Here is a 288,358-nt window from a genome sequence, read left to right as displayed (position 1 = left end):
ATTGTACAACCCAGTGTAGAGCTTGCGCTTTCAACGGATCCGCAGGGATAACCGTTGTGCAAAACTGGCTAGGGGGACGTCTCTTGAAAGACATTGCGACCCGTGAGAGACATCTTCCCACACCCAGGCGTCCGAAGTGGGCTTTAACCAGGCCTCGGTGAACTGCAGAAGTCGGCCTCCCACCCTTGGGTCCCCCAGGGGGAGTCCCGCCCTGTCATGCAGCAGGCTTGTCTTGTTTGGAAGTAGGCTGACGGGCGGCCCAGGATTGTTTAGATTTAGGCTTAGTGGTTTTGGAAGCACGAGCCTGTCGCGGATAAGTCTAACTCTTTGCTTTCCCTGGAGGTCGAAAGGAAGGAAAGGTGGTACTCTTAGCCTTCGGAGCAGAAGGATTTGGGAGACACGCAGTCTTGGCAGTAGCCAAGTCAGTTACAATCCTGTTCAAATCCTCCCCAAAAAGGATGTCTCCCTTAAAAGGGAGCACCTCCAAGGTCTTTTTGGAGTCCAGGTCCACCTTCCAGGACCTCAACCACATAATTTGATGAGCCAGGGTAGACGTAGTAGATGCCTTGGCCGTCATTACACCTGCATCAGAGACCGCCTCCTGAATATAGTGGGAGGCTGTGGTAATAAAGTATAAGACAGATATTATCTGTCAGTGTCAGAAAAATCCTGAGGCAGCTCATCCTCAATTGCCTGAACCCATGCTTCAATTCCTTTCGCAGCCCAGGAGGCTACCATAGTGGGTCTATGTACCGCACCAGTAAGAGAGTAAATAGACTTTAGGCATCCCTCCACACGCTTATCCGTCGGTTCCTTCAGTGAGGTTTACAGTGGTGACAGGCAGAGTAGATGACACCACAAGACAGACGACATGAGAGTCCACCGGCAGTAGAGTTTCCCACTTTTTGCTCAACTCCGCAGAGATAGGATAACGAGCTAGCATCTTTTTAGACAGGGAAAATTTATTTCCTGGAGACGACCAGTATTACTGACGTATGTCAATTAAATGGTCAGAATGTGGTAAGACTATTTTAGCAACCTTCTGATGTTTGAACTTATCAGGTTTTTTAGACGCAGTAGTAGGCTCACTGTCATCATCTATCTGAAGAATTAGCTTAATAGCCTTCACTACGTCAGGAACATCAACCTGGGTTGTAGATTCCTCATCAGAAGCAACTGTATCAGTGTCTGATGGATCACTATATTCCCCATCCTCATCAGAAGAATTGTCCGAAATATTAGTGGATTCTGAGGAATAAATGGCCCGTTTAGATGACCCCTTGGCCCCAGAGGGGCATTGGGTAGACTTTTGTCTAACCAAAGATTAATCTAATTGTTGTAATTGGGTAGACCGAGTATCCGCCCAGGGCGGATTAACTACAGGGACAATATACGGCTGCAATGGCACAGGAAGTCCCACGGGGGGGGGGGGGGGGGGGGGGGGGCGTAAGACGTGTCACAGGTGTATTCAGCATACTTGAAAATGCTGTCCAAGGAGGGTCCTGATTGGCCACAGGTGTTGCAGGTTGACTGTGTGTATGGCACTCAGCGCCTGAACCAGCAGCTAAAACTTCCCCCTTAGGTAAATCCGTGGTGCCAGTACTGCAGAATGCAGAAGCGTCCGCGTATTTCCCACACTGTGTGGCAGACATTATAAGGAATGTAGCCGTAGCGCGTAACAGTACAATATAGCTAGACAAACACAATACCTGCAAATAACCCCCTATGTTATGTGACAGTAAACACAGGACACAAAACAGAGGATTCAAGCGGTATGAGGTGACTGAAACACACATTAAAAATACCAAATCGTATATTCTGTGTAACACTATATTATATATGGGACCCTGACGCACCTAGCCCCTCAGAGTACAGAATATAGTGATAGCAATATGTGATACAGGAGAATGGAATCCCACACAACAGCTACAGGCACACTCAGTCACATGTACAATGCAGAAGTTATTACATATAAACAATAAAACTGCACTGGACTAGTAATTTACATATAACTATGTATGATTATAGATATAACAATGCACAGTAGATACTGGATGTATATCACAGAATACTTGTACTAAATATTCAGATAGCAGTACACTTGTTCTTAACTAACACTGTCTAAAATTACATATAGAATACAGTACTTAATTTCCTGTAAATGCACAGCGCTGAGGAGACAAGCGGCTTTACAGAGGAGACAGAGCCCTGCAGTCCCGGAGATCAGCCCAGCTAGTAGTGAAGATGGCACCAAAATCTCTGTCAGGGAGTGAGGGAGAGTGAAATGCAGCTCCAGGGCGGGAACACCAGCAGTAGATAGCGCCTGGAGCTGGAGTAGGTGCTACAGGTCAGCGCTTTATCCCCAATGGTGGTCCTCACCCCCGTGTACTGTGGAGCCTATATCAAATACATTTTAGTAAATCCGACCTGTGCTCCCTTGCCCTGGTGGATATAGAGGGGTCCCTGTGCAGTACAGTGTCCACGCCAGCGGCCGCGACCGGACCACGATTAACCGGCGTATCCCGCCTGGGGGACCCTCTTACCTCCTCCCTGATGTGCAGCCACGCGATCCTGGAGAGCGTCAGCGGTGGTGTGCCTGAGGACCGGTGTTCCTCCGCTGCAAGTACCCGGGAACCCGGCCGCGAGAGTGTGCAGCGCTGCTGAGGAGGTGATGGAGCCACAGCACGGAATGTCAGACTGACATAAATAGTGCTTCAGCCCTTGAATTCTTCTTTAAAAGCTCTTTTCAGGGCTGCCTAGCACAGCCCCACCTGTTAGTGACCTGCACTGCAGGCACCAACTTACAAACTGGGCTCCAGTGTCTGGAGGCAGGGTTATAGAGGAGGCAGTGCAATGCATCCTGGGAACAGTCGAAGCTTTAGCCCGTTGGTGCCTCGGATCAAGATCCAACTCTACACCCCAATGTTTTCCCTGTGGATTCCCAGTGTACCTCGCTGCAGATATATAGATGCGCTGGAATTCTGCAGCATGCAGGCTATTGCATGAGCCTCGAGGTCAACACCAGAGAATTCAGTGTCTGCATGAATTAGTGTCTGCCTTAATGTAATGATAATGGAACTCATTCCTTAATGAGTATATTGAGATAGAATTGGGACTTTTTGTTTTTTGTTTCCTCTTCCTGTGGTTCTCCTTGGGATCATCCTAATAGATTTGTTTTCCTAGCTATATAGAATGTTGCTCCCGCAGGATAGGTGTGCAGTCTGTTCTCAGTGCTACTGTGTGCAGCATGGGAGATTACGCAGCTCCGAAGGCGCCCAAGCCTAGCTTTACTAGATAATCCTGGAAGGCTGCGCTGCCGGCCCTGATATAAACAAGATGTGGAATTTAAGCAGTGCTTTGCCAGTATGGGCTTTCTACAGTAAGTATTAATAAGAAAGCAGCATGACTTTGTCTCCAATTATCCATCTAATGAAAGTCTTTCTCACACAGGGAATAGTATGGTTGCACAGGAACTGCTTCGTACTTCTTTCCAGATCTCAGTTTTCCATTTTGTAAGTGTGAACTTTATTAAACTCTGCACCGCAGCAACACTGTACCTGGAAACTGATAATATGGCTCTTAATGCCTTTCAGGCAAACCTGACTGAATGTACGTATCAGCTGTGAATTACTCAGATGCAGGGGAGTAATACAGGAGAAGGTGAGGGCAGTTCACCTCCGGGCGCCAGCCCTGAAGGGGCTTATGCACCACAGAGCAGGAATGAGCAGAAAGCCCAGGGGGCGTGTGCTGCGGTCTTTCTTCTCCTAGGGCCCGAACCCTGAGTCTGGTCCCAGCCTAGAGACAGAACTCTAGCAAGGAAACTGCATAAATGTACATAAGAAGGGTGGGCAGAGGCTGGAGTGCATGGCACCTCCTACCTTTGTTGGCTCATGCCTCTCACATACACAGGACCTGCTGCCTCTGCTGTTGCTGTGGGAACAACAAATAGCAAGAATGAAGACCCTGATCTGCAACACATAGCTTTCTGAAGCACTTAAAAAAAATAAAAAATAAGGCACCCTGACACACACCACACACCCCCTGCATTCACTGCTAACACCCCAGCCTCACCTCACCGCAAGTCACTGATGTGGGGATGGGTGTGACTGGGTGCTGCTGGGGTGTTAGTAGTCAATGTGGGGGTGGGTGTGACTGGGTCATACTTGCCGATATTCTCAGCAGGGGGGCAGGGGCAGGCTGTGACGTGGGGAGGAGGCGGACCGGAGGCGGGATGGGGGCGGGGCAGGGGCAGATCGGGGGCGGAGTTACTATGTCACACCCTTTAAGCCACGCCCCCGCTCTGTAATGCCGCGATCCCCGGCATTACACTGCAGGGGGCGTGGCTATGATGACGCGATTCAGCAAGAATCACGTCATCAACTGCCCGGACCGCCCACTTTACACAGTAAGTGGGCGGACGGGCAGGGTGACTGCTAGTTCCGGGAGACTTGCCTGCTCTTCCGTGGGGCCGGGAGGGTCACCCGATTTTTGGGAGCCTCCCGGCCATTCCGGGAGAGTAGGCAAGTATGGACTGGGTGCTGCTGGGGTGTTAGTAGTGAATGTGGGGTGGGGTGACTCGGTGCTGCTGAGGTGTTAGTAGTGAGTGTGGGAGTGCGTGTGACTGGGTACTGCTGGGGTGTTAGTAGTGAATGTGGGGGTGGGGGTGACTGGGTGCTGCTGGGGTGTTAGTTGTGAATGTGGGGATGGGTGTAACTTGGTGTTGCTGGGGTGTTAGTAGTGAATTTGGGGGTGGTTGTGACTGGGAGCTGCTGGGGTGTTAGTGGTGTATGTGGGGATGGAAGTGACTGGGTGCTTCTCAGGTGTTTGTAGTGTGTGGGGGTGGGTGTGACTGGGTGCTGCTGGGGTGTTAGTAGTGAATGTAGGGGTGGGTGTGACTGGGTGCTGCTGGGGTGTTAGTAGTGAATGTGGGGTGGGGTGACTGGGTGCTGCTGAGGTGTTAGTAGTGAATGTGGGAGTGGGTGTGACTGGATGCTGCTGGGGTGTTAGTAGTAAATGTGGGAGTGGGTGTGACTGGATGCTGCTGGGGTGTTAGTAGTCAATGTGGGGGTGACTGGGTGCTGCTGGGGTGTTAGTAGTGAATGTGGGGATGGGTGTGACTGGATGCTGCTGGGGTGTTAGTAGTCAATGTGGGGTGACTGGGTGCTGCTGGGGTGTTAGTAGTGAATGCGGGAGTGGGTGTGACTGGATGCTGCTGGGGTGTTAGTAGTCAATGTGGGGGTGACTGGGTGCTGCTCGGGTGTTAGTAGTGAATGTGGGGATGGGTGTGACTTGGTGGTGCTGGGGTGTTAGTAGTGTAGGCACCACCAGGGGAATTAGGCTTAGGCTGCGGAGGGGAGACGGTTAGGTTTAGGGTGCAGGCAAGGGCAGTTAGGTTTAGGCGCTCCCCTCCCGTGGGGGTTCAGGGTAGGCTGCAAGGAGTGGTTGGGGTTAGGCACCTAAAAGGTAGGGTTAGAGATAGGGTAGGGTTAGTAGTGAATATGGGGGTGACTGGGTACTGCTGGGGTGCTAGTAGTAAATGTGAGGTGGGTGTGAATGGGTGCTGCTAGGGTGTTAGTAGTAAATGTGGTAGTGGGTGTGACTGGGTGCTGCTGGGGTGTTAGTAGTGGATGTGACTGGATACATCGTTCGTTGTAATAGTACGACGCGCGTGCACATTGCACTGCATATGCATGCGCAGAAGTGCCGTTTTTTGGCCTGATCGCTGTGCAGCGAAGGAAAGCAGCTAGCGAACAACTCGGAATGACCACCATAGACATAGTCTCAGACATGCTCCCAAATCGATCGCTGCACCAGTGCGACAGTGACACATGCACAGTGCAAGACAAAATGCTCAACTGCCCACACATTGCCATAGCATATCAGATCCCAACATAGGCGTGCGCAGCTAATTATATTATGGGGTGCACTGCCGGAGAGGCAAGTCTAACACTGCTTTTTTGGCATGTCTAGCACCACCCAGGGACATGTCTAGCACTATTTTACATTCTCTCAGTAAAATTACATAGCTTAATATCATTTCTGCCTAGTTCCTAATAATAAAGAAGATATAATACACCCCAGAGAAATAAAAGTAAACATAATGGTGTGATCACTGGCCTGTACTGAATTTCCGCTACAGCATATACCTGAGTCCTAGCTGCCGCTGCTCCCTATCGCTGCTTACACTTCCCCAACTGATCCCTGACCCAGTGGCAGATCTAGAGAGTGGTGGGCCTAGGTCAGTGATGGGTAACCTTTGGCACACTATACATCCCAGCATGCCCTGCTACAGTTTTAGCATGGCCAAATAGCAAAACTGTTGCAGGGCATGCTGGGATGTATAGTTCAACAGCTGGAGTGCCAAAGGTTCCCCATCAGTGGCCTAGATGCATATGCATTCCCCTCTCCCTTCCCACTAGTGATGAGCGGGTTCGTTTCCTCGGAATCTGAACCCCCCCGAACTTCACCCATTTTACACGGTTCCGAGGCAGACTCGGATCTTCCCGCCTTGCTCGGTTAACCCGAGCGCGCCCGAATGTCATCATCCCGCTGTTGGATTCTCACGAGATTCGTATTCTATATAAGGAGCCGCGCGTCGCCGCCATTTTCACTCGTGCATTTGAGATGATAGGGAGAGGACGTGCAGCGTTCTCTCAGTTTCTGTGTTCAGTGTGCTGCAAATATCTGTGCTCAGTGTGCTGCAAATATCTATGCTCAATGTACTGAAAATATCTACGATCTCTTCCTGAAAAACGCTCCATATCTGTGCTGCATTGTAGTATATAGTAGGAGGACAGTGCAGAATTTTGCTGACCAGTGACCACCAGTATTATATAGCAGTACGGTAGAGTAGTCCACTGCTCTATCTACCTCTGTGTCGTCAAGTATACTATCCATCCATACCTGTGGTGCATTTTAGTTGTGCACAGTATATATAGTAGGAGGACAGTGCAGAATTTTGCTGACCACCAGTATATAATATATAGCAGTACGGTACATTAGGCCACTGCTCTACCTACCTCTGTGTCGTCAAGTATACTATCCATCCATACCTGTGGTGCATTTAAGTTTTGCACAGTTTGCTGACCACCAGTATATAATATATAGTAGTACGGTACAGTAGTCCACTGCTCTACCTACCTCTGTGTCGTCAAGTATACTATCCATCCATACCTGTGGTGCATTTTAGTTGTGCGCAGTATATATAGTAGGAGGACAGTGCAGAATTTTGCTGACCACCAGTATATAATATATAGTAGTACGGTACAGTAGGCCACTGCTCTACCTACCTCTGTGTCGTCAAGTATACTATCCATCCATACCTGTGGTGCATTTTAGTTGTTGTGCGCAGTATATATAGTAGGAGGACAGTGCAGAATTTTGCTGACCACCAGTATATAATATATAGCAGTACAGTACAGTAGTCCACTGCTCTACCTACCACTGTGTCGTCAAGTATACTATCCATCCATACCTGTGGTGCATTTTAGTTGTGCGCAGTATATATAGTAGGAGGACAGTGCAGAATTTTGCTGACCACCAGTATATAATATATAGCAGTACGGTACAGTAGTCCACTGCTCTACCTACCTCTGTGTCGTCAAGTATACTATCCATCCATACCTGTGCTGCATTTTAGTTGTGCGCAGTATTATATAGTAGGAGGACAGTGCAGAATTTTGATGACCACCAGTATATATATAGCAGTACGGTACAGTAGTAGTATACTCGTCAAGTATACTACAAAAGTTCAGTAAAATGACCCAAAAATCTAAATTAAAAGCATCTGATGAGAAGCGTAAACTTGCCAATATGCCATTTACGACACGGAGTGGCATGGAACGGCAGAGGCCCTGGCCTATGTTCATGGCTAGTGGTTCAGATTCTCTCGCTAGAAAACTGCAGTGCCACTCCTAGGTGCGCCAGGTTTTGTGTTGGCCACTTGGGTCGCTTAGCTTATCCATCCAGCGACCTTGGTGCACCTCTTTTTTCTTTGCATCATGTGCTGTTTGGGGACTATTTTCTAAATCGGCCATCCTGTCTGACACTGCAGTGCCACTCCTAGATGGGCCAGGTGTTTGTGTCGGCCACTTGGGTCGCTTAGCTTAGCCATCCAGCGACCTTGGTGCACCTCTTTTTTTCTTTGCATTATGTGCTGTTTGGGGACTATTTTTTAAATCTGCCATCCTGTCTGACACTGCAGTGCCACTCCTAGATGGGCCAGGTGTTTGTGTCGGCCACTTAGGTCGCTTAGCTTAGCCACACAGCTACCTCATTGCACCTCTTTTTTTCTTTGCATCATGTGCTGTTTGGGGACTATTTTTTAAATCTGCCATCCTGTCTGACACTGCAGTGCCACTCCTAGATGGGCCAGGTGTTTGTGTCGGCCACTTGGGTCACTTAGCTTAGCCATCCAGCGACCTCGGTGCAAATTTTAGGACTAAAAATAATATTGTGAGGTGTGAGGTGTTCAGAATAGACTTGAAATGAATGGAAATTATGGTTATTGAGGTCAATAATACTATGGGATCAAAATGACCCCCAAATTCTATGATTTAAGCTGTTTTTGAGGGGTTTTTGTAAAAATACACCCGAATCCAAAACACACCCGAATCCGACAAAAAATTTTCAGGGAGGTTTTGCCAAAACGCGTCCGACTATACACACACACACACACACACACACACACACACACACACACACACACACACACACACACACACACACACACACACACACACACACACACACACACACACAACACCCCTTGCACCCCCAGCACCTACACCCTGATTTTGAGTGGGCCACTCTGAAACATACGGGAGATTTAAGGGGCCGAACATTTGAGTTTTAATAAAACACGGTTAAAGTTTAAAATGTACACATGTGCCAGCAGAGCCACATCTGCCTCTTTCTATGCCATCAGACCCCTCCTCCACTGGACACCCGCATTTGTCACACATGTCCCCATGCTCACCAGTTACTGACAGTAGTGCTACTTATTCACATTATGCCACATAGTATGAACCCACATTCACATTACGCCACACAGTGTAAGCCAAAATTTACATTATGCCACACAGTATGAGCCAAATTCACATTACACCACACAGTATGAGCCAAATTCAAATTGCGGGAGTGTATCTTAGCTTAGCAGAATTGCGAACTAATGATTAGCAAAACTGATACTAAATAATTCTTAGCAGTTTCTGAGTAGCTCCAGACCTACTCACAGATTGCGATCACCTCGGTCCGTTTAGTTCCTGGTTTGACGTCACAAACACGCCCTGCGTTCGGCCAGCCACTCCTCCGTTTCTCCAGACACTCCTGCGTTTTTCCCTGACATGCCTGCGTTTTTTAGCACACTCCCGGAAAACGCTCAGTTACCTCCCAGAAACGCCCCTTTCCTGTCAATCATTCACCGATCAGCAGTGCGACTGAAAAGCGCCGCACGAACACCAGCAAATCTACTAAGTTTTGTGTTAAATTACTTAGCGCATGCGCTCTGCGTACCATGCGCATGCGCAGTTAGCAACAAATCGCAGCATAGCGAAAATCGTCAACGAGCGAACAACTCGGAATGACCCCCAGTATGAGCTGAAATTTACATTACGTCACATGGTATGAGAGAAAATTTACATTAGGCCACATAGTATTAGCCAACATTCACATTATTCCACACAGTATGCAGGTGGCCCGCTGGCCTGGGACTGATACAATAGGCAGCCACCCAGCTCTGCTCCCCACTGTCCAGGCTCAGTCCCAGGGGCAAACACAGGATTTTTAGGAAGGGGTTTTCAGATGGGAGATATAGAGAGATAGATACTGTAGATAGATAGATAGATAGATAGATAGATAGATAGATAGATAGATAGATAGATAGATAGATAGATAGATAGACATGGAGAGAGAGAGAGGCATGGAGGGGGGGCACAAGGAGAGAGAGGCATGAAGAGTGAGAGGGGTATTGGGACAGAGGGGGGGCATGGAGAGGGGGGCATGAAGGGTGAGGGGGCATGGGGAGAAAGAGAGGCACATGGAGAAGATAGAGGGGCATGGGAGGGAGGGAGTGGGAGTGCAGTTTACCAGGAGGTTCGGCGGAGGCTCTGTGGTCCCTCTAGTCAGGCGCGCGGGGATGTGTAGTGGCTCCGGTGGGGTCACCGCAGCCCAGCAAGAGATGCAGGAAGAGGGGGGAAATCAGAGATGCAGGAGGAGGGGGACAAGCAGAGACTCGGCGGCGGCTGATGCAGTGGTGTGTGAGTTGAGAGGAGCCTGCTGCACAGACTGCCTGAGCTCCTCCACTGTCAGCTGTGCGCCGCATCCCAGGAGGTCTGCATACCGCTACTGGCAGCGGGGGGGCACAGGCTCGGCAGGTGATCACTGTGCTGCAGGCATGTGGGGGGTGCCGGACATTAGGGGCTGCCTGTGTGCACCAGGCACCCCCCGTGTGCACGCCTATGGGTCCCAAAGCTGTGAATGTCTGCATTCATGGTGCCGCACACACCTCATACATCTTCCCAGGGTATGATGTTGATATGAAGAGCAATGGCGCACAGCCAAGATGGCTGCCTCAACCGCTACTAAAAAGCTAAGTGTTTTGAGGCCTATGGGGTAAGGGCACTTTGTAAATAAATAATTAGTATCACTGAGGTCCTAATACAGCAATTACAGAAAGGTGAAAGCCCATGTGATTGGTGTCAGCTGTACTTGTACCAGCGCATTACAGCAGGAGAGGACAGCAATACATGTTCAGTACCTATTAAGGGCCCCATACACTAGAACAATAATGCCCGATTTCATCCGATTTCGGGCATTCGGCCCGATATATATCGGATGAAATTGGGCATTCTGGAGGTGTTTCCGAACCGATGCGCGTTCCTGTGAGCATTGGATCGGATCCTCCAGATTGACCGTGCTGCACTATCGATCATGTCCGACCCCGCAGGCATGGCTCGGATCGCCCAAGGTACATCGTATGCAAAAGGACAGCATATGATGTATCTTGCCCGATCCTGCTGCCCGGGATGATCGCCTGCGACATGACGGTCGGACATGTCGCATAAGTGTATGGGGCCCTTTGCATAAGGGAGCAGAACACCACTAAGCTCACTGCTCACAGAAGTGGGGACACAGAGACATCCCTGAAGATGTAATATCAGACGTATGTAGAGAGGGATGTAGTCATAAGGATGACACTTACAGTGGTGTTGAACATTGTAAACATTGTTGAAATGTCTACATCGAACATGTCAGCATGTGCAGAATGCCGACATGTTCACAATGTCAACATCTGAAATGTCGATGGGAAATGGTGACGTTCTGCACGGAGCAGCAGCAGAGGGTTAGGTTTAGGCTATGGGAGGGATAGACACTAGGGGGGGTTAGGTTTAGGCTATGGGAGGGGAGGGTAATGGTTAGGCACTAGGGGAGGGTTAGGTTTAGACTATGGGAGGGGAGGGATAGGCACTAGGGGGAGGGTTAGGTTTAGACTATGGGAGGGGAGGGATAGGCACTAGGGGGAGGGTTAGGTTTAGGCTATGGGAGGGGAGGGATAGGCACTAGGGGGAGGGTTAGGTTTAGGCTATGGGAGGGGAGGGTTAGGCACTAGGGGGTGGGTTAGGTTTAGGCTATGGGAGGGGAGGGTAACGGTTAGGCACTAGGGGAGGGTTAGGTTAGGCACTAGGGGGAGGGGAAGGTTAGGCACTAGGGGGAGGGTTAGGTTTAGGCTATGGGAGGGGAGGGTAAAAGTTAGGCACTAGGGGAGGGTTAGGCTATGGGAGGGGTGGGTAAAGGTTAGGCACTAGGGGAGCGTTAGGTTTAGGCTATGGGAGGGGAGGGATTGGCACTAGGGGGAAGGTTAGGTTTAGGCTATGGGAGGGGAGGGATAGGCAATAGGGGGAGGGTTAGGTCTCGGCTATGGGAGGGGATGGATAGACACTAGGGGAAGGATTAGGTTTAGGCTATGGGAGGAGAGGGATAGGCACTTGGGGGAGGGATAGTTTTAGGCTATGGGAGGAGAGGGTTAGGCACTTGGGGGAAGGTTAGGTTTAGGCTATGGGAGGGGAGGGTTAGGCACTAGGGGAGGGTTAGGTTTAGGCTATGGGAGGGGAGGGATAGGCACTAGGGGGAGGGTCATGTTTAGGCTGTGGGAGGGGAGGGATAGGCACTAGGAGGAGGGTTAGGTTTAGGCGATGGAAGGGGAGGGATAGTCACTAGAGGGAGGGTTAGGTTTAGGCGATGGGACGGGAGGGATAGGCACTATGGGGAGGGTTAGGTTTAGGCTATGGGTGGGGAGGGTTAGGCACTATGGAAAGTGTTAGGTTTAGGCTACAGGTGGGGAGGGTAAAGGTTAGTCACTAGGCATAGGGTTAGGTTTAGGCTAGGGTAGGGGAGATTAGGGTTAGACACTAGGAGGTAAATTTACTAAGGTGGGAGTTTTTAGAACTGGTGATGTTGCCCATAGCAACCAATAAGATTCTTTCTATTATATTCTAGAAGCAGCTAGATAAATGTTAAATAGAATCTGATTGGTTGCTATAAGCAACATCACCAGTTCTAAAAATCTCTCACCTTAGTAAATTTACCCCTAGGTTAGTTGTTAGGTTTAGTTATACTTAATGCTGGAAGCCATGGAAGCCATGGAGGATCTACCGTATGTCACCACGGGTGGTCTTCTGTATGCCGGCGGTCGGGCTCCCGGCGCTCAGTATACCGGCGCCGGGAGCCCGACAGCCGGCATACCGACACTTATTTTCCCTTGTGGGGGTCCACGACCCCCATAGAGGGAGAATAAAATAGTGTGGCGCGCGTAGCGCGCCACCGTGCCCGTAGCGTGGCGAGCGCAGCGAGCCCGCAAGGGGCTCATTTGCGCTCGCCACACTGTCGGTAAGCCGGCGGTCGGGCTCCCGGCGCCGGTATGCTGGTCGCCGGGAGCCCGACCGCCGGCCAGCCGTAGTGAACCCGTCACCACTGTATCAGGTAAGTTACCACTAGACCACCAGGGATGTTTTGTTGACATTCTAATCATGTTGACATTTCATTTGTGTTGATATGAATGTCAATGTGGTTAATGTTGACAAAATATACCATAGCCTTTAGAGATCACTTACAATCTACACTGATACTTTTTAATTTTTATTAATCTGTAGGGTGATACATTTGTAGGGAGATACATTTGCCGGGTCGTATATTTGTAGGGTGATACATTTGTAGGGTGATACATTTGCAGGGTCATAGTAATATTTAATTTAACCTTTAAATGTTTCATTGCCAAAAACCTCATTGTTTCTTTAGCGTGTTGGATGCATCTTTGTACAATAAAGAATAAACAAATAAACTGCTGCCCTATGCGCCTCTATCATGTGTCACGTCGGGGACCGTGACAGTCCTGGGGCGCTTGCACAGCAACCAGGAACACAGGAGGGATCATTTGCAGGATGTTTTGTTCTGTGGCAGCAGCAGTCTGAAGCGGGTTCACTACGGCTGGCCGGCGGTCGGGCTCCCGGCGACCAGCATCCCGGCGCCGGGAGCCCGACCGCCGGCTTACCGAAAGCTTGGCGAGCGCAAATGAGCCCCTTGCGGGCTCGCTGCGCTCGCCACGCTACGGGCACGGTGGCGCGCTACGCGCGCCACACTATTTTATTCTCCCTCTATGGGGGTCGTGGACCCCCACGAGGGAAAATAAGTGTCGGTATGCCGGCTGTCGGGCTCCCGGCGCCGGTATACTGAGCGCCGGGAGCCCGACCGCCGGCAAACAGAAGACCACCCGTCTGAAGCATGTGTAAGCAGAAGAACAGGACATCACGCAGCTGATCTCGGAATGCAGTCCAGTTACTATGCAGGAGCTCTTGAGCTGCAGTCCCACAGTTACTCGGTCGTAAGTGTAACTCAGTGGAAGTTGGAGGATTAATAAATCAAATGGTAAAAATGGGAGAAAACAAAATTCCTTTCAGAAATATATACGAATAAAATCAGGGGCGGAGCCAGAACGTTGTGGGCTCCATAGCAGCATTTTGAAGTGGCCCCTGTCCCAATGCTTCTAGAGAGACACCTCTCTGCAACAGTTGTTAAAGTTATTCCCCATAGTAGTAGTGCCCTAGTTCACATTATGTCACAGTGTAGGGCTGCCAGTACACATTATGTCACACAGTGCCCCCAATTTACATTATGACACACAGTGCCCCCAGTTCATATTATGCCACACTATAGTGTCTCCGCTTCATATTGTGCCACAGTACAGTGCCTCAGATCATGTTATGTAACATTACAATGCCCTTCAGTGCATTGTATTCCACATTATAATGAGCAGGTCCAGGTGTCTACAATATATCTGCATATATTGTAGACACCAGTGGCCTAATTCAGTCCTGACATGCGGGGGGACACCCAGCACAGAGCCAGTACACCCCACATGCCGGCTCCTTCCCCCACCGCAGACGTGAGAAAACATCACACGGCAGTGATGCTTTCGCACCTGCCGAGTAGCTCTCTGCCTATACAGCCTAGCTGCGAAGGCAGATGGCTACCCGCCATGTTTTTGGACGCAGCAGCTGCGTGTGATGTCCAGCAATGGTCCAGACTGCCTGTCAATCAGGCAGAGGCGATCACACAAGTGAGATGCCATCGTGTCTCACTGTGTGCGCATGCGCAGTGCAGCTTCTGCACATGTGCACACTGCACTGGCCTTCAGCCTGCTGCTGCAGCGACCAGGTCTGACTTAGGCTCCACGGCAGATGTTTGTAAGGGCCCCTATGTACCACCTATTGGGTAAAAATTTATCTAACAAACTGAACTGTGACAGGGAAGGTTGGCCCTGCTCAGCCCTGGGCCCTGTAACAGCTGCAATCCCTGCACCTAAGGTAGCTACGCGCTTGTATATAACACATGTAACTGTGACAGGGAAGGTGGCCCCTCTCAGCTCTGGGCCCCATAACCGACACACTCCCTGCACCCTTGAACAGGCCCGGTGCTACCCACTCAGCAAAGGGATGCAAAGCAGGTAGGCGCCAGGCAGGAGAGGCGCTCTCCCTGCTCTGCATCCCCGCTGCTGTGCCTAGGCCCCCTGCTGCTGTGCCTGTCACACCATTTGACAGACAGCGGCGTCGGCAGCTTGAAGCTTCCCCCTACCCCCCCTGCACTGTCGTCCGTGTCACGGGCTCTGGACAAAAAGGGGGAGGAGCTACACGGCGTTGAGGGGCGGATCTACACGGAACCAGGCTGAAGAGGACAGAAACTGCTACAAATCCAGCCAGCCAGATGGTATGTTAAAGGAGAGTGAGAAAGTGTGTGTATCTGTCTGTACATGTATCTATGTGTAAGTGTGTGTGTATATGTGTATCTATCTATGTGTATGTGTATCTACAGTAAGTGTGTTTGTGTGTATGTGGGAGGCAGTGTATATGACACTGTGGGGCAATGTATATCTGGCACTGTGGAGCATATCTGGCACTGGGGGCATATGTGTATCTGGCACAGTGGGGGTGTATCTGGCACTGTGGGGGCATATATGGCACTGCAGGGAGCATTTGTGTATCTGGCACTGTGGGGCATTTGTGTATCTGGCACTGTGTATTAATGTATATGTGTATTAATATTTATTTATTACCAGTTATTTATATAGCGCACACATATTCCGTAGCACTTTACAAAGAATATTTTGGCCATTCACATCAGTCCCTGCCCCAGTGGAGCTTACAATCTATATTCCCTACCACATGTACACGCACACACATTCACACTAGGGTTAATTTTGCTGGGAGCCAATTAACCTACCAGTATATTTTTGGATTGTGGGAGGAAACTGGAGCACCGGAGGCAACCCATGCAAGTACGGGGAGAATATACAAACTCCACACAGTTAGGGCCATGGTGGGAATTGAACCCATGACCTCAGTGATGTGAGGTAGTAATACTAACCATTACACCATCCATACTGACCATGTGTATCTCGCACAGTGGGGGGTTTTCTGGCACTGTGGGGATATATATGGATCTGCTGGGGGCATTTGTGTATCTGGCACTGTGGGGCATTTGTGTAGCTGGCACTGTGGGGCATTCATGTAGCTGGCAGTGTGTGGCATTTGTGTAACTGGCACTGTGGGGCATTCATGTTTCAGGCACTGTGGGGGCATATCAGGCACTGTAGTAGCATATCTGGCACGGTGGAGGCATATGTGTATCTGGCACTATTGGGGTCATATGAGTATCTCGCCCCCATATGTGTATCAAGCCACATTTTCATTGACCACACCCCATGTGGCATTTGGCCACACCCATTTTTTTAGCACGCGCACACACAGTACCGCTAAGACATTTTTTCTACTTGCACCACTGGTGGGAGGGGGGCATTATATATAATTGGTGCTACTGTGAAGGCCAAGGGTAGAGGTAAGTGGTGGTGAGCATCCCTACCTTTTTCCACAGGTCTCTTTCGTACTCCACAGACGGCAGGGGCCGATGTCTCCTCAAGAGGTCCCTTTTTGGACTCGATATATTTTCCTTGGATTGTCACCTAGGTACTATTAGAGTCAATAATTTCGAGAATGTTTACTAGTAAGGATACTTTATTAATCTGGATTCGTAGTTGACAATCGGGCTTCTTCTGAATCAGGATGAACGCATACAATACAACTTAACGTTATACTTACTTCTCTACTCTAGCGTTGTTAATAACCATAGAGGATCACATACCATAAATACAATAACACTATTTACTAGATATTGCTACTGGATTATTACAATAGTAACAAGGTACGATTTTATCTTAACTCTTTTTACTAGTACTTTATACGGATTGGTAGTAACCGTTCCGTTTTCTCGCCAGCGCAACTGACCCTATGTGTCCTTCTCTTTCTCTTAGTTCACTTGTCTGCAAGAATGTTGGTGCACGTTGGGTACCGTGGTTGGACGACGTCCAAATGGAGTTATGTCTTGCCGCGAGGGTTGAAAGGGGATCCAAGATGGAAGTCAGCTTTGCCGTTGTACATTGGAACTCCCAAATTGCGTAAAAGTTCCGGACAAAACTATGAACTATCTTCTTTAAGGAGTACTGGAGGGAGGCCGGGTAAGTCTAACACCTTAGTCACTGAGGGGTCAGGTACGAACCAACTTGAACTGTCTATTTACTTTATCCACAGTTAATGCGGACCGATACACCGCGGATAGTGTCAATCCCAATCTGACTCTTTTATCCTGCGCGTGCTGCCCGTGATACCTACCACATACGGGGGACTGATCTAATTATCTTTTTCTGTTTAGGCTTTGCTTGTTGATGGAGAATGGGCTAAACTGGTTATGTGATGGGATGCTACAAGAAGAAAAGACTGCCCGCAAAGGTAAGTCAATTATGAGCAGAGTTACTTAATGCCAAGGTCACCTCATTATATAGACTCGGCGTCCTGGGTTTACTTTCCCTCTCTCTCTCTCTCCAGAAAAAGTTGGGTGTCTCACTTACTAGCTGAGAGGGTTTAGGAGATTGTCTGAGTCAAGGGCTTTGCTTTGATCCCTGAGAGATATAAGTAGACTGTCTATCTCACAGTACTGTTTCTTACTGTCTGAGAGGGACTATGCGGCTGGCTGCCTCTGTGTGCTGTTTAGTGATGTCTGAGAGGGACTATGTGGCAGGCTGGCGCAGTGTGTTGTCTGTGACAAGGTAATCCTACCTTTCCTGCAGCTTATCGGTAGCTCCATGTGGTCCCTTGCTCTGCGGCTGTGGGTGTCACTCAACCGCCAATGCTCCTCCCTCCAACCTGCCTCAGTTCTGGGGGCGTTAATCCGGAGTGATGCCGCCTCCCAGTCTCCTATCCTGGCCGCCTCCTGATCTCCGCTTCCCGGTCCACGCCTCCTTCGCGTCACCGGACATCCGCTCCTTCTCCCGCAAGCCGTCGCCACCGCTTCCCCGCTGGTTCCTGGCTACAGCGGCAGGGGCACAGCTTGTTACACAGGGTCGGAAAGGAGACCCAGAGATCGCTAGTCGTCAGTCACTCGATCCAAGTACGCAGCGTCCTTTTCTCCTGCGCACTTCTGCTCTCGCTCTCCTCTCCACAGCGACGACTCCAACCGCCGCTGCCCTTCCTCCTTTTAAACCCTCTCCTCGGATCCCCGGATCTTTCCCGCGGGGGCCACGAGCTTGTCTCAGAGCGGGCACGCGGGGTTGCTGAATTAGCCCCATGCGCTAGCCCATTCCCTCTTGTTCTCCTGCCAGCATAAGGCATTATTCCCTGGTTATAGTATTGTGGTAGATGTGCTGGGGAATACACATTTACTATGTAAAACAAAATCATGGGGTGATTCCTTGTGAGGCATCACATACCACTCCGCTGAAACAATACATGTCCTCATGTTTCTTACCCACCCAGTCACCAGGATACCAACTTCTATCCATTTAATAACAATTTGCATTGCATTAGACATTGCAAACAGCAACTTACACAGTGTCACTCAAAATATTGGTACAACAAATCATCAAACAATTATAAACAATATTTTACAACTAGCATGGCATTTACCTCAATTTTTTTTTTTTTTAAGACTGGTACCTAATAGGCAGTTTTCCTCTTGTGCTCATCTCAGAGCGTCTCAGGGTAAGTGGTTCGGATTCAGCAATGACCGAGGGGTCTCTATCTGCCACCTCTACAGCTCCTTGCCCTTCCATGTGTTGGACAAAAGACAGAGTTTGGCAATATAAACTCATAAGGAGGTCCATCGGTGTATTTGACACAGGAGTTTCTTCGATGCCGTCAATCGGGGAGCTGGAGGTTTCCGTGAGTTCACCGGTTTCTTTCCGGTAATTTTGACCATTCGGACACAGTCTCAATTGATTCTGATGCACTAGGCTAGGTTGATATCCATCTTCTCGTACTAGGCGGTACACTGGCACATCCGGGTTAGGTTGTCCGATTACCGTATACAGAAGAGGTTCCCATTGATACTCCAGCTTACTATGCCGCTGGTTATTTTGTTTAAACACTTTACTTCCTACCTTCAGGAAGTCAGCCTGTGCTGAGGAATTATAGTTTTCTTCTTGTCGACACCGCACCATTTCCATGGTTCTATCTACTGAATGTTGGGCCAGCTTCAAGCGGCGCTGGTGTTCTTTCACCCACGTTGTTTCGAGGAAGGGGTCTGGGTCTGCCTCCAGATTGAATTCAACACCTGCAGGCAGTCTCCCCTGTCTTCCGAATAATAGGTAGTAGGGTGTGTACCCAGTGGAGCGATGCGGAGTATTATTATATATGAACACAAGCTTGGCTAACAATAGAGGCCACTCCACCTGCTGCTGGGCCGAAACCGCTCTTAACATGTGAATAAGAGTCTGGTTAGTCCTTTCGCATAAGCCGTTTCCTGAGGTTGATAAGCGGTGGTTTGCAGTTTTTTGCACCCATAAAGTGTACAAAGTTTACGAAATAGTTTAGACGTAAAGGCAGGTCCTTGATCCGTTAACACTTTGGTAGGGTAGCCATACGGCCGTACAAAGGCCCGCCAGAAGATTTCTGCAGTAGTTATAAGCAGTTATATCCTTAACTGGTAATGCAACAGCAAATTTCGTTTAGTGGTCCATGATAGTTATGGCATATTCATAGCCAGTCTTACTTTTTCCCAACTTCACATGGTCTATCGTGACTAGCTCTAGTGGTTGGCTACTAACAATGGGGTGGAGTAAGGCCTTGTCTGTGGATCGTGGTGGTCTCCTCAAATTACAGGCAGTGCAATTTTTGCACCAAGTTTCTACATCCTTGTGCATACCAACCCAATACACCCGTTGTCGCAGAATTGCTTCAGTCTTTTGCCTACCAAAATGACCAGACCGGTCATGGTAGGCTTGTAATAATACTTGTACTTGCGAGAGGGGGATAAGTACTTGTGTCACGATCTGATGCGTCTTTGGATCGATACTTCTTCTGACTAGCAAATCCCGTTTGAGTCCCAAACGTTCCCGCTGTCTCCACAGCTTCACTAATTCCCACGCATAGGTTTGCCTTTCTTGCTTAGTCAACTCCCGATCCTGTCGTAGCATACTTTTTAGTTGCTGGAGGACGGGACTGTCTTCCTGCCAGCGTTGCCACTCGTGGGCGGGGGAGACTTCTATGGACTGCCTACACTTTTCAGCTCCTAACACTGTCGAATTTTGAGTGATCTGCCGGTTTAAAGGTTAAAACGGGGGCAGTTCAACGGTTTCCCACTGATCCGATATTTCCGGTTCGGTCTGAGTTGGAAGACGCGACAAGGCGTCAGCGTTATGGTTATTCCGTCCTGGTCGGTAGCGAATACTGAACTGATAGTTGGCTAACCGTGAATGCCACCGTTGTTCTAATGCTCCTAGATGGGCTGTGGCCAGGTGGGCTAATGGATTGCAGTCTGTATAGGCTACGAATGGGGTGACGGCCAGATAATCCCTGAACTTTTCTGTGACGGCCCACGCCAACGCTAAAAACTCCAACTTGAAAGCGCTGTAGTTGGCGTCATTTCGTTCTGTTTTTCGAAGTCCACGACTAGCATAAGCGATCACTTTTTCTTTGCTGTCTTGTACCTGTGCCAGAACTGCGCCCAACCCCTGCTTGCTTGCGTCGGTGTAGAGGACGAAAGGTTGTTGGTAATCGGGGTAGGCCAATAGAGGAGCTTCCATCAGAAACTGCTTTAGACGGTCAAATGCTGTCTAGTGACGAGTTGTCCATGTGATCATTCCACGATCATTCTTGGATATATCTCGGAGAAGTTCGTGTAAAGGGGACGCCACTTTGGCAAGGTCTTTCATAAATCGCCGATAGTATCCCACAAATCCAAGAAATCTTCGGACATCCTTGATGGTCTGGGGAACAGGCCATTCCTGAACTGCTTTGACTTTGTCTGGATCGGGGGCCACCCCATCCGCACTTACGAGATGACCCAAATAATGGACTTTAGGTTTCAGTAGATGGCATTTGGCAGGATTTAATTTGAGTCCATATTTAGCAAGTTGTTGGAATACTTCTTGCAGATGTCGCAGATGGTCTGAGTACGACTAGGAGAAAATAATTATATCATCAAGATACAGTAAGACCATCTCATAGTTCTGGTGACCCAAACAGTGTTCCATAACCCGTTGAAAGGTCGCCGGAGCATTGCATAATCCGAAAGGCATTCAATTAAACTCATGCAAACCCATGGGTGTTGTGAATGCCGTTTTCTCTCTAACCTCAGGAGCCATCATAATCTGCCAGTAACCGCTGGTTAGATCTAACCTCGAAAAATATTTTGCAGACTTTAAAGCGGTGAGTGACTCTTCAATTCTGGGTAACGGGTATGCGTCCTTATGAGTGATCTTGTTTAGTTTCCAATAGTCGACACAAAAGCGCAACTGTCCATTTTTATTTTTTACTAACACCATTGGTGCTGCCCACGGACTATGACTCTCCTGGATCACGCCTGTAGCCTTCATGTCTTCCAGCATTTTCCGGACGGGTTGGTATAAAGCGAGCGCCAATGGTCTATGCCTTTCCTTAATGGGTAAAGCGGGTCCGGTCATAATGCGATGTTTCACGGTGGTCACGGTACCAAAATCAGTAGGGCTTAGACTGAATGCTTCAGAGTTCTCTCTCACCACTTGAAGCGCTCCTTGTTTCTGTTTGGTTGGGGTATCACTATCCCCAATGTGGATATCCTCCCACCACTCTTTTTCACTTCCGTTGCAGGCAAGGGTATTGTTTTGGCTCACCCCTGATTTTGGATCAAGAATGTCTTGAAACGTAGTCCATGTTAGTCGGGCGATGGCTTGCGGTCTATACAACTTAATTGGGTGGTTGTGGGGGTTCAGAATTCGCACGGGGACCCTCCCGTTCTCGACCTTGGCCAACGCGTGAGCTACAATGATGTCGTCTCCATTATTTGAACCATAAGGTTCTACCAAGGCTTCATAGCTTTCTCCTCGGGGTCCACATCTACTTTTACCCCACACAATAATTTTGGAATTCTGTGGTATCTTCACTGGTTTGCCATCGGTGATGCACACTTTTCCAAGGTATCCTGTACAATTTAAAAATTTCTGTTGGCTTTGCAGGGTTTTGATGGTTTTCTGAAGTACACTTTGCTCCATCGCCTCCATCCTTGATAACTCCCTTTGAAGTAAAGAGATCGATTCGTTGGGACAACGTTGTAAGTTGTTCATTCCAAGAATGATAGGCATGGCATTCGGGTCGTTGGTATGTGTAATGAGGCACCCCTGCTGGGGAAGAAAAGTCTCCCCGATCTGCACATCTGCCTCCCAGTAGCCAACACAAATGATGCTCAATCCATTGCTAGCCATCAATTGCAACCAAGTGGGGGGAGGCATCATCAATTGGTCCTTGCCCCAATGCTGTCTAAATGTGGAGAGTTGAATGGTGGTTATTTGCGACCCGGTATCCAACATAGCAGTCGTCTCTACACCATTGATGGAAATCGGAATGTTAGGACACCGACCGACATACCGGGGCCACCATTCCTCTGGACTTGGATGTATTCTGTAGATTCCCCCCGAGGCTCGGACTCCAACCTCGGGGCATTGGAGTTTAAAGACTCCCTAAGGTCGCACTGCCACTCGACATGTCTGGGTCTTTGGCATTGATGGCAGATGGGCCGTCCCTGGCTATCCAACCGATCCGTGGATCGCCTCCCACTTCTCGGTAGTGGTGCCCTCCAATCACTAGAGGTTCTTCGCCTTTCTCTTGACCATCGTGCCTCCGCCGGGGTAGCCATCGGTCAACTGGCTAAATTCCGCACTTCTTTGCATACTTCCGTCATCCCTACCATTAACTCTTCCATTTGGCCTCGGAGGGTCTGAATTGGATCAGGGACAGGAGTCTGAAGGTTTTGAGTGGCGGGGTCTGAATTCTTAAAGAACTTCTGTAAAGGGGCTGCTATATTTCCACCCGCTGGGTGTGCCTCCTGATAACCAGGCATCTCTGGAAAACTGTCATCCGTTTCCACTGTAGTTCCAACCACTTTAATGGCAGCTACTTTAAAATCCAGAAAAGATTGGGCAGGTTGTTGCAGTTGCAGCAATTGCAGCTGGGCTTGTATACTTTCGACACCAGCCCCTTTGATAAGTTGCGTAACTAGAGCTTCATCCACATTTCGGATTTCCTGATCATCGACGACCTGAATAGCCTATAAAGCTTCTTGTAAGGTCAAAGCGTAATCTCGTAAAGTTTCAGTAGGGAACTGTTCCCGGGCATAAAATCTCATTTTTAGTTCAGAAATTGTTTGTACCCCAAAGGTGGTGGCTAATCTTTGCAGGATCTGATCGGTTCTTTTCCTTTCCTCTTCTGGCCAGGATCTGACTTCCCTAAGGGCAGACCCCTTCAGTTGTCCCATCAAGATTTCCACCTGCTGCTGTTCACTAAGTGGGTAGAGACGAAACATAGACTTCATGCGATGTTTAAATTCGGCCAGGGTGTTCCCATCCAACCCCTGCGCATCTCCCGAATACGTGGGAAGCCACAGGACTCCGAAGTAATAAGGCAGAGTAATCGGATTCATCTGTGTAATTCTTGGGGAACTACTGGTATCGCGGTTAGAGGTGTCTGCCACCGATTCTTGTTCCGTAGACATTTCTCCTGCTCCAGTCTATGGATCCTGTTCGTGACGCCAAAGAAATGTGAAGGCCAAGGGTAGAGCTAAGTGGTGGTGAGCAACCCTACCTTTTTCCAAAGGTCTCTTTCGTACTCCACAGACAGGAGGGGCCGATGTCTCCACAAGAGGTCCCTTTTTGGACTTGATATATTTTCCTTGTATTGTCACCTAGGTACTATTAGAGTCAATCATTTCGAGAATGTTTACTAGTAAGGATACTTTATTAATCTGGATTCGTAGTTGACAATCGGGCTTCTTCTGAATCAGGATGAACGCATACAATACAACTTTACATTATACTTACTTCTCTACTCTAGCGTTGTTAATAACCATAGAGGATCACATACCATAAATACAATAACACTATTTACTAGATATTGCTACTGGATTATTACAATAGTAACAAGGTACGATTTTATCTAAACTCTTTTAATAAGTACTTTATACGGATTGGTAGTAACCGTTCCGTTTTCTCGCCAGCGCAACTGACCCTATGTGTCTCTCCCTTTCTCTTAGTTCACTTGTCTGCAAGAATGTTGGTGCACGTTAGGTACCGTGGTTGGACAACGTCCAAATGGAGTTATGTCTTGCCGCGAGGGTTGAAAGGGGATCCAAGATGGAAGTCAGCTTTGCCGTTGTACGTTGGAACTCCCAAATTGTGTAAAAGTTCCGGACAAAACTATGAACTATCTTCTTTAAGGAGTACTGGAGGGAGGCCGGGTAAGTCTAACACCTTAGTCACTGAGGGGTCAGGTACGAACCAACTTGAACTGTCTATTTACTTTATCAACAGTTAATGCGGACCGATACACCGTGGATAGTGTCAATCCCAATCTGACTCTTTTATCCTGCGCGTGCTGCCCGTGATAACTACCACATACGGGGGACTGATCTAATCACATTTTTCTGTTTAGGCTTTGCTTGTTGATGGAGAATGGGCTAAACTAGTTATGTGATGGGATGCTACAAGAAGAAAGGAGTGCCCGCAAAGGTAAGTCAATTATGAGCAGTTACTTAATGCCAAGGTCACCTCATTATATAGACTCGGCGTCCTGGGTTTACGTTCCCTCTCTCTCTCTCTCTCCAGAAAAAGTTGGGTGTCTCACTTACTAGCTGAGAGGGTTTAGGAGATTGTCTGAGTCAAGGGCTTTGCTTTGACCCCTGAGAGATATAAGTAGGCTGGCTATCTCACAGTACTGTTTCTTACTGTCTGAGAGGGACTATGCGGCTGGCTGCCTCAGTGTGCTGTTTAGTGATGTCTGAGAGGGACTATGCGGCTGGCTGCCTCAGTGTGCTGTTTAGTGATGTCTGAGAGGGACTATGTGGCAGGCTGGCGCAGTGTGTTGTCTGTGACAAGGTAATCCTACCTCTCCTGCAGCTTATCGGTAGCTCCCTGTGGTCCCTTGCTCTGCGGCTGCGGGTGTCACTCAACCGCCAATGCTCCTCCAGTGCTACTACAGGGGCTATTATGTGTATAACTGATGCTACCACAGGAGCTATTATGTGTATAACCGGCACTACCACAGGAGCTATTATATGTATAACCTGCGCTACCACATGGGATATTATGTGTATAACTGGTGCTACTACAGTGGCTATTATGTGTATAATCGACACCACTACTGGGGACATTATGTGTATAAACAGCACTACTATGCGCATGGTAATGTGAATAAGATTGTGTTACTGTGTGGCGTCATTTGAAATGGGGGTACTATTGTGTGGTCACGCCCCTTCCTTATGAGATCCCACCCTTTTTTGTCACACACTTTCCCTTTGCAAATTATGGGAGGGAGCAAATTTATCATTTGCAGGGGGACGCCAAACACCCTAGCACCGGACCTGCCCTTGAATATAGCACATGTAACTGTGACAGGGAAGGTGGGCCCCTCTCAGCTCTGGGCATAGTAGCAGCTGCACTCACTGCACCCAAGGTAGCTATGCGCTTGCATATAACACATGTAACTGTGACAGGGATGGTGGCCCCTCTCAGCTCTGGGCACCTGTAGCACAGACAGGTGTGTGGGCAGAGACTCTGCAGTCTTTGCTGTTTGAGTTCAGAATAAGGAGTGTGTTTGGTGAGCTCCAGAAACTGCAGTTACATCCATTGCTTGCAGGAGTATTCCTTGCAGGTATCCCCCAGGGGGATAAATCCTCCAGGGGGCCAGGGCTCCCGGCAGTTGCCCCCTGGTACTGGTTCTAAAGTGCACAAAACCAAAGCTCCTGGTTCCCAGACAACTTGTGCAACTGGCCAGTCTGGTGCATCAGGAGGCAGCATGAGCAGCTTAAAAGACAATGTCAGCAGCGACCCCAGCATGGCTTCAGTACAGAAAGAGTTGCAGCTAGCCCTCCCTATGCCACAGGGAGCTCTTCTGTGTGATGCAACACAGGATGGAGCGGTTGTGAAAGCTACCTGCCCCACAGGCATAGCTCCAGCAGGGCATCTGGAGCCGCATTTGGATACCCCCAAACTTTCCCTGAGTACTCCCCTGCATGAAGTAATGCAGGGTGGAGTGGCAGTGGCTGCTGTCTGCCCAGGGGGAAGTGAAGCAGTGGGGAGATGAAGCTTTTATATGCCTTGGAGAATGTACCTGGGTCCCCAGATGATACCGGGGATGAAGAAGAGTGTGAGAAGGAGGAGGAAGAGTCCTTTGACAGCTTCTCTATAGTAGACCTGCAGAAAGAAGCTAGGCGTATACAGTCTAGAATTGCTGATAAAAAGAAAAAAAGAAATAACTGCTACAAGTGGGAAAAAGCTGTGTTAAAGGATGCGATTGAAGCTCTCTCTATCACCCTGGAAAGGGTTAAAACCAAATTAAAGGAGAAGCGGCTGGAGAGAAAGGAGAAGCAGATGCAGGCAGCAGTGAAGGGGTTACCTGATTGTGATGGAGGTCAGCTGTTACCTGTTTCCAGCATTTCCAGCAAGTGTACAGAGACTGTCTGTGCACCTGAAAGTTATACCAGCTCATCATCCCATGTGCAGTTGTCTGCTGAGCTGCAGGGAGAAGCAGGAACTGAAAGTGTGTCAGTCCTGGCAACAGCAGAGAATGCAGAGGTCACTAATAAGGTAATACTGTCTTACATAGAAACATAGAAACACAGAATTTGACGGCAGTTAAGAACCACTTGGCCCATCTAGTCTGCCCCTTTTTTTTAATCCTTTAGGTAATCTCAACCCTTTTTGAACCTTAATTCTTTGTAAGGAGATTCATATGCCTATCCCAAGCATGTTTAAATTGCTCTACAGTCTTAGCCTCTACCACCTCTGATGGGAGACTATTCCACTTATCCACTACCCTTTCTGTGAAGTAATTTTTCCTTAAATTTCCCCTGAACCTTCCCCCCTCCAGTCTCAGTGTATGTCCTCGAGTTCTAATACTTCTCTTCCTTTGAAGAATGTTTCCCTCCTGAACTTTGTTAAGACCCTTGATATATTTGAAAGTTTCTATCATGTCTCCCCTTTCCCTTCTCTCCTCCAAACTATACATGTTAAGATCTTTTAGCCTTTCCGGGTACGTTTTGTGATGTAGGCCATGCACCATTTTAGTTGCCCTTCTTTGTACACTCTCTAATGTATTTATATCCTTCTGGAGATATGGTCTCCAGAACTGGACACAGTATTCCAGATGGGGACACACCAATGACCTATACAGTGGCATTATCACTTCTTTTTTCCTGCTACTGATTCCTCTCCCTATGCAACCAAGCATCTGACTTGCCTTTCTCATTGCTTTCTTGCATTGCTTTCCTGCCTTCAAGTCACTTGAAATAGTGACTCCTAAATCCCTTTCCTCCTCAGTAGTTTCCATTATAGTACCCTTGATACTATATTTAGCCTTTGGGTTTTTGAGACCCAAGTGCATGATTTTGCATTTTTTAGCATTAAACTGTAGTTGCCACGTTCTTGACCATTTCTCAAGCCTAGCTAGGTCATCAATCATTTGTTTTACCCCTCCCGGAGTGTCTACCCTGTTGCATATCTTTGTATCATCTGCAAAAAGGCATACCTTCCCTTCAATACCATCTGCAATGTCACCAACAAAGATATTAAAGAGAACTGGACCAAGTACAGATCCCTGGGGTACTCCACTGGTAACATTTCCCTCCATAATTTGCACTCCATTAACTACAACTGTCTGTTTCCTATCCTGCAACCAGGTTCTTATCCATTTAACTGTTTTATAATCCTCCCCCACGCTTTCAAGTTTATTTAGCAGTCTGCGATGTGGGACAGTGTCAAATGCCTTACTAAAGTCTAGATATGCTACATTTACAGCTCCCCCTTGATCTATTATTTTCGTCACAGAGTCAAAAAAGTCAATAAGATTTGTTTGGCATGATCTCCCACCAGTAAATCCATGCTGTTTTGGATCCTGTAAGTGGTTTGATTTAAGATATTCCACAACTCTTTCTTTTAATAGTTTTTCCATTACTTTCCCCACTACTGATGTAAGGCTTACTGGTCTGTAGTTACTTGCTTCTTCCTTGCTTCCATTTTTGTGCAGTGGAACTACATTTGCTCTTTTCCAGTCCTCTGGAATGGCCCCTGTATTTAGTGACTGGTTAAATAATTCTGTTAACGGTGTAACCAGCACATCTTTTAGCTCTTTGAGTATCCTTGGGTGTATCCCATCTGGTCCCATTGATTTATCCACTTTTAGTTGTGAAAGTTCTGTTAGGACCTTCTCCTCTGTAAATGTACTTTCATCTACCTTATTTTTATGAATGTCCTTGCAACTTAACTGTGGCCCCATCCCTTCTTCTGTAGTAAATACTGAGCAAAAATAATTATTTAGGTGATCTGCTATTGCCTTGTCTCCCTCCACCAAATTCTCACTCTCTGTCTTAAGTCTTATTATTCCTCCATTTGATTTTCTCCTTTCACTTATATACTTAAAAAAAGTTTTGCCTCCTTTATCTACTGACTGGGCCATTTTTTCCTCAGCATCTGCCTTTGCATGTCTGATCACTTTCTTAGCATCCTTCCGTCTGTCAAGATACACCTCTTTGTCATTATTATTTTGAGTCTGTTTGTATTTCCTAAAAGCCATCTTTTTTGCTTTCACACTAGTTGATACTTCTTTTGTGAACCACACTGGCTTCCTTTTCCTGGTGCTTTTCCTAACCCTTTTGATACAAAGGCCAGTTGCACTTAGTATTGCACTTTTCAGTTTTTCCCACCTCTCCTGTACTCCTTCCAAGTTCCACCAGTCCGCCAATGAATCACTTAAACATCTCCCCATTTTTGCAAAGTCAGCATTTCTAAAATCCAACACCTTTGTTTTTGTGTGACAGGAGTTGGATCCTGTCTTTATACTAAACCATACTGCTTGATGATCACTGGATCCCAGGTGCTCACCCACATATATGTCGGATATCCTATCACCATTTGTAAGAATTAAATCTAATATTGAATCTTTGCGAGTGGGCTCCGTCACCAATTGCTTGAGAGATGCTCCCTGTAAGGAATGTAGAAATTTGCCACTTGTAGCTGAATTTGCAAAAGACCCCCCCCCCCAATTTACATCAGGTAAATTAAAGTCTCCCATGATTATGACTTCTCCCTTTAAAGCCATTTTAGTGATGTCCAACAATAGGTTTCTGTCCAAATCCTGCCCCTGGTCTGGTGGTCTATAGATCACCCCAATGCGAATAACATCCTTCTCCCTGGTTTCTATGGTGACCCAAAGGGCCTCAGTTTTGTCTTCAATATTTTGTATTAAAGTAGCATTTATGCTTTTTTCCACATACATTGCTACCCCTCCTATTCTTCCTATTCTATCCTTCCTAAATAACTTGTATCCTGGTATAGCTATGTCCCAGTCATGATTTTCATTGCACCATGACTCTGTAATTGCCACAAAATCCAGGTTATCCCTTGTCATTATCACAATTAGCTCTGGAATCTTGTCTCCTAAGCTCCTAGCATTTGCACACATAGCTTTAAGAATTTTGTCTGTGCATTTGTTATTAGTAGTCATGTCCAGACTGTACAAAATAAATGACAAGTTTAAAGTTGAAATTACCTGTTTGGGGATGTTGCTCAGTGTTTGATTGATATATATATATATATATATATATATATATATCAATCAATCAATTTTTTTTTACTAATCAGGAATCACACTGTTTCCTTTACACCATGAATACACCTCCCTAAATGTAAAGATATAGTACACCTGACCACAATGACCAAATGATCAAAGGAGGTAAACACCAGAGAGCATGCAATAATAAACTATGTTTCACTGTGCAACTTCCCCACACATGCAATGCCAATTACAAGCCAATTATTACATCAAAAAACATACATGAGTTTGCATAAGAGAGAGCTGTAGTGAGCAGTTTGGGGATGTCTTTTCATAGTGTAAAAAGACAGATAACATTGGTACAGATGAGAATTCAGATGGTTTTGGTAAGCTATAGACATAGATTTGAGTAGTTGCGGATGAAGTGGAAAGGTCTAGCAGCGTTCCTAACACAGATTTAAGTTCTAAGTATGGGTTACTCAGGCTGGAGTAGTTTGATGTGTAGAGGAACTGGACTCACATTTGTTTGAAAGCTGTCCTTTAGTGGTCCAGATTGTGGATAGGTTGTTGTCCTTCTGTTTTCATTCGGTTTAACGTCGGTGTAACATCGAAATTATTTTTACATTTGTAGTTATCCTTTGAATAATGTCCTTTGAAGTAATGGCCCACAAGCCTACGGCCTAAGCCTTCCTGATGTTCTTTAAGTAATGGACCAAGTATGTGAATACACTGATTGCACCCAAACTCCAATGAACCCTCCCCCAGCAATGACTAGTAATAAAACACTCTTAAAAAAACAAGCAAACAAACCAAACAAATGAGATTTAACACAGTCATGCCCTCATGCCTATACTCAGGAGAAAACATTCCAATTTATCAATAGCAACCCATCATGTGCATAAGCAATCTAATATAAAAGCAGATGCCTTATGCCTATAGCAATGCTATAATTCTTAATAACCAATTTGCTAATTACTATTTCAGTGCAATCAGTCTTGTCCAGCTCAGGGTGTCCCTGCTCCTCGTGACACCATTACTGTGGCTTTCGTAGTTTCTGAGCGAGCTCATTTTATGGCCTGTGATTTTTTCAATACAGTTGAGACTGATCTTTTGTTTTTGCAAGAGACCAGAATTAATAGGTTGGACATCCTCCACAAGGCGAAAAAGGAGTGGAGGCGTGGGCCTTCCTACTAGTCTCTTGAGGCCGAGCCATATAGTGGGGGGGGGGGGGGGGGCAATGCCTTTTACTGGCATGGTAACCATGCACAGGGTTATAAAACTACAGGCAGGTAGATGTATGATTTTAGATGTCAACCTGAGGAGACATGACCTGAGGCTCATTAATATCTATGGGCCACAGTCAAAGTGGGACAGGAAATGTGTCTTCAGGGAGATAAAACTGTTCCTTTTTACGGCTCAGCAGATTTTCTTTGGTGGGGATTTCAACACCTTTATTAGGCCAAAAGACAGGGGAGGTTCAAAGACAGCCCATGTTTTTTAGTTAATATGATTAAACAGGCAGGATTGGTGGATGTGCACGCTCGCCATTCCCCAGACCTCACAGGTTACACTTTCTTTAGTGGTAGTGGAAGTCATAGATCTAGGATAGATAGGTTTTTTGTTAAAGAGACCTCAAAAACTGTGCCTCCAGAGGTAAAGCCAGTAGAGTTCCCTGATCACGTTTTTCTCTCTGTCATTTTGAATGCCTCAGAACCTGCATAGAAGGGGCGGGCCTATGGCGACTGAATTCTGAGCTCCTAAAGGAGGACAAGATTAGACAATCCCTTAGAGACTTCTTTCAATCTCAGTAAACACTTTTGGAGGCTGGATGGAGTAGATCATCTGAGTGGTGGGAAGAAATTAAAAAGAGATTTCGGAGATTATTCAAGGAGGTTGGTAGCAAAAAAAACTTGATAAAGCGAAATATCTACCAGAGTTTGAGAAGGAAATTAGATTTCTTGATTTCTGAGTGTGGAGATAGTGGGGAAATCTCCAGAGTGAAGGCTCAGATAAGAGAATATCAGTATAACCAGCTGGATTCTTTGATTTTGGAGAGGGATTTTGGCAAATACCACTTACCTGATCCTTACCAGAATTGCAGATCAGTTGAGATGAAGGAGCTGAGGGGTCTTTTTGACAGACTGGGTGTTCTTTGTGAGGATAAGGAAGGCATCTTGGGAGTCATTATATCCTATTAGTCCGATCTTTTGTCTGAGCAGACACTTATCAGAGAAAGGATGGAAACATTTCTGAGGGAGACGCCTGGACTTTGTAATCCAGATGCCTCGATTGAAATCTTGGGCAGGGCTGTGACGGCAGAGGAAGTTAAGATGGCAATTGATAAGTTAAATTGTAGGAAATCCCCAGGCCCAGATGGTTTAACATCTGAGATTTAGAAAGTATTTGCAGACCTCTTGATTCCCCGCCTAGTAGAAGTATATAATGAGTGCCTGGGTAAGGGTACCCTCCCTCCTTCTATGAGGATATCTGCCCTCATATTACTGTCCAAGGGGAAAAATCCATCTTGTATTGAGAACTGGCACCCCATTGCCCTCCTCAATACAGATAGAAAGATTTTGGCAAAAGTTCTTTTCAACAGGTTGTCAGAATTTTCAGAAAAACTGCTTTCCCCATCTCAGCACTGTATGGAGAAGGGCCGTAGCATATTTAGTGCTGTCCTTGGTGTCCGGGAGGCCATAGAGCGGTGCCTTGCTGAGAAATGGGAAAAATACTTGCTGGCATTGGACCAGTCTAAGGCTTTTGACCAAGTAAATCATGAGTACCTATGGGCCCTACTTGAAAGGTATGGTTTTCCAGTCAGGGTGGTGAATTGGCTCAGAACAATATACAGTCAGGCCGAGAGCTTCCCACTTGTTAATGGTTGGGTGGGTCCTACTTTTGAGGTGAGCTCTGGAGTCGGTCAGGATTGTCCCCTGAGCCCCCTCCTGTATGTATTCGCGATTGACCCCTTCATAAGAAGGGTATGGTGGGAGGGGTGCAGATGAGCCCAGAGTTCCCTTTTAAGGTGGTGGCCACTGTGATGATGTCACAGTGGTTCTGTCATCAGTGGCAGAGGCACGTGATGTGAAAGAGCACATCTGTGAATACTCTGTAGCCTCGTACTCTAGGGTGAACCAAAAGAAGTGTGAAGCTTTCTGGATGGGGGAAGAAGGGAAAGAATTTTCCCTTCTGGACAGCCTCCCCCGGGCCAGTCCTCAGATAAGGATTCTAGGTATTTATTTTGACCATGGCGATTATGCCACTCTAAATTGGATGAGGTGTCTGGAGAATGCTGCCAAGAAAGTGGAGTGCTAGAAGAGATGTAAATTCTCTTTCAGGGAAAGGGTGGACTTGTGCAAAACATACCTGATCCCGTTATTTTTATATGCCAGCGATGTGTGTTTTTTACCTCAATCTTTATGGGTCAGATTGAACTCCTTGTTTTTCCTTTTATTTTGGGGAAACAGGATGAATCTAAGAGAGGTATTACTTACAACTCGAGAAAAGATGGAGGGGCTGGCATGATCAACCCTGTAGTCTATTTTGTTACAACCTTTTTAAAACTTAACCTTGGAAGTTTATTGTTAGAAACTCCTCCTTGGTGGGTAAGTGGATTTGTGGTCTGGGTGTCCCCCTTCCTCAAACTTTGGTTAGGTGGTGGCCAAGTGAAGAATCCTCAAATTCGGAAAGGGTATCTTCCGATCTATGTTGTCTAGAGCTTGAAAGTGACAAAGCGTTGGGGTCTGGATGTGAGGGAAGTCAAAAGCCTTTCCAGGAAGGAGTTGGGGGAGGGGACTTTACGAACCCACTTTCATGTTCCGCTGTCATTAAGGGATTGCCCAAATGATGTCGCTTCTGCTGGTTTAGCTCTCATAAATTCAGAGAGGATACCATTGAAGTTTAGAGACATTGCTTGACTTTCTTTCCATGGGAAGCTTTACGTGAATGGAAACAGGATGTGGAGAAATGCCAATGATCATGTTTGTCCACGGGAGGAATGTCTAGGGGAGGTGGAGACAATGGACCATTTCTTGATCAAGTGCCCCTTTACTGTAACAGTTTATAAGAGAGTTTCAGTAGCCTTCGGTATCCCGTGCCTTTTGGGGCTTAGATACCTAGAGTGGGCTTATGGAGCATTCAAAAGATATGGTGTATTTCATTTGACCACAATTTATTTAGTCAGTTTAGTAGTTAGATATCACACATGGATGGCACGGTGTCAGGTTTCCCTAAGAAATAAAATCCTTCCTTGTGAAGTGGTGGTGGATTTAATTCTGCACGAGGTGGAGAGGATGACGGTTCTAGACAGGAAAAGGATGGATGCGGTCAGTTAGTCCAATTGGTGGGGCCACCTGAAACCCCCTTGAGTGGGTGGCAGAAATCCTTTTTTAAAGTCAAGCTGGAACTTTTTCTATCCTTCCACATCCCGTAGATTTTTGTGATATGATTAGTTGATGGAACAGGTTTTGCATAGGTCTAAAAAGCTTTGAAAGGTTTCCTTTACAAAATGTGTAAATAGTGGGTAATAATATGAAGGTTTTTTTTTTTGGGGGGGGGGGGGGGGGGGTGTACATATTTCTTTACTTTGATGATTTTTCTTGGTATATTGTGGATTGCATTTCTATTATGTTATATTATGTATCATGATGTGATATATTATTTATTTATTGTATTATATTGTAGATATTGTAATATAAGTTGCAAGATCAATAAATGGGAGCATTCCCTCTGAGCTCTGGGCCCTATAGCAGCTACACTCCCTGCACCTATGGTACCTATGCCCTTGTATGTGACACATGTAACTGTGACAGGGAAGGTGGCCCCTCTCTGCTCTGGGCCTTGTAGCAGCTGCACTCCCTGCACCTAAGGTAGCACTGTGCTTGAATAAAATAAAATATACTAAGGCTCTAGAATAGCAAAAAAAATCTCAGTGCAAATAAAAAAAAAAACACTAAAAAAGTGTCCAAAAATGTTTCACAATACGTAAACAAAGTAATAGCAACCATGTCACACTGTCTATATCAGGCGAGGGGACGAGGGGATGATAAGTCACTCTGGGTTGGGGGGGCATGTAGCACTGTAATAAGTATGGGGGGTAGGTGACATGTTGCACTGTAACCACTGTGTCACGGTGTATGCATGTTCTCTGAAATGTATCAGGGTGACACGTCCAAAATCGAAATAAAGTTCTTTCAGAAGAAACCATTTCCCTGAATATGTGCAATTAGTGCCCTCTGCACGCCTCTCCCATTGGTCTGTCCTGCAGCAGACTTCCCTTAAAGGTGATGGAGTTGGCCACTGTGAGTTGACCCGCTCCGGGGACAGTGGCAGGTGGGGAGTTTGACTGGGGCGGTACACCTGTCAAACCGTAAAGCAGGTGTCCTAAGGTGAGCTCAGGGAGGACAGAAACCTCCAGCGGAGCAGAAGGGCAACTTTTCTGACACCTCCTGCTTAAAACCCAAAAAGTCAGAAGGATCATGAGGCCCCGCTTTCACGGTCTGTATTCATACTGAAAATCAAGATCATGCGAGCTTTTGCCCTTCTGCTCCATCTTTTTGCTCTGCCTCCTGTGAACAATGCCATGATTGGTTTCAGCTGGGGGGGGGGGGTATGATGCTGGGGTGTGGCTCATTAAAGGGGACGGGATGGAGGCGTTAGGGGGGCATGGTGACAGCACCGCGTCCTTTTAGCCACGGCCCCAGCATTACAGTGCAGAGATTACTGGCATTATACAGCAGTGCATATGGCTACGATGACGTGATTCACCCAGAATCGTGTCATCTGCGCCCAGACCACCCAGTTTCCTCGCTAAGTGGGCGGCCAGTCAGGGGGGTTCTTCTCAAGTTAGGAGACTTGCCTTTTCTTCCGGTTGGGCCACCCAATTTTCAGGAGCCTCCCAAGCATTCCGGGAGAGTAGGCAAGTGTGAATTACCCCACCTGTTTCCACAGCCTGAACTCCTAAAAACATGAGCTGGTGTGGGTACTTGAGGAGTGGGATTGAGAACCACTGCTGTAGATGTTACTATGGGGGTAATTCAGATCTGATCACTGGGCTGCTTGTCAATTTTGCTGTCCTGCGTTCAGATAGTTGCCACCTCCAGGGGGAGTGTAAATTCGCTGTGCAAATGTGCGATCCTATGTGTACGCCAAGCTGCTAAAATCCACTTTGTAGTGTGTGCGCAGCCCAGGACATACTCCTACAGTGCACATCAGACTGATTGGTGCTGGAACTGATGTCACCCTCCCTGAAAACGCTTGGGAATGCCTGCGTTTTCCCTGACACTCCCAATAAGCGCTCAGTTACCACCCACACACGGCTTCCTCCTGTCAGTCACCTTGCGACCGCCCGTGCAATCGGATTTTTCGCACCATCCCGTTGCTGATCAGCGATGCCCTTTGTTGCTGTCCAACGCGCGTGCACATTGCGGTGCATATGCATGCGCAGTTAGTACCTGATCACCCCCTGTGTGAAAACACACAGCAGTGATCATATCTATATGACCCCCTATATCAGAACACAAGAAAGGCTTTGTACATATCTCACGTGTGGCTAGTGTAAAAGCCGTTGTATCTCATATGATGTGGCTAGTGTAAGTGTCTGCCTGTACTAGGCTTCCCATTTCTGTCCACAGATATTTTCATTCTTGCTTAATAGCAGGAAACTCATGTGGGGGAGATATTGTTTTTATTTGGAGAATCTTGGGAATTTTGTTGTGAGTGTATGTATAATGGCATGTGAAGCAGCTGGCTTATTGGGGCTGGGGGCTGTTGGCCAGTAACTGTTTATTTTGGCTTCGGGCAGATTCTGGGGGCTTGGAGCAGACCCTCAGTCTAATGCTCAGCGGCTGGAAGCAGTCTGCTGGCAGCTGTGTGATCGTTGCTGTTGTGTTCACGTGGTATCCAAGCAGCCACTGTGTATTACTTCGCATTGTGACCATCTCCGGAGTTTGGCTACAGTCCCATGGACTTAAAATTAGAGATGAGCGCCTGAAATTTTTCGGGTTTTGTGTTTTGGTTTTGGGTTCGGTTCCGCGGCCGTGTTTTGGGTTCGAACGCGTTTTGGCAAAACCTCACCGAATTTTTTTTGTCGGATTCGGGTGTGTTTTGGATTCGGGTGTTTTTTTCAAAAAACCCTAAAAAACAGCTTAAATCATAGAATTTGGGGTCACTTTGATCCCAAAGTATTATTAACCTCAAAAACCATAATTTACACTCATTTTCAGTCTATTCTGAATACCTCACACCTCACAATATTATTTTTAGTCCTAAAATTTGCACCGAGGTCGCTGTGTGAGTAAGATAAGCGACCCTAGTGGCCGACACAAACACCGGGCCCATCTAGGAGTGGCACTGCAGTGTCACGCAGGATGGCCCTTCCAAAAAACCCTCCCCAAACAGCACATGACGCAAAGAAAAAAAGAGGCGCAATGAGGTAGCTGTGTGAGTAAGATTAGCGACCCTAGTGGCCGACACAAACACCGGGCCCATCTAGGAGTGGCACTGCAGTGTCACGCAGGATGTCCCTTCCAAAAAACCCTCCCCAAACAGCACATGACGCAAAGAAAAAAAGAGGCGCAATGAGGTAGCTGTGTGAGTAAGATTAGCGACCCTAGTGGCCGACACAAACACCGGGCCCATCTAGGAGTGGCACTGCAGTGTCACGCAGGATGTCCCTTCCAAAAAACCCTCCCCAAACAGCACATGACGCAAAGAAAAAAAGAGGCGCAATGAGGTAGCTGTGTGAGTAAGATTAGCGACCCTAGTGGCCGACACAAACACCGGGCCCATCTAGGAGTGGCACTGCAGTGTCACGCAGGATGGCCCTTCCAAAAAACCCTCCCCAAACAGCACATGACGCAAAGAAAAAAAGAGGCGCAATGAGGTAGCTGTGTGAGTAAGATTAGCGACCCTAGTGGCCGACACAAACACCGGGCCCATCTAGGAGTGGCACTGCAGTGTCACGCAGGATGTCCCTTCCAAAAAACCCTCCCCAAACAGCACATGACGCAAAGAAAAAAAGGCGCAATGAGGTAGCTGACTGTGTGAGTAAGATTAGCGACCCTAGTGGCCGACACAAACACCGGGCCCATCTAGGAGTGGCACTGCAGTGTCACGCAGGATGTCCCTTCCAAAAAAACCCTCCCCAATCAGCACATGATGCAAAGAAAAAGAAAAGAAAAAAGAGGTGCAAGATGGAATTGTCCTTGGGCCCTCCCACCCACCCTTATGTTGTATAAACAAAACAGGACATGCACACTTTAACCAACCCATCATTTCAGTGACAGGGTCTGCCACACGACTGTGACTGATATGACGGGTTGGTTTGGACCCCCCCCAAAAAAGAAGCAATTAATCTCTCCTTGCACAAACTGGCTCTACAGAGGCAAGATGTCCACCTCATCTTCACCCTCCGATATATCACCGTGTACATCCCCCTCCTCACAGATTATCAATTCGTCCCCACTGGAATCCACCATCTCAGCTCCCTGTGTACTTTGTGGAGGCAATTGCTGCTGGTCAATGTCTCCGCGGAGGAATTGATTATAATTCATTTTAATGAACATCATCTTCTCCACATTTTCTGGATGTAACCTCGTACGCCGATTGCTGACAAGGTGAGCGGCGGCACTAAACACTCTTTCGGAGTACACACTTGTGGGAGGGCAACTTAGGTAGAATAAAGCCAGTTTGTGCAAGGGCCTCCAAATTGCCTCTTTTTCCTGCCAGTATAAGTACGGACTGTGTGACGTGCCTACTTGGATGCGGTCACTCATATAATCCTCCACCATTCTATCAATGTTGAGAGAATCATATGCAGTGACAGTAGACGACATGTCCGTAATCGTTGTCAGGTCCTTCAGTCCGGACCAGATGTCAGCATCAGCAGTCGCTCCAGACTGCCCTGCATCACCGCCAGCGGGTGGGCTCGGAATTCTGAGCCTTTTCCTCGCACCCCCAGTTGCGGGAGAATGTGAAGGAGGAGATGTTGACAGGTCGCGTTCCGCTTGACTTGACAATTTTGTCACCAGCAGGTCTTTCAACCCCAGCAGACCTGTGTCTGCCGGAAAGAGAGATCCAAGGTAGGCTTTAAATCTAGGATCGAGCACGGTGGCCAAAATGTAGTGCTCTGATTTCAACAGATTGACCACCCGTGAATCCTTGTTAAGCGAATTAAGGGCTGCATCCACAAGTCCCACATGCCTAGCGGAATCGCTCCCTTTTAGCTCCTTCTTCAATGCCTCCAGCTTCTTCTGCAAAAGCCTGATGAGGGGAATGACCTGACTCAGGCTGGCAGTGTCTGAACTGACTTCACGTGTGGCAAGTTCAAAGGGCATCAGAACCTTGCACAACGTTGAAATCATTCTCCACTGCACTTGAGACAGGTGCATTCCATCTCCTATATCGTGCTCAATTGTATAGGCTTGAATGGCCTTTTGCTGCTCCTCCAACCTCTGAAGCATATAGAGGGTTGAATTCCACCTCGTTACCACTTCTTGCTTCAGATGATGGCAGGGCAGGTTCAGTAGTTTTTGGTGGTGCTCCAGTCTTCTGTACGTGGTGCCTGTACGCCGAAAGTGTCCCGCAATTTTTCTGGCCACCGACAGCATCTCTTGCACGCCCCTGTCGTTTTTTAAAAAATTCTGCACCACCAAATTCAAGGTATGTGCAAAACATGGGACGTGCTGGAATTTGCCCATATTTAATGCACACACAATATTGCTGGCGTTGTCCGATGCCACAAATCCACAGGAGAGTCCAATTGGGGTAAGCCATTCCGCGATGATCTTCCTCAGTTGCCGTAAGAGGTTTTCAGCTGTGTGCGTATTCTGGAAAGCGGTGATACAAAGCGTAGCCTGCCTAGGAAAGAGTTGGCGTTTGCGAGATGCTGCTACTGGTGCCGCCGCTGCTGTTCTTGCGGCGGGAGTCCATACATCTACCCAGTGGGCTGTCACAGTCATATAGTCCTGACCCTGCCCTGCTCCACTTGTCCACATGTCCGTGGTTAAGTGGACATTGGGTACAACTGCATTTTTTAGGAGACTGGTGAGTCTTTTTCTGACGTCCGTGTACATTCTCGGTATCGCCTGCCTAGAGAAGTGGAACCTAGATGGTATTTGGTAACGGGGGCACACTGCCTCAATAAATTGTCTAGTTCCCTGTGAACTAACGGTGGATACCGGACGCACGTCTAACACCAACATAGTTGTCAAGGACTCAGTTATCCGCTTTGCAGTAGGATGACTGCTGTGATATTTCATCTTCCTCGCAAAGGACTGTTGAACAGTCAATTGCTTACTGGAAGTAGTACAAGTGGGCTTACGACTTCCCCTCTGGGATGACCATCGACTCCCAGCGGCAACAACAGCAGCGCCAGCAGCAGTAGGCGTTACACGCAAGGATGCATCGGAGGAATCCCAGGCAGGAGAGGACTCGTCAGACTTGCCAGTGACATGGCCTGCAGGACTATTGGCATTCCTGGGGAAGGAGGAAATTGACACTGAGGGAGTTGGTGGGGTGGTTTGCGTGAGCTTGGTTACAAGAGGAAGGGATTTACTGGTCAGTGGACTGCTTCCGCTGTCACCCAAAGTTTTTGAACTTGTCACTGACTTATTATGAATGCGCTGCAGGTGACGTATAAGGGAGGATGTTCCGAGGTGGTTAACGTCCTTACCCCTACTTATTACAGCTTGACAAAGGGAACACACGGCTTGACACCTGTTGTCCGCATTTCTGGTGAAATACCTCCACACCGAAGAGCTGATTTTTTTGGTATTTTCACCTGGCATGTCAACGGCCATATTCCTCCCACGGACAACAGGTGTCTCCCCGGGTGCCTGACTTAAACAAACCACCTCACCATCAGAATCCTCCTGGTCAATTTCCTCCCCAGCGCCAGCAACACCCATATCCTCCTCATCCTGGTGTACTTCAACACTGACATCTTCAATCTGACTATCAGGAACTGGACTGCGGGTGCTCCTTCCAGCACTTGCAGGGGGCGTGCAAATGGTGGAAGGCGCATGCTCTTCACGTCCAGTGTTGGGAAGGTCAGGCATCGCAACCGACACAATTGGACTCTCCTTGTGGATTTGGGATTTCAAAGAACGCACAGTTCTTTGCGGTGCTTTTGCCAGCTTGAGTCTTTTCAGTTTTCTAGCGAGAGGCTGAGTGCTTCCATCCTCATGTGAAGCTGAACCACTAGCCATGAACATAGGCCAGGGCCTCAGCCGTTCCTTGCCACTCCGTGTGGTAAATGGCATATTGGCAAGTTTACGCTTCTCCTCCGACAATTTTATTTTAGGTTTTGGAGTCCTTTTTTTACTGATATTTGGTGTTTTGGTTTTGACATGCTCTGTACTATGCCATTGGGCATCGGCCTTGGCAGACGACGTTGCTGGCATTTCATCGTCTCGGCCATGACTAGTGGCAGCAGCTTCAGCACGAGGTGGAAGTGGATCTTGATCTTTCCCTAATTTTGGAACCTCAACATTTTTGTTCTCCATATTTTAATAGGCACAACTAAAAGGCACCTCAGGTAAACAATGGAGATGGATGGATTGGATACTAGTATACAATTATGGACGGGCTGCCGAGTGCCGACACAGAGGTAGCCACAGCCGTGAACTACCGCACTGTACTGTGTCTGCTGCTAATATATAGACTGGTTGATAAAGAGATAGTATACTCGTAACTAGTATGTATGTATAAAGAAAGAAAAAAAAAACCACGGTTAGGTGGTATATACAATTATGGACGGGCTGCCGAGTGCCGACACAGAGGTAGCCACAGCCGTGAACTACCGCACTGTACTGTGTCTGCTGCTAATATATAGACTGGTTGATAAAGAGATAGTATACTCGTAACTAGTATGTATGTATAAAGAAAGAAAAAAAAACCACGGTTAGGTGGTATATACAATTACGTGCATTGAGATTGATAGGGAGAGGACGTGGCTGGCGTCCTCTCCGTTTAGAATTAGAATAGATTAGAGAGACACTTGATTTACTAATTTTGGGGAGCATTAGGAGTACTCAGTAGTGTACAGTGCAGAGTTTTGCTGATAGTGACCAGTGACCACCACTTTTATTTATAATCCGTTCTCTGCCTGAAAAAAGCGATACACAGCACACAGTGACTCAGTCACATACCATATCTGTGTGCACTGCTCAGGCTCAGGCCAGTGTGCTGCATCATCTATTATCTATATATAATATTATATATATCTGTCTGACTGCTCAGCTCACACAGCTTATAATTGTGGGGGAGACTGGGGAGCACTACTGCAGTGCCAGTTATAGGTTATAGCAGGAGCCAGGAGTACATAATATAATCCGTTCTCTGCCTGAAAAAAGCGATACACAGCACACAGTGACTCAGTCACATACCATATCTGTGTGCACTGCTCAGGCTCAGGCCAGTGTGCTGCATCATCTATTATCTATATATAATATTATATATATCTGTCTGACTGCTCAGCTCACACAGCTTATAATTGTGGGGGAGACTGGGGAGCACTACTGCAGTGCCAGTTATAGGTTATAGCAGGAGCCAGGAGTACATAATATATTATATAGTGAGTGACCACCAGACACACAGTGCAGTTTATTTAATATATCCGTTCTCTGCCTGAAAAAAGCGATACACACAGTGACTCAGTCAGTCACATACCATATCTGTGTGCACTGCTCAGGCTCAGGCCAGTGTGCTGCATCATCTATATATATTATATATCTGTCTGACTGCTCAGCTCACACAGCTTATAATTGTGGGGGAGACTGGGGAGCACTACTGCAGTGCCAGTTATAGGTTATAGCAGGAGCCAGGAGTACATAATATTATATTAAAATTAAACAGTGCACACTTTTGCTGCAGGAGTGCCACTGCCAGTGTGACTAGTGACCAGTGACCTGACCACCAGTATATAATATTAGTAGTATACTATCTCTTTATCAACCAGTCTATATTAGCAGCAGACACAGTACAGTGCGGTAGTTCACGGCTGTGGCTACCTCTGTGTCGGCACTCGGCAGCCCGTCCATAATTGTATATACCAGTGACCTAACCGTGGTTTTTTTTTCTTTCTTTATACATACATACTAGTTACGAGTATACTATCTCTTTATCAACCAGTCTATATATTAGCAGCAGACACAGTACAGTGCGGTAGTTCACGGCTGTGGCTACCTCTGTGTCGGCACTCGGCAGCCCGTCCATAATTGTATATACCACCTAACCGTGGTTTTTTTTTCTTTCTTTATACATACATACTAGTTACGAGTATACTATCTCTTTATCAACCAGTCTATATATTAGCAGCAGACACAGTACAGTGCGGTAGTTCACGGCTGTGGCTACCTCTGTGTCGGCACTCGGCAGCCCGTCCATAATTGTATATACCACCTAACCGTGGTTTTTTTTTCTTTCTTTATACATACATACTAGTTACGAGTATACTATCTCTTTATCAACCAGTCTATATATTAGCAGCAGACACAGTACAGTGCGGTAGTTCACGGCTGTGGCTACCTCTGTGTCGGCACTCGGCAGCCCGTCCATAATTGTATACTAGTATCCAATCCATCCATCTCCATTGTTTACCTGAGGTGCCTTTTAGTTGTGCCTATTAAAATATGGAGAACAAAAATGTTGAGGTTCCAAAATTAGGGAAAGATCAAGATCCACTTCCACCTCGTGCTGAAGCTGCTGCCACTAGTCATGGCCGAGACGATGAAATGCCAGCAACGTCGTCTGCCAAGGCCGATGCCCAATGGCATAGTACAGAGCATGTCAAAACCAAAACACCAAATATCAGTAAAAAAAGGACTCCAAAACCTAAAATAAAATTGTCGGAGGAGAAGCGTAAACTTGCCAATATGCCATTTACCACACGGAGTGGCAAGGAACGGCTGAGGCCCTGGCCTATGTTCATGGCTAGTGGTTCAGCTTCACATGAGGATGGAAGCACTCAGCCTCTCGCTAGAAAACTGAAAAGACTCAAGCTGGCAAAAGCACCGCAAAGAACTGTGCGTTCTTTGAAATCCCAAATCCACAAGGAGAGTCCAATTGTGTCGGTTGCGATGCCTGACCTTCCCAACACTGGACGTGAAGAGCATGCGCCTTCCACCATTTGCACGCCCCCTGCAAGTGCTGGAAGGAGCACCCGCAGTCCAGTTCCTGATAGTCAGATTGAAGATGTCAGTGTTGAAGTACACCAGGATGAGGAGGATATGGGTGTTGCTGGCGCTGGGGAGGAAATTGACCAGGAGGATTCTGATGGTGAGGTGGTTTGTTTAAGTCAGGCACCCGGGGAGACACCTGTTGTCCGTGGGAGGAATATGGCCGTTGACATGCCAGGTGAAAATACAAAAAAAATCAGCTCTTCGGTGTGGAGGTATTTCACCAGAAATGCGGACAACAGGTGTCAAGCCGTGTGTTCCCTTTGTCAAGCTGTAATAAGTAGGGGTAAGGACGTTAACCACCTCGGAACATCCTCCCTTATACGTCACCTGCAGCGCATTCATAATAAGTCAGTGACAAGTTCAAAAACTTTGGGTGACAGCGGAAGCAGTCCACTGACCAGTAAATCCCTTCCTCTTGTAACCAAGCTCACGCAAACCACCCCACCAACTCCCTCAGTGTCAATTTCCTCCTTCCCCAGGAATGCCAATAGTCCTGCAGGCCATGTCACTGGCAATTCTGACGAGTCCTCTCCTGCCTGGGATTCCTCCGATGCATCCTTGCGTGTAACGCCTACTGCTGCTGGCGCTGCTGTTGTTGCCGCTGGGAGTCGATGGTCATCCCAGAGGGGAAGTCGTAAGCCCACTTGTACTACTTCCAGTAAGCAATTGACTGTTCAACAGTCCTTTGCGAGGAAGATGAAATATCACAGCAGTCATCCTACTGCAAAGCGGATAACTGAGTCCTTGACAACTATGTTGGTGTTAGACGTGCGTCCGGTATCCGCCGTTAGTTCACAGGGAACTAGACAATTTATTGAGGCAGTGTGCCCCCGTTACCAAATACCATCTAGGTTCCACTTCTCTAGGCAGGCGATACCGAGAATGTACACGGACGTCAGAAAAAGACTCACCAGTGTCCTAAAAAATGCAGTTGTACCCAATGTCCACTTAACCACGGACATGTGGACAAGTGGAGCAGGGCAGGGTCAGGACTATATGACTGTGACAGCCCACTGGGTAGATGTATGGACTCCCGCCGCAAGAACAGCAGCGGCGGCACCAGTAGCAGCATCTCGCAAACGCCAACTCTTTCCTAGGCAGGCTACGCTTTGTATCACCGCTTTCCAGAATACGCACACAGCTGAAAACCTCTTACGGCAACTGAGGAAGATCATCGCGGAATGGCTTACCCCAATTGGACTCTCCTGTGGATTTGTGGCATCGGACAACGCCAGCAATATTGTGTGTGCATTAAATATGGGCAAATTCCAGCACGTCCCATGTTTTGCACATACCTTGAATTTGGTGGTGCAGAATTTTTTAAAAAACGACAGGGGCGTGCAAGAGATGCTGTCGGTGGCCAGAAAAATTGCGGGACACTTTCGGCGTACAGGCACCACGTACAGAAGACTGGAGCACCACCAAAAACTACTGAACCTGCCCTGCCATCATCTGAAGCAAGAAGTGGTAACGAGGTGGAATTCAACCCTCTATATGCTTCAGAGGTTGGAGGAGCAGCAAAAGGCCATTCAAGCCTATACAATTGAGCACGATATAGTAGGTGGAATGCACCTGTCTCAAGTGCAGTGGAGAATGATTTCAACGTTGTGCAAGGTTCTGATGCCCTTTGAACTTGCCACACGTGAAGTCAGTTCAGACACTGCCAGCCTGAGTCAGGTCATTCCCCTCATCAGGCTTTTGCAGAAGAAGCTGGAGGCATTGAAGAAGGAGCTAAAAGGGAGCGATTCCGCTAGGCATGTGGGACTTGTGGATGCAGCCCTTAATTCGCTTAACAAGGATTCACGGGTGGTCAATCTGTTGAAATCAGAGCACTACATTTTGGCCACCGTGCTCGATCCTAGATTTAAAGCCTACCTTGGATCTCTCTTTCCGGCAGACACAGGTCTGCTGGGGTTGAAAGACCTGCTGGTGACAAAATTGTCAAGTCAAGCGGAACGCGACCTGTCAACATCTCCTCCTTCACATTCTCCCGCAACTGGGGGTGCGAGGAAAAGGCTCAGAATTCCGAGCCCACCCGCTGGCGGTGATGCAGGGCAGTCTGGAGCGACTGCTGATGCTGACATCTGGTCCGGACTGAAGGACCTGACAACGATTACGGACATGTCGTCTACTGTCACTGCATATGATTCTCTCAACATTGATAGAATGGTGGAGGATTATATGAGTGACCGCATCCAAGTAGGCACGTCACACAGTCCGTACTTATACTGGCAGGAAAAAGAGGCAATTTGGAGGCCCTTGCACAAACTGGCTTTATTCTACCTAAGTTGCCCTCCCACAAGTGTGTACTCCGAAAGAGTGTTTAGTGCCGCCGCTCACCTTGTCAGCAATCGGCGTACGAGGTTACATCCAGAAAATGTGGAGAAGATGATGTTCATTAAAATGAATTATAATCAATTCCTCCGCGGAGACATTGACCAGCAGCAATTGCCTCCACAAAGTACACAGGGAGCTGAGATGGTGGATTCCAGTGGGGACGAATTGATAATCTGTGAGGAGGGGGATGTACACGGTGATATATCGGAGGGTGAAGATGAGGTGGACATCTTGCCTCTGTAGAGCCAGTTTGTGCAAGGAGAGATTAATTGCTTCTTTTTTGGGGGGGGTCCAAACCAACCCGTCATATCAGTCACAGTCGTGTGGCAGACCCTGTCACTGAAATGATGGGTTGGTTAAAGTGTGCATGTCCTGTTTTGTTTATACAACATAAGGGTGGGTGGGAGGGCCCAAGGACAATTCCATCTTGCACCTCTTTTTTCTTTTCTTTTTCTTTGCATCATGTGCTGATTGGGGAGGGTTTTTTGGAAGGGACATCCTGCGTGACACTGCAGTGCCACTCCTAGATGGGCCCGGTGTTTGTGTCGGCCACTAGGGTCGCTAATCTTACTCACACAGTCAGCTACCTCATTGCGCCTCTTTTTTTCTTTGCGTCATGTGCTGTTTGGGGAGGGTTTTTTGGAAGGGACATCCTGCGTGACACTGCAGTGCCACTCCTAGATGGGCCCGGTGTTTGTGTCGGCCACTAGGGTCGCTAATCTTACTCACACAGTCAGCTACCTCATTGCGCCTCTTTTTTTCTTTGCGTCATGTGCTGTTTGGGGAGGGTTTTTTGGAAGGGACATCCTGCGTGACACTGCAGTGCCACTCCTAGATGGGCCCGGTGTTTGTGTCGGCCACTAGGGTCGCTAATCTTACTCACACAGTCAGCTACCTCATTGCGCCTCTTTTTTTCTTTGCGTCATGTGCTGTTTGGGGAGGGTTTTTTGGAAGGGACATCCTGCGTGACACTGCAGTGCCACTCCTAGATGTGCCCGGTGTTTGTGTCGGCCACTAGGGTCGCTAATCTTACTCACACAGCTACCTCATTGCGCCTCTTTTTTTCTTTGCGTCATGTGCTGTTTGGGGAGGGTTTTTTGGAAGGGCCATCCTGCGTGACACTGCAGTGCCACTCCTAGATGGGCCCGGTGTTTGTGTCGGCCACTAGGGTCGCTAATCTTACTCACACAGCTACCTCATTGCGCCTCTTTTTTTCTTTGCGTCATGTGCTGTTTGGGGAGGGTTTTTTGGAAGGGACATCCTGCGTGACACTGCAGTGCCACTCCTAGATGGGCCCGGTGTTTGTGTCGGCCACTAGGGTCGCTAATCTTACTCACACAGTCAGCTACCTCATTGCGCCTCTTTTTTTCTTTGCGTCATGTGCTGTTTGGGGAGGGTTTTTTGGAAGGGCCATCCTGCGTGACACTGCAGTGCCACTCCTAGATGGGCCCGGTGTTTGTGTCGGCCACTAGGGTCGCTAATCTTACTCACACAGCTACCTCATTGCGCCTCTTTTTTTCTTTGCGTCATGTGCTGTTTGGGGAGGGTTTTTTGGAAGGGCCATCCTGCGTGACACTGCAGTGCCACTCCTAGATGGGCCCGGTGTTTGTGTCGGCCACTAGGGTCGCTAATCTTACTCACACAGCTACCTCATTGCGCCTCTTTTTTTCTTTGCGTCATGTGCTGTTTGGGGAGGGTTTTTTGGAAGGGACATCCTGCGTGACACTGCAGTGCCACTCCTAGATGGGCCCGGTGTTTGTGTCGGCCACTAGGGTCGCTTATCTTACTCACACAGCGACCTCGGTGCAAATTTTAGGACTAAAAATAATATTGTGAGGTGTGAGGTATTCAGAATAGACTGAAAATGAGTGTAAATTATGGTTTTTGAGGTTAATAATACTTTGGGATCAAAATGACCCCCAAATTCTATGATTTAAGCTGTTTTTTAGTGTTTTTGGAAAAAAACACCCGAATCCAAAACACACCCGAATCCGACAAAAAAAATTCGGTGAGGTTTTGCCAAAACGCGTTCGAACCCAAAACACGGCCGCGGAACCGAACCCAAAACCAAAACACAAAACCCGAAAAATTTCAGGCGCTCATCTCTAAAAAGCAGTCCATTGCAGAAAGTGATATACCCTACCTCTCCCCCTCAGACTCTCCCTACCTCATACATCCCAACATTGAAGTAGAGAAAGGAGGGACATCTTGGCGTGCGTAGCGCGCCCGTGACCGAAAAGGGGGCATGGCTTGTGTAGAAGGGGCGTGGCTTCATGGGAGGGCCCGCAATCGCGAGCCACGCCCCGTTTTCGTCACTGAGGGGGCATAGCCAGCTCTCTGTGAGCTGCTGGCATGCCCCCTCTCCCTCTAACTCACTGGAATAGACGCTGTGCGCGTGCGCACAGTGTCTATTCACCGCTGCTCTGCTCTCAACTGAGCAGAGCAGTGAGTGATCAGGAGCCTCCCAACTGCCCCCCCCCCCCCCCCACCGCGGGACACTGCGGCCCGCGGGAGGGACAGTGGGACAGACCCAAAAAAATGAGACTGTCCTGCGAAAATCGGGACAGTTGGGAGGTATGCTACCTCAGACATTCCCTACCTCTCCCCCTCAGACTCTCCAGCTCTCTACAAAACTTCAAACGGGCTCTCAAGACCCACTTCTTCACCAAACCCAGTCATCTCCTCCTAACCCTCTGTTCCACATTCTCTATGTATCTGTTTCACCCCTGTCTGTCTACCCCTCCCCTTTAGATTGTAAGCTCTCACGAGCAGGGCCCTCTTCCCTCATGTGCTTATCCTTTGTCTTACTTTAATAATCTTCAACTGCACCATATCCAGCAGTCTTCTTCCACCTGATACTTATTCCAGTGTCATCTGCTGATGTAGCTATGTTTATTTACCCTGTACTTGTCCTATACTGTCATCAACTGTAAGTTGCTGTTTTCCTGTTTATTTATGTACTCTGTAATTGGGAACCCTTGTGGCGCCATATAAATAAAGGATAATAATAATAATAATATAAGGGCAGTTGTGATACAATATGGCAGTGCAACAGGATTTCCTCCCGTGCATGCCTACTGTCTGTCTATTTATCATCTCCTATCGTTCCCACACACATGCACACAGTGCAACTTCTTCACTCTCTCTTTCAACTTTTCCTCATTTCCTTATCTGTAAAAATAGAATCCAGTCAATCATTTCAGCCTCTCCCAGGCTCTGATATATGAGCCTTCCACACTGTCTCCTACTGGCAAATCTGCCTGTAATCAGTACAGTACAGCACAGCAACAGGACAGCCCCTGTGCAGGCTCTCCACCTGCCTGCCCCTTCTGTCTCAGCACACTTCTGAAACATTCTCATTGGAAGTATTTATCAGAGATGCATTACTTTCAGCTCACTGCACAGCCTAAATAGTGTCTCGGGGCTTCAGAAAGTCACTTGCGTAAGAGAGGGAGAGAGTGAGTGAGAGAGAGAGAGAGAGAGAGCGAGAGAGAGAGAGAGAGAGAGAGAGTTAGTTACTGGGGTCTACTGGAAAATGCAGAAGTCTCTCAGAAGCGACAAACTTTGTGTTTATCAGTTCAGCCTCCTGAATAGCAACCTCAACCAACCTATTCTGAGACCTCCTCTGCATGAGTGACCTCTGCGGACACAGCAGCACAAGCAGCCTCTTAGGGTAAGAACTGTCATTGGATTCCCATACTGTTTATACCGCCTTTCTTATAAGTCTCTAACTCTGCAATCTGAAATGTACTAACTTGCTTGAAGTTCTCTTATTAAATCTGTGAATCAGCATGCAATAGAATTATGATGCATCGGTGCCTTCATTTCCCCTAATTATTCTCCCTTTTTGTACTCTACACTTTAATCTCCCTCCCATCTAATCTAAAGAAGCTACTGTACATATGTTCCAATTTTTCTCCTTTATTATAGACAATTAAAAAGATAAAGAAATGATCCCGAACCTGGATTTGTGTTTCTGGATTTGGGGGGTCCTGCTTGTGCAAAGGTCCCTGGCCAGACCCCCTGATGAGCAAGACTATTATCACCAGGAGATTGCGACAAGGGATCATTTCTACTCCTATTCGGACCACGAGGATCTACAGACACCCCTGGGAGAGGTGGAGGTACCCCCAGAGGAAGCCATGGTGGATATTATACATGAGAGTCAGGACACTAGAGAAGAAATCTATCCAGTGCCCAAGAAAGAGATAATTAAATCTAAGAAAACCAGCAAGAAGGAAGAAAAGTCCCATTTGCAGAAACAAGGTAATTGCCTTTAATAATAACCGTCTATACAGTAAGTTGCTAAACGTCTTGCACCCTGAAGCTATTCACCTAATGCGGCTGTTCTAACTCAGAGGTCAGACAGAAGTTATTCCTTCTTAATGCAAAGAATTCCAAATATTGGGTTGCTGAGCCTATGCACTGTGTTGATTGGCGAAATTATTATTGTCATTTTGTTTACCTTTTATTAATATTAATTATATTAATATATTAAATAATATTAAAATTAATAACGTCCCAACATATTTCTCTGTAGTCCCGCATGATCAGTGGATCACGTCACAAAATAAATTACTGTATATGCGGTGAGATTGTAACTGAAGATTAAGGTTACCTGTTCAAACAAGCTTGCCTTCTAATAACTGGGTTATTTGTGTTTATAATATATTAGTGTGTAAAGATGTTTCTGGGGTCTTTTTCATTTAAATGAGGCAAAATGATTTTATTCAAACGTTAGTGCACTAAAAACATTTAGCAAAACGATGTGCGTGTTTTAAAAAAAATATTTATTGTTTCGGTAGTATTCTGTCTATGTTATTATTAATTACTTTTTAGTAAAGATGAGCAAATTATAGTGCAGAACAGACTGGTTAGCAGGGGTTCCGATGATAGTATTCCAGTTCTGCATTTGTTTCACTCTTCCACGTTTTATTATTGTGAATAGTCAGTTAATTCTGCTGCGTAGTCTGGTTGGGGTACTGGGAAAACCTATGGTGAAATTCCACCAGCGTAATGTACAGAATGTCTGTGCCACTTGGGCAATGTGATGCCATTTTTTTTATGTAAGAATTTAGAAAATTCTTATCTAGTGGACAGTAAGTGGTGGTCATATATACAGCTGGCTGGGTTCCTGAACGGAGCGTAAAAATATATTTTGCCTCTTTTGTGGCTTCTCACACCTGCCTCATACCGCTGTGCCTATCTTACAGACATAGGGGGGTTACTCAGAGTTGTTTGCAAACCACAAAAGTTAGCAATTGGGAAGAACCATGCTGCACTGCAGGTGGGGCAGATGTAACATGTGCAGAGAGAGTTAGATTTGGATGGGGTGTGTTCAGACTGAAATCTACTGTAAATTGCAGTGTAAAAATAAAGCAGCCAGTATTTACCATGCACAGAACCAATATAACCCACCCAAATGTAACTCTCTGCACGTTACATCTGCCCCACCGGCAGTACACATGGAGGGTAATTCCAAGTTGATCGCAGCAGGATTTTTGATAGCAACTGGGCAAAACCATGTGCACTGCAGGGGAGGCAGATATAACATGTGCAGAAAGAGTTAGATTTGGGTGTGGTGTGTTCAATCTGCAATCTAATTTGCAGTGTAAAAATAAAGCAGCCAGTATTTACCCTGCACAGAAACAATATAACCCACCCAAATCTAACTCTTTCTGCACATGTTATATCTGCCTCCCCTGCAGTGCACATGGTTTTGCCCAGTTGCTATCAAATATCCTGCTGCGATCAACTTGGAATTACCCCCATGGTTTTGCCCAATTGCTAACTTTTTTGGTTTGCTAACAAATCTGAATAACCCACATATTCATGATCACTAAAAATACTTTTTTTTTTATATATATAATTTTATCACCCCTTTTTGTTATTTTGTTAGTTTCAGCCTCATTGATCAAGACTGTAACGAAGGCGATATATCCTGTTACAACCTTGCCACGATAACTCCCCATACTATGGGGATGTAGAATTCATCAAATTCCGAAAATGCATTATTTTCGGAATTTGCCAGTTTCCCCGAATGCCCTCACAAGCTGGCGGTAGGTTGTGTAGCTGGCAGGTTCAGAGTGTGTAGTAGCGGGATCTATTCAGATCCCTCACCGCTGTGTTCTGCTGCAACTTCAACTCCACCACCTGTCGGCTTCCCCACTGCTCTCACAGGGCTGCCGACATCTCTGTAGGTTCTTGGTACTCGGAAGAGGGCGTGGCTAACCTGGGAAGACGAAGCAGAGGTGCCAGTGGCCAGTACAACCTTATTGCACATTGGGCCCAATTCAGACCTGATCGTAGATCTGCTAAATTTAGCACATCTACGATCAGGCACACTGACATGCGGAGGGACACCCAGCACAGGGCTAGTCCGCCCCACATGTTCCTGCGCGCTGGCAGGGAGCTACTCGTCGCTGCTCAGGTCGCAGCGGCTGCATGTGACGTCATGCAGCCATCGCGGCCGGCCCCCAAATGGTCCGGGCACGCCTGGTCCGGGCACGCCTGGACCACGCCCCCTAAACGGGGGCCAAACTCCGGCGGCCCAGCCCCTCCCGTCCAGCGACCGCCTCTGCCTGTCAGTCAGGCAGAGGCGATCGCAGGGAAGAGACAGCCGTCGGCTGTCTGGCATGCGCCGGCAATGCGCAGTTCAGAACTGATCGCCTCTGTGCGAAAACGCACAGCAGCGATCAGGTCTGAATTAGCCCCATTGAGTCTAAGGAGATGGGTTTGAAGACGTATACATACTGGGGGTCATTCCAAGTTGATCGTAGCTGTGCTAAATTTAGCACAGCTACGATTGTAAACTCAGACATGCGGGGGGACGCCCAGCACAGGGCTAGTCCGCCCCGCATGTCAGTGCCAGCCCCCCCGCACAAATGCAAAAGCATCGCACAGAGGCGATTCCTTTGTTTTTGAGGAGTAACTCCCGGCCAGCGCTGCTCCTGCGGCTGGCCTGGAGTTACTCGTCGCTCCCGCTGGCCGCAACGTCTGCATGACATGTCACGCAGCCGCCGTGGCCCGCCCCCGAATGGTCCAGCCACGCCTGCGTTGGCCGGACCGCTCCACCTAAACGACGGCTTAACACCGCCGTTCAGTCCCCTCCCGCCTAGCGACCGCCTCTGTCTCGGAGGCGATCGCTAGGTAACGACGGCTGCCATGCGCCGGCGCCGCAGTGCGCCGGCGCATGGCAGCCGTCGTTACCTAGCGATCGCAGTACCGACCTGATCGCTGCACTGCGACAAACTGCAGCAAGCGATCGGGTTGGAATGCCCCCATTGGTGTAAAACAAGACACATTTAATATCTATGTGTTGTCCATTAATTAATGACCTCCAATCATTGAGCATGCATTACAATGTTATGGCTAAAGTGCTAAAAATAACAGGTGTGATATAACGTGTCATCATTCAGAATATCAACACCAGCATTTCAGCGCGGACAGAATGACCGCATTAAAGATGTCGACATGTTCACAGTGTCGGCATTTGACATATCTGCATTCACTATATCAACACTGACATAGTGTCGACGGTGAGAATGCTGACGGTACGTTTTTACCCTAACCCTCATTCATATTTGCCTACTCACACAGAAGTTTCGGGAGACTCATAATTTGTTGGGTAGCCCCCGGCACACCCAGAAGAGTCGGTGGAACTCCCGGATTCCACCCACTTCCTAGTGAAGCGGGCAGAATGGGGAGACAATGACCGGAATTTCGGTGCCGGGTGGAGGGGGTGGGGCTAAATAAAGCAAATGTGTCAATTTAACCTCTGACCCTCCAACAGACCCGTGAATCGCTGCATTTTGAGTCATTGGGGGCCTAATGACATCAGAGGCTGGTCCGGCCCCCCAAAGTGTCCAGCAGCGCCTCCTCTCTGGGCTTCTCTTGGAGAGGAGACATAAGAAGTAGGTGAGTATTCCCTAGTGGCAGCTTAACTCTAACACTCTCCCTAATATATTTATAATGTCGCCATGCATAATGTCGTTATTTTGAACATGTCGGCATTCTGAATATCTTCATGGTGGCTACATACCAAAATAACACTCTGATTTTCTCCCTTTGCCTTAGCGTCTACCAGCCAGCCATTTATATGGGGATGTAGTTACATTACCAGCAGTCGGGATCCCGGCGGTCAGGATACCGACGCCGGAATCCCGACCACTGACCATGCCGGCTAACAGGTTATTCCCAATCATGGTTTTGTCCACGACACCCATAGAGTGGGAATAGAACCTGTGGCGATCGCAGCGTGGCGAGCACCGGAAGCCCGCAAGGTGCTGTGTTGCGCTCTCCCCCCTGCCGGCATTCTAGCGGCCGGGATCCTGTTGTCAGTATGCTGACTGCGGGGATCCCGGCCACCGGCATCCCATACCCAACACTTTATATGTAAGATATACAATATTCTAGCAATATGTGGAACTCTGTCTAATTTGGCAGATGTGTTACGTGCACTAAAATCTGTGAAGTATTAACGCTGTCAGCTGCTGCCAAGGATGAGCTAATAAGCTGCCATGTGCGGCTAAGGAGCCAGATGGTAAGCATACAACCATTTAGCAGGCTGGGATCTGATTGGTCTATATAGGACGGCTACTATGCATTACTGGGAGCACATGTACAGTAAGCTGTGTAGAATAGAGGCCCCTCCAAAGTTTTTATAATATCTATTGGTATTAATGGTTTTATAGTGGAAATGTACACCCTGTTAGAGACAAATTAAAATTAACAGAATTATATAGATAGCGCTCTCAGCCGGTCTACAGAGATCAGAGCCCGTAGAGAATTGGCGGGGCTCCAGCTACGCTGTGTGACAACAGCCGGTGGGTCAGGGTCAGACTCACGAGATTCAGCCGTCTGCAGCATGCACAATCAGTATTCACCTCCTTCAGGGCATGGAGCCTGGAGGCCTCTGGGAGTTCCGCCCCTGCAGTATATTCTTTATTACACTGGTGCTTTATACAGGAAGCTGTTACAATACCACTAGTCAGGATCCCGGCGGTCACAGTGCCGCCGCTAGAATCCCGACTAGCGATGAAATGCCGCCGCTGGAATACCGGTGCCACAGTCTATGCTCCCTCTATGGGTGTCCACGACACCCATAGAGTGAGAATATAACCTATGGCGAGCACCCGCAGCAAACGTGCATGGGGCTTTCTAGTGCTCGCCCCGCTGCCGGCATACTGGTGGCCGGGATGCCGCTGTTGGTATACTGACGTCCGGGATCCTGGCTGCCGGTATTCCATACTGATCCCTTTTATACAGTGACCATGCAATGCTGATGTGACTGTGTAGCGATTAAAGAAGCCCAGTTAACTCTCTAATTGCCAGCACTTCAAAATTCAAAATTGATTTAGGGTTACAATTTCTGTTCTTCCCTCTTCGCCAGCTCCTTTCCTGGGCACTGACCTCTGCGTTCATCACATTAAGCTAAATATAATTCCATACCCTAATTTAATTGTTAAAGACAAACGAAGAAACCTTGTGGTAGCTATGCACTTCCTCCATGTAAAGATCACAGCATAACAATTCGGCAGGTGTACTGCACATGACGGATCTATTTACCATACCCAGGAGATCGCTGCTTATGGGTATATGAAATACATCCTCAAATGCAGTGCGTGCTATCACAGGTTGACTGAAAGTTGAACAACAGAACCAGTGATCGCGCTGAGTCCCAAAAAAAGTGGGTCCCAGGTACCCCTCACTTTTAAAAATTTGGGTCCTACCTGTCCTTTTCTGGGTCCCATCAGAATTAAGGTTTTTATTAATCTTATTAATTATTCAAATATAAAAACACAGACTTGATTTGGACACTACAAAGTGTTGAAAGGGGAAGGATGGGGTGACAGTGCTGCTGGGCTGTGTAGCATACAGGACACTGCACCAGAGCTGTAACTAGACATTATGGCGACCTAAGGCAGAAAGCAAATTGTTGCTCCCCTTCCTAAATGCCAACGCAAGGAAAGTGCGCGGCCTAGGCGCGCACAAAAATGAAGGCGCATGGCCACATAATAGTGGCAATTCACATTACACCACACAGTAGTGCAGCTTATACACATTGCACCAGCTAGAACCTCCTATACACACTGCGCCAGGTAGAGCACGTTCTGCACTTTGCGCCAGGTAGAGCACTTATACACATTGCACCAGGCAGAGCACATTATACACATTGCACCAGGCAAAGCACATTATACACATTGTCCCAGGCAGAGCACATTATACACTTTGCGCCAGGCAGAGTACATTATACACATTGCACCAGGCAAAGCATATTATACACATTGCACCAGGTAGAGCACATTATACACATTGCACCAGGTAGAGCGCTGAGACACATTGCACCAGGTAGACACATTGCACCAGGTAGAGCACGGAGACACATTGCACCAGGTAGAGCACTGAGACACATTGCGCCAGGTAGAGCACCGAGACACATTGCGCCAGGTAGAGCACTGAGACACATTGCGCCAGGTAGAGCACCGAGACACATTGCAGCAGGTAGAGCACTGAGACACACTGCGCCAGGTAGAGCACTGAGACACATTGCGCCAGGTAGCACCGAGACACATTGCAGCAGGTAGAGCACTGAGACACATTGCACCAGGTAGAGCACTGAGACACATTGCACCAGGTAGAGCACTGAGACACATTGCCGTAATCACTATGACCTCCAGTCGTCGTTCCCAGACAGCATCGCGGGAACCCTCTACAGCAAGCCCATCCACCACCACACATACAGGCTGCTGCAGCCCGGAAACACATGCCGCTGGGAAGGGGGACGGGACACCGAGCTGGGGGCACAGGGCTGATGCGGAGCGGTACTCACCATTGGTGAGCGGGGCCAGTATCTTGGTGCTGGCGGCGGAGCCCAGGGTCAGCGTGTAGCGGGAAGGAGGTGGAGGTGTGCCGGGTGAGCGGGGCCAGTCTGCCAGCGCTGCAGCACAGATTCATGTGCTGGCGGCGGAGCCCAGGTAAGGGAGGAGGATTCAAAGCGTGCCGGACTGGCGGGAGACACTGCAGGCTGCGATTGGCTGGAGACTACAGGAGGTGATTGACTGAGGAACAGCCAGTCACCTCCTGTGTACCGCTGACTGGCTACCGTGATCCAACACAGATCCAGATGAGCGCGTCCTGTGGGACCCGCTCATCTTCTAAATGTAAGTACCAGGTAGCCGTTTCTGGGTAAAATACCCGCCATAGCGCGTTTTTGTGATCACTGAGAACTTCGGCTCCCAGGTCTGCAGCAGAGCATAAGGTGGAATCAGCAGGCTCCCACGTCATGTGGAAATGCACATTATGCGGCTGAGAGAGTAGCACATTGCTGCGACCGCCTTACCGTCTTTTGCAGCAGTCGGGATTTGCACCTGTATGTGAATGCTAATATCAGCCCTTCCCCTGGTAGACAAATGTGCAAGGACTGCGACACCCACTTACTGCATCTTTGTGCAACAATCCAGCTTGGTGTGTCTTCACACGCTACCTTGGAAACGTGCAGCAGCTCCATGCTAGGTGCAGATTCTCCGTTATAGGGGCTAATTCAGACTGGATCGCTGCAGCAGCAATCGCAGTCTAATTTTGTGGAGTGCGCAGTGTGCGTGCGCACCCTGGGAGCCCAGTCAGATGCTAAAAGCATCTCAGGGCTGCGATCGCCTCTGCCTGATTGACAGGCAGAGGCGGTCGCGGGGTGGGAGGGGGCGTGCCAACGGCATTATAACGCCGTTGGCGGGGAGCGGTCCGGACAACGGAGGCGTGTCTGGACCGTTTGGGGGGCTGGCTGTGGTGGTTGCATGACATCACACGCAGCTGCTGCGATCCAGGACGCGGTGAGCAGGAGCTGCGCTGGCAGGTATCTACTCATCAGGTACAAAAGCATCACTCACTGCCATGTGATGCTTTTGTTCCTGTGCGGGGCGTCACCCTGCATGTCTGTGACACTGATCGTAAATGTGCTAAATTTAGAATATCTACGATCAGATCTGAATGACCCCCATAGTATGGTCTCCATTGTGAGCGATTAAGTGTCATAAGATGGTACACCTCTCTGAGTCTGATCAGCCATCTCCCTACCACCTCCCAGGAATGCCCAAGACATTTCCAATACATTTCTGAGACTCTTGCTCCCAATCGCTACTGCAACTGTGCGCACACACTGGGCCGCACGCACTGTGTAACTTTTTAGCTGCTTAGACGCAGTTGAAAACATTGATCATTTGTCCAAACAACTTAAACAGGTCCTGGTGGTGGCCATCAGAGACCAGTGCTTGGCAGTCATAAATGATCTGATCCGATGGAAGTGCTTTCTTCCATTCTATGCCAGGATTGCCATGGATGACCTCATCGCGTGTTTGTTTCCGATGGCTGCTGACATCTATTCTGCTGCGTACACCAGGAAGGACTGACCATAGCTGAGCTGTTGTGAGCAAACCTCAGGTGACCACTGCATATAGGCATTAGCAACCACCACTGCACATACGCAATAGCAATCATTCAACCACCATTGAATGGTTAACATGAATGCATTCCTGGGAGGTGCTACAATGGGGGAAATGCCGTCACTATTCAACATATCTGAGGGGGTGTGGTATGAGATCTACAGTGTCTAGGTAGACAGTCAATGGGTCGTGAACATATGGTCAACAAGCATTAGGGCCACAGGTCAACAGATAAAAGGATGACAGTGGTTAAGGTTGACCTTTTGTACCTGTGGCCCTAATGCCCGTTGACCATATGGTGTTGCCCTATTGTCTGTCTACTTAGACATTGTAGATCTATTGTAGATCTTATTTGCGTTACGAAGAACTTGGAATTCTTTATGCACGAGATGTAAATTTGACACCCACATAAATCCGGTGCAAGTGTTGGAGCTTATGATCTTCATCGTCACATCTTTGGTCTCTGCCACCACATCCTGGGCCTTATTTTGAAGTCACACACAAAGCTAATGATTGCGCCGATGGTCAATGGTTTTACATTTGTGCGTGCATCTAAGTCTCTAAATAGCGCGTGTCCCATGGTGTGTACGCACAGAGCTGCAGTTGTGATGGAGGCTCATGTTACCCGATGTGCTGGGTGTTCCTGGGCTGTGACTGGGAGGCGGCTATACAGACACATGTAGAGGGAGCGTCTTTATCAGCGTGTTATGGCCGCGTCACAGGCGTGTTGCTGAGCTGGCTGAGAACTCAGGTACTTAATCACTCACATTGGAGGTCATACTCTGATGATAGAGTCTGCAACAAGCACGGGGCTGGTGCAAGTTTAGATGGTGCAGCCGATTGTTGCAGCTAAAGACGCTCAAGGTGGTTTCTTAGGGGGGCATGCACTAAGCAGTGATATAAGTGGAGAAGTGAGCCAGTGGAGAAGTTGCTCGTGGGAGCCAATCATCTGCTCTGTATACTTTTATAGTATGCAAATTATAAATGTTACGTCAATGCTGATTGGTTGCCATGGGCATCTTCTCCACTGGGTCACTTCTCCACTTTTATCACTGCTTAGTACATCTCTCCCTTAGTCCTTGCACATGCAGATGCACGCATGCCAGGGGAAGGGCTTGTAGCGTTGGTATTAGCCTAAGGTCCCACTCCCAACATCTGCAAAAGCTGCACGGACAGACACAGTAGCATTCAACTTAAAATCAGCCCCCCCCCCCATTCCCCCCTGTGTCCAGGCACCCTGGGCATGCTGTGACCTGTAGTTATCAGCACCGAGCGCTGCACTGGGCTGCCTCTTTTCAAATGACTTCCAGGACCCATTACTGACTGCATTAAGATGCTTGTAATTTAAAATACAAATGTGGAAATAAAGTATGCAGTTGCGTCATTACTATTAGGTAAACAGGGCATCTATTAGCGATGTTAAATTGTTATATCACGCCTGATCATCCATCTATACTGACGGGAGATCTCGGGGCAATATTCAATTGATCCCCATTATCGCGCATATCACACCCATAACAATTGGGTTTAGCCGCGTAAAGTCACGAACGCAAAAAGTCCAATTTGGGCACCGGGGGTAGTGAGCTGAAATGATGATATCGCGCCTGTCGGCAGAAACAATTGAGTAGCTGCCGGTGGGTGCAGCACTGCTAACAGGTGCAGGAGGGGGAGGAAAGAATTGAATACCACCCTATATGTCCTACTCTTTTAGGCCAGACAAGTTCTTGAAATAAGCTCCATTGCCACAAACTATAATCTTGTGGTGTCATTTTGATGTATGTTTCCTATATACTTTACTATGCATGCTTACTCATTTACAGGCTATTTATCAAACTCTGACTCCAGCAAAAAAGGCTGCATTTGTCACCGGAGATAGGGTAATTTTACGACTGGGGTTATTTCTTAAATTCCTAACTTAGGGGAAATCACCTTTTAAAGAAAAAAATAAAAATAAAATGTACATAGTTAACAGAGGACACCTCCATACCCGTAAACAGGCTTGGACTGGCCCACAGGGGTACAGGGGAAACCACCTGTGGGCCCCACTGCCTGGGGGCCCTCCTCCTGCTCTAAGGATCAGGTTCCAGACTGTGCACTTGAATTATACATCATACATATGTTACCTTATACTGAACTATGGTGTATTTTCTACAGTGCCTTGCTGTTATTAATCTGTCATTAATCTGGTACATTATCATGCATGCAGCAGCTGAATTTACTGTATATATTTATGAAGGAGCCCAGACGTTGCACTCTCTAATGGTTAGTCAAACCAATGAGGTGGCAGGCCACATCCCCTCAGCAGACTGACCACACCCCTAAACATATGCCCCTACCACTGCATTCCCTCGGTGGGCCCTACATGACAGGGCCGGTTCTAGCCCTTGTGGCGCTCCGGGCGAAAATAGGGGCGTGGCTTCATAAAGGGGCGTGGTGAGTTATGCCCCCTGTAAAGTTGTGCCCCTATTTGTGCCCCCAGTAGAGTTGTGACCCCAGTAGAGTTGTGCCCCCATTTGTGCCCCCAGTAGTATTGCCCCCAGTAGAGTTGTGCCCCCAGTAGAGTTGTGCCACTTACAAAAAAAATAAGATTTTACTCACCGGTAAATCTATTTCTCGTAGTCCGTAGTGGATGCTGGGAACTCCGTAAGGACCATGGGGAATAGACGGGCTCCGCAGGAGACTGGGCACTCTAAAAGAAAGATTAGGTACTATCTGGTGTGCACTGGCTCCTCCCTCTATGCCCCTCCTCCAGACCTCAGTTAGGATACTGTGCCTGGAAGAGCTGACACAATAAGGAAGGATTTTGAATCCCGGGTAAGACTCATACCAGCCACACCAATCACACCGTATAACTCGTGATACTATACCCAGTTAACAGTATGAAATATAACTGAGCCTCTCAACAGATGGCTCAACAATAACCCTTTAGTTAGGCAATAACTATACACAAGTATTGCAGACAATCCGCACTTGGGATGGGCGCCCAGCATCCACTACGGACTACGAGAAATAGATTTACCGGTGAGTAAAATCTTATTTTCTCTGACGTCCTAGTGGATGCTGGGAACTCGTAAGGACCATGGGGATTATACCAAAGCTCCCAAACGGGTGGGAGAGTGCGGATGACTCTGCAGCACCGAATGAGAGAACTCAAGGTCCTCCTCAGCCAGGGTATCAAATTTGTAGAATTTAGCAAACGTGTTTGCCCCTGACCAAGTTGCAGCTCGGCAAAGTTGTAAAGCCGAGACCCCTCGGGCAGCCGCCCAAGATGAGCCCACTTTCCTCGTGGAATGGGCTGTTACTGATTTAGGATGCGGCAATCCAGCCGCAGAATGCTCCAGCTGAATTGTGCTACAAATTCAGCGAGCAATAGTCTGCTTAGAAGCAGGAGCACCTATTTTGTTGGGTGCCTACAGGATAAAAAACGAAAAAAGGTTAATTGGTGCCGCACAGGACTGTGAAAATTTCTTTATAATGGGCTCTTAAAGAATTTGTCCCTTGTGAACCAACAGTACAAATACATAAGACATGACTGTATCGGTAATCAAGGAGGTTGTTGGTGGTGCACCCAGAGTCAATAATACATAACGAGGTTGCAAAGGAGAAGAGAGACTCTTTGTTGGGGCACGCTTGAAAAACTAAAACTTAACTTTTAATAGGAATCTAATTACAATATGGTACACAAGATCAACACACACATATACATTTTTATAACACTTTTAGGAAAAGGCCACAAACTTGTTATAGCCTTTGTCCCCTTGTATTTTTTTTAACTTATTAAAAGAAATGATTCTCAATCATAGAATAATTATGAGTAATCAATCTACAATTAATGTAACTGATAAAGATGACAGTGACACCTGAGGTGAAAATATTAGAAATTAGATTTGAATATCACAGGATAATGGGTAATCCTTAGCATAAAGTACATAGGCATTAGATATAGTACGATTAGGCTACGATTGTAGTCTTTAAATAATTACCTATGGAAATGATATATCCTGGTAAAGGTTAATCTGCTACCTTGGAGTTTATGACAATAAAGTGCAATAAATAAGAGGACGAATACTTATTGCAGATAAATAATAAATCAGAGAAACTAATTAGATAAGAAGAGGGAAATATAGGTGTGAAATGGTATTGGTCAAAGGTTGCTCCAACACCTCTGCTTTTCACATAAACACAGGTATTTATTACTACACCTGATATTCCCTAGCAGTCTCCCATATAGGTACTAATCAGGCTGTTCACTGCTTAGCTTCCAAGATCAGGCGAGGTTGGGCGTACCCAGTGAGATATGGTAGTAATATCACCTAGATTGTGAATGCAATGGTATATTGTTATTGGCATATACCAGAAGAAGAGAGTATTGACTGCATAGGAGAGAAAAGAGTTAAACATCTGGGGAGGGGTGGACCTAGCTGTTAGGAAAGTACAGCCTTTAAGGGGAGGGCTTGATATATATAGGGAAGGCGAGGCCATTTTAAGTCTCTTGGTGATTTGGTTTTATGCAAGACAGTGCTGCGTCTCCCTAGGAAAAGGGGGACAAAGCCTGATAATGCAGAGGAGACAAAGATCCCCTTTTGAAGGGATCTGCATCACTGGGAGAGGCACAGGCGATCCTCTGCAAATCATCTGGCTGTGAGTACTGGTTGTATTAAGGGCCAGTTAGCACAGCTTCCTGCATATGACAGGTTTTAGAAACCATTTATTATCGGTCAGTTTCCCCCTCCCCTCTGTATCGCAGCGGACACACCGCTGTGAGGCGGCCGGGATCCCTCCCGCAAAGTTTCCCCTAACAGGGAGGCGCCCTGCGGGACCTGATCGAGCGGTCCCAGCGCGCCCAGCCAGCGGGAGATCCCAATGCCGTGCGGCGGTGCACATGCCCTCAGCCGCCGGAGGCGGGGAGCAGGGGAGAGACGCGGCAGTGAGCACGCAGCTGAGGAGATTTACTCAGCTGCGGGCAGGCACTGAATGGGTGCTAATCACCAGCGGCCAGGGGGAGAGCCGCGTCCGGGACATTACCAGCGTGCGGGGAGACACTGTATGGCGCCGCTACGGGACTTGGTGTGAAACGGTCTCGTAGCGCATGCGCACACCAGAGACGCCGCAGTGTTTCCGGGCGGCTGTAGGAGAAGTTCTCCTCAGCTTTGTGTGGGGGAGAGGCCGCTCAGTACAATAGCGCGCCTCCCCATATGGTTAGAATTATTAAAAAGGTCTTAATAGTCAGCTATCTTAAATATCCCAAACGAGCGCCATTTACGGGGAAGGGATAGCCCCCCCCCCCCCCCTGTATAGATCAGAGGGATGTTTTATGTGTGCCAATAGCTCCCTCTAATGGCGAAAAAGTATATGCAGAAATGTGAGGATCTACTTTACAAAATAATCCTTTGGACTATTGTATGTCCAAAGGACTTCTATTATAAAGATCCTGAAAGGAATACAACGAAGCAAGCGGATACCAACTCTACCGCGTAGCTGAGTTACAGTTAAGGGTGTATATCGGCATGTCGGCTGGTGGTTTAAACGTTTTTCCCCCATTTATTTATATATATACATTTCTCATGTTCTGGATTCTATGTAAAGAAGAGAACAGTAATTCCAGCCGGATCCGATAGCCTTGCTCCGTCATCACTCACAGCCTTTCTCTTCCTAGTTAAAAGGGTGGCAGTGCTGTGAAATACCCTGGTACGGGGTTTTAACCAACATGTCTAAAGCAAGGACCCTACACCTGGAAACAGTGCTCCGCATAGGTCATGGCAAAGGACTTGGCAGATGGAATCTCCAGGTGAATCGCAAAATCACGCATGCAGCACTAGAAAAAGGCTGCGAGATTTATATATATATTCATTTATAAGCTAGGATCAGACCGGTAACGGCAGGGGAGCACGGTCGCTGCGTATTCCACGCGGGGTGCCCGGCGTGCGCCGCAGGTGGGGGCCGGCCCCCCCCCCCCCCCCCCTTTTTTGTTTTATCTTCCACAGAGGACCGAGGTGACAGGGATTTGGCAGACTTCGTGATTGACGATGATTGGAAGGATGACGACGAAGAATCCGGGTCGGAGAGGTCGACGGCATCCGGTGAGTTGGGACAGTCTTTATCAAATTCCGCCGCGAGCTCGAGTTCGCGTAACTCTTCATCCCCCTCCTCATCCTCCTCTTGGGCATCGCAGACGTCCGACGCTGATAGTACTGCTAGGACACGGAAGGAGACTGAGAAACTTGCCAAAAGGGCGGCAAAGCAGCAGAAGAGGCGTAAGCGGCAGGCGAATGTGGGAAGAGGAGCGTAGGGCGAAGAAGAGGCGAGATCTTCCGGGGGTAGTGCGCTGCGGGTATACGGCAGTGACGCGGGGCCTGCGAGATAGCTGCCGCAAACAGATACGTAGGGGTGACTTTGTAGACTATTTGGTTTGACTAAGGCCATGAAGAAGGATTACAAAGCGGCGGCCGCTACAAAGGGCATGGGGGCGGAAGCTTCCAGGTCTTTTGATAAATGGCTGGCCGGATTGGGGTGTTTGCGGCTTGCTATTTGGAGGACAGGCCGGAAGAGCACGTGAATATCACCCGGTACCTTCATCTAGTGCACGACATGCAGCGCACATCCTGGGGTTCGGAATGGCGGCGATATGACCAAGAGTTTCGGGAGAAGCAGGACAGGTTACGGGTCATGGACTTCGCGTTCAAAGACCTGGAGGTCTGTCTCAAAGTGACCCGGGCATCCCAGCGGGAGGACGAGACCCAGGAACAGGGTACGGGGGGGCGCCGCGGGGGGTCGTCAGCGCAGGGAGCGGGCGCGGACGGGGCATTTGCCAAAACAGGCGGATTGGCCGTTCGCATGGGCGGGCGGTCTGCCCCTCGGGGGAAATGCTTCGCTTTTAACAGCGGAGCATGTTCATTGACAAACAGTGCCGTTTTCGCCACTCTTGCCAGCAGGGCGGTGGAACCCAACCAGCCTCCTTTCGTTCCAAAGGGGGACGACAGGGCAATCGGGGGAAACAACCCTACCCTAAGCAGGCCGCGAGCGGGACCGCTCAGCAGGGCACCAGCGCCAGTTAAGTTGGAAACTATGGGTAAATGGTTGGGTCTTTATCCTAATAAACGGGATGCAAATTTTTGGTTAGATGTTTTTAAGTTCGGGTTCCGCTTGCCTGTTGCAAGCGAGATGTCCGTGCGTGCGCACAGAACCTTCAATCCGCCCGAGCTTCGCCGATGGTGTTGCGGGAAAAGTGGATAGGGAGCTCAGGTTGAGCAGGATGGAGGGGCCGTTTAAGTCAATCCCGGTGGATGACTTGGTCATCTCCCCGGTTCGGGTGGTGCCAAAGAAGACTCCGGGCGCCTTTCGGCTGATTCAGCATTTTTCTTACCCGCCACGAGCGTCGGTCAGCGACGCCATACCACCGGCTCATTGCTCGGTGGTGTATCAGTCGTTCGACGAGACGCTAGGTATGGTCCGCAGCTACGGGAGCGGGGCCCTCATGGCTAAGATCGATGTTGAGTCAGCTTTTAGATTACTGCGGCATCCTGTCTATCAATTTTGGGGGAATGAAATTGACACCGTGGCGGGAGAGTGTAGCCCGCCCCAGGACGAAGTGTCAAAGCTCCGCGAAACTATTTGCCGTTTCAACGGCTCGCGTAAAGTCACGCTGCGGCAGGCTCAGTCCGTGCGGGGCATGCTGAACTTTGCTTGTCGGGTGATACCGATGGGCAGGGTTTTCTGCAGGAAGCTCGACAGAGCTGCAGCGCGGTGTGCCAGGCCGCATCATTTCGTTCGTTTGTCCTCTGAGTTAAAAAGGGATTTGGCCGTTTGGGCTTCATTCCTGGAGGAATTCAACGGGGTGAGCATATGGCAAGCGCCAGCCATTGACAGCGAGAGTTTGCAGTTTTTTACCAATGCTGCGGGTTCCTCTGGATTCGGCTGTCTTCTGTAGGGATCGTGGTGTGCGGCATCTTGGCCGGCGAAGTGGCATAGCGAAGGTCTTAAAAAGGATCTGGTGCTGCTGGAGCTTTTTTCCCATTATGGTGGCGCTGGAAGTTTGGGGCGATCGGTTGGCTAACCGCAGCATAGTGTTCAGGGAGTTAATCTGGCCGTGGTACATGCGATTAATAACCAAAGGGCGAAATCGCTGGTGGTACTACGGGTTCTTGTACAACTGCTTTTCACTTGCTTGCGTAAGAACCTATAGTTCCGGACGCAGCACGTGCTCGGGTTGGAAAACGAAATCGCAGACGCGTGGTCGCGTGGACAGTGGGAGAGATTTCGGGGGTTTGGCTCCCAAGGCCGAAGAGCAAGGTTTTCACTGTCCCGGTTATGTTTGGCAGGTGACCGTACCGGACTGAAGGGTTTAGCGTTGCGGTCAATCGCGCCGGACACGCGCAAGGTGTACGGACAGGCTTGGAGTGAGTGGGAGGAGTTTGTCCGGGGGCGGCAACATCAAGGTAAGAGCAGGCATCGGCTGTTGCTTTCTGTTAGGTGGCAGCGCTACGTCTCCGACAGGTCACGAGCAGTGGTTTCTCGGTACTTGGCAGGCATTTCTTTTTCTGCAAGCTGCGAGGCGTCCCTGACGTAACGAAAAGCGAAGTTCTGCGGAAGGCAGTGAAAGGGTGGGCGCGAGTTGCGCCGTCGCCACCAGATAGGAGGCGGCCATCGATGCGGCTTTGTTGCCGGCCGTAATAATGGCCGGAGGGCGAGTTGAGTCGTCCAGGTTTGAGACGCTTTTGTTTAGTTTGGCGTTCTCGATGGCTTTCCACGGAGCCTTTCGATTTTCTGAGTTGTTAGCGCCTTCCAAGAGAGCAGATTCGCGTTTGCTGGTCGAGGACTTGGTAGTGGGTGAGAGGTCCTGGCTGTGCAGGTTACGACGCTCCAAGACGGATCAGGTGGGGAGAGGGCGCTGGGTTACAATGGTATCAGCGCTGGAAGAGAGCGTTGCCCGGTGAGGCTGGCACTGCAATACGTGGGGGTGCGACCCGTTAAGGAGGGGTCTGGGCTGTTGCATTATGATGGGCTGCCAGTCACGAAATACCAGTTTCAATGGATGCTGAGTCGCTGTTTGGCGGGCCTGGGCCTCCCACCCACTGCTTTTGGTACCCACTCCTTTCGCATAGGCGCAGTGACGTCGGCTGCTGCGGCGGGCTACTCCAGAACGGATATACAGGCGGTGGGGCGATGGAAAGCAGCGAGTTATAGACGATATATTCGCCCCGTCGCATGAGAGGTCGGTTTGCGCTTGGTGCTTTGCGTAAAGTCGCAATGTATTATGCTGTTACAGTTCTGTGAATTTGTGGTGTTGTGCGTCTGTTGGTGTTACCCCTTTTGTTTTGTTTTTGTTTGTTATCCTACTCAGGGATTAGCTACTCGCCGTTGCTGGCATGAGTCGGCAGCGGGGGTCTGGAGTTATTTGCGATTTTTTGCCTGACTTGACGGACTGAATTCTAATCCATAATTCGGCTAATTTGGTCTAATCAGAGTCCCTCAGCAGGTCTTTACGTTTCACCTCCAGCTGAGTTATTACATGTGTTTCCCATTTTATACCCCCCCCCCCCCCCCTTCCACCCCCCCCCCCCCTGTTTTTATTTCGTTTAATTTTATTTGATTTTCCCCCTTTGTGTCTTTAATTGCACTTCTAAATTGGCAACGAAACACGGTGCAGTCGGCTAGGCCGTGACTGCTGCAACAGCGAGTCATAAAGTTTTCTTTTTTGGCAGATCCTTCAGTATAAACAATGAATAAGCCTCTTAGTAATCAATTCTACCCCTCTTTTTCCCTTCAGGATGGTTTTAAGTCAATTTGACCATTTGGGTGGTTGGCCACTCTTACATTTACGGGGCGGCCAGGTTTGTGGCCTCAGAAGGGTCTCAGGCATTGCTTGGAGCACAGGGTGTCAGATGGCTTGGCTGGCGCGGAATGATGTGGGGTGAGCTGAGTAGTAGGTTAGTGAGTCAGGCCAGCAAGCATGGAGTCCCTAAGGTTTTCGTTGTCCATCTAGGGGGCAGCGACTAGGGGAAGAGGACATCCTTGGAGCTGCGGTGGGCCATGATACAGGATCTGGCAAGTGTGACCGCGCAATGGACCAATTTGTGTGTTGGTTTTTTCCATGATGGTGCCGAGATTTGTGTTGGAGGGGTGTGGCGGATGGTCGCCGGATTGATGAGGCCCGGAAAATGGTGTAAGGAGCTGTGGCACAGTGGGTGCTGTCCCACGGCGGGTAGGGTGGTCCGCCACCCGAGGATACGGTGCAGAGACAGCCACCTTTTCCGGTGCGATGGAGTACATCTATCCGAGGAGGAGATGATGTTTTTTCTGGAGGATCTAGGTTTCGCTTTGCAGGAGTTAGGGTAGGTTTCTGGTGGCGGTGCGAAAGACTTTGGGGATGAGTCTTTCGCTGTTGGCGGAAAAGAACGGCAGTTTCGTATGGTAGAGAAAACTGTAGTGTTTTACAGTTTGTTGTGGTTTAGGTGCACTCACCTCCATCGACTTATGGCCGCTTGACCACCCATCCGGGAAGGCAGCGGCAGGGCACCCAGGAGCGGTGGGTAGCCACTGTGGGGGTTGAGTTGTCACCTATTACCGGTTTATGGTAAGCTTTTAGTAAATTTATAGGATTGAGTTATTTAAGTTAATTTAGATTAAGGAGCCGTTCTTTTGGGCCGCCACCATATGCCAGATGGAGCGGCATATTAAATTAATCTCTTTTTATTACAGGTTTCCTAATGGTTAGGGACAAATAAATAGCTAGCAATTTTCTGCCAAATTCAAGTCTCAGTGTCGTTATTTCTGGTTATGATTATGAATGCTTTACTTTCAAAGAAAGGGGTCCACCAAATATCACTAAGATGTTTAGAAGAGAGTATTGACTGCATAGGAGAGAAAAGAGTTAAACATCTGGGGAGGGGTGGACCTAGCTGTTAGGAAAGTACAGCCTTTAAGGGGAGGGCTTGATATATATAGGGAAGGCGAGGCCATTTTAAGTCTCTTGGTGATTTGGTTTCCCTCCCTCCCGCCCTGGTAGTTGGAGATTGTGGCACGTGGTGCTTTGGCTCTAAGTTGTTGGCTGTTTTCGTTGGCTATTTATTGGCGGAAAAGAACGGCAGTTTCGTATGGTAGAGAAAACTGTAGTGTTTTACAGTTTGTTGTGGTTTAGGTGCACTCACCTCCATCGACTTATGGCCGCTTGACCACCCATCCGGGAAGGCAGCGGCAGGGCACCCAGGAGCGGTGGGTAGCCACTGTGGGGGTTGAGTTGTCACCTATTACCGGTTTATGGTAAGCTTTTAGTAAATTTATAGGATTGAGTTATTTAAGTTAATTTAGATTAAGGAGCCGTTCTTTTGGGCCGCCACCATATGCCAGATGGAGCGGCATATTAAATTAATCTCTTTTTATTACAGGTTTCCTAATGGTTAGGGACAAATAAATAGCTAGCAATTTTCTGCCAAATTCAAGTCTCAGTGTCGTTATTTCTGGTTATGATTATGAATGCTTTACTTTCAAAGAAAGGGGTCCACCAAATATCACTAAGATGTTTAGAAGTACTTCTGTTGTTCATTATTGTGCACAGTCCCTCTGTTGCTTTTGCATTGCCGAATAGATGTATGACTGGCATCAAAAATGAGAGAGTACTGGAAAAGAATATAGAATCTAGGAAACGTATAGGTTCAGGGCCCGTCTTCTATTATCCACTGTCAAACACATATCTCATATAGTGGACATAGGACGAGAGAGATGGGTTGCCTGTGCCTAATGAAAATAAGTGTGGAATTACACAGGTATCTTGAGTCCTGACGACAGTAAAAAGATAGGGGGCTTTAAGGTGCAAATTATGGGCTGAAGCTGGCTATTGATAAATTACCATAATAATGTGTGATTTATATTTCACTGCTTAAGACATGAGAAGAAATTTGAAAAGACTGGAAGACATTATAGGAGCGAGCATCACAGTGAACAAGCCACCGTCCGGTGAAACGGCCGTCTGTGTTTAGTGGAGCTGAGCAGTGCACGGCTCAGCCCACTCATCTCCTGGTATCGTATAATATGAAATTTTGATCATTTAATTATCTAAGATTCGCATAATCTGCTACTTACTTATTTCAATTGTGAAACGTTTAATCGCTCCTATAATGTCTTCCAGTCTTTTCAAATTTCTTCTCATGTCTTAAGCAGTGAAATATAAATCACACATTATTATGGTAATTTATCAATAGCCAGCTTCAGCCCATAATTTGCACCTTAAAGCCCCCTATCTTTTTACTGTCGTCAGGACTAAAGATACCTGTGTAATTCTACACTTATTTTCATTAGGCACAGGCAACCCATCTCTCTCGTCCTATGTCCACTATATGAGATATGTGTTTGACAGTGGATAATAGAAGACGGGCCCTGAACCTATACGTTTCCTAGATTCTATATTCTTTTCCAGTACTCTCTCATTTTTGATGCCAGTCATACATCTATTCGGCAATGCAAAAGCAACAGAGGGACTGTGCACAATAATGAACAATAGAAGTACTTCTTCTGGTATATGCCAATAACCATATACCATTGCATTCACAATCTAGGTGATATTACTACCATATCTCACTGGGTACGCCCAACCTCGCCTGATCTTGGAAGCTAAGCAGTGAACAGCCTGATTAGTACCTATATGGGAGACTGCTAGGGAATATCAGGTGTAGTAATAAATACCTGTGTTTATGTGAAAAGCAGAGGTGTTGGAGCAACCTTTGACCAATACCATTTTCACACCTATATTTCCCTCTTCTTATCTAATTAGTTTCTCTGATTTATTATTTATCTGCAATAAGTATTCGTCCTCTTATTTATTGCACTTTATTGTCATAAACTCCAAGGTAGCAGATTAACCTTTACCAGGATATATAATTTCCATAGGTAATTATTTAAAGACTACAATCGTAGCCTAATCGTACTATATCTAATGCCTATGTACTTTATGTTAAGGATTACCCATTATCCTGTGATATTCAAATCTAATTTCTAATATTTTCACCTCAGGTGTCACTGTCATCTTTATCAGTTACATTAATTGTAGATTGATTACTCATAATTATTCTATGATTGAGAATCATTTCTTTTAATAAGTAAAAAAAAAATACAAGGGGACAAAGGCTATAACAAGTTTGTGGCCTTTTCCTAAAAGTGTTATAAATATGTATATGTGTGTGTTGATCTTGTGTACCATATTGTAATTAGATTCCTATTAAAAGTTAAGTTTTAGTTTTTCAAGCGTGCCCCAACAAAGAGTCTCTCTTCTCCTTTGCAACCAGGATAAAAAACGAGTCAGTTTTCCTGACTCCAGCCGTCCTGGAAATATAAATTTTTAAGGCCCTGACTACGTCCAGTAACTTGGAATCTTCCAAGTCCCTAGTAGCCGCAGGCACTACAATAGGTTGGTTCAAGTGAAAAGCTGATACCACCTTAGGGAGAAACTGGGGACGAGTCCTCAATTCTGCCTTATCCATATGGAAAATCAGATAAGGGCTTTTACATGACAAAGCCGCCAATTCTGACACACGCCTGGCCGAAGCCAAGGCCAATAACATGACCACTTTCCACGTGAGATATTTCAAATCCACAGTTTTAAGTGGCTCAAACCAATGTGATTTTAAGAAACTCAACACCACGTTGAGATCCCAAGGTGCCACAGAAGGCACAAAAAAAGGGGCTGAATAATTCAGTGAATATGTAGCACTCCCTTTACAAATGTCTGAACTCCAGGCAGTGAAGCCAGTTCTTTCTGGAAGAAAATCGACAGAGCCGAAATCTGGACCTTAATGGAACCCAATTTTAGGCCCATAGTCACTCCTGACTGTAGGAAGTGCAGAAAACGACCCAGCTGAAATTCCTCTGTTGGGGCCTTCCTGGCCTCACACCACGCAACATATTTTCGCCAAATACGGTGATAATGGTTTGCGGTTACTTCTTTCCTGGCTTTTATCAGCGTAGGAATGACTTCCTCCGGAATGCCCTTTTGCTTTAGGATCCGGAATTCAACCGCCATGCCGTCCAACGCAGCCGCGGTAAGTCTTGGAACAGACAGGGCCCCTGCTGTAGCAGATCCTGTCTGAGCGGTAGAGGCCATGGGTCCTCTGATATTATTTCTTGAAGTTCTGGGTACCAAGCTCTTCTTGGCCCATCCGGAACCACGAGTATTGTTCTTACTCCTCGTTTTCTTATTATTCTCAGTACCTTTGGTATGAGAGGCAGAGGAGGGAATACATAAACCGACTGGTACACCCACAGTGTCACTAGAGCGTCCACAGCTATTGCCTGAGGGTCCCTTGACCTGGCGCAATATCTAGTTTTTTGTTTAGGCGGGACGCCATCATGTCCACCTGTGGCCTTTCCCAACGGTTTACCAACAGTTGGAAGACTTCTGGATGAAGTCCCCACTCTCCCGGGTGTCGGTCGTGTCTGCTGAGGAAGTCTGCTTCCCAGTTGTCCACTCCCGGAATGAACACTGCTGACAGTGCTAAGACGTGATTTTCCGTCCATCGGAGAATCCTTGTGGCTTCTGCCATCGCCATCCTGCTTCTTGTGCCGCCCTGTCGGTTTACATGGGCGACTGCCGTGATGTTGTCTGATTGGATCAGTACCGGCTGGTTTTGAAGCAGAGGCCTTGCCAGACTTAGGGCATTGTAAATGGCCCTCAGTTCCAGAATAGTTATGTGTAGGGACGACTCCTGACTTGACCAAAGTCCTTGGAAATTTCTTCCCTGTGTGACTGCCCCCCAGCCTCGAAGGCTGGCATCCGTGGTTACCAGGACCCAGTCCTGTATGCCGAATCTGCGGCCCTCTTGAAGATGAGCACTCTGCAGCCACCACAGTAGAGATACCCTGGTCCTTGGAGACAGGGTTATCAGCCGATGCATCTGAAGATGCGATTCCGACCACTTGTCCAAGAGGTCCCACTGAAAGGTTCTTGCATGGAAACTGCTGAATGGAATTTTGCTTCATAAGAAGCTACCATTTTTCCCAGGACTCGTGTGCAGTGATGCACCGATACCTGTTTTGGTTTCAGGAGGTCTCTGACTAGAGATGACAGCTCCTTGGCTTTCTCCTGCGGGAGAAACACTTTTTTTCTGTTCTGTGTCCAGAACCATCCCCAGGAACAGCAGGCGTGTGGTAGGAACCAGCTGTGACTTTGGAATGTATAGAATCCATCCGTGCTGTTGTAGCACTTCCCGAGATAGTGCTACTCCGACCAACAACTGCTCCATGGACCTCGCCTTTATAAGGAGATCGTCCAAGTACGGGATAATTAAAAACTCTCTTTTTTCGAAGGAGTATCAGCATTTCTGCCATTACCTTGGTAAAGACCCTCGGTGCCGTGGACAGTCCAAACGGCAGTGTTTGGAATTGGTAATGGCAATCCTGTACCACAAATCTGAGGTACTCCTGGTGAGGATGGTAAATGGGGACATGTAGGTAAGCATCCTTGATGTCCAGGGATACCATGTAATCCCCCTCCTCCAAGCTTGCAATAACCGCCCTGAGCGATTCCATCTTGAACTTGAATTTTTTTATGTATGTGTTCAAGGACTTCAAATTTAAAATGGGTCTCACCGAACCGTCCGGTTTCGGTACCACAAACAGTGTGGAATAGTAACTCCGTCCTTGTTGAAGTAGGGGCACCTTGACTATCACCTGCTGGGAATACAGCTTCTGAATTGCCTCTAGCACAGCCTCCCTGCCTGAGGGAGTTGTCGGCAAGGCAGATTTGAGGAAACGGCGGGGGGGAGATGCCTCGAATTCCAGCCTGTACCCCTGAGATACTACGTGAAGGATCCAGGAATCCACCTGTGAGCGAGCCCACTGATCGCTGAAATTTTTGAGGCGGCACCCCACCGTACCTGGCTACGCCTGTGGAGCCCCCGCGTCATGCGGTGGACTCAGAGGAAGCGGGGGAAGAATTTTGATTCTGGGAACTGGCTGACTGGTGCAGCTTTTTCCCTCTTCCCTCGTCTCTGTGCAGAAAGGAAGCGCCTTTGACCCGCTTGCTTTTCTGAAGCCGAAAGGACTGTACCTGATAATACAGTGCTTTCTTAGGCTGTGAGGAAACCTGAGGTAAAAATTTTTCTTCCCAGCTGTTGCTGTGGATACGAGGTCCCAGAGACCATCCCCAAACAATTCCTCACCCTTATAAGGCTCTATGTGCCTTTTAAAGTCAGCATCACCTGTCCAGTGTCGGGTCTCTAATACCCTCCTGACAGAATGGCCATTGCATTAATTCTGGATGCCAGCCGGCAAAATATCCCTCTGTGCATCCCTCATATATAAGACGACGACTTATGTTCGCAAAATAGTATCCCTGTTTGACAGGGTTACAGACCACGCTGCAGCAGCACTATCTGCAGGTCTCAGTCTAGTACCTGAGTGTGTAAATACAGACTTCAGGATAGCCTCCTGCTTTTTATCAGCAGGTACCTTCAAAGTGGCCGTATCCTAAGACGGCAGTGCCACCTTTTTTGACAAACGTGTGAGCGCCTTATCCACCCTAGAGATGAGCGCCTGAAATTTTTCGGGTTTTGTGTTTTGGTTTTGGGTTCGGTTCCGCGGCCGTGTTTTGGGTTCGACCGCGTTTTGGCAAAACCTCACCGAATTTTTTTTGTCGGATTCGGGTGTGTTTTGGATTCGGGTGTTTTTTTCCAAAAACACTAAAAAACAGCTTAAATCATAGAATTTGGGGGTCATTTTGATCCCAAAGTATTATTAACCTCAAAAACCATAATTTACACTCATTTTCAGTCTATTCTGAATACCTCACACCTCACAATATTATTTTTAGTCCTAAAATTTGCACCGAGGTCGCTGTGTGAGTAAGATAAGCGACCCTAGTGGCCGACACAAACACCGGGCCCATCTAGGAGTGGCACTGCAGTGTCACGCAGGATGTCCCTTCCAAAAAACCCTCCCCAAACAGCACATGACGCAAAGAAAAAAAGAGGCGCAATGAGGTAGCTGTGTGAGTAAGATTAGCGACCCTAGTGGCCGACACAAACACCGGGCCCATCTAGGAGTGGCACTGCAGTGTCACGCAGGATGGCCCTTCCAAAAAACCCTCCCCAAACAGCACATGACGCAAAGAAAAAAAGAGGCGCAATGAGGTAGCTGTGTGAGTAAGATTAGCGACCCTAGTGGCCGACACAAACACCGGGCCCATCTAGGAGTGGCACTGCAGTGTCACGCAGGATGGCCCTTCCAAAAAACCCTCCCCAAACAGCACATGACGCAAAGAAAAAAAGAGGCGCAATGAGGTAGCTGACTGTGTGAGTAAGATTAGCGACCCTAGTGGCCGACACAAACACCGGGCCCATCTAGGAGTGGCACTGCAGTGTCACGCAGGATGTCCCTTCCAAAAAACCCTCCCCAAACAGCACATGACGCAAAGAAAAAAAGAGGCGCAATGAGGTAGCTGACTGTGTGAGTAAGATTAGCGACCCTAGTGGCCGACACAAACACCGGGCCCATCTAGGAGTGGCACTGCAGTGTCACGCAGGATGTCCCTTCCAAAAAAACCTCCCCAATCAGCACATGATGCAAAGAAAAAGAAAAGAAAAAAGAGGTGCAAGATGGAATTGTCCTTGGGCCCTCCCACCCACCCTTATGTTGTATAAACAAAACAGGACATGCACACTTTAACCAACCCATCATTTCAGTGACAGGGTCTGCCACACGACTGTGACTGATATGACGGGTTGGTTTGGACCCCCCCCAAAAAAGAAGCAATTAATCTCTCCTTGCACAAACTGGCTCTACAGAGGCAAGATGTCCACCTCATCTTCACCCTCCGATATATCACCGTGTACATCCCCCTCCTCACAGATTATCAATTCGTCCCCACTGGAATCCACCATCTCAGCTCCCTGTGTACTTTGTGGAGGCAATTGCTGCTGGTCAATGTCTCCGCGGAGGAATTGATTATAATTCATTTTAATGAACATCATCTTCTCCACATTTTCTGGATGTAACCTCGTACGCCGATTGCTGACAAGGTGAGCGGCGGCACTAAACACTCTTTCGGAGTACACACTTGTGGGAGGGCAACTTAGGTAGAATAAAGCCAGTTTGTGCAAGGGCCTCCAAATTGCCTCTTTTTCCTGCCAGTATAAGTACGGACTGTGTGACGTGCCTACTTGGATGCGGTCACTCATATAATCCTCCACCATTCTATCAATGTTGAGAGAATCATATGCAGTGACAGTAGACGACATGTCCGTAATCGTTGTCAGGTCCTTCAGTCCGGACCAGATGTCAGCATCAGCAGTCGCTCCAGACTGCCCTGCATCACCGCCAGCGGGTGGGCTCGGAATTCTGAGCCTTTTCCTCGCACCCCCAGTTGCGGGAGAATGTGAAGGAGGAGATGTTGATAGGTCGCGTTCCGCTTGACTTGACAATTTTGTCACCAGCAGGTCTTTCAACCCCAGCAGACCTGTGTCTGCCGGAAAGAGAGATCCAAGGTAGGCTTTAAATCTAGGATCGAGCACGGTGGCCAAAATGTAGTGCTCTGATTTCAACAGATTGACCACCCGTGAATCCTTGTTAAGCGAATTAAGGGCTGCATCCACAAGTCCCACATGCCTAGCGGAATCGCTCCCTTTTAGCTCCTTCTTCAATGCCTCCAGCTTCTTCTGCAAAAGCCTGATGAGGGGAATGACCTGACTCAGGCTGGCAGTGTCTGAACTGACTTCACGTGTGGCAAGTTCAAAGGGCATCAGAACCTTGCACAACGTTGAAATCATTCTCCACTGCACTTGAGACAGGTGCATTCCATCTCCTATATCGTGCTCAATTGTATAGGCTTGAATGGCCTTTTGCTGCTCCTCCAACCTCTGAAGCATATAGAGGGTTGAATTCCACCTCGTTACCACTTCTTGCTTCAGATGATGGCAGGGCAGGTTCAGTAGTTTTTGGTGGTGCTCCAGTCTTCTGTACGTGGTGCCTGTACGCCGAAAGTGTCCCGCAATTTTTCTGGCCACCGACAGCATCTCTTGCACGCCCCTGTCGTTTTTTAAAAAATTCTGCACCACCAAATTCAAGGTATGTGCAAAACATGGGACGTGCTGGAATTTGCCCATATTTAATGCACACACAATATTGCTGGCGTTGTCCGATGCCACAAATCCACAGGAGAGTCCAATTGGGGTAAGCCATTCCGCGATGATCTTCCTCAGTTGCCGTAAGAGGTTTTCAGCTGTGTGCGTATTCTGGAAAGCGGTGATACAAAGCGTAGCCTGCCTAGGAAAGAGTTGGCGTTTGCGAGATGCTGCTACTGGTGCCGCCGCTGCTGTTCTTGCGGCGGGAGTCCATACATCTACCCAGTGGGCTGTCACAGTCATATAGTCCTGACCCTGCCCTGCTCCACTTGTCCACATGTCCGTGGTTAAGTGGACATTGGGTACAACTGCATTTTTTAGGACACTGGTGAGTCTTTTTCTGACGTCCGTGTACATTCTCGGTATCGCCTGCCTAGAGAAGTGGAACCTAGATGGTATTTGGTAACGGGGGCACACTGCCTCAATAAATTGTCTAGTTCCCTGTGAACTAACGGCGGATACCGGACGCACGTCTAACACCAACATAGTTGTCAAGGACTCAGTTATCCGCTTTGCAGTAGGATGACTGCTGTGATATTTCATCTTCCTCGCAAAGGACTGTTGAACAGTCAATTGCTTACTGGAAGTAGTACAAGTGGGCTTACGACTTCCCCTCTGGGATGACCATCGACTCCCAGCGGCAACAACAGCAGCGCCAGCAGCAGTAGGCGTTACACGCAAGGATGCATCGGAGGAATCCCAGGCAGGAGAGGACTCGTCAGACTTGCCAGTGACATGGCCTGCAGGACTATTGGCATTCCTGGGGAAGGAGGAAATTGACACTGAGGGAGTTGGTGGGGTGGTTTGCGTGAGCTTGGTTACAAGAGGAAGGGATTTACTGGTCAGTGGACTGCTTCCGCTGTCACCCAAAGTTTTTGAACTTGTCACTGACTTATTATGAATGCGCTGCAGGTGACGTATAAGGGAGGATGTTCCGAGGTGGTTAACGTCCTTACCCCTACTTATTACAGCTTGACAAAGGGAACACACGGCTTGACACCTGTTGTCCGCATTTCTGGTGAAATACCTCCACACCGAAGAGCTGATTTTTTTGGTATTTTCACCTGGCATGTCAACGGCCATATTCCTCCCACGGACAACAGGTGTCTCCCCGGGTGCCTGACTTAAACAAACCACCTCACCATCAGAATCCTCCTGGTCAATTTCCTCCCCAGCGCCAGCAACACCCATATCCTCCTCATCCTGGTGTACTTCAACACTGACATCTTCAATCTGACTATCAGGAACTGGACTGCGGGTGCTCCTTCCAGCACTTGCAGGGGGCGTGCAAATGGTGGAAGGCGCATGCTCTTCACGTCCAGTGTTGGGAAGGTCAGGGATCGCAACCGACACAATTGGACTCTCCTTGTGGATTTGGGATTTCAAAGAACGCACAGTTCTTTGCGGTGCTTTTGCCAGCTTGAGTCTTTTCAGTTTTCTAGCGAGAGGCTGAGTGCTTCCATCCTCATGTGAAGCTGAACCACTAGCCATGAACATAGGCCAGGGCCTCAGCCGTTCCTTGCCACTCCGTGTGGTAAATGGCATATTGGCAAGTTTACGCTTCTCCTCCGACAATTTTATTTTAGGTTTTGGAGTCCTTTTTTTACTGATATTTGGTGTTTTGGTTTTGACATGCTCTGTACTATGCCATTGGGCATCGGCCTTGGCAGACGACGTTGCTGGCATTTCATCGTCTCGGCCATGACTAGTGGCAGCAGCTTCAGCACGAGGTGGAAGTGGATCTTGATCTTTCCCTAATTTTGGAAACTCAACATTTTTGTTCTCCATATTTTAATAGGCACAACTAAAAGGCACCTCAGGTAAACAATGGAGATGGATGGATTGGATACTAGTATACAATTATGGACGGGCTGCCGAGTGCCGACACAGAGGTAGCCACAGCCGTGAACTACCGCACTGTACTGTGTCTGCTGCTAATATATAGACTGGTTGATAAAGAGATAGTATACTCGTAACTAGTATGTATGTATAAAGAAAGAAAAAAAAACCACGGTTAGGTGGTATATACAATTATGGACGGGCTGCCGAGTGCCGACACAGAGGTAGCCACAGCCGTGAACTACCGCACTGTACTGTGTCTGCTGCTAATATATAGACTGGTTGATAAAGAGATAGTATACTCGTAACTAGTATGTATGTATAAAGAAAGAAAAAAAAACCACGGTTAGGTGGTATATACAATTATGGACGGGCTGCCGAGTGCCGACACAGAGGTAGCCACAGCCGTGAACTACCGCACTGTACTGTGTCTGCTGCTAATATATAGACTGGTTGATAAAGAGATAGTATACTCGTAACTAGTATGTATGTATAAAGAAAGAAAAAAAAACCACGGTTAGGTGGTATATACAATTATGGACGGGCTGCCGAGTGCCGACACAGAGGTAGCCACAGCCGTGAACTACCGCACTGTACTGTGTCTGCTGCTAATATATAGACTGGTTGATAAAGAGATAGTATACTCGTAACTAGTATGTATGTATAAAGAAAGAAAAAAAAACCACGGTTAGGTGGTATATACAATTATGGACGGGCTGCCGAGTGCCGACACAGAGGTAGCCACAGCCGTGAACTACCGCACTGTACTGTGTCTGCTGCTAATATATAGACTGGTTGATAAAGAGATAGTATACTCGTAACTAGTATGTATGTATAAAGAAAGAAAAAAAAACCACGGTTAGGTGGTATATACAATTATGGACGGGCTGCCGAGTGCCGACACAGAGGTAGCCACAGCCGTGAACTACCGCACTGTACTGTGTCTGCTGCTAATATATAGACTGGTTGATAAAGAGATAGTATACTCGTAACTAGTATGTATGTATAAAGAAAGAAAAAAAAACCACGGTTAGGTGGTATATACAATTATGGACGGGCTGCCGAGTGCCGACACAGAGGTAGCCACAGCCGTGAACTACCGCACTGTACTGTGTCTGCTGCTAATATATAGACTGGTTGATAAAGAGATAGTATACTCGTAACTAGTATGTATGTATAAAGAAAGAAAAAAAAACCACGGTTAGGTGGTATATACAATTATGGACGGGCTGCCGAGTGCCGACACAGAGGTAGCCACAGCCTTGAACTACCGCACTGTACTGTGTCTGCTGCTAATATATAGACTGGTTGATAAAGAGATAGTATACTCGTAACTAGTATGTATGTATGTATAAAGAAAGAAAAAAAAACCACGGTTAGGTGGTATATACAATTATGGACGGGCTGCCGAGTGCCGACACAGAGGTAGCCACAGCCGTGAACTACCGCACTGTACTGTGTCTGCTGCTAATATATAGACTGGTTGATAAAGAGATAGTATACTCGTAACTAGTATGTATGTATAAAGAAAGAAAAAAAAACCACGGTTAGGTGGTATATACAATTATGGACGGGCTGCCGAGTGCCGACACAGAGGTAGCCACAGCCGTGAACTACCGCACTGTACTGTGTCTGCTGCTAATATATAGACTGGTTGATAAAGAGATAGTATACTCGTAACTAGTATGTATGTATAAAGAAAGAAAAAAAAACCACGGTTAGGTGGTATATACAATTATGGACGGGCTGCCGAGTGCCGACACAGAGGTAGCCACAGCCGTGAACTACCGCACTGTACTGTGTCTGCTGCTAATATATAGACTGGTTGATAAAGAGATAGTATACTCGTAACTAGTATGTATGTATAAAGAAAGAAAAAAAAACCACGGTTAGGTCACTGGTATATACAATTATGGACGGGCTGCGGAGTGCCGACACAGAGGTAGCCACAGCCGTGAACTACCGTACTGTACTGTGTCTGCTGCTAATATAGACTGGTTGATAAAGAGATAGTATACTACTAATATTATATACTGGTGGTCAGGTCACTGGTCACTAGTCACACTGGCAGTGGCACTCCTGCAGCAAAAGTGTGCACTGTTTAATTTTAATATAATATTATGTACTCCTGGCTCCTGCTATAACCTATAACTGGCACTGCAGTAGTGCTCCCCAGTCTCCCCCACAATTATAAGCTGTGTGAGCTGAGCAGTCAGACAGATATATAATATATATAGATGATGCAGCACACTGGCCTGAGCCTGAGCAGTGCACACAGATATGGTATGTGACTGAGTCACTGTGTGCTGTGTATCGCTTTTTTCAGGCAGAGAACGGATTATAAATAAAAGTGGTGGTCACTGGTCACTATCAGCAAAACTCTGCACTGTACACACTACTGAGTACTCCTAATGCTCCCCAAAATTAGTAAATCAAGTGTCTCTCTAATCTATTCTAATTCTAAACGGAGAGGACGCCAGCCACGTCCTCTCCCTATCAATCTCAATGCACGTGTGAAAATGGCGGCGACGCGCGGCTCCTTATATAGAATCCGAGTCTCGCGATAGAATCCGAGCCTCGCGAGAATCCGACAGCGTCATGATGACGTTCGGGCGCGCTCGGGTTAACCGAGCAAGGCGGGAAGATCCGAGTCGCTCGGACCCGTGAAAAAAAACATGAAGTTCTGGCGGGTTCGGATTCAGAGAAACCGAACCCGCTCATCTCTAATCCACCCTAGGGGATATCTCCCAGCGTAACTTATCCTCTGGCGGGAAAAGGTACGCCATCAGTAACTTTTTAGAAATTACCAGTTTCTTATCGGGGGAACCCACGCTTTTTCACACTTCATTCACTCATTTGATGGGGGAACAAAACACTGCCTGCTTTTTCTCCCCAAACATAAAACCCTTTTTTAGTGGTACTTGGGTTAATGTCAGAAATGTGTAACACATTTTTTATTGCCGGGATCATGTAACGGATGTTCCTAGTGGATTGTGTATATGTCTCAACCTCGTCGACACTGGAGTCAGACTCCGTGTCGACATCTGTGTCTGCCATCTGAGGGAGCGGGCGTTTTTGAGCCCCTGATGGCCTTTGAGACGCCTGGGCAGGCGCGGGCTGAGAAGCCGGCTGTCCCATAGCTGTTACGTCATCCAGCCTTTTATGTAAGGAGTTGACACTGTCGGTTAATACCTTCCACCTATCCATCCACTCTGGTGTCGGCCCACAGGGGCGACATCCCATTTATCGGCATCTGCTCCGCCTCCACATAAGCCTCCTCATCAAACATGTCGACACAGCCGTACCGACACACCGCACACACACAGGGAATGCTCTGACTGAGGACAGGACCCCACACAGCCTTTGGGGAGACAGAGAGAGAGTATGCCAGCACACACCAGAGCGCTATATAATGTAGGGATAAACACTATCACTGAGTGAATTTTCCCCAATAGCTGCTTGTATAAACAATATTGCGCCTAAATTTAGTGCCCCCCCCTCTCTTTTTAACCCTTTGAGCCTGAAAACTACAGGGGAGAGCCTGGGGAGCTGTCTTCCAGCTACACTGTGAAGAGAAAATGGCGCCAGTGTGCCAAGGGAGATAGCTCCGCCCCTTTTTCGCAGACTTTTCTCCCGCTTTTTAATGAATTCTGGCAGGGGTAATTATCACATATATAGCCTCTGGGGCTATATATTGTGATTATTTTGCTAGCCAAGGTGTTTTTATTGCTGCTCAGGGCGCCCCCCCCCCCAGCGCCCTGCACCCTCAGTGACCGGAGTGTGAAGTGTGTATGAGGAGCAATGGCGCACAGCTGCAGTGCTGTGCGCTACCTTGGTGAAGACTGAAGTCTTCTGCCGCCGATTTTCCGGACCATCTTCATGCTTCTGGCTCTGTAAGGGGGACGGCGGCGCGGCTCCGGGAACGAACACCAAGGACGGGTCCTGCGGTCGATCCCTCTGGAGCTAATGGTGTCCAGTAGCCTAAGAAGCCCAAGCTAGCTGCAAGCAGGTAGGTTTGCTTCTTCTCCCCTTAGTCCCTCGTTGCAGTGAGCCTGTTGCCAGCAGGTCTCACTGTAAAATAAAAAACCTAACATATACTTTCTTTCTAGGAGCTCAGGAGAGCCCCTAGTGTGCATCCAGCTCGGCCGGGCACAGAAATCTAACTGATGTCTGGAGGAGGGGCATAGAGGGAGGAGCCAGTGCACACCAGATAGTACCTAATCTTTCTTTTAGAGTGCCCAGTCTCCTGCGGAGCCCGTCTATTCCCTATGGTCCTTACGTAGTTCCCAGCATCCACTAGGACGTCAGAGAAATACAAATAAATAAATTAATACTCACCATCCCCGCTCCTGATTCCCGACCGCTGCTGCCCTTCGTCTCCAGCCACTGGCGCCGCTGCTCGGATCTATGGGAGAGACGTCATGACGTCTCTCCCATAGCACAGCATAGACACTAGAGGTCAATTATGACCCCTAGCGTCTATGTGCTGGTCCCACAATACTGTGCACAGCAGTGACAGCACAGCACCGGGGGGCACCACCAGTAGCGGATCTTGCCACAGCGGTGGCGCCCTCCGGAAGGCTGCGCCCCGGGCAAAAATCCTGTGTGCCCGTAGCAAGATTCCCTACTGCTACATGCCCCAGTCCGACACTGCCCATAAATCCCAATGGGGCTGGCCAAATGACCCAATTGTCAAGCTCTGGAAGGCTTTGCTTTTTGATGCTTGCACTCGGTAGCTAACGCCATTCTCAGCTATGCTAGCTGTTATCTTCCAGTGGCAGAGCTCCGGTTACCAGTTGCCCATGCTCTGTGCCTGCGCAGTAGTGTCCTGCAGGAAGTGGTCTCTGGCTCCTGCGTGAGACTGTGCAACAGGAAAAAAGTGTCCTCTTGGCTTTAGAGACTACAACTATGCAACAGCTGTGTGCTTCCCTGATACTATGGCACAGATAGGGGGCTGGTACATGTCTCTCTAGACTGGGCATCCCAGAGATGATGGGTGGGCAGTGGCACTGGGAATGTTATAACCTGCTACAGCTTCTTGTTGTTCCTGACATTTAATGCTCCTTCCAAACCCCAGCCTGCAATTCTATCCCGGAACTGTGCTGGAGCCAGGCCAATCGCACGTTTCATCGGATATACTTCACACTAACAGAAACCACCTGACTTCTGTTTAATGAAATACAGATGAGCGGATCAGGCCAGTGTTACATAACCCCATCTACATCAGCAGAACGTCGGGTGAATATTAATATATCACTTGTGTGTGTCGGACAGCGCAGTGCTAGAACAATCCTCCTGAGCCGCTACTGTCTGGGGATAATACAGTCTAGCTGGGAAGTGGAACCAGCATGCTTTGTAACCAGCTAATGGCTGGGATGAGTGGAATTCACAGCTCCCAACTATGGGGGACATTTACTAAGCAGTGATAAGAGCGGAGAAGTGAGCCAGTGGAGAAGTTGCCCATGGCAACCAATCAGCACTGAAGTAACAGCTATAATTTGCATACTATAAAATGATACAGAGCTGCTGATTGGTTGATGGGGCAACTTCTCCACTGGCTCACTTCTCCGCTCTTACCACTGCTTAGTAAATGTCTCCCTATATCCTGATTATTTCTGGTTCATTTTAGGCTCGCCAGACCATCATGGTGAACTGAAGGTGAAGTGTCTGCACATTTCCTTGCAGGATTTTTAGCTTAATAAAGGAAAGTGTCCTAGATTTCACTGTATACAGTAGAATCCCCCTGAACACATGACATGTGCAGTTCTTAAAGAAATTGGATACAATATGACATAAATCAGCAAAATCTACTTATTGGTGGTCATTCCGAGTTGTTTGCTTGTTGACGTTTTTCGCAACGCAGCGATTAGGTGGAAAATGCGCATGCGCATGATACGCAGCGCGCATGCGCTAAGTATTTTAACATCAAACGAAGCAATTTTACACAGGTCTGAGCGACGCTTTTCAGTCGCTGTGCTGATCGGTGAGTGATTGACAGGAAAGGGGCGTTTCTGGGAGGTAACTGGGCGTTTTCAGGGAGTGTGCTAAAAAACGCAAGCGTGCCAGGTAACGCAGGAGTGGCTGGAGAAACGGGGGAGTGGCTGGCCGAACGCAGGGCGTGTTTATGATGTCAAACCAGGAACTAAACAGACTGAGGTGATTGCAGTCTAGGAGTAGGTCTGGAGCTACTCAGAAACTGCAACAAATTATTTAGTAGCAGTTCTGCTAATCTTTCGTTCGCTATTCTGCTAAGCTAAGATACACTCCCAGAGGGCGGCGGCCTAGCGTGTGCAATGCTGCTAAAAGCAGATAGCGAGCGAACAACTCGGAATGAGGGCCATTGTGTCTGATTCTGCAAAGCTTCCTTTTGCAACCATGCTCCATTTGTGGTAAGTCACTAGTAGGCAGGTGATTGCAACAGTGGCGTGCGTTGAGGTCAGTGGCTGGCGAGGCACTGCAGCCATAATGTCCACCGAGTACCGCCGATGATCCCTACCGCCGCCGAGCCAATGCCCGCTACTGCCCCTGAGGCGATGTCTGCTACTGCCACCGTCCCTGATGCCCGCTACCACCTCCACTAATGGCCAGCACCCTCACCAATGGCTTACAAAATCACCCACCATCAACTACCCCGGCCCCCCGCCACTAATTCGCATATCAGTCCGGTGCCGGCGCCGCCAATGCCTGCAGCCTACCTGCTCATCAAACTTGTGATGAGCAGGTGGCCAATTTACTGTAAATTTTTATAAATTTTTAAAAAAAACTAGTGTTTGGGACTGGGGAGGGAGTGGAAGGAGGACATGAATGCAGTTTTGTTGTACAGGGCTTCCATTAACTTAATAGCACCATGGGTGCGGCGCTATTAAGTTAATGGAAGTCCTGGACAAGGGTGACAGCAGTGGGTGACAGGGAGAGGGTGACAGCAGTGGGTAATGCCAGGGAAAGCGTAGCAGGAGTAGCAGTGGGTGAGAGTGTGACAGAGAGAAGGAAAGGGTGACGGGGACAGGCAGTGAGTGACAATTATATTGCTATTTACTTACCTGGTCCAGGGCCTAGAACTGCAGTCTGGCTCCTCCTTTGATGTTAACTCTGGTATTCGCGGTGGAAGTTGCAGACAGGAATCCAGGGTCGGAGGTAGAGTGAGAGAAGAGGGGAGGAGCGGGGATGAGAAGGGATCGTGGCCTCTCCTCCCCCCTGTGGCCGGACTGCACTAGGTGACAAGTTACTGGCCATGGAGTCTTGCAGAGTAGGCCAGAGACGGGCAGTGAAAGTGAAGTGGAGGTGGGCGCAAGGTATGTGACTTGGCAGAGAAGGCCCCAACTATTTTGATGCCCATGACAATATTCTGGCTGGTGCCCCGCCCTCCCCCCTAGGGTGACAGGGAGATAGTGGGTGACTGGGGATGCAGTGGTAAGATAGTGGGTGACAGGGAGAGGATGACAGGGAGACATTGGGTGACAGGGAGATAGAAGGTGTCAGGGAGACATTGGGTGCAGAAAGAGGGTGACGGAGAAAGTGTGTGACAGAGAAAGGGTGAGAGGAAGATAATGGGAGATAGGAATAATGTGACAGAGAGATAGTGGGTAACAGGGAGACATTGGGTGACAGGGAGAGGATGACAGGGAGACACTGTGCAACAGGGAGATAGTGGGTGACATGGTGAGGATGACAGGAAGATATTGTGTGTAAGGGAGTTAGTGGGTGACATGGTGAGGGTGACAGGAAGACACTGGGCGACAGGGAGATAGTGGGTGACATGGTGAGGATGACAGGAAGATATTGTGTGACAGGGAGATAGTGGGTGACATGGTTAGGGTGACAGGGAGATAGTGGGTGACTTGGTGAGGGTGACAGGAAGATATTGTGTGACAGGGAGATAGTGGGTGACATGGTTAGGGTGATAGGGAGATAGTGGGTGACATGGTGAGGGTGACAGGAAGACACTGGGTGACAGGGAGATTGTGGGTGACATGGTGAGGGTGACAGGAAGATATTGTGTGACAGGGAGATAGTGGGTGACATGGTTAGGGTGACAGGGAGATAGTGGGTGACGTGGTGAGGGTGAAAGGAAGACACTGGGTGACAGGGAGATAGTGGGTGACATGGTGGGAATGACAGGAAGACATTGGGTGACATGGTGAGCTGAGAGTTACAGGAAGATATTGGGGGACCGGGAGGTAGTGGGTGACATGGTTAGGGTGACAGGGAGATAGTGGGTGACATGGTGAGGGTGATGGAGGTAGTGGGTGACATGGTCAGGGTGACAGGGAGATAGAGGGTGACAGGGAGATAGTGGGTGACATGGTGAGGGTGACAGGGAGATAGCCGGTGACATGGTTAGGGTGACAGTGAGATAGTTGGTGATGGAGGTAGTGGTTGACAGGGTACAGACAGGCACCTTAAGCAAACTCCCCCCCCCCCCCTTCCCGTCACAGGGGGCGTCCCAGCAGCACAGACAGCCTCCCACCCCACAAGGATGCCTCAAACTATCCAGGCAGCCACCCCCCCCCCCACCTACCCCTCTCCCCCCGCTGTCACAGAGGATTACTCTCAGCAGCATAGGCAGACTCCACTCCTTCCCCCTCCCATCACAGGGGATGCCTCCCAGCGGCACAGGCACAGCCAGCCTTCTCCCCCTCCCCTTCCCCGCTCACCTGTCTAGGCTCAGGAGATCCGCATATAAACCTAGTGGCTGGGGCCGGCTCTGGGACTGGGGGCTCTCTGGCTGCGTCGCACACGGGGAAATTTCTCTGCAACCACTTCCCTGGCTGGCGGCACCCCCCACTGCCACGGTGCACGGGGACGGGCTGCGGAATGGACTGGCGGGCGGGAAGGCGGGGACGGCCACATACAGTAATGTAAATCTGAAAAAAAAAACAAGATGACAGGGTGGACACCTTCCTTGGTGTCTCCTCTAAAGCCTCCCCTGCCCAATCACATCTTCCTCAGTGACAGGGGCGTGCATTCATATGGGCTGAAAGCACGCCCCTGTCAAAGAGGCACTTATACTAGTGCCGCTTTATGTGATTTTTTTTGAATGGGCTTTTACTGCCCGATGTTTGGCCCCGACCTCCACTTCCGCTCCTTTACCACTGGCAGCGGGAGGCACCGAGAGGCTAAAGCTGATACTTATGACACAGAATATGTGTCATAGGTATCTTCTTTGTATTATTTTAATCATGAATGACAGGGGAGGCACTGCCTCCCCTGACTGCACGTCCCTGGATTGCAGGTGTACCTGTCATGCCTTTACCTTCCCGCCGCCGTCTGTCTCAGATTCCTGAAGATCTCCGGATGTCACTCCTGTGTACATTTTGGCAGAGATGAGGGCAACTCCCAGAGTGCCTCCACAGAAAAAGTGGCAGACAGAATGTAAGCAAAAGGATTTTTGTATTTATATCTAGAGACCCTGAATACAGGCTAGAATGGGTCACTTCAATCAAGGAACATACTGTATGGCAAGCATTTCTCAAATCATATCAACACAGGAATCACTAATGCCTACTTAACAGTTGTCAATGATTTCTACTTAGCATTTTGTAATCATGTCTACTTAAGCATGGAATGATATAGTCACATACATTCCATACACTCTCAGTATGGTTTGGTTCAATTAAACTTAAATAGATGAATAGTCCAGAACACAATGTCATCTTTGTGTTCACCAGTCCATGTGATTTTATAAAATGTCCACCTGGTGACAGTGCAACATTAGTCTCTGTATAGTTTAGTATTGAACATAACTCTGTCCTAGGACTGGAAATGGAGTCAGACCATGTTCATAGGATTGGATGAATCAGAATCAGCTTTATTGGCCAGGTATACTTGCGTATACTTGGAATTTGTCTTCGGTTTTCTATATAACAGCCAAGTAGGTAACAGATAGGCAGGTGGGAGGGGGGCAAGTTAAGTCACACAGATAGGTATACCGTAGGGACACGAGTGAGTTACATGTACGTCTAGTCAGTCAATAGTCAGGAGTTTAGCAGACGGACCGCTTGGGGAAAGAAACTTTTGAGGCTTCTGGTGGACTTGGCAGGGGATGGCTCTGTAACACCTGCCTGAAGGAAGCAAGTTAAACATGCTGTAGCCAGGGTGTAGCTGGTCCTTTACTATCTTTGTTGGCCGCTTTTTAGCTCTGGGCAAGCACAGGTCCTGGACTGAGGGAAGGTCGGCCCCGATGATCTTCTCTGCGGTTCTGACCACCTTTTGGAGCCTGCATCTGTACCTCACGCTGGCGGAGCCGTACCATACCAGTTTTCGAGGAGCACGGTACCGACTACACAATCGCGGAGTAGAAGAGGAGCTGAAGCTTCTGTGGGATGTTGAACTTCCTTAGTTGCCTGAGGAAGAACAACCTCTGCTGAGCTTTTTCGACAGTGGCATCAGCGTTGGACCCCCATTTAAGGTCCCTAGGAACTTAAAGGTGTCCACTAGCGATACCACACTGTCAGCAAACGTTAGTGGAGGTACACTAGCTGACTTCTTCCTGAAATCCACTATCATCTTGACATTTTAAGGGGGTTGAGCTCAAGGTTGTTGTGGCTGCACCACTGGGCCAACACGTCTACTTCCCTTCTATAGGCCGATTCGTCCCCGTGCTTGATGAGGCCGATAACGGTGGTGTCGTCTGTGAATTTGATGATCTTTACTGTCATTTGTATACAGGGAGAAGAGCAGGGGTGAGAGGACACAGCCCTTAGAGGCACCTGTACTAAGGGACTGCGCTTGAGAGGTGAATTCCCCCTTTCACCACCTGTGTCCTATCTATCAGGAAGTCTACTATCCAGGAACAGGTGGCTTAGCGAAGTAATTTGGGGTGGAGGATGCTGGGTAGGACTGTATTGAAGGTCAAGCTGAAATCGACAAACAGGACCCTCGTGTAGGTACCGGGAATGTCTAGGTGCTGTAGAATACAGTGCAGGCCCAGGTTGACACCATCCTCAACACACAGGTTCGATCGATAGGCGAACTGTAGGTGGTCCAGTTGGGGGACAGTCACAGTTTTCAGGTGATTCAAAACCAGACTCTCGAACGTTTTCATGACCGCAAACGTCAGTGCTATCGGACTGTAGTCGTTCAGGTTCGTGATAGAGGGTTTCTTGGGGACCGGGACAATAGTGGACCTTTTGGGCCTCATTGGTCCATTTCTTAACAGTCTTGATGACAGGCTTAACCGCTCTCAGCTTCTGTGTATAGGTAGGGAGTAGGTGGATGAGGCAGTGGTCAGATTGGCCGAGTGCAGCACGCTGGAGAAACCGGAAGGCAGACTTGAGGGTAGTGTGGTAGTGGTCATGTGACTTGTTTGTGCTTAGGTAGCTCCTTGCTCAGGTTAGTTCTGTTGAAGTCTCCCAGCACTATAAGCAGAGAGTCTGGGTGTTTTTGTTCTATGTCGGCTATGCATATGGCCAGGTGGTGCAGGGCTTCATTCGCGCAGGTGAGGGGGGGATGTACACTCCCACTAGGACAATTGAGGCAAATTCCCAGGGGGAATAGAAGGGGTTACAGTTAATACTTAGCATCTCCAGATTAGGGCTACATGATTTGCCTAGGATCGGGACATTGGTACACCATCTGTCATTGATGTAGAAGCAGATGCCACCACCCTTCATTTTTCCTGAGAGAACCTTGGAGCGATTGGCCATGAAGAGACTGAAGCCCAGCAGAGACATCAGGTTGTCCGCAATATGGTCGTCCATCACGTCTCCATAAAGTAGAGCACGGACAACCCTGTAATGCCTGACCCTGCGCTGCCCAAAAGGAGGGACAATTCGTCGAACTTGTTTGCCAATGAGCGCATGTTCGAGAGCAGGATCGTGGGAAGTGCAGACCGATGCCCTCGCCGCCGCCACCTCACTAGGGCACATGCGCAACAGCCTCTTCTCTGAGCCCAGATCCTTCTACTAGGGCCGATATGAGGGCCTCCGTATTTCAATGGTATAGTTGCAGTGCTGATATATGTATTACAGACAATGGGGTAAATTTACTAAGAATCGTATTTTCCCGTTTGAGGTCAAAGTTCAATCACGAATGACATCGAAAGTGTAAATATGCAACTTTTTGAATTGATTACGACTAATTTACTAAGCTGCCGTATTCTGCATTTTCGTTTTTTCCGATGTCGATGTCATTCGTTTTTTTAGGCAGTGTTTTACGTGAGTGACTTGTAAAACACTGCCGACTTTAATACAATGAATCTCGGCCGGATCTTAGAGATCCGTGCAGGGCTTCATTGTGCACCTTGTAAAAAAAATAAAAAATGTTTAAATTTAAAAAAAAAATTGCGTGGGGTCCCCCCTCCTAAGCCAAACCAGCCTCGGGCTCTTTGAGCCGGCCCTGGTTGCAAAAATATGGGGGAAAAATTGACAGGGGTTCCCCCATATTTAAGCAACCAGCACCAGGCTCTGCGCCTGGTCCTGGTTCCAAAAATATGGGGGACAAAAAGCGTAGGGGTCCCCCGTATTTTTGAAACCAGCACCGGGCTCCACTAGCTGGACAGATAATGCCACAGCCGGGGGTCACTTTTATACAGTGCCATGTGGCCGTGGCATCAAATATCCAACTAGTCACCCCTGGCCGGGGTACCCTGGGGGAGTGGGGACCCCTTCAATCAAGGGGTCCCCCCCCCAGCCACCCAAGGGCCAGGGGTGAAGCCCGAGGCTGTCCCCCCATCCAATGGGCTGCGGATGGGGGGCTGATAGCCTTTGTTGAAAGTAATGAATATTGTTTTTAGTAGCAGTACTACAAGTCCCAGCAAGCCTCCCCCGCAAGCTGGTACTTGGAGAACCACAAGTACCAGCATGCGGCGGAAAACCGGGCCCGCTGGTACCTGTAGTACTACTACTAAAAAAATACCCCAATAAAGACATTACACACACACACCTTGAAAGTATAACTTTAATGCATACATACACACCTCCATATACACATACTTACCTTATGTGCACACGAGGGTCGGTCCTCTTCTCCAGTAGAATCCATGGTGTACCTGTTGAAAAAATCCTACTCACCAAATCCAGTGTAGAGGGCTCCTCGGATAATCCATTTGTAATCCACGTACTTGTAAAAATAAAAAAACGGGACACCCGACCACGAACTGAAAGGGGACCCATGTTTTCACATGGGACCCCTTTCCCCGAATGCCAGAAACCCCCTCTGACTGATGTCTAAGTGGGTTTCTTCAGCCAGTCAGGGAGCGCCACGTTGTGGCACCTTCCTGATCGGCTGTGTGCTCCTGTACTGTCTGACAGGCGGCACACGGCAGTGTTACAATGTAACGCCTATGCGCTCCATTGTAACCAATGGTGGGAACTTTGAGGTCAGCGGTTGACCGAAAGTGACCTCACCGCTGACCACAAAGTTCCCACCATTGGTTACAATGGAGCGCATAGGCGCTACATTGTAACACTACCGTGTGCCGCCTGTCAGACAGTACAGGAGCACACAGCTGATCAGGAGGGTGCCACAACGTGGCGCTCCCTGATTGGCTGAAGAAACCCACTTAGACATCAGTCAGAGGGGGTTTCTGGCATTCGTGGAAAGGGGTCCCATGTGAAAACATGGGTCCCCTTTCAGTTCGTGGTCGGGTGTCCCGTTTTTTTATTTTTACAAGTACGTGGATTACAAATGGATTATCCGAGGAGCCCTCTACACTGGATTTGGTGAGTAGGATTTTTTCAACAGGTACACCATGGATTCTACTGGAGAAGAGGACCGACCCTCGTGTGAACATAAGGTAAGTATGTGTATATGGAGGTGTATACACACCTCCATATTAGTTATAGTTATAAGTTATACTTTCAAGGTGTGTGTGTAATGTCTTTATTGGGGTATTTTTTTAGTAGTAGTACTACAGGTACCAGCGGGCCCGGTTTTCCGCCGCATGCTGGTACTTGTGGTTCTCCAAGTACCAGCTTGCGGGGGAGGCTTGCTGGGACTTGTAGTACTGCTACTAAAAACAATATTCATTACTTTCAACAAAGGCTATCAGCCCCCATCCGCAGCCCATTGGATGGGGGGGACAGCCTTGGGCTTCACCCCTGGCCCTTGGGTGGCTGGGGGGGGGACCCCTTGATTGAAGGGGTCCCCACTCCCCCAGGGTACCCCGGCCAGGGGTGACTAGTAGAGATGAGCGGGTTCGGTTTCTCTGAATCCGAACCCGCACGAACTTCATGTTTTTTTTCACGGGTCCGAGCGACTCGGATCTTCCCGCCTTGCTCGGTTAACCCGAGCGCGCCCGAACGTCATCATGACGCTGTCGGATTCTCGCGAGACTCGGATTCTATATAAGGAGCCGCGCGTCGCCGCCATTTTCACACGTGCATTGAGATTGATAGGGAGAGGACGTGGCTGGCGTCCTCTCCATTTAGATTAGAAGAGAGAGAGAGAGAGATTGACCTGATTTACTGGAGCTTAGGAGTACTGTAGAACTGTAGAGAGTGCAGAGTTTACTAGTGACTGACCACAGTGACCACCAGACAGTGCAGTTTTATTTAATATATCCGTTCTCTGCCTGAAAAAAACGATACACAGTGACTCAGTCACATACCATATCTGTGTGCACTGCTCAGCCCAGTGTGCTGCATCATCTATGTATATATCTGACTGTGCTCAGCTCACACATCTTATAATTGTGGGGGAGACTGGGGAGCACTGCAGTGCCAGTTATAGGTTATAGCAGGAGCCAGGAGTACATATTATTATTAAAATTAAACAGTGCACACTTTTGCTGCAGGAGTGCCACTGCCAGTGTGACTGACCAGTGACCACCTGACCACACTGACCACCAGTATAGTTAGTAGTATAGTATACTATATTGTGATTGCCTGAAAAAGTTAAACACTCGTCGTGTGACTTCACTTGTGTGGTGTTTTTTTTTTATTCTATAAAAAACTCATTCTGCTGACAGACAGTGTCCAGCAGGTCCGTCATTATATAATATATACCTGTCCGGCTGCAGTAGTGATATATATATATTTTTTATATCATTATTTATCATCCAGTCGCAGCAGACACAGTACGGTAGTTCACGGCTGTAGCTACCTCTGTGTCGGCACTCGGCAGTCCGTCCATAATTGTATACCACCTACCCGTGGTTTTTTTTTCTTTCTTCTTTATACATACATACTACTACTACATCTCTTTATCAACCAGTCTATATTAGCAGCAGACACAGTACAGTACAGTAGTCCACGGCTGTAGCTACCTCTGTGTCGGCACTCGGCAGTCCGTCCATAATTGTATACCACCTACCCGTGGTTTTTTTTTCTTTCTTCTTTATACATACATACTACTACTACTACATCTCTTTATCAACCAGTCTATATTAGCAGCAGACACAGTACAGTACGGTAGTCCACGGCTGTAGCTACCTCTGTGTCGGCACTGGGCAGTCCGTCCATAATTGTATACCACCTACCCGTGGTTTTTTTTTCTTTCTTCTTTATACATACATACTACTACGACATCTCTTTATCAACCAGTCTATATTAGCAGCAGACACAGTACAGTACGGTAGTCCACGGCTGTAGCTACCTCTGTGTCGGCACTGGGCAGTCCGTCCATAATTGTATACCACCTACCCGTGGTTTTTTTTCTTTCTTCTTTATATTATACATACATACTACTACTACTACATCTCTTTATCAACCAGTCTATATTAGCAGCAGACACAGTACAGTACGGTAGTCCACGGCTGTAGCTACCTCTGTGTCGGCACTGGGCAGTCCGTCCATAATTGTATACCACCTACCCGTGGTTTTTTTTTCTTTCTTCTTTATACATACATACTACTACTACATCTCTTTATCAACCAGTCTATATTAGCAGCAGACACAGTACAGTACGGTAGTCCACGGCTGTAGCTACCTCTGTGTCGGCACTGGGCAGTCCGTCCATAATTGTATACCACCTACCCGTGGTTTTTTTTTCTTTCTTCTTTATACATACATACTACTACTACATCTCTTTATCAACCAGTCTATATTAGCAGCAGACACAGTACAGTACGGTAGTCCACGGCTGTAGCTACCTCTGTGTCGGCACTCGGCAGTCCGTCCATAATTGTATACCACCTACCCGTGTTTTTTTTTTCTTTCTTCTTTATACATACATACTACTACTACTACATCTCTTTATCAACCAGTCTATATTAGCAGCAGACACAGTACAGTACGGTAGTCCACGGCTGTAGCTACCTCTGTGTCGGCACTCGGCAGTCCGTCCATAATTGTATACCACCTACCCGTGTTTTTTTTTTCTTTCTTCTTTATACATACATACTACTACTACATCTCTTTATCAACCAGTCTATATTAGCAGCAGACACAGTACAGTACGGTAGTCCACGGCTGTAGCTACCTCTGTGTCGGCACTCGGCAGTCCGTCCATAATTGTATACCACCTACCCGTGGTTTTTTTTTCTTTCTTCTTTATACATACATACTACTACTACATCTCTTTATCAACCAGTCTATATTAGCAGCAGACACAGTACAGTACGGTAGTCCACGGCTGTAGCTACCTCTGTGTCGGCACTCGGCAGTCCATCCATAATTGTATACTAGTATCCATCCATCTCCATTGTTTACCTGAGGTGCCTTTTAGTTGTGCCTATTAAAATATGGAGAACAAAAATGTTGAGGTTCCAAAATTAGGGAAAGATCAAGATCCACTTCCACCTCGTGCTGAAGCTGCTGCCACTAGTCATGGCCGAGACGATGAAATGCCAGCAACGTCGTCTGCCAAGGCCGATGCCCAATGTCATAGTACAGAGCATGTCAAATCAAAAACACCAAATATCAGTAAAAAAAGGACTCCAAAACCTAAAATAAAATTGTCGGAGGAGAAGCGTAAACTTGCCAATATGCCATTTACCACACGGAGTGGCAAGGAACGGCTGAGGCCCTGGCCTATGTTCATGGCTAGTGGTTCAGCTTCACATGAGGATGGAGGCACTCAGCCTCTCGCTAGAAAAATGAAAAGACTCAAGCTGGCAAAAGCAGTAGCACCGCAAAGAACTGTGCGTTCTTCGAAATCCCAAATCCACAAGGAGAGTCCAATTGTGTCGGTTGCGATGCCTGACCTTCCCAACACTGGACGTGAAGAGCATGCGCCTTCCACCATTTGCACGCCCCCTGCAAGTGCTGGAAGGAGCACCCGCAGTCCAGTTCCTGATAGTCAGATTGAAGATGTCAGTGTTGAAGTACACCAGGATGAGGAGGATATGGGTGTTGCTGGCGCTGGGGAGGAAATTGACCAGGAGGATTCTGATGGTGAGGTGGTTTGTTTAAGTCAGGCACCCGGGGAGACACCTGTTGTCCGTGGGAGGAATAGGGCCGTTGACATGCCTGGTGAAAATACCAAAAAAATCAGCTCTTCGGTGTGGAAGTATTTCACCAGAAATGCGGACAACAGGTGTCAAGCCGTGTGTTCCCTTTGTCAAGCTGTAATAAGTAGGGGTAAGGACGTTAACCACCTCGGAACATCCTCCCTTATACGTCACCTGCAGCGCATTCATAATAAGTCAGTGACAAGTTCAAAAACTTGGGCCGACAGCGGAAGCAGTCCACTGACCAGTAAATCCCTTCCTCTTGTAACCAAGCTCACGCAAACCACCCCACCAACTCCCTCAGTGTCAATTTCCTCCTTCCCCAGGAATGCCAATAGTCCTGCAGGCCATGTCACTGGCAATTCTGACGAGTCCTCTCCTGCCTGGGATTTCTCCGATGCATCCTTGCGTGTAACGCCTACTGCTGCTGGCGCTGCTGTTGTTGCTGCTGGGAGTCGATGGTCATCCCAGAGGGGAAGTCGTAAGCCCACTTGTACTACTTCCAGTAAGCAATTGACTGTCCAACAGTCCTTTGCGAGGAAGATGAAATATCACAGCAGTCATCCTGTTGCAAAGCGGATAACTGAGTCCTTGACAACTATGTTGGTGTTAGACGTGCGTCCGGTATCCGCCGTTAGTTCACAGGGAACTAGACAATTTATTGAGGCAGTGTGCCCCCGTTACCAAATACCATCTAGGTTCCACTTCTGTAGGCAGGCGATACCGAGAATGTACACGGACGTCAGAAAAAGACTCACCAGTGTCCTAAAAAATGCAGTTGTACCCAATGTCCACTTAACCACGGACATGTGGACAAGTGGAGCAGGGCAGGGTCAGGACTATATGACTGTGACAGCCCACTGGGTAGATGTATGGACTCCCGCCGCAAGAACAGCAGCGGCGGCACCAGTAGCAGCATCTCGCAAACGCCAACTCTTTCCTAGGCAGGCTACGCTTTGTATCACCGCTTTCCAGAATACGCACACAGCTGAAAACCTCTTACGGCAACTGAGGAAGATCATCGCAGAATGGCTTACCCCAATTGGACTCTCCTGTGGATTTGTGGCATCGGACAACGCCAGCAATATTGTGTGTGCATTAAATATGGGCAAATTCCAGCACGTCCCATGTTTTGCACATACCTTGAATTTGGTGGTGCAGAATTTTTTTAAAAACGACAGGGGCGTGCAAGAGATGCTGTCGGTGGCCAGAAGAATTGCGGGACACTTTCGGCGTACAGGCACCACGTACAGAAGACTGGAGCACCACCAAAAACTACTGAACCTGCCCTGCCATCATCTGAAGCAAGAAGTGGTAACGAGGTGGAATTCAACCCTCTATATGCTTCAGAGGTTGGAGGAGCAGCGAAAGGCCATTCAAGCCTATATAATTGAGCACGATATAGGAGGTGGAATGCACCTGTCTCAAGTGCAGTGGAGAATGATTTCAACGTTGTGCAAGGTTCTGATGCCCTTTGAACTTGCCACACGTGAAGTCAGTTCAGACACTGCCAGCCTGAGTCAGGTCATTCCCCTCATCAGGCTTTTGCAGAAGAAGCTGGAGGCATTGAAGAAGGAGCTAAAAGGGAGCGATTCCGCTAGGCATGTGGGACTTGTGGATGCAGCCCTTAATTCGCTTAACAAGGATTCACGGGTGGTCAATCTGTTGAAATCAGAGCACTACATTTTGGCCACCGTGCTCGATCCTAGATTTAAAACCTACCTTGGATCTCTCTTTCCGGCAGACACAAGTCTGCTGGGGTGCAAAGACCTGCTGGTGACAAAATTGTCAAGTCAAGCGGAACGCGACCTGTCAACATCTCCTCCTTCACATTCTCCCGCAACTGGGGGTGCGAGGAAAAGGCTCAGAATTCCGAGCCCACCCGCTGGCGGTGATGCAGGGCAGTCTGGAGCGACTGCTGATGCTGACATCTGGTCCGGACTGAAGGACCTGACAACGATTACGGACATGTCGTCTACTGTCACTGCACATGATTCTCTCAACATTGAAAGAATGGTGGAGGATTATATGAGTGACCGCATCCAAGTAGGCACGTCACACAGTCCGTACTTATACTGGCAGGAAAAAGAGGCAATTTGGAGGCCCTTGCACAAACTGGCTTTATTCTACCTAAGTTGCCCTCCCACAAGTGTGTACTCCGAAAGAGTGTTTAGTGCCGCCGCTCACCTTGTCAGCAATCGGCGTACGAGGTTACATCCAGAAAATGTGGAGAAGATGATGTTCATTAAAATGAATTATAATCAATTCCTCCGCGGAGACATTGACCAGCAGCAATTGCCTCCACAAAGTACACAGGGAGCTGAGATGGTGGATTCCAGTGGGGACGAATTGATAATCTGTGAGGAGGGGGATGTACACGGTGATATATCGGAGGATGATGATGAGGTGGACATCTTGCCTCTGTAGAGCCAGTTTGTGCAAGGAGAGATTAATTGCTTCTTTTTTGGTGGGGGTCCAAACCAACCCGTCATATCAGTCACAGTCGTGTGGCAGACCCTGTCACTGAAATGATGGGTTGGTTAAAGTGTGCATGTCCTGTTTATACAACATAAGGGTGGGTGGGAGGGCCCAAGGACAATTCCATCTTGCACCTCTTTTTTCTTTTCTTTTTCTTTGCGTCATGTGCTGTTTGGGGAGGGTTTTTTGGAAGGGACATCCTGCGTGACACTGCAGTGCCACTCCTAGATGGGCCCGGTGTTTGTGTCGGCCACTAGGGTCGCTAATCTTACTCACACAGCTACCTCATTGCGCCTCTTTTTTTCTTTGCGTCATGTGCTGTTTGGGGAGGGTTTTTTGGAAGGGACATCCTGCGTGACACTGCAGTGCCACTTCTAGATGGGCCAGGTGTTTGTGTCGGGCACTTGGGTCGCTGAGCTTAGTCACACAGCTACCTCATTGCACCTCTTTTGTTCTTTGCGTCATGTGCTGTTTGGGGAGTGTTTTTTGGAAGGGCCATCCTGCGTGACACTGCAGTGCCACTCCTAGATGGGCCCGGTGTTTGTGTCGGCCACTAGGGTCGCTTAGCTTAGTCATCCAGCGACCTCGGTGCAAATTTTAGGACTAAAAATAATATTGTGAGGTGTGAGGTATTCAGAATAGACTGAAAATGAGTGGAAATTATGGTTTTTGAGGTTAATAATAATATGGGATCAAAATGACCCCCAAATTCTATGATTTAAGCTGTTTTTTAGGGTTTTTTGAAAAAAACACCCGAATCCAAAACACACCCGAATCCGACAAAAAAAATTCGGTGAGGTTTTGCCAAAACGCGGTCGAACCCAAAACACGGCCGCGGAACCGAACCCAAAACCAAAACACAAAACCCGAAAAATTTCAGGCGCTCATCTCTAGTGACTAGTTGGATATTTGATGCCACGGCCGCAAGGCACTGTATAAAAGTGACCCCCGGCTGTGGCATTATCTGTCCAGCTAGTGGAGCCCGGTGCTGGTTTCAAAAATACGGGGGACCCCTACGCTTTTTGTCCCCCGTATTTTTGGAACCAGGACCAGGCGCAGAGCCCGGTGCTGGTTGCTTAAATATGGGGGAACCCCTGTCAATTTTTCCCCCATATTTTTACAACCAGGGCCGGCTCAAAGAGCCCAAGGCTGGTTTGGTTTAGGAGGGGGGACCCCACGCATTTTTTTTTTGAAAAATTATAACATTTCCCACCCCTTCCCACTGAAAAACATGCACGGATCTCATGGATCCGTGCATGCCTATACAAACACGGGATAAAAAAGCAGGTCTGGTTTTTTTTTAGCACTTTTTCACGATTTGTATCTTATCACGGCAGTGTTTGGCTATTGTTGGCAGTGTTTGTGTTTTGCACTTTTTAGTAAATGACCGATTTCTACCAAATTGCAGGCGTATTTGACCGATGGTGTATTGATTCGTGATTTTTTCCTAGGACTTCCAAAATATTACGAATGCCCTCATCACTGCCGTGATTTTTGCTTAGTAAATTACCGAGATGACACTTTGAAGAAAAAACGGCATCTCGGTCAAAATCGGGACCTTAGTAATTATACCCCAGTGTCTAGCAAAGGCTGGTGAATGCATAGAAGAAATAGGTGTCTCTCACCAAATCAGTGAATCTATCAACCTTCTCCTCCTTCTTCAGGGCAATCTGGGATGACTTGGAACTTACATTTCCACTGGAATGCTTGGTCTGGCTGTGGCACCACAAGTCTCAGCCATCTCTTTAATGCAGTTTGTCTCTCTGAACACAGGGGGTCATTCTGACCCGTTCGCTCGCTGCGTTTTAACGCAGCAGAGTGAACGGGTCCCTGCTGCGCATGTGCCGGCGCCGTAGTGTGCCTGCGCATGCGGGACGGCCGAAGGCCGTAGCAGGATAGTGATCACCTCTGCCTGATTGACAGGCAGAGGCGATCGAAGGGCGGGAGGGGGCGAAACAGCGGCGTTTGGTCGCCGTTTCGTAGGCGCGGTCTGGCCAACGCAGGCGTGGCCGGACCAAACGGGGACGGCCGCAGTGGCTGTGTGACGTCATACGCAGCCGCTGCGGGCCAGGGAGCGAGGAGTAGCTCCCGGCCAGCACGCTAAAGCTGCGCTGGCCGGGAGCTACTCCTGAAGTGCAAAGGCATCGCCGCTGTGCGATGCCTTTGCACTTCTGCGAGGGGGGCCGGACTGACATGTGGGGCGGACTAGCCCCATGCTGGGCGTCCCCCTGCATGTCAGGGAAGATGATCATAGCTGTGCTACATTTTGCACAGCTACGATCAACTCGGAATGACCCCCACTGTCTTTTCAATTTGTTGCTTGCCTTTCTTTCTTGTCTCCTATATCAGGCCTTCACACATCATGTAACTTTCTCTGCTGTCTGCTTCACATCTCCCTATCATGGGCCCTCATTCCGAGTTGTTCGCTCGCAAGCTGCTTTTAGCAGCTTTGCACACGGTAAGCCGCCGCCTACTGGGAGTGAATCTTAGCTTATCAAAATTGCGAACAAAAGATTAGCAAAATTGCGAATAGACACTTCTTAGCAGTTTCTGAGTAGCTCCACACTTACTCGGCAACTGCGATCAGTTCAGTCAGTTTCGTTCCTGGTTTGACGTCACAAACACACCCAGCGTTCGGCCAGACACTCCTCCGTTTCTCCAGCTACTCCCGCGTTTTTCCCAGAAACGGTAGCGTTTTTTTGCACACACCCATAAAACGGCCAGTTTCCGCCCAGAAACACCCACTTCCTGTCAATCACATTACGATCACCAGAACGAAGAAAAAACCTCGTAATGCCGTGAGTAAAATTCCTAACTGCATAGCAAATTTACTTGGCGCAGTCGCACTGCGGACATTGCGCATGCGCATTAGCGACTAATCGCTCCGTTGCGAGAAAAATATAACGAACGAACAACTCGGAATGACCCCCCATGGACTCTTCCTTTTGTGTGATAAGCTAACCCTTTATTGCACACCTCTCCCTTCACTTTCCTTGTTTTCCTCCCCTCAGCTTGGGGGTCAGTTAGTTGCTGGTGATGACACAGAAGGGGGGGGGGGGGGGTTGCTATCCAGCTGGTCAGCAAGGTCTCTCCTGAGATGCCACACATTATCAACTACAGTGGCTCTTAACATGTACCTGTCTCCTGCACAGTAGAGGAACCCACTTCACTCGTTGAAGCACTAATGATGAGACTGAAGTTTATCAATTCATTAGGAACCGGTGACATCCCTGATCCATACCTCCCAACTATCCCGATTTCAGCGGGACAGTCCCGCTATTTGGACACTGTCCCAGTGTCCCACGGGGTGTAGTATGGGGTGGTCTTCTGTATGCCGAATGTCGGGATCCCGGCGCACAGTATACCGGCGCCGGAATCCCGACACCCGGCATACCGACAACTATTCTCCCTCGTGGGGGTCCACGACCCCCCTGGAGGGAGAATAAAATAGTGTGGCACGTGTAGCGCGCCACCGTGCCAGTAGCGTGGCGAGCGCAGTGAGCCCGCAAGGGGCTCCTTTGCACTCGCCACGCTGTCGGTATGCCGGCGGTCGGGCTCCCGGCGCCGGTATGCTGGTCGCTGTGAGCCCGAGCGCCGGCATACCATACTACACCCGTAGTATGGTATGTCGGCGGCCGGGCTCCCGGCGACCAGCATACTGGCGCCCCACGAGGGAGAAAAAGTGTCGGTATGCCGGCTGTCGGGATTCCGGCGCCGGTATACTGTGCGCCAGGATCCCGACAGCCGGCAACCTGAAGACCACCCGTCCCACGGGTGGGGTGGCAGTTGGGGGAGGCTTTGATCTGCAAAGCTGCGAGTGATCTCTGAATAGATGCGATGCACACGCACGGCATCTACTCAATGCTGGGAGGGGAGCAGGGGGCTGCCCAGCTGGGAGGGGAGCGCTGGGCACGCCCCAAAATGCCTAAAAAATGGGTTTGTGGCGCTCAGCCATGCCCACTCAACTGATACCACGCCCCTCACACTAAGCCACGCCCCTTTTGGGTCGCTCGCAGCTATGCCGGGCGAGCACCCCGACACATCCATCTAGAAAGTTGGGAGGTAAGCTGATCTATGGGGGTAATTTAGAGTTGATCGCAGCAGCAAATTTGTTAGCAGTTGGGCAAAACCATGTGCACTGCAGGGGGGGCAGATAAAATATTTGCAGAGAGAGTTAGATTTGGTTGCGTTATTTTGTTTCTGTGCAGGGTAAATACTGGCTGCTTTATTTTTACACTGCAATTTAGATTTCAATTTGAACACACCCCATCCAAAACTAACTCTCTCTGCACATGTTACATCTGCCCCCTCTGCAGTGCACATGGTTTTGCCCAACTGCAAACAAATTTGCTGCTGTGATCAACTCTGAATTAGGGGGGTCATTCCGGGTTGATCGCTCGCTAGCAGTTTTTAGCAGCCGTGCAAACGCTATGCTGCCGCCCACTGGGAATGTATTTTAGCTTAGCAGAAGTGCGAATGTTTTTATCGCAGAGCGCCTGCAAAAAATTGTTGTGTAGTTTCAGAGTAGCTCAAAACCTACTCAGCGCTTGCGATCACTTCAGACTATTCAGTTCCGGATTTGACGTCACACACCCGCCCAGCGTTCGCCCAGCCACGCCTGCGTTTTCCCTGGCACGCCTGCGTTTTTCCGAACACTCCCTGAAAACGGTCAGTTGCCACCCAGAAATGCCCACTTCATGTCAATCACTCTGCGGCAACCAGTGCGACTGAAATACATCGCTAGACCCTGTGCAAATCTGCATCGTTCGTTGTGCCCGTACGTCGTGCGTGCGCATTGCCCCGCATATGCATGCGCAGAATTGCCATTTTTTAGCCTGATCGCTGCGAGGTAAACAAATGCAGCTAGCGGTCAACTCGGAATGACCACCTAGGCCCTTTGTTTTAACGTATATACTACGAACTAGTGGTATTAGCTATCACAGGTTAGAGGTAAGACACTAGCCATCACAGATTTGAGGATCGCTTTACACTAGCCTCCAGAGTTTGGAGGAATGCTATACACTAGCCACTTGAGACTGGAGAACTGCTATACACTAGCACAGTGGTTTCCAAATTTTCTTGAATCACAGCTCCCTAGAGTATCAGACTTTTTTTCATGGCACCCCATGGCCAAAAGTCTCTTATTGAGAAAGTCAGAAAAAATATTAAATGAAGTAAATTGTGTTTATAATTTTATATGTCATCCTTAGGTTCAATTATGTGGTGAGGGACAAGATTTGCTTCTGTATGTCCACATATTTTATGATTGGCAACCGCAAGCACTGGTTTTGTCTATTACATTGACCATAAATAATTAGAATTTTTCTTGGGCCACCAACCCAGGGCACTCCTGCAAGTACCCAGAGGCACCCCAGGGTGCCACGGCACACAGGTTTTGAACCACTGCACTAGCCACATTAGACTGGTAAACTTACACTAGCCACCTGAGACTGGAGAGTTGTTAAACACTAGCTCCTAAAATTGGAGGAATGCTTTACAGTAGCCACCCAAGACTGGAGGCCTGCTATATACACAAGCTGTCAAAGACTGGAGGAATGCTATATACTAGTCACACGAGAATGGAGGCCTGCTCTACACTAGCCACCAGAGTCTGGCCATAAGATATTTGAGGACTGCTATACTGTTATCATCTGAGATTGGAGAACTGCTATACACTAGCCACACGAGAATGGAGGACTAGTATTCACCTTGACATTAGAGGAGGACTGCTAAACATTAGCCCCCAGAGACTGGAGGAGTGCCTTACACTAGCCACCTGAAATTGGAGGACTGCTGTACACCAGCCACACAAGATTGGAGGACTTATATACACTAGAGATGAGCGGGTTCGGTTCCTCGGAATCCGAACCCGCCCGAACTTCAGCTTTTTTTACACGGATCCGAGCGACTCGGATCTTCCCGCCTTGCTCGGTTAACCCGAGCGCGCCCGAACGTCATCATGACGCTGTCGGATTCTCGCGAGGCTCGGATTCTATCGCGAGACTCGGATTCTATAAAAGGAGCCGCGCGTCGCCGCCATTTTCACACGTGCATTGAGATTGATAGGGAGAGGACGTGGCTGGCGTCCTCTCCATTTAGATTATAAGAGAGAGAGATTTACTGGAGTTTAGGACTAGGAGGAGTACTGTAGAAGTGTAGAGAGTGCAGAGAGTTTACTAGTGAGTGACCACCAGACAGTGCAGTTTATTTAATATATCCGTTCTCTGCCTGAAAAAAGCGATACACACAGTGACTCAGTCACATACTAGAGATGAGCGGGTTCGGTTTCTTTGAATCCGAACCCGCACGAACTTCACTTTTTTTTCCACGGGTCCGAGCGACTCGGATCTTCCCGCCTTGCTCGGTTAACCCGAGCGCGCCCGAACGTCATCATGACGCTGTCGGATTCTCGCGAGGCTCGGATTCTATCGCGAGACTCGGATTCTATATAAGGAGCCGCGCGTCGCCGCCATTTTCACTCGTGCATTGAGATTGATAGGGAGAGGACGTGTCTGGCGTCCTCTCCATTAGAATAGAGATAGATAGATTAGATAGAGAGAGATTGTGCAGAGTCGCAGACAGAGTTAGTTTACCACAGTCAGTGACCAGTGCAGTTGCTAGTTAACTTTTATTTAATATAAATATCCGTTCACTTCTCTCTGCTATATCCGTTCTCTGCCTGAAAAAAAAAACGATACACAGCACAGTCAGTCACACAGTGTGACTCAGTCTGTGTGCACTCAGCTCAGCCCAGTGTGCTGCACAGTCATCAATGTATAAATTAAAAGCTTATAATTAATTGTGGGGGAGACTGGGGAGCACTGCAGGTTGTTAGCAGGAGCCAGGAGTACAATTATATTAATTAACAGTGCACACTTTTGCTGCAGGAGTGGTGACCAGTGCCTGACCACCAGTATAGTATTGTTGTATACTACTAATATCTCTTTAAATATCAACCAGTCTATATTAGCAGCAGACACAGTACAGTGCGGTAGTTCACGGCTGTGGCTACCTCTGTGTCGGCACACGGCAGGCAGTCCGTCCGACCAGAATTGTATTATTTATTATTATATACCTACCACCTAACCGTGGTTTTTTTTTCATTCTTTATACCGTCATAGTGTCATCCTAATTGTTACGAGTATACTACTATCTCTTTATCAACCAGTGTACAGTGCGGTAGTTCACGGCTGTGGCTACCTCTGTGTCGGCACACGGCAGGCAGTCCGTCCGACCAGAATTGTATTATTTATTATTATATACCTACCACCTAACCGTGGTTTTTTTTTCATTCTTTATACCGTCATAGTGTCATCCTAATTGTTACGAGTATACTACTATCTCTTTATCAACCAGTGTACAGTGCGGTAGTTCACGGCTGTGGCTACCTCTGTGTCGGCACACGGCAGGCAGTCCGTCCGACCAGAATTGTATTATTTATTATTATATACCTACCACCTAACCGTGGTTTTTTTTTCATTCTTTATACCGTCATAGTGTCATCCTAATTGTTACGAGTATACTACTATCTCTTTATCAACCAGTGTACAGTGCGGTAGTTCACGGCTGTGGCTACCTCTGTGTCGGCACACGGCAGGCAGTCCGTCCGACCAGAATTGTATTATTTATTATTATATACCTACCACCTAACCGTGGTTTTTTTTTCATTCTTTATACCGTCATAGTGTCATCCTAATTGTTACGAGTATACTACTATCTCTTTATCAACCAGTGTACAGTGCGGTAGTTCACGGCTGTGGCTACCTCTGTGTCGGCACACGGCAGGCAGTCCGTCCGACCAGAATTGTATTATTTATTATTATATACCTACCACCTAACCGTGGTTTTTTTTTCATTCTTTATACCGTCATAGTGTCATCCTAATTGTTACGAGTATACTACTATCTCTTTATCAACCAGTGTACAGTGCGGTAGTTCACGGCTGTGGCTACCTCTGTGTCGGCAGTCGGCAGGCAGTCCGTCCATCCATAATTGTATTATTATTATAATATATACCACCTAACCGTGGTTTTTTTTTCATTCTTTATACCGTCGTCATAGTGTCATACTAGTTGTTACGAGTATACTACTATCTCTTTATCAACCAGTGTACAGTGCGGTAGTTCACGGCTGTGGCTACCTCTGTGTCGGCAGTCGGCAGGCAGTCCGTCCATCCATAATTGTATTATTATTATAATATATACCACCTAACCGTGGTTTTTTTATACCACCTAACCGTGGCAGTCCGTCCATAATTGTATACTAGTATCCAATCCATCCATCTCCATTGTTTACCTGAGGTGCCTTTTAGTTCTGCCTATAAAATATGGAGAACAAAAAAGTTGAGGTTCCAAAATTAGGGAAAGATCAAGATCCACTTCCACCTCGTGCTGAAGCTGCTGCCACTAGTCATGGCCGAGACGATGAAATGCCAGCAACGTCGTCTGCCAAGGCCGATGCCCAATGTCATAGTACAGAGCATGTCAAATCCAAAACACCAAATATCAGAAAAAAAAGGACTCCAAAACCTAAAATAAAATTGTCGGAGGAGAAGCGTAAACTTGCCAATATGCCATTTACCACACGGAGTGGCAAGGAACGGCTGAGGCCCTGGCCTATGTTCATGGCTAGTGGTTCAGCTTCACATGAGGATGGAAGCACTCAGCCTCTCGCTAGAAAACTGAAAAGACTCAAGCTGGCAAAAGCACCGCAAAGAACTGTGCGTTCTTTGAAATCCCAAATCCACAAGGAGAGTCCAATTGTGTCGTTTGCGATGCCTGACCTTCCCAACACTGGACGTGAAGAGCATGCGCCTTCCACTATTTGCATGCCCCCTGCAAGTGCTGGAAGGAGCACCCGCAGTCCAGTTCCTGATAGTCAGATTGAAGATGTCAGTGTTGAAGTACACCAGGATGAGGAGGATATGGGTGTTGCTGGCGCTGGGGAGGAAATTGACCAGGAGGATTCTGATGGTGAGGTGGTTTGTTTAAGTCAGGCACCCGGGGAGACACCTGTTGTCCGTGGGAGGAATATGGCCGTTGACATGCCAGGTGAAAATACCAAAAAAATCAGCTCTTCGGTGTGGAGGTATTTCACCAGAAATGCGGACAACAGGTGTCAAGCCGTGTGTTCCCTTTGTCAAGCTGTAATAAGTAGGGGTAAGGACGTTAACCACCTCGGAACATCCTCCCTTATACGTCACCTGCAGCGCATTCATAATAAGTCAGTGACAAGTTCAAAAACTTTGGGTGACAGCGGAAGCAGTCCACTGACCAGTAAATCCCTTCCTCTTGTAACCAAGCTCACGCAAACCACCCCACCAACTCCCTCAGTGTCAATTTCCTCCTTCCCCAGGAATGCCAATAGTCCTGCAGGCCATGTCACTGGCAAGTCTGACGAGTCCTCTCCTGCCTGGGATTCCTCCGATGCATCCTTGCGTGTAACGCCTACTGCTGCTGGCGCTGCTGTTGTTGCCGCTGGGAGTCGATGGTCATCCCAGAGGGGAAGTCGTAAGCCCACTTGTACTACTTCCAGTAAGCAATTGACTGTTCAACAGTCCTTTGCGAGGAAGATGAAATATCACAGCAGTCATCCTACTGCAAAGCGGATAACTGAGTCCTTGACAACTATGTTGGTGTTAGACGTGCGTCCGGTATCCGCCGTTAGTTCACAGGGAACTAGACAATTTATTGAGGCAGTGTGCCCCCGTTACCAAATACCATCTAGGTTCCACTTCTCTAGGCAGGCGATACCGAGAATGTACACGGACGTCAGAAAAAGACTCACCAGTGTCCTAAAAAATGCAGTTGTACCCAATGTCCACTTAACCACGGACATGTGGACAAGTGGAGCAGGGCAGGGTCAGGACTATATGACTGTGACAGCCCACTGGGTAGATGTATGGACTCCCGCCGCAAGAACAGCAGCGGCGGCACCAGTAGCAGCATCTCGCAAACGCCAACTCTTTCCTAGGCAGGCTACGCTTTGTATCACCGCTTTCCAGAATACGCACACAGCTGAAAACCTCTTACGGCAACTGAGGAAGATCATCGCGGAATGGCTTACCCCAATTGGACTCTCCTGTGGATTTGTGGCATCGGACAACGCCAGCAATATTGTGTGTGCATTAAATATGGGCAAATTCCAGCACGTCCCATGTTTTGCACATACCTTGAATTTGGTGGTGCAGAATTTTTAAAAAAACGACAGGGGCGTGCAAGAGATGCTGTCGGTGGCCAGAAAAATTGCGGGACACTTTTGGCGTACAGGCACCACGTACAGAAGACTGGAGCACCACCAAAAACTACTGAACCTGCCCTGCCATCATCTGAAGCAAGAAGTGGTAACGAGGTGGAATTCAACCCTCTATATGCTTCAGAGGTTGGAGGAGCAGCAAAAGGCCATTCAAGCCTATACAATTGAGCACGATATAGGAGATGGAATGCACCTGTCTCAAGTGCAGTGGAGAATGATTTCAACGTTGTGCAAGGTTCTGATGCCCTTTGAACTTGCCACACGTGAAGTCAGTTCAGACACTGCCAGCCTGAGTCAGGTCATTCCCCTCATCAGGCTTTTGCAGAAGAAGCTGGAGGCATTGAAGAAGGAGCTAACACGGAGCGATTCCGCTAGGCATGTGGGACTTGTGGATGCAGCCCTTAATTCGCTTAACAAGGATTCACGGGTGGTCAATCTGTTGAAATCAGAGCACTACATTTTGGCCACCGTGCTCGATCCTAGATTTAAAGCCTACCTTGGATCTCTCTTTCCGGCAGACACAGGTCTGCTGGGGTTGAAAGACCTGCTGGTGACAAAATTGTCAAGTCAAGCGGAACGCGACCTGTCAACATCTCCTCCTTCACATTCTCCCGCAACTGGGGGTGCGAGGAAAAGGCTCAGAATTCCGAGCCCACCCGCTGGCGGTGATGCAGGGCAGTCTGGAGCGACTGCTGATGCTGACATCTGGTCCGGACTGAAGGACCTGACAACGATTACGGACATGTCGTCTACTGTCACTGCATATGATTCTCTCAACATTGATAGAATGGTGGAGGATTATATGAGTGACCGCATCCAAGTAGGCACGTCACACAGTCCGTACTTATACTGGCAGGAAAAAGAGGCAATTTGGAGGCCCTTGCACAAACTGGCTTTATTCTACCTAAGTTGCCCTCCCACAAGTGTGTACTCCGAAAGAGTGTTTAGTGCCGCCGCTCACCTTGTCAGCAATCGGCGTACGAGGTTACATCCAGAAAATGTGGAGAAGATGATGTTCATTAAAATGAATTATAATCAATTCCTCCGCGGAGACATTGACCAGCAGCAATTGCCTCCACAAAGTACACAGGGAGCTGAGATGGTGGATTCCAGTGGGGACGAATTGATAATCTGTGAGGAGGGGGATGTACACGGTGATATATCGGAGGGTGAAGATGAGGTGGACATCTTGCCTCTGTAGAGCCAGTTTGTGCAAGGAGAGATTAATTGCTTCTTTTTTGGGGGGGGTCCAAACCAACCCGTCATATCAGTCACAGTCGTGTGGCAGACCCTGTCACTGAAATGATGGGTTGGTTAAAGTGTGCATGTCCTGTTTTGTTTATACAACATAAGGGTGGGTGGGAGGGCCCAAGGATAATTCCATCTTGCACCTCTTTTTTCTTTTCTTTTTCTTTGCATCATGTGCTGATTGGGGAGGGTTTTTTGGAAGGGACATCCTGCGTGACACTGCAGTGCCACTCCTAGATGGGCCCGGTGTTTGTGTCGGCCACTAGGGTCGCTAATCTTACTCACACAGCTACCTCATTGCGCCTCTTTTTTTCTTTGCGTCATGTGCTGTTTGGGGAGGGTTTTTTGGAAGGGACATCCTGCGTGACACTGCAGTGCCACTCCTAGATGTGCCCGGTGTTTGTGTCGGCCACTAGGGTCGCTAATCTTACTCACACAGTCAGCTACCTCATTGCGCCTCTTTTTTTCTTTGCGTCATGTGCTGTTTGGGGAGGGTTTTTTGGAAGGGCCATCCTGCGTGACACTGCAGTGCCACTCCTAGATGGGCCCGGTGTTTGTGTCGGCCACTAGGGTCGCTTATCTTACTCACACAGCGACCTCGGTGCAAATTTTAGGACTAAAAATAATATTGTGAGGTGTGATGTGTTCAGAATAGGCTGAAAATGAGTGTAAATTATGTTTTTTGAGGTTAATAATACTTTGGGATCAAAATTACCCCCAAATTCTATGATTTAAGCTGTTTTTTAGGGTTTTTTTAAAAAAACACCCGAATCCAAAACACACCCGAATCCGACAAAAAAAAATCGGTGAGGTTTTGCCAAAACGCGGTCGAACCCAAAACACGGCCGCGGAACCGAACCCAAAACCAAAACACAAAACCCGAAAAATTTCCGGCGCTCATCTCTATCACATACCATATCTGTGTGCACTGCTCAGGCTCAGCCCAGTGTGCTGCATCATCTATATATATTATATATCTGTCTGACTGCTCAGCTCACACAGCTTATAATTGTGGGGGAGACTGGGGAGCACTGCAGTGCCAGTTATAGGTTATAGCAGGAGCCAGGAGTACATAATATTATATAGTGAGTGACCACCAGACAGTGCAGTTTATTTAATATATCCGTTCTCTGCCTGAAAAAAGCGATACACACAGTGACTCAGTCACATACCATATCTGTGTGCACTGCTCAGGCTCAGCCCAGTGTGCTGCATCATCTATATATATTATATATCTGTCTGACTGCTCAGCTCACACAGCTTATAATTGTGGGGGAGACTGGGGAGCACTGCAGTGCCAGTTATAGGTTATAGCAGGAGCCAGGAGTACATAATATTATATTAAAATTAAACAGTGCACACTTTTGCTGCAGGAGTGCCACTGCCAGTGTGACTGACCAGTGACCTGACCACACTGACCACCAGTATAGTTAGTAGTATACTTATATTGTGATTGCCTGAAAAAGTTAAACACTCGTCGTGTGACTTCACTTGTGTGTTGTTGTTTTTTTTATTCTATAAAAATAAAACTCATTCTGCTGACAGACAGTGTCCAGCAGGTCCGTCATTATATAATATATAATATATACCTGTCCGGCTGCAGTAGTGATATATATATATTTTTTATATCATTTATCATCCAGTCGCAGCAGACACAGTACGGTAGTTCACGGCTGTGGCTACCTCTGTGTCTGCACTCGGCAGGCAGTCCGTCCATAATTGTATACCACCTAACCGTGGTTTTTTTTTCTTTCTTCTTTATACATACATAGTTACATAGACATCTCTTTATCAACCAGTCTATATTAGCAGCAGACACAGTACAGTACGGTAGTTCACGGCTGTGGCTACCTCTGTGTCTGCACTCGGCAGGCAGTCCGTCCATAATTGTATACCACCTAACCGTGGTTTTTTTTTCTTTCTTCTTTATACATACATAGTTACATAGACATCTCTTTATCAACCAGTCTATATTAGCAGCAGACACAGTACAGTACGGTAGTTCACGGCTGTGGCTACCTCTGTGTCTGCACTCGGCAGGCAGTCCGTCCATAATTGTATACCACCTAACCGTGGTTTTTTTTTCTTTCTTCTTTATACATACATAGTTACATAGACATCTCTTTATCAACCAGTCTATATTAGCAGCAGACACAGTACAGTACGGTAGTTCACGGCTGTGGCTACCTCTGTGTCTGCACTCGGCAGGCAGTCCGTCCATAATTGTATACCACCTAACCGTGGTTTTTTTTTCTTTCTTCTTTATACATACATACTACTACGACATCTCTTTATCAACCAGTCTATATTATTAGCAGCAGACACAGTACAGTACGGTAGTTCACGGCTGTGGCTACCTCTGTGTCTGCACTCGGCAGGCAGTCCGTCCATAATTGTATACCACCTAACCGTGGTTTTTTTTTCTTTCTTCTTTATACATACATAGTTACATAGACATCTCTTTATCAACCAGTCTATATTAGCAGCAGACACAGTACAGTACGGTAGTTCACGGCTGTGGCTACCTCTGTGTCTGCACTCGGCAGGCAGTCCATAATTGCATACTAGTATCCATCTCCATTGTTTACCTGAGGTGCCTTTTAGTTGTGCCTATTAAAATATGGAGAACAAAAATGTTGAGGTTCCAAAATTAGGGAAAGATCAAGATCCACTTCCACCTCGTGCTGAAGCTGCTGCCACTAGTCATGGCCGAGACGATGAAATGCCAGCAACGTCGTCTGCCAAGGCCGATGCCCAATGTCATAGTACAGAGCATGTCAAATCCAAAACACCAAATATCAGAAAAACAAGGACTCCAAAACCTAAAATAAAATTGTCGGAGGAGAAGCGTAAACTTGCCAATATGCCATTTACGACACGGAGTGGCAAGGAACGGCTGAGGCCCTGGCCTATGTTCATGGCTAGTGGTTCAGCTTCACATGAGGATGGAAGCACTCAGCCTCTCGCTAGAAAAATGAAAAGACTCAAGCTGGCAAAAGCAGCACAGCAAAGAACTGTGCATTCTTCGAAATCCCAAATCCACAAGGAGAGTCCAATTGTGTCGGTTGCGATGCCTGACCTTCCCAACACTGGACGTGAAGAGCATGCGCCTTCCACCATTTGCACGCCCCCTGCAAGTGCTGGAAGGAGCACCCGCAGTCCAGTTCCTGATAGTCAGATTGAAGATGTCAGTGTTGAAGTACACCAGGATGAGGAGGATATGGGTGTTGCTGGCGCTGGGGAGGAAATTGACCAGGAGGATTCTGATGGTGAGGTGGTTTGTTTAAGTCAGGCACCCGGGGAGACATCTGTTGTCCGTGGGAGGAATATGGCCGTTGACATGCCAGGTGAAAATACCAAAAAAATCAGCTCTTCGGTGTGGAGGTATTTCACCAGAAATGCGGACAACAGGTGTCAAGCCGTGTGTTCCCTTTGTCAAGCTGTAATAAGTAGGGGTAAGGACGTTAACCACCTCGGAACATCCTCCCTTATACGTCACCTGCAGCGCATTCATAATAAGTCAGTGACAAGTTCAAAAACTTTGGGTGACAGCGGAAGCAGTCCACTGACCAGTAAATCCCTTCCTCTTGTAACCAAGCTCACGCAAACCACCCCACCAACTCCCTCAGTGTCAATTTCCTCCTTCCCCAGGAATGCCAATAGTCCTGCAGGCCATGTCACTGGCAATTCTGACGAGTCCTCTCCTGCCTGGGATTCCTCCGATGCATCCTTGCGTGTAACGCCTACTGCTGCTGGCGCTGCTGTTGTTGCTGCTGGGAGTCGATGGTCATCCCAGAGGGGAAGTCGTAAGCCCACTTGTACTACTTCCAGTAAGCAATTGACTGTTCAACAGTCCTTTGCGAGGAAGATGAAATATCACAGCAGTCATCCTGCTGCAAAGTGGATAACTGAGGCCTTGACAACTATGTTGGTGTTAGACGTGCGTCCGGTATCCGCCGTTAGTTCACAGGGAACTAGACAATTTATTGAGGCAGTGTGCCCCCGTTACCAAATACCATCTAGGTTCCACTTCTCTAGGCAGGCGATACCGAGAATGTACACGGACGTCAGAAAAAGACTCACCAGTGTCCTAAAAAATGCAGTTGTACCCAATGTCCACTTAACCACGGACATGTGGACAAGTGGAGCAGGGCAGGGTCAGGACTATATGACTGTGACAGCCCACTGGGTAGATGTATGGACTCCCGCCGCAAGAACAGCAGCGGCGGCACCAGTAGCAGCATCTCGCAAACGCCAACTCTTTCCTAGGCAGGCTACGCTTTGTATCACCGCTTTCCAGAATACGCACACAGCTGAAAACCTCTTACGGCAACTGAGGAAGATCATCGCGGAATGGCTTACCCCAATTGGACTCTCCTGTGGATTTGTGGCATCGGACAACGCCAGCAATATTGTGTGTGCATTAAATATGGGCAAATTCCAGCACGTCCCATGTTTTGCACATACCTTGAATTTGGTGGTGCAGAATTTTTAAAAAAACGACAGGGGCGTGCAAGAGATGCTGTCGGTGGCCAGAAAAATTGCGGGACACTTTTGGCGTACAGGCACCACGTACAGAAGACTGGAGCACCACCAAAAACTACTGAACCTGCCCTGCCATCATCTGAAGCAAGAAGTGGTAACGAGGTGGAATTCAACCCTCTATATGCTTCAGAGGTTGGAGGAGCAGCAAAAGGCCATTCAAGCCTATACAATTGAGCACGATATAGTAGGTGGAATGCACCTGTCTCAAGCGCAGTGGAGAATGATTTCAACGTTGTGCAAGGTTCTGATGCCCTTTGAACTTGCCACACGTGAAGTCAGTTCAGACACTGCCAGCCTGAGTCAGGTCATTCCCCTCATCAGGCTTTTGCAGAAGAAGCAGGAGACATTGAAGGAGGAGCTAACACGGAGCGATTCCGCTAGGCATGTGGGACTTGTGGATGGAGCCCTTAATTCGCTTAACAAGGATTCACGGGTGGTCAATCTGTTGAAATCAGAGCACTACATTTTGGCCACCGTGCTCGATCCTAGATTTAAAGCCTACCTTGGATCTCTCTTTCCGGCAGACACAAGTCTGCTGGGGTTGAAAGACCTGCTGGTGACAAAATTGTCAAGTCAAGCGGAGCGCGACCTGTCAACATCTCCTCCTTCACATTCTCCCGCAACTGGGGGTGCGAGGAAAAGGCTCAGAATTCCGAGCCCACCCGCTGGCGGTGATGCAGGGCAGTCTGGAGCGACTGCTGATGCTGACATCTGGTCCGGACTGAAGGACCTGACAACGATTACGGACATGTCGTCTACTGTCACTGCATATGATTCTCTCAACATTGATAGAATGGTGGAGGATTATATGAGTGACCGCATCCAAGTAGGCACGTCACACAGTCCGTACTTATACTGGCAGGAAAAAGAGGCAATTTGGAGGCCCTTGCACAAACTGGCTTTATTCTACCTAAGTTGCCCTCCCACAAGTGTGTACTCCGAAAGAGTGTTTAGTGCCGCCGCTCACCTTGTCAGCAATCGGCGTACGAGGTTACATCCAGAAAATGTGGAGAAGATGATGTTCATTAAAATGAATTATAATCAATTCCTCCGCGGAGACATTGACCAGCAGCAATTGCCTCCACAAAGTACACAGGGAGCTGAGATGGTGGATTCCAGTGGGGACGAATTGATAATCTGTGAGGAGGGGGATGTACACGGTGATATATCGGAGGGTGATGATGAGGTGGACATCTTGCCTCTGTAGAGCCAGTTTGTGCAAGGAGAGATTAATTGCTTCTTTTTTGGGGGGGGTCCAAACCAACCCGTCATATCAGTCACAGTCGTGTGGCAGACCCTGTCACTGAAATGATGGGTTGGTTAAAGTGTGCATGTCCTGTTTTGTTTATACAACATAAGGGTGGGTGGGAGGGCCCAAGGACAATTCCATCTTGCACCTCTTTTTTCTTTTCTTTTTCTTTGCATCATGTGCTGATTGGGGAGGGTTTTTTGGAAGGGACATCCTGCGTGACACTGCAGTGCCACTCCTAAATGGGCCCGGTGTTTGTGTCGGCCACTAGGGTCGCTAATCTTACTCACACAGTCAGCTACCTCATTGCGCCTCTTTTTTTCTTTGCGTCATGTGCTGTTTGGGGAGGGTTTTTTGGAAGGGACATCCTGCGTGACACTGCAGTGCCACTCCTAGATGGGCCCGGTGTTTGTGTCGGCCACTAGGGTCGCTAATCTTACTCACACAGCTACCTCATTGCGCCTCTTTTTTTCTTTGCGTCATGTGCTGTTTGGGGAGGGTTTTTTGGAAGGGCCATCCTGCGTGACACTGCAGTGCCACTCCTAGATGGGCCCGGTGTTTGTGTCGGCCACTAGGGTCGCTAATCTTACTCACACAGCTACCTCATTGCGCCTCTTTTTTTCTTTGCGTCATGTGCTGTTTGGGGAGGGTTTTTTGGAAGGGACATCCTGCGTGACACTGCAGTGCCACTCCTAGATGGGCCCGGTGTTTGTGTCGGCCACTAGGGTCGCTTATCTTACTCACACAGCGACCTCGGTGCAAATTTTAGGACTAAAAATAATATTGTGAGGTGTGAGGTATTCAGAATAGACTGAAAATGAGTGTAAATTATGGTTTTTGAGGTTAATAATACTTTGGGATCAAAATGACCCCCAAATTCTATGATTTAAGCTGTTTTTTAGTGTTTTTTGAAAAAAACACCCGAATCCAAAACACACCCGAATCCGACAAAAAAAATTCGGTGAGGTTTTGCCAAAACGCGTTCGAACCCAAAACACGGCCGCGGAACCGAACCCAAAACCAAAACACAAAACCCGAAAAATTTCAGGCGCTCATCTCTAATATACACTAGCCACACAAGAATTGAGTAGTAGTAGTATACACAAGCCCTCTAAGATTGGAGGAATGCTTTACATTAGGCATCTGAGACTGGAGGACTGCTGTACACTAGCCACATGAGAATGGAGGACTGCTGTACCCTAGCCACACGAGAATGGAGGACTGCTGTACACTAGCCACATGAGAATGGAGTACTGCTGTACGCTAGCAACCTGACATTGGAAGACTGCTATACATTAGCCCCTAGACTAGAGACCGGAGGAATACTTTACACTAGCCACCCAGTGTACTGCAAATGATTAGAAATTGACTATCCACCATAGCATAGATAAATATTCTAGACTTGCCATCAAAGATTGGAGGTCTGCTATACACTAGTTTCTCTCTCTCTCTCTCTCTCTCTCTCTCTCTCTCTCTCTCTCTATCTATGAGATGTAGTTATGTGACTGGCGATCAGGAGACCGCCGGTCACAATACCGACGCCGGGAAACCGTCCCATCACAATCCCGTCCTTCTGTCACACGAACCCAACCGCTATCTATCTATCTATCTATCTATCTATCTATCTATCTATCTATCTATCTATCTATCTATCTGTCTGTCTGTCTGTCTGTCTGTCTGTCTGTCTGTCTGTCTGTCTGTCTGTCTGTCTAGGTGAGAACAGTGATCTTACTATTATGCACTTAAGAGCTACGCGTCTTAGAAACATATATAATTATGGGTGACAAGGCATGCGATTAAAAGAATAAAGGTCTTGAAGCGTGTATAAGATTTCATACACAGAGCAGAGGTTTGATTGACAGAGTTAGTATCAGTGTGTCAGCACAGTATTATAGCTAATGTAAAATAATATCTCCAGGGTATTCTGCAATAAAGAATTTCCGGTTTACTGAAAGCTTTATAGCTGCCAACATTTCATCATGATTTCCTGTGACAACTTGCACATCCAGCATTCAGAACCAGGATACACAAGCAGTCGCACTGTACAAGTAGAACTAAGATATATGGGAAGTGGTATTGTGTAGGTGCGCCTAGCATGCAGAACCAGGCAACATAAGAATTAGTTTTGTGTAGGTGCACCCATCATGCAGAATTAGGGAACATAAGAAGTGGTATTGTGTAGGTACATCTATCATACAGAACCAGAGAATGTGAGAAGTGATACAGTGCAGGTGCACCCTTCATACAGAATAAGAGAATGTGAGAAGTGGTACTGTGCAGGTGTGCCCATCACAGCGAACGTAGAAGTGATACAGTACAGGTGTACCCAACATGCAGAACCAGGATGCATGAAAAGTGGAATGTGCAGGTTCACCCAGCAAGCAGAACAAGAGAACATGAGAAGTGGTACTGTGTAGGTACAACCATCATGCAAAACCAGAGAACATGAGAAGTGGCACTGTGCAGGTACATTCATCAGACAGAAGCAGAGATCATGAGAAGTGGCACTGTGAAGGTACATTCATCAGACAGAAGCAGGGAACATGAGAAGTGGCACTGTGCATGTACACCCATCATACAGAACCAGGGAACATGAGAAGTGGCACTGTGTAGATAAACCCATCAGACAGAGACAGGGAACATGAAACGTGGCACTCTGCAGGTGTACACCCATCATACAGAACCAGAGAACATGAGAAGTGACACTGTGCAGGTATACCCATCATAGATAACCAGGGAGCATGAGAAGTGACACTGCAGGTATACCCATCATAGATAACCAGGGAACATGAGAAGTGACACTGTGCAGGTATACCCATCATAGATAACCAGGGAGCATGAGATGTGACACTGTGCAGGTATACCCATCATAGATAACCAGGGAGCATGAGAAGTGGCACTGTGCAGGTATACCCATCAAAGAGAACCAGGGAGCATGAGAAGTGACACTGTGCAGGTATACCCATCATAGAGAACCAGGGAACATGAGAAGTGACACTGTGCAGGTATACCCATCATAGAGAACCAGGGAGCATGAGAAGTGACACTGTGCAGGTATAGCCATCATAGAGAACCAGGGAACATGAGAAGTGGCACTGTGCAGGTATAGCCATCATAGAGAACCAGGGAACATGAGAAGTGACACTGTGCAGGTATACCCATCATAGAGAACCAGGGAGCATGAGAAGTGACACTGTGCAGGTATAGCCATCATAGAGAACCAGGGAACATGAGAAGTGGCACTGTGCAGTTGCACCCAGTGGATGACTCAGGCTATAAACAGCCTAGTTACTTTACTTGTTGTGTTGGTTTATTGATAGATAGCAGTACAGCTGTACTCACTGTTACATGTGCACTGGTGTTAAAGCAGAGGTACAGTGGAGGGGGGTTTCATGCTGCTGGGTGTATCTATAAACTGGGTAATGGTGCAGGAACACACACTGGAATCATTGTGGATTGCAGGTAATCACAGGTCTCACTCACCAGTGCTGGATTACCAAATAGGTAGAGTAGGCCCTGCAGCTTTTACGGGCCCCGTGACAACGGATCAAAATAATAATGATTTGATCTTGAAAGAAAATTACAATCAAGCTTTCTTAAATAGTTTCCAAAAGATAAAAAAAAAAAAAATATCAACTCAAAGAAACGAAAACTTGACATTACAGCCTCTATAAAGAAAATACCGTATTACAGTACATAAACCATAGACATCAGTTCATCAGTACATTCACATTACAGTTTCCAGATCGTAGACTGTTGGTTGGTAAAATTAAAAACGTATTAGGAGATAATTTGCGAGGAGGGGCCCCGAGACTACCTAGGGGCCTCCACAGGGTTTAGGGGCTAATTCAGGCTGGATCGCAAATCACGATCCAACTGGAATTATTATATTGCTATTGCCCCGCGGACGCATGCGCAGCACCCATCCTGCGCATGTGCCCACACTTTCTGCAGGGGGCTGCAGAAAATGCGATCGCCTCTGCCTGTTAATCAGGCATAGTCGGGCGGGGGAAGGGGGGTGGCGGCAACGCTCCGTTTCCAGGTCGGAGACAGAGCATTGCGGGAGCAGAGCCGACCAAACGAGGGGCGGTGCGGAGAGAACGGGGGCGTGAACATGGCGGCTGCATGACGTCACACGCAATCGCTGGGATCGGGAACATGGCAGCGGGCCTCCTGCTGGTGCAGCTCAAGGGGGTGAGGCGGCATCAGCATGCTGGCTGGCCTTGCCCTGCGATGGGCAGCCCCCGGGCATGCTAGCAAAAGGATTGCAAATTCTGCTAATTAGCAGTATTTGCTATCCTTACTGAAGTAGGCCCTTAATCCGGAACTGTCTCTCACCGTAATGCTCTAATACAGACTCTCACAGTCTCAGGATGGCTCCTGCACATGCAGAGTAGAGATCTTGGAAACCATCTTGGGACAGGGCATGAAGCCTCCCTGGAGAACAGGAAGACTGGCGGCTGCAGTAGCACATTTCTCTTTCAACAAACATTACAGGGGGTAATTCCAAGTTGATCGCAGCAGGAAAATTTTTAGCAGTTGGGCAAAACCATGTGCACTGCAGGGGGGGCAGATATAACATGTGCAGAGAGAGATAGATTTGGGTGTGGTGAGTTCAATCTGCAATCTAAATTGCAGTGTAAAAATAAAGAAGCCAGTATTTACCCTGCACAGAAACAAAATAACCCACCCAAATCTAACTCTTTCTGCACATGTTATATCTGCCTCCCCTGCAGTGCACATGGTTTTGCCCAACTGCTAAAAAATTTCCTGCTGCGATCAACTTGGAATTACCCCCACAGTTGGATCCCAACAAATAAGTGGCAAATAATCCTTGAAACATAATAAAGTCAGTTCCTTTTGAGATATAAATCTCATTAGTTCCTCAGACGTTTATACAGGTTGAGTATCCCTTATCCAAAATGCTTGGGACCAGAGGAATTTTGGATATCGGATTTTTCCGTATTTTGTAATAATTGCATACCATAATGAGATATTATGGTGATGGGACCTAAATCTAAGCACAGAATGCATTTATGTTACATATACACCTTATACACCTAGCCTGAAGGTAATTTTAGCCAATATTTTTAATAACTTTTTGCATTAAACAAAGTGTGTGTACAGTCACACAATTTATTTATGTTTCATATACACCTTATGCACACAGCCTGAAGGTCATTTAATACAATATTTTTAATAACTTTGAGTATTAAACAAAGTTTGTGTACACTGAGCCATCAAAGAACAAAGGTTTCAGTATCTCAGTCTCACTCAAAAAAGTCCGTATTTCGGAATTTTCCGTATTTCGGAATATTTGGATATGGGATACTCAACCTGTAATATGAATGATCACCACATAGGTTTAACATACAGTACCTCCCAACATGACCCTCTCCAGGAGGAACAGAATGCTCTGCTCCTGGACTTCCTTCTTACTGTATGTATGATTGCCCTCACCTGTGCTGAAACACCTTTTCCTATCCATTAACCTGTTCAACACAGGTGCCGGCAATCATAAATTAAGACAAAAGTCCAGAAGCAGAGCATTGTGTCCCTCCTGGAGAGGGTCATGTTGGGAGGTATGGGTTTAATCGGACAATATGTGCTCGAGGGTATGTCCCAGATGGAGCCAACGATGGTATTGCACCGTGGTGCTGTATAGATAATATTAAACTAAACCACTGCATGGATCCTAGGAGATTGGTAGATTTGAATGTTAACTCGGTCCAGCTCACCTGGGTATTATTAAGCTAGATAGCGGTTTTTGGGATCTTGCTGATGCAGGCAGATGTACTGCACACAGTGATCTCTCCGTTGAACTGACTGTGTGTGGCTGTAGCTGTAAGGGGCCCTACTCACTGGCCGACCCGCCGCCGAGCTGCCCGACGGCGGATACGGCCGACGAGCGACCCGGCGGCGGGGGGTCAGTGACGGGGGGAGTGAAGTTTCTTCACTCCCCCCGTCACGCGGCTGCATTGAAGTGCAGGCAAATATGGACGAGATCGTCCATATTGGCCTGCATGCACAGCCGACGGGAGACCAGCGATGAACGAGCGCGGGGACGCGCATCGTTCATCGCTGGAGTCTCCACACTGAAAGATATGAACGAGTTCTCGTTCATTTATGAACGAGATCGTTCATATCTTTCAGAAAAAGGCCTATAAGTAGGGCCTATAAGTAAAGGAGAGATCCTTAGCAGAGACTGTATATGTGGCAGCAGGTGCCACAGGCTGGTTGATATCTGTGATGTAGTTGTGAGAGCTTAGCAGCTGGTAAATACTGTATTCTACAGCAGCATCAATGGCTAATTGCCAGTATGAATCTGATGATTTAGGACAGGACCGCCAAACACGTATCGTTACAACTAGGTACTCCCAGCATACAGAACCAGAGCACGTGAGAAGCAGTATTGTGAAGATACACTGCAGAAGTCTGAAAGGGGGCAGCCAGTACTGCTATGCGGTGGGCACTGCGTGGCAATGTGTGCAGAACATTGAAGCATGATGGCGCGATTGTGGCATTGTGGCCTCAAGCGCCCCCCCCACACACACACACACTATACAATATCTTGATTACTACCATTGTGAAGCAGGGGATGGGGCCACAATAACACAATTTAGTATGAACTGCGTCATCGGCCACCTGGATAGGGAGACTTGCCCACTCTGCGAGGCATCCGGGAGCAGGGCAGTAGAGAGGATGGCTGGGCCCAGGTACTTTTCATGGGGGTTGACCTAATCACAGGAGGCGTGGCCATGCACCCATAGAAACAAATACATAAAAAATAGTACTTTAAGTGTCTCCATGGCCACACTGCAGCCCAGCACACAGCATTGTGAAAAGAGCTGCAGCTGCTGTTGCCAGGTAACTGGAGGGGACCTGGGCCCCATAAGGCCCCTCCATAAGACCTGGGCTCGGGTAGTACCCTCTCCCCCCCTCAGCACCCTTCTCCAGGAGAGCCACCTGAGATTTGGAAGCCTCCTGGATATTCCGGTAGTAGGCAAGTATGAGTTATATTGTGCAGGTGCACCCAGCATCAAGGGTGTAGCAAGGGTGGCTCCGGAGGAGCGCGAGCTTCGGGCGCTGGAAAAATTAGAGGCGCACCGCCATCTGCCGACCCCCTCCTTCTGTCTGCTATACTGCGAGCCGCTGTACAGGCAGCCGCAGATCAGGAGGAGAAGCGGGGGGGGGGGGAGGGGGGGGGGGTGCACACTCAGCACGCACTGTCCCTGTTTTAAACATGTGGGGTGCCCAAAGGAAACTTTCGCCCTAAGCCCCACAAGGTCTAGAACCGGCCCTATCACCAATTTAGGACTTTTCTATATTTTTTCTTTTCAAATGTAACATGCCTCCAATTCAGTACAGGGGAGGGGGCGCCGAAACATACCCTTGCTCCGTGCACCATGGCACCTAGCTACACCTCTGCCCAGTATATAGGACCACTGAACATTATAACTATTGTTATTGTTTATTTATATGGCGCCACAATAGTTCTGCAGCACCTAACAAAGTCCATAAACAAATGAGCAGAACGAAAAACAGGACACTGAAAAAATCATTAGGGTGGCAGAAATCGGGGATTACGTGCCGTTGAACGGGGTATATAGTAGGAAATAGTCTAAGAGAGGGAAAGGCGCATGGCGGTAGGGGGCCCTGCTCGTGAGAGCTTACATTCTGAAGGTAAGGGGCAGACAGACAAGGACACAGAAGGGGTAGAAGTGAGCGTGGAACAGTGGGTTAGGATGGGAGATGGCTGAAGTAGAGAGGTGGAGCGTCTGATAGGGAAAGGTAGAAACTTCCAGGAATAGGGAGCACCATCTCTAAAATCTTGGAGGCAGGAATGGAAGAAAATAATCAGTTGGCAGGAGAGGCGGTATGTATTTTTGGAGCAAAGATGGCAGGTGGGAGTAAAAAAGGGAGATGAGGTCAAATATGTAAATGGGAGAGCCCCATCCACTTCTGCACATAAGATACGGACGGGTGTGTTGTTTAGTGTCTTAGGAGACTAATTAACAAGTCTTCCAGATATGGCATGAGGCCCCTTTAATGTTCAGCTTTCCAGAGGTGGAACTAGCAAATTTTGGGCCTAGGTCCAAAAAAGAGTAAGTGGTTATGTTACCAGAGACAGCAGTAGCAGTATTAGAGCTGTCTGTAGTAACACTTCCCCGGAGGAACATATGCTGCACATCTGTCAAACATCCAATATGGTACAGGGTCGCGGGGTCACTCATGCTCAGTAGAGGTTGCGGTGGTCATCTTGGTAATGGTGGCTGCCTGGCTTCACAGTAAAGGAACAAGAGGCATCGCTGGAGCACACTCCTCACTAACACTCCATGCTGTGCTCTACTTCCTTGTGCCAGAGGCTCGGCCCTCCTCGTGATGACATCACATCATTGTGTGTTCAAGAGAGGGGAGGGGGGGTGGCGCAGGAAAGCCATGATTACGGCACTGGCATCATGATAAGTACAATACATACTTTAAGAAAGGTTGTTCAAATATTTGAGGTTATAAAATTAAAGGGTGTTTTATTGTTAGTGAAGGACATTGCACGAACATATCTCGCAGATTTCTTTCTTGTCTGTGCAGCTGTCCATTGTTTGTTTGTTTGTGACTTTCTCAGCCTTGTTTTATGAGATAATGATCTGACTAACTCAGTATAACACATCTGTCTTTTTTTTTGTTCAGCCAAAAACAGTAGCAAGAAGACAGAAAAAAGCAAGAAAATCTCTGAGAAGTTTGTGTTTGGAGTAATGGAGGAGAAGAGGACAGAAAATGTCAGAGAAAGTTCGTGAGAACGTTTTCCTGTGTCATTATGTATCACGGCCTAGTGTCTGTATTATGTGCTTCTGTTACTGTAATACTGGGTCAGAGACAGGGAGAATGTTCTACATTGCGGTCTCTGCTAAATCTGATTCTGGGGACAGCCGGACCTGAGTTTAAAAAATATGGGATAATTCTGTGATCTGCGAGATATTCTTGTTAAGACCAGCAAGATTATAGGACAGAAATATCTGAGGGGTATGTAGTCAGGATCCGGGCACTCACCATCACAACGGTCAATAAACTGGCGAATCCCGACAGTGAGTATTAGGGCTAGGGTTAGGCACTAGGGGTAAGGTTAGGCACTAGGGGTAGGGTCAGGCATTAGGGGTAGGGTTAGGCACTAGGTTTATGGTTAGGCATTAGGGTATGGTTAGGCATTAGGCGCAGGGTTAGGCATTAGGGGTAAGGTCAGGCACTATGGGTATGGATAGGCATTAGGGGTAGAGTTAGGGTTAGGCACTAGGGAGAGGGTTAGGGTTAGGCACTAGAGGTAGGGTTAGGCACTGGGGGGTTACAGTTAGGCATTAGGCGAAGGGTTGGGTACTAGGGGGAGGTTTAGGCATTAGGGGTATGGAGAGGCACTAAGGGTAGAGTTAGGGTTAGGCACTAGGGAGAGGGTTAGGTACTAGGGGGAGGTTTAGGCACTAGGGGTATGGATAGGCACTAGGGGTAGAGTTAGGGTTAGGCACTAGGGGGAGGGTTTGGGTTAGGCACTAGAGGTAGGGTTAGGCACTGGGGGGTTATGGTTAGGCACTAGGGGTAGAGTTAGGGTTAGACACTATGGGAAGGGTTAGGTACTAGGGGGAGGATTAGCCACTAGGGGTATGGATAGGCACTAGAGGTAGAGTTAGGATTAGGCACTAGGGGGAGGGTTTGTGTTAGGCACTAGAGGTAGGGTTAGGCACTGGGGAGGTTACGGTTAAGCACTAGCGGTAGGGTTAGGGTTAGACACTAGGGGAAGGGTTAGGTACTAGGGGTAGGTTTAGGCACTAGGGGTAGAGTTAGGGTTAGGCACTAGGGGTAGGGTTAGGCACTGGGGGGTTATGGTTAGGCACTAGGGGTAGGGTTAGGGTTAGGCACTAGGGAGAGGGTTAGGTATTAGGGGAATGTTTAGGCACTAGGGGTAGAGTTAGGGTTAGGCACTAGGGGGAGGGTTAGGTACTAGGGGGAGGTTTAGGCACTAGGGGTATGGATAGGCACTAGGGGTAGAGTTAGGGTTAGGCACTAGGGGGAGGGTTTGGGTTAGGCACTAGAGGTAGGGTTAGGCACTGGGGGGGGTTACGGTTAGGCACTAGGGGTAGGGTTAGGGTTAGACACTAGGGGAAGGGTTAGGTACTAGGTGTAGGTTTAGGCACTAGGGGTAGGGTTAGGCTGTGGAATTGGATGGCTAGGGTTAGGCAGTGGAAGGAGACGGTTAGGATTAGGCTGCAGGAGGGGTGGATTAGGGTTAGGTATAAAATACTTAGCAAAACCTGTTGGGATTTTGACGGCAGAGATTCTGTTGCTGGTATTATGGCCATCTGGATGGTGATAGGACCCATCTGAGGAATATCTAAGATTTTAATGTGTGCCAGTACTTACAAACAATACAGGGAGGGAACATTACAGTGGCGGGCCCCATAGTACATCTTTGGCTGCATTGGCTTGACATTATATCAGGTAATGGTGGCACCAACATGAATGTAAAGGTACAAAGCATGATTACAATTCGCACGTACACAGGTACAAACTCCATATGTACAGTATATTACGAGTTTACTTACAGTATGGTAGGTTTGTGTACCCGATGTTCTGAACTTTTACCTAAGTATCATTATACACAATAGGACTGATTCAGTGTTGGGAGCAAGGCATGAAACTGATCATCGACAGAACCATGCTGCACTGATGGTGGGAGAGATGCAAAATGTGCAGAGAGACGTGTCCAAATTATTTCTAAATTGCAGTGTAAAAATAAAACCGTCCAATTTTAGGGGCTACAGGCCATGGGCATATTAAATGAGGAAGAGGTCTGTGTGCAGTCTCTATATGGGCACCCTCCTCTCTAGCAGCTGGCGTAGGTAGGTACACTCTGGATCCCCTCCCTGGCAACCTATAAAGTGAGCATGCGCAGTAGGTACACTGGGGCAGATGTATTAACCTGGAGAAGGCATAAGGAAGTGATAAACCAGTGATCTGTGCAAGGTGATAAAGGCACCAGCCAATCAGCACCTAACTGTTAATTTAGATATTAGAGCTGATTGGCTGGTGCCTTTATCACCTTGCACATATCACTGGTTTATCACTTCCTTATGCCTTCTCCAGGTTAATACATCTGCCCCACTGTGTCTGGACACTGCAGGAGAAGGACACCTAGGACAGCTCCTCTCCCCAGCAGATGTGATGTCATGACATCAGAGAAAAAGAGATAGCCGGGCTACATCCAAAGACATGCTAAATGCTTCTCCAGGCATGTCCAAATGATCATGAAGTTAACACTGACCACGTCAACACTGTTTTCTACTGATTCTCTTCCTTACCCTTACAGTAACCCTATTGCTAGCCCTAAGTCAGCTGGATATGTTGACATTATGACAGTGTCATTGTGAATATATACTGATGAAACCTATCAGAGTGCGGTCAGTCAGAAATAGACCCCATAGAATTAACCTGTCTGTATTTTGCAACGTTCCAGATCTATGACCGGGGTACACTGTTGTGCTGGAGCTTTTCCTACATTAAACACTTCTGAAGTGTCAGGGTTCAACACTAATCACCCACTTCCAGGCTCTGGGGAGATGAAGCCCTGAAGGGGGCAGCAATTAATGACACTTTTTATATTGTTAATCTCCCCCACACTTTCTTTGCTTATTAAACCAGCAGACAGACCGTTGTATAAATATATCTTCTGCTTCTGGCTGCAGAATCAGCTGCACAGTTTACCTTATGTAGAAGCTGGGATCAGCTCAAGTGTAAATGGAAAATGTTACTGTCTCCTAAAATATGCCAGTTGTCGTTTACAACCTGCTTACGCATGACAGCAGATTCCTCCACTTGCATTGCCTTGAGGACTTTGTATTATCCTACTCATGCTTTTTCCCTCACTATACTGTATAATGAAACACATCAGCGGCGTATCAGAGTAGCATTGCATCCTGTGCCGGCCCCTCCTCCTGACTGCATGACATCATGCTGTCGCATAGAGCGGGCTGAGCCACCAGCACCGGGAAGTGCAGCACTGTTCATATGCACAGACTGTAGGGTGCATGCCCGGATGGGGTGTAGTATGTTATGCTGGCGGAATCCCGACTGCCGTCATACCGACATCTGGGCGAGTGCAAATCTGCCCCTTGCGGGCTCACTGCGCTCACCACGCTGCGGGCATGGTGGCGCGCTAAGCATGCCACGCTATCTATTCTACCTCCAAGAGGGTCGTGGACCCACAAGAGGAAGAAAAGCTGTTGGTATGCCGGCGGTCAGGATTCTGGCGCCGGTATGCTGGTCGTCGGGAGCCCGGCCGCCGGCAAACTGAAGACCACCCGTCCGGATGACACTGCAGCAGCAACCCTGGCTTCAAGGTCCTAGACAGTAAGTAAGGATCATGGGGCAGCGATGGCGTCATTCCCAGAGTCCTGTCCTCTGTGCGTCAGTACCATTCGCACACCCCTAGTTACGGCCCTCAGACACATTTAAACAGTAAAAGCTTAAAAAGGAGAACGTAGGCCCAATAAAAGATGACAAAATAAAAGCGGATATACTGAACAACTTTTTTTCATCAGTATTCACCAGGGAGGATCAGATGGTGATAGTAGTGCATAACGACAGTGAAGGTAATGATTCTTGGCTAGATGCTTGTTTAAGTGAGGAAGTAGTCCTGGAGAGACTAAGCAACATAAAGATTAATAAATCACCAGGCCCAGAAGGTTTTCACCCGAGGGTTATTATGGAGGTTAAGGCACAGTTTGCAAGACCCTTATTCTTGATTTTTTATAGTTCAATTAGATCAGGTATGGTACCAAGGGATTGGCGTATAGCTGAGGTACTGCCATTATTTAAAAAGGGATCTAAAAATCATCCTGGGAACTATAGACCAGTTAGTTTAACCTCTATAGTGGGTAAAATATTGGAAGGAATTTTGAGGGATAGCATAGAGGATTATCTGCAGAATACTAAGTTTATTAGCAAGAGTCAGCATGGGTTTGTGAGGGACATATCATGTCAAACTAACTTAATTAGCTTTTACGAGGAAGTGAGCGAGAATCTTGACCAGGGAAAAGCAGTGGATGTGGTCTATTTAGATTTTGCTAAAGCCTTCGATACAGTGCCTCACAGGAGACTGATCATCAAATTAAGGGAACTTGACATAGGAAATACTATTTGTACATGGATAGGTAATTGGCTGGATAACAGGGTACAACGAGTAGTGGTCAATGGGATGTTCTCCAGCTGGGCACCAGTAGTCAGTGGAATACCACGAGGGTACGTACTTGGCCCACTACTGTTCAATATATTTATTAATGATCTAGTATGAGCCTGGGAAGCACAGTGTCAATCTTTGCAGATGATACTAAACTGTGTAAGGTAATTGAGAAATAGATGTGGAATCTCTACAGAATTACTTATTTAAACTTGAATCCTGGACGTCTAAATGGGGAATGAGGTTAAATATTGAAAAATGCAAAGTTATGCACTTTGGGATTAAAAAAAACTTGCATCCTACACACTTAATGGGGAAATATAGGGGTAACAGTAGTGGAAAAAGATTTGGGGTTGCTCATAGATAATAGGCTTAATAACAGTACACTATGGGGGTCATTCCGAGTTGATCGCTAGCTGCATTTGTTCGCAGCGCAGCGTTCAGGCTAAAAAACGGCAGTTCTGCACATGCGTATGCGGTGCAATGCGCACGCGCGACGTACGGGCACAACGAATGATGTAGTTTTACACAGGGTCTAGTGATGCATTTCAGTCGCACTGCTTGCCGCAGAGTGATTGACATGAAGTGGGCGTTTCTGGGTGGCAACTGACCGTTTTCAGGGAGTATGCAGAAAAATGCAGGCGTGCCAGGAAAAACGCAGGAGTGGCTGGGCAAACGCTGGGCGGGTGTGTGATGTCAAATCTGGAACTGAATAGTCTGAAGTGATCGCAAGCACTGAGTAAGTTTTGAGCTACTCTGAAACTACACAAAAAAAATTTGTAGCCGCTTTGCGATACAACCGTTCGCTCTTCTGCTAAGCTAAAATACACTCCCAGTGGGAGGCGGCATAGCGTTTGCACGGCTGCTAAAAACTGCTAGCGAGCGATCAACTCGGAATGACCCCCATTGTTAAAATACAGCAAAGAAGGCAAGTAAAGTCCTTGCGTGCATAAAACGGGGCATTGAGACAAGGGACGAGGATGTAATCCTGCCAATGTACAAATCATTGGTACGTCCGCACCTAGAATATTGTGTTCAGTTTTGGGCACCATATCATAAAAAAGATATTGGGGAACTCGAAAGAGTTCAAAGGCGAGCTACTAAATTGATTAAAGGGTTAGGGACACTGGAGTACGAGGACAGGCTTACTAGGTTAAATATGTATGCACTAAAAAAGACGCAACTAAGAGGAGACATTATTAATATCTTCAAATATGTAAAGGGTCATTACAAGGAGGTAGCAGGGGATCTGTTTAATAATAGAACTCTGTATAGGACACGCGGGCACTCGCTGATGCTGGAGGAGAGAAAATTCCGTACAAAATGTAGGAAAGGTTTCTTCACCATAAGGGCAATAAGGATTTGGAACTCCCTGCTGGAAAAGGTAATAATGGCGGACTCTGTAAATGCATTTAAAAACAGATTGGACAGTTTTCTAGCTGTAAAAAGTAGAGATGAGCGGGTTCAGTTCCTCGGAATCCGAACCCGCCCGAACTTCAGGTTTTTTTACACGGGGCCGAGCGACTCGGATCTTCCCGCCTTGCTCGGTTATCCCGAGCGCGCCCGAACGTCATCATCCCGCTGTCGGATTCTCGCGAGGCTCGTATTCTATTGCGAGACTCGGATTCTATATAAGGAGCCGCGCGTCGCCGCCATTTTCACACGTGCATTGAGATTGATAGGGAGAGGACGTGGCTGGCGTCCTCTCCGTTTAGACTAGAGTACTAGAGAGAGACACAAATTTTGGGGAGCATATTATTAGGAGGAGTACTACTTGCTGCTGATAGTGTGACCAGTGACCACCAGTTTAATTAATCCGTTCTCTGCCTGAAAAAAAACGATACACAGTGTGACACAGTCACATACCATATCTGTGCTCAGCCCAGTGTGCTGCATCATATGTAATACTGTATATCATTATCTGACTGTGCTGAGTGCTCACTGCTCACACAGCTTAATTGTGGGGGAGACTGGGGAGCAGTTATAGCAGGAGTACATATTTTAAGTACAGTGCACACTTTTGCTGCCAGAGTGCCACTGCCAGTGTGACTGACCAGTGACCACTGACCACCAGTATTGTGATTGTCTGCTGACCACCAGTATATTGTGATTGTCTGCCTGAAAAAGTTAAACACTCGTCGTGTGGTGTTTTTATAAACGCATTCTGCAGACAGTGTCCAGCAGGTCCGTCATTACATAATATATACCTGTCCGGCTGCAGTACTGGTGTGATATATATATATTTTAATTTTATCTCATTATCATCCAGTCTATATTAGCAGCAGACACAGTACGGTAGTCCACGGCTGTAGCTACCTCTGTGTCGGCAGTCGCTCGTCCATCCATAATTGTATACCACCTACCCGTGGTTTTTTTTTTTTCTATCTTCTTGATACTAGTAGCTTACTTTAGGAGTCTGCAGTGCTGAGTCTGACAGACAGTGTCCAGCAGGTCCGTCATTACATAATATATACCTGTCCGGCTGCAGTACTAGTGTGATATATATATATATTTTAATTTTATCTCATTATCATCCAGTCTATATTAGCAGCAGACACAGTACGGTAGTCCACGGCTGTAGCTACCTCTGTGTCGGCAGTCGCTCGTCCATCCATAATTGTATACCACCTACCCGTGGTTTTTTTTTTCTATCTTCTTGATACTAGTAGCTTACTTTAGGAGTCTGCAGTGCTGACAGACAGTGTCCAGCAGGTCCGTCATTACATAATATATACCTGTCCGGCTGCAGTACTAGTGTGATATATATATATATTTTAATTTTATCTCATTATCATCCAGTCTATATTAGCAGCAGACACAGTACGGTAGTCCACGGCTGTAGCTACCTCTGTGTCGGCAGTCGCTCGTCCATCCATAATTGTATACCACCTACCCGTGGTTTTTTTTTCTATCTTCTTGATACTAGTAGCTTACTTTAGGAGTCTGCAGTGCTGAGTCTGACAGACAGTGTCCAGCAGGTCCGTCATTACATAATATATACCTGTCCGGCTGCAGTACTAGTGTGATATATATATATATTTTAATTTTATCTCATTATCATCCAGTCTATATTAGCAGCAGACACAGTACGGTAGTCCACGGCTGTAGCTACCTCTGTGTCGGCAGTCGCTCGTCATCCATAAGTATACTAGTATCCATCCATCTCCATTGTTTACCTGAGGTGCCTTTTAGTTGTGCCTATTAAAATATGGAGAACAAAAATGTTGAGGTTCCAAAAATAGGGAAAGATCAAGATCGACTTCCACCTCGTGCTGAAGCTGCTGCCACTAGTCATGGCCGAGACGATGAAATGCCAGCAACGTCGTCTGCCAAGGCCGATGCCCAATGTCATAGTACAGAGCATGTAAAATCCAAAACACCAAATATCAGTAAAAAAAGGACTCAAAAATCTAAAATAAAATTGTCGGAGGAGAAGCGTAAACTTGCCAATATGCCATTTACCACACGGAGTGGCAAGGAACGGCTGAGGCCCTGGCCTATGTTCATGGCTAGTGGTTCAGCTTCACATGAGGATGGAAGCACTCAGCCTCTCGCTAGAAAAATGAAAAGACTCAAGCTGGCAAAAGCACAGCAAAGAACTGTGCGTTCTTCGAAATCCCAAATCCACAAGGAGAGTCCAATTGTGTCGGTTGTGATGCCTGACCTTCCCAACACTGGACGTGAAGAGCATGCGCCTTCCACCATTTGCACGCCCCCTGCAAGTGCTGGAAGGAGCACCCGCAGTCCAGTTCCTGATAGTCAGATTGAAGATGTCAGTGTTGAAGTACACCAGGATGAGGAGGATATGGGTGTTGCTGGCGCTGGGGAGGAAATTGACAAGGAGGATTCTGATGGTGAGGTGGTTTGTTTAAGTCAGGCACCCGGGGAGACACCTGTTGTCCGTGGGAGGAATATGGCCATTGACATGCCTGGTGAAAATACCAAAAAAATCAGCTCTTCGGTGTGGAAGTATTTCAACAGAAATGCGGACAACATTTGTCAAGCCGTGTGTTGCCTTTGTCAAGCTGTAATAAGTAGGGGTAAGGACGTTAACCACCTCGGAACATCCTCCCTTATACGTCACCTGCAGCGCATTCATAATAAGTCAGTGACAAGTTCAAAAACTTTGGGCGACAGCGGAAGCAGTCCACTGACCAGTAAATCCCTTCCTCTTGTAACCAAGCTCACGCAAACCACCCCACCAACTCCCTCAGTGTCAATTTCCTCCTTCCCCAGGAATGCCAATAGTCCTGCAGGCCATGTCACTGGCAATTCTGACGAGTCCTCTCCTGCCTGGGATTCCTCCGATGCATCCTTGCGTGTAACGCCTACTGCTGCTGGCGCTGCTGTTGTTGCCGCTGGGAGTCGATGGTCATCCCAGAGGGGAAGTCGTAAGCCCACTTTTACTACTTCCACCAAGCAATTGACTGTCCAACAGTCCTTTGCGAGGAAGATGAAATATCACAGCAGTCATCCTGTTGCAAAGCGGATAACTGAGGCCTTGACAACTATGTTGGTGTTAGACGTGCGTCCGGTATCTGCCGTTAGTTCACAGGGAACTAGACGATTTCTTGAGGTAGTGTGCCCCCGTTACCAAATACCATCTAGGTTCCACTTCTCTAGGCAGGCGATACCGAGAATGTACACGGACGTCAGAAAAAGACTCACCAGTGTCCTAAAAAATGCAGTTGTACCCAATGTCCACTTAACCACGGACATGTGGACAAGTGGAGCAGGGCAGGGTCAGGACTATATGACTGTGACAGCCCACTGGGTAGATGTATGGACTCCCGCCGCAAGAACAGCAGCGGCGGCACCAGTAGCAGCATCTCGCAAACGCCAACTCTTTCCTAGGCAGGCTACGCTTTGTATCACCGCTTTCCAGAATACGCACACAGCTGAAAACCTCTTACGGCAACTGAGGAAGATCATCGCGGAATGGCTTACCCCAATTGGACTCTCCTGTGGATTTGTGGCATCGGACAACGCCAGCAATATTGTGTGTGCATTAAATATGGGCAAATTCCAGCACGTCCCATGTTTTGCACATACCTTGAATTTGGTGGTGCAGAATTATTTAAAAAACGAGAGGGGCGTGCAAGAGATGCTGTCGGTGGCCAGAAGAATTGCGGGACACTTTCGGCGTACAGGCACCACGTACAGAAGACTGGAGCACCACCAAAAACGCCTGAACCTGCCCTGCCATCATCTGAAGCAAGAAGTGGTAACGAGGTGGAATTCAACCCTATATATGCTTCAGAGGTTGGAGGAGCAGCAAAAGGCCATTCAAGCCTATACAATTGAGCACGATATAGGAGGTGGAATGCACCTGTCTCAAGCGCAGTGGAGAATGATTTCAACGTTGTGCAAGGTTCTGCTGCCCTTTGAACTTGCCACACGTGAAGTCAGTTCAGACACTGCCAGCCTGAGTCAGGTCATTCCCCTCATCAGGCTTTTGCAGAAGAAGCTGGAGACATTGAAGGAGGAGCTAACACAGAGCGATTCCGCTAGGCATGTGGGACTTGTGGATGGAGCCCTTAATTCGCTTAACAAGGATTCACGAGTGGTCAATCTGTTGAAATCAGAGCACTACATTTTGGCCACCGTGCTCGATCCTAGATTTAAAACCTACCTTGGATCTCTCTTTCCGGCACACACAAGTCTGCTGGGGTTCAAAGACCTGCTGGTGAGAAAATTGTCAAGTCAAGCGGAACGCGACCTGTCAACATCTCCTCCTTCACATTCTCCCGCAACTGGGGGTGCGAGGAAAAGGCTCAGAATTCCGAGCCCACCCGCTGGCGGTGATGCAGGGCAGTCTGGAGCGACTGCTGATGCTGACATCTGGTCCGGACTGAAGGACCTGACAACGATTACGGACATGTCGTCTACTGTCACTGCATATGATTCTCTCCCCATTGAAAGAATGGTGGAGGATTATATGAGTGACCGCATCCAAGTAGGCACGTCAGACAGTCCGTACTTATACTGGCAGGAAAAAGAGGCAATTTGGAGGCCCTTGCACAAACTGGCTTTATTCTACCTAAGTTGCCCTCCCACAAGTGTGTACTCCGAAAGAGTGTTTAGTGCCGCCGCTCACCTTGTCAGCAATCGGCGTACGAGGTTACTTCCAGAAAATGTGGAGAAGATGATGTTCATTAAAATGAATTATAATCAATTCCTCCGTGGAGACATTGACCAGCAGCAATTGCCTCCACAAAGTACACAGGGAGCTGAGATGGTGGATTCCAGTGGGGACGAATTGATAATCTGTGAGGAGGGGGATGTACACAGTGATATATCGGAGGATGATGATGAGGTGGACATCTTGCCTCTGTAGAGCCAGTTTGTGCAAGGAGAGATTAATTGCTTCTTTTTTGGTGGGGGTCCAAACCAACCCGTCATTTCAGTCACAGTCGTGTGGCAGACCCTGTCACTGAAATGATGGGTTGGTTAAAATGTGCATGTCCTGTTTATACAACATAAGGGTGGGTGGGAGGGCCCAAGGACAATTCCATCTTGCACCTCTTTTTTCTTTCATTTTTCTTTGCGTCATGTGCTGTTTGGGGAGTATTTTTTTGAAGGGCCATCCTGCGTGACACTGCAGTGCCACTCCTAGATGGGCCAGGTGTTTGTGTCGGCCACTAGGGTCGCTTATCTTACTCACACAGCTACCTCATTGCGCCTCTTTTTTTCTTTGCGTCATGTGCTGTTTGGGGAGTGTTTTTTGGAAGGGCCATCCTGCGTGACACTGCAGTGCCACTCCTAGATGGGCCAGGTGTTTGTGTCGGCCACTAGGGTCGCTTATCTTACTCACGCAGCTTCCTCATTGCGCCTCTTTTTTTCTTTGCGTCATGTGCTGTTTGGGGAGTGTTTTTTGGAAGGGCCATCCTGCGTGACACTGCAGTGCCACTCCTAGATGGGCCAGGTGTTTGTGTCGGCCACTAGGGTCGCTTATCTTACTCACACAGCTACCTCATTGCGTCTCTTTTTTTCTTTGCGTCATGTGCTGTTTGGGGAGTGTTTTTTGGAAGGGCCATCCTGCGTGACACTGCAGTGCCACTCCTAGATGGGCCAGGTGTTTATGTCGGCCACTAGGGTCGCTTAGCTTACTCACACAGCTACCTCATTGCGCCTCTTTTTTTCTTTGCGTCATGTGCTGTTTGGGGAGTGTTTTTTGGAAGGGCCATCCTGCGTGACACTGCAGTGACACTCCTAGATGGGCCAGGTGTTTGTGTCGGCCACTAGGGTCGCTTAGCTTACTCACACAGCTACCTCATTGCGCCTCTTTTTTTCTTTGCGTCATGTGCTGTTTGGGGAGTGTTTTTTGGAAGGGCCATCCTGCGTGACACTGCAGTGCCACTCCTAGATGGGCCAGGTGTTTGTGTCGGCCACTAGGGTCGCTTTTCTTACTCACACAGCTACCTCATTGCGCCTCTTTTTTTCTTTGCGTCATGTGCTGTTTGGGGAGTGTTTTTTGGAAGGGCCATCCTGCGTGACACTGCAGTGCCACTCCTAGATGGGCCAGGTGTTTGTGTCGGCCACTAGGGTCGCTTATCTTACTCACACAGCTACCTCATTGCGCCTCTTTTTTTCTTTGCGTCATGTGCTGTTTGGGGAGTGTTTTTTGGAAGGGCCATCCTGCGTGACACTGCAGTGCCACTCCTAGATGGGCCAGGTGTTTGTGTCGGCCACTAGGGTCGCTTAGCTTACTCACACAGCTACCTCATTGCGCCTCTTTTTTTCTTTGCGTCATGTGCTGTTTGGGGAGTGTTTTTTGGAAGGGCCATCCTGCGTGACACTGCAGTGCCACTCCTAGATGGGCCAGGTGTTTGTGTCGGCCACTAGGGTCGCTTAGCTTAGTCATCCAGCGACCTCGGTGCAAATTTTAGGACTAAAAATAATATTGTGAGGTGTGAGGTGTTCAGAATAGACTGAAAATTAGTGGAAATTATGGTTTTTGAGGTTAATAATACTTTGGGATCAAAATGACCCCCAAATTCTATGATTTAAGCTGTTTTTTAGTGTTTTTTGAAAAAAACACCCGAATCCAAAACACACCCGAATCCGTCAAAAAAAATTCGGTGAGGTTTTGCCAAAACGCGGTCGAACCCAAAACACGGCCGCGGAACCGAACCCAAAACCAAAACACAAAACCCGAAAAATTTCAAGTGCACATCTCTAGTAAAAAGTATCCAAGGCTACAGCATTTAATATATTGACATTAAGTATCTGAGAGTGGTACAAAATATACTTGTCAATTGGTACGAAACTTACTTCAGCTGGTGCATTATAACGTGCACAGCTTAATACAGAATACAGCTTGAACCCGATGGGCATTTTGCCTCTTTTCAACCTCATTAACTATGTTACTATGCATTTTTTAACTATTACTGCTTAAAGTACACGTTCGAACTGAAAGTACTTTTAACTTACAGTGCCGAACTTTGCCTTTATTGGGACAATCCATCTAAATCAGGACATTTAGAAGGCATGCATTTTACCTACACACAGTAGAGGTAGCCATTCTCATACCCTCCAATATTTTATACTCAAAACCGGTGCAAAGCCCTTTTTGGCCGGTGCAGACCATAAAAAACAGTACTCTACCGGCCAAAAAGGTACAGTTGGAGGTTATGCATTTAATGTGCTAAACCGATATTCAAAAACATGCATCAAAATTACCCTTAATAAGTTGATTTTCTATAACAACTGTCATAGAGATAGAATATTACGTGTACAGTAGCTGCAATTGTGGGTTTGGAAGCAGAAGAAGGGATGTGCTGGCATTTGTACAGGTGAACTCCTTGTTAAACAGACTCCCCCGTCTGTGCATGTGGGAGCTTTCCCCAGTGGGACTCAGCAAATCTTTTCAACAGATGTGACCCTTTGATAGATAGGGTGAACCCCTCATCTGCAGTGAAGAGCGGCCAATTAATAAATAAGCCTGTAAATGTTTCACCACATCTGAGTTTAATTTTGGCACTCAGTCTAATCAGTCCTTTAGCCCCTCAGCTCCCCGGTGATTTATTAGTATCTATCTATCTATCTATCTATCTATCTATCTATCTATCTATCTATCTATCTATCTATCTATCTATCTATCTATCTATTAAAATGGACGTGTGTGTGTGTGTGTGTGTGTGTGTGTGTGTGTGTGTGTGTATGTGTACTGTATGTTCCAGCATAACTCTGGAATGCCTGGAGCAATTTACAGCAAATGTGGTACACATATGACTTACAATCTGGAAAGCAATACTGTGGGGGTAACACACCCCTAGCACCCCTACGGGTGGAGGTGGAAAGGGGGTGACATGTAAAAATGCATAGTTTCGGGCAGCAATTTACAACAAACTTGGTACACATATGTTTTATAATCTGGAAAAAAATACTGTGGGGGGTAAGACACCCCTAGCACCCTTAGGGGTGGGAGTAGGAAGGGGGTGACATGTAAAAATCCATAGTTTTCAGCATAACCCTGAAATGTCTTTAGCAATTTACACAAAGGCACACATGGGTAGGGGCAGAGGCACCCATGTGTAAGGGTAGAGGCACCCACATGTAATGGTAGAGGCACCCACGGGTAGGGGCAGAGGCACCAACGTGTAAGGGCAGAGGCACCCACGGTTAGGGGCAGAAGCACACACAAGTAGGGCCAGAGGCACTCACGTGTAAGGGCAGAGGCACTCACGTGTAAGGGCAGAGGCACTCACGTGTAAGGGCAGAGGCACCCACAGGTAGGGGCAGAGGCACACACAGGTAAGGATAGAGGCACACACGGGTAGGGGCTGAGGCACCCACAGGTAGGGGCAGAGGCACACACAGGTAAGGATAGAGGCACACACGGGTAGGGGCTGAGGCACCTTATTATTCTTTAAATTCCGTAGCGAAGCACGGGTATTCAGCTAGTGTAGTGATAAAAATGGTATCATCACGTTGTCATGTAATCACAGGTGGAATGAACTCTGACCCCTCCCATGTGTGTCAGTGATGTCAATTCCAAAGAGTACTGGCTCGTGTTGAGCCTTTTATACAGTCTCCAAATACTTGTGTTATTTTTCCCACACTTACTCATCATCAAATATACCTCATGATGAAAACACAGTCCTGATAATCAACCAATAACAATACTACATTATCCACAACCACAAATATAGAACAGTAAAGAAAGGAGCACAGGGATGCCACATCCAGTGAAGAAGAAACACTCTATAGAGGAGAAAGGTTGAGGTTATTTCAACATGTACAATACTACGGGTGAGACGCAAGAAGCTTAAAAATGCAGCCAAACCTCAGAAAATGTAGTTTCGCAGGTTTGGCCACATACCGCATTTACACCAAGCCCCAGAATGAGATATATTCCGGGGCTTGGATGCAGTGGGCAACACCATCTTTAGATGGCATTGCCCAATAGAAGCCTATGGACTTCTATCACACTGCTCCTCTGAGAGGGATGCAATTGGCACCCAGCACCCGCCACGGCTCGTGCGTCATTGACGCATGCGCAGATAGGACTGTGGGTGCTAAACCCAGAAGTCTTATTATCGCAAAGGATATCCCTTTACCGCAAGCACTGTCCTTTGTGATTTTATTCATGCATACGGTGTTAGTAAACACTGATATGCAGGCGGAGAATGGTGGAATGCATCGCATGCTGAATGCGATGCTGGATGCAACCCACAATAAAGGTGAAAAGAAACAAGGTAATGCTAAGAGTAAACTCTATAATAAAATGAAGTGATGATAGTAGAGCCAGGGCGAGATGTGTCAGTCCTTGTAAACAGGACAGATGGACAGGTTGCTTATGCCAGCTTTTAGTTATCATTTTATAATAATAATAAGGCCTGCAGTAGGCTTGATTCAGGGAAGACACAAAACGAAATTAACAGCGCTACCTTGGATAAATGTAAAAATGAATCATGTATAGCAGATTAATCTAAACAATCCTTATTTATTGGAAGAGTTTAAAAAAGAGTTTGTTAACTCCCGAATTAATATCACTGAAACATTTACATACAATGATAAACACACATAAAAATGCTAAAACTGCATGAAAATTGCTAAATTCCTAGATGACAGCATTCATATATTGTCCTCTTATCCATGGTCAATTGTCAGGGATTTGTTATACAGTTCTGTGGGCTACAGTCCATATATATTTAGAAGCGTGGTCACTGACCAATGGCAATGGTTTCAGATGATTTAAGATATTTACCGGTCCCAAGGTATTTGTGAAGGGAAAAGATCTCCTCGTGTTGAGCCTTTTATAGCAGGATTTCACCAGAAGGGCAATGGTTCACAGCACGATGGATGGAGTACCCTCTGACCTTTGTGGTTTGGACCAGAGATGACCCGGATCGTCCAATGGATGGTAGATGGAATCAGAGTCCACAGATACATTTCGGTATATCTTTTCTTGATTCAGGGAAGGATGTAAATGCATTGCAGCTGCGATTCAGTACTCAGCGGCTGTGTGATAATAAGCAAATGTTGCGGATTTGTACTCAGACACCCACTAGAGGCATCTCAGATCTGCCGCTTGTGTACAAAGCCGCAATCATCGGTCGCACATCAGTCGATAATCGACTATCTGAGTTACCTTTCGGTCGAGCAGTATGAACACAGAAAGTAAGGCGCCAGAGACATTGGGGGTCATTCCGAGTTAATCGTTAGCTGCCGTTGTTCGCAGTAAAGCGATCAGGCTAAAAATCGGCATTTCTGCGCATGCGTATGGCCCGCAGTGTGCATGCGCGACGTGCTTTCACAAAAAACTATGCAGTTTCACACAAGGCCGAGCAGCTCTTTTCAGTCGCTCTGCTGATCGGTGAGTGATTGACAGGAATGCGGCGTTTCTGGGTGGTAACTGACCGTTTTCCGGGAGTGTGCTAAAAAACGCAGGCGTGTCAGATAAAAACGCAGGCGTGCCTGGGGAAACGGGGGAGTGGCTGGCCGAACGCAGGGCGTGTATGTGACATCAAACCAGGAACTAAATAGTCTGAAGTTATCGCAAGGTAAGAGTAGGTCTGCAGCTACTCAGAAACTGCATGAAAATATTTTGGAGAAGTTCTGCGAACCTTTCGGTCGCACTTCTGCTAAGCTAAGATACACTCCCAGAGGGCGGCGATTTAGAGTTTGTACTGCTGCTAAAAGCAGCTAGCGAGCGATCAACTCGGAATGAGGGCCATTGTCACTGCATACGGGATCACAATCCCAGGCTCAGACACGCCCACAAATCACCTGCATTTGAGTCATCATTTTCCCGTTACCTCCCACAAATCACCGCTGCTTGTGTGTGTGTGTGTGTGTGTGTGTGTGTGTGTGTGTGTGTGTAGGGAAGCAACAATTTCCTACCCTGGCCTCCCCCTTAAGGATCTCCTGGAAGGCTTGGGTAAAAATTGGACAAGTATGGTAATACTGTATGTCATGTCTACTGAATGCTGCATCCTGCCATTACACGGTCTTAATATCATCAGGACTTAAAACTACATTATATACATTGTTGGATGTCTGATATACCGTAGTTATTACTTATACTACACACATCTTCATAGAGATTGCTTATGCAATGACATCACTAAGCACTGTGTATAGACTTGTATACCGCAATGACTTAAATGTACTGCTTCCTATTGCACATCGGATTTTATGATGGTTATATATGAGGATGTTGTTACCGAGATACTGTGCTAAGACGGGTTCCATGATTTCAGTTCAGTGGTGTGAGTCAGGGCAGGGCTTCACGTAGACATTTGGGACTGATCTGGGGAACGTGTTACTTGTTCACACATCTCCATTGATTAATGAGATCTTGCTTTGTCTTCATCCCATAGGCTGTCCTCCACTTGGTTTGGAAACCTTAAAAGTAACAGACTTCCAGCTCCATGCTTCTACGGTGAAACGGTATGGCCTAGGAGCCCACAGAGGGCGTCTCAATATCCAGGTGTGTAACTGTTTGTGATAATGATCCCATGCAATGGAGGTACGTCATTCTAGGGAACGTCATGCTATCACTCAGGTCAGCAGGAAATGTGAGTAGAGCTTTTGCTGCACAAACTCAAGTGGACTAAATAGGAGCTTTACTTACACTATGGAACCCATGTGAGCAGGGTAAAGCAATTATATGGATACTACGATATAAAAAGAAGTTTATGCAGTATCTGCACAGCCCAGGACTTACTTTTCCAGTGTGATGACCGGGCGCCGGAGCTGACGTCAGAAACCCTTCCTTTCCTTTAAACGCCTGGTCCCTCCTGCGTTTTTCCGGACACTCCCTGAAAACGGTCAGTTGCCACCCACAAAAAGCCTCTTCCTGTCAGTCACCTTGCGATTGCCCGTGCGAACGCTTTTCTCGCACCATCCCATCGCTAACCGTCGCTGACCGTCGCTGCGGACCAACGCGCCTGCGCATTGCAGTGCATACGCATGTGCAGTTAAGACCTGTACGAAAATGCAGCCTAACGATCAGGTCTGAATTAGGCCCAGTAACAATTACATCTGACAACACCAATAAGTGTAACAATGGGAGTCATTCCGAGTTGATCGCTCGCTAGCAGTTTTTAGCAGTTGTGCAAATGCTATGCCTCCGCCCTCTGGGAGTGTATTTTAGCTTAGCAGAAGTGCGAACGATTGCATCGCAGAGCGGCTACAAAAAAAATTGTGCAGTTTCTGAGTAGCTTCAGACCTACTCAGCGCTTGCGATCACTTCAGCCCATTCAGTTCCGGATTTGACGTCACAAACATGCCCTGTGTTCGGCCAGCCACGCCTGCATTTTTCCTGGCACGCCTCCCTGAAAACGGTCAGTTGACACCCAGAAACGCCCGCTTCACGTCAATCACTCTGCGGCCAGCAGTGCGACTGAAAAGGGAATGCGTTCAATAGCAAAACACCCCTGTGACAGTCAGGGTATAGCAGAGATAAAAAATCTTCCATTAATATTAATTCAACTATTGCTTAAATGATAAGTGTATACTGTGGGGTAAATTTACTAACATTCGTAATTTTCCGTTTGAGGTCAAAGTTCAATCACGAATGACATCGAAAGTGTAAATATGCAACATTTTGAATTTATTACGACTAATTTACTAAGCTGCCGTATTCTGCATTTTCAGTTTTTCCGATGTCAATGTCATTCGTTTTTTTAGGCAGTGTTTTACGTGAGTGACTTTTAAAACACTGCCGACTTTAATACAATGAATCTCGGCCGGATCTGAGAGATCCGTGCTGGGCTTCATTGTGCACCTTTTAAAAAATAAAAAAAATGTTTAAACTTTAAAAAAAAATTGCGTGGGGTCCCCCCTCCTAAGCCAAACCAGCCTCGGGCTCTTTGAGCCGGCCCTGGTTGCAAAAATATGGGAAAAAAATTGACAGGGGTTCCCCCATATTTAAACAACCAGCACCGGGCTCTGCGCCTGGTCCTGGTTCCAAAAATACGGGGGACAAAAAGCGTAGGGGTCCCCCGTATTTTTGAAACCAGCACCGGGCTCCACTAGCTGGACAGATAATGCCACAGCCGGGGGTCACTTTTATACAGCGCCCTGCGGCCGTGGTATTAAATACCCAACTAGTCACCCCTGGCCGGGGTACCCTGGAGGAGTGGGAACCCCTTAAATCAAGGGGTCCCCCCCTCCAGCCACCCAAGGGCCAGGGGTGAAGCCCGAGGCTGTCCCCCCCATCCAATGGGCTGCGGATGGGGGGCTGATAGCCTTTGTTGAAAGTTATGAATATTGTTTTTAGTAGCAGTACTACAAGTCCCAGCAAGCCTCCCCGCAAGCTGGTACTTGGAGAACCACAAGTACCAGCATGCGGCGGAAAACCGGGCCTGCTGGTACCTGTAGTACTACTACTAAAAAAATACCCCAATAAAGACATAACACACACACCTTGAAAGTATAACTTTAATGCATACATACACACCACCATATACACATACTTACCTTATGTTCACACGAGGGTCGGTCCTCTTCTCCATGTAGAATCCATGGTGTACCTGTTGAAAAAATTCTACTCACCAAATCCAGTGTAGAGGGCTCCTCGGGTAATCCATTTGTAATCCACGTACTTGTAAAAATAAAAAAACGGACACCCGACCTCGAACTGAAAGGGGCCCCATGTTTTCACATGGGACCCCTTTCCCCGAATGCCAGAAACCCCCCCTGACTTATGTCTAAGAGGGTTTCTTCAGCCAATCAGGGAGCGCCACGTTGTGGCACCCTCCTGATCGGCTGTGTGCTCCTGTACTGTCTGACAGGCGGCACACGGCAGTGTTACAATGTAGCGCCTATGCGCTACATTGTAACCAATGGTGGGAACTTTGTGGTCAGCGGGTGACCAAAAGTAACCTCACCGCTGACCACAAAGTTCCCACCACTCACCGCTGACCACAAAGTTCCCACCATTGGTTACAATGGAGCGCATAGGCGCTACATTGTAACACTGCCGTGTGCCGCCTGTCAGACAGTACAGGAGCACACAGCTGATCAGGAGGGTGCCACAACGTGGCGCTCCCTGATTGGCTGAAGAAACCCTCTTAGACATAAGTCAGAGGGGGTTTCTGGCATTCGGGGAAAGGGGTCCCATGTGAAAACATGGGGCCCCTTTCAGTTCGAGGTCGGGTGTCCGTTTTTTTATTTTTACAAGTACGTGGATTACAAATGGATTACCCGAGGAGCCCTCTACACTGGATTTGGTGAGTAGAATTTTTTCAACAGGTACACCATGGATTCTACATGGAGAAGAGGACCGACCCTCGTGTGAACATAAGGTAAGTATGTGTATATGGTGGTGTGTATGTATGCATTAAAGTTATACTTTCAAGGTGTGTGTGTTATGTCTTTATTGTGGTATTTTTTTAGTAGTAGTACTACAGGTACCAGCGGCCCCGGTTTTCCGCCGCATGCTGGTACTTGTGGTTCTCCAAGTACCAGCTTGCGGGGGAGGCTTGCTGGGACTTGTAGTACTGCTACTAAAAACAATATTCATAACTTTCAACAAAGGCTATCAGCCCCCCATCCGCAGCCCATTGGATGGGGGGGGACAGCCTCGGGCTTCACCCCTGGCCCTTGGGTGGCTGGAGGGGGGGGACCCCTTGATTTAAGGGGTTCCCACTCCTCCAGGGTACCCCGGCCAGGGGTGACTAGTTGGGTATTTAATGCCACGGCCGCAGGGCGCTGCATAAAAGTGACCCCCGGCTGTGGCATTATCTGTCCAGCTAGTGGAGCCCGGTGCTGGTTTCAAAAATACGGGGGACCCCTACGCTTTTTGTCCCCCGTATTTTTGGAACCAGGACCAGGCGCAGAGCCCGGTGCTGGTTGTTTAAATATGGGGGAACCCCTGTCAATTTTTCCCCCATATTTTTGCAACCAGGGCCGGCTCAAAGAGCCCGAGGCTGGTTTGGTTTAGGAGGGGGGACCCCACGCATTTAAAAAAAAAAAAAAAAACATTTGCCACCCCTTCTTCCCACTGATAAACATGCACGGATCTCATGGATCCCTGCATGCCTATCCAAACACGGGATAAAAAAGCAGGTCTGTTTTTTTTTAGCACTTTTTTACGAATTGTATTTCTGCACGGCAGTGTTTGGCTATTGTCGGCAGTGTTTGTGATTTGCACTTTTTAGTAAATTCCCAATTTCTACCAAATTGCAGGCGTATTTGACCGATGGTGTATTGATTCGTGATTTTTCCCTAGGACTTCCAAAATATTACGAATGCCCTCATCACTGCCGTGATTTTTGCTTAGTAAATTACCGAGATGACACTTTGAAGAAAAAACGGCATCTCGGTTAAAATCGGGAGCTTAGTAAATATACCCCTATATGTGCACTGTGATTTGTAAATGTAAGGTCATGGGGGGTCAGAATTGCGAACGAAAGATTAGCAGAACTGCTACTAAATATTTTCTTGCAGTTTCTGAGTAGCTGCAGACCTACTCCTAGATTGCGATCAGCTTGGTCCGTTTAGTTCCTGGTTTGACGTCACAAACAAGCCCCACCTGCAGTGAACATGGGGAGTGATTCCGAGTTGATCGTAGCCCTGCAAAATTTTGCAGGGCTATGATCATGACCATAGACATGCAGGGGGAAGCCCAGCACAGGGCTATCCTGCCCCGCATGTCAGTGCCGCCACCCCTCCCCCCGCAGAAGTGCAAAAGCATTGCACAGCGGCGATGCTTTTGCACTTTAGGAGTAGCCCCCGACCAGTGCAGCTTTAGCGTGCTGGCCGGGAGATTCTCATTGCTCCCCGACCCGCAGCGGCTGCGTGTGATGTTACGCAGCCGCTGCGGCCCGCCCCCCGCACGGTCCGGCCCCGCGCGGTCCAGCCCCGCCTGCGTTGGCTGGACTGCGCCTTCCCCCCACCCAGCGACCGCCTCTGCCTCCGGCCGTCTGTCATGCGCAGTTTTGACCTGATCGCACCACTGCGATAAACTGCAGCACGCGATTGGGTCAGAATGACTCCCTTGGTGTTGCTCATTAGAGAAAGATTTTGCTGCTGCGATCAGGTCTGACTTAGGCCCATTGTGCGCAGGTAATCTGAATGCCTTTTCTTATGTTCTTTTGATTTACTGTTAAAATTTGGCTCACACAGATCAATAGGAGCTTTACTGACACTAAGGAAGCCTGAGGTGGCCTGCTGTAGTTTCATTTGTATGTGTATAAATAAATTATAGTATCATGTGAGCAGGGTAAAGCAATTACATGGACACTACGATAGAAAACAAAGCCTTTCATCACTGTCTGCCTACTTGGCTCCTAACAGAACAAGGGGTAAAACAAACACCTGTCTGACTAAAAGGGTATTCAGACTATAAGCAGACATCAAAGTCTCTCCATATCTTTTTCTGACTACAAATTGATAAGTCTATTACACCTACTGTAGGGTTCCCAAAATCATAGAAATATATTTGAAGTCTGTATGCTGGACAAATGTGATTGGGAGTCACTAAGATGTATGGGAGGGGAGAAATAAGTTACAGTATCTAACAAATTACACTTCCCAGAAACATCTTGTTGATATTCATTGTATTGTATAGCTTACATAATGTGAAATACCATATTTTATCTGGCTATATCATGTAGCTATTACACAGGGAAAATGATGTATGGTAATTTGTAATTAAGTTAAAAGTTACTTGGGTGGTTCTAGTATGGACCCTAGATTACTAACTGATCAGCCAGTCCTCAGGGACTTGGTCATGACCTCACTATGGAAGGGTGAACAAGTGATAAATTGTATGGGTGCCATTTGTTCGATGTCAAGGGCCCCATACACTAGAACGATAATGCCCGATTTCATCCAATTTCGGGCATTCGGGTCAATATATCGGGTGAAATCGGGCATTTTGGATGTGTTTCCTATCCGATCCGATGCGCGTTCCCGTGAGGGTTTGATCTGCTCCCCTAGATCGTTAGTGCTGCACTCGTGATGTGTCGGTTCCCGCAGGCATGGCTGGGATCGCATACGATATATCGCATGCAAACTGTACCAAGTCATAGGAATCATATGGAACCACCCCCGGGAAGCTCCCGGGAGAGTTCAAGGGAAATCGCCACCGACTTCAGCCTCCGACATATCACTGTAGTGTATGGGGCCATTCAGACTTGAGGGATAGATTCTCTTATTTTGAAAATGAAACAAATGTTTGTTTATGTAATACGTAACCATTTTTTCTTTATATCATTCTTATAACCAATCATTGCACTGCCTTTGTAAACAAAATGTTGCCTAATTAGTCTATTTTCATAAACGAGTGCTCCAGAAGCTATTAGATCGCTTTGGCTATGCTATAACTATTACTGTATGCGTTGCTATGAGCAGGGGGAGACCAACTGAGTGGTAGTTTGTGTCATCGAGCCTGCGCAATTGTGATAGAGTGTTAGATGACTTGTGGCCACAGGTGGTGGCAGTAGAGAGGTATATGTTATAACGGGCAGAGTGATAGAATATTCAGTGTATTATATTCAACTACATTAGGACATTGGGATCTGGGCAATAGAAGTCCTGACGTTAGTGTAGTACTGGTCAGGGGGAATCGGATTATCACCTGTAACCAGGGCCGTTTTTTGCGGCGGGCGAGCAGTACAACCGCACGGGGCGCCTGCCGTGGCACTTCTTGTGCTCTTTGAATCCCCCCTCCTCCCGAGTACCCAGCTCGGGGGGCAGAGTTTTGCGGAATGACGCGGATGCGTTGTGACATCACGACGCAGTTGCGTAATTCCGCGAAACTCCGTCCCCAAGCTGGGTACTCGGGAGGAGGGGGAGCCAAGCTGCGGCAAGGGGCGGCGCCGCGAAGACGAGGGAGAGGCGGCCGTAGAGCGGGAAGAACCGCTTCAAACGTGAGTCAGCCTCTCTCTCCCCCCCCCCCCCACCTGCCGGAATGTGTAAATTGGGGACTCTTGCCTGCCATCATCTGTAAAATGGGGACTCTTGCCTGCCATCATGTGTAAAATGAGGGCTCTTGCCTGCCTTAATGTGTAAAATGGGAACTCTTGCCTGCCTTAATTTGTAAAATGGGGACTCTTGCCTGCCGTAATGTGTAAAATGGGGATTTAATGTATCAAGAGCATTGCGATGTATGGCATAATATATATATATATTTTTTTTCCTGTGCTCGCCGTGATCTGTCGGTGCAAGGTCAAAAACTATGGTGTAAGGTAGTCTTGTCATACGTGGCCACACCCATTTTACAGAGCCCACGCCCAGTTTATCGAGGTCACGCCCCCTTTGCCGCGCGCATACCTTTTACTTTTTATATCTATGGGGGGGCGTATTTTTTTGTTCTGTCAATGGGGGCAGGGGGGGGGGGGGGCGCATTTTTAAATCACGCACTGGGAGCCAAATTGACTAGAAACAGCCCTGCCTGTAACCATAGTCAGAGTGTAAACTCAGGGATACATAATGGGATCCCTGACATCCCCTATTGTAATTAAACCTCTTAGGCTTTCCACATGGATTTAGCCTTAAACACATTACTCCTGAAACACAAAATAAATATACGTTTTTCCTTTCTGTTCAATTCAGTGGGTCCGATTCAACTGTTTTCTGCATCCCCTGCTGGCCATCTATAGTAATGGGCATCTATAGGAGCTATTCAATTGTTGCTCCGATCAGACACCTATTACCAGTTAAGGCACCTGACAGCTCCGGGTTTAGCTGCCCATTTCTTCAGATGGCCAGTAGGTGGCGCGTGCCACAATTGAATTGGCCCCAGTATGTTACCTCTTGACCGTCAGGTAGTAGCTAAGGTATAAACTGAGTGAGAGGACTGTAACAGTGCTTACTACTCTCCCAGAATATCCGGGAGACTCTGGAATTATGGGAAGTCACCCTGCACTCCTGGGAGAGTAGGTTAGCTCACAAATCCTGCTTCTACTTCTAGTGATGTGAGATGGAGCCTTAATGTCATAGTTTACATCATCAGTGCCAGATTGTTTTGCCGGGACCTGCCTGACCCCCCCCCTTTCATACAGACATGCAAATTACCAGGTCGAGAATTTCGACCCAGTAATTTGCAGATCAACACGGGTATTTTGTCTGTGTGAAGGTGTCAACCCCGTGTCATAATTCCCGTGTCTCCGACCCTTGTAAATTCCAGGGTCGAAGTCCCGGGAATTACAACTCGGGTTGACCCTTTCACACAGAAAAAGGACCCACGTGTTTTATGAAATTACCGGGTGAAACTGCTTCACCCGGTAATTTCATTTTCTGTCTGAAAGGGGTATTACTTACTCTATTTTATACTCAGTACTCCCTTTGATGGCACCTAACCCTCGTTTTCTGTCTATACCTTCTACTTGCCCTATATTGTCTCAAACTGTAAGTGTTTCTTTCTTGGTTTGATCATTTGTTTATGTGCCATGTAATGGGCGCTGCGGATCCCTTGTGGCGCCATATAAATAAAAATAATAATAAAATAGGTGCAGATGCACTCTACAATTATAAACTGTGTTTGAACATTTTAAAACGGGAATGGTGCCACAAACTCATATTAGTGTGTTTTTTTCATGTGCATAGCCACGTGTGAAATAAAATTGAAGATGTAAACGTACAGGTGTGGGCCAGCCAGGACTTTGGCTGTTGACATGACCCAGCAAAGGTTTCCTTGTATATAGTGCAAATTGCTCTTTCGCATGAATCGGGATGGTTAACGTTGTGAAAAGTTGTTGTAAAGTCGTTGTGAAAAGTCGTGTATTTGTTTCCATGCAGGCGGGGGTAAATGAGAATGACCTTTACGATGGGGCTTGGTGTGCCGGGAGAAATGATCTACAACAATGGTTGGAGATCGATGCCAGAAGACTGACTAAGTTCACAGGCGTCATCACACAGGGCAGGAACTCTCTCTGGCTGTGAGTACCATATCTCATTGTTAATGTTATATTGAATTTGTCACATGTACCTTAGTTAGAACTGTGCAAAGTGAAACAGTCTATAGTCCATCCGCTCCTCCTACACCATTAATTTCTGCAGCGGTGTACACTGGGTTCCACAGGGAAAACATTGAGGTGTAGAGATGGATCTTGATCCAGAGGCACCAACAGGCTAAAGCTTTAGATTGTCCCAGGATGCATTGCGGGGCCTCCTCTACATAACCCCGCCTCCAGGCACTGTGAGCTCAGTTTTAGAGTTGGTACCCGCATGAAGCAGGTCACTTGACACGGGGGGCTGCGCAAGGCAGCCCTGAAAAAGCTGTTTAGAAGACTTCAAGGGCTGCAGCACTTCATATGTCATTTTGTGTTGCGCCTCCATCACCTCCCCAGCGGCGTTGCATACTCCCGCTGGCTCTGTTCCCGGGTACTTGCGGCGGAGACGCTCCAGTTCCTAGGCACACCACCGCAGATGCTGTCCTGGATCCAGGGCCGGCGACAGGGGGGGTCAAAGGGGACACCTGTACCGGGCCCCAAGGATCAGAGGGGCCCCACTGTTACAGGCAGTTACGGGACATCGCAGCAGCACCGCTGGCCAGGATTCCTGTTCCCTGTGCCAGCCTCTTCTTGTGGGGTGTGAGTGAGTCTCTCCCCAGGGTAAGAGTGTATTGGTGAGGGCTTTGGGATGGGTGGTAGTCATGTGACCGCCGGTCGGCTGACCGACAGTCACATGACCTCCTCCGTGAGCCCGACGGCTCACTATCCCGATGGTCGGCATGCCGACCAACAGGGACTATTTCCACTCGTGGGTGTCCACGACACCCATAGAGTGGGAATAGAACCCGTGGTGACCGCAGGTCGCCACCGAGCCCGCAGCGTGGCGAGCGCAGCGTGGCGAGCGCAGCGAGCCCGCAAGGGGCTTGCTGCACTCGCCGCTCCCCGCCGGGATCCCGGCGTCGGTATGCTGCCGGGATCCCGGCGTCGGTAAGGTGACCGGCGGTCAGGAGACCGCCGGTCACCCATACTACACTCCTTTGGGATGGGGTGAGGGAGCTGGGAGACACAGACTGTGAGGGAGGAAGGAGAGGTATACATATTTATATATGTGTATAAATATATTTACGGTATATAGAAAAAAAACAGTTTCTTATATAGCGCAGCAAACTCTGTTGCACTTTAATATATATATACTTTATTGTTGCATATTGAAGCTGCACAATGTAACTATGGTGATGGGTGCACCTTTGCACCTTGGTGATGTCATCAGGAGGCGCTAAAATGGTGAGGGAGAACACTTTAAATATGGTGAGTTATTATTTGTTCTTTGTCCTTACGAAAATGAGCTGATCATTGAAACGTTGACCAGGAGACCTGCCTTACTGTCCTTTTCTCCTGAGTGCCGCAGAAGTGTGGATGTATGTAAGTAACACTGCCTCTGTTTAGTGTGATACTGAGGACACCAGAGCAAGTTTATATATATATATATATATATATATATAAAATCTGAGGGGGCCCCAGAGATATCACTGTACCGAGCCCCAAGATTTTTGTTGCCAGCGCTGCCTGGATCGTGTGGCGCTACTAAGGGAGGGGGTAATAGGGTCCCCTAGGCGGGACCCGCCATTAATTTGCGTTCTGATCGCTGTCTAAGGAGATGGGCCGAGACGCTGGCGTGAACACTGTGGCCGAGCAGGGACCCCAATATATCCACCAGGGCATGGGAGCACAGGTCGGATAGTACATTATCCAGTTTAATAAGCCTCCATAGTACACGGTGGTGAGGACCAGAATAGGGGATAAGACACTTGACCTGTAGCCCCTCCCCCAGCTCCAGGCGCCATCTACTGCTGGTGTTCCCGCCCTGTAGCTGCCTCACGCTCTCCCTCACTCCCTGACTGAGACGCTGGGTGCCATCTTATCACTGTAGCTGCGACTGGTCTCCGGGACTGCAGGGAAAGATCTCCTCTGTAAATCCGCCTGATTTATCAGTGCCGTGATTCTACAGACACTTAAGGATTCTACATGTCATTTTAAGACAGCGCTAATTAAGAACAAGTGTACCTCTGCCAGAATATATTGTACGATTATTCTGATATATACTTCTGGTCTCAGACCGCGCATTGTTTTATATATATATATATTAGTCCAGTGCAGTTTTATTGTCTGACTAGAATAATTATCTGCATTGTCACTGTGACTGTGTGTGCCTGCATCTGCTGTGTGATTTTCACTTTCAGTGTATCTCAGCTGTATCTATCGCTGTATTCTGTACCCTAGGACTAGGTGCGTCAGGGTCTCATATATAATGCTGCACAGTATTTACCGCTAAGAGTATTCTACTGTGTACTCAGTCACATCATACCGGATTTATTCACTGGTGTTGTGTACTGTGTACACAGTCACATAGTACCGGATTTAGACGCTGGTGTTGTGTACTGTGTACGCTGTCACATACTAGGGGATTTATTCGCAGGTACTGTACTCTGTCTGGCTGTATCGTACTCATGCGCTCTGTGGTTACATTCGCTAAAAAGTCTAACGCAAAGGGCGGGAAATCCACGGACGCTCCTGCATCATGCAGCACATGCGCAAAGGATTTGTCTGAGGGGGAAGCTTTGATTGATGGTCTGTGTAATATGTGCCATACATCTCCCAGTCAGCCCGCTGCTCCTGTAGCCAATCAGGAGCCACCTTGAGCGGCGTTCTCAAATATGCTTAATATGCTTGTGACATGCCTTACGCCCCCTATGGGACCTTCTGTGCCATTGCAGCCACATATTGACTCTATGGTGAATCGGCCCTGGGTGGATACTCTGTCTACCTAGACACAACAATTGAATCAATCTTTGGTTAGACAAAAACCTACCCCACGTCCCTCTGCAGTCAAGGGGTCATCTAAGCGGGCCGCCTCCTTCTCACAATCCACTAATATCTCAGATGATACTTCCGATGAGGATGGGGAGTATACTGACCCATCAGACACTGTTGCTTCTGACGAGGAAACTACAATGCAAGTTGATGTCCCTGACCTAGTGGAGGCTATTAAGCTGATTCTAAAAATCGATGATGAAGTGGATCCCACTACTGCGTCTAAGAAACCTGATAAATTTAAACGTCAGAAGGTAGCTAAAGTAGTCTTACCACATTCTGACCATTTAGTAGACAAACGTCAGGAACCCTAGTCTTCTCTAGGAAATAAATTATCCCTGTCTAAAAAGATGCTAGCTCGTTATCCTATCTCCGATGAGTTATGTAACAAGTGGGAAAATCCACTCCCATGTCACCCGTCTTGTGGTGTCATCTACTCTGCCTGTCACCACTGTCACCTCACTGAAGGAACTGACAGATAAGCGTGTGGAGGGATGCCTGAAGTGTATTTACTCCCTTACAGGTGCTGTACATAGATCCACTATAGTGGCCTCCTGGGCCGCAAAAGGAATTGAAGCATGGGTTCAGGCAATAGAGGATGAGCTGCCTCAGGATTTATCTGACACTACCAGACAATATCTGTCTCATATTACCACTGCCTCCCATTATATTCAGGAGGCGTCCTCTGAGGCATGTGTAATGGCGGCCAAGGCGTCGACTATGTCCATCCTGGTTTGCCGAATTCTGTGGTTGAGGTCATGGAAGGTGGATCTGGACTCCAAAGAGACCTTGGAGGTACTCCCTTTTAAGGAAGACATACTATTTGGGGAGGATCTGAATAAGATTGTAACTGACTTAGCGGCTGCTAAGACTGCATTTCTCCCGAATACTAGTCCTTCTGCACAGAAGGCAAAAGGTACCACTTTTCGTTCCTTTCGACCTCAAGGGAAAGTAAAAGGTCAGGCATACCCGAGACAATCTCGTGCTCCCAAAACCACTAAGCCCAAAGCAAAACAATCCTGCTTTCAAACAACTCAAGACTGCTGCATGAAGGGGCGGGTCTCCCCCTGAGCGATTCCAGGGTGTGAGGCCGACTTCTGCAATTCACCCAGGTCTGGTTAAAGACCACTACAGACTCATGGGTGCGAGAAATCGTCTTTCAAGGGTACGCAGTCTCTTTCAAGAGATGTCCCCCTCGCCAGTTCCGAACAACGGTTATCCCTTCGGACCCGTTGAAGGCGCAAGCTCTACACCTGGTTGTGAGTTTCCTCCTTGATACAGGAGTGGTAGTGCCAATACCCCTGTCCCAGTGGGGCAGAGGATACTACTTGACCCTGTTTGTAGTCCCGAAACCTTATGGGTCTATCCGGCCTATACTTCCAAGTTCCGTATGGAAACGCTGTGTTGGAGGTAGACCTCCTTTAGCCTCAGCCTTCTCTGAGAGGACTCCAACAACAGCCTGTCTTTTGTATTCAGAATCACCTGTGAACAGAATTTTAAATGCCGTGCAGCATGCTGGAGAAATCAAATGATCACACACTGCCTGGTGTATTCAATCTGAGTTCTGCTTTATTGTTCTTACATACATATATTTATACTTGTGTGAAAAGGCTCAGAGGAGTTTACAGTTTAACCTCAGGGCTGTGTCCTCTTCCTGATAACGGTCTTGTTCTTTTCCTTTTCTCTATCTCTCAGACATGGCTTACCCACAAGTTCCTCTTTTTTGCTCTATCAGACATGGCTTACCCACAAGTTCCTCTTTTTGATAACTGAATAGTTCATCATTCTATACTTTTCTTTCTCCCCAGCATATTTAAGCATATCATATATTAATGCTAAAGTAAGTTTATAATCTATTGAATATAACAAAATGGAGTAACATTGGCTTTATTGCAGAATCACACTAATGCTTGCCCATCTACCTTTCTCATTTTTCCCTCCTTTTGATTCTCAAAAAGACATCACACTATACCTTGCTACCCTACTTCGCCGAGAAGGCCAGGTGATGACCTGGTCAAGTACGTCTGTCTCCCTGGGCCTATTGCCAAGGGAGGGTAATAACCATCCCGTACAGACAAAATAGTCACAAGGCATAGATGCATAAGAGTCCTTTTTACAGTCTCTTTTGATTGCTTCCAGTTTTGTAGACGGGTGGTCTGTCATTACGTGATTCAAGATCATCATATTCCTCCATTTCTCGAGCGTCACTTTCTGCTGTGGGAGCTGGTTTGGCTTTTTGTTTTTTCTTTTTCTTTGCAGCTTGTGCTTAAGTTTTTTCGATGAACATGAAATACAACATAAAAGCAGCTTGATCAGTACATAGCATAATAAGCATATCCCAGCTACTTTGGCTAGTAGTACCACAATTCCCATCAGCCATCCCCCTATACCTTTAAACCAGTTTGCTGGGTTTAACCAACCGAAATCCCACTTTCCCCACGTCCATGGTGATTCCTCTACCTTTTTCCTTAATGGTTGATTAACCGTAGAATCATATCCCACAGTGTACACATGGCGGCTTTCCCTTAATTGTACACAGAAATCAACCTTTCCCCACACCCTGGATATTAAAATTATGGAGGTCTTCTTTATCCTTTGCTGAATTCCACCCAACCTCTATTAATTCTTCCATGGTGGCTGGGACAAATGTAAAGCCCATCCCCTTCCCTGTTTTTGGGGCATGGGAACAGACCCAACAGTCCTCCTTCCCAGCAACCGTTTTTGCTACCCTTGAGTGTAATTTCAATATTAAATTATCATTCTCTGTTTCAGGGCTTTTACACCATTCCTCACATCTTTCCTCGGGGGGGTGGGGGGGGGTGCCCACAGTACTCACAGATACATTTTAGTGCCCAGGTTAATAGAGTACAATCTTCATTACTTTTTACTTACTTTACTGCCCTCCTGCCTCTCTTATGCCTGGCTTCTAATAGCCATGCCCATTCATTACTCTTATGCAGGGAGGGCTTTGTCCAACATCCAGTCATACATGACCATTTCAAACTGTTTTCTGGGCAACACTTCCAACATGTCTGCATCTTTGCAAAGTATTTTCCCCATGTACTATAATCGAATTTACATTGTTTCTGACATTCCATTATTTTTCTCATTGGTTCCTGCCCACACTCACATAAACATTTATCCCTGCCTTCCATTTTTGCACACGGTGGTATTGGCCACACTGCATGCCTTTTTCTGACAATTCGGGGGTATGTATTCATGGTTACAGGGTATTTTTCCGTACTTATCTCAGGGGCTGGAGTAGGGCCTTGACTTACAGGCATGTTTACCAAATGTACAGTAAATACAATTGCAACAACCAACATTGCGGATCCCAAATAACCCCTCACAGGGACCTATCAGGCTTAGGTCCAAGTAAGTTCATAGTTATTACTTTCCTGGGGGTTTAATAGTGATCTTGGTCTTTTTGCAGTGCGATGCATGCACCCACGCGTCTCGACCCTCGAGTTTCACCGAGGTGGGGGTCACTAGCAACACTTGGAAAGGACCATCATATCTGGGCTCAAGTGCTCCTTTCACGTGTCTTTTTAAGTAGACCCAATCGCCAATCAGGATGCTGTGTGGTCCAAGATCAGCTCTTTCAGGTCCTGAGGATAAAACTTGAGAATGTATTTCAGTTAGGTGTTCATTCAACTGCTTTATATACTCTGTCATATTTCCATGTTTATGCTGCAGTTCCTGGGGCAAATAACATCCTGTCTTGGGTTTTGTCCCAAATAAAATCTCATAAGGTGAGTACCCTGTTTCATTGCCTGGTGTTGTTCTAACTGCAAACAATGCTAAGGGCAAGCACTCTACCTATGCTTTCCCTGTCTTTTGCATGTCCTTTTGTATTTTAAACTTTAGGGTCCCATTCAGACGTTCTATTACTTCTGGAACCCCAAATCTGCACACTATTTCTGCTATTATTTTCCTTGCAGTAGAGATAGCATTTGCTTTTGCTACCGGCCCCGCCTCTGGCCATCTGCTAAAAATGTCAGTACATGTTAGGGCATATTCATATGTTCCATGCTTTGGCATCTGTATATAGTCCATTTGTAGTCTCTGGAAAGGAAAATAAGCTTGTGGTGTCTGTCCAAGGCTTATTCTTGTTCTTCTTCCTGGATTGTTCTCTGCACATATCCAGCATTGATCCGTGACGTTTTTTTTCCTGCCACATAGAATCCTGGTGCTATCCAATGGTCCTGTACCAGCCTAGTCATTTGTTCTTTTCCCTTGTGATTTGATCCATGGGATACATGTAGCATAGGTGGGTATAGTGCTCTAGGCAGGCACCATTTATCTTCATTCTTCCATAAAACTAAACAGGTTGCTTTGGCTCCCATCTTTTCCCATGTCTTGTGTTCTGCTTTTGCTTGTTCTTGTAGCTTGATGAGAGTCTTTATGTTCACTTCTTCTGCTTCTTCCTGAACATAAATGGCTGGTTCATGTTTGTTCTTTAGGGCTGCCTTTCTTGCTTCTGCATCTGCATATACATTTCCTCTACTTTCTTCTGTTTCTTCCTTGGTGTGTGCCTTGGTCTTTATGACTTTCATTTGTTTGGGCAGTTTCAATGCTCTTGTTAGTCTTTGTATTAGATACCCATTCTTTATAGGTTTACCTGCTGCTGTAAGGAAACTTCTGTTCTTCCAGACTTCATGGGGAGAAATAATTGCATACCCCGCCACCCTATACCCATGAACATAGTAGCTAGAACCATCTGTAAAAAATAAAAAATTTGGATTATGTATTGGTTTGTCATCAATCTTCCAATCTGGCTGTATTTCTTCCTCCATGAGGGCTATACACTCATGTTCTTGTTACGGGTATGGTTCTGTTCTTTCCTCTGGCTGCACTTCTTCATATCTCCCTCCTTTTGAACCGTCAGGTTCATCTTTAAGAGGTAGTAAAGTTGCAGGGTTGAGAGTGGTACATCGCTTAATAGTAAGGTTGCTTGCTGATAGAAGGGCTACTTCATATTGTGTCAGCCTTGCTGTGCTGAGATGTCTTGTAGATGTCTGTTGCAGTATTTCTGTGACTTCATGTGGAAATTGTATGGTAAGTGGGTGATCTATCACAACATCTGCACATTTGTACTTTAGGATGGCTGCTGCTGCTACTGACCTTATGCAGGTTGGTGATCCTTGCATCACTCCATCCAGCGCTGCTGAATAATAAGCGACCTCCTGTGTCAGGACTCCTGTTGCATGTCCCCTATGTTCATGGCAGAGCAAGGTAAAAGGCTTTGTGTAGTCTGGGAGTCCCAGGGCTGGAGCTGAACATATGGCTTCCTTCATCTGCTTAACTGCCACCCATTGTGTCTCTTGCTCTTCTTGGGAGTTTGTAGCAGTCTTCTTGGCATTATACAGTGGCTGCATAAGGGCTGAAGCTCCTGGTATCCAGTCTCTGACATAGGACACCAAACCTAGAAAGGCTCTTTTCTGTGTTAAGGTCTGTGGATTTGGAGCATTCAGTATAACTTTTATTCTTTCTGTTGTAAGGTGGCATGTTCCTTGAGAAATGCAGTGTCCTAGGAATATCACCTTCTTCTGGGCAAATTGCAGCTTGGCTTGTGTCACTCGGCAGTCTTTATCTGCAAGAAACTTTAACAATGATATTGTCTCTTCTTGGCATTGCTGTTTGGTAGCAGTTGCTAGTAGTAGATCATCCACATATTGCAGTAGCTGAGTTTCTTCTGGATACTCAGGTGCCCATTTCTTCAAGACTGTGGCCATGGCTTCTGTGAACTCTGATGGGCTTGTAGCTCCTCCTTGAGGTAGTCTTGTCCAGCAATATTGCTGTTCATCATGTGCAAGCATATCTTTGATCTGTACTCCTATGGCTGCTGTCTGTTCCTTATTCAAGGGGTACTGTTTTATGGTTACTGGTACAGTTCCTGGTTTGATCGACAGCTTCACGGGCTGGACATTCATGGTCCTTACATCTCTTTTTCCCTTTGCCCATACCTTGTCCGGAATTCCCCATCCTTGCCAGGTTTTAATTTGTTCTGGGGTTTCTTCTTCATCCTCTTCTGCGGTGGTTGCTAGAAACATCTGTATAGCGGCTTGCACTTGATCATAGTCTGTGGGTGATAGTGCTGTCTTGAATATCACCTTGTTCCCTCTGTACAGAATACTTGCTTGTAGTTTCTGCAGCAAATCTGCTCCCAGCAAATTGACTGGGCAGGTGGGAGATACTAGGAACTCTACTGGGATTTCATGTGGATGTCCTTGTACTTGTACATTGAGGATCCTAGTTTTCCTCAGTTGGATCTTTTCTCCACTTAATCCCTTTGCTGTCACTGGTTTTCCTGTAATGAGGTGTGCTGGTACTTCTTCCTGTCTTATAACTGATTGGCTTGCCCCAGTATCAAGCAGGCAGGAAACATTTTCTCCCGTTGGCAGTTTGACTTTAATAAACCCATCTTCCATTCTGTCGGGGGGGTTCATCGGGAGTATCACTGGTACTGGGGTGCCGGGACTTCAGTCTGACTTATCCTTGGGGGCTTGATTGCCCCTTTTCTCTATCCAACTCTTATATGTGCGACAGTCTCTTTTGAAGTGTCCTGATTTCTTGCACCAGAAGCATTTTCCCGATTTGGGCTTGATCATGGCTCTTCCTTCCCCTTCTAATTTTTCTTTGAGCCTTCTCCTGTGACCAGGTAGACAGTTTTGGGTTTGGCTACCTTTTTCTACTTTTCTTCCTTTTCCAGTTCTTCTAAGGCCTCTACCGTATCCAGAATTTGATCCATAGGTGTAGACCTATATGCAGGAGTACTAGTAATTAATTTCTGTTTTAGACTTGGTCTTAAACCTTCCAATACTCGGTATCTGACCATCCTTTCTCCTGCTCCTGCTTCTGCTTCTGGGTCCAAACCTTCATTTCGGACCATATCCTTAATTTTACAGAGGTAATTTCTAAACGCTTGTTCTCCTTGTGGTCCAATGGCTTCTGGATACCTTTGATTTCTTAAATAACACCATCTCCTTAGGCGTGCCACAAATTGTGGTCCACTGGCTATAGTTTTCCTTTGTGCTTCTAGTACATCTTCTATCTGTTCATGATAATCAGTGGCTTGATGAGCTGCCATATCCTTAATCTGTCTTAGATCACCCTCTGCTAATTTATTTTTACATATTTGTTCCACATCTACCCATGCTGCGGAATGTAAATTACACATAGTCTCCATATATAACCCAAACCGTACAGGCTGTTTGTAGGGATCTGGGCTATCTTTTATTATGGCTGTAACTTCCATTACAGAAAAAGGGGTATGCTGTTCTCTTGTAAAAAATTGTGGCCTAAAATTATTCTGTCCTCCTTGAACATACCCCTCCTCATCCACTAATATAGGCTGTCCTCCTCTTGGATTGACATAGGCATAGGTACGTACTGGGTAACAAGCAGGAACATCTAAGTTTTCTGATTCATCTTCTTCCTCAATTTCATGCATCTGTAGAGTTCCATTTTCTGCTTCAGTGTAAAATACATTTCTTGTTCCCAGTCTCCCCTTTCTCAGTTTTCTTTTGTCTTTATGAGACAATGGGGATCCTGAATGCATTTCCCCTTGACCGGGTAGGTTGTACGGTTTCAGTCTATTTGTCATTAATGGAGTTCTGTGGCCTGTTCCTATCTGGGGTGTACAGTTGGGACATGTCATCCTCTCTGGTTCCAACAAAGATGCACATTGGGGACATTTAGTTAAATCAGGGTACTGGTTCCATACTATAGGAGGTTGCCCTGGGGTTCCCAGATTTGCGGGGTAAGGGGGTGGATCTGTGACTAGTTTAGGTACTGGGACTGGTATTACAGGTGGAGGAGGGGGCAGATTGGGAATAACTAGCACATTATGGCCCTGGTCCGTTCCTGTAGTTGCTAAACAGACCGTCATATGCTGGTCATCTTCCCTTAACTTCTTTTTCCTCTCCTCCTTTTCCTCCCATTTTTCACTTGCTGTTAGCCAAATATAGACCTGATCCCCTTTCTTGCGTTTTTCTATCCATTCCCTATTACAGATTCTGAACTTTCTCCATTTGTCAGTGTTAAATTCCCCATCTGGAGGAAATCCTCCCCTTTTAAATACCTTGGCTATATATTTAACTGCATGTGGTCCAACCTCCTGTTTATTTCCACAGGGGTTGATTCACCCTTGCTATTAGAGGTTCCCATCCTGCCTTCTGCCAACTTATCAACACTTCTCTCTCCGATATGAGTTACACAACTTCAGTACTCTATGTTGATTATTGTAAAGATGGGTTTCCTGAACACTACAGGTTTACCTCTGTCCTACTGATTACATACACCTGTAATCATTCAGTTTCCTTATGGGTGGACTCACAATCTTCCGTTATCAAGGTATATCTCAATCTGGTGGGTCTGACAGAATAGGGACAAAAGAATATTTCAGGTTCTGGTTCTTTCAGTATCTGGCGCAAGTCCTTGCCGTCCCTTAGATTAACAAAACCATAATATCCTGTTGTTAATATACCTTTCATATAACCCACAGTTTTACCATAAACACCTTCTTAATGTCCCCTACACCTTCTAAAACCTGATATATCTTTTTCAGTGCGTGCAACAAATGTAATATTTACTGACCCATGAGGACCTTGCACAAACCACTTTAAACTAACAGTACAACACCCACAACCATATGAGCTTTCAAAATCAATACATTCTTCAATTTCAGACATATTTACATTACTGTTCTGATACAAAAGAGGCAAGGCTTTTACTAGGAAGCGCTTGAGTTGAACAGAGAAAACTGACACTTCTGACACAGACGTTAAAACACGTAAAGTAACAATTGGCGAAAAATCGCAATCAATATGTTACTTACCGCGGTTTAAACGGTTCCAACGTCTATAGTCAGGTGACTTGTTGCTCCTCTATTCAACTTCTTGGCTTCCCGGGTTTCGGCACCATGAAAATGTTGGAGGTAGACCTCCTTTAGCCTCAGCCTTCTCTGAGAGGACTCCAACAACAGCCTATCTTTTATATTCAGAATCACCTGTGAACAGAATTTTAAATGCTGTGCAGCATGCTGGAGAAATCAAATGATCACACACTGCCTGGTGTATTCAATCTGAGTTCTGCTTTATTGTTCTTACATACATATATTTATACTTGTGTGAAAAGGCTCAGAGGAGTTTATAGTTTAACCTCAGGGCTGTGTCCTCTTCCTGATAACGGTCTTGTTCTTTTCTCTATCGTCCTAGTGGATGCTGGGGTTCCTGAAAGGACCATGGGGAATAGCGGCTCCGCAGGAGACAGGGCACAAAAAGTAAAGCTTTAGGATCAGGTGGTGTGCACTGGCTCCTCCCCCTATGACCCTCCTCCAAGCCTCAGTTAAATTTTTGTGCCCGGCCGAGAAGGGTGCAATCTAGGTGGCTCTCCTAAAGAGCTGCTTAGAAAAGTTTAGCTTAGGTTTTTTATTTTACAGTGAGTCCTGCTGGCAACAGGATCACTGCAACGAGGGACTTAGGGGAGAAGAAGTGAACTCACCTGCGTGCAGGATGGATTGGCTTCTTGGCTACTGGACATTAGCTCCAGAGGGACGATCACAGGTACAGCCTGGATGGTCACCGGAGCCTCGCCGCCGGCCCCCTTGCAGATGCTGAAACGAGAAGAGGTCCAGAATCGGCGGCAGAAGACTCCTCAGTCTTCTTAAGGTAGCGCACAGCACTGCAGCTGTGCGCCATTTTCCTCTCAGCACACTTCACACGGCAGTCACTGAGGGTGCAGGGCGCTGGGAGGGGGGCGCCCTGGGAGGCAAATGAAAACCTTTTTTGGCTAAAAATACCTCACATATAGCCTCCGGGGGCTATATGGAGATATTTAACCCCTGCCAGAATCCGTTAAGAGCGGGAGACGAGGCCGCCGAAAAAGGGGCGGGGCCTATCTCCTCAGCACACAGCGCCATTTTCCCTCACAGAAAGGCTGGAGGGAAGGCTCCCAGGCTCTCCCCTGCACTGCACTACAGAAACAGGGTTAAAACAGAGAGGGGGGGCACTAATTTGGCGTTAGAAATATATAAAAAAGATGCTATAAGGGAAAACACTTATATAAGGTTGTCCCTATATAATTATAGCGTTTTTGGTGTGTGCTGGCAAACTCTCCCTCTGTCTCTCCAAAGGGCTAGTGGGTCCTGTCCTCTATCAGAGCATTCCCTGTGTGTGTGCTGTGTGTCGGTACGTGTGTGTCGACATGTATGAGGACGATGTTGGTGAGGAGGCGGAGCAATTGCCTGTAATGGTGATGTCACTCTCTAGGGAGTCGACACCGGAATGGATGGCTTATTTAGGGAATTACGTGATAATGTCAACACGCGCCAAGGTCGGTTGACGACATGAGACGGCCGACAAACAATTAGTACCGGTCCAGACGTCTCAAAAACACCGTCAGGGGTTTTAAAACGCCCGTTTACTTTAGTCGGTCGACACAGACACAGACAGGGACACTGAATCCAGTGTCGACGGTGAATAAACAAACGTATTCCTTATTAGGGCCACACGTTAAGGGCAATGAAGGAGGTGTTACATATTTCTGATACTACAAGTACCACAAAAGAGGGTATTATGTGGGATGTGAAAAAACTATCGTAGTTTTTCCTGAATCAGATAAATTAAATGAAGTGTGTGATGATGCGTGGGTTCCCCCCGATAGAAAATATGGGCGGTATACCCTTTCCCGCCAGAAGTTAGGGTGCGTTGGGAAACACCCCTTAGGGTGGATAAGGCGCTCACACGCTTATCAGAACAAGTGGCGGTACCGTCTATAGATAGGGCCGTCCTCAAGGAGCCAGCTGACAGGAGGCTGGAAAAATATCATAAAAAGTATATACACACATACTGGTGTTATACTGCGACCAGCGATCGCCTCAGCCTGGATGTGCAGAGCTGGGGTGGCTTGGTCGGATTCCCTGACTAAAAATATTGATACCCTTGACAGGGACAGTATTTTATTGACTATAGAGCATTTAAAGGATGTATTTCTATATATGCGAGATGCACAGAGGGATATTTGCACTCTGGCATCAAGAGTAAGTGCGATGTCCATATCTGCCAGAAGATGTTTATGGACACGACAGTGGTCAGGTGATGCAGATTCCAAACGGCACAAAGGTGTATTGCCGTATAAAGGAAGAGGAGTTATTTGGGGTCGGTCCATCGGACCTGGTGGCCACGGCAACTGCTGGAAAATCCACCGTTTTTACCCTAAGTCACATCTCTGCAGAAAAAGACACCGTCTTTTCAGCTTCAGTCCTTTCGTCCCTATAAGAGTCATATCTGCCCAGGGATAGAGGAAAGGGAAGAAGACTGCAGCAGGCAGCCCATTCCCAGGAACAGAAGCGTTCCACCGCTTCTGACAAGCTCTCAGCATGACGCTGAGACCGTACAGGACCCCTGGATCCTACAAGTAGTATCCCAGGGGTACAGTTTGGAATGTCGAGACGTTTCCCCTGCGCAGGCTCCTGAAGTCTGCTTTACCAAGGTCTCCCTCCGACAAGGAGGCAGTATGGGAAAAAATTCACGAGCTGTATTCCCAGCAGGTGATAATTAAATTACCCCTCCTACAACAAGAAAAGGGGGTATTATTCCACACTATATTGTGGTACTGAAGCCAGAAGGCTAGGTGAGACCTATTCTAAATCTAAAAAAATTTGAACACTTACAAAGGTTCAAATCAAGATGGAGTCACTCAGAGCAGTGATAACGAACCGGGAAGAAGGGGACTATCTGGTGTCCCGAGACATCAGGGATGCTTACCTCCATGTCCCAAATTTGCCCTTATCACTAAGGGTACCTCAGGTTCGTGGTACAGAACTGTCACTATCAGTTTCAGACGCTGCCGTTTGGATTGTCTACGGCACCCCGGGTCTTTACCAAGGTAATGGCCGAAATGATGGTTCTTCTTCGAAGAAAAGGCGTCTTAATTATCCCTTACTTGGACGATCTCCTGATAAGGGCAAAGTCCAGGGAACAGTTGGAGGTCGGAGTAGCACTATCTCGGATACTGTTACAACAGCAGGGGTGGATTCTAAATATTCCAAAATCGCAGCTGATCCCGACAACAAGTCTCCTGTGCTTAGGGATGATTCTGGACACAGTCCAGAAAAAGGTGTTTCTCCCGGAAGAGAAAGCCAGGGAGTTATCCGAGCTAGTCAGGAACCTCCTAAAATCAGTGCATCATTGCACAAGGGCCATGGTAAAAAAATGGTGACTTCCTTCGAAGCAATTCCAGTCGGCAGATTTCATGCAAGAACTTTTCAGTGGGATCTGCTGGACAAATGGTCCGGATCGCATCTTCAGATGCATCAGCGGATAACCCTATATCCAAGGACAAGGGTGTCTCTCCTGTGGTGGTTACAGAGTGCTCATCTTCTAGAGGGCCGCAGATTCGGCATTCAGTTTTGGATGTTGGTGACCACGGAGGCCAGCCCGAGAGGCTGGGGAGCAGTCACACAAGGAAAAAATTTCCAGGGAGTGTGATCAAGTCTGGAGATTTTTCTCCACATAAATATAGCTAAGGGTAAATTTATAATGCTCTAAGCTTAGCAAGACCTCTGCTTCAAGGTCAGCCGGTATTGATCCAGTGGGATAAAACATCACGGCAGTCGCCCACGTAAATAGACAGGGCGGCACAAGAAGCAGGAGGGCAGTGGCAAAAACTGCAAGGACTTTTCGCTGGGCGGAAAATCATGTGATAGCACTGTCAGCAGTGTTTCATTCCGGGAATGGAAACTGGGAAGCAGACTTCCTCAGTAGGCACGACCTCCACCCGGCAGAGTGGGAACTTCATGGGGAAGTTTTCCACATAATTGTAAACCGTTGGGAATTACCAAAGGTGGACATGATGGCGTCCCGTCTGAACAAAAAACGGGACAGGTATTGCGCCAGGTTAAGAGACCCTCAGGCAATAGCTGTGGACGTTCTGGTAACACCGTGGGTGTACCAGTCGGTGTATGTGTTCCATCCTCTGCTTTTCATACCTAAGGTACTGAGAATTATAAGACGTAGAGGAGTAAGAACTATACTCATGGCTCCGGATTGGCCAAGAAGGACTTGGTACCCGGAACTTCAAGAGATGCTCACAGAGGACTTATGGCCTCTGCCGCTAAGAAGGGACTTGTTTCAGCAAGTACCATGTCTGTTCCAAGACTTACCGCAGCTGCGTTTGACGGCATGGCGGTGGAACGCCGGATCCTAAGGGAAAAGGCATTCAGGAAGAGGTCATTCCTACCCTGGTCAAAGCCAGAAAGGAGGTGACCGCACAACATTATCACCACATGTGGCGAAAATATGTTGCGTGGTGTGAGGCCAGGAAGGCCCCACGAAGAAATTTCAACTCGGTCGATTCCTGCATTTCTTGCAAACAGGAGTGTCTATGGGCCTCAAATTGGGGTCCATTAAGGTTCAAATTTCGGCCCTGTCGATTTTTCTTCCAGAAAGAATTGGCTTCAGTTCCTGAAGTCCAGAAGTTTGTCAAGGGAGTATTGCATATACAACCCCCTTTTGTGCCTCCAGTGGCACTGTGGGATCTCAACGTAGTTCTGGGATTCCTCAAAACACATTGGTTTAAAACCAGTCAAATCTGTGGATTTGAAGCATCTCACATGAAAAGTGAACATGCTCTTGGACCTGGCCTGGACCAGGCGAGTGTCAAATTGGTGGTTTTTTTCTCAAAAAAGCCCATATCTGTTTGTCCATTCGGACAGGGCAGAGCTGCGGACTCGTCCCCAGTTCTCTCCCTAAGGTGGTGTCAGTGTTTCACCTGAACCAGCTTATTGTGGTGTCTTGCGCCTACTAGGGACTTGGAGGACTCCAAGTTGCTAGATGTGGTCAGGGCCCTGAAAATATAGGTTCCAGGACGGCTGGAGTCAGGAAAACTGACTTGCTGTTATCCTGTATGCACCCAACAAACTGGGTGCTCTTGCTTTTAAGCAGACTTTTGCTAGTTGGATGTGTAATACAATTCAGCTTGCACATTCTGTGGCAGGCCTGCCACAGCCAAAATATGTAAATGCCCATTCCACAAGGAAGGTGGGCTCATCTTGGGCGGCTGCCCGAGGGGTCTCGGCTTTACAACTTTGCCGAGCGGCTATTTAGTCAGGGGCAAACACGTTTGTAAAATCCTACAAATTTGATACCCTGGCTAAGGAGGACCTGGAGTTCTCTCATTCGGTGCTGCAGAGTCATCCGCACTCTCCCGCCCGTTTGGGAGCTTTGGTATAATCCCCATGGTCCTTTCAGGAACCCCAGCATCCACTAGGACGATAGAGAAAATAAGAATTTACTTACCGATAATTCTATTTCTCGGAGTCCGTAGTGGATGCTGGGCGCCCATCCCAAGTGCGGATTATCTGCATTACTTGTACATAGTTACAAAAATCGGGTTATTATTGTTGTGAGCCATCTTTTCAGAGGCTCCGCTGTTATCATACTGTTAACTGGGTTCAGATCACAGGTTGTACAGTGTGATTGGTGTGGCTGGTATGAGTCTTACCCGGGATTCATAAATCCTTCCTTATTGTGTACGCTCGTCCGGGCACAGTACCTAACTGAGGCTTGGAGGAGGGTCATAGGGGGAGGAGCCAGTGCACACCACCTGATCCTAAAGCTTTACTTTTTGTGCCCTGTCTCCTGCGGAGCCGCTATTCCCCATGGTCCTTTCAGGAACCCCAGCATCCACTACGGACTCCGAGAAATAGAATTATCGGTAAGTAAATTCTTATTTTCCTTTTCTCTATCTATCAGACATGGCTTACCCACAAGTTCCTCTTTTTTGCTCTATCAGACATGGCTTACCCACAAGTTCCTCTTTTTGCTAACTGAATATTTCATTATTCTATACTTTTCTTTCTCCCCAGCATATTTAAGCATATCATATATTAATGCTAAAGTAAGTTTATAATCTATTGAATATAACAAAATGGAGTAAAATTGGCTTTATTGCAGAATCACACTAATGCTTGCCCATCTACCTTCCTCAGCTGCGCTCGATTATACTGGCCATGGAACCGGGAGATTATATGGTATCCCTGGATATACAAGATGCTTATCTGCATATACCTATTGCCATTTCGCATCAGCATTATCTGCGGTTTGCTATTGGCAACCTTCACTATCAGTTCCAGGCTCTGCCGTTTGGACTGGACACAGCTCCTCGGATCTTCACCAAGGTTATGGCCGTGATGACGGCTTATCTCCGTTGTCAGGAAATAAGGATCCTGCTGTATCTGGACGACTTGCTGATACTGGCGAACTCCCAAGCCCACTGGTGGCTCGTCAACTGGAAGAAGTCCTCGCTGGTCCCTGCTCGGAGCATGGTGCACCTGGGGGAACTGCTGGACACACACAGCCAAAAACTGTTTCTGTCTCCAGAAAAAGTCCAGAAACTTCAGTGCAGGATCAGATACTTCCTTTCTCGCCCAAGAGTGTCGATACACTCGCGATGCAAATACTAGAGATGTGCACTTGAAATTTTCCGGTTTGGTGTTTTGGTTTTGGGTTCGGTTCCGCGGCCGTGTTTTGGGTTCGACCGCGTTTTGGCAAAACCTCACCGAATTTTTTTTGTCGGATTCGGGTGTGTTTTGGATTCGGGTGTTTTTTTAAAAAAACCCTAAAAAACAGCTTAAATCATAGAATTTGGGGGTCATTTTGATCCCAAAGTATTATTAACCTCAAAAACCATAATTTCCACTCATTTTCAGTCTATTCTGAACACCTCACACCTCACAATATTATTTTTAGTCCTAAAATTTGCACCGAGGTCGCTGGATGACTAAGCTAAGCGACCCTAGTGGCCGACACAAACACCTGGCCCATCTAGGAGTGGCACTGCAGTGTCACGCAGGATGGCCCTTCCAAAAAACACTCCCCAAACAGCACATGACGCAAAGAAAAAAAGAGGCGCAATGAGGTAGCTGTGTGAGTAAGCTAAGCGACCCTAGTGGCCGACACAAACACCTGGCCCATCTAGGAGTGGCACTGCAGTGTCACGCAGGATGGCCCTTCCAAAAAACACTCCCCAAACAGCACATGACGCAAAGAAAAAAAGAGGCGCAATGAGGTAGCTGTGTGAGTAAGCTAAGCGACCCTAGTGGCCGACACAAACACCTGGCCCATCTAGGAGTGGCACTGCAGTGTCACGCAGGATGGCCTTTCCAAAAAACACTCCCCAAACAGCACATGACGCAAAGAAAAAAAGAGGCGCAATGAGGTAGCTGTGTGAGTAAGCTAAGCGACCCTAGTGGCCGACACAAACACCTGGCCCATTTAGGAGTGGCACTGCAGTGTCACGCAGGATGGCCCTTCCAAAAAACACTCCCCAAACACCACATGAAGCAAAGAAAAAAAGAGGCGCAATGAGGTAGCTGTGTGAGTAAGCTAAGCGACCCTAGTGGCCGACACAAACACCTGGCCCATCTAGGAGTGGCACTGCAGTGTCACGCAGGATGGCCCTTCCAAAAAACACTCCCCAAACAGCACATGACGCAAAGAAAAAAAGAGGCGCAATGAGGTAGCTGTGTGAGTAAGATAAGCGACCCTAGTGGCCGACACAAACACCTGGCCCATCTAGGAGTGGCACTGCAGTGTCACGCAGGATGGCCCTTCCAAAAAACACTCCCCAAACAGCACATGACGCAAAGAAAAAAAGAGGCGCAATGAGGTAGCTGTGTGAGTAAGCTAAGCGACCCTAGTGGCCGACACAAACACCTGGCCCATCTAGGAGTGGCACTGCAGTGTCACGCAGGATGGCCCTTCCAAAAAACACTCCCCAAACAGCACATGACGCAAAGAAAAAAAGAGGCGCAATGAGGTAGCTGTGTGAGTAAGCTAAGCGACCCTAGTGGCCGACACAAACACCTGGCCCATCTAGGAGTGGCACTGCAGTGTCACGCAGGATGGCCCTTCCAAAAAACACTCCCCAAACAGCACATGACGCGAAGAAAAAAAGAGGCGCAATGAGGTAGCTTTGTGAGTAAGCTAAGCGACCCAAGTGGCCGACACAAACACCTGGCCCATCTAGGAGTGGCACTGCAGTGTCACGCAGGATGGCCCTTCCAAAAAACACTCCCCAAACAGCACATGACGCAAAGAAAAAAAGAGGCGCAATGAGGTAGCTGTGTGAGTAAGCTAAGCGACCCTAGTGGCCGACACAAACACCTGGCCCATCTAGGAGTGGCACTGCAGTGTCACGCAGGATGGCCCTTCCAAAAAACACTCCCCAAACAGCACATGACGCAAAGAAAAAAAGAGGCGCAATGAGGTAGCTGTGTGAGTAAGCTAAGCGACCCTAGTGGCCGACACAAACACCTGGCCCATCTAGGAGTGGCACTGCAGTGTCACGCAGGATGGCCCTTCCAAAAAACACTCCCCAAACAGCACATGACGCAAAGAAAAATTAAAGAAAAAAGAGGTGCAAGATGGAATTGTCCTTGGGCCCTCCCACCCACCCTTATGTTGTATAAACAGGACATGCACACTTTAACCAACCCATCATTTCAGTGACAGGGTCTGCCACACGACTGTGACTGAAATGACGGGTTGGTTTGGACCCCCACCAAAAAAGAAGCAATTAATCTCTCCTTGCACAAACTGGCTCTACAGAGGCAAGATGTCCACCTCATCATCATCCTCCGATATATCACCGTGTACATCCCCCTCCTCACAGATTATCAATTCGTCCCCACTGGAATCCACCATCTCAGCTCCCTGTGTACTTTGTGGAGGCAATTGCTGCTGGTCAATGTCTCCACGGAGGAATTGATTATAATTCATTTTAATGAACATCATCTTCTCCACATTTTCTGGAAGTAACCTCGTACGCCGATTGCTGACAAGGTGAGCGGCGGCACTAAACACTCTTTCGGAGTACACACTTGTGGGAGGGCAACTTAGGTAGAATAAAGCCAGTTTGTGCAAGGGCCTCCAAATTGCCTCTTTTTCCTGCCAGTATAAGTACGGACTGTCTGACGTGCCTACTTGGATGCGGTCACTCATATAATCCTCCACCATTCTTTCAATGGGGAGAGAATCATATGCAGTGCCAGTAGACGACATGTCCGTAATCGTTGGCAGGTCCTTCAGTCCGGACCAGATGTCAGCATCAGCAGTCGCTCCAGACTGCCCTGCATCACCGCCAGCGGGTGGGCTCGGAATTCTGAGCCTTTTCCTCGCACCCCCAGTTGCGGAAGAATGTGAAGGAGGAGATGTTGACAGGTCGCGTTCCGCTTGACTTGACAATTTTCTCACCAGCAGGTCTTTGAACCCCAGCAGACTTGTGTCTGCCGGAAAGAGAGATCCAAGGTAGGTTTTAAATCTAGGATCGAGCACGGTGGCCAAAATGTAGTGCTCTGATTTCAACAGATTGACTACCCGTGAATCCTTGTTAAGCGAATTAAGGGCTCCATCCACAAGTCCCACATGCCTAGCGGAATCGCTCTGTGTTAGCTCCTCCTTCAATGTCTCCAGCTTCTTCTGCAAAAGCCTGATGAGGGGAATGACCTGACTCAGGCTGGCAGTGTCTGAACTGACTTCACGTGTGGCAAGTTCAAAGGGCAGCAGAACCTTGCACAACGTTGAAATCATTCTCCACTGCGCTTGAGACAGGTGCATTCCACCTCCTATATCGTGCTCAATTGTATAGGCTTGAATGGCCTTTTACTGCTCCTCCAACCTCTGAAGCATATATAGGGTTGAATTCCACCTCGTTACCACTTCTTGCTTCAGATGATGGCAGGGCAGGTTCAGGCGTTTTTGGTGGTGCTCCAGTCTTCTGTACGTGGTGCCTGTACGCCGAAAGTGTCCCGCAATTTTTCTGGCCACCGACAGCATCTCTTGCACGCCCCACTCGTTTTTTAAATAATTCTGCACCACCAAATTCAAGGTATGTGCAAAACATGGGACGTGCTGGAATTTGCCCATATTTAATGCACACACAATATTGCTGGCGTTGTCCGATGCCACAAATCCACAGGAGAGTCCAATTGGGGTAAGCCATTCCGCGATGATCTTCCTCAGTTGCCGTAAGAGGTTTTCAGCTGTGTGCGTATTCTGGAAACCGGTGATACAAAGCGTAGCCTGCCTAGGAAAGAGTTGGCGTTTGCGAGATGCTGTTACTGGTGCCGCCGCTGCTGTTCTTGCGGCGGGAGTCCATACATCTACCCAGTGGGCTGTCACAGTCATATTGTCCTGACCCTGCCCTGCTCCACTTGTCCACATGTCCGTGGTTAAGTGGACATTGGGTACAGCTGCATTTTTTAGGACACTGGTGACTCTTTTTCTGAGGTCTGTGTACATTTTCGGTATCGCCTGCCTAGAGAAATGGAACCTAGATGGTATTTGGTACCGGGGATACAGTACCTCCAACAAGTCTCTAGTTGGCTCTGCAGTAATGATGGATACCGGAACCACGTTTCTCACCACCCAGGATGCCAAGGCCTCAGTTATCCGCTTTGCAGCAGGATGACTGCTGTGATATTTCATCTTCCTCGCAAAGGACTGTTGGACAGTCAATTGCTTGGTGGAAGTAGTAAAAGTGGTCTTACGACTTCCCCTCTGGGATGACCATCGACTCCCAGCAGCAACAACAGCAGCGCCAGCAGCAGTAGGCGTTACACGCAAGGATGCATCGGAGGAATCCCAGGCAGGAGAGGACTCGTCAGAATTGCCAGTGACATGGCCTGCAGGACTATTGGCATTCCTGGGGAAGGAGGAAATTGACACTGAGGGAGTTGGTGGGGTGGTTTGCGTGAGCTTGGTTACAAGAGGAAGGGATTTACTGGTCAGTGGACTGCTTCCGCTGTCGCCCAAAGTTTTTGAACTTGTCACTGACTTATTATGAATGCGCTGCAGGTGACGTATAAGGGAGGATGTTCCAAGGAGGTTAACGTCATTACCCCTACTTATTACAGCTTGACAAAGGCAACACACGGCTTGACAAATGTTGTCCGCATTTCTGTTGAAATACTTCCACACCGAAGAGCTGATTTTTTTGGTATTTTCACCAGGCATGTCAATGGCCCTATTCCTCCCACGGACAACAGGTGTCTCCCCGGGTGCCTGACTTAAACAAACCACCTCACCATCAGAATCCTCCTTGTCAATTTCCTCCCCAGCGCCAGCAACACCCATATCCTCCTCATCCTGGTGTACTTCAACACTGACATCTTCAATCTGACTATCAGGAACTGGACTGCGGGTGCTCCTTCCAGCACTTGCAGGGGGTGTGCAAATGGTGGAAGGCGCATGCTCTTCACGTCCAGTGTTGGGAAGGTCAGGCATCGCAACCGACACAATTGGACTCTCCTTGTGGATTTGGGATTTCGAAGAACGCACAGTTTTTTGCTGTGCTTTTGCCAGCTTGAGTCTTTTCATTTTTCTAGCGAGAGGCTGAGTGCTTCCATCCTCATGTGAAGCTGAACCACTAGCCATGAACATAGGCCAGGGCCTCAGCCGTTCCTTGCCACTCCGTGTGGTAAATGGCATATTGGCAAGTTTACGCTTCTCCTCCGACAATTTTATTTTAGATTTTGGAGTCCTTTTTTTACTGATATTTGGTGTTTTGGATTTTACATGCTCTGTACTATGACATTGGGCATCGGCCTTGGCAGACGACGTTGATGGAATTTCATCGTCTCGGCCTTGACTAGTGGCAGCAGCTTCAGCTCGAGGTGGAAGTGGATCTTGATCTTTCCCTATTTTTGGAACCTCAACATTTTTGTTCTCCATATTTTAATAGGCACAACTAAAAGGCACCTCAGGTAAACAATGGAGATGGATGGATACTAGTATACTTATGGATGGACGAGCGACTGCCGACACAGAGGTAGCTACAGCCGTGGACTACCGTACTGTGTCTGCTGCTAATATAGACTGGATGATAATGAGATAAAAATAAAATATATATATATATCACACTAGTACTGCAGCCGGACAGGTATATATATTATGTAATGACGGACCTGCTGGACACTGTCTGTCAGCACTGCAGACTCCTAAAGTAAGCTACTAGTATCAAGAAGATAGAAAAAAAAACCACGGGTAGGTGGTATACAATTATGGATGGACGAGCGACTGCCGACACAGAGGTAGCTACAGCCGTGGACTACCGTACTGTGTCTGCTGCTAATATAGACTGGATGATAATGAGATAAAATTAAAATATATATATATATCACACTAGTACTGCAGCCGGACAGGTATATATATTATGTAATGACGGACCTGCTGGACACTGTCTGTCAGCACTGCAGACTCCTAAAGTAAGCTACTAGTATCAAGAAGATAGAAAAAAAAACCACGGGTAGGTGGTATACAATTATGGATGGACGAGCGACTGCCGACACAGAGGTAGCTACAGCCGTGGACTACCGTACTGTGTCTGCTGCTAATATAGACTGGATGATAATGAGATAAAAATAAAATATATATATATATCACACTAGTACTGCAGCCGGACAGGTATATATATTATGTAATGACGGACCTGCTGGACACTGTCTGTCAGCACTGCAGACTCCTAAAGTAAGCTACTAGTATCAAGAAGATAGAAAAAAAAACCACGGGTAGGTGGTATACAATTATGGATGGACGAGCGACTGCCGACACAGAGGTAGCTACAGCCGTGGACTACCGTACTGTGTCTGCTGCTAATATAGACTGGATGATAATGAGATAAAAATAAAATATATATATATATCACACTAGTACTGCAGCCGGACAGGTATATATTATGTAATGACGGACCTGCTGGACACTGTCTGTCAGCACTGCAGACTCCTAAAGTAAGCTACTAGTATCAAGAAGATAGAAAAAAAAACCACGGGTAGGTGGTATACAATTATGGATGGACGAGCGACTGCCGACACAGAGGTAGCTACAGCCGTGGACTACCGTACTGTGTCTGCTGCTAATATAGACTGGATGATAATGAGATAAAATTAAAATATATATATATATCACACTAGTACTGCAGCCGGACAGGTATATATTATGTAATGACGGACCTGCTGGACAGTGGACACTGTCTGCAGAATGCGTTTATAAAAACACCACACGACGAGTGTTTAACTTTTTCAGGCAGACAATCACAATATACTGGTGGTCAGCAGACAATCACAATATACTGGTGGTCAGTGGTCACTGGTCAGTCACACTGGCAGTGGCACTCTGGCAGCAAAAGTGTGCACTGTACTTAAAATATGTACTCCTGCTATAACTGCTCCCCAGTCTCCCCCACAATTAAGCTGTGTGAGCAGTGAGCACTCAGCACAGTCAGATAATGATATACAGTATTACATATGATGCAGCACACTGGGCTGAGCACAGATATGGTATGTGACTGTGTCACACTGTGTATCGTTTTTTTTTCAGGCAGAGAACGGATTAATTAAACTGGTGGTGGTCACTGGTCACTGGTCACACTATCAGCAAGTAGTACTCCGTCCTAAGCAGACAATCACAATATACTGGTGGTCAGTGGTCACTGGTCAGTCACACTGGCAGTGTGGCACTCTGGCAGCAAAAGTGTGCACTGTACTTAAAATATATTATTTATGTACTCCTGCTCTAACTGCTCCCCAGTCTCCCCCACAATTAAGCTGTGTGAGCAGTGAGCACTCAGCACAGTCAGATATACAGTATTACATATGATGATGCAGCACACTGAGGCTGAGCACAGATATGGTATGTGACTGTGTCACACTGTGTATCGTTTTTTTTTCAGGCAGAGAACGGATTAATTAAACTGGTGGTCAATGGTCACACTATCAGCAAGTAGTAGTACTCCAGTCCTAATATGCTCCCCAAAATTAGTAAATACTAAATAGTGTCTCTAACTCTCTACTCTCTTCTCTATAAACGGAGAGGACGCCAGCCACGTCCTCTCCCTATCAATCTCAATGCACGTGTGAAAATGGCGGCGACGCGCGGCTCCTTATATAGAATCCGAGTCTTGCGATAGAATCCGAGCCTCGCGAGAATCCGACAGCGGGATGATGACGTTCGGGCGCGCTCGGGTTAACCGAGCAAGGCGGGAAGATCCGAGTCTGCCTCGGACCCGTGTAAAATGGCTGAAGTTCGGGGGGGTTCGGATTCCGAGGAACCGAACCCGCTCATCACTAGCAAATACTAGGCCTCATGGTGTCGGTATTCGACATGGTAGTGTACGCTCAATTTCATTCCCGCCATCTACAGAGGTTAATCCTTTCCAAGTGGGATGGCCAGCCTCATCGGATCAGGTCTCAAATGATCTCCTTGACTCCGGAGGATCGTCTGTCACTGAGCTGGTGGCTACAGGACCAGCAGTTGAGCAGGGGCCGTCCCTTCTGGATTCCCCACTGGGTCCTACTGACTATGGACGCCAGTCTGAGGGGTTGGGGCGAGATGCTGGAGCAACACTTTCTCCAGGGTCGGTGGACCAAGGAGGAATCTCTCCTCCCGATAAACATTCTGGAATTGCGGGCAGTGTTCAATGCTTTGACTCTTGCCCTGCCTCTAATACAGAACAGGCTTGTTCAGGTACAATCAGACAACGCCACCATGGTGGCTTACATAAATCATCAAAGCGGCACTTGAAGCCGCATGGCAATGATGGAAGTGTCAAAAATCCTTCATTGGGCGGAACGCCATCCTCCAGCAATATCGGCAGTGTTCATTCCGGGAGTCCACAACTGGGAAGCGGATTTCCTCCGTCGTCAGGACGTACACGCCGGATAGTGGAGTCTTCATCAGGAAGTCTTTCAACTCCTAGTGGACAAGTGGGGCCTACCAGATGTAGACCTGATGGTGTCTCGACACAATCACCAAGTTCCGGTTTTCGGATCAAGAACAAGGAATCCTCAAGCAGCGTTAGTTCCGTGGAACTTTCGGCTGCCCTACATGTTCCCTCCAGTTTCACTCCTGCCCAGGGTACTACGGATGTTCAAGCAAGAAGGAGGAATACTACTTCTAGTCACTCCAGCGTGGCCAGACGGCATTTGTTCTCAGACTTGCAGGGTCTATCGATAGAGCTTCCTCTTCTACTTCCTCAATGCCCAGGCCTCCCCGTTCAGGGCCCTTGTGTCTATCCGGACCTGGACAGACTGGCTTTGACGACGTGGCTCTTGAAGCTTCACTCCTGAGGGAGGGCCAAAGGATTCTCCGAGGCAGTTATTCAAACTATGCTAAAGGCCTGCAAACTGGCTTCTGCACGGATTTATTATAGGGTCTGGACTTTTTACTTCACCTGGTGTGCTGCTAAGAATTATGATGCTTACAAGTTTAGTACTTCCAGACTTTTGGCTTTTTAGCAACAAATCCTGGATTTTGGACTTCGTCTCACCTCCCTCAAGGTTCACATTTCTGCCTTGTCGGTGTGGTTTCAGAGAAAAATTGTGTCTATACCTGATGTTCATACATTCACTCAGGGCGTATTGCGGATTCAGCCTCCCTATGTCCCTCCTGTGGCTCCATGGGATCTGTCTGTTGTCCTGAATGCCCTGCAAGAGTCTCCATTTGAACCTCTTGAGACAGTGGACCTTAAATGGCTTACAGCCAAGGTCCTGTTTCTACTGGCTATTGCCTCTGCTAGAAGGGTGTCGGACTTAGGTGCTTTGGCCTGTCGCCCACACTTTCTAATATTCCATCGTGACCGGGCAGTTCTTAGAACTCCTCCAGGTTATTTACCTAAAGTCGTGTCACCTTTTCACCTTAACCAAGAGATTGTGTTTCCGGCCTTTATCTCTTCTGACTTGTCCCCCAAAGAGCGGTCTTTGGATGTGGTACGGGCTCTCCATATATATGTGGAGAGGACTGCCTCTATTAGGAGGTCAGATGCCCTTTTTGTACTATTTGGTTTCCACAAACGTGGCTGGCCTGCGAATAAGCAGATCTTGGCCAGATGGATTAGAATGGTGATTGCACAAGCTTATGCGCAGGTCTCCCAGCTCCTGCTGCTATTAAGGCCCATTCTACTCGGTCTGTTGGACCTTCTTGGGCGGCCCGACGTGGCGCGTCCGCAGAAAAATTGTGCAAGGCGGCTACATGGTCCTCAGTGAACACGTTCATTAGGTTCTATGCCTTTGATACTTCCGCCTCCCAGGATGCTTCCTTTGGACACCGGGTTCTTATAACCGCTAAGGTGCGTCCCCTCCCTTGAGGAACTGCTTTAGGACATCCCCAATGTTTTCCCTGTGAGAAGTGGAGATTTATGGTAGACTTTCCATGGTTAAATCTCTTTCTGCGAGGTACACTAGGTTCCACAGGGCGCCCACCCTGACGCTCTTAGCTTCTTTGGGTTTGTATGACATAAGCCGCTAGTCCCTTCTCCTGTCTATGTGTCTAACATCTGCCTTCTCTCTTACCTGCTTCTGCATTGGACTGGTTAACAAAACTGAGCTCATAGTGCCTGGAGGCAGGGTATATATAGAGGAGGCCCCGCAATGCATCCTGGGACTGTCTAAAGCTTTAGCCTGTTGGTGCCTCTGGATCAAGGTCCATCTCTACACCCCAATGTTTTCCCTGTGGAACCCAGTGTACCTCGCAGAAAGAGATTTAACCATGGTAAGTCTACCATAAATCTCCTTTTCTATGACAGTGCTAATTATTATTTATTTATTTATTTATAATGATTGCATTTGAAATGTACAGAATTATCTATTTTATCCCTTCACATTCTCCTGTAAATAAAGTATTGCTACCTGTTACAATCCTGCCTGTTCTGTTGGGTTCAGTTACTACTTGCGTGCACCAGGAATTCAGCTCATGGGCTGTAAGTGGACAAAGGCCACTGAAATACCTCAAATCACAGTTTACATTGGTAAATAGTTTTATCAGATTACCCAGATTGGCTGAAGTACCGCAGAACATCAAAGCATACGAGTAAACCAGCACAGGCTTTGAAGTGGTAAGCGAAAATAAGAACGAGGAGGAGTGCAGTTTATCAAAATTATAAATAAGGCAATTAAATCCACTTTGATGGCTTGCAAATGAAAACCCACAACAGTACAACAACAAAAGAAAACATAAGACTGTGAGATTAAAAGAGCAATAACACACGAACACATAAGCAAACTTACCATAGTAATGCGGTGGAATGAAATACCGTGCGAAAAATAAATAATGGTAAAGTGCAATGACTTAGCAATGGAATATATGATAAATAAAGTCTGGGGGCAAATACAGGATTTCTTAAAGGGGCAATGTCGCAATGAGCCTGCAAAATACATTTTCATACCGCATACACATACACTATGGGGGTCATTCCGAGTTGTTCGTTCGTTGCCGATTTTCGCTATATTGCGATTAGTCGCTTACTGCGCATGCGCAAGGTTCGCAGAGCGCATGCGCTTAGTTATTTTACACAAAAGTTAGGTATTTTACTCACGGCATAATAAGGTTTTTTTCATCGTTCTGGTGATCGTACTGTGATTGACAGGAAGTGGGTGTTTCTGGGCGGAAACTTGCCGTTTTCTGGGCGTGTGCGAAAAAACGCTGGCGTTTCTGGGAAAAACGCGGGAGTGTCTGAAGAAACGGGGGGGGGTGTCTGGGCGAACGCTTGGTGTGTTTGTGACATCAAACCAGGAACGAAACTGACTGAACTGATCGCAATCTGTGAGTAAGTCTCGAGCTACTCAGAAACTGCTAAGAAATTTCTATTCGCAATTCTGCTAATCTTTCGTTCGCAATTCTGCTAAGCTAAGATACACTCCCAGAGGGCGGCGGCTTAGCGTGTGCAATGCTGCTAAAAGCAGCTAGCGAGCGAACAACTCGGAATGAGACCCCCTATGTGTTTTTGCGTCCGCAAGCGCAAAAACAGGTCTGATTATAAGGGTTTTGTTCCGCCTGCCTGTAGCAGGTTAAAAAAATCCCAGATGGCTGCCAGCTCTGGGGGTATTTGAATAGCCCTGGGGGATCTATTAGCCCGTAGTAAATTATTGCGGATAATTGAATTCTCCCTGTCATGTCACATATTTAATGAATACCTGTCTTAGCTGTGCTACAAAAGATATAAACAGCTAGAGAACAATCTCTAATCATCCATGTTGTGAATACTGTCTGCTTCAGCACACTAATGATGAGATGGGAAAGCCCATGACAACCAAAGTAACTAAACATCCTAGTGATATTTGGTGGACCCCCTTCTTTTAAAGTAAAGCATTCATTCCCTTCAAAACCAGAAATAAAGACACGGAGACTTGAATTTTGGCAGAAAAATTGCTAGCTATTTATTTGACCCTAACCAATAGCAAACCTGTAATAGAAAATTTTATTAAGATGCCGATCCAGCCGGCATATGGTGGCAGCAAAAAGAACGGCTCTATTAACCTAAATTAACCTTAAATTACTAAAAATTCGAAACGATCCTAATTTTACTACAACTATCACAAACCGGTAATAGGTGACAACTCAACCCCCACAGTGACTACCCACCGCTCCTGGGTGCCCTGCCGCTGCCTTCCCGGACGGGTGGTCAAGCGGCCAATAAGTCGATGGAGGTGAGTGCACCTAAACCACACCAAACTGTAAAACACTACAGTTTACCATACAAATACAAAACTGCCGTTCTTTTCCGCCAATAAATAGCCAACGATAAAACCAGCCAACAACTTAACGCCAAGGCACCATGTGCCAGAATTTCTGACCACAGGGGCGGGAGGGTGGGAAGGCAAATCACCACAAGAGAGAGCTAAAATGGCCTCACCTTCCCTATATATATCAAACCCTCCCCTTCAAAAAAGGCTGTACTTTCCTCACAGCTAGGTCCACCCCTCACCAGATGTTTAACTCTTTCCTTTCCTATGCAGTCAATTCTCTCTCCTAAACATCCTAGTGATATTTGGTGGACCCCCTTCTTTTAAAGTAAAGCATTCATTCCCTTCAAAACCAGAAATAAAGACACGGAGACTTGAATTTTGGCAGAAAAATTGCTAGCTATTTATTTGACCCTAACCAATAGCAAACCTGTAATAGAAAATTTTATTAAGATGCCGATCCAGCCGGCATATGGTGGCAGCAAAAAGAACGGCTCTATTAACCTAAATTAACCTTAAATTACTAAAAATTCGAAACGATCCTAATTTTACTACAACTATCACAAACCGGTAATAGGTGACAACTCAACCCCCACAGTGACTACCCACCGCTCCTGGGTGCCCTGCCGCTGCCTTCCCGGACGGGTGGTCAAGCGGCCAATAAGTCGATGGAGGTGAGTGCACCTAAACCACACCAAACTGTAAAACACTACAGTTTACCATACAAATACAAAACTGCCGTTCTTTTCCGCCAACAGCGAAAGACTCATCCCCAAAGTCTTCGCACCGCCACCATAACCTACCCTAACTCCTGCAAAACGAAACCCAGATCCTCCAGGAAAAACATCATCCCCTCATTGGATAGATGTACCCCATCAGGCCGAAAAAGGTGACTGTCTCTGAACCGAATCCTAGGGTGGCGAACTACCTTGCCCCCGTGGGACTGCACCCACTTCGCCACCGCCCCGTTCACCTTTTTCCTGGCCTCATCAATCTGGCGACCATCCGCCACACCCCTCCAACTCAACCTTGGCACCATCAATGAAAAAACCAACACACAATTGGTCCATGCCGCGGCCACACTTGCCAGATCTTGTATCATGGCCCACCGCAGATCCAAGGATGTCCTCTTCCCCAGGTCGTTGCCACCTAGATGGACAACCAAGACCCTAGGGACTCCATGCTTGCTGGCCTGACTCACTAACCTACTCTTCAGCTCGCTCCACATCATCCCTCGCCAGCCAAGCCATCTAACACCCTGTGCTCCAGGCAACGCCTGAGCCCCCTCCGAGGCCACAAACTTGGCTGCCCAGTATACATAAGAGTGGCCGACCACCCAAATAGCCAAATTGTCTTCAAACCAACCTGAAGGGGAAAAGAGGGGTAAAATTAATTACTAAAAAGCTTCATTAATTGCTTTCACCTGAAGGATCTGCCAAAAAGAAAAAACTTTAGATCTCGCTATTGCAGCAGTCACGGCCTAGCCGATCTGCACCATGCTTCTAGCCAATTTGAAGCGAACATAGACACACAAAGGGGAAGTTCAAAATAAAATCAAACGAAATTAAAACAGGGGGGGGGGGGAGGTATAAAATGGGAAACACATGTAACTCAGCTGGAGGTGAAAGCGTAAAGACCTGCTGAGGGACTCTGATTAGAACAGATTAGCCGAATTGTAGATTAGAATTCAGTCCGTCAAGTCAGGCAAAAAATCGCAAAATAACTCCAGACCCCCGCTGCCGACTCATGCCAGCAACGACGAGTAGCTAATCCCTGAGTAGGATAAAAAAGGGGGACACCAACAGACGCACAATACCATAACTTACAGAACTGTAACAACATAATACAACGCAAATAAACAAAGCACCACGCGCAATCCGACCTCTCATGCAACGGGGCGAATATACCGTCTGTAACTTGACGACTTCCATCGCCCCACCGCCTGGATTTCAGTTCTGGACAAACCCGCAGCCGACGTCGCAGCGCCTATTCGAAAGGAATGGGTACCGAACGCAGCGGGTGGGAGGCCCAAGCTCGCCAAACAACGACTCAGCATCCAACGAAACTGGTATTTCGTCACCGGCAGCCCGTCATAATGCAATAGCCATGACCCCCTCCTAACGGGTCGCACCGCCACATATTGCACAGCAAGGCCTACCGGGAAAACGCTCTCCTCCTGCGCCGGAACCAAAGTGACCCAGCGCCCTCTCCCCACTTGGTCCGTCTTAGAGCGCCGCAATCTGCACAGCAAGGACCTCTCACCCACTACCACGTCTCCGACCAGCATGCGCGAATCTGTTCTCTTGGAAGGCGCTACCAACTCCGAAACCCTAAAGGCCCCGTGGTAAGCCATTGAGAACGCCAAACTGAACAAAAGCGTCTCAAACCTGGACGACGCGACTCGCCCCACCGCCGCGATGACGGCCGGCAACAAAGCCGCATCGATGGGCCGCCTCCTATCCGGTGGCATCGGCGCTACTCGCGCCCACCCTTTCATTGCCTTCCGCAGAACATCGCTTTTTGTCACATCGGGGACGCCACGCAGCTTGCAGAAAAATGAGACCCCAGCCAAGTACCGGGATACCACCGCTCGGGACCTACCCGAAACATACAGCTGCCAAATAAAAGAAAGCATCAGCCGATGCCTGCTCTTACCTTGTTGCTGACGACCTTGGGCAAACTCCTCCCACTCGCTCCAAGCTTGTCCGTAAGCCTTGAGCGTGGCTGGCGCGACTGACCGCAACGCTAGACCCTCCAGTCCGGCCCGATCACCTGCCAAACATAACCGGGACAATGAAAACCTATGTTCGTCGGCCTCGGGTGCCAACAACCAAAACCTCTCCCACTGTCCTCGCGACAAAGCGTCGGCAATTCCATTCTCCAAACCGGGCACATGCTGCGCGCGGAACCACAGGTTCCTACGCAAGCATGTCAAAAGCAATTGCCCTAGCACCCGCAGAACCACCAACGACTTTGCCCTCTGGTTATTAATCGCATGCACCACGCCCTGATTATCGCATCTAAACAGTATGCTGCGATTAGCCAGCCGATCGCTCCAGACCTCCAACGCCACCATAATGGGAAAAAGCTCCAGAAGCACCAGATCTTTTGTTAGACCTTCGCTATGCCATTTTGCCGGCCAGGATGCCGCGCACCAAGATCCCTCCAGAAAGCACCCGAATCCAGAGGCACCCGCTGCGTCGGTGAACAGCTGCAGCCGCTCGCTGTCCACCGCTGGCGCTTGCCATATACACACTCCGTTGAAATACTCCAGGAACGAGGCCCATATGGCCAAATCCCTTTTTATTTCGGAGGACAAACGCACAAAATGATGTGGCCTGGCACACCCCGCCGTCGCCCTTTCAAGCTTCCGACAGAAAACCCTGCCCATCGGTATTACCCGACAAGCAAAGTTCAACATGCCCAGCAAGGACTGCGCCTGCCGCAGCGTGACTTTACGCGACCCTTCGAACCGGCAAATGGTGTCGCGGAGCTTCGAAACCTTGTCCCGGGGCAGCCGACACTCTCCCACCACCGTGTCAATTTCAATCCCCAAAAATGACAAGCAGGAGGCCGGACCCTCTGTTTTGTCCACGGCCACGGGAACACCGAAGTGGTAAAAAGAGAGCTCGGATGCTAAAAAGCAAGTCGCCGCACCGTGTAGCATTAGCCGGACCCGCACACAGAAAGTCATCGAGGTAATGGGCAACCCCGTGACCCCCTGACGAAGACTCCACGCACCAATGAAGAAACGTGCTAAAACGCTCGAAAAATGAGCATGAAACGGAACATCCCATCGGCAAACATTTGTCGATGAAATACTCCGCCCCAATCCGGAAACCCATAAAAAGGAATGAGTCCGGATGCAACGGCAATAACCTAAAAGCTGATTCAACATCAATCTTAGCCATGAGGGCCCCGGTCCCGTAGCTGCGGACCATCTCTAGCGCCTCGTCGAATGACTGATACACCACCGAGCAATGAGCCGGCGGTATTGCGTCATTGACCGACGCCCCTAACGGTTAAGAAAGATGCTGGATGAGCCGGAAAGCGCCTGGAGTCTTCTTAGGAACCACCCCGACCGGAGAGATGACCAAATCATCCACCGGGGGTGACATAAACGGTCCCTCCATCCTGCCCAACATGACCTCCTTATCTACTTTCTCCCGTAGCACTCCCGGCAAGGCTCGGGCAGATTGGAGGTTCCTCTGTGCCCGCACGGACACCTCACTCGCAACAGGCAAGCGAAAGCCAAACTTAAAACCGTCAAACAAAAAAATTGCATCCTCTCTATTCGGATACAATTCCAACCACCGGCCCATAGTCTCCAACTTAATTGGTGTTGGAGCTCGGCAGAGCGGTCCCGCTCGCGGCCTGCCTGGGGTACGCTTGCTTACCCCGCGCCCCCTGTCTACCGCCTTTGAAACAGGAGGAGGCTGGGTGGGTGGGATCCGCCACACTGCAGGCAGGAGTGTCGAAAACGACACTGCTTGCCAAAGGAACATGTTCCGCTGTTAAACGCTAAACACTTTCCTCTCGTGGCGGAACACTCTCCTGCACGGACGGCCGATCCACCTGCCTTGGCAAATCCGCCGTCCGCGCCGGACCCCTGGGCTGATGACCCTGCGCGTCGCCCGTCCACCCCCTGTTTCCGGGGTTCCTCCTCCTGCTGCGAGGCCCGGGTTACTTTGAGCCAGACCTCCACATCCTTGAATCCGAAGTCCATGACCCGCAAGCCGTCCTGCTTCTCCCGAAACTCCTGATCATACCGACGCCACTCCGAGCCCGAGGATGTGCGCTGCATGTCGTGTACGAGATGCAGATACCGGATTACATTCATGTGCTCTTCCGGCCTATCCTCCAAGTAGCACGCCGCAAATACCCAGAAACCGGCCAGCCAATTATCGAAGGACCGGAAAGCCTCAGCCCCAATGCCCTTCTTCGTGGCCGCCGCCTTATAATCCTTCTTTATGGCCTTTGTTAATACGAACACGTCCACGAAGTCACCCCTACGAATCTTCTTGCGGCAGCTGTCCCGCAGCCCCCGCATTACTGCGGTGTAGTCGCAGCGAACGACCCCGGGCAAATCGCGGCGCTTCTTGGCCCTACGAGCTTCCTCGCTAACCCGCTTGCGCCGCTTATGCCTCTTCTGCTGCTTTGCTGCCCGCTTGGCAAATTTCGCCGCCCTCTTCTTCGCCCTAGTAGTGCTACTTACTTCGGACGCCTGCGACGACAGAGAAGATGAAGAGGAGGAAGAAGAAGAGCTACGAGAACTAGAGCTCGCGGAGGAACCCGATACTGACTGCACCACCTCACCTGATGCCGTCGACCGCTCCGACATGGAATCCTCTGGCGCGTCAACCTCGACGTCTTCCTCCATGAAGTCTGCCATCCCTTCGTCCTCGTGCTCCCCTATAAAAGACAAAGAAGAGGGGGACCCGGCCCGCACTCGCGGCGCATGCCGAGCCCTACGAGTGGGGGGCGCTGCGGCCGCGCGCCCCTGCCCATCCTGTCCCGGACCTAGCTCCAATTCCGCAGCGGCTGCTCCAAGTTCCCGGCAGGCGCGTGCCACCCGCTGCGCCGCTGAGGCCCTCCGCCTGCCGAACCCGCCTGCCTCCGCAGACGCGCCGGAACTTGCTGCCGCCCTCGGGGAGGCCACCACGGCTAGCGGTCCCAATGCCTCCACCACTGTGGCCAGGGCCGACGCCAGTGCCCCGGGAGGGTTCCGACCGCCGCGAAAACCGGCAATGGACCCTGAAGGACCCCCGGCCAGCGCCCGGGCGCGGTCCCGCGCCCGCCACCCGCCGGTCGTGACCCGGGCACCCGACGCCCGTCGCCCCAGCGGGAAAGCGGGGGCACCCCTGTCGGAGCCCTCACTCTCCCCACCAGAAAACACTTCCTCCCCTTGCAAATCAGAGCTATTCCCCGAACCTGGGGAGGAGCCGCCGCCCTGCCACGCAGCGCGTGCTGCGGCCCTGCGGCCACCAACCCATTCCCTGTCGCCCCTCCTCCCCCGAAAGCCGCTGTATTCTGGCTCCGGTGGAGTATTTTGGGGAGACAGGGAGGACCGCGGTGCTGCTGCGCTCCAGCCCCAGCACCGCTCACTGCCGTGTCCCCGTGCGCCTGCCTTGCCTTCTCCTGCCCAGCGCAGCCTTCTACTGTCTCGCGCTGCACTCCCCTGTCCCTCTCCCCCCCCCGGCCCCTGCCGGACTCCGGCCGCCGGGGAGCTATGAGTGGGGACAGAGGTGCTGGCGGCGCCCCTGCGCGCCCCCGTGCGCGGCTGGCGCCCCCGTGCGCATCCCACTGCCTCCCGCCATGGAGTTCCCGGCCGCCGCATCATCTGCTGCCGCCGCGCGAGGCTCCGATACAGGCCCCGCGCGGCAAACAAGCGACCTCCGTCCGGCCCTCTCCCCCCGCCCGGCACTTCCACTCGGCCACGGCAAGGGGGGAGAGATAGAGGCCGGGTCCGGCCGCACAACCTGGCGCCCTCCGCGGTGCGCATGCGCGCGCCCGCGGGTGCCCGACGCCGCCACTGACTCCGCCGCTCCAGGAGGCCAACCACCCTTTCCCCTGGCCCAGCTCCACCGCTAGAACCGCGGTACCGAGCTGGGGGCCCAGCGGAACGGTGAGGGCGGGCAGACATGATTAAATGCGGAGGATGGCACAGGCAGAGGGGACACAGCAGAATTGCACACACAAAAACAGTTTCCACAAAATATGTGTGAACAAATTAATGTCTGCACTGCAGCACTCACCACGGCAAATCACCACAAGAGAGAGCTAAAATGGCCTCACCTTCCCTATATATATCAAACCCTCCCCTTCAAAAAAGGCTGTACTTTCCTCACAGCTAGGTCCACCCCTCACCAGATGTTTAACTCTTTCCTTTCCTATGCAGTCAATTCTCTCTCCATAGAAACATAGAATGTGATGGCAGATAAGAACCACTTGGCCCAGCTAGTCTGCCCCTTTTTTTACTATATTTTTACCTCAAACCTTATTTGATCCTTATTTCTGTGTAAGGGTATCCTTATGTCTATCCCATGCATGTTTAAATTGCTCTACCAGTCTTAGCCTCTACCACCTCTGATGGCAGGCTATTCCACTTGTCCACTACTCTTCTTTATGTGAAGTAATTTTTCCTCAAATTTCCCCTGAACCGCCCCCCCTCCAGTCTCAGTGCATGTCATCGTGTTCTATTGCTTCTCTTCATTTGACTTTGTTAAAACATTTCTTAAAACCTTATGATACACAGAGGGTAAAATCAAAATGACAGAGGTACTAATTAAGTCACCTGTGCCCAAACATGGTTATACTTAAAACATGGGATGATAGGGCGTATTTGAGGGGTGTGGATCATAGGGTCGCCAGTAACTAGGTCGACAGTCATTAGGTTGACCACTATTGGTCAACAGTGACTAGGTCGACACCTGAAATAGGTTGACACGGCCATTAGGTTGACATGAGAAAAGGTTGACATGCGTTTTTTTTTTGTGTGTAATTTTCTTTGGAAAGTGACCGGGAACCCCAATTACTGCATTGTATCCCCTCGCATGGCTCACTTCGCTCGCCATGCTTCAGGCAAGGTGCCTCGCTCCACTACCGATGTGCTCGACACACGTTACTATTCCCAGTCATAGTCCACGTGGATCGTAAAGTATAAAAAAAAGTTCAAAAAGTGAAAAAAATTTGAAAAACCCATGTCGACCTTTTTCCACGTCGACCTTGTCCAAGTCGACCTAGTGACCATGTCGACCTATATACCGTGTCGTCCTAATGCATGTCGAACAATGGTGGTTGACCAAATGAGTGTCGACCTAAGTGCTGTCGACCTAAAGACCGGATCCCGCATTAGAGGACCATGTTTGGGAAGCAGTGATCTTGGGTAAGATGGGTGCTGTGGCACCCTGCATCATGGAGAGTTGCTTGACCAGATTCCTGGTCCAGACCCCTCTTCATCACTTAATGACGTCGCATGTGGGGAGGAAGGGGGCAGATCGGGGGGACTAGGGTGCATTAATGCCCTGTTACAGTACTGGCATATATTAGCGTTGGGTTCCATGCATAACATACTAACTGGATAGGAGTGTACATGGACATTTGCAACAAAGTAAAATACAGCTTCCATTTCTCCTAGCTTCCTACTGAGATCTATGTTAGTGAATAGGGAAGGAGAATATGAGAGATCAGACTGGTATCTTTCATATATCTACTTGATTCAATGTGACTAAAATCTCCAGTTCGAAGTAGATAGGTTGGAAATAGCATTAATATGTGCTGATTTGTCCACCAGAAGGCAGCAGGAAAGTTTATATGAATAATTAGCAAGTCACCACTTATCAGTTGGGGACATATATAACGCAGATTGTGTAGAGGTGACTTTCTAGGAGAGCAGCAGTTGTGAAGTAGGACTAAGGCCCTCATTCCGAGTTGTTCGCTCGCTAGCTGATTTTAGCAGCCATGCAAACGCTAAGCCGCCGCCCTCTGGGAGTGTATCTTAGCTTAGCAAAAGTGCGAACGAAAGGACCGCAGCGCTGCTACAAAAAAAGATTGTGCAGTTTATGAGCAGCTCGAGACTTAAGGGCCCTACTCATTTGACGATGCGCCGCCGAGGTGCCCGACGGCCGAAACGGCCGACGAGCGACCCGGCGGCGGGGGGACAGTGACGGGGGGAGTGAAGTTTCTTCACTCCCCCCGTCACGTGGCTGCATTGAAGTGCAGGCAAATATGGACGAGATCGTCCATATTGGCCTGCATGCACAGCCGACGGGAGACCAGCGATGAACGAGCGCAGGGCCGCGCATCGTTCATCGCTGGAGTCTCCACACTGAAAGATATGAACGAGTTCTCGTTCATTTATGAACGAGATCGTTCATATCTTTCAGAAAATCGGCCAGTGTGTAGGGCCTATTACTCCTAGCTTGCGATCACTGCAGACTATTTAGTTCCTGTTTTGATGTCACAAACACGCCCTGCATTCGGCCAGCCACGCCCGCGTTTCCCCAGGCACGCCTGCGTTTGTATCTGACACGCATGTGTTTTTACACACACTCCCCGAAAACGGTCAGTTTCCTCCCAGAAACACCCACTTCCGGTCAATCACTCTGCGGCCAGCAGTGCGACTGAAAAGCGTTGCTAGAGCTTGTGTGAAACTGCAATGGCTTTTGTGAAAGTATGTCGCGTGTGCGCATTGAGCCGCATACGCATGCGCAGAAGTGCCGATTTTTAGCCTGATCGCTGCGCTGCGAACAACGGCAGCTAGCCATCAACTCGGAATGACCCCCTAAGTTAGTACTTTTTGCGACCTTTCCTGCCTTGCATTATTTGCTAACTGTTCTGACTCTTTTTCCATTTGGCGTATGGATTTCATTGCACATGATTTCAGGAACTGCTTTGCCGTGATTTACAACCAGACTCCACAGCCACCGTTTTGGGTACAATAAAAGTCTCCTTTTTTCAAGGTTTATTTAACTTCGGCTATGAGTAGTAAATGCCATTGAAGAAAGTGGATAATAGGAAACACATATTGCATACTTGCCTACCTGACCCTCTCCATGAGGGAGAAAATGCTCTGTTCCTGGACTTTCCTGGTAATGTATGATTGCCATCATCTGTGGTGAAACACCTTTCTTATCAACTAACTAGCTCACCACAGGTGATGGCAATCATACATTACCAGGAAAGTCCAGGAACAGAGCATTTTCTCCCTCATGGAGAGGGTCAGGTAGGCAAGTATGACATATTGTGACCATTCTATGGAATCACAGTATATTAATCTTGTGTAGCTTCGCTCACTGTATATACCACTAATTCCTCTAGGCCAAGTTATCGCTATGACACAAAAGCTGGTGGCTACAGCGGTGGTGAACGACTTGTGTACAAATGCATGCGATTGGGCAATATATCAAGCTTATTTTTTCATTTGCTGTTGGTATCAATACACAAAGTACATTTAGAAGGAGCTCAAAAGTTTTGGTTGTATCTGTTCTTAGTTTCTTGCTTCCCAAACATATATCTGGAAGTAATCGGCATAATATAAGCCCAGACCCTGATGTGTGCAATCTACGAACCCAATTGGCTCCAAGTTAGCCTCAATTGGAACTATCACACCCACTTTTTGTTGAAGCCCCTCCACTTTTAGGATACCCAGATGGGGCAAGTCCACCAAAATATGGACTATTGGTACATATGATTAACAATAACCAGCTGACATACTATGGAGTAGGGTCAATGAGATCATACCTACTCTCCCAAATTGTCCTGAAGACTCACATGTTTCAGGAAGTCCTCCTGAACCTTTGTAGTAACAGGACATCCTCCTGCTCATGACTTGGTTTTTAGTGAATTGCATCATCATGGCTTACCCCCACTGCACATTGCCACAAGGATGAAAAAACAGGCAAGTATGCCTAAGACTCAAATGTTGCATGGCTGAACTGGAAGCAGTTCACAATAAAGGCTGCAGCTATGCAACATTCATGTGGATTAAATGCATTGCAGTCATACACCATGTGCATTTCTTATGTGAACATGTTTGCATGTAATCATAACCCTCTGCAAAGTGTAATCAGTTGGGGTTACCCCATAAACCTACTTGCTTTCTCTTCCAGCACATCTGGTAGGCTGCTGAATCTTGGGTTACTCTCCCAGATGCTCATAAGAGTAGTCAAGTCTCCCGGGTGACTGCTTGCGGGATGGCGGAATCTGCGCTGAATTGCGCATCATGGCCCCTCCCCCTGCTTTACAATGTCCCTAATGGTGGCAATGTATAGCAGGGGTGGGGCTACGATGACCCAATCATGCCATCATATGCCCCGCACATAGAAACATAGGCGTAAATTTACTAAGATGGGAGTTCTATTTAAGATGTCATGTTGCCCAAAACAACCAACTAATCAGATTCTACTTCTCTTTTATCTAGCACCTTCTAGAACAGTGAAGGGGAACCTTTGTCACTCCAGCTGTTGAACTACACATCCCAGCATGCCCTGCTACATTTTTAGCATGGCCAAATAGCAAAACTATAGCAGGGCGTGCTGGGATGTGTGGTTCAACAACAGCAGGAGTGCCAAAGGTTCCCCATCACTGTTCTAGAAGATAATACCTGGAATATGATTGGATGCTTTGGGCAACATCCCTTCTTAACTAAAACTCCCAGCTTAGTAAATTTACCCCACAGAATTTGATGGCAGTTTACCTTCCTAGGGTGTTGCAATGGAGCATACACCTAAGGTGCATTTGTTATGGGTCAAAAAAGACCCGAACATCCTAGAAAGGTTAAGAACCATTTTGCCCATCTAGTCTGTCATTTTAGGGGAGTGGTTATTAGGGTTAGTAGTTAGAGTTTGATTAGGGATTTGGGAAGGGTATTGGTGTTAGGGTGTTAGGGTCATGGTCAGGTTCATATTTTAGGTAAGGGTTGGGGTGTTAGTTTAGTAGAATTAATTATGGGGGTTCTGGTATTAGTGTTACGGTTTAGTAAGGGTGAGGGTTAGGGTTTAAGTATTAGAGAAATAGGATTAAGGGTGAGAGTTAGGGTATTAGTGTTAGTATTAAGGGTAAGGGTAGGGTATTAGGGTGAAAGCGTATGTGGACATATACTCACGGCTAGGGAACCAAGGTCCAGCTGATGAGAGTGTCCAGGGTGGATTGCAGGACCATAAGGACTGCTTCCTATCACCCCCGGATGAACCCATGCCCCCTGCATTGCTGACCTGGCAGCCCCCTCCATAAAGCCAGCAAGTATAGTATATGTTGGTCATGCTCTACACCCGAGGGATTGTTTTGCAAAAATTATGACTGTTGAAGGGCATTTCATTTGAGACATTTATCTAACTGATCTTTTAATAAAAAGCAACTCTCTCACAAGTTAATTAAGCTCAGGTCACTGTAATTGGAAAATTAATTGGCAGTTCAGAAGCAACATGTTGTTCTAGATGCCGTAGATCGTATTGGAGGGTCAGTTATAAGAAAAAATATTTGTGTGTTTTTTTATGACTATTATGTATTATTTATCCAACATTATGTTTCACAGTGTTTCTCGTCACATACGCGGATAAAGGAAACAAACGGGCATAGATTAGCATACATTGGTTATTAAAAACAGATCGCATCTGTTCCCTGAGCTCAGGCTTTCACACCTTGTCATTCCCTTCACACCTCTAGGTATTTTTGCGGTAGCTAACACATTATACTTGTCTCTGGATTAAGTTCTCAGTGAGCAGATTGCCTGTTATAGCTGGGAATAGACTGTAGTTCACTGTAAGAAGAAGATTATTATATAGTTTTATAAAGAAGCAATTCTTTTTTTATTTGTTTCCAAAATGACATTTTATTATACAGTGTATATGGCATTTGTGCAGCAAGGGGTACTGTAGGTGGAAGACGGAACGCTCCAGGATCCAAAGAGGCTTATGGCAGCTGTTTACATTGGCATTGCTCTCCTCTGTCTTAAGCAAGCAGATGCCCATTCTTGCAGAAAGATTGCACAATGTGGATCTCATAGCCTGAAGCCAGTTGCTGCCCACTGGCATCTCATTGTTTAAATCTGCAGATCCCATGTGATATAAACAATGCCAGGTCTCTCTCCTGCCATTAGTATTATTCTATGGCGCATCAAGTATCCATTGCGCTGTACATCCCTGTACAGCGCAATGGATACTTGATGCGCCATACAATCAAATACAAATACAATCACTATTATCCAATATAACCAGGCGGGACAAAATCAAAGGAGGAAAAAAATCAAAGTGAGGTAGAAAGACATAAAAAGAGAGTGACGGGTATTAACTGTAGCACTCAGTGATCCAGTGCCCTGGGAAGGGCAGAGAGAAAGGATTAGCGTTGCTGACTGAGTGGGAGTTGCACTGGAGCTAAGGATAAGGGAGGAGGGCCCTGCTTGTGAGAGCTTACAGTCATTCATCCTACTGTCACTCTGGATTGTGCTCTAGTGATCACTGTAACTGAGGACTCCTGTACTGCTGTGTCTAAGAGATTTTACGTAATACATTACAGAAAACTGCAACTGCTTCCAATGATCTTAACATATTCAACTCCCCTTCTACAACTTGTTTCCCCCCATCCCCATTCCTTCTCACTTCAGTGCATAACTTGTCTCTGCGTCACATGTTTATCTAATGCCCTAAATCTCACCCTACTGTGTAAACCTATTCCTTGTGTTCTTGGAGCATCTCATTTCCTCTCTCCCTAGTATTATTCCATTTACAGGCCCCTCGACCCAACTGTTGTCCACGTCTCCTGGCACAGGGCAAACCCAAGTCTTTTACACGACTATAAACTATGTACGTCACTTTGTTTCTAGCGCCCACTTTACCTCATCTCCTTGTTGGAGGATAATGCTTTTACTTTACAGAAATGCCATCTATTGTATGTTGCGGGATGCGGAATCCCGACACCACCTGGAATCCTGGAGCCCCAACACCAAATGCCGACATCTCAAGGGTTAGTATCAAGGCCACTCTTAGGGTTAGAACCTGGAGGGGTTAGGCACCAGGGGGTAGGGTTGGGGTTAGGCATTGCCGCCACCCCCCACAGTCTTAGCCCTAGCTGCAACCTCCTGGGTCTTAGCCTTAGGAGCCACTACCACTATCTTAGCCCTATTCGCCACCCCTGGCAGGTTAGGGCTATGGTAGGGGGCAGGGGAGGGGTAAAATAATTACCCCGTCCCCTGTCGGCATTCTTATTGGAGGTCATTCCGAGTTGTTCGCTCGCAAGCGGATTTTAGCAGATTTGCTCATGCTAAGCCGCCGCCTACTGGGAGTGAATCTTAGCATCTTAAAATTGCGAACGATGTATTCGCAATATTGCGATTACACACCTCGTAGCAGTTTCTGAGTAGCTCCAGACTTACTCGGCATCTGCGATCATTTCAGTGCTTGTCGTTCCTAGTTTGACGTCACAAACACACCCAGCGTTCGCCCAGACACTCCTCCGTTTCTCCAGCCACTCCTGCGTTTTTTCCGGAAACGGTAGCGTTTTTTCCCACACGCCCATAAAACGGCCTGTTTCCGCCCAGTAACACCCATTTCCTGTCAATCACATTACGATCGCCAGAACGATAAAAAAGCCGTGAGTAAAAATCCTAACTGCATAGCAAATTTACTTGGCGCAGTCGCAGTGCGGACATTGCGCATGCGCATTAAGCGGAAAATCGCTGCGATGCGAAGATTTTTACCGAGCGAACAACTCGGAATGAGGGCCATTGTCAGGATGCCGGTGTCGATAAAGTGACTGCCGGCATCCCGACCACCGGGATGCTATATTAAACCCTATGTTACACAGATTGTAATCTTGTGAGCAGGGCCCTCCTTCCTCTATGACTGTTTGTTATTACCCAGTTTTGTCTGATCATTGTGTCCAGTTGCAAAGCACAACGTAATTTGCTGCGCTATATAAGAAACTGTTAATAAGTAAATAAATACATTGGGTTGGGTTTTGTAAAGACATTGGGAGTCATTCTGAGTAGATCGCTCGCTAGCAGATTTTAGCAGCATTGCACACGCTAGGCCCTCTGGGAGTGTATCTTAGATTAGCAGAATTGCGAAGAGAAAATTCTTAGCAGTTTCTGAGTACCTCCAGACCTACTCACAGATTGCCATCAGCTCAGGACGTTTCGTTCCTGGTTTGACGTCACAAACACGCCCTGCGTTCGGCCAGCTACTACCCCGTTTCTCCAGACACTCCCGCGTTTTTTCTTGGCACGCCTGCGTTTTTCCGCACACTCCCAGAAAACGGTCAGTTTCCGCCCAGAAACACCCACTTCCTGTCAATCACACTCCGATCACTTCATCGATGAAAATTCTTCGTTCGGACGTGAGTAAATCTACTAAGTTTTGTGTTAAAATACTTACCACATGCGCACTGCGTACCATGCGCATGCGCATTTTAGCCTTAATCGCTCCGTTGCGAAAATCGTCAACGAGCGATCAACTTGGAATGACCCCCATTGGGCCTAATTCAGAGTTGATCGCAGCAACAAATTTTTTAGCAGTTGGGCAAAACCATGTGCACTGCAGGGGGGGGGGCAGATATAACATGTGCAGAGAGAGTTAGATTTGGGTGGGGTGTGTTTAAACTGAAATCTAAATTGCAGTGTAAAAATAAAGCAGCCAGTATTTACCCTGCACAGAAACAAAATAACCCACCCAAATCTAACTCTCTCTGCACATGTTATATCTGCCACACCTCAGTGCACATGGGGGGTCATTCCGACCCGTTCGCTCGCTGCGTTTTAATGCAGCAGACCGAACGGACCCCTGCTGGCATGCACCAGCGCCGTAGTGCGCCAGCGCATGCGGGATGGCCGAAGGCCGTAGCAGGACAGCGATCACCTCTGCCTGATTGACAGGCAGAGGTGATCGATGGGCGGGAGGGGGAGAAACAGCGGCGTTCGGCCGCCGTTTCGTAGGCGCGGTCCAGCCAACGCAGGCGTGGTCGGACCGAACGGGGGCCGCTGCGGGCCAGGGAGCGAGGAGTAGCTCCCGGCCAGCACGCTAAAGCTGCGCTGGCCGGGAGTTACTCCTGAAGTGCAATGGCATCGCCGCTGTGCGATGCTTTTGCACTTCTGCGGGGGGGCAGACTGACATGTGGGGCGGACTAGCCCTGTGCTGGGCGTCCCCCCGCATGTCGGGAAAGATGATCGTAGCTGTGCTAAATTTAGCACAGCTACGATCAACTTGGAATGACCCCCATGGTTTTGTCCAACTGCTAATAATTTTGCTACTGCGATCAACTCTGAATTACCCCCATTGTACAGTATGTCATTGTTATAATATCCAACATACTGTCTTTTTACTGAACCCGAATGTGTTTTAATTATCCTATCTATTGCAGGTCTACCTGTCCATTATATTATTGCATCCGGTGTTTATATGTGTAGAAATGTATAGTCACATACTTTTAAGGCCCATACACACTGGGTGATTTTGAGCTGAAAGCAGGTCACTCTTGGTAATTTGAGCTGCTTTCAGCTGAAAACCGCCCAGTGTGTATGCCCTGGCGATGAGCGCTGATGCGCGCTCCCACTTCATCGCCAGCGGCAGCCATTCTTCTGCTGGTATTGCCAGTAGATGAATGGCGGGGTGAACGGTTTTCCATAGCGTCCTGCTATGGAAAGCCGTTCACCCCGCTGACATCGCTGGGCAGGGGGGAAAAGCGCTCAGTGTGTATGCCCCAGCGATGAGCGCAGGGTGATTGGCTTTCCATAATGTCCTGCTATGGAAAGCCGTTCACCCCGCTGACATCGCTGGGCAGGGGGGAAAAGCGCTCAGTGTGTATGCACTGAACGATTTTCATCCCAGCGATGTCAGCCATCATCGCTGTGCATACACGCTAATGCCCAGTGTGTATGCACCTTAACAGGAGGCCAGCTTGTGAATGAACTTGTCACTCACAGATTTGTGTATTGGATCATTTTCCTCATTCAAGAAATGTACGTCTTCTTTTTTTTTTTTTTGTCTCATTTGTTTGATTTGCTTCTCTTTATCTACTTTTAGGACTTGTAAAAAAAAATCTGAGGTAGTTTTAGGGCAGTTTCCGCAGAAATATAGAAAATTCTGAAGGGTTCACCAACTTTCAAGCACCACTGTATAACACAAATAAAACTATCCAGCTACTGTGGGAAACACTACATACATTATTTGTAATAAGTTGCTGAATATTTAATAGTGATCTATCGCACGGCTTGCAATGAACTAATAAATTGTTACAAGATGGCTTGCTCAGTCTACTCATTTACTTGGTAATTAAGCAAATCCTATCAGTCAACGGAAAGGATGATTAGTGTCTCAGCATTAACTCCTGCTGTGACTATCCCGGTGGCTAATAATGTTCCCATTTTCTGTATAATGAGAACGGTGCATGTTTGAGAGCAGGTGTCGCGGGGGAGGTTCCGTCTCTCTCACTTGTTCTATTTACAAGGCACTGGCTGTTTCTGTACAACAGAATGGATATGTGACATATAAATGAGAAAACACACAGCAGACGCTGGTTCTGTTCTTGTAATAAGGCTAAATTCACAGTCACTGTAACTATCTGCAAGGATGAAGTAGCTTCCTGCTCATCTATCAGTAACAGGGACCTTCTGCAGTAACTTGCAGAGTGATATTCCATATGCAATTGCTGGTGATTCCTTTAGGAGTTTTATGGACCGCTAATGCATCTTATTACAAAGGCTTATCTTGTATCAGATTATTCTAAGAAATTATGGGCACAGCTTCTGTAATGTTGAAATAAAAAATCGGGACGCTCATTTAACGTGAAAAAATATAACCCTTCTGCTGTAACTAGAGGTGTGCGGTCGGATTTACTCAGTGAGATGGAAGTTTGCCTTGTTTTCAGATCCGAACTTGGTGAGAACCGAGTAAATCCAAACTCGCGCATCTCTACCTGCAACCTTCTCCTACATGTGCCAGCAATTCCGCAACAGAACTGATCTTCGTCTCTCACAGCACCACATACGTCGCACCACTCTGCAGATCCCTACACTGGCGCCTCATACCCTCCAGAATCCAAGTGAAATCACTCTCTTTTAAGGATGCCAATTCTGCGTAATTTTTTCAATCCTGGGAAAAAATTCTCAGAATACCCAAGATTGAGTCGATCAATGAAAATACAGGAGTGTGTGTGTGTCACATTCATTGTACTCAGAAGAGCAGTAGACTGGGGCACCACACCCAGCCTCAGCTTCCGCAATCACTGGACAGTCCACTCTACAGCACAGCATAGTTTGGCAGAGCAAAGTGCAGGCAGGGTCAGCCTAGGCGCTCACTGGCAGGCAGCAGCACAGGTACCCTGCACCGGCGGCAAATAGTGACTCTCATTCCTCCAAAACACTGACAGCAGAGCACTGAGAACAGTGACAGTCCCACTCCGGCGCCGCTCAGACTGTGACACAGTGACAGTGTCACTCACTGTCACCAGGCAGCCGCTGCTCCTACTCTGCGGGCAGACCTCTGCTTAAGCAGGCTGGCGCGGCTCTTGAAGGGAAGGCACTGGACTACATAACGTGATGTTACGCACAGCTGGTACGGGATAGGGCAGCAACTGATCCGAGTGCTCTACACTGCCCTGCTGAAAACGAAACAGTGCATGGACGCCGTAATCCTGGAAATCCTTAGGTTGGAGGCACCAATACCGGGTTTCAAATCCCATTTTTGTTCCAAAATCATGGGAACCCGCCGATGCCGATCTCAGGATTGACCTCCCTACTCTCATCTATAAATTCCTTAACAATGCCCATCCCCCTTTATGAATCTCAAAACTGATCTCAAAATGCTCTCCCTTATTAAATCTGCCTCTAATTTGAGCCCAGTGGCAGACCTAAATTATTTGGACCCTGAAGCTTGAACTGTTATGGGGACCCCTTTGTGAACTGTTATGGGGGCCCCTTTGCAACCAGCAACAATAGGACAACATCCAACAAGGTCCAAAGGGCCTTAGTTTCTACCCTTGCATGGACAGTACACACCGCTCAGCGCCAGCAGAATTACCTTAGTAGACACCTCTTTGTCCCGGGCTCCTTTTCACCTTTCATTGCTCCCAGCCTCCTTCCTAGAACAGGTCCTCTCAGGTTCTGCCATTCCTGCAGTCTGTCGGGAATTGTACTGTAGTTTAAGACGGATACACGTTTCAGGCTATTTACAGAATGCAAATCACAGAGCTAGACTACAACTCCCAGCAGGTCCAGCGACTAAGCGATGCCATCCAAGCTGTAATAGCAGCTGTGCTGTACTAGAAGCCTGGTTGTCAATTGTTTGATAAAGTGAGGCGCGTTGTTTTTGGAAAAGCAGACATCAATGTGGAATCCATTGAAGAAAATAATAAACGTACGGAAATATGTTCACATCAGTGATATCGGAGCAAATATGTTATCAGTGGCCAATTTTCAGATTCCCAGACCCCATATTTTTCTGTACTGACACATTCTTTGTTTGTTTTAAAGAATCTGCGTTGAAAAATGTACTGTATCTTTTTCTTGTAATGTTTTCATACGTATTCATTTCAAAAGTGCCAACTGCAGGCTACATTGATATATGTTTTGATAAAATCTACACTATGGAGGCGATGTATCAAAACTTGAAGAGAGATAAAGTACCAACCAATCAGCTTCTAACCGTCATTTTTCAAGCACAACCTGTGCACAACCTGACAGAAGCTAAATGGTTAGTCTTTTATCCCTCTCCAAACTTTGATACATCTCACCTTACTATAAGTTTTTATAATACATCTCACAATATTATTTATCATAGAGTTTATTGTTCCAGTATCATGCTTTGAAATCTCATTATGTAATTATATATATATATATATATATATATATATATATATAAAATGCACTAATGGGTTTATAGCCATATTGCCATAGCAACTGTTTTATCTGTTCTCTGATGAAAGATTTTCTCCTCTTAGGAGTGACTGGGTGACCTCCTACCGGGTGATGGTTAGTAATGACAGCCACAGCTGGGTCTCTGCAAGGAATGAGACTGGAGATTTGGTAAGAACTGCCATCATATTTATTTACTCAATAGAGGGTGCTCTTTGGTCATTTCTGAGTTTGGAGCAAAGCAAAAACAGGCAAGTTATTTTGCACCTGGACAAACCATGTTGCAGTGGGTATCCGGACTCTAGGTCGCCACTGTCTGGGTCGACACACATTAGGTCGACACCTATTGGTTGACATTGAATTGGTCGACACAGGAAATAGGTCGACGCGACCATTAGGTCAACCTGAACAAGGTCGACATGAAAAAGGATCAGCGTGAGTTTTTAAAAAAAATAAATTTTTTTTTAACTTTTTCATACTTTACGATCCATGTGGACTACAATTGGGAACGGTTACCTGTGCTGAGTGCAGCGAGGCACCTTTCCCGACGCATGGCAAGCGAAGCGAGCCATGCGAGGGGACACGGTGCACTAACTGGGGTTCCCCATCACTTTATGAATAAAACGTCATAAAAAAACCATAAAAAACTCATGTCGATATACCACGCACTTTCATTTGTGCACTGCACACACTGCTTATCATCACCATTCTAAGTACAGTACCAGCAATTTTTATTTTACATCCCAGCAGACACCTGCCCTGGACCCTACAATTTTGGCCATTGCTACTTTACCACTTACAAGGGGAGATTTGGTGTAGCTGTTGTCCGTAGCAACCAGTCAGATCCTACCTATCATTTATCTAGTACATTCTATAAAATAAGTAGAATCTGATTGGTTGCTCTGGGTGACACCTCCACTTGTTCTCTGTAGTAGGTTTTATAACTGCCCCCCACTGTGTATATTTACTACATGTATGGCTGCTGTTTGTTCTGTTCTGCAATTATGCAGTGTTTCGTTTCTACAACAAAGAGCCCTTTTGGAAGAAGTTACTGTTATTTAATCATAAGTGCTCCATGGAATTTTGAATAAGACCTCAGAATGGTCTCAGCGCTGCCAAGCGTCATCTGGAAGAAAGACTATTTCACAAATCGTCATTTTATGAAAACTTGAGTTTTACTAGCAAAGGTTCAGCGCGGAAAATCCTTTATCCTTCTAAGATTTATAGGTTTGTCAGGTCAGCCATTGCAAATGAGGCACATATAATATACATATGCTGCGCCTCGCAACTGTCTCAGATGAACGATCCGAGCTCGGTTGAATGCTTTAGGCAACTAATTGCCATGAAGCATGAATAGTTCATGTGTTGTATTTTACACGCCTTCCCTGAGAAATCTACAGATAAATGAGGATCGTGTGTGTGAGCACAGTCACGGGGTATCGCAGATTCACAGGGCTCTGAAATAATTGAGACATTTGGTTTCATATTCCTACACGTTACTTATAATATACAATAGAAATGGATAGTACTAGAGACACTTGCTGTCTTGTCGCCTTGATAGTCAGTGGAGCAACTATCTGTAGCATCCTATTGGATTTGAAGACAGTAACGGATTAAAGTGGTGAGAGTGCATGAATGGACAAGAAGAACACACACTGGGCCTCAGTCTGAGTCAGAAGCAGAAGTGATGTCGGACACAGAGCGATTTTTTTCCCCCCTCTGCGCATGCGTCTAAGATGGACTGTGCATGTGTACAGATAGCAAGCTCACAGAGGGGTTTATTTACTAATATTCATGTTTTTGCCGTTTTGAAGGGTGTTTGAACTCGAATGGTATCGGGTGCATTTTACTGCAACTTTTTGAATCCTGATACGATCATTCACTAAGCTGCCGAGTTTTGCACACTCGTTTTTCCTGATGTCGATGTGATTCGTAATGTCAGGCAGTGTTTTACGGGAGTGATGAGTAAAACACTGCCTGACAAAACACAAGGAATCCCGGCCGGATCTGTGAGATCCGTGCTGGGCTTCATTGTGTACCTTAAAAAGGTGTTTTAATTGTTTTTAATTCAGAAAAAAATTGCGTGGGGTCCCCCCTCCTGAGCATAACCAGCCTCGGGCTCTTTGAGCCGGTCCTGGTTGAAAAAATATGGGGAAAAAATTGACAGGGGTTCCCCCATATTTGATCAACCAGCACCGGGCTCTGCGCCTGGTCCTGGTGCAAAAAATACAAGGTGCCTATATACAAACAGAGAATAGTGCAATAAAAGTATATGCATGCAAAGCACCACATCCAAATTGAATATAACGTTACTGAGCTTTTATAATTGGGTGGATCTCGAGTTTCTGCAATACTGCTTCTTAAAACATATTGAAGACGATATAATCCAGAAGTTTCTGTAATCAGAATAAAAGTGCTTTCCTCTTGAGGGTATTACCCATTGCAGGGGAGGTTAGCACAAAAAAATAAATCATAGTGCAGTACTTTGTATAAAATCAAGCGTGTTTTAATACAAATCGCACTTACAACATATAAGAATAAAAATCACATGTAAGGTCTCCTTTCACGGAAACAGCACTGGAACAGCATTGCAGTCTCCGATTCGATCGGACATCCACGGACGCGGTATTACCACCTTGGAGAGGCTCCTGCAGAATCCGGAACTGTGGTTGCTGAACCCCATCCTGAGCACATCAACAGGAGTTTGGTGATATATCTACTGTGTTCCAGTGCTGTTTCCGTGAAAGGAGACCTTACATGTGATTTTTATTCTTATATGTTGTAAGTGCGATTTGTATTAAAACACGCTTGATTTTATACAAAGTACTGCACTATGATTTATTTTTTGTGCTAACCTCCCCTGCAATGGGTAATACCCTCAAGAGGAAAGCACTTTTATTCTGATTACAGAAACTTCTGGATTATATCGTCTTCAATATGTTTTAAGAAGCAGTATTGCAGAAACTCGAGATCCACCCAATTATAAAAGCTCAGTAACGTTATATTCAATTTGGATGTGGTGCTTTGCATGCATATACTTTTATTGCACTATTCTCTGTTTGTATATAGGCACATTTTGGTAATTTATTTGCACATGGTTAAAGCAGAGTAGCGCAGGATTGAACACGTGTAAAATATTTTTAATATTCAGTTTCCTTGAGTATTGGATGAATGCTCTATTCACATGTTCCTGCTGCATAATTCTGTTTTTGCGCATATTTGTAACATTCATAGATTTTCCGCAAAAAATACAAGGGACAAAAAGCGTAGGGGTCCCCCGTATTTTTTGAACCAGCACCGGGCTCCACTAGTCAGAGAGATAATGCCACAGCCGGGGACACTTTTATATAGGTCCCTGTGGCCCTGGCATTAAATCACTAACTAGTCACCCCTGGCCGGGGTACCCTGGAGGAGTGGGGACCCCTTAAATCAAGGGGACCCCCCTCCAGCCACCCAAGGGCTAGGGGTGAAGCCCGAGGCTGTCCCCCCCATCCATGGGCTGTGGATGGGGGGCTGATAGCCATGTGTAAAATAAAAGAATATTGTTTTTTGCACAAGAACTACAAGTCCCTGCAAGCCTCCCCCGCAAGCTGGTACTTGGAGAACCACAAGTACCAGCATGTGGGGGTTAAACGGGCCTGCTGGTACCTATAGTTCTTCTGCAAAAAAAATGCCCAAATAAAAACAGGACACACACACCTTGAAAGTACAACTTTATTACATACATTCCGACACACACATACTTACCTATGTTCAGATGCCGACTCGGCCCACGTCTCGACGTCGATTCCAGGGTACCTGAAAATAAAATTATACTCACCTAAATCCAGTGTGTCGTGTCCTTTTATAATAATCCACGTACTTGGCAAAAAAACAAACCGCATACCCGATCCCATCTGCCAGGACCCCCCCTGACTCCTGTCAAAGAGGGTCCCTTCAGCCAATCAGGGAGCGCCACGTCGTGGCACCCTCCTGATTGGCTGTGACCTCCTGTAGTGTCAGTGAGGCTGTGCAGTGAAGATACAATGTAGCGCATAGGCGCTCCATTGTATCCAATGATAGGAACTTTGCGGTCAGCGGTTGAGGTTATTCGCGGTCAACTGCTGACCGCAAAGTTCCCATCATTAGATACAATGGTGCGCCTATGCGCTACATTGTATCTTCACTGCACATCCTCACTGACACTACAGGAGGTCACAGCCAATCAGGAGAGTGCCACGATGTGGCACTCCCTGATTGGCTGAAGGGACCCTCTTTGACAGGAGTCAAGGGGGGTCCCGGCAGACGGGGAAAGGGGTCCCATGTGTAAACATGGGACCCCTTTCAGTGCGTGGATCGGGTATGCGGTTTGTTTTTTTGCCAAGTACGTGGATTATTAAAAAAAGGACACGACACACTGGATTTAGGTGAGTATAATTTTATTTTCAGGTACCCTGAACCAGCCCGGTGCTGGTTCAAAAAATACGGGGGACCCCTACGCTTTTTGTCCCCCGTATTTTTTGCACCAGGACCAGGCGCAGAGCCCGGTGCTGGTTGATCAAATATGGGGGAACCCCTGTCAATTTTGTACCCATATTTTTTCAACCAGGACCGGCTCAAAGAGCCCGAGGCTGGTTATGCTCAGGAGGGGGGACCCCACGCAATTTTTTTCTGAATTAAAAACAATTAAAACACCTTTTTAAGGTACACAATGAAGCCCAGCACGGATCTCACAGATCCGGCCGGGATTCCTTGTGTTTTGTCAGGCAGTGTTTTACTCATCACTCCCGTAAAACACTGCCTGACATTACGAATCACATCGACATCGGGAAAAACGAGTGTGCAAAACTCGGCAGCTTAGTGAATGATCGTATCAGGATTCAAAAAGTTGCAGTAAAATGCACCCGATACCATTCGAGTTCAAACACCCTTCAAAACGGCAAAAACATGAATATTAGTAAATAAACCCCTCTGTGAGCTTGCTATCTGTACACATGCACAGTCCATCTTAGACGCATGCGCAGAGGGGGGGAAAAATCGCTCTGTGTCCGACATCACTTCTGCTTCTGACTCAGACAGTTTGGCTTAGAAGGGGGGACCCCACGCAATTTTTTTTTCACATTTTTACAGTAAACAGACCATTTCCCATAGATAAACATGCACAGATCTCACTGATCCGTGCATGATTATCCAAACTCGCCTGGAAAAAGCAGGTCTATTTTTTTGCTGCTTTTTTTAACGAATCGCAAAAAAATACACTCGCAGTTGAGCACTCAGAGACTAACACCCAAATACGAATGAATAGTGAATACCCGTATTGTATGAAATAACAGCCGCGTTTGCCCGATGGTCTATTCATTCGTATTTCTGACCTTTGTCATTCAAACCATTACGAATAGTCCAAACACTGCCGAGATTTGTGCTTAGTGAATTCCCGTGTTGGGACTTAGAAAAAAAAACACAAATCGGACAAACTCGGATTTTTAGTAAATATTGGCCAGAGTTGGAGTTGCGATTGAGGAGCACAGGAGACTCACAATCAGTGGCGGCTCCAGAGGTGGGGCTGCACCACAGTCCAAATTTCAAATAGAGGAGCTACACCGACTGCCACCAACTGTCATCCCAAACTGACTCACTGGCAGTTGGAGCGGCTCACCTATTTGAAATCTGGACTTTCGCTGTAGCCCCACCTCTGGAGCCACCACTGCTCACAATCTTAAAAATGTTATAAAAATGTACTGGGCACTCTTGGCCAGTGACAGGGAGGTGGTTTTGCCACCGCACAGAGATGTTCCGTGTTATAGCAGTGTCGTGGAGGGTTGTTGTATACAGAGATGCAGAATCATTGACATACTGTAGGTGGCCACATTCAGATAGAGAATCTGCACCTGCCATTGGGCAAATGAAAGTTTGGTTGGTGCGTCTTATCAGTATTTTAATGTATACGAATTTTGACAATATGTGTCTCAGTCCTTGCTCATTCAGACACATGGATGATCACCGGGGAAGGACTTTGTAGCAGAATTAGCACATAGTCACAAACCACAACTGGCCAAAGATGCAGGTTTAGACGCAGCCATCAGGCACACTGTCTTGATCTGCTATGGATCACTGATTATGCACATCATTTATAAACATGTTCGACACACAAATGTAGCTTTTCTATTTTAGGCTATATCTTACTGGAACTTGTGTCATTTGTGTAGATGTTTTATGGAAATAGTGAGAAGGAGATTCCAGTCTTGAATGAATTTCTAGAGCCACTGGTGGGACGCTATATTCGGCTCAATCCTCGGTCTTGGTATGAAGAGGGGAGCATATGTATGAGGGTTGAAATACTCGGATGTCCTTTACCAGGTTAGTAGATAATAATGACAGCTACAAATAGCTTACTTAATTAACCCTATGCAGAGGTGTTCATACTTTGTGGTAGTTTAGTATAGCTTCTAAAAACGGCACGTTCAGGTGTTTCCCATAGTAGCCAATCAGATTCTAGCTATCATTTTCAACAATGTACAAGATATATGATACCTTTCAATATACTTGCTTAATCCCCCGGACCGACCGCGAGTCTCACAAATCTCTGGTGGCTCTTCTAGATGCCTGTAAAAGTGAGCAAGTTTCCTGGAGACCACCCGCCACTGCCACCCTCTCCAGAGTGAAGTGGGTGGTCCCGGGTGGCTTGATGGTGTGATTTACAGTGATTCATGTCATCATAGCTCTTATAGTTAGGATCATAGCGTCATGCCCCCTGCATTGCCCACTTAGCTACACTCTGCCCCCTTGCACCTCCACATGGCTGTCCCCTCCCAAAGTGGGCAGCCATGATATTGGCAAGTATGCCTCTCAGTCATCTTCCTTCCAAGTATATCCATCTGTTCTAGAACCTCTTGAAAAATTCATATAACTATTGCACATCACAGAATATAAAGGATTACTCATCTGAACCAGCCCATGTCATACTGGCATAGAATCCGACAACAGACGTTTCACCACTGATCCCTTGACAACGGAAGCTACCAGGTATTATACCACTATGGCTGGTTTAGATGAGTAAAACTTTGTAGTCTTATATAAAATAAAGTGTCCTTTTTAACTGCATTTTTGGTGTGCTGGTTTCAAGCTGGATATCTATCTAGTTGTGGTAAAGGTATAAATAAAATAAAATAGTGCCTTCCAGAAATCTGTTAATATTTTTTTATATAGTTGGATGTTTCTAGAAAATATTTTTGGCCCTTATTACCTGAAAACTGTACATGTTCAGTAGTTAGAATGCAATTGTGAATACTGCAGGCAGTTGTTGAAATTGATTCATCATGAAGTAAGCACTTGTCAGAAAGCCTGTGTGTACAGGTCCATTTGTTTACATTACCTTATTGGACCCCCAGCATCAGAAAGTGTTTATGAGGCTTTAGAGATACTCATGCATAAAAGTCCTTAAAGAGGAACAGCAGCCACCTCGTAATTTTTCTACTTCAGTTGTATGTTAGGGAAAACATCTTTCTGTTATAAAAATTTCATAAACATCCAGTTTTAATAAATAAGACAAGACGGTGAATAAAAAGCACGAGACAGGCTCACTTGATACAGGCCAACTCTGTTGCCTCACAGAAGAATAAATATGTTAAAACATCTCCATGGCAACAAAAAAGTAATAATTTACACATTAACTTATTGTTCATTTGGCTAAGAATAAAAACCAAGAAATAACTATTGATGCAGCTTCCCATGGTCTTAAAATAAAATGATATATTTGAGAAATGTATGTACAGTAGTATAGTAGTAAATACACTCAGTGGACACTTTTGCCCTTATTTATCAATGAGTGATAAATTTCACCGTGAGTGATAAATTGCACCAGCCAATCCACTCTTAACTGTCATTTTTCAAACACAGTCTGTAACATGGCAATTAGGAGCTGATTGGCTGGTGCAATTTATCACTTACAGTGAAATTTATCACTCATTGATAAATAAGGGTATTTATTAGGTACAACTACACGATATTCCAAATGTCCTATCAGCCTAATCACGTGGCAGCACCTAAAGGCATATAAGCATATAGATCATACTTGCCAATATTCTGTCTGTCCCATCCAGAAGGAGGCAGCCAGCTCAGCTTGGCGGCGGTAGGGGGGGCATACTGTGGGAGTGGTGGAGGGTGGGTAATGCTGGGTAGGGATGGAGTGGCGGGCATGTCCTCAAAAGCGTGTCATTGTGGACCTGCCCCCACTACACAAAGCTGAGATTACAAGCATTGTGAGGCAGGGGGCGAGTGTTTTGAGTAGCTCAGAAACTGCTGTCCTCCTGGGATTTTCACGGACTATAGTCTCTTTTGTTTACTGCGAATGGTGCACAAAACAATAAACATCCACTTAGTGGCTGTACTGTGGGGGAAAAATGTCTCATTAATGAGAGCACCTCGATGACTTAATCACATGAAGAATTTAGTCAAATGGGGGTTACTACCAGCGACGGACTGGGGCTCAAAAACGTCCCGGGCATTTGTGAGCCCGCACGGTGCGCCGCCATGATGTATGGGGGCGTGCCACGAGTCATAGGGGCGTGGACTAGTGGCACACCCCCATTACCATGGCGACACTTGCTGGGGGTGAGGGCGCACCATGAGTCCAGGGGCATGGACTTGCGGCACGCCCCCATTTCCATCGAGACCAGTGGGGGCGGCTGAACCAGAGAGCAGGAGGCTGCGCTGCGCGCGGCCTTCCCGGCTCTCTGAGGGACCGGATCGGCCCTCCTGCCCATTGGCCCATCTGGCATGTGCCAGATGGCCAGTCCAGCCCTGGTTACTACCCAGAACTGTGTACCTAATAAAGTAGCCACTGAGTATATAGATCTGTATATGTTGTAACCAATAAAACTAAATGTAATTTGAGTCTTGGGGGCAGAAGTATCAAGCCTTGGAGAGAGATAAGGTGGAGAAGTTGCACAAAGCAATCATCTTCTTCCTATCATTTTATAGAATGTACAAGACAAATGCTAGCTAGAATCTGACTGGTTACTGTGGACATCTTCTCCACCTGTCCACTTCTTCACTCTTTAGAATGCTTGATACAGCCTCCCCTTTGTGTAATATGACACATAAACAAAATCTTTATCCCCCAGTAGAATTTGTCCTCAGCACTGCATAGGGCTCAAATGGAAGAGGGGAGGGGGGTGGTGGGGGGGGGGGGGGGGGGGGGGAGGGGGTGCACAGATCCAAACATTATCCCTAATGATTGCTGTTGCTGGGAGTCAGGAGGGAATGGGGCTTGAATACCAAACAAAATGTGAGATTGGGGTAGTACTCAACATCCCCCATTCTGGCATCCACAGACTCTCAGGAGAACAGGAGAAGTTATTCCCTGGTGACCAAGTGTGATCACCAGAGAGTAACATCTGCTCCTCAGAAATAATTAGGAAATCCAGGAATGCTGTTTTAGAAAAGTGGCTTAATATTGAATCAATTACCACAAATTATATCTTGGTGTTACAGGTAGCTAGAAATAATAATACTAATAATAATAATAATAATAATAATAATAATAATACTAATAATAATAATAAACAATACAAATTTGCTTTTGTTTCTCTTTCTAGCAAATTCAATATAAAGCACTTTTTTGCCATTTTTGGGTAGATTGTCCTTGCTTTGTAAGGAGTAATATGGCTACTAATATAACTTTCTGAAAATGAAAAACTTCTGCAAAAAAGTAAAAATATAAAGTGTACTTTTTGTGGGTACAGTAATTCATAAATGTCATTTCTGATATTGCTATTGGAATGTACCCAGCTTGTAAAGTGCCACAATAGGTAAGGGGCTAAAGGAAAGCTTAAAGAGGGGTGTGAAAAAAACAAGCATGGATCTCATAAATAATATTGTGTTATATTATCTCCTTTACCCAGACCCCAATAATTATTATTACAGACGCAACGAGATGACAACTTCAGACAACCTGGACTTTCGACATCACAATTACAAGGAAATGAGACAGGTAGGGAAAGAGTGATACTGTAATTTTGTATACTGTATATCACCCTAGGCTACTTTAATGATAAATTGTATCAGGACTGCAGAGACAATGCTGTGGCCTGGGTGCTAGAGGGGGCAAACATGGGGGCATGACCACTTCTGAAACTTTTTTAGAAAGACTTTGCACAGAATTGGTGCATTCTGAATGAGTGTGTGAGTGAGTGTGTGTGAGTGTGTGTGTTGGGGGAGGTGGGTAGTGTGCACTCCTCTTCCCAATGTGTTGGCCAACAATCTATCAATTTATGAAAATTGGTCCGCAAGGTAAAGGTGCTTTTTGGAACAATTGTGATAGACATATATGAAGGTATTATGTGATATGTTATGTAATCATAGACATCACCATGCAAAATAAATTACCAATGCAATATCATGTTCATCCTGTTAAACTCCCTCTAATCACATTCTTCTTGATTTTTTGGTTTTAGTTAATGAAGGTGGTGAACGAAATGTGTCCTAACATTACTCGAGTGTATAACATTGGTCGCAGCCATGAGGGGCTGAAGATGTATGCGATGGAGATGTCTGATAACCCCGGGGAGCACGAAGTTGGTTAGGAGAATAAACACACTCTATGTATGTCCTGCAACTTCCCGCCTGTCTCTTCTATAACTCCTCTTCATCTTACCTGTTGGTTTGTCTTTGTCTTCTGTATTGATTTCACAAGGGGAGGCTTGGCATGAGGACACTTTTGTTGGGGAGTGCCAGATCTAAGCTACTGCTTGGATGGCTTTGTAATAGCTTCCTGCAGGTCGCTGTCATGGTATGAAACACCCATCAGGTTCTAGGACCCATTTTCTCATCTCATTGTCCATGCAGTCACTCAGATTTTCCCACGGAAATAAAAGAATCATAGATATAAATATGCAGTTGACTATTTTTAAGATGCAGTGTTTTGGAATGTTTATATTTTATATGTGTGTGTTTATAAAGTGTGCTGGCCAACAATTGCATTTTCCACATACAAGACTAATACTAATGTGCCAGTCATGAGAGATGGTTAAAGCTAATTATATATTTTTTTTAACAGCAACTCCATATTTCTCCCATTAATATTCAGTTATTTTAGACAATGGATGTAGTTGTAACAATTGCCCATCTACTCATGCTTACCTGATGCTGCAAGCCTGCCCCGGGATTTCATGTTATTTATGTGATTTTCTTTTTCCTTCTTTGTGCTGTTGTAGCCACTTGACTTTGCTGCGTCTATGTGAAGACTCATGTCTGGCTGCATGTGTAGGAACATTCTATGTCTTTCTGCTATGCATATGAATGTTTCATGTGTAGGAACATTTCTGATCGTTCTAATAAGTTTATGAATGTTTCATGTGTACGAACGTTTCATGTCTTTCTTCTATATGTATGAATGTTTCATGTATACGAACGTTTCATGTCTTCTATATGTATGAATGTTTCATGTATACGAAAGTTTCATGTCTTTTTGCTATATGTATGAATGTTTCATGTGTACGAATGTTTCATTTTTTTTGCTATATTTTTTGGATTAATACTCATACAGGGCTTGACTCTGAGTCACATGCAACTCTGCTAAATATCTGTATGTTGTCTTCAATTGGGATTCTAATGCGAGTATGTGCCCTCAGTATGTGTTGCACAGATATCTGCACATGCACCTCCATCCAGCCCTCCCTCCACCATCCAGCCCACCTTCCACAAGTGAAGAATCATCATTATTATTATTATTAGCACTTACACTTACTGCATGGTTGGTGTGAGAGACGCATGCGTTATTAAGAAAATTGTGCAACTCTACAGGCCAACAACACTCCCACTAGATGGTTCTCTTTCCTAGATGCAGCAGCATTCAGATCTGTGTGAGATTCAGGTCCATAGTTCAGAACTATGTCACCAAAAATAATATAGGGGGAGATTTATTAAAGCTTGGAGATAAATAAAGTACCAGCCAATCAGCTTCTGTCAATTTTCAAACACAGCCCTTAAAATGACAGGAGCTGATTGGTTGGCACTTTATCTCTCTGAAACCTTTGATAAATCTTCTCCATAGTCTTAGGTGGAGTTCACTAGAATATAAAAAAAAAAACTTCTGCTCGTCAGTAATGGCCAGCAATACTTTCCTTTTTCCTAATATCGGAGAACTAAAGAGCTAGACTATTGTGCCATGTTATATTAGATGAATAAGTTTGGTAACAGGCTTGCAGGGATAATACAGCTATAGCTTGTGATGGAGTATTGATGTGCTGTTGTGGAAGGTTTATTTTGAAACTAGTATATTGTGTAGCCTTTACCTTTGTAACTAGAATATCAGGTTGTTGCCTGTTTCCTGGTATGCACGGTGCTATAGTTCTCTTATGGACCATGGGTGGAGTATCCAAAATGAATGTTAGACTGATACTCCTTCCAACTGAGGGGGTGATTTAGACCTGATCATTGGGCTGCTAACTTTGCTGTCCTGCATTCAGATAGTTGCCGCCTCCAGGGGGAGTATAAATTCGCTGTGCAAGTGTTCGATCCCTTGTGTACGCCGAGCTGCTAAAATCCACTTTGTGCAGTCTCTGCGCAGCCCAGGACTTACTCCTATAGTGCGATCACAACAAGCTGATCGGGGCCTGAGCTGACATCACACACCCTCCCTGAAAATGCTTGGGAATGCCTGCGTTTTTCCAGGACTCTCCCAATGAACGGTCAGTTACCACCCACAAATGGCTTCCTCATGTCAATCACCTTATGAATGCCCATGCGATCAGATTTTTCGCACCATCCCATTGCCGACCGGCGATGCCCTTTGTTGCTGTCCAATGCGCGTGCGCATTGCGGTGCATACGCATGAGCAGTTAGTACCTGATCGCCCGCTGTTCGAAAACACACAGCAGCGATCAGGTCTGAATCACCCCCTAAGTCTGTAGCAAACAAGTCAGGATGCAGATCAGGATTTGTTGGAGCCTCATTTGCAGGGATTCTCAGTTAGCTAATCTGCGCAAAAGAAAAATAAACCCCTACAGTATTTAGAGCTAAGAGACAGGTTTATTCAGGGCCTTCCACTTCCTTAGAGAAAGTGAGCAGGGTGGAATACTCAGGAAGATCTCTGATACAAGTTCCACATAAAAGAATCTATGTGGTTGACATATTTATGCTGGTGAGTAGCTGCCTGGTTAGATGTGTTTACACTGCGTTAGTGATGTAACTGAGGTAAGATGATGTTTGTGTTGTTTTGCGCTGCATATTTTGTTGTTTTACCCTTTTGACCACAAAAGCGTCTTATAGTCAGTAAGTATGCCTGTTTTTATATCTGAAGACAAAACATTTCCCAGAGATCCCGTTGTGACCGGACGGTCCCGCACGATAGCCCTCACCGTTTCGCGTCCCGTCCCCAGTCACAGAATGGAGTTTTAGGTCACATGGGACCTGCCCACATAGGGGATTCCCGCTTACCATCAGTAACCGCTTGTTACTGACTCCACCCACTGCGCAGTGGGTGGATACAATGATGCCACCACCAGACTCCTATATGCTGTGGCATCTGGAACCACGGTTCTGTTCTGTATGCGTTGAAATGCTGTCTTACCACCCCTGTGTTGTGTCACCGAATCTCCACTCGTCGCTTGCCTAAGCACAGCATGGTAGCAGGCGGAAGGCGGAGCTTGGAGACATTGGGTGTACCCTGGACAGCTGTAAAACGGAGCTAGGTTTTGCCTTGCCCTGCGGGTCACAAGATGAAGCGGTAGTCTTGAAGCAGAAGATGTTTTATTTGCCCAATACAGTCTTCAAAAAGACTCAGCAATACAGCAGCTGTTTACAGCAGAAAGTAGTTGGTATAATACACCTCTGAAGCTCACATGCCTCCTCTTTTTATACAGTAAAACCACAATGTATCTCAGGGGCTAGTTCCCCCCTGACTTCTTTCCATCCAATCAGGATATCTTACAAAATATAAATAAATAAAGTACATTTCAAAAGGATTTAAGTGCATGAAGAAATTTCCTCCTTCCTGTCACACACAAAGTTTGGTGTTATTTAAACTCCGTTCCTTACCACCTGGTAGTTTACACTTCAAATGATACATTTATCACATAGCTTCAAAATACGGTTTGTATTTGACTTTCCAAACAAATATCAATCAAACCAGCTGCATAAATAAATACAGGTTCCAAACCCAATATGACACTTGACTTTACATATGGTATAAGGAAATTCCCCATGATAAACGCCTTTGTCGAAGGAACTCACACTCCCAGCCATTACCTGCCGGGCACTATCCAACATCGAAAAGGTTTTGTCATCCACCCTATCTGCTAGGAGAGGGCAATTAGCATCCCATATCCTAGTCACAGAAGATAGAGGACCCTTATTCAGTCAGATATAGTAAGTGCATTTTTCCCTTTAAAATACATGTGACCACATTTAAACAAGCAATACCGCAAATGTGCACAGAGCACTACATATGACATGTTAAAACACATCATTAAACATATCTTTAAACAGTCTGTGCTTGGCGCCGTAAGTACATTTAACAGTGGCGCCGAGTGCCTATTGTCCTAAAAATGGTGCTGGGCACTTAAGGGTTTAACCCTTACGTGCCGTGGCCGCCATTAACCATGTGGCCGTTAGGCCCTCCGGCCACACCCGCCTTATAAAAAAAATTGCAAAGGAACAAGATGGCGCACACAAATGATCCAAGTTGACTCATGCCACTTGCTAACCAGATGACAACCTCTTGATGACAGCAAGATCTAACTGCTGACATCTGAACATCTAGCTGAAAAAATGGAATGGACAAAATCAGAATGGTTCAACTTACCAGTGCCATTCCTGAGTGGAGAACACCAGGAAACTTACAGTGCCTTGCTAAAGTATTCACTCCCCCTTGGCTTTTTACCTATTTTGTTACATTACAACCTATAATTTAAATTTTTTTTAATCTGAATTTTATGTGATGGATATGCACAAAATAGTCTAAGTTGGTTAAGTGAAATGAGAAAAATGTATATAAAAAAATAATTTTTTTAAATAAAATTTTTAAAATTGGCATGTGCATATGTATTCACCCCCTTTGCTATGAAGCCCCTCAAAAGTTCTGGTACAACCAATTACCTTCAGAAGTCAAATAATTAATACATAGAAACATACATAGAATTTGACGGCAGATAAGAACCACTTGGCCCATCTAGTCTGCCCCTTTTTTATTTTATCCTTTAGGCAATCTCAACCCTTTTTTAATCTTGATTCTTTGTAAGGATATTCATATGCCTGTCCCAAGCATGTTTACATTGCCCTACAGTCTTAGCCTCTACCACCTCTGATGGGAGGCTATTCCACTTATCCACTACCCTTTCTGTGAAGTAATTTTTCCTTAAATTTCCCCTGAACCTCCCCCCCTCCAGTCTCAATGTATGCCCTCGAGATCTAATACTTCTTTTCCTTTGAAGAATGTTTCCCTCCTGAACTTTGTTAAGACCCTTTATATATTTGAAAGTTTCTATCATGTCTCCCCTTTCCCTTCTCTCCTCCAAACTATACATGTTAAGATCTTTTAGCCTTTCCGGGTAAGTTTTGTGATGTAGGCCATGCACCATTTTAGTTGCCCTTCTTTGTACACTCTCTAATGTATTTATATCCTTCTGGAGATAGGGTCTCCAGAACTGGACACAGTATTCCAGATGGGGCCTTACCAATGACCTATACAGTGGCATTATCACTTCTTTTTTCCTGCTACTGATTCCTCTCCCTATGCAACCAAGCATCTGACTTGCCTTTCTCATTGCTTTGTTGCATTGCTTTCCTGCCTTCAAGTCACTTGAAATAGTGACTCCTAAATCTCTTTCCTCCTCAGTAGTTTCCATTATAGTACCCTTGATACTATACTTAGCCTTTGGGTTTTTGAGACCCAAGTGCATGATTTTGCATTTTTTAGCATTAAACTGTAGTTGCCACGTTCTTGACCATTTCTCAAGCCTACCTAGGTCATCAATCATTTGTTTGACCCCTCCCGGTGTGTCTACCCTGTTGCATATCTTTGTATCATCTGCAAAAAGGCATATCTTCCCTTCAATACCATCTGCAATGTCACCAACAAAGATATTAAAGAGAACTGGACCAAGTACAGATCCCTGGGGTACTCCACTGGTAACATTTCCCTCCATAGATTGCACTCCATTAACTACAACTGTCTGTTTCCTATCCTGCAACCAGGTTCTTATCCATTTCACTAATTTATAATCCACCCCCAGGCTTTCAAGTTTATTTAGCAGTCTGTGATGTGGGACAGTGTCAAATGCCTTACTAAAGTCTAGATATGCTACATCTACAGCTCCCCCTTGATCTATTATTTTCATCACAGAGTCAAAAAAGTCAATAAGATTTGTTTGGCATGATCTCCCACCAGTAAATCCATGCTGTTTTGGATCCTGTAAGTTGTTTGATTTAAGATATTCCACTACTCTTTCTTTTAATAGTTTTTCCATTACTTTCCCTACTACTGATGTAAGGCTTACTGGTCTGTAGTTACTTGCTTCTTCCTTGCTTCCACTTTTGTGCAGTGGAACTACATTTGCTCTTTTCCAGTCCTCTGGAATATCACCTGTATTTAGTGACTGGTTAAATAATTCTGTTAAAGGTGTAACCAGGACATCTTTTAGCTCTTTGAGTATCCTTGGGTGTATCCCATCTGGTCCCATTGATTTATCCACTTTTAGTTTTGAAAGTTCTGTTAGGACCTTCTCCTCTGTAAATGTATTTTCATCTACCTTATTTTTATGAATGTCCTTGCAATTTAACTGTGGCCCCATCCCTTCTTCTGTAGTAAATACTGAGCAAAAATAATTATTTAGGTGATCTGCTATTGCCTTGTCTCCCTCCACCAAATGCCCACTCTCTGTCTTAAGTCTTATTATTCCTCCATTTGATTTTCTCCTTTCACTTATATACTTAAAAAAAGTTTTGCCCCCTTTATCTGCTGACTGGGCCATTTTCTCCTCAGCTTCTGCCTTTGCACGTCTGATCACTTTCTTAGCATCCTTCCGTCTGTCCAGATACTCCTCTTTGTCGTTATTATTTTGAGTCTGTTTGTATTTCCTAAAAGCCATCTTTTTTGCTTTCACACTAGTTGATACTACTTTTGTGAACCACACTGGCTTCTTTTTCCTGGTGCTTTTCCTAACCATTTTGATACAAAGGTCTGTTACACTTAGTAATGCACTTTTAATTTTTTTCCACCTCTCCTGCACCCCTTCCAAGTTTCTCCAGTCTGCCAATGAATCACTTAAACATCTCCCCATTTTAGCAAAGTCTGCATTTCTAAAATCCAACACCTTTGTTTTTGTGTGAGAGGAGTTGGATCCTGTCTTTATACTAAACCATACTGCTTGATGATCACTGGATCCCAGGTGCTCACCCACATATATATCAGATATCCTTTCACCATTTGTAAGAATTAGATCTAATATTGAGTCTTTGCGAGTGGGCTCCCTCACCAATTGCTTGAGAGATGCTCCCTGTAAGGAATGTAGAAATTTGCCACTTGTAGCTGAACTTGCAAAAGACCCCTCCCAATTTACATCAGGTAAATTAAAGTCTAGTGAAATGAAGTCCACCTGTGTGCAATCTAAGTGTCACATGATCTGTCAGTATAAACACATTTTCTGAAAAGCCCCAGAGGCTGCAACCCCACTAATCAAGAGGCATCACACCATGAAAACCAAGGATCTCTCCAAACAAGACAGGTACAAAGTTGTTGAAGTACAATCAGGGTTGGGTTATAAAAAAAAATATACAAATCTTTGATGATCTCCCGGAGCACCATCAAATCCATCATCTTCAAATGGAAAGAACATGGTACCACAACAAACCTGCCAAGAGAAGGCCGGCCACCAAAACTCACAGACCAGGTAACGAGGGCATTAATCAGAGAGGCAGTACAGAGACCAAAAGTAACCCTGAAGGAGCTGCAGAGTTCCACAGCAGAGACTGGTGTATATGCGCATGTAACCAGTAAAAGCCGAACACTCCATAGAGCTGGGCTTTATGGAAGAGTGGCCAGAAAATAGCCATTACTTAGTGTTAAAAATAAGAAGGCACGTTTTGAGTTTGCCAAAAGGCATGTGGATGACTCCCCAAATGTATGGAGGAAGGTACTCTGGTCAGATGAGACTAAAATTCTAATTTTCGGCGGCCAAGGAAAACGCTATGTCTGGCGTAAACCCAACACATCCCATCACCCCAAGAACACCATCCCCACAGTGAAACATGGTGGTGGCAGCATCACACTTTGGGGATGATTTTCAGCAGCAGGGACTGGGAAACTGTTTCAAATCGAGAGAAAGATTGATGGTGCTAAATACAGGGATATTCTTGAGCAAAACCTGTTTCAGTCTGCCTTTGATTTGAGACAGGGGCGGAGGTTCACCTTCCAGCAGGACAATGACCCAAATCATACAGCTAAAGCAACACTCGAGAGGTTTAAGGGGAAACATTTAAATGTGTTGGAATGGCCTAGTCAAAGCCCAGATCTCAATCCAATTGAGAATCTGTGGTCAGACTTAAAGATTGCTGTTCACAAGTGGAAACCATCCAACATGAAGGAGCTGGAGCAGTTTTGCCTTGAGGAATGGACAAAAATCCCAGTGGCAAGATGTGGCAAGCTTATAGAGACTTATCCAAAGCAACTTGCAGCTGTTATTGCCGCAAAAGGTGTCTCTACAAAGTACTGACTTTAGGGAGGTGAATAGTTATGCAAGTTGTCTGTTATTTTGTCCTGTTTGTTGTTTGCTTCACAATAAAAAAATTAAATCTATAAAATTGTAGGCATGTTCTGTGAATGAAATGATGCAAACCTTCAAACAATCCATTTTAATTCCAGGTTTTGAGGCAACAAAACAAGAAAAATGCAAAGGAGGGTGAATACTTTAGCAAGGCACTGTATATTGACCTAAAACCAACTCGAGATAATGACTTTAGCAAGCTAAAGTGAGACCTGCAAACCATGACCAGTAATATTCATCTGCTACAGCTACCATATTACAAATGTTTGACCTCATACAGCTGGCTTAGGTCTGGTTTTGAGAGTGAGTGCATTTAGCTAGCTATATTTGGGAACATCTGAGACAAGGCCAGTCCTTTACTTGCACATCTGGGCCAGTCAGAATATTGGTATTGAGGGAAAAAGAGGAAAGGGAATAACCGTTGCACAGGAAATAATATCTCTATTATTTGATAAAATGGTTTATGAAAACCCCTATTATTATTGATGTATCATATTTACGTTCAACGGTTGGGGGTGCTAGCACAGATCATGTCATTGTATGATATCATCCAGTCAGAATATTTTAATACTGCTGATGACGGGGGGGTAATTCAAAGTTGATCGCAGCAACAAATTTGTTAGCAGTTGGGCAAAACCATGTGCACTGCAGGTGTGGCAGATATAACATTCACAGAGAGAGTTAGATTTGGGTGGGTTATATTGTTTCTGTGCAGGATAAATACTGGCTGCTTTATTTTTACACTGCAATTTAGATTTCAGTTTGAACACACCCCACCCAAATCTAACTCTCTACACATGTTATATCTGCCCCCCTGCAGTGCACATGGTTTTGCCCAACTGCTAACAAATTTGCTGCTGCGATCAACTCTGCATAACCCCCATGGTTGCCCAAGTGGAGAGGTTTCTTTCGTGTTCCCTTAAACCAAACCTGAATTGCATCCAAACTTATAAGACTGCTTGGAGTTTAAAATCACTTGGTTCCTGGCTCTAAGATTATTCATGACAAGTCCAGGAAAAGGACCAAGTGGGAATCATACTATGTATACTCTTCAGTGTGTCAAAACTGCCAAAAAGTGGGGTGAAAAGAACATACATACAATGTAGACAAAATAGATAAACAACAAAGTTTAAGTTGCAGGCCCAACTCACAAGGTCTAATGGAGCACTTTTATAAAACACTTCTATACAAGGTAAATGGCAAAGATATAAAAAAAGATTGGGATATTTTTTCACTTTTTTAAAAAGTATATAGATGATGTCCCATTGGATTACTAGATATAGTAAGTCACCCATAAGCATGATACCATTCCCTAGTGTAGTGTCATTGAAATCCTAGCTCATACACTGGAATGTATGACATACATCATGGCCATAGTAAGGGAGAATATTAAAACACAGTAAATTTAGTATTTACAACAAAAGCTCCAGAATCAAGAATTTCTACAATGGGAAAATTTGCTGATTTTGGTCTCTGCCATAGTAGCAATTTTTTTTTTTGCTACTGGTCATGGACTCAATGCTACTGGTCATGGACTCAAATGTGACTGAAAGACTGTGAATAAGTATTTATAAAGTAAGGCTGCCAGTTAGAAAAATAATCAAGACCAGCATATGATCACAGTTTACTGAAACACTGGAAATATAAAAAGGTTCTAGTCATTTTTACCTCCAAAGCTTTTTTTTGCTGACTATCTGTAGCAGTTGATACATCAAAAACCTTATCTGTCTATAGAAATTTGAGATCACAGATCTTACTTGAATTTTCTAAGGACCAATGAAGTTCCACAGAAAATAATATATACTTAAATATGACATCACCACAGAAAAAGTAAAAAGGATCATCTGAAATTTCTCTGCAACAGTGAAGCATGGGGAGAAACTGTTAGTTTACTTTAAATTACTGACCTGAACATAATTGAGAAACTGTATAATCGTTCTGCTGACAAAACCTGATGGCACAATGCAGTTCTGTAATGATTACCATAAATTAAATGCTATTTACAAATAATACAAGGTTATTAGCATGTCCTGTCTTGTGATTCCCCCTCACTGAAAAAGCAAAAATCAGAGAACATATCAAAAAAGGATGGCCAGGATACTGAAAATCCATAATTGTTCTGGCGTAGAATACCTGAATGATGTGGTCATCCATAGTACAGTCTGGTTGTCTCATCTTCCAGGGTTTCAAGTAGTACATGATTCAGTCTGCAGGTTCACCTTCTAACCACCCCAAGAGTACTTTTTGTTTGGAACAAGGCAAATATCTGTTAGGGGATTTGTTAAAACATATGAGGCATTGTGGAACCATCGCAACTGCTCCAGTGCTCTTAGTGAAAAGCTGCTTAGGACATTTTTTGAATAACCAGCTTTTATAGAAGATTTATTCCTAAATTTGAGACTATTGTAAGCATGTTAGCAGACCTCACAAAAGCAGGAGCCACAACAGTACCTGAGCATTAGGCTGCCAAGGATGCAGCCTATGGCACCAGAACTTGGGTGAGAGGGCATGCTTATGGCATCCGGAGACTTAAATGAAGACCTAATTCAGTCTATGCCCGAGAGGAAAGTTCTTAAAGTGGCTACCAGATAGCTGTGCTGATGTGACCATGCAACTTACTGAAAATACCTTTACTTTATGTATATTATCCTTCAATGGCATCTATGTTGGTTGGAGATCAGCATTCATTTATCTTTATCTTTCTCTGACGTCCTAGTGGATGCTGGGAACTCCGTAAGGACCATGGGGAATAGCGGCTCCGCAGGAGACTGGGCACAAAAGAAAAGCTTTAGGACTACCTGGTGTGCACTGGCTCCTCCCCCTATGACCCTCCTCCAAGCCTCAGTTAGATTTTTGTGCCCGACCGAGCAGGGTGCAATCTATGGGGCTCTCCTGAGTTCTTTAGAAAAAAGATAGTTTTAGGTTTTTTATTTTCAGTGAGACCTGCTGGCAACAGGCTCACTGCATTGAGGGACTAAGGGGAGAAGAAGCGAACCTGCCTGCTTGCAGCCAGCTTGGGCTTCTTAGGCTACTGGACACCATTAGCTCCAGAGGGATCGAACACAGGCCCAGCCTCGGAGTCAGGTCCCAGAGCCGCGCCGCCGGCCCCCTTACAGAGCCAGAAGCAAGAAGAGATCCGGAAAATCGGCGGCAGAAGACATCAGTCTTCAACAAGGTAGCGCACAGCACTGCAGATGTGCGCCATTGCTCCTCATGCACACCTCACACTGCGGTCACTGATGGGTGCAGGGCGCTGGGGGGGGGGCGCCCTGAGCAGCAATAAAAACACCTTGGCTGGCAAAAATACATCACATATAACCCCCAGGGCTATATGGATGTATATTAACCCCTGCCAGATTCCAGAAAAAAGCGGGAGAAAAGTCCGCCGAGAAGGGGGCGGGGCCTATCTCCTCAGCACACTGGCGCCATTTTCCCTCACAGCTCCGCTGGAAGGACGTCTCCCTGACTCTCCCCTGCACTACAGAAAAGGGTAAAACAAGAGGGGGGGGCACTAATTAGGCGCAGTAATAATATAAACAGCAGCTATAAGGGGAAAAACACTCTGTATAGTGTTATCCTAGTATATATATATAGCGCTCTGGTGTGTGCTGGCATACTCTCCCTCTGTCTCCCCAAAGGGCTAGTGGGGTCCTGTCCTCTATCAGAGCATTCCCTGTGTGTGTGCTGTGTGTCGGTACGATTGTGTCGACATGTATGAGGAGGAAAATGATGTGGAGGCGGAGCAATTGCCTGTAATGGAGATGTCACCCCCTAGGGAGTCTACACCTGAGTGGATGGGCTTATGGAAGGAATTACAGAAGTGTGTGATGAAGCGTGGGTTTCCCCCGATAAAAAACTGATAATTCCTAAAAGGTTATTGGCATCATACCCCTTCCCGCCAGAGGATAGGGCACGTTGGGAAACACCCCCTAGGGTGGATAAAGCGCTCACACGCTTGTCTAAACAGGTGGCACTACCGTCTCCTGATACGGCCGCCCTAAAGGAACCTGCTGACAGAAAGCAGGAGAATATCCTAAAATGTATATACACTCACACGGGTGTTATACTGCGACCAGCAATCGCCTCAGCCTGGATGTGCAGTGCTGGGGTGGCTTGGTCGGATTCCCTGACTGAAAATATTGATACCCTAGATAGGGACAGTATATTACTGACTATAGAGCATTTAAAAGATGCATTTTTATATATGCGTGATGCACAGAGGGATATTTGCCGACTGGCATCAAGAGTAAGTGCGCTGTCCATTTCTGCCAGAAGAGGGTTATGGATGCGGCAGTGGTCAGGTGATGCGGATTCCAAAAGGCATATGGAAGTATTGCCTTATGAAGGGGAGGAGTTATTTGGGGTAGGTCTATCAGACCTAGTGGCCACGGCAACTGCTGGGAAATCCACATTTTTACCCCAGGTAGCCTCTCAACATAAGAAGACGCCGTATTATCAGGCGCAGTCCTTTCGGCCCCATAAGGGCAAGTGGGCAAAAGGCTCCTCTTTTCTGCCCCGTGGCAGAGGGAGAGGAAAAAGGCTGCAGCAAACAGCCAGTTCCCAGGAACAGAAGCCCTCTCCCGCTTCTGCCAAGTCCTCAGCACGACGCTGGGGCTTTACAAGCGGACTCAGGCACGGTGGGGGCCCGTCTCAAGAATTTCAGCGCGCAGTGGGCTCACTCACAAGTGGACCCCTGGATCCTTCAGGTGGTATCTCAGGGGTACAAATTGGAATTCGAGACGTCTCCCCCTCGCCGTTTCCTAAAGTCTGCTTTACCGACGTCTCCCTCCGACAGGGAGGCGGTACTGGAAGCCATTCACAAGCTGTATTCTCAGCAGGTGATAATCAAGGTACCCCTCCTGCAACAGGGAAAGGGGTATTATTCCACGCTGTTTGTGGTACCGAAGCCGGACGGCTCGGTGAGACCTATTTTAAATCTGAAATCCTTGAACACTTACATACAGAGGTTCAAATTCAAGATGGAGTCACTCAGAGCGGTGATTGCGAACCTGGAAGAAGGGGATTATATGGTGTCTCTGGACATCAAGGATGCTTACCTCCATGTCCCAATTTACCCTTCTCACCAAGGGTACCTCAGGTTTGTGGTACAGAACTGCCACTATCAGTTTCAGACGCTGCCGTTTGGATTGTCCACGGCACCCCGGGTCTTTACCAAAGTAATGGCCGAAATGATGATACTCCTCCGAAGGAAAGGAGTTTTAATTATCCCTTACTTGGACGATCTCCTGATAAGGGCAAGATCCAGGGAACAGTTGGTAGTCGGTGTAGCACTATCTCAAGTAGTGTTGCGGCAGCACGGTTGGATTCTCAATATCCCAAAATCGCAGCTGATCCCAACGACACGTCTTCTATTCCTAGGGATGATCCTGGACACAGTCCAGAAAAAGGTGTTTCTCCCGGAGGAGAAAGCCAGGGAGTTATCCGAGCTAGTCAGAAACCTCCTAAAACCAGGCCAAGTCTCAGTGCATCAATGTACAAGGGTCCTGGGAAAAATGGTGGCTTCTTACGAAGCAATCCCATTCGGCAGATTCCACGCAAGAACATTCCAGTGGGACCTGCTGGACAAATGGTCCGGATCGCATCTTCAGATGCATCGGCGGATAACCCTGTCACCAAGGACAAGGGTGTCTCTCCTGTGGTGGTTGCAGAGTGCTCATCTTCTAGAGGGCCGCAGATTCGGCATTCAGGACTGGGTCCTGGTGACCACAGATGCTAGCCTGCGAGGCTGGGGAGCAGTCACACAGGGAAGAAATTTCCAGGGCTTGTGGTCAAGCCTGGAGACATCACTTCACATAAATATCCTGGAGTTAAGGGCCATTTACAATGCTCTAAGCCAAGCAAGACCTCTGCTTCAGGGTCAGCCGGTGCTGATCCAGTCGGACAACATCACGGCAGTCGCCCACGTAAACAGACAGGGCGGCACAAGAAGCAGGAGGGCAATGGCAGAAGCTGCAAGGATTCTTCGCTGGGCGAAAAATCATGTGATAGCACTGTCAGCAGTGTTCATTCCGGGAGTGGACAACTGGGAAGCAGACTTCCTCAGCACCTCCACCCGGGAGAGTGGGGACTTCACCCAGAAGTCTTCCACATGATTGTAAACCGTTGGGAAAAACCAAAGGTGGACATGATGGCGTCCCACCTCAACAAAAAACTGGACAGGTATTGCGCCAGGTCAAGGGACCCTCAGGCAATAGCTGTGGACGCTCTGGTAACACCGTGGGTGTACCAGTCAGTGTATGTGTTTCCTCCTCTGCCTCTCATACCCAAGGTACTGAGAATTATAAGACGGAGAGGAGTAAGAACTATACTCGTGGCTCCGGATTGGCCAAGAAGGACTTGGTACCCGGAACTTCAAGAGATGCTTACAGAGGACCCGTGGCCTCTACCTCTAAGAAGGGACCTGCTCCAGCAAGGACCCTGTCTGTTCCAAGACTTACCGCGGCTGCGTTTGACGGCATGGCGGTTGAACGCCGGATCCTGAAGGAAAAAGGCATTCCGGAGGAAGTCATCCCTACCCTGATCAAAGCCAGGAAGGATGTAACCGCAAAGCATTATCACCGCATTTGGCGAAAATATGTTGCGTGGTGCGAGGCCAGGAAGGCCCCAACGGAGGAATTTCAACTGGGTCGATTCCTGCATTTCCTGCAAACAGGAGTGTCTATGGGCCTCAAATTGGGATCCATTAAGGTTCAGATTTCGGCCCTGTCGATTTTCTTCCAGAAAGAACTGGCTTCAGTTCCTGAAGTTCAGACATTTGTCAAGGGGGTGCTGCATATACAGCCTCCTTTTGTGCCTCCAGTGGCACCTTGGGATCTCAATGTAGTTTTGGGGTTCCTCAAATCACATTGGTTTGAACCGCTTAAATCTGTGGATTTAAAATATCTCACATGGAAAGTGGTCATGCTGTTGGCCCTGGCTTCGGCCAGGCGCGTGTCAGAATTGGCGGCTTTATCCTGTAAAAGCCCTTATCTGATTTTCCATTCGGACAGGGCGGAATTGAGGACTCGTCCTCAGTTTCTCCCTAAGGTGGTGTCAGCGTTTCACCTGAACCAGCCTATTGTGGGGCCTGCGGCTACTAGGAACTTGGAGGACTCCAAGTTGCTAGACGTTGTCAGGGCCCTGAAAATATATGTATCCAGGACGGCTGGAGTCAGAAAATCTGACTCGCTGTTTATCCTGTACGCACCCAACAAGCTGGGTGCTCCTGCTTCTAAGCAGACCATTGCGCGCTGGATCTGTAATACAATTCAGCTTGCGCATTCTGTGGCAGGCCTGCCACAGCCAAAATCTGTAAATGCCCACTCCACAAGGAAGGTGGGCTCATCCTGGGCGGCTGCCCGAGGGGTCTCGGCGTTACAACTTTGCCGAGCTGCTACTTGGTCAGGGTCAAATACCTTTGTAAAATTTTACAAATTTGACACTCTGGCTGAGGAGGACCTTGAGTTCTCTCATTCGGTGCTGCAGAGTCATCCGCACTCTCCCGCCCGTTTGGGAGCTTTGGTATAATCCCCATGGTCCTTACGGAGTTCCCAGCATCCACTAGGACGTCAGAGAAAATAAGAATTTACTTACCGATAATTCTATTTCTCGTAGTCCGTAGTGGATGCTGGGCGCCCATCCCAAGTGCGGATTATCTGCAATACTTGTACATAGTTATTGTTAACAATTCGGGTTATTGTTGTTGTGAGCCATCTATCCAGAGGCTCCTCTGTTATCATGCTGTTAACTGGGTTCATATCACAAGTTGTACGGTGTGATTGGTGTGGCTGGTATGAGTCTTACCCGGGATTCAAAGTCCTTCCTTATTGTGTACGCTCGTCCGGGCACAGTATCCTAACTGAGGCTTGGAGGAGGGTCATAGGGGGAGGAGCCAGTGCACACCAGGTAGTCCTAAAGCTTTTCTTTTGTGCCCAGTCTCCTGCGGAGCCGCTATTCCCCATGGTCCTTACGGAGTTGCCAGCATCCACTACGGACTATGAGAAATAGAATTATCGGTAAGTAAATTCTTATTTTCTCGCATACTTCAGAGCCAAAGTCAACTTTACACCCCATATGCATCATTACATCAGTAGAAGTCAAGAGATGGCAATGGACTGAACCCTTTCACAGGAAGTGAACAACATTCCCCCGTCCCCTCCCCCCATCTCCCACCCGGCATTGCATCTCACTATTTGGCTAGCTCTGGGAGGTGTGTGTGTGAGGGTAGACTGTGAGGCTGCAATACGTGCCTCCAGTGCAGGTTTGGCAAGGGTTGAGGGGGTGGCCTGGATACTTCTTCATGGGTGGAGGGGAGTGTTAGGTGGAGTATCCATCAAAAAGACCCTAGGGAGAACACTGGGGGGGGGGGGGGGGGAATGGCCTGGTAGGTATCTTCAAATTCCACAAAAAGTTAAAAAGAACCTGTGATGATGTATTTATGCTGGTAAACTGCTGGAGGACCAGTGTATTTATTATGTATTAGGATTTTGTGCATATATTAAGCCAGTGTAACCACTTGTGTCCTATCTTATACTGGTTTTAGATCCCAAGACAAAAGGACTAGAGCCTTCTTCACAAAATGACAAAAAAAAAAAATCAAAAACAGTGTAATTACCATTACTGCCTCACAGCACTGAGGTCATGGGCTAAATTTTCGCCATGACCCTAACTATGTGGAGTTTGTATATTCTCCATGTGCTTGCGTGGGTTTCCTCCGAGTGCTCTGGTTTCCTCCCAAAGTCCAAAGATATACTGGAAGGCTAATTGGCTCCCAACAAAATTAACCCTAGTGTGAATGTGCGTGTGTGTGTGTGTGTGTGTGTGTGTGTGTGTGTATACATGAGGGAATATAGACAGTAAGCTCCACTGGGGCAGGGACTGATGTGAATGGCCAAATACTATGTGTAAAGTGCTGCGGAATATGTGTGCGCTATATAAATAACTGGTAATAAATAAATTGTATTGCCAAATGCTAAGAATTTTTTTGCCTGTGTTTAATGTCCTAGTTCTGAGAGTTGAAGTGGTTTTCAGGCTTACACATAGTAGAAGCAACCATTGTTTGGGCGGGCAACAATATTTATGATTCAGCCTAATAACAGTTACTGAATCCGGGCCATGTAGTCATACTGTACGTATTGGGTCCACCCACGGAATGGTAACCTCCACTGTATGAAAGCCATGGGAACACTTTAGGCTCTACAATTAGCCTCTCTTTCTGTGCTATGTGTAATCCTGCATTGCTCTTGTGGTGTCTCTGTTTCCACTTATTCAGGAGAACCGGAGTTCCGGTACATGGCTGGAGCACATGGAAATGAAGTCTTGGGCCGGGAGCTTCTTCTCCTATTAATGCAGTTCCTGTGTCAGGAGTACCAGGCCGGCAATAAACGTATTAAACATCTGATCACCAACACACGTCTTCATTTCCTGCCATCTGTCAACCCAGACGGGTATGAAAAAGCTGCTGAGCTGGTGAGGAAGAACACTGACTTGATGAAGATGAGAAATAAGTTATATGTATTAATATATTTCCATATTTTTATATGACCACATCTACAGTTTGCCAATATGTGCATTCTTAATTAAATACTGTCTAAATATTCATTAAAACTCATTTACAGAAGTCAAATCATACACTTTGCAGAGCAAATGTTCTTCCGTGACATAGCGGGAGAAGTATAAAGCCTTCTAAAGAATGCAGAAGTAGACAAGTGATGAAGTTGCCCATAGCAACCTATAGCTTCTACCTATAATTTTATAAAATGTTTTTGATATATGTTAGCTGGAAGCATATTAGTTGCTATGGGCAACTTCTGCACACAACTGCACTATGGGGGTTATTCAGAGTTGTTAGCAAACCAAAAAGGTAAGCAATTGGGCAAAACCATGTTGCACTGCAGGTGGGGCAAATGTAACATGTGCAGAGAGAGTTAGATTTGGCTGCTTTATATTGTTTCCATGGATGGTAAATACTGTCTGCTTTTTTTTTTTTACACAGCAATTTAGATTTCAGTTTGAACGCACCCCACACAAATCTAAATCTCTCTACATATGTTACATCTGCCCCAACTGCAGTGCAACATGGTTTTGCCCAATTGCTAACTTTTTGGGATTGCTAACAACTTTGAACAACCCCCTAAATCTGTCCACTTCTACACTGTTTAGGAGGCTTGATACACCCCCCCCCCCCCCCCCCCCCATAATATGCCTACTTTTCCCATGTGAGCCATTTCATGTAAAATCACACAGATGTACATTCTAAGATTGTGGTTCTTAATTTTGGTGTGCAGAATAAAATAATTAGATTAATTCAAATAGTGGTGAATTGCAGGACAGGGCACCACATCCCTGCAAACTGTAAAGTGGTCTGTGTGCAAATCACCAAAGATTCTAGAGAGCCGCAGAAGTGTGTCTTTACTAGATGAAGTCATGCTACACAATGGTTACAGAGTCACTTCCAGTATAACAAGCGGGGTATATTTACTAAAGTGCAGGTTTTTAGAAGTGGAGCTGTTGCAACCAATCAGACTCGAGCTGTTGTCTTCTAAAATGTATCAGATTCTAAAATCTGATTGGTTGATATGGGCAAGAAAAAAAGGGATTTTTCCCACGCACTCTGCTGGCTGTTAGTAAGAAGAACTATATAATATGTAATAATAGAAAATTTAGAGCTCTTCATTACATATGTTTTGCAAAAGATATGATAAGCCTCCAGGCCACTTCACGGCTGCTCTATTACTGGAGGTCCCTAACTAAGCATAAGTCCAGGGCTTGGACCCCACAAAGTCGGCTCAGGCCCGACCACCCTAGGACAGCACACCATTGAAATACTAAAGTGTTAATATGTGTTAAGAAAGAAGCAGAAGCTATGGGTTAAAAAGTGCTACAAAAATAAGGGTGTTAATAAAATACTCAAAAGAGTAATATTAGTGAAAAAATAGGAGTGTTACATAAGTGCTAAATAAATAATATGGCGTACTACCCCAAGGTAGCCCAGTCACACCAGACCTGGGGGGTACCACTCCCTAAACTCAAACACAGCATAATAATAATAATAATAATAATAATAACATCCACTATTGGTCATACAATTGCTTAATGTACAGCCACATGATAATGGCACATACAAAACATATCCAGATTGAGAGTTAGCTTACCTGGAGGCACCCCTGTATCCTCCAAATGGCACCATAGGACCCAGCATGCCCTCCTTATGCTGGCTCCCTCTATGCCTCACTGAACTGCAATAAATAGTGGTAAACTGCTCTAATCAAGCTGGTAACAATCCCCAGGTGCTGCGGAAGGGGTTTACTCTAGACAAGAAAAAAAGGGGTTTTTCCCACGCACTCTGCTGGCTGTTAGTAAGAAGAACTATATACTATGTAATAATAGAAAATTTAGAGCTCTTCGTTACATATGTTTTGCAAAAGATATGATAAGCCTCCAGGCCACTTCACGGCTGCTCTATTACTGGAGGTCCCTAACTAAGCATAAGTCCAGGGCAATTGTATGACCAACAGTGGATGTTATTATTATTATTATTATTATTATGCTGTGTGTGAGTTTGGGGAGTGGTAACCCCCAGGTCTGGTGTGACTGGGCTACCTTGGGGTAGCACGCCATATTATTTATTTAGCACGTATGTAGCACTCCTATTTTTTCACTAATATTACTCTTTTGAGTATTTTATTAACACCCTTATTTTGGTAGCACTTTTTAGCCCATAGCTTCTGCTTCTTTCTTAACACATATTAACACTTTAGTATTTCAATGGATTGCTGTCCTAGGGTGGTCAGGCCTGAGCCGGCTTTGTGGGTTCCAAGCCCTGGACTTATGCTTAGTTAGGGACCTCCAGTAATAGAGCAGCCGTGAAGTGGCCTGGAGGCTTATCATATCTTTTGCAAAACATATGTAACGAAGAGCTCTAAATTTCTATTATTACATAGTATATAGTTCTTCTTACTAACAGCCAGCAGAGTGCGTGGGAAAAATCCTTTTTTTACTTGTCTAGAGTAACCCCCTCCCGCAGCACCTGGGGATTGTTACCAGCTTGATTAGAGCAGTTTGCCACTATTTATTGTGGTTGCTATGGGCAACATCTTCACTTCTAAAAAAATCACATTTTAGTAAATATTTCCCCTCCTGTCTAACAAACACATCCCGTATAGCAAGTGAACGGCATACATCTACACAAACTCTGAGCCACTGCCTCTGTGTAGTTAGTATGGGTTCCATTTTATATAAATGTGATGAATGTAGTGCCGTCCGGTTGCACTCCTGCAGGGAAACGTGTTTCTAGGTGCAAAAACGTCAGACGACCAAAAGTAACACGTATGATAACGTCAGTTCCAGGGTACCCTAAGTTTGATGATTTATTTAAGATAAGCCAAATGGTGCTTTAATGAAAAATGTGAAACATTTACAAGCAGAAAGGGACTATCCTAAAATATGAACAGGTTGGGCACTGCAGGGACGTCTCGCTCTTTCCACAGTGCGCGTTTTCAGGTGGATTCTTAAACTCCCAAAGCTAGGCGCAGACTGATTGTCCAGGGACTATAAAGTTGCCGTGCACCTTAAAATACGTAGGTGGACAAGTTTCCACACTTTTGGATATGTTTACTAAGGTGTGAGTTTTTTTTTAAAGTGGAGATGTTGCTTTTAGCAACCAATCAGATTCCAATTAACATTTATCTAGATGCTTCTAGTAGATAATTGCTAGAATCTGATTGGTTGCTATGGGCAACATTCCACTTCTAAAAAAACTCCCACCTTAGTAAATATACCCCTTTGTATGGTTTGTAAATCACCCTTATTTCCAATATAGTTGTCAAATATAACATAGACTAATTTAAGTTCAATATTCCTACTTACCGTGACTACATCCCGTTAAGATGGGTTTGGTGGTATAATTTGTGGACGGTTAGAATGTTGACATTCATCGACTTCAGCACGTTGACATTGACCATGTAGACAGTGAGCATGTCGGCAATGAAGAGATGTCCATATGCTATCAATGTTAACAATCTGCGGTGTGGTGACGCAGTTTTGCTACATTAACCCTACCCCTAAACCCAATGTCGGCATTTCGCTAAATTATAGTATTTCAGTTGTTAACATTTATTATGTCAACATTGTGAACATATCAACATTTTGCAGATGTCGACATTTTAGCTGTCGACATTCCAACAATGGAGTTATAACTGTCGATATTGTACTTTTGGCATTATGAATGTTGACATTGTGACCGCCGACATGCTGACCTCATCCCGTAAAGATAAAGTACATTTATCTGAAACATAAATTGTTATATATACCTTTAAAAATAACGGGGGTAATTCAGACCTGATCGTAGCAGTAAATTTGTTAGCAGTTGGGCAAAACCATGTGCACTGCAGGTGGGGCAGATATAACATTTGCAGAGAGATTTAGATTTGGGTGCAAGGTCGTAGCTACCATAGGTGCAGGAGTACAGCTGCTATGGGGCCCAGAGCTAAGTGGGGCCCTCCTTCCCTGTCAAAGTCACATGTGTTATATACTATTGGGTGGTACATAAGGGCCCTTACACGGTACGTCATAATGTGACTTGGGGGTACTGTGTTGCACAATGTGTACTGGGAGTCCTACAATGTGACATAACGTGAACTAGGACACCACTACGGTTCATTAAATAAACTAGGGCACTAATATGGGGCATACCATTAAATAAGGCACTACTGTGGTACAGAAAATGAACTAGGGCACTATTAGAGGGCATAAAATTAACAGCTGCTGTGGAGAGGTGTCTCTCTAGTAGCATTATGATAGGGGCCCCTTCAAAATGTTGCTATGGGGCCCACCAAGTTTTAGCTACGCCCCTGTTTGGGTGGGTTAAATTGTTTCTGTGCAGGGTAAATACTGGCTGCTGTATTTTTACACTGCAATTTAGATTTCACCCACCCAAATCTAACTCTCTCTGCACATGTTACCCCCCCCCCCCCCCTGCAGTGCACATGGGCCCTCATTCCGAGTTGATCGCTAGCTGCCGTTGTTCGCTGCGAAGCAATCAGTTAAAAAACCGGCAAAACTACGCATGCGTATGGGCCGCAATGCGGCGTACGGGTACAAAGTGCATCGTTGTTTTGCATTGCTTCTAGCGACTATTCCATTCGCATAGCCGATCGCAAGGAGATTGACAGGAAGAAGGCGTCCAGGGGTGTCAACTGACCGTTTTCTGGGAGTGTTTGGAAAAACGCAGGTGTGTCCAGGCGTTTGCAGGGCAGGTATCTGACGTCAATTCCGGGACCTTCGTCGCAGCAATCATCGCACAGAATAAGTAACTACAGGGCTGATCTTGTGTTGCACAAAATGTTTTTGTACTGCTCGGCTACACAGGCGTTCACACACTTGCAAAGCGAAAATACACTCCCCCGTGGGCGGCGACTATGCGTTTGCACGGCTGCTAAAAGTAGCTAGCGAGCAATCAACTCGGAATGAGGGCCATGGTTTTGCCCAAATGCTAACAAATTTGCTACTACGATCAGGTCTGAATTACCCCCCATTGTTCCTAAATAGATTATTAGCTAGCAGTGGAAACTTAAACAATAGAGACATAATCAAAACAACTTGCAGAACTTTACACAGAGAACATCTGCAGACGTTGGCTAAGAATACGTGTTACAGTATGTGTCTCTGTTGATTGTTTACCGCTTTTAAGTATTACACCAATAGATAAGATTGCTGTGCTTTGATTTGCAGGGCTCAGAATTAGGGGGCTGGTCACTAGGCCGCTGGACTGCTGATGGAATTGACATCAATAATAACTTTCCAGACTTGAACACGCTGCTGTGGGAGTCGGACGATCGTCCCCGGAATCTCCGCAGGGTCCCTAACAACCACATCCCCATCCCTGACTGGTACCAGTACCAGAATGCCACAGTGAGCTAAAGTCCTTTATAAGTACTCTAATGAAACTCAAAACTGCATGACCTGTATATTGCCAAGACTAAACATTTTTCCCATAAGTGTAGTTTTACTGCTCATTTATTTATGTGAGTTCTATTAAATTATACTGTTGAATAAACAATCCTTAAGCTGTTTTTTTACTTAATGCTTTTATTTTATTATTATTTTTTTTTGCATAATTGCTTCAGTGTGTGATTAAGTCTTTATTTCAGTTTGTTAATCTGGTGGCCAATGTTAATTTATAATTAAATTCAACAACAAAACCACAACACATTGGAAAGAGCACAACTGGAAGAACTCGCTGAGTTTGCACTGTGAGTCCAAGCTTTTGCATTTGGGAGTTTCATTAACCCGATAGCACCTCTCTTTGCAGCTTAGTATACTATAGCTTGGATACGTGGCCATTATAACAGCATTGTAGGCCCTGGGCAAAGCAATGCACTGGATCCTCTACCCACCTATTCATGGGAATAAATACTACATAATTTGCCCCTCCTGCGGTCCTGCACTGTCTCACCTCATGCATCCATACAATTACTGTAATTGCTGTCAGCACTCTGATTGGTGGATAGCTCCAGCCATCCACCATTCGGCATGCTGACAGTCATTCACTGTCTGGCTGGGAGGCAGGTAGAGAATACTTCCTGGCTGCCCGGGGAGGAGGGGGATCATGCCCCCTGACCCAGCCCTCCCTTGCTTTATGGCCCCTAGAATCCTGGGGCCTTTGGCAGCTGCCCAGTGTGCCTATACGTTAAGGTGGGTTGGGTACAAGATCCTCACAGTCAGGATGCCAACGGTCAAAATACAGACAGCGGCATCTCGACTGTCTTAATCCCAACACTTCTTGGTAAGTACTGTAACCCTTACCCTAACCACCACTCCTGCAGCCTAACCCTAACTCTCCCCTCCCACAGCCTAACCCTAACTCTCCCCTCCTACAGCCTAACCCTAACTCTCCCCTCCCACAGCCTAACCCTAACTCTCCCCTCCGGGGTGGTATACAGTTTGCCGGCTTTTGTGATCCCAGCGCTCAGTATACCGGCGCCGGTATCCCGACACCCGGCATACCGACACCTATTTTCCCTCTTGGGGGTCCGCGACCCCCTGGAGGGAGAATAAATAGAGTGGCCTCAGCGTGGCGAGCACAGCGAGCACGCAAGGGGCTCATTTGCACTCGCCCCGCTGTCGGCATGCCGGCGGTCGGGATCCCGGCGCAGGCAAACCATACTACACCCCTCCCCTCCTGCAGCCTAACTCTAACCTCCCCCTCCCGCAGCCTAACCCTAACCCTCCTGCAGCCTAACTCTAACCTCCCCCTCCCACAGCCTATCCCTAACCCTCCCCACCTGCAGCCTAACTCTAACCTCCCCCTCAAGCAGTGTATACCTAACCTCCCCCTCCCGCAGCCTAACCCTAGCCCTTCCCTGCTGCAGCCTAACCCTAACCCTTCCCTGCTGCAGCTTAACTCTAACCTCCCCCTCCCGCAGACTAACCCTAACCCTTCCCTGCTGCAGCTTAACTCTAACCTCCCCCTCCCGCAGACTAACCCTAACCCTTCCCTGCTGCAGCTTAACTCTAACCTCCCCCTCCCGCAGACTAACCCTAACCCTTCCCTGCTGCAGCTTAACTCTAACCTCCCCCTCCCGCAAACTAACCCTAACCCTTCCCTGCTGCAGCTTAACTCTAACCTGCCCCTCCCACAGCCTAACTCTAACCCTTTCCTGCTGCAGCCTAACTCTAACCTCCCCCTCCCACAGCCTAAATCTAACGCTAACACTTCAAATGTGTCGGGACTCTGACAGTCGAGATGCCGCGTCGGTATTGTGACTGTCATCATCCTGACTGTTGGAATGCTGACTACACCCCGTTAAGATGCCCCTTCTTGTATACATAGTATATAGTAAATCTATAGAGCCCAGTATAGGTTGTAAACATGGTACTAGTAAATCTATAACCCATTGTAGAATAATGTATCTGAAGTTCCGCCCCAGGATTTTACTGCTTTCTTTAGGTAGTGTTTGCAAGAAGAAAATAGCAGCAGCTACTTTGTAGCCTCTCTGCGCTTCCTCTCCACCAATCACTTGTTGGGCTATCCCATTGCTGTTGAGCTGAGGCTATTGTTGAGGCTATTGTCATGCTTTTGTGCTTCTCTGTATTTGTTATTGTTGTTGTTGGGTTTTTTTGTGTGCCCTTTTTCACCTTAACGTTTCATCAAGGCCTGCATCTTTTTGAGAATTTAGGGATACTGGGGGAGATGTACTAACCCCTGGAAAATGATAAAGCGGACAAAGATAAAGTACCAGCCAGTCAGCTCCTAACTGTCATGTTACAGGCTGTGTTTGAAAAATGACAGTTAGAAGCTGATTGATTGGTAGTTTATCTCTGTCCACTTTATCACTCTTCAAGGCTTAGTATATTGTCCCATTGTGTTCTATACTCTTATATCTTAAAAACTATTTAGCCATATACCACCATCATTTGTGTTTTGGCAAGCTTTTCCCAGTAAATTGATAGCACCATACAGTACCTCCCAATTTTCTACATTTGGTAATCAAGGGGACTGTAAGAGTGCAATATCCAAACCTCTTGACCACCAGCAGACTTATTAACATTTACTTACTTACTATATAGCACCAGCACATTCCGTTGCCTCTTTTTCATTAAATACATTCTGTCATTACTATATGCATCAGAGGCAAGTGGACTCAGTGGACCTTACTCCCAACAGTCTGGACTAGCAGCATAGTCCATTAGAACCTGAACACTCAGGTACAAGCTGGTGCCGTCTAGAGTTATGTAACAGAGATGGCTTGTTTCTGTATGAAATCCTGTCTACAATATGTTGGGTCAGACATATTTGTTCTCTTGCAGGTCGCTATAGAAACTCGTGCTCTCATTTCGTGGATGGAAAAGATTCCTTTTGTCCTGGGTGGAAATCTGCAAGGGGGAGAGCTGGTGGTGTCTTATCCCTATGATATGGTGCGTTCACTGTGGAAGACCCAGGAATATACAGCAACGCCCGATGACCATGTATTTCGCTGGCTAGCATATTCGTATGCCTCCACCCATCGACACATGACTGATTCCAGCCGGAGATCCTGCCACTCTGAGGACTTTAATAAGGAGGAGGGCACTGTGAATGGGGCCTCTTGGCATACAGTGGCTGGCAGTAAGTTCTCCTCATGATTCCAACATGCCTTGCAGTAAATTACTACTATCACAGGAAAAACAGCAATGTGTGAACATTCTAGAAACTTGTCAGATCAAATGATGACCAAGATAGATTCATGGCACCATCACCTGATGCCGATTATTGTTACTGTAATGCCTCAGACATCCCCACCACTGCTTCCCAGTCTTTTGGCTTCCATCCTACAATGACTGCAAGAGGTTTTAACATGTAGACACATCACTCATCTCCAGTCACTATGCTTGGAGCAAGGTGGATGACATTGGGATCAGGGTAGATTTGGGCTAAGAGGCTACTTCTTCACCATCCCCTCTACCTTCTTTGGTACCATTGGCACTGTCAGTCCCTAGGCTCCTCCGATACCTATTACAAGAGTGTTGCTGAGAACCTATTCTTGTTCCGCTACTCCTGGATTTGAGCCATCTAGATGAATTTCTCACCATGGCGGGAAATGTACTAAACCTTGAAGAGTGATAACGTGGAGAGAGAGAAACTACCAACCAACCTGCACCTAACTGTCTTTTTCAAACACAGCCTGTAACATGGCAGTTAGGAGCTGATTGGCTGGTACTTTATCTCTCTCCACTTTTTTACTCTTAGTACTTTTTTTAGCTTAGTACATCTCCCTCATTCCCCATGGCATCAACGTCCCTCTATATACCTGTGTTCCACTGAGGATGCTCTAAAGGATGTTGTCTCCACTTTATCTTCAAGGTTTGATGATGATGATAATAATAATAATAATAATAATAATACTAATGTAAACTTCATACAATCTATAGATACTTTAACTGGGGAATAGTTATTCATTTATCATCTTAAGTCTCCTTATTAGTACAGTATCTGAGACATCTTCCAGTTCATGGGTGGCTTTATGATTAATTTCAACTACTACAAGTAGGCAATAGTAACAGAAATATAGCAAGAATAAGGAATGTTGTACTTTAAGGGTCCATCTAACCAGCCAGCATAAATTACTAACCTTCTAGAATCCAAACAATTAACAGACCAAATGGAAATTTCAGTCCATAAACCATCTTATTAACATTTAATTGTCCAATAATAAATAGTTGGTATTAAAAACATATGCAAACAATTCAACAAAGACTCAGTAAAAACGCCAACAGTTGGACTGGACTTAATTTAGCATCATCTGTACCAGGTTTGCATCTATAAAATATCTGCGGTATTTACAGAGAAACTAGGAAACTGCTTCTTTTTTTTTTCTGCAACAGTGCGCGGACTGTTTTGCCATAATAGGGAGTATACAAGGAGAGGAATTACTGTAAATGAAAGTCAAATTTGTAATGGATTCTAACCCCCACAATCCTGAAGCAGGCCTTGTTATTTTGTATGGTCCTGCAATATTTACTGTGTAGCCAGTACCTAAAAATAGTTAAGACATCGAGATGCATTTAGCATCCTGTTGGTCAGGATGCCAGCGGTCACATGACCAACGCTGGAATCCCAACATCACTTAGGAGACTGGCATTGGAACACCCGACAGTTGACATACCAAAGGTTGGTATCGGGGTTCGCCTTAGGGTTAGGGCCTGGTATCGGGGGTGGAAGGGGTTAGGGTTAGGCACTAGGGTGTGTTAGGGTTAGGCAGTAGGGGAGTGGTTAGCCCTAGCCGCTACCCCTCTGCAGGTTAGCTCTAGCCGCCCCCTCCTCGGAGGACTAGCCCTAGCCGCCACCCACGGAGAGTTAGAGTTAGGGTAGGGGACAGGGAAAGGTAAAAATACTTACCCACTCCAAGGTTGGAATCTTCAGTTATCATGATGCTGCTGCCGGTTATGTGACCGCTGGCATCCTGACCACCGGGATGCCGTACCGAACCTGAGACAACCATCTTGTGCACTCAATGAGAATATCATGAGACTATCAGAGTGATGTCATGGGTTCTCAGTGAATTGACAGCTGCATTCTCACTAAGGGGGATATGTATCAAGTCTTGGAGAGTGATAAAGTGGAAAAGTTGATGAAAGCAGCCAATCAGTTTATAACTGTTGTTTCAAAGACTGCTAGAAAAAGGACAGTTTTATCACTCTCCAAGGCTTGATACACTCCCCTCTATGTTACTTTCCACTGTGGTGCATTGTAGGACATGCTAAGAGCTACATAGACTTGTATTTTTATTTAATGATACTTGTGGTCTTCTCCACAGCTTTGTTTCATTACTATAATTTTTATTTTGCTTTTTGTCCTTTTACGTAGTTTTTATTACTGTTTTCAGGCATTAATGATTTTAGCTACTTGCACACCAATTGCTTTGAGATCTCCATATATCTGGACTGTGACAAGTTTCCTCATGGGAAGGAACTGGCGGAACAGTGGGAGAATAATAGAGAATCCTTAATTGTCTTTATGGAGCAGGTTAGTGTCTTGTCCTTTATTGCTGTAACGGTTGGATAAAGATTAGGGGCCACTCCGCTGCCACATGGGTTAGGCATATTTTAGTTCCAGGGCTACCGTAAACATAATGCTGGAGATACAGTACCAGAGATATGGGGCCGGATTTAATGTAGAGTCCAAGTTGGCCGGAGGTGTGGAACCATGCCTTGTAAACGATTGCCGCTTTAAAAAAAAAAATGAACCCGCATCTCTGGCCAACTCAGATTTCATTACATCTGGCCCATGGCCTTTGTTAGGAAAACTAATGCAGAAAACCAATCATTTTCAATAGGGACTGTGGCCCTGACTACTTTATCAAGCTCCAAAAACCTTGGCTTTTTTGAGTTTGACCATGACAGCTAACACCATATGAAAATGGCATTAGCATGTCTTACTTAGGAGAAAGCTTTGTTGGAGAGGGATCAGAAGAGCCCTCTCCGACAGGCTCCACACTCTTCCACTTCATTCTCCCACTAATTGTTTTCTGCTCATTGCAGCTGCTTATTACTCTCTTTTTTCTTTTGTACACAGTTCTTGGATTAGACATACATGAAGACTGTTTTGGTTCTAAGAGTCGACACTCTCTCTTTCTCTCTTCTCCGCGCTGCCTGTCTCAGCTTCCCCCTCTCTATCACTAAGCATCAGGTATTGCTCGCCCTAGTTATTGCCTTAAGGGGGGGTACACACGAAGAGATCAGTGCTTAAATTCTAAGCAATCTGACTAGATTGCTTAGAAGTTAAGCACTGATCTCTCTGTGTGTATCGCCTACAGCGATAGCGATGCGCGGCCCCGTGCGTCGCTATCGCCGGTGGTAGATTGGCCTGCATGCAGGGACAATCTAGCAGGTCGCTCATTTCACCGCTGGGTGAAATGAGTGCCCGCCCCCCCTCGCTCAGCACACATCGCGCTGTGCCGAGCGGGGGGAGAGATGTGTGCTGAGTGGTCTGTGCTGGATCGCTCAGCACACATCTCTGGGGAAATGTCCTCGTCAGTACTGGCCTTTAGTTTCCATCATGTACATTTATTTAATCCCATTTGATGCTCTCCAGGAGTTTATTTGCCTTTGCAGCCACTGCCCATCATTGTGCTTCTATTAGACAGTTTAGGATTCAAATGTCCTAAAATCTGGATATTTTTTCACAGATGGTATCTAAACCAAATGCCAATGTACAGTACTTGTTGTTCTTTTATATAAGGCAATTTTGTTCTTTAAGCCTAGTGCCCCCCTTTCACTGCTTTGAACACTGGAGAGAATGTCAACCATTCATTTATGTATCCTAGGTTCACCGTGGAATTAAGGGTATGGTGAGAGATATATATGGACGAGGGATTGGAAATGCCATTATATCTGTGGAAGGAATCAGTCATGACATACGTACAGGTCAGTAGCTGGTTTATGGAAGATGGGTTTGCTTTGTACCCAGAGGCTGGAGAATGGCACTTGTTCTAGAGGAGCTTTGGAACCCCATTCTTTGAACCAGGACCAGAGTTTCATGCAAGCAGCTTACTTACCGCAGGCTACAGGGAACTCTGTGTCCCACATGACTCAACACCTGAGAACAGTGTCAGCAAGAGATGGGGTTTAACCATACTTACCTACTTTTGAAAAAAAACATTTCAGGGAGAGTGTGAAAGTAACCCCTATATGCATGGACATGTAATGTACATCGGAGAGGCGTGTCATGAAAATGACTTACATCCAAATGTAAATGAGCCCCAAAGTTAGTAAGATCTACTTGTTAACGAAAAGACACTGATATTTTGCAGGATTGTTTGTGTATTGTGGGGCTAATTCAGTAAGGATAGCAAATTCTGCTAATCAGGTTGCATACTGGGGGCCGCCCATCGCTGGGCAAGGCCGCCCAGCATACTGACCAGCGCCTCCCCCCTTCAACAAGCAGAAATTGCAATCGCTTCGCAATTTCTGCTTGTGAGCAGAAACTAAGGATGCCTCGTGCCGGCGCATCTTACCTTTCGCAGCCGCCGCGACCACGCCCCGACACGCCCCCGTTCGTTCGACGCACCGCCCAACATTCGGGTAGCCCCACCCCCACAATGCTCCGTCTCCTCCCTGGAAATGGAGCGTTGACCCCCACCCTGCGACCACCTCTGCCTGATTGACAGCAGATGAGATTGCATTTTCTTCGGACCCCCCACAGAAAATGTGGGCGCATGCGCAGGACGAGCGCTGCGCATACTCCCGCATCTTTTCAGTAAAAATTCCGGTTGGATCGCAGTTTGTTAACCTCAGTGTTCCATATACTGTAAGTGGCCAGGAGAAACCTTATTGAAAATGCATGTGGCCATAGGGATCATTCTGCCTCTGAACCCACACTAGCTCTGCACTTACACATGCACCAGACAACCTGGCCTTGGGGATCAAACATGGATAACTAAGAAACCTCCAATCCAATGCCTCCACAAATTATCAGTCACACCCCCGGGGTAGTTACTGCAGGACCCATACTAATGCAATTTAAAGGACTTTATGTAAATTTGCAGAGAATATTATGAAAAAAAACATGACAGCTTTTTTTTACATTATTATCAGCAGCACAGTTTTGTGATATGTTTTGCATCTGCAGCTTCCAGGTATCTATAGTGTTACAGTATTATTTGGGTGGAAACTTGTCTGTTGCTGTACTGTTATGAAAATGCTGTCTGTAGCTCGAAGTCCCATACTTTTAAAGTTTTTTGGCTGGAAGTAATGAAAGGGAGACTGATACATTTGCAAGTTTAGTACCAGTGTAGCATGTGTATGAGATCTTTGGGATATAGCAGGTAATATAATTTCCATACCCCTTTCACATCGCCAAAATGACCCGGGTTATTGCCGTATCGACACGGGTTGAGGTGCGGCGTGAAAGAACCAATGTCATGTGAATACCAAATTGCTTTCTAACAAATATTTAAAATGCCCGCTGTAATATATATTGTAAACGCCTGCACCTCTAATTACCATGTGCCATGAATGTGCGCTATACATAGCAAAACACTGCATCCCCTAAGAGAAAGCAATACACCCACACATTATCTGAGTTCCAAAGCTCATTGATGTATATATTTGTTATTAAAAGGATATGGATTCAATATATTACAATGTACAGTATACCTATAGTTACATGGTTACAACTCATACAGTAAGCAGTTAATACATACAGTTATATACAGTTACATACAGTTACAGGTCAGCAAATACATCACCATATCTTTCTCGTATAAAAGTCTCTCCATATCACTCTCTCTCTCTCTGTAAAATCATGCAGGAACTGGGCAGACAGCATCTCCATCATTGTCTGAGACAAAACAGCAACTGAGAACTGTGTGATCAGCAATGTGTTATCTAGTTTGGGGGAGGGAACTTTCTCATTCATGATGAGTCACTGGTTTGTTCGTATGCTAAACAGGTTCAGCCTTGAAGACATCCAAAGGGCTGGCCTGAGTTTCCTGTCCATTGTACTAATAAGAGTGATTTTAGCTTTCATACATTTAATCATAACTATTTGTTCCAATGTCCTACAACTTAATAACTAGTATCAAATGAATCTACACATTAATCTGGTTGCTTAAATACTAAATATGACAGGTGTATCTTGCGTCGTTCAAATAATACACATACATGACATTACTTCATTATATCATTTTAAATCATCATGATGTCTGGCGCTTGATATTATTATAATTATGTACTGTATGAAATAAGTGTCAAATCCATCTCTGTGGCATGTCCGTGTAAATGCGTGTGTTACCATATATTGCTGTGCTCGCTGTGCGTATTTGCAAGTATAGTGACTTATATGTGTGTAGAGTTTGTATGTTCTTTCTATGTAATATTTTTTACTTCGACAGTCCACCCTTTGGCAGTAAACAATAACTGCCATCAATTATTAACATAAGAAAAAAAATATTTCATACAATAATCAGTGACCTAGACACAAGTATGTATTCATTTCGCAAATCAGACACTTGACTATATTTGGGGAAGACAGGGAGGAGGACGAGACATCCACTATATGCACTCGGCGGTCACGGGACCACTGGTTGGGTGTGGGACAACATTCAACCTATAGAGTATGCTGGGACAGTGCTTTGGCCTATAATGTGTGATCTGCGACGAACATTTCACACATACATGTACCTACGTCTTTGTACACTGATGTTTGGATTCGATTGAGGTTCTGCTGGGTAGATGAAGAAGACACAAACAAATCGTGAAAGTGACATATACAATTTTCATGATCTACATATTCCTATCATTTTCTGAACATTGTTTCCATTTCTGGAACGTATGCTAGGTCTGTTTAATAATTGAACAAGGGTTATAAGTAGTGTCCTTCCTAAATAACATAAACCTTCGGAGTTCGGAGAGAGCCACTCATAAACCTTTCTTCCACATATATATGAATGAGCTCTTTATCTGCAATGTGTGAATAGCCATTGTCTGATTGTTCCTGATTACCTCCGAACTTCATAACTACTAGACCTTTGATTTTTCTCTGACTTTAACAAACTGATCGGCTAATCCTGGGATCCTATAAGGAAATCACTCCTTCCAGAACCAGTTCCAGTCCCACACTCGACACCTCATAAAAAAAACCTCGCAAAAATGGAATGTCCTGGAAAAAAATGTTTGTCAGCGGGAAAGAGAGAAAAGAGAAATAGAACAAAACAACTCTTGTTCATAACAAATCAATTACAATGACTGGTCTTTCTGCAATCCTTTAGTATGCTCAGGTAGTGTTCAACAGTGCCGCCTCTCAGTCTTCACGGAACAGAGTCTCTGGTGATACTTTTGCAATCTCACTCCATTTACGAGTTCCTTCCGGACTACCGACTTTCCTGCAATGCGAATCGTGGACCCAAGTCTCTCTCTCGACTACTTTCACTGGGATAGTTCTGTCAACAAAACTTGGTATGGTCCTTCCCACCTGTCTATTAGGCAACCTGAGCGTAAGAACAATCACACAGTCTCTTGGTTCACAATCAAGACAGTTAGTATTTGGCATACCAGCAATCAACAGTTTCAAGTTCTTTTGTCAAGTTCTCAAATGTTGGCTCATCTCAATAAGGTACTGTACTGTCACCTCATTGGTGTATTTCTGATCATTGTGCGGATCAATCATGACATGAGGTTGTCTTCCAAAAACAACCCAAAAAGACACAAATACCAAAACAAAAACAAACTTCAAAGAGGGTGATTCGTTGAGTGAAGATCTGGGAGTGGTTCCGATGCTACATGATACTAGTGGCAGTATCTATGATCACAATAGTACAATTTCAAGCTTTGCTCCTACTTCTAGGGGTACCATTATCTACACACAAATTTCTGCGCAATTTTTCTTTGCGGTAAACACAGCAGCGTCCGTGGCGGCAGGAAATGCCTCTACCCAGTTTGAGAAAACATCAGTGCACACCAATACATAACAATAATTCCTAAAGGGTGTTAACTGTACGAAGTCGATTTGTATTTCCTGAAAAGATCCATCTGCAGGAGGGATATGGGATGGCTCTGTTGGTATTGCCTTACCAATATTCTTCCTCAAGCAAGTAAGACAGGTCATTGCTCTCTTACCTGCATGAGAATAGAATCCTGGCGCACACCAGTAGGCTCTTATCAGCCTGAACATACCCTCTTTGCCTAAATGAGTCAGACCGTGTGCCAACTCAGCTAGACTTGGAAGGTATGCTCTGGGGGCTACTGGCTTACCATGTCCACCTGTCCACAGTCCTGAGGACTCCTGGCCATACCCCTTTGTCGTCCAGACTGCCTTTTCCTGTAGGGAACACAAATGTTTCATTTTAATTTACTATCGTGTGTTTGCAATGTAGAGTACCATGAGCATAACTCAAAAAAAAGAAAAGAAAAAAGAAACATCTCTAGAGGAGAGAAGGAAGAAGAAAATGAAAAAGAAAATGTCAGGTTTGCCATTCACCAACAGGCATATCAGTGTCTATACAAAATTTCCCTTCACCAGTATTCCCATTCTCCACCCTTTGTGCATGACAAGGCACACTGCAGTAATACTGGTGTTATCGTGCTGTTGAGATATACTGGGTTTGAGCAGAACTCTGAAGGACCTAGGCATGTGGAGTTTGAACTGTACTTGGGTCCATGTATTGTACCACCCTGTGTGAACGCAAAAGATGAAGAGGAAACTGTAGAGAATAGAGGTTGGTGACAGATGAGTTTGTAGAGGTGAAGATTTTATAAAAATTTGACAACTGGATTGGGCACTACGGGGAAGTGATTCTCTACTTGGTCTACTCCCCTTAAAAAAATTCTGTGTTTATCGTATCGCTATTGGGACTATCCCAGCCATCAATCCAGTGTCCTGTCCATCCTAAGTTTATAGGGAACCCGGTATCTGTGAGATAATTTCCTCTACCTGTGATGGACATGCACCTAGAACAGTAGAATGCGCCATTAGCCTTTGAGGGGTCTCTAGTATATCTTGTACTTCTTGAGCATGGTTCTCAGGTATATCCAAGAAGACACCCTCAGGAGTACAATATATGACACACCGCATTTTACACAATAAGTCTCTGCCGAGTAGATTAGTCGGAGCCGATGCAGCCAGCAGAAAAGAATGTTTGGTTTGCAAGGGCCCTATCGTAATCTCTGCAGGTCTACTCAAAGGGTATTGTTGCACCGTTCCTGTTACTCCCATTGCCCGAATCTGTGTTTTCTATATGGCTCGTGATTCCTTACTATATGTCCCTTGGTCCCGTCTATATGTTTAATAATGTGGCTTGTGTTTTCTGTCTAGGGGGTCTATATTGACTATGTGTTCTACTACTCCTACAATCTCTGGCAAAATGCCCTTCCTTCCTACAAGTGTAACATATTATTGACCATTAGGGATCTGGGGTTTGGAATGATGGGTCTTTCCTGTATGTGCCAGTATATTACCGTCCTCAACCTCTCCACCTGTTGTTCTCTGTGCCTAGCACTATTCTTGTGATGTTCAATAGCACACTCTCTAAGATTAGCTACTGTGACCCCTTTCCAATTTTGAATTTTGCAAAGAAGTCTGCACCCTGACCCTCAATGCCTTATTGAGCCAGTCCATTAGCACAGAGACAGCCACCTCCCATTTGCCGAATTAGTGTTTACCAGTGATCTTATCCAGATGGAGAGTTTTCTATTACTGCAAAAGACAAAAAAAAGAAGAAGTTTAGTTTAACAAGCTTCTAGGTCATGCGAAGTATTCATTCAATCCTTCTCATCCCGTATTAAGGGTCTGTACATGGTCCAACAAACATTTCCAAGCTCATCTTGACTAGGGGCATTACTAGGAATGAATACTTCTTATATGGTAACTGAAAGAAATACTCGGGGGTTACCTTGTCTCTGTCCGCTTTCCTACTGGCAAATACTAATGTGCGGACAGGTTTTTTCTCCATTTCTGACGTTACTTTCTTGATTTTTTTTTTTTGGGGGGGGGGGGGTTTACTATATATGTACACAAATGATACCAAACTTACCTGTTCCACTGGTCTCAGCCACTTCCCCCGCAGGCTACTGCTCTTCTTTTACCGGTTGGATACTCCTCTGGGTGCATGAGAAATGGCTGAAAACAATTAGGTCACCTTCTCCTCCTAAATAAAACTTCAACATTAATTAGTACATATATAGGTTACAGTCATATTTTTCATATTTTTATTATTTTCTATAGTTTGTATGCTGGCCGTAACTGTTTCCACATCTACATATGGCGGTGTACTTGCATTCTCTTTTTTTCTTCCTACTTGTTTATTGTTGCTACAAGTTCAAACAGTTCTTATATTTCCATTCTTGTCTTATATGACTTTGGTTAGACATACCACCTGCAATACCTTAGGATCAAATTCACCAACCCCTCTTGCTGCCACAGGTTTAAACAATTTGTATGTCTGACCCTTTGTTTTCTGGATTTTATCAGACATATTTTAATACCTACATTCTGCAGTACCTTTGGTTCAAAGCTGCCCACCCTAGGGAATGGTACCCTATCTTTGTCAGTCATACGTAACCATTCATTGCAAAAAACTTCAGCGTGTGGACCATATTTTCCACACATAATAAACCTTCTCGGTTTTAAGTTTGACCTTCTCGGCCCCAACTCTTCTGCCTGAACCCTGGCTACCATACGTCCCTTAGTTGAGCAACTGGCTCCCATAATTTGTGGGTCTTGCCTTCTCGGCTATTCCCACAAATACCAAAATACTCAATATAAGGCGACGGTGAAAGTTCTCCGAGCGCTTCCACCCACTCTCACCCACGTTGGCCGGTACTACCATACACTGTCGATAGCGAAGGCGATGTACCCAACTTAGGGCTCCTATCAGACCTTACAGCACCGTAATTTCTTTCAGTGGAGGTTCTGTTGGAATATTTTCCTGAGAGAGGCAGCGAAAAATTCCTTTTCGGTATCTTTCAACTGGAATTGTTTGTAGGGTGAAAAACAGAGACATTAGATAACTATCCTTCACCCTTTCCAGTGGAAGCCCACCAGGGAGATTTCCCGACATTATCAAAGAAAAACCCCTTTGTCTATACAATCACGTCTGCATATGCTTTTCCACAGCGCATATGACACAATGTATCACGTTGTGCTGTGCAGAACAAACGGACATGCGATGCAATAGCACAGCCTATAAATACTAGTTATCTATATGCCCTACAATTGCTGTAGACCACCTGACCTAGACCACTCCAGATTACTTAGTTGTATGGGACACTTAGACCACTTAGTTCTAATCACGCAAGGTAGCGAACCCTACGCCACCGGCCTCTACTAACCCAGTGTTACCACTTCAGCCACTTCGACCACTTAGTTCCTGGGTTCAGCTCCACTCACTCCGCTTTCACTCACTCAAATATGCTTTGTTTTTCTGTACAGAAAATTTTCACTCATTCTGATTGGCAGCTTTACCCCCAGAGGCTATACAGTTTTGAAACTAAATTTAGAGTAACCTGCTTTCGAAATCGTATAGTTATGTGCTATTGTATTAAATGTCTACTATCCCACCTTAATTGAACAAATATCATGTGGTTCTATTATGCGCACACAACCCTACGCAAGCTTGCGTAATTACGCAACCATGCGTACCCCTATGCCACGTGTGCGGCCTTGCGCCACGTGCACATTTTTGTATGCTGTCCTCACGTTCCGTACCACGTGTACCAATGTGCGTACGCAATTCAACAAACCACACAGTCTCTATAAATGTGAGCAACACTAACTATAATCGCTCACTTAACACAACACCCAGTTTTTTTCCTGTATAAACCTTTAACGACCGGGCCAGACTTGCATGTTGTGCTTTATATTTACTTCCTTAAACACTGTTATTTCAAATTTACCTATATAGCAACAAATGTATCCGATTTCACACAGATCTATAATGACTGCAATAATCTATAATTTAAATGATATGATTCAGATTCGATAGCTATCTTGCAGAACATACACTGATATAAATATACACATAATTACAATATTATATATATATATATATATATATCTATCATTCACTAGCCTTCTATGTGACTCATTTACCCATTCAGTGCTTCTAATTTGCATATCAAAGATGTTTTGCCTGCCTGTACTAGTGGTTGAACCAGTTAATTAGCATTTCAATGCCTATCTTATAGCAAACAGAGAGTTAACTAAATCCTGGGAAAGAAAAAGAAAAAAAAAGTTTTTTTTTCTTTTCTTTGTTTGTGTGCAATTTCTTACACCAAGCCAAGCATTTATCTCACCATTTACTCTCACTAGGCCCAATTGAAACTATTTGTAATTGACTATGGCATGGGTTAAATAAATGCATTGGTAACTCATAAATGGTGCTTGATGTGACAAGGGAAACTGATTGTTCTGAGCAGACTGAAAATCAGCTATTTAGAAAATGACCTTCCTAAAATGGCCACTGCTCCTCCCCCTTCCACATCCATGAGGTTTACACAAAATGGTGGACAGGCCACGTTGTTAGTCCAAAATGGAGGACAGACCATGCGGCTTTCTTTGTCACAAAGAAATCACACATTATACAAGCACCAGATGTTATTTTAGGCCTGAGTTTAAAAAAAAACTATATCAAGGCTATGCAGCAACTTTTAAATGTACTTTTAAGTCTACTTAACAGATAAACAATCCAATCTGAATCAAGCACAATATGACTTATTTGAACTTTGTTTTGCAACAATAAAAATACATTTTAGCATCTTAAATATTATGAGAAACACATTGTCCCTTGAAATTTCATATCATTGGCTTACTGATAACACAACAATACACACGGATATGATTTTCTCAGTGTCAGGATGCGTCCACCACAAGCTGATCGACCACAGCGTCGTGTTTATAATGTACAGTGCATCATTAAGACCATGATATCCCGAAAGAGCCCTCATCTGTAAATACCAAATTGCTTTCTAACAAATATTTAAAATGCCCGCTCTAATATATATTGTAAACGCCTGCACCTCTAATTACCATGTGCCATGAATGTGCGCTATACATAGCAAAACACTGCATCCCCTAAGAGAAAGCAATACACCCACACATTATCTGAGTTCCAAAGCTCATTGATGTATATATTTGTTATTAAAAGGATATGGATTCAATATATTACAATGTACAGTATACCTATAGTTACATGGTTACAACTCATACAGTAAGCAGTTAATACATACAGTTACAGGCCAGCAAATACATCACCATATCTTTCTCGTATAAAATTCTCTCCATATCACTCTCTCTCTCTGTAAAATCATGCAGGAACTGGGCAGACAGCATCTCCATCATCGTCTGAGACAAAACAGCAACTGAGAACTGTGTGATCAGCAATGTGTTATCTAGTTTGGGGGAGGGAACTTTCTCATTCATGATGAGTCACTGATTTGTTCGTATGTTAAACAGGTTCAGCCTTGAAGACATCCAAAGGGCTGGCCTGAGTTTCCTGTCCATTGTACTAATAAGAGTGATTTTAGCTTTCATACATTTAATCATAACTATTTGTTGCAATGTCCTACAACTTAATAACAAGTATCAAATGAATCTACACATTAATCTGGTTGCTTAAATACTAAATATGACAGGTGTATCTTGCTTCGTTCAAATAATACACATACATGACATTACTTCATTATATCATTTTAAATCATCATGATGTCTGGCGCTTGATATTATTATAATTATGTACTGTATGAAATAAGTGTTGAATCCATCTCTGTGGCATGTCCATGTAAATGCGTGTGTTACCATATATTGCTGTGCTCACTGTGCGTATTTGCAAGTATAGCGACTTATATGTGTGTAGAGTTCGTATGTTCTTTCTATGTAATATTTTTGACTTCGACAGTCAATACCCCGGATCAACCCTTCTTTTAACCCGGGTTGAAATACCGGGTCGGACCCAGGTTATTGTGCTTGTAAAAGCTACAGACCCGGGATATTTAATCAGGGTGTGAGAAAATAGTATCGGCTGACTGAGGCCTGCACACAGAGCACATGTGGAGGGGGAGACCCGTGTGCAGTCTCCGGGTGTGGGTCCCCTCCTCCTCTGTAGCACGCAGCGCAGTTAGTGCTCTGAGCACTAGAGAGACTCTGGCACAGTGGTAGAGACAACAGTGCTTGGGCAGGTGTCTGGGAAAATGGCGGAGCGGGCATTTTTCCGGAGACCTACACAAGCGCTTTAGACTCTCTCTAGTGCTCAGAGCACTAACTGCGCTGCTGGCTACGGACGAGGAGAGGGCCCACACGCGGAGACGCCGATGGACACCAGAAAGATAAGTATAGATGAAATGGGTGCAGTATGTGTGGTGTGGGCCCCCTCTGGACCCAGGGGCCCGTGTGCACCGCACCCACTGCACCCACTATAGATATGCCACTGCATGTGTTTTTTTTTTCTGTACTACACTGCAGACTTTGGAGGAGCAAACACTTTTAAATTCAAGACTCTGTGCTGTAACATGTGCTCTGTCGGCCATGATTGCTGCACTGTGAGCATTCCCCAGCACCCTCCTTTTCTTTACTGTATAGTAACCTCATCATTGTGAGCCAGGAAAGTCCTTTTAAAATGACATCACACTGTTTAAACATGGGCGACCTGGCAGTGGCGTAACTAGAGATTTTTCTCCCCCAAGCAAAAAATTCTTCGCCCCCCCCCCCCATCCCCCATCCCCCATAATTGGCACTAGTAAAGGGACAAACATGCGTGCGCCGCAAAAAAAGGGTGTGGCTTCATTGTAATGGGCGTGGCTTTACATAAAGGGGCGTGGCATTGTAGGAAAAGACTACCTTATACCCCAGTTTTGCAACCTGCATGCCCAGACGTTAGCCACCACAGGAAAGAAAATTAATCCTGATTCATGCCCCTTACATTATTTGTCATTTTTCCTCCTTATAGTAATGCCCACTATACATTATGCCACATACTGCAATGGCCCTTAGACATTATGCCACACACAATAATGCACACACCGTAATGCCCCCGACACATTATGCCATACACCGTAATGCCTGTGACACATTATGACAGGAATCGCAATGCCCGTTATACATTATGCTACACACTGCAATGCCCCTGATACATTATAGCACATACAATGTCTGTGACACATTATGACACACACCGCAATGACCCTGAGACATTATACCACATACCACAATGCTTGTGATATAGTATACAACACACCGTAATGCCTGACACATTATGACACACACCGCAATGTCCGTGATACATTATGCCACACACTGCAATGACCCTGAGACATTATACCACATATCACAATGCCCGTGATATAGTATACCACACACCGTAATGTCTGACACATTATGCCACACACCGTAATGCCTGTGACACATTATGACAGGAGTCGCAATGCCCGTTATACATTATGCTACACACTGCAATGCCCCGATACATTATAGCACATACAATGTCTGTGACACATTATGACACACACTGCAATGACCCTGAGACATTATACCACATACCACAATGCTCGTGATATAGTATACAACACACCGTAATGCCTGACACATTATGACACACACCGCAATGTCCGTGATACATTATGCCACACACTGCAATGACCCTGAGACATTATACCACATATCACAATGCCAGTGATATAGTATACCATACACCGTAATGCCTGTGACACATACCGCAATGCCTGTTATACCCTATGCCACACACCGCAATGCCCGTTATACATTATGCCACACTGCAATGCCCGAGACATTATACCACAATGCACAGTGCCAGGTACTCACATGCCCCCAGTGCCAAATATAGCCCCCCCCATGTGCCAGGTACACATATACCCCCCCAGTGCCACATATGCCCACAGTGCCAGATATTCCCCCACAGTGCCAGGTACTCACATGCCCCCAGTACCAAATACAGCCCCCTTCCCCCCATGTGCCAGGTACACATATACCCCCCCCCCCAGTGCCACATATGCCCCCTCAGTGCCACATAAGCCCCCCTTCCCCTGTGCCGCATATGCTCCCCCAGTGCTCTCCCTCCCCCCCGCGCTCCCCCGCTGTTTTGTGATGGAGGGACACAGAGGGCACAGTGCGCGCTTCCCCTGTGTCCCTCCTGGGTCTCCGGCGGTCCTGTCAAAGGAAGTGCCGGTTCGTGAGCCAATCAGAGCTCACGAACGGCACTTCATTTATTAGGCCCGCCGGAGACCCAGGAGGGACACAGGAGAGGCGCGCGCTGTGTCCTCTGTGTCCCTCCTTACAGCAGCGGAGGGAAGGAGGAGACCGCAGGGAGAGGAGACCACAGATTGACATGCGGACGCTCGTCCGCATGTCAATCTGCGCTAAATCAGTGGCGCCCCCGCAGCCCTGCGCCCCCAAGCCACCGTGAGGGATGCGGGGGCAGTAGTTACGCCACTGCGACCTGGGTTGAGTAAAAAGGCACCAACCCTGCAATAACCTTGGAATAACCCTGGTCAATAGTGCAATGTAAAAGGCTCTGACCTGGGTCGAATCCGGGTCGGACCCGGGTTTGCGGTGTGAAAGGGGTATTAGGGAGCAGTGACCATGATTAGTTATGTGGATCTGCTCTGAGTTTGGCTGAGGTACTGGATTGGAGGTCAGCTGGAAAGAGTCCCAGGCAGTCACATGGCAGCACCACGCCTCAGACTCTCCTGCCAGTAATGTATCTCATCCACAGTAACCTGTTTCTGTTACTCCACCCTTCATTTATCCTCATATACCACTAAACTACCTACTGCAAATCAATTGAACTAGAGCTCCATTTGTAATTGAATAGAGGCTTAATAGGTCTCATCATGGCAAATACAATGAATCACACAATCAGCCATAATTGCACTGCTTCAAATACTCTCCTTATAGCCTGTTATAGAGAGCCGGGAACTGTGTAGATATTAATGATACGTGCTTTAAATGGATCTCAGTTTATGCAGGTGTACATTTATTTCATTTTACATGCCCTGACACAATGAATCTGATTCTGAATTGGGAGGAAAGCTAAATAAGAGCAAGTAACTGGGCACCTTGGTAAAACCAAGTTGCACTGCAGGTGGGGCAGATGCAAGATGTGTACAGAGATTTAGATGTGAGCAAGGGTGTAGCCATTATAGGTGCTATGGGACCCAGAGCAGACAGGGGCCCACTTTCCCTTTCATAGTTAAATGTGTTATATACATTTGTCACCATTGGGTGGTACGTAGGGACCCTTACAAACTATTGCATTGGGACCTGCAGTACATCTTGTTATGTTCCTGGACCTGCTCATTGTAATGTGATATAAAATGAACTAGAAGGCATTGTAAAGTTACATAATATGAACTGGCACACTGTAATGTGGCACAATATGAACTGGGGGCACTGTAATGTGGCACAATATGAACTGGGGCACTGTAACGTGACATAATATGAACTGGGGGCACTGTAATGTGGCACAATATGAACTGGGGCACTGTAACGTGACATAATATGAACTGGGGGTACTGTAATGTGACATAACATGAACTGGGGGCACTGTAATGTGGCACAATATGAACTGGGGGCACTGTAATGTGGCCCAATATGAACTGGGGCACTGTAACGTGACATAATATGAACTGGGGGCACTGTAATGTGGCACAGTATGAAGTGGAGGCACTATAGTGTGGCATAATATGAACTGGGGACAATTTACTGTATGTCATAATGTGACTTAGGGGTACTATGTTGCATAATTTGCACTAATATAATGTGGACTAGAGCGCTACTATGGGGCATAAAATGAGCAACTGCTACAGAGAGGTGTCTCTCTAGAAGCATTGGGACAGGGCCCCTTAATAATGTTCCTATGGGGCCCACAAAGTTCTGGCTGCACCCCTGGATGTGAAATGAACATGTCCAAATTCAAATGGAAATTGCAATGTAAAAATAAAGCTGTCCAGCATTTGTGGGCTGCAGGCAGAAGCAGCCAGTATTTACCCTGCATGTCAAAAATAAAATACATATTTGTACCCCTTGCATTGCAACATGGTTTGCCCCAGGTGAAAACTTACTTGCTTGTTTGTTTGCACCCAACTTAGAATCAACCCCAATGTATGTATTTCAGACCACATATAACAGAATATAAGGCAACACGTAGTAACTAACAGTACGTGACATAATCTAAAATTGGTATGATGCCCCATGCTTACTGGTAAATTGCTCAATGACATCTTGTAATGTATGTAATGTAAGTATTGTACATAAACACAGCCTGGTATGGTCAGCATACCGACGCAGGGATCCCGGCGGGGGTGAGTGCAGCAAGCCCCTTGCGTGCTCGCTCGCCACGGGTTTTATTCCCACTCTATGGGTGTCGTGGACACCCATGAGTGGAAATACTCCCTGTTGGTCGGCATGCCGACCATCAGGATTGTGAGAGAGCGGAATGTAGGGGGAGGTTATGTGACCGTCGGTCCCCTGACCGCCGGTCACATGACTACATCCCACACAGCCTGCTGAGATCTCTCTAGGAATGCCTTTTCCTTTTCTGTCTTCCCCGGCATAAGATTGTGCAATGTCAGTCCTGCCTTGTATGTTCTTACCACTGTGCACCTTCCCCAGTTACAGGCTGACTGACCTCTTTTCTAGCTCCCTCTCCCATTCCCAAATTTCCTGGCCCGTGCCTCTTGCTCTAGCAATGCACCTCAGTTGCCATGCTGCACCCGTTAATATTTGCTAGGATACACAGATAAATCCCAGCTCTGCCTCTGGTGCCATGTGAACGTCTGACTATTATAAGTGAAGTTAACAGTTCTTTGGAAATATCTCACATTTTAATGGCTTTGCCTTATGGAAAGCTATATTCATAGTCTCCCACCTCTGGCACAGAGGCCTTCCTGTATAGCACTCCGCTAGTGAAGCCCCTTCTTGTGTATAACCCCTTCAGCATCAGCAGGGTCAGGCTGCTGTATGATAATGCGACAATGCACCTCCTGCGAATGAAAATCATTCAGCACTTCTTATCTTGGTCATGTGACTTATCTTGGTCATGTGACTAGAAAATTACAGAATGACAAGAACTAACATTTGCAGACCACACAAACGTTGTGTATTTTTCCAGATATCTCCTATTGTTGTAACCTTCTGTCCTGTACACTGGGCCTCTTATACAAAGCTCTTTGGATCAGAAACCATAATGTAAGGTAAATACTTGGTCTAAACCTGATAAGGCAATAGCAGCTGCTTTTTATTCACTGTAACACTGAAGGTGAGCATAATTTCAGTGTAAAGAAAGGTTGTGGACTCACCTTGTAACATTTCTAGGGAGAGCTTTGTAATCGTTGTCACGGCAGACAGAAAACAACAACGTGAGAGTAGTGTAGAAGAAAAGATAGAGAGTTCAGCGGTGACTTTGAGACTTTGGAGTACAGTTACTAAAATTCCCAAAAAGGAAAAGTGGAACTGTTGCCCACAACAACCATTCAGATCCTAGCTATAATTTTTCTAGTGCATTCTAGTAAAAGGTAGCTAGAATCTGATTGGTTGATATGGGTAATACCTCCACATTTCCTTTTTGGAAAAGCAGTAATGCTAACCATTACACCATCCGTAGGACAGTACGGATGGTGTAATGGTTAGCATTACTGCCTCACAGCATTGAGGTCATGGGTTCCATTCCTACCATGGCCCTAACTGTGCGGAGTTTGTATATTCTACCCGTACTTGAGTGGGTTTCCTCCGGGTACTCCGGTTTCTTCCCACAATCCCAAAATATACTGGTAGATTAATTGGCTCCCAACAAAAATGAACCCTAGTGTGTAATATGTGTGTGTACATGTGATAGGGAATCTAGATTGTAAGCTCCACTGGGGCAGGGACTGATGCGAATGGCCAAATATTCTCTCTGTAAAGTGCTGCGGAATATGTGTGCGCTATATAAATAACTGGTAATAAATAAATAAATAACTCCATTGAAATCCAGGAATATCACATATGGAATGGAAGGAGACCGTAGTGAAGCATGGGATTCTCAGAGGAGGCGTGAGGTGTTAAAAACCCAAGCCCAGTTTGCAGAAACACAGTTGTGTAGGTAATTGTGGCATTTATGAAGGGACCTGCTGTTGTGTGACGCTTGATTCCTCCTGATTTACTTACTGTAGTGCATTCTCTCAAGTAACTTATACATAGCCAAGTGTGGTGAAATTCGGTCCTGCCAGATGTATCACAGCTGATGCTGGTTTAAATTTGTTGCTTGAATAAAAAAATGTAAACACTTTCATTGCCATAAGGATAGGATTTGGTGTGGGTCTACCTTAACGGTAGCCTTCTACTCCCAGTAAAACCTCCAAAGTAACAACTGCATTAGCTGGACCCCAACCCCTAAACCCTAAAGAGTATTAAAATAAATGTGTATTTAAAAATGTAAACTAGAAAAACAGCTCCGGTGAGCAGATTGTCACAGCTGATGGCCCGTTGGGTGCAAGCTTAGTAGTGGATAACTCTGGAGAGACTCCAAAGATCTGACCTGCAATCATTGTTAAAGCACAGCACTAGAGCATGTTATGGACCACGGCTGTAGACTGCTGTGATCATTTGTGAGTGGGACCTGTACTCTCTATGACATGACATATACAAGTGGAGCTTTAATTCCGTATCATCACTGGTCTGAAAAGCAGCTATATAGGAATGTGCCCTGCTATCTGTGCACGTAGGGTCCAGGCTTTGCCCAGACACCCCCTAATTGTGGAAACTGTCTCAGTGCTTGTCAGGAAAACGACCATTGCTGCTGGCATTCCGAAGAGATTGTCACAGTGAGCGAGTCACTCAATAACTGCCACCTCCCCTTCATGTTACATCCTAATTGTCTCCACCCCCTATGAGCTTAAGAAGGAGCAGTGCAGTAAGTTGTACATGTGCTATATTAAATACACCGTCTGGTTCTATTTAGCATAATATGAATAGGGTGGCAGTACTGTGTAGCATAATTTGATCCTAGGATTGTAAAGAGAAGGATTTGGGAGGTCTGATGGGAGATATTATGATGGGGAGATTGGGTGGGACATAATTTAGGAGAAAATTTGGGGTACATGATATGAGGGAGATTAGGGAGACATGATTTGGGGGAGATTGGGGGTACATGATATGGGGGAGATTGGTGGTACATGATATGGGGGAGATTGGTGGTACATGATATGGGGGAGATTGGTGGTACATGATATGGGATAGATTGTGGGAACATGATTTGGGGGAGATTGGGGGGACATGATATGGTCTAGATTGAGGGGATATGATATGAGGGAGATTGGAGGAACATGATATGGGGGAGATTGAGAGACATGAGATTGGGGAGATTAAAGGGAACATGATAATTTGGATGATTGTTATAATAATAGAGTAGACACGGCCCTGGGAGGTGCAGGATGCGCCCCTGGGTGCATAGTATCCCTCTCTATATTTTCATTTCAATGTCACTAATTTTTTTATAGGAGGGTGTAAGGTATTAAATCAGATTACATAACTTCCACATATTGCAAAAACAGCATGTAAAATCGTGTAAAAATGGATTAAGAATATGTTGCCATTTAACACCCCCTCGTACAGTATAATATGTGATTCCATTAAAACATACAGTAATAATATTTTAATCAGTTTCCTTTTAAGAAAATCTGCTTTCAAAGTATCACCCCAAATAATGTTTGTTAATACTGAAGGAGTAATAGGAATGAGAAGTGCTTATATTACTAGACATGGAGTATAAAGCGTTCAGGGTGACACAGTGTAAGTGTTAGTAGCCTTTAACACCTAGCACCCAGCGCTACCCTTCACAAGAGCACAGGTGTGTCATCAGCCAATATACATTGTACGCTCATCCACCCCCGGTCATTGGATTCTAGTTTCGTTCAGCTACAGAGTGGAATGGGAGGTGTCATGTGTTGTTGTGATCAAGTGTGTGATACCAATGTAGCTGTGAAAAGTGCCGCTCTCTCAGGGAGAGACATCTTCATTTATGTACAATAATTATTGTGGCATAAAAAATAACAAGATCCCTATAATCTAAATGGGCAAAGCTGGGACAATGGGGAACTGATTGATATGCAATATCACAAGGAGCCAATACTGCAATTCAGAAAGTCCTGCTTGGGGGGAATGTTATCATACCCTCTAATGAGGGCAAGCGAAGATGAGGCACATAGCAACCAATCAGATTCTAGTGATCATTTTATAGAATGTACTAGATAAATGATATCTACAATCTAATTGGTTGCTATGGCTAACATCTTCACATGTCCCCTAGACGATTTGATATGTTTCCTCCATGGTATTTTAACCATCTGAGTGATTAACCTGTGAGCTAGCACCTTTCATCACCCTAACCTTTTCGAGGTTCCTTCTGCTTGACCATGAGTTCACTAGAATCCTCATAATGTGATTGTGATATATTCTCTCCTCCCCTCCTTGTTTGCTTAACCCCTTCCCCCCATCCCATCTCCGATACCCGTTCCTCTTCTCTCCTGGTACACGCATGCATGTCACACTCAATGTGCATGGCACTCAGTGGGTGCTGGGACATGTGCTGTTCAGCTTAGGTGTGACCTGCTTATACCACAGCCACAATTAGATCAAATGTGCGTTATGACCTAATTTAGAACAGGCTCCAATTTTATAATAATATATTATATACTATAGTATTATATATTATATTTATAATGATATATTATAGTTATGATTATATATTATGGTTAGAATTTGATGATATATGTATGTTGATTATACGTACAGAAAAACTTCTTACTCTATAGAAGGTTGACCCTAACAATTATAAGGGTGAAAAGAGTGGAGAAAAAGACCATAGCAACCAATCAGCTTTGATGGAAGCCTTTATCAAATACATTCTATAAAATATAAGGGCAATGCTGATTGGTTGCCATGGGCAACTTCTCCACGGTCTGTTCTCCACACTTTTCACTGCTTAAAATGTTGTTGTATTGGTAACTAAACCATGTCCACCAGACGGATATGTAATTTTTCTTTCCCCCTCATGCTGTGCGTTGGAACCTGCTTGTAGCATTTATGATTTTTGGGGATTTTTTACAACCCCAGTCTAATAAATGGAAGGGTTATGTGAAATGTCAGAATGCTCAAGAAAAAAAAAAAAAAAAAAAGCCAACATCTGGATGTACCTTTAGACAAAATTTACTTTCCTCTTTTTATAGAATCCATCTCTAAGTTTTCAAACCTTGGAAACAGGGTTTAAATGATCGTGGCCACAACAAGCTGACACCTCCACTTGGCAGTCTGGCAGGATTTCATGCGCTGTCAGAATGCTTAAAGTTAAAACTGGCTCTAGTCACGGCTGACATTCGTTTGGCTCATGGATGTTAGTTCCTGTGGCCAGACAGAGAAATCATTTTAATCTTTATAGGCAAAATAACACATTTATTCCCTGTCCTAAACAATTCGGACTTGTTGTTTTACATGGGTTCGCTTTCATATACTGACAACATACTCAGCCCTGACCCACAACTAACATATCCTTGTAATGTAAGTTTTACAAAACTGGGACTCAGGGATTAGTGGTCTTGTCCAATGGTCACAAGGTGCCAGTAGTGGGATTGGAATTCAGGTTTTCAAGCAGACCATCATTTGCCAAAGGAGTACTTAAACTGAGGCCTGGCTCCTTTGTCTGTCATCACCCTTCAAATGTTTTACCTCATGGACGTTAGTTCATACTGGGCGGGATGTATCAATGTTTGCATGAAAACTGCTATTCACCCCTCTTTCGCCGTTCTACAGGTACACTTTTATGACCTGGGCGGGATGCATGATGCATCGTATTGTGAATGCGATGCATCTCGCCTCTCATTGCAAGCATAACAGTGTTTACTAATGCAGTATGCATGAATATTTAGCAAAGGACAGATCACCCGGTAAGAGCTGTCCTTTGCAACAGAAGGACTTCCAGGTTTAGGAGTGATGCACGCACAGTGAGGGGTGCTGGGTAAGATCCGATTGGATCCTTCTAAGGGAGAAAGACGGATAGAGGCCCATGGGCTTCTATAGTGTAGCACCATCTAAGATGCATTCCGGAACTTGGCACATATGCGGTAAGTGGCCAAACCTCAGAAAACTGCAGGTTTGGCCACGTTTTTTGCATGGCTGAATCCTGCCCCTGGAGTCCTATTGTGCATGTGTGGCCATCAGTCTTCGCATGCGCAATTTGCAGGTTGACTGTGCTTTTTGCAAAAAGAAGCCCATAAGTTATGCTTTCCAGATCTTACTGCATATGGGTACATTGCAGCCCAAGGTTGGACTGGCCCACAGGGATACAGGGGAAACCACCGGTGGGCCCTACTGCCTGGGGGCCCACCCCCTCCTCTAGGGATCAGGTTCCAGACTGTGCTGTTACTAATCTAGTACATTATCTTGCATGCACTACAGTATTTGCAAACCAATGTGGTAGCTGGGCACACCCCCTCTGGAGACTGGCCACACCCCTAAACATGGGCCCCTACCACTGCATTCCCCCGGTGGGCCCTACATGCCCCAGTCCGACACTGTTGCAGCCCCATAGTATTCTATGGCGACTACAGTGCAGCAGAGTTCTATAATATCTGCTACGGACCCTACTTAATATATATGGCGGCCCACAAGTATTGTGGTAAACCATCCTTATAACCTGGACTGTTGGGTGCCTTGAGGACCACACTGTGGAACCATTGTTCTAGCTATTATTTATCTAGTACATTGTATAAGACCAAAATCTAGAATCTGATCGTCTGCCTTGGGTATCTACCCCCCCCCCCCCCGCCCTATTTATTTATTTATTAGCAGTTTCTTATATAGCGCAGCATATTCCGTTGCGCTTTACAACTAGAACAACAGTTATAGAACAAGACTGGGCAAAGACAGACAGACATAGAGGTAGGAAGGCCCTGCTCGCAAGCTTGCAATATTTAAAAAGTTTGATGAATCTCCCCCAGACCCTTTTTCCAACAATAGTGGATAAGCAAAAATACCTTTATAAATAATAACTACTGTTTGGTTGATAACTCCCATTACAGTTGACTATATAATTGCAGGCATCTGTCTCCTATTAGTCTTCTTGGTTGAGCAGGAGCTGAGGTAGCTGTGTATCACTAATGGTGACGTATTCCATCGCTTCCTTCTCTAAAAATCCACAGATCCATTTTGCTATAAAACTAGTGATGTGCACCGGACATTTTTCGGCTTTTGTGTTTTGGTTTTGGATTCGGTTCCGCGGCCGTGTTTTGGATTCGGACGCGTTTTGGCAAAACCTCACCAAAATTTTTTTGTCGGATTCGGGTGTGTTTTGGATTCGGGTGTTTTTTACAAAAAACCTAAAAAACAGCTAAATCATAGAATTTGGGGGTCATTTTGATCCCATAGTTTTATTAACCTCAATAACCATAATTTCCACTCATTTCCAGTCTATTCTGAACACCTCACACCTCACAATATTATTTTTAGTCCTAAAATTTGCACCAAGGTCGCTGGATGGCTAAGCTAAGCGACACAAGTGGCCGACACAAACACCTGGCCCATCTAGGAGTGGCACTGCAGTGTCAGGCAGGATGGCACTTCAAAAAAATAGTCCCCAAACAGCACATGATGCAAAGAAAAAAAGAGGCGCACCAAGGTCGCTGTGTGACTAAGCTAAGCGACACAAGTGGCCGACACAAACACCTGGCCCATCTAGGAGTGGCACTGCAGTGTCAGGCAGGATGGCACTTCAAAAAAATTGTCCCCAAACAGCACATGATGCAAAGAAAAAAAGAGGCGCACCAAGGTCGCTGTGTGACTAAGCTAAGCGACACAAGTGGCCGACACAAACACCTGGCCCATCTAGGAGTGGCACTGCAGTGTCAGGCAGGATGGCACTTCAAAAAAATTGTCCCCAAACAGCACATGATGCAAAGAAAAATTAAAGAAAAAAGAGGTGCAAGATGGAATTGTCCTTGGGCTCTCCCACCCACCCTTATGTTGTATAAACAGGACATGCACACTTTAACGAACCCATCATTTCAGCGACAGGGTCTGCCACACGACTGTGACTGAAATGACTGGTTGGTTTGGGCCCCCACCAAAAAAAGAAGCAATCAATCTCTCCTTGCACAAACTGGCTCTACAGAGGCAAGATGTCCACCTCATCATCATCCTCCGATTCCTCACCCCTTTCACTGTGTACATCCCCCTCCTCACAGATTATTAATTCGTCCCCACTGGAATCCACCATCTCAGGTCCCTGTGTACTTTGTGGAGGCAATTGCTGCTGGTGAATGTCTCCACGGAGGAATTGATTATAATTCATTTTGATGAACATCATCTTCTCCACATTTTCTGGAAGTAACCTCGTACGCCGGTTGCTGACAAGGTGAGCGGCTGCACTAAACACTCTTTCGGAGTACACACTGGAGGGAGGGCAACTTAGGTAGAATAAAGCCAGTTTGTGCAAGGGCCTCCAAATTGCCTCTTTTTCCTGCCAGTATACGTACGGACTGTCTGACGTGCCTACTTGGATGCGGTCACTCATATAATCCTCCACCATTCTTTCCATGGTGAGAGAATCATATGCAGTGTGACAGAAGACGACATGTCAGTAATCATTGGCAGGTCCTTCAGTCCGGACCAGATGTCAGCACTCGCTCCAGACTGCCCTGCATCACCGCCAGCGGGTGGGCTAGGAATTCTTAGCCTTTTCCTCGCAACCCCAGTTGCGGGAGAATGTGAAGGAGGAGATGTTGACGGGTCACGTTCCGCTTGACTTGACAATTTTCTCACCAGCAGGTCTTTGAACCTCTGCAGACTTGTGTCTGCCGGAAAGAGAGATACAACGTAGGTTTTAAATCTAGGATCGAGCACGGTGGCCAAAATGTAGTGCTCTGATTTCAACAGATTGGCCACCCGTGAATCCTGGTTAAGCGAATTAAGGGCTCCATCCACAAGTCCCACATGCCTAGCGGAATCGCTCTGTTTTAGCTCCTCCTTCAATGTCTCCAGCTTCTTCTGAAAAAGCCTGATGAGGGGAATGACCTGACTCAGGCTGGCAGTGTCTGAACTGACTTCACGTGTGGCAAGTTCAAAGGGTTGCAGAACCTTGCACAATGTTAAAATCATTCTCCACTGCGCTTGAGTCAGGTGCATTCCCCCTCCTTTGCCTATATCGTGGGCAGATGTATAGGCTTGAATGGCCTTTTGCTGCTCCTCCATCCTCTGAAGCATATAGAGGGTTGAATTCCACCTCGTTACCACCTCTTGCTTCAGATGATGGCAGGGCAGGTTCAGGAATGTTTGGTGGTACTCCAGTCTTCTGTACGCGGTGGCTGAATGCCGAAAGTGGCCCGCAATTCTTCAGGCCACCGACAGCATCTCTTGCATGCCCCTGTCGTTTTTTAAATAATTCTGCACCACCAAATTCAATGTATGTGCAAAACATGGGACGTGCTGGAATTTGCCCAGATGTAATGCACGCACAATATTGCTGGCGTTGTCCGATGTCACAAATCCCCAGGAGAGTCCAATTGGGGTAAGCCATTCTGCGATGATCTTCCTCAGTTTCCGTAAGAGGTTGTCAGCTGTGTGCCTCTTCTGGAAAGCGGTGATACAAAGCGTAGCCTGCCTAGGAGCGAGTTGGCGTTTGCGAGATGCTGCTACTGGTGCCGCCGCTGCTGTTCTTGCTGCTGGAGGCAATACATCTACCCAGTGGGCTGTCACAGTCATATAGTCCTGAGTCTGCCCTGCTCCACTTGTCCACATGTCCGTGGTTAAGTGGACATTGGGTACAACTGCATTTTTTAGGACACTGGTGAGTCTTTTTCTGAGGTCTGTGTACATTTTCGGTATCGCCTGCCTAGAGAAATGGAACCTAGATGGTATTTGGTACCGGGGACACAGTACCTCAATCAAGTCTCTAGTTGGCTCTGAATTAACGGTGGATACCGGAACCACGTTTCTCACCGCCCAGGCTGCCAAGGCCTGAGTTATCTGCTTTGCAGCAGGATGACTGCTGTGATATTTCATCTTCCTTGCAAAGGACTGTTGGACAGTCAATTGCTTACTGGAAGTAGTACAAGTGGTCTTCCGACTTCCCCTCTGGGATGACGATCGACTCCCAGCAGCTACAACAGCAGCGCCAGCAGCAGTAGGCGTTACACTCAAGGATGCATCGGAGGAATCCCAGGCAGGAGAGGACTCGTCAGACTTGCCAGTGACATGGCCTGCAGGACTATTGGCTTTCCTGGGTAAGGAGGAAATTGACACTGAGGGAGTTGGTGGTGTGGTTTGCAGGAGCTTGGTTACAAGAGGAAGGGATTTAGTGGTCAGTGGACTGCTTCCGCTGTCACCCAAAGTTTTTGAACTTGTCACTGACTTATGATGAATGCGCTGCAGGTGACGTATAAGGGAGGATGTTCCGAGGTGGTTAACGTCCTTACCCCTACTTATTACAGCTTGACAAAGGCAACACATGGCTTGACACCTGTTGTCCGCATTTGTGTTGAAATAATTCCACACCGAAGAGCTGATTTGTTTTGTATTTTAACCAGGCATGTTAATGGCCATATTCGTCCCACAGACAACAGGTGTCTCCACGGGTGCCTGACTTAAACAAACCACCTCACCATCAGAATCCTCCTTGTCAATTTCCTCCCCAGCGCCAGCAACACCCATATCCTCATCCTGGTGTACTTCAACAGTGACATCTTCAATTTGACTATCAGGAACTGGACTGCGGGTGCTCCTTCCAGCACTTGCAGGGGGCGTGCAAATGGTGGAAGGCGTAAGCTCTTCCCGTCCAGTGTTGGGAAGGTCAGGCATCGCAACCGACACAATTGGACTCTCCTTGGGGATTTGTGATTTAGAAGAACGCACAGTTCTTTGCTGTGCTTTTGCCAGCTTAAGTCTTTTCATTTTTCTAGCGAGAGGATGAGTGCTTCCATCCTCATGTGAAGCTGAACCACTAGCCATGAACATAGGCCAGGGCCTCACCCGTTCCTTGCCACTCCGTGTCGTAAATGGCATATTGGCAAGTTTACGCTTCTCCTCAGACGCTTTTAATTTTGATTTTTGGGTCATTTTACTGAACTTTTGTGTTTTGGATTTTACATGCTCTCTACTATGACATTGGGCATCGGCCTTGGCAGACGATGTTGATGGCATTTCATCGTCTCGGCCATGACTAGTGGCAGCAGCTTCAGCATGAGGTGGAAGTGGATCTTGATCTTTCCCTATTTTAACCTCCACATTTTTGTTCTCCATTTTTTAATGTGTGGAATTATATGCCAGTAACTATCAATAGCAATGACCTACTACTATATATACTGCGCACAACTGAAATGCACCACAGGTATGGATGGATAGTATACTTGACGACACAGAGGTAGGTAGAGCAGTGGCCTTCCGTACCGTACTGCTATATATACTGGTGGTCACTGTCAGCAATCTGCAAAACTAAAATGCACCACAGGTATAGAATGTAGATGGATAGTATACTTAATGACGACACAGAGGTAGGTACAGCAGTGGCCTTCCGTACCGTACTGCTATATATAGTATACTGGTGGTCACTGTGTCAGCAAACTGCAAAACTAAAATGCACCACAGGTATAGAATGTAGATGGATAGTATACTTAATGACGACACAGAGGTAGGTACAGCAGTGGCCTTCCGTACTGCTATATATAGTATACTGGTGGTCACTGTGTCAGCAAACTGCAAAACTAAAATGCACCACAGGTATAGAATGTAGATGGATAGTATACTTAATGACGACACAGAGGTAGGTACAGCAGTGGCCTTCCGTACCGTACTGCTATATATAGTATACTGGTGGTCACTGTGTCAGCAAACTGCAAAACTAAAATTCACCACAGGTATAGAATGTAGATGGATAGTATACTTAATGATGACACAGAGGTAGGTACAGCAGTGGCCTTCCGTACTGCTATATATAGTATACTGGTGGTCACTGTGTCAGCAAACTGCAAAACTAAAATGCACCACAGGTATAGAATGTAGATGGATAGTATACTTAATGACGACACAGAGGTAGGTACAGCAGTGGCCTTCCGTACTGCTATATATAGTATACTGGTGGTCACTGTGTCAGCAAACTGCAAAACTAAAATGCACCACAGGTATAGAATGTAGATGGATAGCATACTTAATGACGACACAGAGGTAGGTACAGCAGTGGCCTTCCGTACCGTACTGCTATATATAGTATACTGGTGGTCACTGTGTCAGCAAACTGCAAAACTAAAATGCACCACAGGTATAGAATGTAGATGGATAGTATACTTAATGACGACACAGAGGTAGGTACAGCAGTGGCCTTCCATACTGCTATATATAGTATACTGGTGGTCACTGTGTCAGCAAACTGCAAAACTAAAATGCACCACAGGTATAGAATGTAGATGGATAGTATACTTAATGACGACACAGAGGTAGGTACAGCAGTGGCCTTCCGTACCGTACTGCTATATATAGTATACTGGTGGTCACTGTGTCAGCAAACTGCAAAACTAAAATGCACCACAGGTATAGAATGTAGATGGATAGTATACTTAATGACGACACAGAGGTAGGTACAGCAGTGGCCTTCCGTTCCGTACTGCTATATATAGTATACTGGTGGTCACTGTGTCAGCAAACTGCAAAACTAAAATGCACCACAGGTATAGAATGTAGATGGATAGTATACTTAATGACGACACAGAGGTAGGTACAGCAGTGGCCTTCCGTACCGTACTGCTATATATAGTATACTGGTGGTCACTGTGTCAACAAACTGCACAACTGAAATGCACCACAGGTATAGAATGTAGATGGATAGTATACTTAATGACGACACAGAGGTAGGTACAGCAGTGGCCTTCCGTACCGTACTGCTATATATAGTATACTGGTGGTCACTGTCTCAGCAAACTGCAAAACTAAAATGCACCACAGGTATAGAATGTAGATGGATAGTATACTTAATGACGACACAGAGGTAGGTACAGCAGTGGCCTTCCGTACCGTACTGCTATATATAGTATACTGGTGGTCACTGTGTCAGCAAACTGCAAAACTAAAATGCATCACAGGTATAGAATGTAGATGGATAGTATACTTAATGACGACACAGAGGTAGGTACAGCAGTGGCCTTCCGTACCGTACTGCTATATATACTGGTGGTCACTGTGTCAGCAAACTGCACAACTGAAATGCACCACAGGTATAGAAGAATCTAGATAGATAGTATACTTAATGACGACACAGAGGTAGGTACAGCAGTGGCCTACTGTACCGTAATGCTATATATTATATACTGGTGGTCACTGGTCAGCAAAACTCTGCACTGTACTCCTCCTATATAATATTATACTGGTGGTCCCCAGTCCCCACAATAAAGCAGCACACTGAGCACAGATATGGAGTGTTTTTCAGGCAGACAACGTATACTGGTGGTCACTGTCAGCAAAACTCTGCACTGTACTCCTGCTATATAATACAGCTGCTCCCCAGTCCCCACAATTAAGCAGTGTGAGCACAGATATACAGATGTGTCCACATACACCTTTGCTATATCCCGCCATGTATGGCACAGTTTTGCATGCCATAGACTCAGAGATTTAGCCATGCCTTGTCATTTTTCTTAATTTGCTTCTTTAGTATGTTACTTTATACATATTCTATTATGGCTAACAAAATGTTTTAAATTCATCCACTCGCTACGTGTGAAAAACAGCTTAGCCGTGTTTTGCATGTTGTGCCAAATTTGTAAAAAAGCAAAGATGTAAGTGGACACATCTGTATGCAGCACACTGAGCACAGATATGGAGCATTTTTTTCAGGCAGAGAACGGATAACTGGTAGTCACTGATCAGCAAAACTCTGCACTGTACACCTCCTATATTATACAGCTGCTCCCCAGCCCTCCCCACAATTAAGCAATAGTGCACAATCAAGTTCAACAATACCGGAGAGGACGCCAGCCACGTCCTCTCCCTAACATTTCCAATGCACGAGTGAAAATGTCGGCGACGCGCGGCTGCTTATATAGAATCCGAATCTCGCGAGAATCCGACAGCGGGATGATGACGTTCGGGCGCGCTCGGGTTAACCGAGCCATACGGGAGAATCCGAGTATGCCTCGGACCCGTGTAAAATGGGTGAAGTTCGGGGGGGTTCGGTTTCCGAGAACCTGAACCCGCTCATCACTATATAAAACCAGCAGGACGCCTTTAAATAGTCCCTTTCTTTTACTATCGTTAAGATCAACTGTGTTTTTTAGTTTTAACATTTTAGGGAGGAGAAAACATTTTGTAGTGCAGAAATATTTTTTCATCATCTCTAAAAAAAAAAAAAAAAAAAGATTACAAAGAAAAAAAAAAGGTTCCATCATTAACACTGCGTTTTTTGTGGCATTTCATCATTTAGCTGCACATTTTCTCCAGGGGAAGCAAACTGTATCCCATTAATCTTATCCTTTCTCCCTTTGTTCTAAAGCACCAGGCTCTTAGTGAGTACAGGATTAAGTGTATATTTCGCTTTGTAATTAACAGTTCAGTAATTAGAAACTTACAGTAATACTGGGAATAGTTCCAGCCACCACATGCTGAGTGTATCAACTGCCAGGATTAGTTTAAACCACCCACGCTTTTTCTTCTGCTTTTTACTTTTTTAAATAAAAGTGACAAAGCTATCTCTTATTTATTGCGGCTTAGTCTGAGAGATGAATAGTTCTGTCTTGCTCTCCTGCCTTTCAACGTGATCTACGGATCTGACTGTTTTTCATGTTTTGTCTTTTGCCTTTTTATATTTTTGACTACTTGAACAGTTTGTGCAGAGTTTACTGTCATGAAAAGCCGTATGTTGGTGCAATTGTTTGAGTCTCCTTGTGCAGATTTAATTCATACTATAATTTTCATACCAATGTATTTCTCAGAAACACATGGATTGCATGATCTGTTATGTACATTAAAGTCAGGTGTGGATTAACTGTAAGTTTGGACCCACAATTTGAATATTAGTGGTTTTATGCCATATTATCTATGATGTTGATTACCGTAGTTGCCATCTAACCATAAAGACCCAGATGTTCCTGTATGAATAGTCACATGAGTTGAACCCCGTTTTGTAACCTGCCACAATCACCCCTTCCCCCATATTAGCTTTATGCCTCATCACGACTCGTGTTTGACTGAGTGCTGTTGGGTAAAGTCTCACTGTAGCCTCGCAAGAAGTAATTCTCCATTAATTTACAGCAATTATGGTACATAAAACATTACTCTATTGCACACATAACTGAGAATTACGGTAAAGCAAATTGCCCATTTACCTGTGCACCCCTATGAGCAATATTATGGCTTGCGATTTGCCACTTATGAGTGTTCCAACGGAGGCGCAGACAGACAGGGGTGACACAGATGGGGTAGAAGTGAGCATGTAACAGAGGGTTAGGATGAGAGATGGCTGTATTTGATGAAGAAGTGGGTCTTGAGAGACTGTTTAAAGTTTTGTAGAGAGGTGGAGAGTCTGATAGGTAGAGGTAGAGAATTCCAGAGGTAGGGAGCAGGAATGGGAGGAAGTAATCAGTTGCCAGGAGAGGCGGTATGGTGCTTAAATGCTATCAGCTCACTCACTGACATGGGAGCATATGTATCAAAGCTTGCAGAGAGATAAAGTGGAGAGAGATAAAGGGCCTAATTCAGACCTGATTGCAAAAAGCAAAATCTTTCTCTATTGCTCTATTGGGCAAAACCATGTGCACTGCAGGGGGGGAGGGGGGGGGGGGGCAGATATAACATGTGCAGAGAGAGTTAGATTTGGGTGGGTTATTTTGTTTCTGTGCAGGGAAAATACTGGCTGCTTTAATTTTACACTGCAATTTAGATTTCAGTTTGAACCCACCCCGCCCAAATCTAACTCTCTCTGCACATGTTATATCTGCCCCCCCCCCAGCAGTGCACATGGTGTTGCCCATTTGAGAAAAAGTTTGCTGTTGCGATCAGGTCTGAATTAGGCCCAAAGTACCAAACAATCAGCATACTGTATGTCATATTAGAGGCTGTGTTTGAAAAATGTCAGCTCTCCACTTTATCTTTCTCTGAGCTTTGATAAATATGCCCTATGTTCCTTATGGGCCCTACACACTGGGCGATAATACTGTAAGATATGAACGATCTCGTTCATTAATGAACAAGATACCGTTCATATCTTTCAGTGTGGAGGCACCAGCGATGAATGATGTGCGATCCCGCGCTCGTTCATCGCTGGTGCCCCGTCGCCTGTGCATGCAGGCCAATATGGACGATCTCGTCCATATTTGCCTGCACTGCTATGGAGCCGGGTTACGGGGGGAGTGAAGAAACTTCACTCCCCCGTCACTGCCACCCCGCACCCCTCCCCCCCCGCCGCCGGGTCGGCCGTATCCGCCGTCGGGCAGCTCGGCGGCGGATTTGCCAGTGTGTAGGCCCATTAAAGTTTCAAAGGGCAGAGATAATAGTTCCCACATCGATAACACATAAAATATTTGCCCTCTACTTTCTTGTGCTATGATGAGAAGCACAAACTACTGTTCCTGGTAAAGGTGCATAAAAAATAAAATCTAACCCATGATTACGACTTACCTCAAGTAACTTACACATACCGTAGAATCTGCTAGGGAATGCTAGTAGTAATGCATATAGAAAGCAACTTACATATTTATATTTGAATCACAACTTGTAAAGTGTTTGTCAATTCTTTTTTATTCTAGCGAGTGATGGCGACTACTGGCGGATGCTGAACCCAGGAGAGTATGCAGTCACAGCCCGGGCTGAAGGGTTCACCCTCTCCACCAAGAACTGCGCTGTAGGATATGAAATGAGACCCACGCGCTGCGACTTCGTCCTCGCCAAGTCCAACCTGGCACGGATCAAGGAGATCATGGAGAGGTTTGGAAAGCAGCCGGCGAGCATGTCCCTTCGGCGTAGGAGAGTCCGAGTCATACCGGGTCGTCATACCTAGAATGTGTCCAGGCTTTGGGTGCTTCAGCAACATCAAGATGGGAAGAAGATACGTCGGCCACTTGAAATTGAATGGTTGAATGGATGTAAGAGTTTGGAGATTTGACCCAAAGTTGAGTTGCGCAAAGACAGGAGCTTCTTAAAACCGTTTGCATTTCGGCTGTTTGCACTTGTGACATTTGGCTAGCTTAAACACTATTTCTTCTACCCATGGGACTACTAGGCTAGTTACTCAAACCTGGAGCTGCTCATTCCATAAACTGCCACTTCCACTCTTTGGGAAAAGTAACCATCAGATGCATTGGACCCTGTACTTAGAACTTCAGTACAAGTTTGTTGTATGAACTTCGTTTCTTTGACACCATAGTGTTCCTTGGTCAGACTGCTTGTATTCTTACATAAAGTCCTCATGTCATGACACTGCCCCTATCAAATGCAGCCCATCCCGTACTAGCACAAGTCACCTCCCACGAGGTCTTACCTCCTGAAATAATCTGTGCTGCTGAGCGCACTCTGATGATCTGACTAGCTAGAGGCAGATCAGTCCACACCAACCACAAGAATAGAAACCTCTGGATGAGCATTCAGTGATTTGTAAGAGACTACACATTATTATTCTGGGCCATATCCGAGGAATTCGCAAAGGGCAAATGTAAAATCCCATACTCTAACAGAAAACAGATCCTTCTTTTATAGCAGGGAGAATACTGAACACTGAATGGAAAATAAGACCACAAGACACCTCTCAGCATTAATATTAAACACTTATAATCCTGGGGTTGCCATATCAGGACTTTAGTATGTTTTTGTTGGCATTTAATTGTTCCTGCCACGTGCTTATTCTTCCTTTACGTGACATTTAATATGTTTAGTCTTCATGCTATAGAATGGTACCATAAACCTTTGCTGCTGGAGATCTTCCTTACGTTTCACTAATGAAATTCTAAGTTGTTTATTTCGCTCTATACCAAGATATGTCTTATATTCAGTATCTTAGAAATAAAGGTGCTTGAAATTATAGTTTTCTCATTATACAGTTCCTCCTTAGTAAAGGGCATTAAACCTCATAGGCTGCAGGGAGGAGTGTGTGAACGTTGCCGTCACCCAGGGCGCAGGGCAATGGTGGTATCACCATCATTGGCTCATGGCCCCTGCATCTGACTAGGAGGATTCCTGGAACCAGTTGTGCAGCTTCAGGACTGCTCAATGTGCATGAGTAGCTCTACACCCTTCTCCCACTGGCTGCCCCGCCCCCTTCAGTGACATCATATGTTTGGGATAGGGGCCAGCATAGAGTGCTGGAGAACACTGCTTGCTGGCTGCCCCGCCCCCTTCAGTGACATCACATGTTCAGGAGAGGGACAGACATAGGATGCTGGAGAACACTGCTTGCTGGCTGCCCCGCCCCCTTCAGTGACATCACATGTTCAGGAGAGGGACAGACATAGGATGCTGGAGAACACTGCTTGCTGGCTGCCCCGCCCCCTTCAGTGACATCACATGTTCAGGAGAGGGACAGACATAGGATGCTGGAGAACACTGCTTGCTGGCTGCCCCGCCCCCTTCAGTGACATCACATGTTTGGGAAAGGTACCATCATAGAGTGCTGGAGAACACTGCTTGCTGGCTGCCCCGCCCCCTTCAGTGACATCACATGTTCAGGAGAGGGACAGACATAGGTTGCTGGAGAACACTGCTTGCTGGCTGCCCCGCCCCCTTCAGTGACATCACATGTTCAGGAGAGGGACAGACATAGGATGCTGGAGAACACTGCTTGCTGGCTGCCCCGCCCCCTTCAGTGACATCACATGTTCAGGAGAGGGACAGACATAGGATGCTGGAGAACACTGCTTGCTGGCTGCCCCGCCCCCTTCAGTGACATCACATGTTTGGGAAAGGTACCATCATAGAGTGCTGGAGAACACTGCTTGCTGGCTGCCCCGCCCCCTTTAGTGACATCACATGTTCAGGAGAGGGGCCGGCACAGAGTGCAGGAGAACACTGCTTGCTGGCTGCCCTGCCGCCTTCAGTGACATCACATGTTCAGGAGAGGGACAGACACAGGGTGCTGGGGAACACTGCTTGCTGGCTGCCCTGCCGCCTTCAGTGACATCACATGTTCAGGAGAGGGACAGACACAGGGTGCTGGGGAACACTGCTTGCTGGCTGCCCTGCCGCCTTCAGTGACATCACATGTTCAGGAGAGGGACAGACACAGGGTGCTGGGGAACACTGCTTCAGCACCCTGTGCTAATGGGGATGAGTTTGATGCAAAGTGGCTGTGTCTGCGTGATGCTACGGAAGCCAGAATTACTACTAATGCAAGTTCCTACAGGACTAATACAAGGAACCGTGCAAGCGGGAAACTTCAACTCCCTCTGTTTTTTCATTGGTAGTATCTGCACTTGATAGGTGCAAAAGATCCATCAGACACAGGCCTCCCTTCCCCCTACACACAACTCAGAATAGCAGGGAACTCTAGCTACATGCTCAACACACTCCCATGATCATGTGCACAAGATGGAACAGTTCCGTACGATTGCATGGTCGCTGCCCAATTCCCGCCACAAAACGCCCATTGACACACAAAGAGAGATCAAGCCAAGATCTGGCTGACTGGCAGAGATATGTAAAATTATGTAAATTTGCTACTGCATATGTCCTGTATGCAAAACACTCGCTATTTGTGTCTGTGAGAAGAGATTCATCTGACTCAAAATCAGTCCCAATATATTTTAGGTGTCTAATGCAAAAAAGGTACCCATCGGTGGTGGATTTTACCTAGGGGCTGCAGGACTGCAGCCCCAACAGTAAAATCTGCCACTCACAGAGACTGACTAGCAGTGGCAATGATTTTGTGTTGGAAACAGAGGCAGTCCCATGGGGAGGTGCTTTCTTCCCAAGGGACTGCCAGTCCCCCTGTGATAGCAGGGAGAACACTTCCCATGGGAAGTCACACCCCTGCTATAACGTCAACCCTATCTGGCTTCTATGGGCTGCAGCTGATGCAGTCCCTAGAAGCCAGCCTGTTTAGTAGCACCGGAGTTAAGCCACACCTCCAGGTGATGTCAGTCATAAATCACCGGGAGAGAAGGTAAGAGACCTCCTGGACCGACAGGTAACAAGCCACAGCTGGTACCCATTATACGGTACATATTATCAAACAAGCCTGTGCAGTAATTATGGTTATTAATCCTATATCCAAAGCAAAGTGGCAGAAGCCATCTTTAATTTTGCCCTACTAGAATGCTGCTGAATCTGTGTTCCACTCATTTGCATACAACAGCGGCTGGCATTAAATGCAAAGAGGTCGAGAGATTGCTACAGGTATACAATAAACCACTTATTTAAACAAATTGTTTATATACAATATCAATATATGAAAAGAGTTTGTTTAGGTCGGTGCGCTTAGTCACACGTCCAAATGTTACTTTAAAGCAATGGGTCGTCAGAAAATTCTGCTGTTTTTGGTTTAGTCAGTCGTGGATACTCCGTTAATAGACACCTCCCAAGCTTCTTTGGTGGCTGCACCGTTCTTCAATAAATGACTTGGGTATGTTCAGTCATGCAATTCTGTAAAGGCAGGGGAAAAGAACAGGCGCCATATGGTGTAGTATTTAAGGATAAATGGAGTAATATATGTGTATAAAATATAAGTACCGGATAGATTCTTGAGATTAGGCCTGTATAACTCAGGAAATTCTTTGTGGCTGTTCCCCACCTAGGAAACAAAGATCATCGCCATATGGTGTAGTAACCTCAGATATATCTTGGGGTGCCCCCCCTTTATATTTTAAGCGTACCAAATGAAAAATTCAATATAGCATATAGGATATATATATATCCATGTAGGACAAGTCGGTCCAGTGAAATGTGATGGCTGAATCAATCGTCTGCTACTGCCTTGTATATTATCAATAAAGTATTTAATCGATAAAAAATAATAATACACAAATTCAAAATAAAACAAATCATAAATCTTAGCTGATTGGTATAGGCAGTAGGCAGGTCTGTCTCAACGCGTTTCGCCTCCAGGGCTTCCTCAGGAGAATACATCATATCAGAAAGTGCACATATTTATAGTACTTTCAGTTTCATTTTCGACTGCACTTCCGGTTCGCGTCATTTCCGGAACCGGAAGTGCTCGGTCCGACTTATAATTATGTATATAGCTTGACATATATCATTATATCATTATATTTCATTGGTGGTGCAGTGAGAAAATTAGGGGTAGTCTTGTAGCTGCAGAGCACAACGGACACACAATACATGTGCTCCGTGAGCTCCGTGAAACCGGAAGTGACGCGGCCGCGTCACTTCCGGTTTAAGACTGGAGAGCCAACATGCGTTCCAGCAGATGGTTGGCAGGATGGATGGCGGAAGTGACATACGCGAATGTAGTGAATGTGATTTGGAAGGAAAATAGGGAAGTCCATTATCGTTCAGCAGCTTACTTATAAGTATGCCACATAATAAAATACATAAATAGATGAGAGATATAAAAGTGCCATATAAATATATATATATAAACAAACAAAATACGCCAAATATAAAACGCCAAATATAAAAATACGCCAAATATAAAAAAATACGCCAAATATAAAAAAATATATAGGTAAAAATATAGGTAAAGATATATATATATATATAAAAGTGAACAATTGGTGTATAAAACATACAAATATACCCTGATCCCAGGTACATTTCTTATGGGATGTGGAATGAAAACCATGGTCTAACATGATAAGAAATTAATAATAATAATAAATAATGATGAATACATGAATATATAATGAATAAATAATGAATAAATGAATAAATAAATAAATAAATAAATAAATAAATAATTCAATGGATGATCCAGCAAACTAATTTTGAGAAATATAAAGGATCCTACAGTACAAAAAGGAGCTATTTCTCAGCGAGCTCATGGCTCAGATATGAGGCTTCAGTGTATCTCATAGGAAGGGGGCAATCTCGTAGCCTTCATTATGGCCACGAGGTTGGAGGGTATTTAAAGTAAAAATCCAATACATTTCCCTCTGATCAAACCAAAGAATTTAATATGAAGGATTTTGTTAATTGCAACACGTCTTCAGTCATATACGTGATAGAGTGTGGATGCCATCGTAAATATGTGGGAAAGACTAAAAGACTTCTCAAACTTCGCATCCAAGAACATGTACGTAATATCAAAAACAAAATTGAAAGTCACCCACTCTCCAGACATTTTACTGAAACCCACAACTCCTGCCTGGATACATTTACTTTCAGGGCCATCGAACATGTTACATTAGGACCTAGAGGAGGTGATCTACTGAAAAAGTTATCCCAGAGGGAAATAGCTCCTTTTTGTACTGTAGGATCCTTTATATTTCTCAAAATTAGTTTGCTGGATCATCCATTGAATTATTTATTTATTTATTTATTCATTTATTCATTATTTATTCATTATATATTCATGTATTCATCATTATTTATTATTATTATTAATTTCTTATCATGTTAGACCATGGTTTTCATTCCACATCCCATAAGAAATGTACCTGGGATCAGGGTATATTTGTATGTTTTATACACCAATTGTTCACTTTTATATATATATATATATCTTTACCTATATTTTTACCTATATATTTTTTTATATTTGGCGTATTTTTTTATATTTGGCGTATTTTTATATTTGGCGTTTTATATTTGGCGTATTTTGTTTGTTTATATATATATTTATATGGCACTTTTATATCTCTCATCTATTTATGTATTTTATTATGTGGCATACTTATAAGTAAGCTGCTGAACGATAATGGACTTCCCTATTTTCCTTCCAAATCACATTCACTACATTCGCGTATGTCACTTCCGCCATCCATCCTGCCAACCATCTGCTGGAACGCATGTTGGCTCTCCAGTCTTAAACCGGAAGTGACGCAGCCGCGTCACTTCCGGTTTCACGGAGCTCACGGAGCACATGTATTGTGTGTCCGTTGTGCTCTGCAGCTACAAGACTACCCCTAATTTTCTCACTGCACCACCAATGAAATATAATGATATAATGATATATGTCAAGCTATATACATAATTATAAGTCGGACCGAGCACTTCCGGTTCCGGAAATGACGCGAACCGGAAGTGCAGTCGAAAATGAAACTGAAAGTACTATAAATATGTGCACTTTCTGATATGATGTATTCTCCTGAGGAAGCCCTGGAGGCGAAACGCGTTGAGACAGACCTGCCTACTGCCTATACCAATCAGCTAAGATTTATGATTTGTTTTATTTTGAATTTGTGTATTATTATTTTTTATCGATTAAATACTTTATTGATAATATACAAGGCAGTAGCAGACGATTGATTCAGCCATCACATTTCACTGGACCGACTTGTCCTACATGGATATATATATATCCTATATGCTATATTGAATTTTTCATTTGGTACGCTTAAAATATAAAGGGGGGGCACCCCAAGATATATCTGAGGTTACTACACCATATGGCGATGATCTTTGTTTCCTAGGTGGGGAACAGCCACAAAGAATTTCCTGAGTTATACAGGCCTAATCTCAAGAATCTATCCGGTACTTATATTTTATACACATATATTACTCCAATATCAATATATATTTATATTCAATTTTCATACTATGGACTCCGAATAGGATAAACTATGCTAATGAGTACACATGGGAAATACAGACAAGTTGGTATCACCAATGACTGTGGCTGCCTATGTCGGTGATGGCGACAGACGCTGTATCATTCTGTCATGCACTTTTACCAGTGAAACCCAAGGAACCAGTAGTAATGCAATGGTTCCTCCTGGCTGGTAGAGTTTGCAGAGTGTAGACAGCAGCTGCTCGGATTTCAATGGGAATGCACACCCCCTCCTGTGGAATAACTTTCAGCAGATGTGCTGGCAGCTGCTCACCCCTAGTGTGGAACTAATCCGGTTCCTATATTGGAGCTAGAACAGACATTTGATGTCTTAAGTTAACCTCTTGGTGGTTAGATAGTCAGTGAAAGGGATCACAAACAGAACGGGGGGAATGGAAGTAATTGCAGCCTTCCACACCACAATTCTCAGGCTATATTAAGAGATGAGACCTCTGTGGATTAGAACATAAAATATTTTGAAGTAGATATTAGCCAAGTAACACTTCACAGTTTTACAGAAGCAGAACTGAACGCCTGTGTAAATCACAAGGGAAACACATTATTCTCAAATAGATTGTAATAGTGCAAAGCAAAAGCACATAAAATGGCCATAAACAATTGGCCCATCCTGTCCTTTGGCCCCTGTACTGAGCCATAGTATGCATTATTACTTTAGGGGACAAGGGGAGGTGCTGTCCGTAGCCACCAATCAGATTCCAGCTGTTTATCGAGTACATTCTATAAAATGATAGCTTGAAGCTGATTGGTTGTTGTGGCCAAATTAGATCTGACTGTCTGCTGCTCCAATAGAGCGGCCAGATTAGAGGCGGACTTGGATGGAAAATCAGCCCAAGAATTTTATGGAAGCAGTCCTAATGGGGGTGGGGTCTGTTGAGGAGGCCGGATCCCTCCTCATGAGGCCTGATTGTATGCAATTGCAGCCGTCTTTGCGTCTTTTGCTGCAGCTGTGTCTGAGTCCAGGGGCAGATTGGGTAATAAAAGTTGCCCTGTAAAATTTTGTAGAAGTGGTCCGACATGGTCAGCACAAGAGGTATAACATACCCTGTAGCCATGGCAACATCACTGGATAGCGGAGTTGCTGTACTGCAGAGATGGAATAATAGCATGAATGGGGACAATGCAGTGTACTGAGTGGGGCGGGCTGCCTGTCATGTGGGGGGTGGAGCCATATGACAACAACAAACAGAGCCCCACAGACATGCCGGCCTACCAGGAATCTTCATGGTGAGCCCCATAGCCAATCCGCCCTAGGCAAGATCATATTGGGGCCTCCTAGTTCTGTCAGTGGGGGAACACACTGGCTTTAAGTGCACAGTTAGGCCTCATTCATGAGTGTTGGGACTGCCCACAAAATGGCGGCTTCCACTATGTGTAAGAGATGGATACATTTTAATTTTAAGGTAAGGCACTTTCTTTTTCTTTCTTTTTTTTTTTTTCCAAACCATTTATTCATGATTCTTCAGCTTAGTGTTACATAAAGACAGATATCATTAGAGGTATTTTTCCAGGGAACACAATATTTCACAGTCCTTATCCCTGAAGTGGTTAAATGATGTTTAGTTTCTGTCAGGTGCTCAGTCATAATCTTCAGATTTACATCCGTAATGTCAATAGACTGGTGGCAGCAGCCCATAACTTGTGGCTTGATAAATAATTAACATAAATCACTGAATTTGCTACTATGAAAAACTAACATCAGCCACATTATCATCATTATAGAGATCTAGTTAATAATAATATGAGAACATAAAAAGGCCGTCCCTGAAGTTATCTAATATATAATAGGATCCTGGCAGTATACAGAACAAACACCAAGAGTGTTTAGTGTATAGTGTATTATTAAGACGATTTCAGCAGTATTATAAAATGTCAATAATTGTGCATACAAAATAAAATCTTGAAATCTTGATGTTTCAATCCTCTGAAGAACCATATGTTTATTTAAGCAAACCGGATGGATGGAAGACACCTTCACTTACTGTTTCCTGCAACAAGGTCCTCGTACTAAATGCACCCAACAAAAATAAATTGTATAATTCAATAAAATATGTATGAAATACTCTTACCCAACACACTCTTTACTCATGCAGTAAGACCACACTAGGGCAAGATGTTCTGCACTTGCTGTCTCACCCCACTACATGGTGCGAGCTCTTGACAGTAGCAGCTCTTATCCTTAGTTAATCCTGCAAACATATAATACGCATTTCAACTTCATCAGGGGTGTGTTTTCAAAAAAGTAGATCCAAAAAATATCCTCAGCATTCCATCTCACATTCCACTCTGTCCAGCCCAACCCCATGTCTGCTGTTCTGATGCCAATCCCAGCTGCTCTGTCCAGACCCCGAACCTCTGTCCTGCTAAACACCCCACCCTTCCACCCCTGGCTCACATACATATCTTATACCTGGCAGCCAATCCTTTTTCCAGTACTGTCCAGCCTCCCTATTGGACCTGTGTCACCTTGGCCTGCTCTGCCACGCTCCACTCTGTCTGACCCTGCCCGCATCTTTCTGATGCTCCATCCCCCCATAATGCTGCAGCCAATTGTCCTCCTTGCCCTGTATGGCAAACCTTCCCCGCTCTCATACTTACCCTGTTGATGGTGGCCAGTCTTCCTCTTCTTGGTCTGTCTTATCTCCTAAGCAGTGCAGTGGGAGCCACTGGGATGCACGTCATAGCTTCTACTGCACACGCATTGAGAAGTCGGACAGACCATAGGAATTTATTATATACTGTAGATATGTCTAATTTATGATTTATGTATAATGACTACACCAGTGTAGTACCGAAACTCAACTACAAAATATGTGCAGTACTACTGTACACATGGAGTCACATTATTATATTATGACCACCTCCTACATTTGACGTCAGCAGCGCATAGCTCATGAAGTACGTCACATGTCATGCGCCTGCTTGGTGGGTATATAGGGAGTGTGATGGGCCGTCTGTACACCAGGGACGTGCAGTCAGGGGAGGCAGTGCCTCCCCTGTGATTAATTATTAAAATAATATAAAGAAGATACTTATGACACATATTCTGTGTCATAAGTATGTTCTTTATTTAATTCTAATAATTTTCTGTGCTTATATGTGTTTGGGAGGCACTGATAGCAGTGCCTCCCAAACACAATTCAGACGGGACAGAGCGGGGGGCGGGGCCAAGCACTGGGCTTTAAAAGCCCATTCAAAAAAAGCGTAAAAGCGGCACTGAAAAAAGTGCCTCGCTGACAGGGACACCACCCCCATGTCAGTGAGGCACCTGTGATTGGACAGCGGATCCAGTGCTGGATCCGCTTGTCCTATCACCCAGACGTGGCGGGTCCCAGCGGTGAGTGTGTGCGGCTCTCCCCCGTCCTCCTCCCGCTGAAAGCAGCTCCGGCTGGCTCCGTCTGCCCCGTCCTCCCCCCGTCTCTCCCATCGTCCTCCTCCGTCCGCCCCGTCCTCCCGCTGTCAGCAGCGGTTTGCGGCTCTCCCCCGACCTCCTCCCGCTGACAGCAGCGGTGTGCAGTTTTCCCCCCGTCCTTCTCCGTTGGCTCCGGCTGGCTCCATCCGCCCCGTCCTCCCCCCGTCTCTCCCTTCATCATCCTCCGTCCGCCCCGTCCTCCTCCGCCCTCCCGCTGTCAGCAGCAGTTTGCGGCTCACCCCCGACCTCCTCCCTCTCACAGCCAGCAGCAGGTTAGTCAGAGAGTCTCTCTCTCCTCTCTCTTCTCTCTCTCTCTCTCCGCTCTCTCTCTCCTCTTTTCCCCCCTCCTGTGGATTGAAGTTTAATGTTAATTTTTACAGGTACCGGCCTTATTGGATTCTACTGGACAAGTGGACGTGAGCGGCGTGGGATGTAGGTAAGTAATCTGTCTCTAATTTTTACAGGTATCGGCCCTATTCGATTCTACTGGACAAGTGGACGTGACCGGCGTGGGATGTAGGTAAGTATGTGTGAGTGTGCAAGTGTGATGTAATAAATTTTTACTGTCACGGTGTGTGTGTTGTGTTTTTATTTGGGTATTTTTGTTGTTGTAGAACTACAGGTACCAGCGGGCCCATTATTTCCCTGCATGCTGGTACTTGAGGTTCTCCAAGTAACAGCAAGCGGGGGAGGCTTGATGGGCCTTGTAGTTCCACAACAAAAAACAATATTCTTTTTTTAACACTCTTATGGCTATCAGCCTCCCATCCACCGCCCACGGATGGGGGGGACAGCCTCTGGCTTCACCCCTGGCCCTTGGGTGCTTGGAGGGGGGGACCCCACTCCTCCAGGGAACCCCGGCCAGGGGTGACTAGTTGGGGGGTAATGCCACGGCCGCAGGTACCTACATAAATGTGTCCCCCGGCTGTGGTATTATGTCCCTGGCTAGTGGAGCCCGGTGCTGGTTTTAAATATACGGCGGACCCTTAAGTCTTTTGTCCCCTGTATTTTTGGATCCAGGACTGGACTAAGAGCCCGGTGCTGGTTGTCTAAATACGGGGAGCCCCTGTCCAATTTTCCCCCAGTATTTAAACAACCAGGACCGGCTCAAAGAGCCCGAGGCTGGTTATACTTAGGAGGGGGGACCTCACGCAATTTTTTAAATTTTTTTTAACCCATTCAGCCCCTTCTCCATTAAGTTCATGGAAGCCCTGGACAACAGAATTGCATTTATGTCCTCCTCCCACTCCCTTCCCAAAGACTAATTTTTTTTTTCTATAAAAATGTACAATATATCTCAAGTATGATGAGCAGGCAGGCAGCGGGCATTGGTGGCATTGGACTAAGATGCAAATTAGTGGCGGAGGGCTGGGTCAGTTGATTGTGGGCGAGTTTGTAAGCCATTGGCGGTGGCAGCGGGTATCAGCTCAGGGGCAGTAGCGGGCATTGGCTCGGCGGCGGTAGGGGTCATCGGCAGGATTCGGCGGGCATTATGGCTGTAGTGCCTCACCAGCCACTGACCTCACCGCACGCCACTGCTGTACGCATATCACTCATTGCTGTTTATTGGCCCGCGGCCCGGCCAGCACCTGCCAGCGGTGGTCATCGAGTGGTGCCAACCATTTATGGTTATAACCGATAGCACCATCGATGGCAACCATTGATGGGCATCCCTACAGCTGCTTTAGTGTACACACAGAGGAGAGGGATAGGCTACTCCCCTGCCAACGCCTCATGCTGCAAGGTCTCAAGATCTCCTCTCCTCCAGCTTACTGAAGCTCCCTCTAGTGATCCGGCCTTGGCTGCTGTCACAGTAACTAAAAGCCAGTGAATGGTAAAAGTTAAGTTGCTTACTGTAACAGCATATACAGACTGACATCACATACAGACTGATCAGTAGAGGGAGCTCCAGTAAGCTAAAGACATGAGTATATTTGCTTAAGTTCGGGTTTATAGAAGTGTAAATGTTGCCCATAACAACAACCAATCAGATTCTAGCTGTTATCTTCTAGAAGGTGCTAGATAAATGATAGGTAGAATCTGATTGGTTGCTATAGGCAACATCTCCACTTTTATACCCCCACACGTTAGTAAATATACCCCAATTTTTATGTACATAGGGCTTTTATAAAAATTTTATTTGCAGTCTTCTTTGAAGGTCTAGATATGCTCTCTGGTGTGACCAATAAATAAAAGGCAATTGAATCTAAAATATAAATTGATCCAATATGAAATATGTGACATTTAAATATTCAGAATTATTCACATACCCTGACAAGAGATATTGGATTGTAGCTGATGGGGTGTATTCAATTATAGTCGGAACTGCCGTCTAGTCGAAAAGACAGCAGTTTCCGACTTTTTTAGGTCGAATCGTGATTAGACCTATTCAATGGGGCTGCCGTTTTTCCATCAGGTCGTCAAATCTGACTTGTTGGAAAAGACGTGGATCGGCGGATTAACCATGGCTCCACGTGTTTTGTTCAATTTGCAGCCAAATCCGACAACTTTTAGTCCCGTTTTCGACAATGTCAATTAGAGATGAGCGCCTGAAATTTTTCGGGTTTTGTGTTTTGGTTTTGGGTTCGGTTCCGCGGCCGTGTTTTGGGTTCGAACGCGTTTTGGCAAAACCTCACCGAATTATTTTTGTCGGATTCGGGTGTGTTTTGGATTCGGGTGTTTTTTTCCAAAAACACTAAAAAACAGCTTAAATCATAGAATTTGGGGGTCATTTTGATCCCAAAGTATTATTAACCTCAAAAACCATAATTTACACTCATTTTCAGTCTATTCTGAATACCTCACACCTCACAATATTATTTTTAGTCCTAAAATTTGCACCGAGGTCGCTGTGTGAGTAAGATAAGCGACCCTAGTGGCCGACACAAACACCGGGCCCATCTAGGAGTGGCACTGCAGTGTCACGCAGGATGTCCCTTCCAAAAAACCCTCCCCAAACAGCACATGACGCAAAGAAAAAAAGAGGCGCAATGAGGTAGCTGTGTGAGTAAGATTAGCGACCCTAGTGGCCGACACAAACACCGGGCCCATCTAGGAGAGGCACTGCAGTGTCACGCAGGATGTCCCTTCCAAAAAACCCTCCCCAAACAGCACATGACGCAAAGAAAAAAAGAGGCTTTTTACTGATATTTGGTGTTTTGGATTTGACATGCTCTGTACTATGACATTGGGCATCGGCCTTGGCAGACGACGTTGCTGGCATTTCATCGTCTCGGCCATGACTAGTGGCAGCAGCTTCAGCACGAGGTGGAAGTGGATCTTGATCTTTCCCTAATTTTGGAACCTCAACTTTTTTGTTCTCCATATTTTATAGGCAGAACTAAAAGGCACCTCAGGTAAACAATGGAGATGGATGGATTGGATACTAGTATACAATTATGGACGGACTGCCACGGTTAGGTGGTATAAAAAAACCACGGTTAGGTGGTATATATTGTAATACAATTATGGATGGACGGACTGCCTGCCGAGTGCCGACACAGAGGTAGCCACAGCCGTGAACTACCGCACTGTACACTGGTTGATAAAGAGATAGTAGTATACTCGTAACAACTAGTATGACTGACTATGACGGTATAAAGAATGAAAAAAAAACCACGGTTAGGTGGTATATATTGTAATACAATTATGGATGGACGGACTGCCTGCCGAGTTCCGACACAGAGGTAGCCACAGCCGTGAACTACCGCACTGTACACTGGTTGATAAAGAGATAGTAGTATACTCGTAACAACTAGTATGACTGACTATGACGGTATAAAGAATGAAAAAAAAACCACGGTTAGGTGGTATATATTATAATACAATTATGGATGGACGGACTGCCTGCCGACTGCCGACACAGAGGTAGCCACAGCCGTGAACTACCGCACTGTACACTGGTTGATAAAGAGATAGTAGTATACTCGTAACAACTAGTATGACACTATGACGGTATAAAGAATGAAAAAAAAACCACGGTTAGGTGGTATATATTATAATAATACAATTATGGATGGACGGACTGCCTGCCGACTGCCGACACAGAGGTAGCCACAGCCGTGAACTACCGCACTGTACACTGGTTGATAAAGAGATAGTAGTATACTCGTAACAACTAGTATGACTGACTATGACGGTATAAAGAATGAAAAAAAAACCACGGTTAGGTGGTATATATTATAATACAATTATGGATGGACGGACTGCCTGCCGACTGCCGACACAGAGGTAGCCACAGCCGTGAACTACCGCACTGTACACTGGTTGATAAAGAGATAGTAGTATACTCGTAACAACTAGTATGACTGACTATGACGGTATAAAGAATGAAAAAAAAACCACGGTTAGGTGGTATATATTATAATACAATTATGGATGGACGGACTGCCTGCCGACTGCCGACACAGAGGTAGCCACAGCCGTGAACTACCGCACTGTACACTGGTTGATAAAGAGATAGTAGTATACTCGTAACAACTAGTATGACACTATGACGGTATAAAGAATGAAAAAAAAAACCACGGTTAGGTGGTATATATTATAATACAATTATGGATGGACGGACTGCCTGCCGAGTGCCGACACAGAGGTAGCCACAGCCGTGAACTACCGCACTGTACACTGGTTGATAAAGAGATAGTAGTATACTCGTAACAACTAGTATGACTGACTATGACGGTATAAAGAATGAAAAAAAAACCACGGTTAGGTGGTATATATTATAATACAATTATGGATGGACGGACTGCCTGCCGACTGCCGACACAGAGGTAGCCACAGCCGTGAACTACCGCACTGTACACTGGTTGATAAAGAGATAGTAGTATACTCGTAACAACTAGTATGACTGACTATGACGGTATAAAGAATGAAAAAAAAACCACGGTTAGGTGGTATATATTATAATACAATTATGGATGGACGGACTGCCTGCCGACTGCCGACACAGAGGTAGCCACAGCCGTGAACTACCGCACTGTACACTGGTTGATAAAGAGATAGTAGTATACTCATAACAACTAGTATGACACTATGACGGTATAAAGAATGAAAAAAAAACCACGGTTAGGTGGTATATATTATAGTACAATTATGGATGGACGGACTGCCTGCCGACTGCCGACACAGAGGTAGCCACAGCCGTGAACTACCGCACTGTACACTGGTTGATAAAGAGATAGTAGTATACTCGTAACAACTAGTATGACACTATGACGGTATAAAGAATGAAAAAAAAACCACGGTTAGGTGGTATATATTATAATAATACAATTATGGATGGACGGACTGCCTGCCGACTGCCGACACAGAGGTAGCCACAGCCGTGAACTACCGCACTGTACACTGGTTGATAAAGAGATAGTAGTATACTCGTAACAACTAGTATGACACTATGACGGTATAAAGAATGAAAAAAAAACCACGGTTAGGTGGTATATATTATAATAATACAATTATGGATGGACGGACTGCCTGCCGACTGCCGACACAGAGGTAGCCACAGCCGTGAACTACCGCACTGTACACTGGTTGATAAAGAGATAGTAGTATACTCGTAACAACTAGTATGACTGACTATGACGGTATAAAGAATGAAAAAAAACCCACGGTTAGGTGGT

The 288,358-nt window shown here is 46.5% G+C and overlaps 1 protein-coding gene and 2 pseudogenes across 1 annotated transcript; 2 read left to right on the top strand and 1 right to left on the bottom strand.

Annotated features, from left to right (window-relative positions):
- The first annotated feature begins 49,386 nt into the window (after positions 1-49,386).
- On the top strand, positions 49,387-273,647 carry CPXM2 (carboxypeptidase X, M14 family member 2). Its single transcript, XM_063962140.1, has 15 exons — positions 49,387-49,805; positions 50,063-50,398; positions 125,306-125,404; positions 142,667-142,776; positions 151,038-151,177; positions 201,009-201,093; positions 207,108-207,258; positions 210,804-210,892; positions 211,356-211,479; positions 228,934-229,130; positions 234,393-234,572; positions 237,471-237,768; positions 240,026-240,165; positions 241,466-241,565; positions 272,400-273,647. Exons 2-15 carry the CDS (start codon positions 50,083-50,085, stop codon positions 272,648-272,650), a joined length of 2,280 nt encoding a protein of 759 aa, XP_063818210.1. The 5' UTR covers positions 49,387-49,805; positions 50,063-50,082; the 3' UTR covers positions 272,651-273,647.
- LOC134897578 (5S ribosomal RNA) lies at positions 62,760-62,878 on the bottom strand (annotated as a pseudogene).
- LOC134897577 (5S ribosomal RNA) lies at positions 71,125-71,243 on the top strand (annotated as a pseudogene).
- Positions 273,648-288,358: the final 14,711 nt, after the last annotated feature.

This window comes from Pseudophryne corroboree, chromosome 3 (genome assembly GCF_028390025.1).
Source record: "Pseudophryne corroboree isolate aPseCor3 chromosome 3, aPseCor3.hap2, whole genome shotgun sequence".
In the NCBI taxonomy this organism is placed as follows: Eukaryota; Metazoa; Chordata; class Amphibia; order Anura; family Myobatrachidae; genus Pseudophryne; species Pseudophryne corroboree.
This window is presented reverse-complemented; position numbering and strand designations above follow the sequence as displayed.

Bases quoted from the DNA above. Each gene is read 5' to 3' on its own strand.
- CPXM2 (XM_063962140.1), top strand. From the start codon at position 50,083: ATGATCCCGAACCTGGATTTGTGTTTCTGGATTTGGGGGGTCCTGCTT. The intron at 207,259-210,803 runs GTTAGTAGATAA...TCCTTTACCCAG, and splicing joins ACTCGGATGTCCTTTACCAG to ACCCCAATAATTATTATTAC. The intron at 229,131-234,392 runs GTGAGGAAGAAC...TTTGATTTGCAG, and splicing joins ATGAAAAAGCTGCTGAGCTG to GGCTCAGAATTAGGGGGCTG.